At 42.5% G+C, this 288,358-nt stretch overlaps 3 protein-coding genes across 3 annotated transcripts; all 3 read right to left on the reverse strand.

Annotated features, from left to right (window-relative positions):
• Positions 1-22,412: 22,412 nt before the first annotated feature.
• On the reverse strand, positions 22,413-31,659 carry LOC139320703 (uncharacterized). Its single transcript, XM_070949138.1, has 5 exons — positions 29,364-31,659; positions 25,829-25,887; positions 24,893-25,294; positions 24,113-24,168; positions 22,413-22,449 (listed from the first exon to the last, which is right to left on the reverse strand). The coding sequence occupies exons 1-5, from the start codon at positions 31,657-31,659 to the stop codon at positions 22,413-22,415; spliced, it is 2,850 nt and encodes a 949-aa protein (XP_070805239.1).
• A 242-nt stretch (positions 31,660-31,901) lies between these two features.
• On the reverse strand, positions 31,902-32,958 carry LOC139320704 (uncharacterized). Its single transcript, XM_070949139.1, has 2 exons — positions 31,996-32,958; positions 31,902-31,910 (listed from the first exon to the last, which is right to left on the reverse strand). The coding sequence occupies exons 1-2, from the start codon at positions 32,956-32,958 to the stop codon at positions 31,902-31,904; spliced, it is 972 nt and encodes a 323-aa protein (XP_070805240.1).
• Positions 32,959-39,276: 6,318 nt separating this feature from the next.
• On the reverse strand, positions 39,277-173,445 carry LOC139320274 (ligand-dependent nuclear receptor corepressor-like protein). Its single transcript, XM_070948514.1, has 7 exons — positions 173,353-173,445; positions 67,723-67,788; positions 54,334-54,413; positions 54,030-54,156; positions 49,916-50,164; positions 41,563-41,650; positions 39,277-40,334 (listed from the first exon to the last, which is right to left on the reverse strand). The coding sequence occupies exons 1-7, from the start codon at positions 173,363-173,365 to the stop codon at positions 39,305-39,307; spliced, it is 1,653 nt and encodes a 550-aa protein (XP_070804615.1). The 5' UTR covers positions 173,366-173,445; the 3' UTR covers positions 39,277-39,304.
• Positions 173,446-288,358: the final 114,913 nt, after the last annotated feature.

A 288,358-nucleotide genomic window follows, 5' to 3' on the forward strand; every position in this document is an offset into this window, starting at 1 on the left:
GAATATGATGATGTATATTGTTTATAGTAAAACAGAATAACAAATGAAATGTGAAATGGTAATTTGGTTTAATTTTGAAGACAATTTTAATTAAGAGACAAAGTTGAAATGTTAAAAAGTGGGATGGGGATTTTGAGAAATATATTCTGTAATGGAGAAATAAGATAATTAATTGATGTTATTGTAAGAGATTAGGAATTAAAGGCGGATAGTGATACTGTTTATGTATTATGTATTAAGAGAAATTAAGATAAGACAAAGAAGTATGGAAAAAGAATATTATGGATGAAATTGGAAATATGTAAAATGGACTTGGGAAAAAAAAGAACAATGTGGTAGAAGTTGAAATAAGATATGGTGAAAAATGATTAATTCGTGATAAAGAACTATATGAAAGAGATGAATATGGGAAAAATGGAAAGATTGGTATAGATTATAAAGATTAATATATATAAAATATATAAGATGTGACCCAGTCAACACTCTATTCATAAAATATGTATGAAGAAAATTTTTAATAAAACTTGTTTACTAAAAAAAAAAAAGAAGCAAAGTCAATGGGGAAGCCAAATTCACCTACTTCCTATTGATAGGAATCAATATTATAGTAATGTATTAATTATTATTCAATGGGGGAGATAATATGTGTGCATGCATTGGTTTTTTTCTTTTATTTTTGATCTACTTTTTAATGTCTTGATAGTTTTGTGTTTGCCTTTCTGTTTTGTCTCTTTTGCTTGTTTTGGAGTTTTGTGTTTTAGCTTTCTTTAGAATAAAATAAATAAAATTTAAAAAAGAAGTGAAAATAGTAGCTAGGTAACTTAACAACTGCAGTGTTTCACATAACAACTGGGGCATGAAAGGTTGAAAATGGAGGAAACTCACTTAACAACTGTCTTGCTTAGCAACAGAAATTTTGGGCTCAATTGTGGTCGTCAGTTGAGGACAACTTGTAAAGCCAAGCAGTTCAAAACAGAATTAACAAATACATCCTTAGAATCATTCAGTGTCTTTCAAAGTCTATTTCTGCATTATGCAAACTAAAACTAATCTCTTCTTGCCTGAAAAGATGCACTACTAAAACAGAGCAGTGTTCCTCAACCTTTGCAACTTGAAGATGTGTGGACATCTTCAAGTTGCAAGTGAACTCCCAGAATTCCCCATCCAGCATAAATTGTCCTCCTCTTGCCAATTTTGGCCTGGCAGGGAGGGGTTGAACTTTTCTGATACACTCAAGTGCAACACTACCAAGGAATTGCTAGTTTAGACAGATAATATAATTGTCTTTTTTCACTGGAATGCACACTAGGAATAACCTTGAGGACCAGGAAGAAGAGCCACAATCAAGGCAATGGTCAGATAAAAAAAATATGAGTCTAGAGTGCACATGTAATTTGAATAACAAAACAATAGTGTTGGAAGGGACCTTGGAGGTCTTCTAGTCCAACCCCCTGCTCAAACAGGAAACCCTATACTATTTCAAACAAATGATTGTCCAATCTCTTCTTAAAAACTTCCAGTGTTGGAGCATCCACAACTTCTGGAGGCAAGTCATTCCACTGATTAATTGCTCTGTCAGGAAATTTCTCCTTAGTTCTAGGTTGCTTCTCTTGTTTAGTTTCCATGCAATGCTTCTTGTCTTGCCTTCAGGTGCTTTGGAGAATAGGTTGGCTCATCTTCTTTGTGGCAGCCTCTTAGATATTAGAACACTGCTGTCATGTCACCCCAGTCCTTCTTTTCATTAAACTAGACATACCGAATTTCATTAAACTAGACATATCCAATTAAATTAGGTATACCGAAATACCACTGGTGAAATCCAATTTTTTTTTACGATCAGTTCTGTAGGCATGGCTTGGTGGGCATGATAGAGGAAGGATACTGCAAAATCTCCATTCCCACCTCACTCCAGGGGAAGGATACTGCAAAATCCCCATTCCCCGCCCCCACTCTTGGGGGAAGGATATAGCAAAATCTCCATTCCCACCCCACTCTGGGACCAGCCAAAGGTGGTATTTGCCGGTTCTCTGGCAAATTTCTGCTAGCGGTTCTCTGAACTACTCAAAATTTCCACTACCAGTTCTACAGAACCTGTCAGAACCTGCTGGATTTCACCTCTGCAAAATACCCAATTTGGTCTCAGACAAAACCTCTCTACTACTCAAAAAGATAGATGGAGGGAGAGGGAAAGTCCATTGAGACTTAAAAGATTCTGTTACTGCAACCTTCTAACAAAAATAGTATTAGTACTCATATAGGGGTGAAATCCAGCAGGTTCTGACAGGTTCTGGAGAACCGGTAGCAAAAATTTTGAGTAGTTCAGAGAACTGGCAAATACCACCTCTGGCTGGCCCCAGAGTGGGGTGGGAATGGAGGTTTTGCAGTATCCTTCCCCTGCTATGCCCACCAAGCCACACCACGCCCACAGAACCGTGTAGTAAAAAAATTTGGATTTCACCACTGTATTCATAACTCTGGTTTCCTAGTCTGGTTTACCCTGAAGGGCTGATATTAGCATATTTTTATCTTATGGTACAAATATTTTATATCACTCCTGGAATATATATTGTAGAAACAAGTGCAATGAAATTGCTTGCCTTGCAGTTAAATTTTTGCTAAATGTAAATCTATACAATCCATCCGGTCCTCTTATATTGAATCTATTCAAAGTCTTAAAAGTCTGGCATTTAAAATGTTCTTTGAAAATGAACTTATAAACATGAAATAATTTGCCACCTATGGTTACATACTGTAAAATTGGCCATGAACTTAAAAAGTCAGTTTCTTAAGCAAAGTTAACACAAAGTAGATTGCATTACTCCTATACTAAAGAAACACTATCCAAGAAATAGGTATGTGCATTAGCCCCTCTTGCTCTAGTCTTTCTGATGTGTCTGTGCAGATATCTCAGGAGAGAAGAGTAAGACCTCTGCAAAGTACAACACCAATGAAGCTCTGTATAATTGACTGGCCATCTGATGACAGTCTGGCAGGCCCGTCTCTGGAGAGAGGACAAATAGGGTTAGCTTTCATCCTCCACAGTGGTGACACTCCTTTTTCCCTTGTGCCTAAACCATATTTTCCAAAGCTAAGTTCTTTTGAGATCTGTGCAACCCACCAAAGGATACCATTTAATCAAGAGAAAGTACAAAATATGACTAGGAATTGGATGTAGAGGCAGATTTCTTACTAGAAATATCATTGATAAACCCTACAAGTTTTAAGTGGTACACATCAGCCTCCATGCACCTGGGACAAAATAATTTTAAAAACATCTAGCACCTTCCAATTGTATCTTATACTTTCTAGAACTCTGATGTAACAAGAGAAATCTGGAAATAGAAACAGGCTGCCACTGCCTGTTGCAGAAATAGGCTGCAACATACCAAGAGAAAGTTATCATAATGTTCATTTGAACTCATTGAATCTCTTGGCTTGAACTTTAGGCTGGAGAAACCTCATCCATAACTGTGCTAAATGTTTCTCTAGACTTTAAGTCTTATATTAGTTTTCTCTTCTTTTTTTTCCCAGAACGCTAATGCCTGTCTTGCTCTTGGTAACTCATTATTCCTGTAAGCCTATTTCAGATAAAATACAGGGCCTCAAGGACAAATTATCACTTGTGCTGTCCACCGGAGGGGCAGTTTTTAGGACACTCTGCAAATTATAATGGAAAAATAAGGCAATGCCAAGGTTTCTGAATTTGCTTCGATATATTCTGCAAAGTGGATTCCCTTTTAGTCTTCTTTGTTGAATCTTAAGATGGATATCTTAACATGCATGCAACTTGTCACAAATAAAGAGAAAAGAAGTTCCATTGTACTATTACTCACTGGGGGTGGGGATAACATTTGGAAGTCAATATGCAACCATATGATTGGAATGGTTAGCATTCTTGAGATATTTTGATAGGCACGTCCCAAGGAACCAGTCCTTAGATCCTTCACATCAACACGGACACCATCCTATATGCAAGCTTGTCACTAATTTGTGCATCAACAGAAATAACTCTTAGCCCATATTGCAACAATTTCAATTAAATGCAACCTCCAGAAAGGAGTTTGAGTTTTTAGCTCTTCAAAGCAGTTTTGTTTAGTTAGTACAGCAATGACTTGCTCAGTTTGACAATCATTCACAGTACTGCATGCTTCTCTGGGATGATGACAGATGAATTCATTTTAACAATTCATGGGATTTACTTGAGAGCTTCCATGGAGAGGCAATTGGAATGGGATCATGGAGAATTCAACAGCTCTGCTAGCAAGTCCACCCAGCAAAGGCAGCCCAACAGGTTTAAGAGGACCTAAAAGAAAGGAAGATGCCATGATAACCTAATTTGCAATCTCTTCACATTACAAATCTGGCAGGAAAAAGTTGAGATGATACAAATTGAGAATAATGTATTTATAACTTTAATTGAGAATAATGTTTAATTGAGAATAATGTATTTATAACTTCTGTTCAATGCAGGTTTTTTCTTAAAAAAATGTAGTTGCAATTTAGCACAGTTCCAACCTTTTCAAAGATAGAGATTTTAATCAGAAATTTAAGCATGCTTTTATTTCTCCTACTGACATCAATGGCAAAACCTGTCTAGATGGCCAAAACTCACTTTTTTCATTGGGAATATTTATAAAACTGTAAGATGATGCCAAGAGTAATTGTCACCTGTTTATTAACTAAGGTGCATGAATATATAGTACAACTCATCTTAAATCACAATGAATTTAAATAAAAAGTCTAAATAGTTTGCTCTGTGTTCTGAGTGAACAATGTTGTGTGGGGAGGAATGTAAAAAAAAAAAAGTAAACTGTAGAGGGTACCTAATGAAAACGCCTAGAAGCAAGCAAAGTTATAACCAGAAGCCAATACAGGTTTGTCAAAAACAGATTATGTCAAACAAATCTTATTTCATTCTTTGACTACTTTAGTGGACCAGCGAAATGCAGTGGACATTACATACTTGGATTTCAGTAAGACATTTGACAAAGTAGACCACAAATTATTTGTTGGTAAACTAGAAAAATGTGGGATAAATAGCATCACCATCAGATGGATTTGTAACTGGCTGACAAACTTCACTCAACATTTATGCAGGTTGCAACTACATCTACATGGAGGGAAGTAAGCATTGAGGTACCCCAAGGTTCTGTTTTAGGCCCAGTACCCTTCAACATTTTCATAAATGATTTAGATGAGGGAATAGAAGGGGAGCTCATCAAATTTGCAGACAACACTAAAGTGGCAAGAATAGCCAATACCCCAGAAGATAGACTAAAGATAAATCCAGATGGATCTCGACAGACTTGAACACTGGGCCATATCTAACAAAATACCTACTTCTTGGTAAGCTAAAAAAAGTGGGATAGATAGCATTACCATCAGATGGATTTTATAACCGTACTCAACGAGTAGTCCTTAACTGCATTACATCTACATGGAGGGAAGCAAGCAGTGGGGTACCACAATGTTCCATCTTAGGTCCAATACTCTCAATATCTTCATAAATTATTTAGATGAGGGAATAGAAGGGGAACTTATCAAATTTGCAAATGATACTAGATTGGGAAAAACTAGGCTTAATAGTAGTAACTGTGAGAGGGATCTTGGAGTCTTAGTGGACAACCAATTAAATATGAGCCAACAATGTGCACCGGCAGCCAAAAAAGCTAATGCAATCCTAAATTGCATTAACAGAGGGATTCAATGAAGTTCAAGTGAGATGCTAATACCACTCTATAAAGCCTTAGTAAGACCATACCTAGAATACTGCATCCAGTTTTGGTCACCATACTATAAAAAAGATGTTGAGACTTTAGAAAGAGTGCAGAAAAGGGCAGCAAAGATGATTAGGGGACTGGAGGCTAAAACATATGAAGAACGGTTACAGGAACTGGGCATGGCTAGTCTAATGAAGAGAAGGATCAAGGGAGACATGATAGCAGTGTTCCAGTATTTGAGGGGCTGTAACAGAGAGGAGGGGGTCAAACTATTTTTCAAAGCACCTGAAGGCCAGACAAGGAATAATGGATGGAAACTGATCAAGGAGAGATTCAACCTAGAAATAAGGAGAAATTTTGTGTGAGAACAATCAATCAATGGAACAGCTTGCCTTCAGAAGTTGTGGGAGCTTCATCACTGGAAGCTTTCAAGAAGAAGCTGGATTGCCATTCTGTCAGAAATGGTGTAGGGTCTCCTGCTTGGGCAGGGGATTAAACTAGATTAGATGACCTACAAGGTACCTTCCAACTCTATTCTTCTGTTAAAATGAAATTCAACGTAGAGAAAAGTAAGGTTTTACACTTAGGCAAGAAAAACCAAGTGTACAAGTGCAGATTAAGTGAAACCTGGTTCAATAGCAGTAACTGTGAGAGGTATCTTGGAATCCTAGTGGACAATCACTTAAATATGAGCCAACAGGTCATATTTACCTAATCCTAGGTTGCATTAACAGAGAGATAGAATCAAAATCACATTAAATATTAGTACCACTTTATAAAGCCTTAGAATATTGCATCCAGTTTTGGTCACCATATTATATAAAAAAATGTTGAGACTGGAAAGAGTGGAAAGACAAGACAAGAAGAAATGGAAACTAATCAGCAGGTCAGTTTTCTTTGTATAAATGAAAAAGGTATCTTTGAAAAAGTAATTAGATGGGAAAGAGAACTCCATAGGCACCAATCAATTTACACTGCTTACACAGTGACATAATGGGTATTAATATCAGGTATCTTTTGAAAGTGTATCATGAGGCATGATTTCTTTTTCAAAAAAGAAATTACATTAACAGAGAGAAAAGTGTTACAATAAGGGGGGCAGACATGCCCTGAGTAGTAAGAGATTATATACAATCAATGATAAACTGAATAGAATATGGGTCAAATTGACAGATGTCTCCAGTTTTTACTATTCAACCTCCTCCTGACTGCAATTATTAAATATGAATTGGGGTATACTGATCAGTAGAACATCTGAAACATCAAATAGATTACACTAATGTCCAGAAAATGAACATCTAGAACCCTCAAATGCTGAAAATCTTCAATCCTAAATACAGTTTACGAATAAATCCTTCTGAATTCAGTAATATATATATATATTTATTTCGTATTTCTAAACCACCCATCTCCCTGGATTAAAAAGAGCCTTGGTAGTACAGGGGTTTAAGGCACCCTGTTATTAAGCTTATTAAGACCAGCTGCCTGCAATTACTGCAGGGTTCGAATCTCGCCAAGGCTCAAGGTTGACTCAGCCTTCCATCCTTTCTAAGGTAGGTGAAATGAGGATCCAGTTTGTGGGGGCAATAAGCTGACTTTGTATAAATATACAAAAGGATGAAGGCTATTGCTGAGCACATTGTAAGACGCCCTGAGTCTTCGGAGAAGGGCGGCATATAAATCAAATTAAAAAAAAAAATCAATACTGAAACAATTTCCTTAATATTTATGTAGTCAGTACAATTATATCTATGCCCACTTTATATAAAGTATAGATACTTGAAGCTGAGGCTGTTTTATTGTCATGGAATGCAGCATGAGCAGAAGAAAACAGGGAAAGAAAATGAGATGTATCCAACAGGGAGACTCATTTTTGGTGAAGGGAAGCAACACAAGGAGGAATGAGTGTCTTCAAATCTTTTTAACCAAACATAATAAGGAGCTATATGGATGGATCTCTTGCTGTAATCTTGGTACAATTACTGTCAAACTGAACCTTTATCCTGACCTAGATTAGTTTCTCTCCTCATCTTCATTAACTGCAGGGTCGAGCTGAGGATTTTGTGCAGTATCTGTATGACAAGATCGCTCAGATTTGGGAAGGCCTGGCTCTGACTGGGTAAGTCCGGACGGGATGACTGAGGCAGGTCTTGAGAGTGTTATCTGGGAGGAGTTCAATCCTGTGGCTCCCGAGGACGTGGACAGGATCCTGGGACGGCTGAACGCGACCACATGTTTATTGGACCCGTGTCCCTCCTGGTTGGTACTGGCTTCCCGGGAGGTTACACAAGGCTGGCTCCAGAGGATTGTTAACGCTTCTCTGAGTGAGAGGGTCCTGCCGGCCGCTTTGAAAGAAGCAGTGGTGAGGCCCCTCCTCAAGAAGCCCTCTCTAGATCCGGCTGTATTGGCTAACTATCGTCCAGTCTCCAACCTTCGCTTCGTTGCGAAGGTTGTTGAGAGTGTGGTGGCGTGGCAGCTTCCCCAGTACCTGGATGAAGCTGTCTATCTAGACCCGCTCCAGTCCGGCTTCCGGCCTGGGCACAGCACGGAAACGGCATTGGTCGTGTTGGTGGATGATCTCTGGAGGACTCGGGATAGGGGTTGTTCCTCTATCCTGGTCCTGTTAGATCTCTCAGCGGCTTTTGATACCATCGACCATGGTATCATGTTGTGCCGGTTGAAGGGGCTGGGGGTGGGGGGCACCGTTCTGTGGTGGTTCTCCTCCTACCTCTCTGACCGGTCACAATCTGTGTTGACAGGGGGGCAGCGGGCGACCCCGAGGCGCCTTGCTTGTGGGGTGCCACAAGGGTCGGTCCTCTCACCCCTTCTGTTCAACATTTATGTAAAGCCGCTGGGTGAGATTCCATCAGTACGCTGACGACACTCAGCTGTACATCTCCACTCCAGGCCACCCCAACGATGCCCTTGAAGTGATGTCCCAGTGTCTGGAGGCCGTGCGGGCCTGGATGGGGAGAAACAGGCTCCAACTCAACCCTTCCAAGACTGAGTGGCTGTGGCTTCCGGCGTCCCGATATAGCCAGCTGGTGCCATCGCTGGCTATTGGGGGCGAATCACTGGCCCCCACGGAGAGGGCTCGCAACTTAGGCGTCCTCCTGGATGCACGGCTGTCTTTAGAAGAGCACATGACGGCCGTGGCCAGGAGGGCTTTTTATCAGGTTCGCCTGATACGCCAGTTGCACCCCTTTCTGGATTGGGACTCCCTACGCACGGTCACTCAAGCACTCGTCACTTCCCGCCTGGACTACTGCAATGCTCTCTACATGGGGCTCCCCTTGGGGTGCACCTGGAGGCTACAGCTAGTCCAGAATGCGGCTACGCGGGGGATTATGGGAGCGAAGGGACGCTCACACATGACACCTCTCCTGCGTGAGCTGAACTGGCTTCCTGTGGTCTTCCGGGTGCGCTTCAAGGTGTTGGTGACCACCTTTAAAGTGCTCCATGGCTTAGGGCCGGGGTATCTGCGAGACCGCCTTCTGCCGCCAATAGCCTCCCACTGACCGGTTCGCTCGCACAGAGAGGGCCTCCTCAGGGTGCCGTCAGCCAGACAGTGTCGGCTGGCGACCCCCAGGAGGAGAGCCTTCTCTGTGGCAGCACCTGCCCTCTGGAATGACCTATCCCCTGAGATACGCACGATATCAGACCTCCGAACTTTTCGTCGGCCCTGAAAACACACCTATTCCATCTAGCCGGGCTGGCTTGATCTCATCCTCTCAGTTTTAATTGAATTCGGTTTTAATTGGGTTGTTTTTAAATCTTGAACCGAAATTATTTAATTTTTTTTAAACTGTTTTTAAATTTTATATGCAATGTTTTATCTCGGCTGTACACCGCCCTGAGTCCCGCAAGAGAAGGGCGGTATAGAAATAAAATAAAATAAATAAATAAAACTACCTCCATACAAAAGGGTATTGACTTGACTCTATTACAAAAATGAGTATTGCCAGTCAAAATAAAGATTGGAGTTCATTTATAATCAATTCCATGTTAATCTGGATTAGAAGTTTTGAAAGCCAAACTAGAGCAAATGGATGCAACCAACTAAAAGAATCAAGATATTATATTTGCCTCTATGTGTCAGATCCCTAAAAGTGATACTGCCATTCAATTGGGAGAAGGGGGAGACTTGGATTCGATTTACTAGCATTGCCTGTGTCAACAGATATTTTACAACCTATATCCTGGCGCCAAAGAGCCCTGAGATCCCCTTAACGTGGAGGAATGTTTATGACAGCCATGTGGGCTGTTTCATTTTAAAGGATAATGATGTGAATACATATTTATTCGGGTTCTCAGGGCAGCTAGTAAAGAAAACATCTTCACACTTGTGTATTGGCTAAAATCTGCATTCTGGCTTAAGGGAGGGGTCACTACTGCTTTAATCCTACTTGTCTTGCCTAAGGATATTCAGACTTTGCTTTGACTCCATTGCTGTCCCTTCTGCTTAATAAAAAGGCTCCTTTTGAAGTACTACTTTTCAAGAGTTTTTACTTTCTTAAGTTGGAAGGAGAGGCAATCCTTATAGAAAGCAAGGTCTGCAAAATGGTCAACCCAGAGAAGCAATCTTTGCTCTACTGAGGGGACCTTGCAAACCATGTCTGAATGAAGCAGAGAACTGGGAGAAGCCAAATGGTGGGGGGAGAGAGCAACCACCACCCAGTCAGATGCCTGTTTCATACACCTCATCGGAGAGGATGAGGTAACCCTGGAGAATCCTGAAAAGCCCCGCTGGTTAATTGGCATCGGAAAGAAAGATAGCTGGGATGAGAGAACCAGAGGAGTCACTCTCAGCTGTGACAACCGAAAACCGGGGTGGAAACTGGAACTAGAAGCCCTTGCTGACCAGAGGGAACTAACTGAAGCACCACTGAGGGAGGATTGTCTGAAGAGGCATATAACCCAATTGGTGATGGAAACTTTGGAAAATCTCAACATCTGAGGGGAGTCAGGACGACAACCAAAGAACGTTGAAAGGGCTGATGCCAGGGGAGGCACCCCCCTTCTGGAGCCCGCCAATCATGCAGATGACGCAGCAGCAGCGGGAGAAGACCCAGAAAACCCTCCCTTCCAGGCAGCAGGCACACCGGCGCCCATCCCCAACCAGCCCCGAGTCCCGCAACTGGAAAGAGAAACTCCCTCCCTTGGGGTAAGGTTTGATGGGAATCCACAGTAATTAGGATTCTTTGTGGCACACGTGCTCACCTATATGCAAGAGTACAGGTGTGATTTCCAAACCCAAGGATCCCGAGTGCGAGTTGTAACCCTAACCCTAGAGAGTGCCACTGCCAGATAGATGGTGACCCTGCATAATGCCAATGCACCAGAACTGCGGGATTTTGACTGTTTCATGATGGCCTATACGGTTTGAGGACCCACTAGCAGATCGCAAAGCATGCAACTGCATTAAGGTGGTGAGGCAGGGGCGACGGCCAGTAGCAGAGTATACTGAAGAATTCCAGGACCTCACGTGTTGTGTGAACTGGCCAGAAGATATTTTAGTGAGTTGTTTCAAGGATGGGCTGAGTGATGATCTATACAATGCCTGTGTGGCCCGAGGTGCACCGAATCACCTACATGAGTGGTGGTACATCACCGCCAAAGAAGCTGAGATCGATATGGCCAGAAACCAGTACCGAGAGGGGTGAGCATGGAAGAAATCCCCACCCCAATGGAAGCAAGAGCCCCTCAAACCACAAACTGCATTTTCTCCAAAATCCTCAGCCTGTTTCAAGTGTGGAAAAGAGGGGCAGTGAGCTGCAGAGTGTTGTTCACAAACACCCGCCTGGAACTGCCCACCCCCACCGGGGGGGAAACCTGCAAAACCTGGCCAGCATGGGAAGGAGACTGCCCTGAGGAGCAGGGAGATCATAGAATTTCCATCCCCCCCTCTTTGAGGAGGAAACCCTGGCATCTCAGCAGGAGGAATTACACTCATTTGAAAGTGATCCAGAAGATGAACCACTGGTAAGCAAACCAATTAAACTGCTTACCCTCCCCTTAAGACTATTTATCCCAAACCGGGACAGGGAGATAAATATCTCTGCTCTAGTGGACTCAGGGTGTACCTGTTGTTTGATTAGCCCAACCCTCGTAGGGAAGTTGGGGATTAACGTAAGAAAGCTGAAAAACCCCATCGCTTTCTGTCAACTAGATAGGTCAATAGCAGGGGGGAAGCCAGCTTCTTTTGCCACTGAGCCTCTACATATAGGCATCAGAAACAACGAGGAAATACTTACATTTATAGTGGTACCTGGCATGGAATGGTCGCTAGTTTTGGGCCTTGCATGGCTGAAAAAATGGAACCCTAAAATCAATTGGAAACAAGGCATCATAAAATTTCAGATGCACGTGACTTTTGCTGAGAATCCACATAAAGGAACCGAGGGGGCAGAGAACCGAGAAATAGCCATGCCTGGTCATGCCATGCCAACTGAGGGCATACCCATAGAATACAAGGATTTGGCTGAAATTTTTAGCGAAAAAGCCTCAGACGAGCTCCCTCCCCACTGCACCACCAACTGTGCAATAGAAATCTTACCCAGCACTAAACTCCCTAAACCCAAGATGTACAGCATGTCACCAAGGGAATTGGAAGAACTGAAAACATTTATTGAGAAAAACCCAGCAAGGGGTTTCATTGAGCCAGCCCAACCAAAAATCGCAGCTCCAGTGTTATTTAGAGAAAAAAAAGATGGCTCAAAACATCTCTGTATTGATTTTAGAAACCTGAATACGATCAGTGTGGAGAACATGTATCTCCTCCCCCTTATGAAATATATGCTAGCACACCTCGCTAAAGGGAAAATGTTTTCAAAGCTAGACTTAAGGGAGGCTTACTACAGTGTCAGAATTAAGGAGGGGGACGAGTGGAAAATGGCATTTAACACCCCCCTTGGGTGCTACCAATTCAAGATGCTTCCCTTTGGGTTACAAGGAACCCCTGCAGTGTTTATGCAGTTAATAAATGAAGTGCTGCATCAGCATTTATATAAGGGGGTCCTGGTTTATTTGGACAACATTTTAATCTATACCGAGACCAAAGCAGAACATGTAAAACTAGTCAGGGCAGTTTTAAACAAACTCCGCTCTGCCAAACTTTATGCTAAGCTTTCTAAATGTGAATTCCACCAAGAGATGATTGACTATTTGGGGTACCGCATTTCACACCAGGGCGTAGAAATGGACCCTCAAAAACTGCAGGCTGTATTTGATTGGAAACCTCCATGCATGCGTAAACAGTTACAAAGCTTCCTGGGTTTGCCAACTTTTACTGCCAGTTTATCCCCACTTTTGCTCAGATTGCCCTCCCCATTACCAAGCTCTTAAAAATGAAGGGGGAGGGCAACCCTAAACCGAAGCAGCCTTTGAACTGGACTATGGAATGCCAGGCAGCATTTGAAAAACTTAAACGGCTGTTCTCAGCAGAAACAATTCTAAAACACCCGGACATGGAGAAACAATTTGTTATACAAGCAGATGCCAGCGATGTGGCAATAGGAGCAGTCCTACTTCAGAAAAATGAGCAAGACCAACTACAACCATGCACTTACATATCCAAAAAGTTGAATGAGATTGAGCAAAGGTGGGCCATTTGGGAGAAAGAGGCTTATGCAGTTCGTTGGGCACTGTTAACCTGTTTAACAGTGCCCTTTTGAAGTCTGGACTGATCATAAAAATTTAGAAGCCCTAAAGATCCCAAGGAAACTCTCCCCAAAACAAGTACGATGGGCTCAGTACTTTAAATGGTTTGATTTTACTCTAAAATACCTCCGGGGGGGGGGACTTTCTGGCAGGTGCATTATCCAGAAAACTGCAATACAATAGTGCGAAGTCAGACATAATCAAACCCATAGTACAAAACAATCAACTAGCCGCTAAAGTAATCACCAGATCCCAGGCAAAAAAAGAAACATTGACGGACAGTGATACCACCCAAACTTTTAAACAAGCATTGGCTACTGATGAATGGTTTTTGAATAACAAATCCAGCTGTCTGATGAAAGAAGACTTGGCTTGGGTGAGAGGGAAGTTGTATGTTCCAGCCAGCCAAAGACTACGCTTAATGGTAAAGTGCCATGACTCCAGATTAGCTGGACATTTTGGGTTTGTGAAAACTTTACACCTAATTAAAAGACAATTTTGGTGGCCATTACTAAAAAAGGACATAGAAAGCTATGTAGCTAGCTGTCCCATTTGTGCAGCAGCAAAAAGACGTCAGGGGAAAACCTCAGGTCTATTGCAGAAAGTAGCTGACCCTTCAGGGCCATGGAGAGAGATTACTATGGATTTCATTGTAGAATTGCCAAACAGTGAAGGAAATACTGTTATTTGGGTCGTGACAGACCTGTTTTCAAAATAGGCACATTTTATACCTTGCCAAAAGATCCCATCTGCTAAAAGTTTAGCCAAATTATTCCTAATACACATTTATCGACTTCATGGAGCTCCACAAAGGATCATCTCTGACAGAAAGGTTCAATTCACCTCCAAATTTTGGAGGGCATTTTTGGACTTACTTGGTACTGGCCGGGGTTGAGCTCCTCTCACCATGCGTGTACTAATGGTAATTCTGAATGTTTGAACTCGGTGCTAGAACAATATTTAAGATGTTTTATTAATTTTCAACAGAATAATTGGACCGAACTTTTACCGTTTGCTGAAGTTGTGTTTAATAATACTGTATACTCTAGCACTGGTTTTACCCCTTTTAGAGTAGCGACAGGCCAGGATTTCAGTCCCGTGCCTGAACTACCCACAGAAGAACCCACCATCCCCTCACTTAAGGAGTGGATGGATAATTTGCAAAACACATGGCCAGTGGTTAGATTAGCCCTAAAGGAAGCTAGAGAGGCTTTAAAATTCAAGCTGACAAGAAAAGGATGGAACCTAAACCTTTTCATGTTGGAGACAGAGTATACTTATCTACAAAATTCCTGAAATCATTACAACCATCAAAGAAACTAGGGCCAAATTTCATTGGACCTTTCCCCATCACTAGAGTCATCAATCCAGTTGCAGTTGAACTACTCCTTCCAAAGACACTCAGGCAAGTCCACCCAGAATTCCACATTAGTTTCCTCAAGCAAGAAGTAATCTCATCCCTCAGACCACCTGCATCTACATCACCTATTCCCATCATGACTGAACAACACTTTGAAATCAAGGAAATCCTTGACTCTAGGATCCACAGAGGGAAAATCCAATACTCAGTCGCTTGGAAACATTTACCATCAGCCCACAATGAATGGGTCGCTAAACACCATGTTAGGGCTCCTACCTTACTGAGAAAATTTAACTCCCAATACCCTAACAAACCTTGTTAGTATACTATCATGAAATTTTGTTTATATTTGTTTTTTACAGTTGGACCCTTTTGTTTTCTAAGGAAGGTGGCATGTCAGATCCCTAAAAGTGATACTGCCATTCAATTGGGAGAAGGGGGAGACTTGGATTCGATTTACTAGCATTGCCTGTGTCAACAGATATTTTACAACCTATATCCTGGTGCCAAAGAGCCCTGAGATCCCCTTAACGTGGAGGAATGTTTATGACAGCCATGTGGGCTGTTTCACTTTAAAGGATAACAATGTGAATACATGTGTATTTGGGTTCTCAGGGCAGCTAGTAAAGAAAACATCTTCACACTTGTGTATTGGCTAAAATTTGCATTCTGGCTTAAGAGAAGGGTCACTACTGCTTTAATCCTACTTGTCTTGTCTAAGGGTATTGACCTTGCTTTGACTTCATTGCTGTCCCTTTTGTTTAATAAAAAGGTTCCTTTTGAAATACTATGTTTCAAGAGTTTTTACTTTCTTAAGTTGGAAGGAGAAGCAATCCTTACATTTACTACATTTACATTTACTAGGAACAATTATTTGGGCCAGGTTCACTGATCTGAATATGGCAATGCCATTTTACAGAAATGAAGATATATTTTAGACTGTCTCAGCCATGGCTAAATAAATGGGTATAAATTGCTAGTGTAGAAATGCGGAGATCCTCCCCAATGGAATCTTCATGTGAAGGTCAGAAGGAGCTCTAAAAAGAACTCTGGAATTTATTTACGCCATTAGGTCTTGGCAGGAAATCCAAAGAAATGATTTGCAATTTGTGTTTACTTTTTTCTTGAAAATATAGCCCTGCCTGGCAGAAAAAACCAGCAAAGAACGGGTTCCTTGAATTGCACTTAAAGAAGCTCAATGACATAGAAGTAACCAGTTCCTTACTGCCAACTCAGTCATTAACAAATATGATCAATTTGCTGCTTACCTGGAAAATATTAGCTCTCATAAAGTTAGAGGAAATGGTTGCACTCACAAAGGAAGCCTGTGAATAAAGCCTACTGTGGCAGATTAAAAAAAAACCTAAAACAACCTTGGATTAAAAGAATACATCAGTGCACAAAATCAACCTGCCTCTATACATAGTCAAGGAGCTGCTTGCAATGCACAAAACTCCCCCATTTACCTGTAAGGTCATATTTTATGATACCCATGGAAGAGAAGTTGGTGAATGTTTAGAGTCAAGCAGCTCAGAAGCTCAAATAGGGAAGTCATCAACTCAGAAAAATGAACAAGAAGTTCCATGTCAGTACCAGCAAAGAATATGGAGGGTACCAATACAATCGTTAAATTTTTATCTCTGTGTTTGGAGATACCTACAATCAACAGGAAGATGCACGAGTTGTCAAACAGACTGAGAGCTACGACAAGGTTAGTTCCCATTACTTCAGTGTAGGAGAAAGATTAAAATGTATTTAATTAGAGGATGGAGTCTGCAGGATCAAGCCCAATACAGCCTATCACAACTCAGAAAATAATCTGAAAAGAAGGGCCATATGAAGACAGCTGTGTAGCACCTGATCACCCTTGCTGGAACTCCTCAGACTAAATTTAGATTATATTGGACACAAATATGGGAGATGGTGTCTGTAGATGCCCACTGGACCTCCCACACGTCCTAAAATATCATTGTTGATAAACAGTGACTTCAGTTCCACGGTTGAAGGTTGAATTGCAGTACTGAGGCCAACTTTGTACTACCTTGTTTGTTAATGGAGTGATACAGTTTGGAAGTAACATATACCATCTTGAAAACTTCAAGGAGCTTGTATGTGTTGATATGACTGTTACAAGAACTATCCAGAATGGAAGGGCAGAGGACATTTTGCCCAATATGAAGGCATCAGTAGTCAGAACCTCCATAGGCAATGGTGTGTAAAGGACAAACATTTTGGAAGTTTGTATAAATGAGAACACTATAGCAGTGACCACTTGATCCTAGGATAGAGAGAAAGCAGGGGCCTTTCCATGCTTGAGTTTAGTTAGATATAGTGATATATTAGGTGCATCTGAAATTGAGTCTAAAGTGTGGCAGTGCTGGGTTTGATTGTGACGGTATGATTCTGCTGTTGATGTTCAGTGAGTGTCTGAAGATAGGGAGCTTGTGGTAAAGAGGAAGGCTTTGACTTGGCTGGCCTTGTTTTACTAGAGAAGATGGTGAGGATTTTTCAATGTTAATGTCAAGGGGGTAGATACATTCAATTGTTGACAAATGGACCAGGCAGATGAGGCCTGATCAAAATGGGTCAGGACTGATTTGAATACTGAAAAGCACTGAATGTTTGCCCTAGTGTAGCAAGTTAGATGGGCAGGGACACAACTGCTAAGATAGAGCAGCTTTCAAACAACTGCATGAGCCTGCAGAAAGCTATGGCTGGTTTGAAAAGTTTTAAAAATGTTTTTCATATATGCTGTTCCATTTTGAAGCACTTCTTTTAATCAATTCAGACAACCAACTCTACTTCTGTTAGTAGGACATACTCTTAGCACTATATCCCAGCGATGTTTGAAAGGGTCCTTGTGAAGTAGCCACCAGTGGTTCTCTGGGAGTTTGGAACAGCAGCAAATGGAATGGGAAGACAAAAGCCATAGATATATGATCTAAACCAGGGGTCTCCAACCTTGGCAATTTTAAGCCTGGCGGACTTCAACTCCCAGAATTCTGGGAGTTGAAGTCCTCCAGGCTTAAAGTTGTCAAGGTTGGAGACCCCTGATCTAAACCACGGGTTCAAACTTGCGGCATCACGTTGCCATCATATGACATTTTTATTTATTTTTATTTATTTCAAATTTATATACCGCACCTTCTCAGACTCAGGGCGGTGTACAGCCAAATAAAAACATACAATACAAACATTAAAAACAATTAAAAAAATATATATTAATTTGGCCCAGTTTAAAAAGACAAACTAATTAAAATATTTAAAAATATGTTAAGCCAGCCCGGCTTGCTGAAAAAAGTAAGTTTTAAGGGCACGGCGGAAGGCACCGAGGTCTTGGATTCTCCTTATCTCTGGGGGCAGCTGGTTCCATAGGGTAGGTGCCCCCACAGAGAAGGCCCTCCCCCTGGGGGTCACCAGCCTACATTGTTTGGCTGATGGCACCCTGAGGAGGCCCTCTCTGTGGGAGCGCACTGGTCGATGGGAGGTTGTCGGTAGCAGCAGGCGGTCTTGAAGATAACTAGGTCCTATGCCATGGAGCGCTTTAAAGGTGGTAACCAACACCTTGAAGCGCACTTGGAAGACCACTGGGAGCCAGTGCAGCTCGCGCAGGAGCGGTGTTATGTGGGAGTACCATGCAGCTCCCGTAATTACCTGCATGGCCGCATTCTGGACCAGTTGGAGCCTCCGAGTGCTCTTCAAGGGGAACCCCATGTAGAGAGCATTGCAGTAATCCAGGTGAGAGGTGACGAGGGCATGAGTGACTGTGCACATGGAATCCCGATCAAGAAAGGGTCGCAACTGGCGAATCAGGCGAACCTGACAAAAGGTCTCCCTGGCTACAGCCGTCAGATGTTCCTCCAAGGACAGCTGCGTATCCAGGAGGACTCCCAGATTGTGCACCCTCTCCGAGGGGGCCAAAGACTCGCCCACAATAGTCAGCGATGGAGTCAGCTGACTATATCGGGATGCCGGGAACCACAGCCACTCAGTCTTGGAAGGGTTGAGCTTGAGCCTGTTCTTCCCCATCCAGATCCGCACAGCCTCCAGGCACTGAGACATCACTTCAAGGGCATCGTTGGGGTGGCCTGGGGTGGAGATGTACAGCTGGGTGTCATCAGCGTACTGGTGGTACTTCACCCCAAAGCCATAGATGATCTCACCCAGCAGCTTCACATAAATGTTGAACAAAAGGGGTGAGAGGACCGACCCCTGAGGCACTCCACAAATGAGAGGCCTCGAGGTCGACCTCTGCCCCCCTGCCAACACAAACTGCGACCGGTCGGAGAGAAAGGAGGAGAACCACCGTAACACGGTGCCCCCCATCCCCAACTCTTCCAACCGGTGCAGCATGATACCATGGTCGATGGTATCAAAAGCCGCTGAGAGGTCTAACAGGGCTAGAACAGAGGAGCAACCCCTGTCCTGAGCCCTCCAGAGATCATCTACCAACGCGACCAATGCCATTTCCGTGCTGTGCCCAGGCCTGAAACCCGACTGGAATGGATCTAGATAAGATGTTTCCTCCAGGAATTGCGGAAACTGTCACACGACCACACTCTCAACAACCTTCGCCACGAAGTGAAGGTTGGAGACAGGACAGTAGTTGGCCAATACTGCCGGGTCCAGGGAGGGCTTTTTGAGGAGAAGCCTCACCACCGCCTCTTTCAAGGCAGTGGGGAAGTAACCCTCACTCAACGAAGTGTTAATAATTCCCTGGAGCCAGCCTCATGTAACCTCCCGGGAAGTCAATACTAACTAGGAGGGACACAGGTCCAATAAACATGTGGCTGCACTGAGTCTCCCCAAGATCCTGTCCACGTCATCCGGAGTCACAGAGTCAAACTCTTCCCAGATAACATTCTCAAGACTGTTCCTCGTCATCCTGCCCGAAACTACCCAGTTAGAATCCAAATCCCCCCGGATCTGAGCGATTTTGTCATACAGATATTGTCCGAAATCCTCAGCCCTGCCTTCCAATGCCTTTTGCAATGCCTTTTGCAATGTTTTTCCCTTTGCGGAGCTGGGAGTAGGCGTGGCCTTGTGTGATGCATCTGGCCCATGGGCCGCCAGTTTGACACCCCTGAAAAGCATGCAATGTCTCAGAAGCTTTTAAGATTGCTTCCAAAATATGATGTTTAGGTTACCAGTTCTAGAAAGAATCCACCAAAAAAATGCAAATAAAGCTAAACTATGTCTGCTGAAAGGGAGACGTTTACTCCAGCGTGAAAGAAGGCTTCAAAACCATAAAGCCAAGGTTAAGCTAGAAACTCAGTAAGGTGACTCAATACTGCTTAAGAACTCATTACGTTGGACAACACCAAAAAACACAGCATTGGATGAAGAAAAATGGAGGGTATTGAGAGATATAATGCATATAGATCAATGCTCCCATCAAATCTGAAAGCCCTGGAACGTTCTGACTGGAACTCCGTGTGAGGGCCAAACCTTTGATTCAGAAACTCTCAATGAAGAAACCTGGTCCAGTTCCAATCTGTACTCAAAAAGGATTTCACTGACCAACAGTTTAATGCTTCATTCATATTTTTCTTGGCATAAAAAACAAGCTTACAACAAGTATAACCTACTATAGGTGTCTGGGGTAAAAAAAAAGAAGTCAAAATGGGAAATCACATCCAACGATTAAAGGGCAAGACTTCAATTGCAGAGTTAGGACTCCTATTTTTATTTATTTTTTATTCCTTTTCGTGTTCCCCTAAGTATCCTGATTTCATGTTGACTTCCAGCAGAACATAACTATTGTTTTACTTCTTAAAAAGCAATAATTTGTTGAGAAACAAAAAGTATTATATAGCTGTTTCCCCATGCATGTTTGCCTTTTATAAATTCTCATAGTTTTAAAATAATTTACATAACAAATTGTCAGTGAATATTACAATAATATTCTGCATTTCATTTCATATTCAGGAATATGTTTAGAACATTTTTTTCATCTTCTCTTACAGTGGCAGAATATTAATCAGCATTTAATTTTAGATATCTGAAGGTTTTTGAAAAATCTTTCAATTCTACAAAATATCAAAATCTAACTATTTTAGATTTTGTCCAAGACCATCTGAAAATTCCTGCTCTCTCTTTTCAAATGATGAAACAGAATGAGACAGAAAGAAAATACCAACTAATATGAATGGTGTGCATTTGTGTACATATATGTGTAAGGGATGCTATGTTGCTGGTGCAAGCAAAGAGGCAGATATTAGGCATATGCGTTTGCCTAATGTAAGAGTATGCCTGAATACACAAGGGTGTAAATTCTGCCACAGGTCTGTTCTCACAAAGAGGAATTGTTTTCAGTATTAAGTGAACTATATGCTAACTCTTTATTTTCATACTTGGTTCTTAAGTTCTAGCCTTTTTCTTTCAAAGATTTACTACGGCACTGTGTTGTCTGGATAATCCATAATCTCAGGTTTTCAAAGAAACTTCACAATCACAAGAGAGGACAACTGCTGGGTAAAAGTAGCAAGAGGAAAGCAAAAGTGCAGTTGGATAGTTATTCATAATGGAGAGATTGAAGAAACAAAATTTTCTCAAGCTCTGCTTTTGGTTTTATGCTTTTTAAATGAATTTGGGATGTGTAATAAGTTTGTCACATTTGGACAGTAATCCAAAGTGATAAAATAAAAATGGATGAAGTATTCTAGAAAATCACTTCAAAGTGGATGAATAAGCAGTGAAATAGAAATAGTATATATTATGACCTTTCTTGCCTTCTCCTGAGATGTTTTTTTGGATTTCTCCTGGATTTTTCCCATACATTTTTCCCAAGAGCCAATCAAGTCAGCAAGCCATGGATTACTGATCACACATTATCTTTAGAATAAGCACTAATAGGTATACAGATAGTCCTGAATTTATAACCAGTTACTTAGCAACCATTCTACAAAGGATCTATCTGGAGGCTACTTATGACCTGGATTTGAAGTTCCAACAGTCAGCCTCCTCCATGGTCACATGACCAAACTCAACAACCAGGCTGCAGTTATGGCTGTTGCCTGCCACTATGTGGCCTGGGTTTTATGAAAGCTGGCATTTACTTCCGTTTTCTGGCAAAAACACACACAGCGTTCACTTAACTACAGTGATTTGTTTAACAAGCACCACAATAAAATTCATGATGGACAGGTTCCATTCCATTGTAAGTCAAGAACTACCTGTATTTCTAAATAACATTTGCTGAAGAACAGAAGGGGGCTACTGCTCTCAAGCAGACATCTGGGCTGGAAAACTGGAGCAAGACAGTGGTGTAAATGGGTCTAAAATAGCAGTGGACTTTTAAGTAAGCTCCCAAGGCAGTATAATAAATATTGACAGAAAAGCTTGATGTCAGATGACCTAATATAAACTCAGTAGGAGAAACTAGGTAAAAAGAAATGATTATTGTACCTTATAGAACTATTTCGTTGTATGTCCATAACCACAGGTCATTCTTTTTCAGAAACACAAAGGTTGCAATCAGTACTGTACATTGTGAATTCATTTCATTTATTTTCCAATGAAAACCCCATCCCGGAAGGAATAGTGGTGAATCATACCCTGATCATACAGTTAAATTTTATACTTTTCCACTAAACACTGAGTAGAGAGCAGCAGCAAGCCCTCAAGACTGGGCAGCTGTAAGAACTTGGAAATACAAATAGTGTCATAAATTGCTAAAATTGCTCATGAAGCTGAGAACTAGCGAGGGTGCTGGAAGACAGGAAATCTAAAGGGACTTGCCACCAGCAATTTAGGGCCACTTAAGTTACCATTTTTAATTTATAAGAAAATTTGGAAAAACAGTTTTGGAGGGGAGAAGACTATAAAACTCCTAGAAGATAAGCACTGCAGTGCCTCATGGAATGAAGAATTGGTTTGCAAAAGTCATGGGGACTTCCTTAAAAAGAATGCTTTAGGAGCAAGGTCATTTTGTCCTTCATTGGAAGCTCTAACTGCAACTATAGTGATGCTCTTCAAATTACAAGTTATAGAGATGTTTAGAGAGGGAAAGAGAGATGTAGAACCCAGGACTCAATGCTGAAAGTCAGCACTGATACACTTGGTTCAAGACCCACTTTCCTTCTGCAGGGCAGGAGAGGCTGTTCCCACTGACAGCATATTCAAGTTGGCGTCTCTCCTTTTGCATCTTTTATTTATTTATTTATTTATCAAATTTTTATACCACCCTTCTCCCAAAGGGACTCAGGGCGGTGTACAGCCAAGATAAAAACCAGCAATATAAAAGTTAAAAACAATTTAAAATTATTAGATAGTTTGGCCAATCATCTAAAACACAGTAACCCATTAAAATAATATTTTAGGCCAGCCCTGCTTGATGGAATAATAGGGTTTTAAGGGTGCGGTGGAAGGTACGGAGGTCGGAAATCCGACGAATCTCCGGGGGCAGCTCGTTCCAGAGGGCAGGTGCTCCCACAGTGAAGGCTCTCCCCCTGGGGGTCGCCAGTCCACACTGTCTAACCGACGGCAACCTGAGGAGACCCTCTCTGTGGGAGCGTACTGGTTGGTGGGAAGCTATCGGAGGCAGAAGGCGGTCTCGTAAATATCCAGGTCCTATGCCATGGAGCGCTTTAAAGGTGGCGCCCAACACCTTGAATCGCACCTGGAAGACCACTGGGAACCAGTGCAGCTCGCGCAGGAATGGTGTTACATGGGCGCACCGAGTCGCCCCCATAATCACCTGCGCGGCCGCATTCTGGACCAGCTGGAGCCTCCGGGTGCTCTTCAAGGGGAGCCCCATGTAGAGAGTGTTACAGTAGTCCAGACGGGAAGTGATGAGGGCGTGAGTAACCGTGCACAAGGCGTCCCGGTCCAGAAAGGGGCGCAACTGGTGGATCAGGCGGACCTGATAAAAAGCCCCCCTGGCCACAGCCGTCAGATAATCTTCTAAAGACAGCTAAGAGTCCAGGAGGACACCCAAGTTGTGAACCCTCTCTGAGGGGGCCAAGGTCTTACCCCCTATAGTCAGTGATGGAACCAACTGACTATGACGGGACGCCGGAAACCACAGCCACTCGGTCTTGGAGGGGTTGAGCCTGAGCTTGTTTCTCCTCATCCAGATCCATATGGCCTCCAGGCACCGGGTCATCACTTCAAGGGCATCATTGGGGTGGCCCGGGGTGGAAATGTACAGCTGAGTGTCATCAGCGTACTGATGGAAATCCACTCCGAAGCCACGGATGATCTCACCCAGCGGCTTCACATAAATGTTGAACAGGAGAGGTGAGAGGACCGACCCCTGCAGCACCCCACAAACTAGGCACCTCGGGGTCGACCTCTGCCCCCCTGTCAACACAGACTGCATATGGTCAGAAACGAAGGAGAACCACCGTAACACGGTGCCCCCCACCCCAACCTCTCCAACCGACACAGCATGATACCATGGTCGATGGTATCAAAAGCCACTGAGATCTAATAGGAACAGGACAGAGGAACAACCCCTGTCCCGAGCCCTCCAGAGATCATCAACCAATGTGACCAATGCCGTTTCCGTGCTATACCCAGGCCTGAAGCCCGACTGGAACAGATCTAGATAGTCCGCTTCATCCAGGTACTGGGGAAGCTGTCGCGCCACCACACTCTCCACATCCTTCACCATGAAGCGAAGGTTGGAGGCTGGATGATAGTTTGCTAAAACAGCCAGGTCTAGAGAAGGCTTCTTGAGGAGGGGCCTCACCACCGCCTCTTTCAAGGCGGCGGGAAAGAAACCCTCACTCAGAGAAGCGTTGACAATCCCCTGGAGCCAGCCTCGTGTAACCTCCCGGGAAGCCAGCACCAACCAGGAGGGGCATGGGACCGCGTTCAACCTACCCAGAACCCTGTCCACGTCCTCAGGAGTCACAAGGTCAAACTCCTCCCAGCTAACATTCTCAAGACCCACCTCCATCATCCCATCCGGATCTACCCAGTCGGAGTCCAGACCCTCCCGAATCTGAGCAATTTTGTCATGCAGATATTGCACAAAATCCTCAACCCTGCCCTGCAAGGGGTCTTCCCGCGCTCCCAGGTTGAGGAGGGAGTGGGTCACCCTAAACAGGGTGGCTGGGCGATTATCTGATGACACAATAAGAGCGGAAAAATAATTACATTTTGCCGCTTTTATTGCCACTAGGTAGGTCTTAATATAGGACCTTACCAGTGTTCGGTCGGATTCGGAACGGCTGGCCCTCCAACCGCTCTCTAGGCATCTTTTCCAGCGCTTCACCTCTCTCAGTTCCTCGGAGAACCAAGGAGCCAATTGAGAATGGCGCCGGGTCAGAGGTCGCAAAGGCACAACGTGATCCAAAGCCCCAGAGGCCGCCCTCTCCCAGGCCGCCACTAGTTCTTCAGTCGAGTTATGAGCCAGAGCCTCAGGGATTGGCCCAAGCTCCATCAGGAACCTATCCGGGTCCATCAGGCACCTGAGACGGAACCATCTAACCGGTTCCGTCTCCCTGCGGCGAGGGTTAGCGGTTTGAAAGTCCAGTTGGAGGAGTGAATGATCAGACCATGATAAGGGCTCGGTGACTAAGTCCCCTATTTCTAGATCATTCTGCCACTGACCAGAGATAAAAATCAGATCCAGAGTGTGTCCCCCCGTGTGTGGGGGGCCATGAACTAACTGGGTCAGGTCCAAGGCCATCATGGAAGCCATGAACTCCCGAGCCACCATAGACGTTTCACCGACCGATGGCAGGTTGAAATTCCCCATAACCATAAGCCTGGGGGTATCAACCGCCACCCTGGCTATTACATCAGGCAGCTCGGGTAGGGCCGCGGTTGCATAGCAGGGAGCCAGATACACAATCAGCAGGCCCACCTGCACCCCCTGACCCCCTCTTCACAAGGAGGGACTCTCATCCGGCTATCTGAGGAACAGTGGCCTCCCTCAGACATAGACTTTCATTAATAATAACCACCATCCCCCCACCCCTTCCCTGAGCCCTTGGCTGATGGAATGCCCGGAAACCTGGCGGGCACACTTCAACAAGGGGCACCCCCCCCCTTCCAAGCCCAGCCAGGACTCCGTAATACCCACCAGGTCTGCACCCCCCTCCTGAATAAGATTGTAAATGAGGGGGGCTTTATTTACCATGGACCTAGTGTTGTACAACATCAGCCGGAGGCTCGGGCCCTGAGGATCTGAACAACCTGGGGAACGAGAAAAGCATTGGGGACCGGAGTGCGCAATCGCTCGAAGATAGCGAGTGTGCACTCCCTGAACATATGGCCCCCTGCTTCTGCCATATCTGCCCCTCCCTCTCACAGTACTGATAGAACAGCCCTCCCTAAGTCGAGCCCCGGCCCCCTCCCTAACATCCGACCCTGTGTCCCTATTGCCACAGCCCCTCGCAGGGCCCGGTCTTGACCCAGATGGATTACCCCCCAAACCCACTCTGGTCCCCCCCGAACCCCTAAAAAATTTTTATTAAAAACCCACTTAAAAAACCCCTCAGTCTCTTCTTTGCCGCATGCCATTTCTCGGGGTTCTTTTCCCAGTGTGCAATGTTCAAGGATGCTGGATAGGAAGCCACTGAAATCCAGAGATTCCTTCTTATTATACATAGTTAACTGTTTTATTGAACTCAGTGGAACTTTCTTATGATCTGCCATGTACAAGGTCCATCTTATTTATTTAAGATGCAATGACATTCTAGGTTGCTAATAATAATAAAAAGGGCTTATGCCTGTGGTTGTTAATCTCTGGAAGCAAAAAGGTGTGAAAAACAAAAGTATTCCTGAGAAATAATCCACCAGTGCTTTGAAATACTACATGGAAGAATGAACTCTCTTGCTTGAAATACTGTACATATGGAAAATTTGGTAGGAGGATTCCATATGGTAATGCCTGAAGTGTCTTATTTGGACCACATTCTTATGTGCTACATTCATGCAATTACTTACACTTGTGATTGAAGAATCCATTGTACAGACTGCCCTGAAGTGTGGACATTTCCTCGTGATTTGTTGGAAGAGGAAAATGAACTCTTAATAATGCAACTATAACAGCTTTGAAAGAAAATGAATGCAGGGTTATCATGGTTTTGGAATTGTCCACTAAGTGTTGGTATATTTTCTGTAAATGCTTATGTACTGGAAACTTTGAACAACAGAGAAAATAACATAACAAAAAACTGAAATAAACAATGAAAAGCTATGAAAAAGTTATCAGGGTTGGTTTGTTTGAAAGATGCATGACTATTAGAGGTTTGTGCACTGCCTAGCACTCAGTCTCCCAAAGTTGCAAGATCTAAACCTCTGGGAGAGCAAATCTGAAGCACTGCCAAGCCGTATTGTCTTAAACTACCTTTTTATCTGTTTTTAAGAGGTGCTGTCTTTGTTTGACAGCTGTGAAGGCTAAATTGGCCAGGTCGTTCTTGTCTCTCCTTTCATTTTAGAGTATATAGGCAGCAGAGTAGCAGTTACATGGGCGTCTGCTGGTCTCTTGTCCCCCCACTTCCTTTTGCTGAAGTGGGGGAACGGGCTATACAATGGGGCCCAGATGCAGCTGGAATCCTGTTGAAATTTCAGGGGTATCAATGAAAGAGGCATCATCTTTGGGTGGCAATCTAACAATCCTAGCCTTGAAAAAAGTAGACAGTCATGAGAGAGCTCTTTGTACACATTAGAAATAAATCCATGGGCATTCCATGTTCTGACAGGGGATCCTGAGTTGGATTTGAATTTAAGGTATTTGAAGGACAGAGTCCAAATTGAAATATCCCTCTCCTCTAATAACCCTGCATGCTTAAACAATACTGCTGCTCTTCTGAAAAGAAAAAGAAAAGGCAATCAACTCCATACAGCAGTGATTCCCAACCTTTGCAGCTTGGTGGACCTGGGGTGGGGTGGGGAGAGGAGTACTGGGCCATGTAAATGACAGGCCAGTGTGTACGCAAACACGTGCACTATTGCATGAGTGGCAGGCCGGCGTGCACAGCTCAACTTGTGCAAACAGCAGGCTGGTGTGCATATGCACGAGTGCCTGCTGCTTGTACAAGTTGAGCTATGCTTGCGCACGCACACATGCGCTCCAGCCAGCCAGTCACGGGGTCCTATTCCCAACAGGCCAAAGCCCGGTAGCGGGCCACAGCCCAGGGGTTGGGGACCCTTGCCATACAGCATTTCTTTTCTTCTATTTCTGGAGGGCAAAAGCAACCTGATATTTTGCACTGCTGTTTTAAATTGTTTTATTTAACAGCATCATTAAGCGAAACACAGGACAGAACATTCTACTTTCTATTTAATCACTACTAGATGCAAATTTTATTGCAAAACAACTAGTCCTTTCCCCAGTTGGGCATAATGTAATGTTTTTAAAGTTTGCTTTCCATATTTTTTTTAATGAATTTCCATCCCATCTACACATATCACCAAGTCAGTCAATGTGGCACTTAGCCTACTGTATTTCTTTCCCTCTTTTTAAATTATAGGCCAAAAATATAAGGAATATGCAATTCAATAAGAAATATGTTTCAGCCTTGTGGTATAGTCTTTCCCTGATCAGCAGAATGGAGAACTTGGTAATACATTAACAATTATTATGAATTAAATAATAAAATATATAATTTTTGCATAATACTGGCTATTGGAATAATCAATTGTCTCACCCCCCCCCTCCAGACAATTGAGGCAGAAAGGAAGCCTACTCTACCCCCTCAAATAATCCTTTGGGGTGAATGACACCCATTCAGATGTATTAAACTTTTCTGGCACAACTTTTATGGACTCTATTCAGAATGCAGTATTCATAAAAATGAACAGAAAATCTTTTGAAAACACTATTTAAGCTGTGTGATCAGCAATGGGAAGTTTTAGACTGTTGCCCTGGTTTTGTTAAATTTATTTTCCTATATTTAGCTTTTTCTTGAATTATTTCATGCGCATGTAAAGTTAATAGAATTTTGTCAAGGGATGAGAGGGAGATGAAAGAAACTTACCCAGGTGGTATTTTGGGTAACAGTTTGATATTTGGCCAGTACTACATAACAGCTTCTTATTCCTTTTCTTTCTGTTCAGCTCAGTGAACTTGCATTGTGTCTTCTTCATTTTTTTAGGGGTCTCCATTGGGCCATCCTGAAAAGCGGCACGTTTGCTTGACTTCTTGACTTCAGTGAGCAAGCTGGAATGCCTGCTTCTGTTAGAAGCCCCTCTGTTCCTTTCACCATTATCAGCCATGCTCTGCTGAACAGAGGGGGACCTCAAAGGACAACCATTGTTTTCTGGGGAGTAGATGTGGCTGCTGCAATGTTCCATAGATTCTGAAGTACAGATGGCAAAGTTCTTATTAAACACATGCTGTTTATCCACTGGATTAATTTTCTTCGAAAATATTCGACAATCCTTAAAAGTTTGCTCTCTCCATGCACTTTCATTACATTCATTAGGGGCATGTGCTTGTCCAATACTTTGCTGATTGCTGTACATGGATTTACTACTTGGCCTACAGTTTGAGACTGAGTCACACTTTGTGCTGAGGTCAGACAATTGTGCATCTTGTTGAATAAATGCATCTCTGATTTCATTTCCAGTTGCTGAAGTGATTCTGTAAGATTCCAACAAAGTTGTTTGTTGAGTTTCTACTGGGTCATTCTCAAGGCTTGTACATATTTTGTTAAGTTTCCTACTTGAATTAGTCAACCACTGACTTTGGCAGAAGAATCGCAAGTTTTTCTTTTTTGATTTCCAGTCAGATGTTCCATGATTATACAGTTTTTTCACTTGTCGCCATCGATCGTGTTGCAAGTTCTCAAATTTAGTTCTCAATTTAGCTAAGGTGAAACTATGCTCCTTGCTTAAGACTTGAGATCTGACAATTTTATGTAGAAGCTGCAATTTTCCTGTTGATTTTGAAGGTGTGGACAGTGCAAATTTTTTAAAGTGCTTTCTCAAAGGACTAGTATTACAATCATATTGTTTTGTTCCCATTTTGAACTGCCTTGTACTAATTACTTCAAAAGGATCACGAGCATTTGCTTTTCTGACTAGTGATAGTGATTGTGTTTCTGTTGTTTGCATAAACCATGCACATAGATCATCTATACTGCATTTTTTCTGGAAAAGCATTCTTATAGGTGAATTTTCCAGTTCCAAAATGCAGGAGTCCAAAGGATTTGATACTTCAATGCTACTATCTTGTTCAATATGACATGTTCCATTATATGGCCATTTCTCATATTCTTCTCCATTCACATGCAACCAAGTCTTAGTTATCTGGTCATATCTACTGTTTAGTTCTTTTAACAAAGAATCATTAGAAATAGAAGGATCCCACCATCTAAGGGAATTGGATGAAATTATGGGATCCAAAGTCATTTCACCGACGGATCTGGATTTACTATTCTCAGAACTACTTTTTGCATTGTCTGCCCTTGTACTTATTGAGGTATGTTTGGGTGGCATTTTTGAATGCTTTACTTTGTGATCTTTACCATTTTTCAAGCAGGGTTTACACGGTTTATGCAAAAAGGCACGTTTACAAGAAAATGAGCTAGAAGATGCTAATGAATGTACAAAAGGCAATGATGGTCTTCTAAGAGAGTGTCTCAAATGAGTTTCAGACCTTTTTGAAGCAATGATAATCTTGGGTGAAAAATTCCCTGCTTCATCATTGCGAAGGTTTTTAAAATCATATCTTTTATTGCATTGCTTAGCATCCTTCTTAGATGGTTCATTTCTTTCTGACACAGCTTCTTGCTCTAAGGGAGGCAGGCAGCTGTTGACACACACTTTTCTTTCCTGAGATGAAATCTGATTAACAGTCACTGATATGCCAGATATTTTTACTTTTGCTGGCCTACCAGGTTTTCTAATTATATTTAAAGGCTTTTGGTTTGGTCTGATATTGCTGCAATGAGATGGTAGAACAGGGCTGCTTTCTAGTGGTCTAACATCCTCATAGCCACATTTAGATGCCTTTTCTGTTGTAGAATATTGCATAATTTTAGATTTTGGCAAGTTGTTCCTGGCATCTGAGCTCAGTGTTATTTGATCAGGGTCACATACAACACTGCAGTAGCTGCGAGGTTCTGGTGCAGTTTTAACTATATTTAGGTTACCTTCTGAAACACACCTCTTAATCCTTCGAGACCTTCCAAAAACAACAGTCACTGTAATATTTTTGTAAATGTTCTCTTCCTCTAGGCATTCCATGTTACAGTTGGCATTTTTTGCAACACCAATGGAGTCCTTCCTATGACTACCATTATTACTCACATCAGCTTTTGGTTTGGGAGGTCGTCCAATCGGACGTTTAATTTGTTTTACAACCTGAGGACCAATTTTTTTGGGTCTCCCAGGTTTTCTTTTCAGGGAGGATCCAGTGTTGCCTTGTTCCACAGGTTCTTCCTTAGGCTTAGGATTGGTTACAGTGGCAACTGTTGTAGGAAAACCAGTTCTTATTTTATTTTTATCTGTATTTTCGTTATAGCTGCATTTATCAACAGATGCTTTTTCATCAGAATCCTTTGCCTCCAACTGTTTTCCCAACAGCTTATTTGTTTTCTCCTGAAGGGAATAAAGATCTATGTTTAATTTGGATGAATCATTTAGTGTGTACTTGACTCCTTCACTGCTATTAATCTTGGAAAGGAACATAAGTTTTATAGGGCTAGTGTAATTCAATGTTGATGAATTATCCCCCAAATGAGAATTTCCTTGGGAAATTGAGGGTTTCAAAAGTCTTTCATATTCTTCTTCACAAGATACATTTTCTTTTTTGGGCACAAAATCATTTTTGTTGCTACTTCTACCTGTTAAATGACTCTGTGGTAACACATGTTGTCCCTTACTTCCAGTTTCACTCATGCTAATAAGGCCACTTTTAGATTTACTGTTGGCATCAGAATTTTGAAGGTCTTTCATTTTGCCCAATATTTTATAACCATTACACATGGGCTCTGTGGCCTTTTGAGCCATATTCATTGTATCTTCCAAACGCTTTACAACAACATGTAGATTGGTTTTCTGCATAATCTTATTTATATTTTCATTGCTACATGACTTAGCTTGAAAATCTTTGAGAATTTTATCCCCTTCTATGCTAGCAGCAGATTTTGATTTTTTGTTTTTCCTTAATAAAAAATTGTTTGCTACATACAAAGAGCACCATCTAGGAGAGAAAATGTTATGTCTGGTTCTTTCCAGGCCTCTATCATAATTTCCTTTCACACCAGCTGGATCCACATGTAGTTCAATTCCACATTGTGTTTTAGCCAAAACTGTTTGAGAGATTGTAGAGCTATTTGCTGCAAATGTTACAAAATCAGAATTAATTTCTGAGCTGATGAGAGGTAGTTCTATAGTTTCTTCTTGATCTAGTGGCAAAAGCTTCGACTTAGAAGAATATGTCCCATCTTTATTTTCATAGCCTTGTAAATCAAGCTGTTTTAATGTATTGTATTTGTCATTTTTTGTATATTTTTTAACTTTTCTCTGTGAGATTGCCTTCTTTCTTAAGAAAGTTTCATCAAAGCTAGCCAACTCTCTTTTGATTTGCAAAGACTTTCGTCTAAATAGACATGAATTGGGAAAACTATGCATTGCAAACAAAGTTTCTTGTCGTTTACGAAATCTTGTTTGTATAATTTTATTTTCCACTTGCTTATCATGTTGATTCAGTAATTCTGTAAAATTATAATCATTGGCCTTAGCATCATGCAAGAGAGATGTAATGAAGTTCCGTAATTTAGAATCGGCTTCTATTCTCCCATCACTCTTAAGTAATTTTCCCAATATTTCTGTATCAGTAGTTTCTATTGATTTCAACTTCTCATTGATTCGATCCATTAAATCCTGAAACACATCAGCATTTTCAACCTTTTCAAGCTTATCAGAAATTGTAAGGCTATTTTCTTGATTCACACTTACAATGCCTTCCTGCAGGTTATTGGGCACTTCTGCAAGATATATTTGATCTTTCTCTAGTTCAGCGGGAAACAGTGAAGGAGGCTGGTTACAGGTTTTTTCAGGTCTGTTATCTTCAGCTAATTCCTTCAGAGAATTGTACCCATCAGCTTCCACAGGAGACAATGGAGGTGGTGAAGGGCTGCGCCCTTGGCTACCCTTATTAATTTTTTGCCCTCTTGAAAAGAGGTATGTATACAAATCTGCCCAGGTAGAATAGATTTTACACAGTTGTAGCTGTTTGGGACAACACCCATGAGGATGGCAAAGCAAAGAATTTTCTTTGTTCATCACTGTGTTAACAAAGTCTGGGGTCATTGAGTGGCATGTCAAACAATCCTTATCTGGTCTTACATTTTGTGAACGGCACCTTTTCATCAGCACGTTGTCATCACAACTGAAGCCTGGAATATGAACCTCATCTTCCTCTCTCTCAGAATATTTAGGGTAAGATAGTTGACTACTGCAACCTGAATAACATGATTCTTGGATGAAAAATTTCAACATGGCTAAAGTCTGATGCCAATGATATGAACATAAGGAAGCCAACACCTTGTTTAGAGTAGAGTTTCCTCTTTCCAATTTAGTTGTTTCCTCTAGTTTTGCACCAGCAGCTGTACTTGAACTGAAAACATAAAGCAGATCGAAACAAAAAGTAAATTACAATTAAATATGGAACATATGATAAAACCTAATGAAAATATGGTATCATTCAAAGCTTATAAAAATGTTCTATTTATAAAAATGTTACACTTACACTCAATGCATTTTGTAAACACATTGTAAAAGAAAAGGGGAAAAAAACTTAACAAAAAGATTTAGCAAGATGTGTTTTTCCATGTAATGCATTCAGTAGCATCCTGTTTACTATTTTAAGAGCAATTAAAGAAATATTTTTTTTATTCAACATTTAAATAAAGAAATTATGGTTGTGATCCTAACTATATTTTAATCATACACAAATTATATTGAAATCAGCAAGGACTCAGATGTCTTCTGTATAAATTCCACTTTAAAATAAGAAGTCCCATGTATCTTAAAAATACATTTTGGACTACACATATACCCAGCACGGAAATGACATCATATGTGCAAGGCACAATTTTTGTACTTAAGTGTCATATTTATGGAGGAGACTGACAGTTTGTTGAGCAGCCCCTTATTTTTTAATAATGATATTTAGGATTACGGAGGAGTACATATACAAATTAAATGTCATTTGAAGCTTTTCTATGAAAGGTCCAATGGAATAAAAACCAATTCCTTTTTATGAATTTATTTTAGAGGGCAAGTATATAATTAAGCAAATTAGTATATTTAATTCTCTTATTACATTAATGAAAATAAAAATGTGCTTAACTTGATCTACCTACGTGCTTAACTTGATCAATTTCTTTTTAATTGAAAGTAAGCTATCTTCTCAGAGAATCATTTCTTTTTAAGTCTTTGCCACAAATTTATTTCCTTGTCTTTCTCTTGTGTATAATTAGAATTTAACCCAAGTGGACTTCCTAGGACCTTGAGGGACAAGGTTAACAAACTGCAATATATAATGGATACTTTTCTTGTAAACTAAACTATATACAGAGCTCTATTTTATTAATTATTATAATGGCTTTCAGATGGCAGATATATATTTATCTGTATATATTTTAGTTTATAAAAAACTATATACACACAGTGATTATACACACACACACACACACACACACACACCCCACTATGTGTATAAATATGTGTCTTCCTCTAGAATTATTCAGTGAAGTAAGATATAACTAAGAATTCACCTACAACACCTACTGCTTGAAATATTCCAACTACAAAATATTAAAAATTGTTACTACTTACCAAGTCATTAATTCAAACTGAAAAGTTAATTGTTCACAACAAAAAGTAAATAGTGATTTAAGGGGGGAAATTGCATAATGCAGCCTCAAATATTAATGTCTATCAATACTTTTAAATGTATTAATATACAATTCTGTTTCAGAAAAGTAATGTATTTCAAACAGATCACCAAACTCTGAACATGACACACTATCCCAGCAATAAAGTGAAATCTACTCCAAAATTACAACCATATGATAGTAATATATCAGGTTTCCTGTCTAACCAGTTTAAGAAATGACTGTTTTGATTCCTGCCTTTCTGAAGAAACCAATTAATATGATGCAACATCAATAACATGTCTTTGGAAATCTATGTAAAAGCATATTAAATATCCATTATCTCCAGCTAAATTATCTCAGGCTTCTACCCATTTGGTTGACAAGTCACTGGTAATCTGAGAATTAATAGGCATTAGATGGCTGAATGATGTGATCCTTCCAAGGGCAACTCCATCTACAAAGTATGGAAGTTTCTTTGCAATGGAAGTATTGACCATAAAGAGTTCTGCAAAGCAGGGCTGATGAAACTATTTGGTAACTATACTGTAAGCAAAAATGATAAATCTTGCTCTTAACTCTGCATGTATAACTATATGTATGTTTAGCCCTGTTCACACAGTATGCAAGCTTTTAGTATGGAAAGTGATATCTCTTCAGTAATCTGTCCCTTCACAATCTTTATTAAGGTTTACTTGCTGATCCTCAGTGCACACATTTAATAGACATGCATATACTATGGTATATATGTACCAACAATTTAAACTTTGTAATCTTTTCCTCTCGTATATGATAATAGAAAAATTGTAACATGATTAAATAGAATGTGTTTATTAACATATTTTGTACCATAAAAGTCACACAATTCTGAAGTCCTGGAAACTGAGGCTCAATTGAACTATGCAGTCTGCAAATGAAAATTTATGAACATAATTTAGCATTAATTATAGCATTAGCATTAGTTATAATGCTACAATTCAATTCCTTAAACTTAACAAACCAAGGGCACAATCACGAGGTCTTACTGCACAAAGAAATATGTGGCTGTGCAAAAAAGCAGCACTTTATCTATTAAGTATCTTTCCTGGTATCTAATGTGTCTTACTTTATGGTTCAGTCTGCACTGCCATTTTACCAATAAAATTAGGCTCATAGAGTAAATCAAGTAAGCCAACATGAAGAATTTTCCTTTTACTGAATGACAAATCAATCACACATTAGTGTTGTAAATTTATGTGCAAAAGCATTGAAGTGCTTTACTAAAAATTACAACATAGAAACACATTAATAAATTCATACAATCAGATCTGGAAATACAACAACACAAAGAGGAAACAGAATTACAGTACATGTACAACACAAGACAAATACATGGAATTCATTAGAAAATATTGTAATAAATAATTCATGAATTATAGTGCAATTGATTTATGCATAAATAGAACTAATTGCCTAGATATCAGTTATTAACAAAATCTGTCAAAAATCAAGGCAGCCACAGAGTTTTACTAAATTACTGCAACAATGAAAATACTGCAATTTAAAATAAAAACAAAACACAAATACAAATATTTGTACTGTAAACAACTAAAAAAATCAGTCTCACTAAAGTTATTATACAATTTAATTTAATATAAAATAGTCATTAGCTACCAGAAATGGTTTAATTTACTGAGCAGTAGTTCTAAAAACAGAGGCACTGTTTTTTTCTTTTTAATATAAAATACTTGAGAAACATTCAAATAAGTAGAAAGCAAGAAGGCCTGCTTTCATCTTCATTTAAAAGTCTACTGAAATATGAATTTTCAGAAACTTGTCAATTTCTAAGTAGTGACTGGTAACTGAATTTGAAAAGTAGTTTAAAATTATAATTTAAATAGCCTTTTGAATGGATATAATGGGGCGGATGAGGGGGGAGTTTATGTATTTCCCTGCCTTTCCTCAGTTGTATAATCAAAGGTTCAGCCTATTCATTACAAATAATTAACATTTCTTTTTAAAACTTACAGGTTGAACATTATCTACAAACTATCAAAAAATATTTTAATATACTATTTCTGGCCAAAAATAAATACAAGTACGAAAACGCTGAAAATTAATTATAACATTACATACAAAACTACCACAGTTAAAGTCAATAGCAAAATGATCCCTGATTTTATGAATCCTGTTACTTTTTGGTCAGGCCACCATTTAAATGATATTAAAAGAGTACTGCAATTTGTCTTTGATATAGACATGAATTTAATATTGTCTAAAACATTTAAAAAACAGGCTGGGGACAAACAAGTCCCAGTCTTGAATGGGTGTATTCTTCTTCCTTCCCTGCTCATCCTATCCTTATCTCATAACCTTCAGAAATAAGCCGGGGGGAGTTGTAACAGAAGGTTGGATGTAAAAGCTCTGTATCCCAAGTCCACACATCAAGCAATGAACCATAGGTCCTAGCAGTCCTCCAAATAAACCTGAAATCTTGTTTTCTATTGGGGAAATATATTATTAATGAATAATCTTAATCCTGATGAACATATGGCTTAGTTCTTTAAAATTAAGGATGACTTTGACAAATGTTAATCTCATCTGTGGTATGACTTTTAATTTTTTAGCTTGTTTCCCATGCAGTTGAGCTGAAGAAAATTCAGCACAGATCATATAAATTCTCAATGAACTGATTACATGGTTGTGTTGTAAGTAACCCCAATTTATTAGGGGTCAAATCTCTTCCTAGTCTACTCTGAAATTACCAAATTGAATGACATCTTCAAAAAGTATCAAATGTGAATATACTATAGACAGTACAATTCACAGAATTTAAATAATGAACTCTTATATTAAGTGTGAGTGAAACATATTCAGTCATCCATATATGGGAAAAATAACAATTTTGGAAATATTAATTTTCCCCATAAAAATCTAATTTTTTCAATGAAAAATTGATGTCTTCATTCATATGCAGAAATGGTAGGAAATTATAAAGTTATGTAATATATAAAATCAAATGAGTATGGTCCTTCTAGTAAGCAATTGCTTACACACAGTGAAACTGCTGTAGAGCTCCAGAGAAATTTACTCCTCCCTTTGCTCCCTAACTAAAGATGCATTGAGGCGTATGATCAATCAATCAATCACTCAATCAATCAATTGATCAATCAGTAAGTAATTGCAAGTTTTTGAATTCCCACCCTGATAGATATTTGATAAAGATAACACAAATGCCAGAGCTTATATAATTTTAGTAAGTAGTGCAATTGCCTAGGAATACAAGAAAAGCATGCAAACTTTTTAATCCCCTTGAAGCTCAGAGGACTGTTAGCACATTTGTAAGGTGAGCACATTTCTTTGTGAACCCTACTGGATTTTTTCTGTGAGAAGGATCATTTCCAATTATGAGTTATCTGAAGATCATTCAAAAACTGTAATATAAAGAACTGTCCTCTGAGGTATATTATATTATATTATATTATATTATATTATATTATATTATATTATTATATTATTATATTATATTATATTATATTATATTATATTATATTATATTATATTATATTATATTATATTATGTATATATATCTCCTCAAAAGACAGTTCTTATATTATAAAATAAATAAAATCCAGCTTCCAAATAGTAAATATACAAAGAATTTCTAGTACTGAAAGTTCAAAACAGTTTTTACTGTTTTTTAAATCGGTAATTCTATCAAGACCCTGAACTGCAAGATTTGGTTATTAGCAAAATAATGATGTGTCGGCCCACCAAAATGAAAACCTGATATTCATTTTGATAAACTGAAAAAGGTTTGAAATGTCACAGCAGCGAAAACGTTACTGTTATTGTGAGGTTTTTCAATAGGAGTGTTAAACAATCCTTAAATAAATGTAAGTAGTCATAAAACCAACTAACTACCAGTACGCTTAAATCAATATAACCATTTTCAAGCTCATTCTGTGCACATTATGAAACATGCTCTAATATGCATTCCAACTTTTCTCTTCAACCCTTATGTTAGCTTATTTTCCATACTAAAGGAAAACCATTTTATGTATGCCTTTAGTATTCCATCTCATTTCATAGTTATTCTATAGCTACAACTAAATTTGTCAGTTTTTACAAGCATATATTTTGTAAACACCAATTTCTTGCTAAACCAACAATAACATTTTAATAAACCAGTTTTGTTGCTAACACGCTTTTAAAAATGAAATATTTACTTTATATCCAATGTTATGCTCTAATGTACTTTCTTTTCCAATGTCTGGTTTTAACTAATACTTCATATCAGTTTCCACAGTAAGAAACTAGAACTGTCCTCTTCTCTTGATTTGCTTATTTTCAGTTGCGAGCAACTTCTGAAAATATTTTGAGAGGATAAATGCCCTAAAAGCACAAATCATGTATTTCCTTAATAGGATGGATTACTTAGCTAGGGTCAATCTTCACCAGTAAAAAGTAATATTTCACATGACAAATAGAAGTTCCCAACATTTTATGCTGACAACTAAATAAAACCTGAATCCTTTTCACTTATTTGTACAAGGATTATATTAAATACAAACTATCACAATTGTGATCAATTCTATCATATTGTCCACAGTGAAAACCCTGAATAAAATTATTCTTCAAAAAGGCATGTATGTGGTTTCTGAACTGCAAAATTTCATTTCTTCTAAGTGAACATGTTTCTCCTGCATATATGCTTACACCTGCACACTCACACACTCACACACTCACACACACACACATACACACACACACACACACACAGTTTCTAACAAATTAACTACATAGGCTTGCTGCTGTTTTTGCAGGTGCCAGTCCCTGAATCAGTGATATTAAACATCCCAGTGTCTGGTAATCGGAGCTTCTTCTTCGGAGGTGTCTTCAGAGTTCCAGATCTCTCTTTAACTTTGTATTCTAAAGTGCTGTGAGGTACCCCATAGATCCCTTGTGCTTTGGAAACGCTCATTTTCCCGCTCATTACCATTGAAATAGCTTCCTCCATTATTTCATGATCATATTGCCGGTAGCGACCACGTTTTTTCCTTGGTTGTTTATTATCCTTACGGTCTAAGCCGTCTTCTGTGGATTCGGAGGTGCCATCAACAATGCCGTTCTTAGTATTAAGACACAAAGGAGAGAGGTCCCCATGCAGAAAATAGGTGTCCAGACTTGAAGGAGTTACAGATGCAGAACATTCCACTTTGCTCTGTTTGGGGAATATAGTTTTCAGTTTTTGAAGAGCTGATCCTTCTAAGACTGATGAGGTTTTGGAAACATGGTACATGACATCCAGAAGTCCAGCATTCTCATGCTGTTTGGGAACAGCACTCATCCTCAGCTGAGGAATTTTTAATTGCACAGCTGGAGCTGACATTTCATATTGTACACTTTCATTTTTTTCTTTAAATTGAGTGACCATTCTTTGCAAAGTTAATTGGTGGAGGTAATTGGAAGCTGTTGGGAATCTTAATTCTGAGGTTTCAAGTAGACTAAGTTTATTTTTTTCTGTGCACTCTGCTTGAGCTTTTGCCCACAAGGCTACTTTTTGCAGCACGGCACAGGGCTCTGGACTGTCCTTGTAAGAACAGATGTCCTTGAAATCTCGAGTTTTGTTTTTAAAGAGTGCAGGGTTTCCTGCTGGTAAGGCTTCTAAGTGGAGAAGTAAAGTTTTTTGAGGTATGCCATAAAGGATGCCTGCTTTATTAATGTCCAGTGCTCCAGACTGAACGTCTTTCAAGGCTTTTGAGAGCAAACCATCTGCAAACTCAGCACTTCTTTCCACAAAGTCCTCTCTGTTTCTGTGGAGTCTCCTGGATGGATGGAATGAAACGATGGTGAACTGATGCATGAGAGACTCTCACACAGCTATGGAAGGGAAGGGTCCACTCCTTTATTATACTCCTTGCTTAGGTAACATCACTGCTTCTGACACTTTTAAGGCTTTGAGTTGTGGTAGCTATTGATTACCATAGCAAATGTTAGAGTTCTGGTAGGACCATGTGAGAAAATGATAGCCCAGCTTCTAGAGCAGCCCTTCCAAGAACTTTAAATCCTAGCTCAGGATTTGGTAACTTTGTCATCTGTTTTCAATTCCCTTTTGACAAATGCTCGCAGAGTAACACTTAAAACTTCTTTTTTCACAATCTAACATCCACTGAATGTCCCCATCCTAAAGGAATTTTGTTAGTAGAAACGTGACGTTACCGCTAAACAAGTAATAAAAGAGTCAACCCCTTATAGAAACGTTGTTTATAACTATTAAAAAGAACCTTAACATATCCAGTTTTTGTAAAAATGCAATTAAAAGTCCTAAAACTACTTCTAATTTCTAGTAAAGTTAGAAATGTGTGTGACTAGTAAGGGGACAGGGAGATAGAAAGAAAGATATGTAATTCAAGCAGTTTTTCTGGGTTTTTTTTTTCCAAAGGAATAACTCTATTACACAAATGATAAGTGACTGTTATGACTGGAAAGATGTCAGAATTATAACATGTTACTTCAATGTAATTTCAGTAAATATTTATTACAACAGCATATTAACCATTTATAAATGGTATCTTGGTAGCATGACATCACATACCATAGTAAAATAAAAATGCAAGAGCACTCTCTTTTTGGGGTACTAAAATTGTAGTTCCTTTAATTTTCTTCTAACATCCAAAATCTATTAAAATGTAAAATATTTTTCTTTTTCCAATGGTTTAAATTCATATCAGATAGATTTGATTCTATTACTTAATTAATCCTAATTGCATTATGTACATAAGCATTTTATTTTATTTTTAGGAACATGAACTAAAGTTTGGTGATTGTTCTGATAACTTTTCTTTAACAGAAAAAAGTGAAAAACACAAAATGAATTATATGAGTTATACACAAACATACAATTATGAGTGAAACCCTGGCATAAGCAAAGAAGAAGAGTCAAATCTATCAACATACATTTTATATAAGTCAATTACAAAATAAATCTTCACGTTTGTCTTACTTCCACCTACTCCCTTTAAAATAAAGCAGAATAATGCTTATTATGCTTACCCAGACAATGAATTTTCAGAACATGACCCATCATACTGTGACTGTTCCAAGCTTGTTTTCTTTGTAGAGAGATCTAGCACTCCATCCCCTATTATAAAAATGAAGCATGAAAGAGTAAAAAACATATACTATTATAACAACAAAATGAAAAAGGGCAACTACTAAGATACTCTCATGCTATACATCAATTTCTGTTATTAATCTTTATGTTTTGTGCTGTGCAACTCAAGGATGATAAGAGTACTATTATTGCAAACACCCATTACCTTTAAAAAAAAAATTCAGTTGGTCTCTGAAACCTGCAGGTACCTGCGAATGTTACCCTTTTGATTTTTTAAATACTTGCCAGTAGCAAGACAGCACTAAGTATATAAACCCTATCCAGCAGAATCACATTGTGGAGTCTGAATTAGATTAGAACAGTATTGTGCTATTTTTCAACAGTTCCCAATATTAAAAAACATCTGGACAGTAAAATCAATTCCAGGATTTAAAAATTAAAAAGATTTAAAAATTGTACTTGTGGGAATATTCCAACAGGGAAATATTTCAAAATGTAATGGTCATCTAATGTGGAACAACGTATCATAGAACAGAAGCACTGAGAAATATAACTGTAACTAGATATCTTTCACAATCACCAGCATTACACACTGGAAACTCAGATTGAACAACAGGCACAAAATAAAAATGTCTCTTTACTACCACAAAATCTATTATCCAATTGTGCAGAGATCCTTACAAAAAAATCCCATAGCTGAGAATTGTATATATTTCTTATTTTTCAAAGTGGCTCTTTGGTGAAGAAGATGATAACTTAATTTCAAGAAGATTTACTTAAGCAGAAAATTTAAAAATTCTCAGTAAAATATCAGGTATTAATAATGAATTAGAATCTTGTATTAAGTCACAGTTTAATAAGTTTCCATCATTGTTAATTCCTGGTATTACCAAAAGAAAACTCAAGGAAAAAGTAATCCACACATTACGACAGTTCACTTAGCAACTGTTCGAAGTCACAACTTAGCCCCCCCCCCCCCGTACTTACAAACCAGTTCCGAAATTACGAATGTTGTAGCACCATGGCCGTTGTTCACACTTAGGAACAACAGAGGCGCTGCAACAGTCACCCTGCCTATTCCACCCCACCAGGCCGGGTTTTCATAGGAACTCCTCCTCTTGAGACTCACTTACCTTGCAAAGATCTGTCATGGTTTCTTTGCCTGCTTCGTTGCTTCAGGCCTTCAGTGCATTAACAGAGAACAGAGGCCTAACGTACCACAAGATCAGGCAAGATCAGTAGCGCAAGATCTCATGCTATTGATCTTGTGTAATCTCACACTATTTTAAGCCTCTGTTCTCTGTGAATTGAGGCCTGAATGTTTGCAAATAGAGGGAAAACTTGGGTCTTTCAGGCCTTCCCTCAGTTTCCCGTTTCCTTGCCAAAGTCTACAGGGAAATTACATTCCTGTAAGCTTTGGCAACCCTTTGCAAAATGCCTTTATTGGCACCACCACCATCCCTCCGAAGGTCTGTTCCTACCAGCAAAGGCTTTTTACAAAGGGCTGCTGAAGCCTACAGGGATGCAATCTTCAAGCGCTTTGCCGAGAGAAATGAGGCACAGAGGAGGGGTGCGTGTATCTCTGAGCTTCCTTTCTCATCGCCGAAGGCTACCTGAAGTGTTGCCGAAGGCCTCCTCAAGCACTTTGGCAACAAGAAAGGCAGCCTGGAGAGGCATGCACATCCCTCCAGGCCTTTTTCGTCGATGAAGGCCTCCTCAGGTATCACCAAAGGCCTCCTCAAGTGCTTTGGCGGCAATAAAGAAGGCCTGGAGGAGTGTGTGCATCCCTCTGGGCCTCCTTTTTCATCACCAAAGGCCTCCTTAAGCGTCACCGAAGGCCGCCTCAAGTGCTTTGTCAATGAGGAAGGAGGGAGCAGGCAAAGAAACAGAGAGGCTGGAGAGGAGACAGATCTTCATAAGATAAGTGACCCAGCATGGCAGGATGGGGGGGAGCACTTGTGGGGACCCCAGGGGAAGGAGAATGAGGTATCTCAGTTGGTCAGGGGAGGTCTTGGTTGGTCTAAAGCAGGTGGCCTGTTCTATTGCTAGGCCCCCCCCTTGGCCTTCCCCACCCTGAAATACCTCATGTGCAGTTAACGATCCGTGCATTCGATTAGCGAATGCATGGGCGAAAGGAGGGAGTGATTGTGGCCAGGTCACTCCTACGAATCCTTGGGTTATGAATGTAATTGACAGGCTGCATTACATTCGTTACTCAAGGATTACTGTAATTTCTGCAATATAGCAGAAACAAAGATTTTTTCTGCAACAGATTTCATTTCTCCTTTGATGGAAATGAACATTGACTGAAGAGTACTTTGTTTCTATGTTTCCTATTTTTTTCAGACAATTAGAAAGCAGAATGAAAATTTAACAGTGTGTTCATGTGTGTATATGGTCCAAAACAATTTAAAATTATAATCATTTTTTTTTTAAATTTGATTTATATGCCGCCCTTCTCCAGAGACTCAGGGTGGCTTACAAGGTGTTAAGCAATATGCCAAGAATTTAAATCATTCTTCGCATAATTTCAGTTAAATAAGATGTACAATTTAAATAACTCCTAGTCTAATATATCCCATTAAATCACAATATTAATGCTAGCTGACAGTTTTTTACAACTTATTTTACATATGATTAGGCAGTAAAGTCTAATTTGATTATGAATTTTAACTTTGACCACAATTTTAAAAAAATAATTAAAATAGGATTCAAACTCAACTAACATAAAAGATGTACACTATGTAAGATGTTTGGATTCAAGGGCAGTTCTGGGTTGTACAATTTGCCTTCTTTCTCAGCTTTTTCCTTATATTACCTACTGAACATATTCATTCTTTTCAGCTATATTAAGATGTGAAGTTGCATATTTTTTCTGTATGCTTTTCTACACTAAGAGAATGCATGTATTTTTATTTATAATATGTATTTTTACCTTTTCTTTCAAATATACTGCAAAGAAAACTTAACAGAAAAAAATTCAAATGCAGCAGGAAACTGCAAACACAAACTGCTAAAAGCAGTAACATCTATAAAATGGTTATGATAAGTTTAGAATTTGGGCAGGCACAAATGGAAACAGTTGAATTAAAAGGTATTCTAGTCTTAGGTATGAAATTTATTAAAAGGTTGGAACAGTACTAATTTGATCTCAAATACTATTAGTGGTCCAAAAACTCTGCATTAATAAAAAGTACAGGATTTTTTTAAAGGAAATGTATTAGGATTAGTAGACCTCAAAAATCTTGGCTATTTGATGATAACACCAATAGTAGCACTTACAGTAGTTCCAAAACAATAAAGGCATATATGCCTTTACTTTTCAGTAAAGGAGAAGGATGAGCAACAGCTTCTTTTGATGAGCAGCAGATGAGAAGATGCAGTTTGCTGGAATGTTTGTTCTGCTGATCCTTATTTTAAAAAATTCTCAGTAAGATTACAAATAAGGTAAGGTGTTTATTGCTCAGGTAGGAAATCTTCTTTGCAACAATACAAATCTACTAACATCAGCAATACAAAACGACATCAGTCGTTTCATTGAAGCACCCTTCTTAAAACATAGCTGACTCATAAGACAAGGTGGAATGGTCACTTGGCTGATGGCCACGGTACACTAAAAAAATCTGTAGTTTTATTCCAAAGTACATAAAAGAAAAAAAAAACCCAATCTAGTTAAAGCTAGATTAATTACATGAAGTTCTATCATAACATTTCATAATTTGAAAGAAAAACCATTAAAGAAAAAAAATCTATTTTAAATATTTTTTTTTGTATATCGAAAGGAAATGCTATCCCTGAGATGCAAGCTGCTTTAATAAACAAAGGTAGTCTGCATCCTCTGACAATGTTTTCAAAATATACTTGAGGAACAAGTTGTAGTAACCTCTATCAAATGCACTCTGCTCATGTTCAATCTGTCAATATTTTCAGCTCACAAGAGACTTAGCTGGAATTAATGGCAGCTACAATATCATAAAAGTCTTATTTTAACAGACATTTGAATATCAAACAATGAATCCCAAAGGATTTGAAAGTACATGCTATCATGTTCCATATTTTATTCAAACATGAGCGATGTTGTCAGAAAATATAAGCATCCCGTATATTCTCAGTAAAACTTTTTTTAGCAACTGAAAGTCCTGTGGCCAAGGTCTTCATGTGTCATGAATTATCTTTGCAGTAAGCAAAGATATAGGTTGCTAATTCTTGTAACACTCTATGACTACCATGTTTTCCCCAAAATACAACCTATTCAAAAAATAAGGCCTAGCCCGATTTTTTGGGATAGGCCTAATATAAAATAAGCCCTATTGAGGTGGGTGGACATGGCCAGGACAGGAGGCAGCCCTTCCCTTCCCTTCCCTAGTCACCTCAGGGCTGCTTGGCCCCTTAATCAGGGCCCACGGATCAGCTGAGCCGCTCTAGCCGCTGCCTCCAGTAAGCATGGCCACTTTTACTGCCAATTGCGGCTGCAAAAGAAGCCGGAGGCCAAGTGACGCACCCCACACGCCTCGTACCCTCTGTACGTAATGGTGACAGTCACAGCAGGCAATTCCTTCCACAGAACAGCTGCCTCGTGGGTGCCATTCCGGCCACTGCCTCCAGCAAGCGTGGCTGCTTTTGCCATCAATTGCGGCCTCAAAAGCAGGAGGCCAAGCAATGTGCCCCACACACCTTGCGCTGGCCTTCTGAAGGGTACTATAGCAGCAGTTATCCACAATTTTTTTACTGTTATTTTGTCCCGACCCACGTGGCTCAGTACGGTGTTAAAAGTTAACATTTCAGAAATGTTACCGTAGCTGCAGAGGTTGCCTTGTGCAACGCTCTGCCGCTGCAGCTTTGGAGCAAATCTCTGCCTTCCCTGCACAGAATTGCAAGACTGGAAGCTCCAAAGCCATGGAGGGAGCATTTTTGGATGTGCGTCTGTACAGGGCTCCTCTTTGAAAGAACGATCTGTAGGTGATGGTGGTGGTGGTGGTGGTGAGGTTTTACTGCACATCGTCCTTTCCTGTGCAGCTAAGGTAACATTTATGAATGTTAACTTTTAACATCGTACTGGGCCATGTGGGTCGTGATGAAATAACAGTAAAAAAATTGTGGATAGCTGCTGCTACCGCACTTTTTGGAAGGCCAGTGCGAGAGGCAAAGGGCGCGTCTCCTGCTACAGAAGTGGCTGTGCCCGAGGAGCGCTTTTAGGAGAGAAGGCAAAGATCAGCTTCACCTTGCCCCTTGCCCTCAGCCCCCCTTCAGCTCTCCAAGGGTCTCTCCCAGAACCAAGCTCTGGCGGAGCTCAACCAAGGAAGTGGCCTGCAGGTGTTCAGGAGCAAAGTTGAGGCTGAGAGGAGCCAGGGCAGGGGGAAAGTCCAGTGCCACCCCAGTGGTCTTCTTTCCTTGGAAATGGAGTCTTGGGAGGGGGAAACGGCAGCCCCAGGCAGGGTGAGTATGTCGGTATGTGTATAAAAAGCACAAAGTGAGGGAGCCAGCAGCCAGGGGTTGAAAGAAAATAAGACCCGGTCTTATTTTCGGGGAAACACGGTAGCACCATGGCCGCATTTTCTTCCTTTTTCCTTCTCTGGATGTTTTATCATCTTGCCAAAGGAAGAGTTCCTGAAAAGGGGGATGCTTGCAACCATTTGATGAATCATGAGTGAGAACCCTTATGACAGCCCATTTAGCAGTAGCATTGTATCTCAGTCTTGTAATCAGCCGCTTGCCTCTAAAATTGTTGGCACTGTTCATGAGCAGACATCTAAATGATTCTAACTCCTTGCCAGAAGAGCATCTAGGAAGTCAAGAACCAAATCAAGACTGGTTGTACAATGTTTCCTTTTTATTGTAAAAGTAATTTGCCATTTTAGGCAGCAATTGCAGAGTCTGATACAATGGGCTATGAGACTTTGCTGAAGTTGTGTATCAAGGGAGTTAGCAACAGGGCAGGATCTAAGGCTTTGTACAGAAACAAAAGCCTAAATATCAGCTCTTATGAGACCCTCAGGTCAGAAAAAAGACCCATGCTAACAACCAGAAGTGCAGAAGAAACTTTCATTTCCCAGCAACTCTATTTAGCAAAATGCTGTCCTTGATACTGAAAGTAGCAGACCATCTAGCACCCCATTTCTGGTGTCAGGGGCAGGATATAAACTGCATGCACAATTATTAGGCAAGTGAGTATTTTGACCACATCATCATTTTATGCATATTTTCCACCTTCAAATTGTATAAACCTGAATGCTTAGTGGATATAAGCATATCAGATGACATGTATTTGTGTATGGAGGGAGGATGTGGCCTAAGGAGATCAACAGCCTATATCAAGGTGTGCATAATTATTAGGCAGCTTCTTTTTCTCAGGCAAAATGGGCCAAAAAAGAGATTTAATTGCCTTTGAAAAGTCAAAAATTGTAAAAGATCTTCCAGAGGGATGCAGCACTGTTGAAATTGCTATGATATTGGGGCATGCTCACAGAATCATCAAATGTTTTGCTGCAAATATTCAACAGGGTTACAAGAAAAATGTTGAGAAAAAAAAGATGCACATTAACTGCCAAAGATTTGAGAAGAATCAAACATGAATCTACCATTATCCTCCAGTGCTGTCATATTCCAGAACTACAACCTACCTGGAGTGCCCAGAAGTACAAGGTACTCAGTGTTGAGAGACAGGTAAGGAAGGCTGACACTCGACCACCACTGAACAAGACCGTATTTTTTGCTCCATAAGACACACTTTTTTGTCCCCCAAAAGTTGAAATGGCAAGACTGGCCAAGAAATATCTGAAGACAGTCCCAAAGGTGCTTTATTTTTATTTTTCTTTCAAGAGGCAACTGGACTTTCTGGTTTTTCTTTGAAGACGTGTCGCTTCTCATCCAAGAAGCTTTGTCAGAGCTGAAGAAGCTTCTTGGATGAGAAGCGAAACGTCTTCAAAGAAAAACCAGAAAGTGCCTGTTGAAAGGAAAAAAACCACATTTAGGACAACCCCTGGATGATTGGTAATCTCCATAGATGTCTGAAGACAGATTTTTCAAAGGTTTTATGGACTGATGAGATGAGAGTGACTCTTGACGGACCAGATGGATGGGCCAATGGCTGGATCAGTAACGGGTATAGAGCTCCACTTTGACTAAGACACAAGGGGGTGGGGTATTAGTATGGGCTGGTATTATGAAATATGAGCTAGTTGGACCTTTACGGGTTGAAGATAGACTCAAAATCAACTTCAAAACCTATTTCCAGTTTTTAGAAGATACCTTCTTCAAGCAGTGATACAGGAAAAAGTCTGCATCTTTCAAGAAGACTATAATTTTTATGCAGGACAATGCTCCATCGCATCCATCAAAGTACTCCACTGCATGGCTAGCCAATAAAGGCCTTAAAGATCAAAAAATAATGACATGACCCCTTCCTCACCTGACTTAAACCCTATTGAGAACTTGTGGGTCCTTCTTAAACGGGAGCTTTACGGTGAAGGAATACACCTCTCTGAACAATGTTTGGGAGGCTGTGGTTGCTGCTGCAGTTGATCATCAACAAATCAAGAAACTGTTAAGACTCCATGAATGGAAGGCTTATGACTGTTATTGAGAAGAAGGGTGGCTATATTGGTTACTTTTTGGGGGGAAATGTCAGAAATGTTTATTGGTACACTTTGAATAGTTTGTTTATTATTCTCACTTTAACAGATGCAAATAAACAAGTGAGATGAGCAAATTTTCATTTTTCATTTAGTTGCATAATAATTCTGCACACCAATAGTTGCCCAATAATTGTGCAGATATTCTCCTAAGAAAGCCAAAAACCTCACTTTTACCTTAATATTCAGGTTTGAGGTTTATTAATATTTTGGATTGACTGAGAGCACTGTAGTTGATCAATAATAAAATCAATCTTCCAAAATACAATGTGTCTAATAATTGTGCACATAGTGTATAGCTAATGAAAGCACTGAAAACAGTAATCACCTCTGCAGGATCTAGTTCCAAAATGTTAGCAATTGTTTTTAACAGAGATTTCATTGCTTCAGCAATTATTTCAAAGTCACAGAAATTATTCAGCCCATGGCTAAAATCATCAATCATTTCAACTGCAGATTCAGCGAGCAGAGTGAAAAAATGCTACACTAAATTCATATCCATACGTTCCTGGTTGGCACTAAGTGCAATCTATAGGTATTCAAAACAGATTTTCTAGTCTCAAGTCTAATCTAACAGCAATACCAAAATTTTCAACACTGCTTTCAGATACATTATACATTCATCTTCAACAATATCAAATGAACAACTCAAAAGGATTACCTTGCTGAGTATCCTGTGTTCGATTCACAGTGAGGTCTAGAGGGCTATCTTGTTCTTCCTGAAGTGGATTTTCGGTTTGGTTCATTTGGAAATCTTTACATATCAGACTCATTTCATATGACGAACCGTTTCGATTTTCTTGCAGTTTACTATTTTTTGAAATATATTCAATTGCAAATTGACGGATCATCTTTTTCATTAATTCCTGAGCAACTAGGGGAATGTTAGGATCACAGTTCTGAGGAAGATCTGTGGGAAGAAAAGAGTATCATTCACATACACATTAAAATATATTCCAGCATACCTTTAACAACGCAGAATAACAAAAGGGACCGCGGAGGTCTCCTGGTCCAACCCTGTGCTTAAACAGGAGACCCTATACTATTTCAGACAAATGGCTGTCCAGTCTCTTTGTAAAAGCCTCCTGTAACGGAGCACCCACAACCTCTGAAGATAAGCCATTCCATTGGTTTATTGTTCTCACTGTCAGAAAATTTCTCCTTAGTTCAAGTTTGTGTCTCTCCTTGGTTAGTTTCATCCATTGCTTCTTGTCTTGCCCTCTGGTGCTTTGGAAAATCAGGTGGACCCCCTCTTCTTTGTGGCAGCCCCTCAAATATTGGAACACTGCTATCATGTCACCCCTAGTCCTTCTTTTCACTACTAGACATACCTAATCCTGCAACTGTTCTTCATATGTTTTAGCAGGTCTAGGACAAATCAGTGCAGACATCTTGGCACAGCCATCTCGCCATCACCAAGTTGCCTCTGCCAATTTACTACTGTCAAGTCGTTGCAGGACAAATCAACACAGCCAATTCGCCATGGGGACAGCTCACCGTGGGCAGCTGGAGGGAGAGCCAGGCGAGCAGGCGAGCGCGCAGAGCGATGGCTAGAAGCTTCCCACAGAGGGAGAGCTGAGCAAGCAGGTGGGCATTGCAAAGCGCAGCTGGGGACTGTCTATTTTCACACCCTCTGTCACTGCTGCCAAGGGCCATTTGGCAGCAACAGCAGTGATTGGATCATTCAGGGGCGGTGAGCAAGGGGGGCAGCAGGGGTCAGTGGAGGCTGGACATATCTCATTTTCACACACCCTCATTGCACCAAGTTCAACCATTTGCTCGAGTTTGGTACAGTGGCAGCAGCGAACTGTGTCTCTGCCACCTCCCCTGGTAGCCCTCGTCTCTTAGCCCCAAATGTTTGCCCATTTCAGCTTGGTGATACACCAGCAAGTATTTCATTGCGTCTGAATGATAATTTATTCCATATGAAAGAGCCAAATTAACATAGATGTAACTGTTTTACTGCATCAAATTCAGAAGAAGCTTCTTTGGATATTTTATTGTTTAATTTTTTTTTTACAATTGAAAGAACATAGTTCTTTGTGCAAATTTCCATCAATGCATTCTGAATTATTCCTATGATTCCTTTTGTGCTTTTCAGGACCATTCACAAAAAGCAAAACAAAAATAACACAAGAGCTAATTTCATCAACAATTAAAGCACTGCATGCCAAAAAGAGCTTACTTTTCAGCCTATCAAGCAACTTGTATTATTGCAGAAAAACACAAGGAGTAGAGGAGTCCAATTAAACGTCTGTGGAGTCCAGCTGAAAAGTTCCTACTGTATTAGAAGTGGCTACTTTTTGGAGGGTTATTTTTTCTTGTAAATATACCATAGAGTACAGGTAATTCTTGTTTACCAACTGCCTTGTTTAGAGACCATTTGAAGTCACAATAGCATTAAATAAATAAATAAAACTAGTTTTGCAACCAATTTTCCCAATTCGTTGCTTCCCAACGAGTTTGTGACAATTAAGTTAATGGAGAACAGTTCTAGACATGAAAGTTGTCTGGGTGACCTTGGGCCAGACATTGTCTCTCAGCCCAACCCATCTTACAGGGTTGTTATTGTAGGGAAAATAGGAGGAGGAATGAATATTATCTATGTTCGCCCTTACTTACAAGGTAATAAAGGTAGGATAAAAATCTAACAAAATAAATGAATAAAGTGAAATTGTAAGTTGCAGTTACGCAATGTTTTGCCTACAACTATAATGACTCTCTTAATGATTAAATGGGAAGTGAGATTGCAAGCCTATCATGATATTATTTTTTGTTTGCCAACTGCGAAATTTAGCTCTACAATTACTGGTCCCTCTTAAGGTTGCTAAACAAGGACTACCTGTGTATCTTATATATATCATAAAACAGTGTCTCCCCAACCATTTGGGTGCCAGTGGCTTTGCTTGTTTGCACGGACCAGTTTCTGGCACCCAGTCTGCAGCCCAGGGGTTGGAGATCCCTGGCATAGAGTATATAAATAAAACTTTGGAACTAAGAATTTGACTTCAGTTATGGCAAATAGGAATATTACCTGTTTGCCATAAAAAATGTAGCTCAAAGTATTTCAACTCAGTTTTAAGTCTTGATATCTTTTCATGATAAAATTGCATTAATTCTATGCTTCTTTTATTTAAAATCATTTTCCATTTTTCTCCTACCAAAACATTTTGCAAACTATGAAGAAAACAAACCAGCTGACATTGTAACAGAATGTAAAAAATTACATAGAGTTGGTAAAACATGGTTGGTAAAGCCCTATAAATGTTCTATGTCCTTTTCCTAATGATTTATACAGAGTTGGTTTTATTTTTTTGCCCCATGTTCTATGAAATTAATTCCAAAGGCATTTATATATAAAAAATAAAACCACAAAAAGAACCTAACCAGCCCACTCCTAATAGTGCATGCAGTATGCAATTAAATTTAAATACTCTTCTGAGTATTTGTGTTCATACATTACCTTTGGTTTTTTTAAAACATGCAAAGAAGGAACTGTTTTAAGAAGAAACTGTCAACTTTAAAATGTGGATTTTTAAGATTCAGTTAATTTAATGTTGCTTGACTTAACAACTCAAGCTCAATAAAGGACCCTGCATCTCAAAGTTAAAAGAGAAACAAGTTTATATACCAAACCAGGTTTGCGGACAGAATACTCATTTCATACCTCCTCACCAGGGGTGAAATCTAAAATTTGTTATTACCGGTTATGTGGGCGTGGCTTGGTGGTGGTGGTGGTAATGTGACTGGGTAGGCATGGCCAATTTTTTTTTTTACTTTTTAAACCATTTTTTTCTACAACCTATTCGGCTAAGAGGTTGTAAAAAAATGTTTTCAAAAGGCTCTGAGGATCCAAGCTGAGTTCCCTGATCGGCAGAGGCTTTAAAAAGCCTCGGCCGATCAGGGAACTCAGCTTGGATCCTCAGAGCATTTAAAAGAAAAAAACCCTTGTTTTCTTTTAAATGCTCTGACGATCCAAGCTGATCAGGGAACTCAGCTTGGATCGTCAGAGCATTTAAAAGAAAAAAAGGGTTTTTTTCTTTTAAATGCCTTTGATGAGCCGCACGATCATCAGAGGCTTTTTTCTTTTACTTTTAAAAGCATTTTTTCGGCCGAAGTTGTAGAAAAAATGCTTTTAAAAGTTAAAAAAAAAGCCTCTGATGATTGTGCGGGCTCAGCTGGGCATGGGGGGGGGGGGCGCGGGGATTTTTGCTACCCGTTCTCCGAACCACCCGCCTCCATCGCTACCAGATTGTGTGATCCGGTCCGAACCGGGAGCATTTCACCCCTGCTCCTCACCTTCAAACACTAATCATTACCCCCCAAAAATGAATCTTTTTCTTTGTGGGATAATTTAAAACGACTGTCTCTAAAACTGGATGCATGCTTCCTGCAAGTATTCTGTGAGGTAGGGATACAGATTTCTTGCAAATTTTCCTTCACTGCGTTCCAAAATATTATGTGCAGCACATGAGCATGGAAAGATGTAGAATATTATACTAAACTGGTGCTCAGTTTAAATTACTTGAAATGTTACAAGATTTTTAAAAATTGGAAAATAAATCAGTTTTTCTTTCTTTAAAAATTAATTTCCTCATAAACTAAATGCATACGAAGAGCTTAACTAGAGAAAAGCTATTTCAACTGCAAAATACCTTACAGAAATTAAACTAGAGCTAAAGAAGAAAGATTTTTTTAAAAAAATAAAAAAAAGTTAAATTTTATGTAGAATTTCTGCTGAGCATTATATAGCACAATATGAAGTCAAGTCTTACCTTCCTTACGAAAGAGTGCATTTAGATAATTCTCTGCTTGGCACTCAATTTTATCAGTGTTGGACTGGCCCTGAGACACCTCCTCTGTAGGCGTTGACTGCAAAGAACCAAGAACCACTGAGGGATCCTAAAATAAATAAAGAACTCTCAATTTTCTAAGTAAAAGCAAATCTTAATAGAGGTGAGCAAGAAAAAAGTTCCATTATACTATATATTTATCCATGTTTTATATAGCATAATAGTTTAAATAACATTGGAAATTTGGACAAAATGTGTGTCAAGAGTTAAAAGATCATATACTCACGCTGACTATTTCTTTATGCAAATTACAAAAGGAACATTTTTCATCCATAGACCAGTCAGTCACTTCTTCTGGTTCACAGTCTGGAGAAGAGGAAGAGAGAGGATGACAAAAATTAAATATAATTCCAACACCTAAACTGTAACCACAACTTCAAATTTGCTTCCCTGCCAAAAATGAGCCAAGCAGGAGATGTTTTAGATCCTCTGACTAAGAAACTGGATGCTAGATCAGGATAAACATAGTTCTGCTCAAAATTTCAGGTCATTCTTATTCAAATACAAGGCCAATTTATCTTCATAAGACAGTGAGCACCTACAAGTAGACTAGCTCATAAGATAAACTATAATAGACTAAAAGAACGTAAGAACTATCATTCCATGTGCTAACACAAATGCAAGGTCCTCTGCACACCGTCTTACTGTTACAGTAAATTGATTTATTTCACTTTTCTATGCTTAGTAAATAATAGATTATTTTCCTTGTCATTAAGATCTTATTTCCTTCTCCAACTTTAGTAGGAAGGTTTTAGGACTTTTCAATTGTCCTAGATTATGTTTTCTATAAATTTGCTTTTTGGTGGATTCTGCATATATTGCTTGAAAAATAATTGCCTTGACAGAAGCTATCTAGCTATTTGATTCCTGAGAAGGGGTAATGATCTGCTTCACTAACTTTGCCTAATGCTCTGGTCCTCCATCACAAATCTCTCCATATACTACCATGTTTCCCCAAGAATAAGACCCTGTCTTATATTTTTTTGAACCCTGAAATAAGCGCTTGGCCTTATTGCCATGCGCTCAAAAGCCCAATTGAGCTTATTATCAGGGATGTCTTTTTTGGGGGGGAACAGGGTAATAACATACATGTTTAGGGCTTTTTTAAAACAACAACAACACTGTCAGAAATGCAGCTCTAATTTCTGTGAAAAAAGTTCCTGGTGTCCCACATTAACTCTTTCTAGAAAATAAAGAACCTTTATTAAATTGAATTGAACTGAATTGCTGCCCATCATCAAATACATGATTCTGGATAACAAATCTTACAATTGTATCATACTATGGAGATAGCAACATCCTGAGAATGTTCTATACAAAGAGTCTCGCCACATCTAAAGGTATGTCACTGATTCCATCGGGTTTGGGTGTACAATTAAAGTGTACAAATTCACTTCTAAACTTATTTTTATGTACAGTGAATATATTACCATGGGATTACAAGTTTAAAAGTGTCTCCCATTCCAATTAAGTACTGTTGCATCTTGTAACTTAAATGATCTTTTCATTGACAATATTGGCTTAGGTTGACTTTATTACTTTTTTATATTGCCATCTCCAACGATTCTTGGTAGTTAACAATGCTAACATCAAAAACTCAACAATACATTTGACTAATACTATTAGAATTATCCACCTCCTCCTTTAATCCAAATGTGTTAGTTCATAAAGGTGCTCCCCTTCCATTCAATTCAATCCTTTAAAACAGGGGTTTCCAACCCCCAGTCTGTGGACCAGTACCAGGCTGTAGCATGCCAGAAACCATCCCGCGCAAACAAGCAAAGCCGCATCTGCGGGATGCAGGCAGCATATGAAACCACATCCCCTCCGGTCCATGAAAAAACCTCTCTCCATGGAACCGGTCCCAGGTGCCCAAAGGTTTGGGGGCCGCTGCTTTAAAACATCTAAACTGAAGAATCATTACTTCACGCTAAACCATGGTTAATATTATAGGAATACCCAGAATCTCAGATAGGTCAACTGGCATGGCCAAAGAATTCTCAGCTTCTATAAGAGAACAACTTCAGGTTGAAGGAATATTTAAACATTAAACAGTAATTAGTTTTAATTGTAATTGTTGAAACAAGAAGCTCCATTAATTATGACTTGAATTTTGGCTGATCATGTTCTGATGGCAGAATAAGCTGGGGATTTCTAACTCTTTCTCAGCTCAACCTATTTCACAAAGTTGCTATTATGAGAAAAACAGGTGGAGGAGTTTTATGTATCCCATCTGGAGCTCCTAAATGAAAGGTAGGATAGAACTGTAATAAAAAAAATAATAATAAAAACTGAAGTAGAAATTTCAAAACTCCTATTTGTTGAAGTGAGGGAGCATATGGGCAAAAGGTTATACTGCAACACAAATATCTTTTAACTAACCCAATGGATTTAACTGGACTTCTGATTGCATTAATTCTAAGGTACATACTAAAGCCAAAGGAATTCATTACAGTCTATTCCAACAACTATTTTTTTTAAAAAAAACCAAACGGATACAGTGGTTAAGAAATCTATGGTACAGTGTCACACTAGCAAATCTCACATGTCCATTAGTATGACCTTAATTATGAAAACATAAATGTCATTGTATTGTAATTAGTTCTGATGGAATATGTATGATACACTTTGCTATTTTAAGTATTTATGATACTAAGCATTATGCCAAATTTTCAATTGATCATAATCCAGCTAAAATAAAAAACTCAACACTGTAAATTAACAAGACATATTTATATCTTTCCAACATAAATCAGCTGAAATGTGTACCTGTCTCATTTGGGATTCACACACATGCACATGCACACACACATACACGTTAAATAAATATGTGTGTACAGTTAACCAAATTACATCTTTAGAGTTTCATTTTAAATTATGTCACTGCAGGTTAATGACAGATAAGTAGTAAACAAAATGGTAATTAAGAACAATTTTAAGCATTAATCGGACATAAAATTTTATAACAATGATGAACAGGTTTTGGTGGATATTTAAAAGTCAACACATTTAGTGCTAAATGTATTTTTATGCATAAAGCACTTTATAATCTTGAAGATTTTGTTGAAAAAGATCCTATAACAAATATAGCCTGCACACATATGAATACTGTCCTTTTTTCCCCAAGGACCTTTTCTATTCTTTTCTTTTCTATTCTTACAATGGAAGCAAACAAAAGGTTAAGATTTCCCAGGTACAGTGGGATTCAAGCTCTGATCTCTTAACACTTGACTCAAAAATAATCTGTATGTTATATCAGCTGTTCTTTGAACTCATCCAAACTGAAAATTATTTATTTATTTATTTATTTATTTATTTATTTATTTATTTATTTATTTATTTATTTATTTATTTATTTATTTATTTATTTATTTATTTATTTATTTATTTATTTATTTATTTATTTATTTATTTATTTATTTATTTATTTATAAAATTTGTATGCAGCCCTATCTCAAGGACTCAGGGCGGCTCACAACAACAATCGACCAAGCAACTGTTAAAAGCAACAAATATACACAAAAATATGAAAAGTTTAAAAAAAATTAAAATATACTACCCCATCAGTCCAGGCTGGGGGACATAAATAGCCAAGTTTTCAATTCACGGCGGAAGGTGCGAAGGTCAGGGGCCAACTGGAGCCCCAAGGGAAGTTGATTCCAAAGGGTGGGGGCGCTCACAGAGAAAGCTCTACCCCTGGGGGTCGCCAGCCAACATTGTCTAGCCGACGGCACCCTGAGTAGGCCCTCTCTGTGACAGCGCACCGGGCGATGGGAAGTTGACGCTGGTTGCAGATGGTCCGACAAATAGCCTGGGCCTAAGCCATGAAGGGCTTTATAGGTTAACACCAGCACCTTGAATCTCACCCGGAGGGCAACCGGCAACCAATGCAAGCCACGCAGGAGAGGTGTAATATGGGAGTATCGGGTCCCTCCCGCAACAACCCGCGCGGCCGCATTCTGTACCAGCTGAAGCCTCTGGGTGGTCTTCACGGGCAGCCCTAGGTAGAGAGCATTGCAGTAGTCGATCCGGGTGGTGACTAGCGCATGAGTGACTATGTGTAGGGCATCTTGGTCCAAGTATGGTCGCAACTGGCGGACCAGGCGAACCTGGGCAAACGCCTCCCCGGTCACGGCCATGATATGACCCTCCAAACTCAGCCGTGAATCCAAGAGGACGCCCAAGTTGCACGCCCTGTCTACGGGGGGCAACACCTCGCCCCCAATAGACAGCGTTGGAACTTCTCGCTCGGCCCGAGATGCCGGTATCCACAGCCACTCGGTCTGTGGCTGTGGAAGTAAGTACAAGTAGTCCTCCAGTTATGACAGTTCACTTAGCAATGATTCAAATTTACAACACCACCCCCAAAAGTACTTATGACAGTCCCGAAGTTATGAATGATGCAGCACTATTGTAGCTGTTCACCCTTAGAACCAATCGCACAGATACTGCAACAATCCCCCTGCCTATTCCCCCCCCCCCAATCCCATCACTGATCGTTCACTTACATTTTGAAGATCTGAAGAGTCAGGGCCATGTGGCAGAAAAGTGGCTGTGTTCATACATACCCTTCTGTCCCCTTTGCAAAAGGCTTTTGGTGCAAAGAACCACGGGGGCACGATCTTGTGCTCCTTCAGGCCTCTGTCCTCCGCACCAAAAGCTTTTTGCAAAGGGGACAAAAACCTTTCGAGGTGTAATCTCGTGCTCCTTCAGGCCTCCGATCCATTTGCAAAAGCTTTTGGCATGGAAAACGGAGGCCTGAAGGCGCGCAAGATTGTACTCCTTCAGACTCACCGAGGCTGCCTGATGCTCCAAAAGCGGATTGGGTGTCCTGCACAGGCAGCCTCAGTGAGTCAGCCAAGCTGAGCAGGGTTGGCTGGTCCCACTCTGTCACCGCTCCAATTTTGGAGCATCGGGAGTGGACAATTAAACCACAACAGAGTGTCTGAAGATGAGAAAGCTCACTTGATCATCCAGATCTCTGAAAGGTAAGTGAGTCTCCACAGGCCCAGTGCCTGTGGAGACCCAGTAGGGCAGGAGGGAGGGAGTGTAGTATGAGATATCTCAGTGGGTCAAAGGAGGCCTTGGGTAGTCAGAAGCACTAGCCCCCACCGTGGTTATCCCCTGCCTGAGATAATTCATGTGCACTTAACAACCTATGCATTCGATTAATGAATGCATTGGGTAAAGCAGGGAATAGTCACATTCATTTAATGTAAGGTGACCAGATTTTAACATTGGTAAAGAGGGACATTGTGGGCGTGGCTTATTTTGTGGGCGTGGCTAGCTGGTCATGTGACTGGGTGGGCGTGGCTAGCTGGTCATGTGACCGGGTGGCCATGGCTATGTCTATAGGGTAAGGTGAACAGATTTTAACATTGGTAAGAAGGACACCATTGTGGGCGTGGCTTATTGTGTGGGTGTGGCTTGGAGGCCATGTGACTGGGTGGGCGTGGCTACCTGGTCATGTGACCGGGTGGCCATGGCTATGTGTATAGGGACTACTCAGAGGGCTGAAAAGTCATTTCTGACAGGTCCTCACACTTTTGACTGGTCCTCACACTTATGACCATCCTCACATTTATGCCCGTGCAGCATTCTTAACAACCATGTCACTCATTTCACAACTGCTTCTCTTCAACAAGGTGACAAGATAGGGCAAAAATGTAAAATGTGAGGACAGTCGTAAGTTCGAGGACTGGTCAAAAGTGTGAGGACCAGTCAAAAATAACTTTTTCAGCCCTCTGAGTAGTCCATATGCATTAAAGGATTACAGCAATAGAGAGGGATGAAGGAATGGAAATTAGAATAGGAGTGAGGGTAAGAGAGGGAGGAAGAGAGGAGGAGAAGGAGAAAGAAAGAGGAAGTAGGGAGGAGAAAAAGAGGGTGGGGGGAAGAGAAAGTAAGAAGGAAAGAAAAGAGAGAGGTGGTAGGTTTGAGGAGAAAGATTGCTGTACAATAAAAAAGATGAAAGGGAAGAAAGCCAACTCCAAGCAAATATAAAGATATTAAGATAAAGAATGAATTGTTAAACTTTAAAGAATAAAAGAGAACAAATATGAATAAATAGCAATAATTAGAAACACACATACAAACATACAATGTATTTTCTTTGAACAGAATATTTGGCTGGTTCACAAATTTAAACAGCGTTTAGTCATTTCAATTAAATTTACAATTTCTATATTTCCTTTTTGCCATATTTATTCCTCATCTATTTTTTAAAAAAACCAATATTACCCTTCATCCCCATCTCTAATCTTAATCAAATTCAATTTTTCCCTTCTATTCTATATTATACCCCTTCCCATTGTCATCTATTTTTATATCCATCCTCACATTGTTTAATTATGTAATTATGTAATACAGTTGTTTAATACAAATTCAACATTTTAATATAAATCAATTAGTTATAAAACTATCTTTTTTGTATATTAATCAATATGAACATGAATATTCCAATTATTTCCATGCAATCCAATTTCTTACAAATCAATTAATTATATTTACCAATAATAATAAACCAAATAATTTCTCCCATATATTCCTCCGAAACACAACTTAACCATTTCTGCTTTCAACACAATATACAATTAATAGTATCTCAATTATTACAATTCCCTAGTTAAATACAGCTTTTTTTCCTTTGTGTTTTAAAATCTTGAACTCTCCTCCTAAATTTCCCATTGTTTGCAGTTTTTCACCTACCTTTTTTGGGGAGGAAAAATAAAAATAAAAATAAATCTCTCTCTGCCTCATTTTGTCACGCTGCACCAAAGACCCTGGTTTCGGTTTCGTTTCTGAAGCTTAGCTAGGGGGAAAAAAAACTGCTTTACACTGATTGCCTGTAGGGCGGCCCTTTGAAGCCCCGGGCAAGAGTTTAAACAGTTTTTTTTTCTTCTAGCCATCAGCTGGGGCTCAAGAAAAATCGGGACTTTTTTGAAACGCTGCAGGACGCGGGACAAATTGCTCAAAAGCGGGACTGTCCCGTCAAAAGCGGGACGTCTGGTCACCTTAATTTAATGTGATTCAATTAATGAATCCTAAGGTTACGAATGTAATTGACAGGCTCTATTACTTTCAAGGATTACCTGTATTCTGTGAGGGAGATGGGCAGTTTTAAAATTTGATGAACAAATAAGTAAATAAATAAAAAATTAACAGGATTGATTAGACATAGGGAAGATTACACAGGCCAAAATGAAACCCGAATTAAAAATGCTGCTTATTAACATGTTTGCAAAAGATCCTATTTAAAAGAAACAATAAAGTTTGTGATTCAAATTACTCTCCCAAACTTCTAGAAAGTTTGACATCATTTTCTGACGTCGTCTATACAGCCCAGATTGCATAACTTCCATGAGTTTATGGCAAACATGAGATTTAAAAAATTGCATTTCTGGCTTTCTCTCTTAAGCAGAATTTTACATCCTAGTCCCATGATGGCGAACCTTTGGCACGCGTGCTACAGGTGGCATGCAGAACCGTATCTGTGGGCACATGAGCTGTTGCCCTAGCTCAGCTCCAGCGTGCATGCACACGCTGGCCAGTTAATTTTTGGCTACCCTCCCCTCCCAGGAGTCTCTACGTGGCCCGTTTTGGATGCTAGGTAAGTACAGGGCTCACGCAGGCTCTGGGAGGGCATTTTCGACCTCCAGAGGGCCACCGAGGGGGTGGGGGAGGCCGTTTTCACCCTCCCTAGGTTCCAGGGAAGCTTCTGGAGCCTGGGGAGGGCAAAAAATGGGCCTTCCGGGCCCACCGGAAGTCAGGAAATGGGCTGTTTCCAGCCTCCAGAGAGCCTCCCGGGGGGGGGCAGGGAAGGTTATTTTTGCCCTCCCCAGGCTCCGAGAAAGCCTCTGGAGCCTGTGGAGATTGAAAAACAGGCCTACCAGGAATCTGAAAATGGGCCATTTCCGGCCTCCAGAGGCTTCAGGGAGGCCTGCTAGGCGCGGGGCGCGGGGTAGTCATGTGCACATGGGCGGGTGAGTGGGTCGCGCACGCATTCATAGGGGGGCACACGACTCCCTCACTCCCCCCGCTTTTGGCACGCAATGGCAAAAAGGTTAGCCATCACTGTCCTAGTCTCTACCATTTCGTACTCCAAACTGGAGATCACACGTATAAAATGTTCCATATGAAGTATTCCTTTCTGTTTGACATTTTTCCTACTTTAATTTTTAGCGTGTTTCTGTTATCAATTCTGCTCAGTGACCATGATAAAAATTCTTTTTTTAAGGATAATTGTGTGTTTGTCCTTCCTTTAAGATCCTTCTTTTCTGAATTTATATGAAAATTAAATTACAAACTCATGCAACAGTCTTTAATTTTAATTGACTATGTCAAACACTGAGTCTCTTTTCAATAGAGAGGCCTCCATTTAGTTATTTACTCATCAAATTTCTAAGCCTCCTGATATCTCCTGACAATTCTGGACAGATTCACAACTAAAAATAGATAGAAAACAGTATCACAGAAGAACAGAACAGGAGTCAACCATAGGGAATAAATTAAAAAGAACATCTGCTCCATCCTCCAATTGAGATAGGCCAACTATTCACTAACCCAAGGCCTGGGGGACGAGCCAAATTTAAAGGCCAAGAGCCTTGGTGGCGCAGCAGACTAAAGTACTGTTAACTAGCACCAGCTACCTGCAATTACTGCAAGTTCAAATCTCACCAGGCTCAAGGTTGACTCAGCCTTCCATCCTTTCGAGGTAGGTAAAATGAGGACCCGGATTGTAGGGGCAATAAGATGACTTTGTATAAAAAATAACACCGCTTAGGGGGGGGCCAAAAGTCCTACTAAGCAGGTATATACAAAAGTATGAAGGCTATTGCTTAACACATTGTAAGCCGCCCTGAGTCTCTGGAGAAGGGCGGCATATAAATCAAACCAATAATAATAATAATAATAATAATAATAATAATAATAATAATAATAATACAAGTATCCAGGGAGACCCTGTTCCAGAAGGCAGGTGCAGCAACAGGGAAGGATTGCTTCCTGGGTCCTGGTTGTTTAGTTAATAGAACCCAAAACAAGCCAACTCTGTTGGATTGTATGGACTCTATGGGAGGCAGATGAGCATTTTGATAATTAGGTCTTCTGCCATATATGGTTTTAAACATAATAATGCAGCATAGGTATTACATGGGCAGATGTTTACACCACCTGTAGCGTCTGATTATCTCTTTAAGAATAACCCCATATACAATCTACTGTAACAGTATATCTGCAAGGTGGTGAAGAGTGACTGGAAGGAGGGACTCTCTGTTTAAGAATGGGCACAACTCCCAAATAGGCTGATCCTCTGCCACCTGCTCCTTGAGCTGGAAATGACAGTCACCCCAGATTACACTAGTTCTGATTGGGGCAATGCAACCCCATTCAGGACTAGAAGATTCATCGAACCAAACCAAGTGATTGAAGGAGAAGGTTGTCACAAGTATCTTGAGTGCTTTTAAGCAAGCTCACCAGAGTCCTTTCTCACAGGACCTATTTAGGGAAAATATAGCCAGCGGCCAGTTGAAGACCATACCAAGAATCTACATTCTTTGACTGCTCCTATTCCAAGGCAGGCAATGGCAGATTTTCCTATCTGACTCTGTATTCCAAAGTTTTGATGGCTTGCCATGTTCAATAAATGTCACTGCCATTGGCAAATAACTTTTTCAAATCTTGCATAAATCATACTATTAAGACTCAGTCAGATCATTAATCTATTACCACTAAAGTACAGTAACTAAAAAAAACCCAACCAAATAAAGTATTTCTGCCTGATATAAAAATTTATTCTTCTGCAAATCCTGAGATTGTTCCAAGGCTGCTAAAATTTCTATTTTGAGAATACCAATGCTGTTTGATTAATTAAGAACTGATGCATAGAGAATTAAAATCTGAGAGATCAGTCAAAATAGAAAGATCGCTTAATTTTTAATAACTAATACCCAAATGGTATTGATGAAAATTGATAATATAGAACTGGACAATTTCCTTCAACTCTAAATTTGACTGCCATGTGTTAGAATGGAACATAGCTAGACTCTGGGATTTGTAATAGTGGAAGTTGAAAGGCTTTTATAAAACATGAATGGAACTGCTCTTCCACTCCTATTTGCCTACTATAAGTAACAAGGAAAAGCAAAACTAAAGTATACAATTGATTAGTCTCATAACTCCAAATATTCTGCCCACATTTTCAGGTAATGCAAATCAGGGAACATTCAGCTTATGATATATTTCTCACAGATAATCCAAAATTATTATGCAATCTCCAATTAACACCATTATGTATGTTTAACTGGTCACAGAAAACTATGAAGGATCTTTTATCTCTGTCTGAGGCTCATGATACAGACCCTTGTGATACCAACTATGCTGAAAAGCTACATGGCAAATAGTATACATACACAAAGGGAGAAAATTTGAAACATATCCTAGTTTCCTTCATTCAGAATCATCACAGGTTTTCCTCTAGCATCATTATTATTTCCAGAACATCCAAGTCCCCTGAATTCAGGCTCCAATAAGACTCAGAGATTATCTTGTCAATACCCCAGCCATTTCCTCATTACAGACATCATTGAGAATTTAGTAACATCAGCATTTTCTAAATAAGGAATTGGCAATGTGGATCCTTCAGGTGTTAAACTCTAGGTTCTAACAGCCCCAGCCAATGTGGTAAACTATGAAAGATAATGGGAATTACAATCCAACATGTCCACAAGGACATACATTGCTTATCACTGATATCAATCTTCAGTTAACTCAAAGGTGGGGAACTATGGCCCCTTTATGACTTGTGGACTTCAACTCCCAGAATTCCTGAGCCAGCATCAAGTTCAACTTCAACTTCAGAGTTGAAGTCCAAAAGTTGTCAAGGTTCTAAGTAATAGCCCCATAGAAAGAAGAATTCCGAGGCAGATTCCTCAAAGAACAGTTTTATTGGTGATATCATATTGGCGCAAACTGGTGAAAATGACTCTGAAAGTTCCCGCGGTTTTCACCTGATTAAAAAGGTAAAAGTTCCCCCTTTCCCCAAATAATCAGTCACATTGTCCAATCAAGGTGCTGGCTGGTTGCCTGGTTACATCACCACCCCTCTTCTCCAGTCACCCGTTGGAATGTCCTTGGTTCCCACAAGAAACTATTTTGTTTTGGCTACCAAAACCCCATCTAACTATGTTCCCCCTCCCTATCCCTGCTTCGCATTGTGGCAACCCTGAAGCCTCCAAAATGGCCCCAATCGTGTTTGCTTCAGAGTTGACACGTCATAAAAGAGCCATAGTTCCCTACCCCTGAGTTAACTAATCTAACTCTGGTAAATAATCCTGGTAAAACTAAAAAGATTTTAGATTTTATTTGTCTATGTTAAAGAACTATCATAGTTACCCATCTATAGATTGGGTATCTCTCATAAAGATATCATGGAAGTCATAAAATCATGAGGCATGTTTATCAATTGACTTTTAATATTCTCTAAAATCATACATCTGCAGTAGTCCAAGAGCACCTATATCTATTTTGGCAAGAAGATCCTTGGATTGTGGAAGAAAACAAATACCACCAGAATCACTATCCTGACACTTATCATTCTGGTGATTGCTGATGGGACACTTGAGATGAAAGAACCTCAATCCTCCTTATTAACTGCAACATAAAACAAAAATAAAACAAAATCACACTCTAGCACTAGCACTGAAAGGTTAAATATGTGCCTCTCTTTATGTTATTGTGCTCTGAACTGCCTCTTAGCACCATCTTTACCATACACCAGAGGTGGGTTTCAACAGGTTCTGACCAGTTCTGAAGAACCGGTAGTGGAAATTTTTAGTAGTTCGGAGAACCGGTAAATACCACCTCTGACTGGCCCTGCCCCCATCTATTCTTTGTCTCCCGAGTCCCAGCTGATCAGGAGGAAATGGGGATTTTGCAGTAATCTTCCCCGGATTGGGGAGGGAATGGAGAGTTTACAGTATCCTTCCCCTGCCACGCCCACCAAGCCATGCCCACAGAACTGGTAGTAAAAGTTTTTGAAACTCACCACTGCCATACACCACTAATGATCAAGATGATACTGATAGGCTGTATGCTAAAACAAAGCCAGATCATGATACACACTTGAAAGTAAATCAGGAAGCCTGTAATTGCAGAGTTTGTCTGGCAAGAACAAAGAATGCTTATCTACAGGAAATATACATGTGTAAATCTTGTAACAATTCTCGGTAGTTAGAAAGCTGACAACTTGCAGATCTCAGCTAACAGTTAGGAATAGTGATGGCCTGCAGCCAATTAAATGTGTATTGGATAACTCCTGGGGCATTCATTAGCCAAGGTTTAGGAATAGGGACAATTAGAGATCAATAGAACAAATTGTAGAATTATTACTAAAATGCTTATTATTATCTCGCCTTGTCCTGCCTTTTCTTTTAGTGAAAATGTATAAATCTTACTTAATCCTTTGTTCTTGGTATTTTGGCCAGGAGCCCTTTTCCTTGGAGTACTCCAATAAAAAGCAAACAGAAAACCTGCACCTCGTGTTTGGCGTCCATCATTGGCTTCGGCACCAGGCTCAGACCCGAATTGGGGACAACAATCCTGTCTGGGAGATTGTATCCCCCAGGGAAACACTTAAAATATAAATATCTACTGAGAATTCTAAAGTTTCAGCCACCCCCAAAAGGTCTTGTCTGATTCTACTGACACTGGGTAGATAAATCAATTCTCATTAAAGAATTGTCCTGTTATGTTCCAAAGAAATGTCATTCTTTTACAAGAACAAAAGAATCAAATTACCGTATTTTTCAGAGTATAAAATGCACCTTAGTTTTTGGGGTGGAAAATAAGAAAAAAGCTGATTGGCGGGTGGATCGGCCTCTCGGAATATCCCCAATCAACTGTTCCCAGAGATGAATTTTAGCAACAGGTTCTTTTGTTGTGAGGTCTGTGCCTTGCTTTTTTTTTCAGCCTCTGAAACTCTGTTTCAGAAAAAACTTTTTTTTTCTGCCTCTGAAAGCCTCCGAAACAGAGCTTCAAAAAAAAAGAAAAGCCTCTGAAACTTTGTTTTTTTCTGAAGGTCTGTTTGGAGGCTTTTTTTCTGAAGCTTCATTTCTGAGGCTTTTTTCAGCAACTGAAACCTCTGTTTGAGAGGCTGGGCGCGGCTACATTCAGAGTGTAAGACACACCCGTTTTTCACCCTCTTTTTTTGGGGGGGGGGAAAGGTGCATACTCCAAAAAATAAGGTACATTGCAGGACATATTAAACAAGAGAAAATTAATATGAAATCATTGTACTTTTCAGGTTTAATCAGTTTCTACACAATTCAATGCTATTACCATATTTCATTTTCTAAGATTCCTAATGAAAGGAATAAGAGTTTTAGTACTCCAAATGAGGAAAACTCTAGATTGACTTAATTAATTCAAGGATTTCATAGATTAAAAATCTAACTGCATGTTTGCCATTTTAAGCAATAACTTTGAAAGAAAGTGAACATGAACCAATGTTAAATCATAAAATTTACATTAAAATGATCCAGTAAGATTTCTCAATGTTAAAAATGTTTTAAACATTTAACCCCCAGCCAAGATGTTAGTTTTTTAAATAGTTATTTACCTTCAAATAAACTGAGGTCTCTTCGTAGCCTTGGTCCATAAAGCCCTTCTAAAATACTTTCAAAGCCTAACAAAAAACAAAAATTAAACATTTTACTGTACAGTATATCAAATAGTTTCACAAATGTAGCAGCTGAAAATCACTGCATATAAGCACATTGTTACAGAAAAGGAAATGTTTCTGGATACAGGTAGTTCTTGGTTTACAATCACATTTTCAGTTGCTAAGTGAGACATTTGTTAAGTGAGTTTTGCCCCATTTTACTACCTTTCTTGAATCACTGCAGTTGTTAAGTTAGTAACATGGTTGCTAAGTGAATCTGATTTCCCCATTGTCTTTGCTTGCCAGAAGGTAGCAAAAGATGATCAAATGGCCCTACAGCATTGCAACCATCATACACGTGTCAGTTGCCAAGCATCTGAATTTTGATCAGGTGGCCATGGGGATGCCACGATGATCATAAGTATGAAAACCAGTCATAAGTCACTTTTTTCAGAGATATTGAAAGTGATCTGTCCCCGTCCACACACATACACAAACACAGCCAGCCGAGGGTTAAGGAAGCACTTGGAACACACCCAGCTCTTTATCTCCAACTTGGCAGCGATATACACGCCGTCTGCCAAGTGCTTTTATTTCCACAGAAAACAGAAAGATAAATACTCAGCTTCCAAACGTCCAACAACAATAAATATTCCTCCCAGCAGTTCTGAACGAGGCTTTAGTGACTATCCAAGGTTAGTTTTGTTCGTCACAAGGATCACTGGCCACCACCCTCTATTATATAGTCTCTGGGGTGTGGTCCAGTGACTCAGTTCTAATCCCTAGCACGCCTCCTGAGCTGCTGCAATCGTTTATCACGCCTTCGGAGGCGTGCATCCAGGAATGATGTTTCTCCTTCGCTCTCATCCGAGCCACCTGTCTCTCTGTTAATCTCCTCTCCCTCGGCTGGCACCTGAGACAGTGCCAGAGGGGAGGGGCCTGGAGAGGGAGGCCTGGCTGACTCCTCTTCCTCATGCTCGGAGCTTTCTTCCTCCGATGGGACAGGCTCAGAGGGCGGGGTCACAACAGAAAGTTTGAACAGTCACTATATGAGCTGTTGTAAATTGAGGATTACCTTTACAGAGATTTCAAAGAAAAACTCAATGATCTAAAACAGGGGTGTCAAACTCAATTTCAGACATAATGCATCAGCATTATGATTGCCCTAAAAGGGCCAGGTGCATGTAAGACTATGACTACTCACACAGCCAAGTGAGCATTGCTGGATAGGTGTGGCTGGTGGTCACAGCCAGGTCACTCCAACACTCCAGATGGGTGTAGCTGGATGGGCATGGCCAGCTCGACGCTGCTCACTGGGCGCGGCTGACTCGAGATGCCTGGGTTGGGGTGGAACAAGTTGTACTGGCTAACTCGACGTGAGTTAGTGAGTTAATGCGTGCACACACATATTGCATTCTAAGTTTCGGGACTTTTATCCATAGAGGAAGGAGGGGCCCTTCTCCCCAAGTCCAGGCATGATTGGTAGTTTGCAAGCTCAGATGTGGATGAAAGTCTTCAAGTTTGGAATTGTGTGTTTGTGTGTATGCATGTGAACACCATGCCAAAGGAGATGTTCTTCTCCCAATCCCAGACACTGTTGGACATTGTTTCCCTGTCCGGTGCCCCCTCCCAACAAAGCAGGAGGCGGAGGATGATGCTGCATGTGGAAGTATGGAGGAGAAAGTTTTCAGGAAGCAGTTTCCTCTGAATCCAAGTTCTACCATGACAGATCTCTGGAGAGCAAGAGGAGGTGGCAGGTGTTCTGAGCTAGGCTCCCTTAAAAAGCAGGAAGCAGGAATTGGTCCTGGCAAAACATCTTTTATATACACGACTGTGAATTACTTTCATTCATAGTCAGCAAGGTTTGTCCAAACAGTTTTTCAAAGGAATATTTATCAACACACCTTATCTTGTTTGGCAAGCTGACACATAACTTGCTTCCAAATGCAGAGTAAGGCAAAACTTGGCAGTCTCTTAGCGTCATGAACAGAACTTTCCACTCTTGAAACTACCGAACGAACAAACTGTTTCCTGCAAAAGCCCCCTCCCCGTTTGCTCTTTTGTTTCCTATGGGAGGGGCCAATCATCTCCAAGGTGTGGCTTTACTCCCAAGTCGACCCTGCTTTCTGAGTTGTTCTTGTCTTCTGGCAGCTCTGCACATGCACACACTGGGAACGGGCTCCAGCTGTTCCTCTGCCTCGCTGCTGTCTATCTCCCTCTCTGCGTCCGATGCAGAGCACTCGTCCAAGCTTTCCCCAGCCCCCAGGACTGGCCCATGTTCCTCCCCAATTGCCTCACTCTGCTGCCAGTACTGCTGACCCCTGGCGGGCCACAACAGCAGGAGAGCAGTGCTCCACAGGCCAGCACGGAGGCTGGCCCTTCTTGAAAGGAAATCTCCATTTCCAATCATGTGTGGTAAAGATGCTGTCTTTTGGGGGCAGTCTTACCTCACGCAGCTCTCCCGCCACCCACTCCTCCTCTCCAGAGATCTGTCAAGGCAGAAATTGGACTTAAAGAAAACTGTTTCCTGCAAATTTTCTCCTCTGCACTTCCACACACAGGGTCATCCTCTGCCTCCTGTGGGGGGCTAGGCAAGGGTGGGGGGGATCCAGAGGTCTCCATTGGAGGAAGACAAGACTAGGGTGAGTGCCAAAGTCTCATCCACCAGAGGAGCCTGGTCATCCCTCTCAAGACATGCAGAGGACCGCCGGAGGGCAGTGCAGGCTACCCAGAGCCCTGGGCAGCAGAGGGCAAGTGTCCAGCTTGGCCCTCGAGCTCCCAGAGCACCAGGACCCTGCAGCCCAGCCCTGCTTCCTCAAGGGGGTGCTTGGCCGTGGTTACCTCCTCCTCGAGGCTGCTGTTGTTGTGCTTGCTCTCCTTGGCCAGGATGCTCATGGTGGGTGCGGGAGGGCAAAGAGCATGGGTCAGAGGGGGGCCCACTGCCTCTCTATGCAAGGAGACTCAGCTTTGTAAGCAAAGCATCCTCAGTGATAGGATGGGAGACCACCAGAAGAGGCCAAGATGGGATGGTGACAGGGCAGCAGGGCTGCTGGTGGCCAAGTGCTAAGAGAGGACTTCCCTCAAACCCTACCTCCCTGTCATTCCAATCTCCCTCCCTCTTTCTTATTCCCATCTCCTTCCTTCCTTCCTCCCTCCCTCCCTCTGCGCGTAGGAAGGGATGAAGGGAGGGAGGGAGGGCAGCAGGTGGCCAGGGAGTCCCCTAGGACAGGAGACCACCAAGAAAGCCCGGAAGGAGGGGACGTAGGGAGGACGAGAAGGTGGCAGCAATGCTGTTGGCCATGGCTTTCCCATACAGGGGTGGGGCGGGAGCCGTCCTGGTGAAAGGGAAGCCTTCATGGGCTGCAGGGCCAGTGGATGAGGTCGGGTCAGCTAATAGGCCATGGAAGTGGCAGAGGCACTGGTGGCAGGTGCAGCACTGCAGTCAGTGCTCTACGTGCTGCTCTACAATTTTGTGGCAGCCACCCAGTACTAGAACATGGTCAGCCTGCGGGATAAGACAGTGCTCATCACAGGTCAGCTGCACACCAGCCCCCACATGCTTGCTGCCTCCTGTGTGCACACACAGGGAGAACGCCTGGCTGGGATGGGGCCAAACAGTGGGGACCAGCCCCTTGCTGTCACCAGGACAGCCCCACAGGCCAGATCTAATCACATTGCAGTCTGGATATGGCCCGTGGGCCTTGAGTTTGATATGTCTGAACTAAAGGCGCTGATATACATCTTCTCCCCAACACACATATAGTCCTTTAGTTACGAATGTAATGGAGCCTGCCCATTCCATTCATAACCTGAGGATTCGTGGGAGTGAATCTCGTACCTTGAACAGGATCACTCCCTCCTTTTGCCCACGCATTTGCTAATCAAATACGAGGCTTGTTAAGTGCACAAGAGGTATTTCACTGTGGGGAAGGCCATGGGGGCCTACTGATGGAACAGGCCACCTGCCTAAGACCACCCAAGGCCTCCCTGACACACTGAAATACCTCATGCTCCACACAATTGTTTCCCTCCAACCTGCTGCGCTGGATTCGCCCCACCGGAAGCTCCATTTCGGTCTGCAAAGGGCTGGGTGAGGCCACAAAGGGCCGAACAGCGTGTCAGAGGGGTGGATTCACCCCTCAGAAGCTCCATTTTGGCCTGCAACCTCCAGTCAAGGTCTGCGGAGGCCCGAACGAAATTGCAGAGGGCTCTGGAGAGGAGACTGCTTGCTAGATCTAAGGTAAGTGACCTGGTGCAGCAGGTTGGGGGAAAAGCAATTGTGGGGAGCATGAGACCCAAACGGAGCTTCTGAACGGATCCACCTCTCAGAAGCTCCATTTTGGCCGGCAAACTTCAGGACAAATGTTGCAGAGCCTCTGTAGTTGTTCATAAGGGCGAACAACTGCCATAGTGCTGCAAGATTTGTAGTTTCTGAACTTGTTCACAAACGCTAGGCGGCGCTTATCACATAACATCAAATGTTCACTAACGGAACGCTCGTAACCCAGGGACTAGGTTCACACACTTTCTACTGTACCTCGTGCCTTTAGATAAATGGGATTTATGTGAAAAGTGATCCCATTCATACCACTTTCTATTTAAAAAATGGCAAACTCAGAATGGACTGAACTGATTCAACAAATAGTCTAAGATATAAAGTTTATCAGAAATACACTTTGTATATTCAGGGCTGTGTGAAAATTGAACTAGTTTTCAAAATAGTGAATATCTAAAGCCTCGGTTGCCAATGAGAATATAAGGAGATATTTTCTAGAAGAACTATGAACAGGGTAATTTGTAAAGAATGAAGGTGCCGGTAAAATTCAAAAAGATGAGATGAATCGGAAGAAAATCCAGTCTAAAGGAGCCACTAATCTAGGGGGGTCAAACTTGCACCCCGTAGGCTGGATGCATCATGTGCTGGCCATGCCCACTCCTGGTTTAGCGAAGGGGGGGGAAGTCATGATATGTCACGTGACGACATGAGTTGGACACCATAATCTATCAAGTTGCAATGTGCTGTGATTTATCATTTTAATAGGGAATTTGATTTGTTAAAAACTCTCTAAATATAATGTAACATAATACAATATAATATATAAAAATATAAGATGAAAGTATCTCTGTTCTGATTACATTGAATTACACGACTCATTAATAACAGCCTCTTAAAATTTGTTATAAAAATTTGCAAACTTGTGTAATGTACAGATGCTAAGGGAATAGTAATACAATCACTGACATATAAACCAGAAATGCAGCTGTCCAGCATCTTTTTTATGCTCTTCTACTTGCAAAGCACTCTAAAGCACTTAATGTCAAAGAATTTGCCTTTTTTACAGGATCATCTTTGAGGGCGTCACTTAAGAAAAAATTGAGCACCTTGTGGCTTGCAAAAAGATAAAGTGTTATGTTAGATTAGTATTAGAAAAACCTTGATTCAAGTCTAATCTTAGTTATGGAAGCTCACTGGGAAACTCTGGACCTGTGACTATTTTTCTCATCCCAACTACTTTACATAGTAGTGTGAGGAAAAATCAAACGACTGAGTACTTTGAATAATACCTGGAAAGACTGGATGTAAACTTAATAGATACATGTTGCATCAAATCAATCACTGTGGTTTATCCAGCAAACTTCTAATAACAAATCATGACATAAAAATATTATATTTGATAACAGAAGTCCTGAATAATTCCTACAGATTCCAATGAAGCCCTAAAAAAACCTGCTGCATCATAGAATTTTGCATTGGAGTGTAGATTTAAAATACAGTTAAAACCTCTGAAAGTTGACCATCTAAGACAGTGGTCACCAATTGGTGATCCATGGACCACTGGTGGTCCGTGAGAAAATTTTGGTGGTCCACAGAAAAATTATTTTCATTTTTTATATTGCACTAAATCACGGGTCCTGTCCCTGGAACAGATACGTGCAATAAATGTTTCTGTTGCTGCAGTCTCCCCATTCAGGGTCTTTTTGTGTAGGCCGGAGGGTAGCAGAAATTCCGACTCAGGGTCTGCTTCAGCCTCCTGGTGTGGGGCTTTAGGCGAAGGCTGGCGGGAAGTGTCGCTGGTGGCAAAGAGCTGGAAGGCCTCGTTCCAGTGGGACTGGTTCATGGCCTGGAACTGGCTGACCATCTCAGCCCGCTGAGCCTCCAGGTGCCGGTACCTGGCCTTGCACTCCCGTAGGTCTTCCCTCTGCTTGGAAAGCCTATGCTTGTAGTCCTCAATGAGGTGCTTCTGCTGAGCCTCCTTCTCGGTCAGATCCAATTTGAACTGAGCTGTTTTGCCAATTCTTTCTCATGGTGGCTGCTTAGCTCCAAAAAACTGCTTCCTGTTGGTCCCTAAGGAGCCGGGTGGGGAGGCGAGCAGTGGGTGGGAGTAGAGGCTGGTAAGGTGCCCTTTGACGTGAGTAACATTGAGTTGGCCACACCCACCCAGTCACATGACCACCTAGCCACGCCCACCGTCATTAGGCAGATCATATTAGTGGTCTGCGGAATTTAAAATTATGAATTTATGGTCCCTGACGTCCAAAAAGTTGGGGACCCCTAACCTAAGGGACTCGACAAAAGTGGTCAACATACAGAACAACTGTATTAATATTTACACATGGCTCATTTTATTGTACAGCTTTTATTAAAGAATGTCATACAGAAACACGGATGGTGAAAAGAGAAAAATCATACAATACTGTATCATACAAAATCAATACATTTACATATGTATTGTTTTCTCCTAATTTAATCATTCTTTTTGGAAAAAAAAGAGTCAATTTTAGTCTGTTTCTTATTCTTGTTATGAAGGTAAGTGGAGAAAGCACTCTCAACGCTGGCTACACCACTCAGCATATCTGGGCATTTTTCCACAGCAAATGACATTTAACTGCATTATCAAATGACTGGCATCCTCTTCTTTCGGAATATCTGAAATTTCTGTGTGTCCTCCTCACTTAATTCTTCTGCTTCATCAGTTGCTTCCAGCACTTTTCCACTGGGTTGTCCCATGGTTAGTATTGATTGGAAAATTGCTCCCGAGCCAGGGTTAGGGTTAGGATTTTGCTTTTGCAAATGGATCATAGGTTTGCATTTTAGCAATGACCCACTGCAGAAGCTGGGCTCTGTAATGAATTTTGAATGTTTTGATTATGCCTTGGTCAAGAGGTTGAATTTTTTAATGTAATGTTTGGAGGCAAAAATTTCAGTTTCACATTTGTAAGATGATTCATTTGGGGACGGCTAGGAAATTGTCCACTACAAGGCAAATGGACCATTTCTTCTTAATTTCTTAGTGAATGTCTCTTATTCACTCCCCAAATAGGACACTGGGCATCCATGCAGATTTCTTAGATTTCCAGGTAACTGGAAAGTCTTTGGGCTGCAGGTTCTTGAATGAGCGTGGCTTTGCCGATTTGCCAAGATTTTAGTTTCTCTCTGGTTAAGCTAGCACACAGAACTGTGAAACGTTCTTCAGAAAATTTTCTACTCATATTTGTCACCATTCATAACGAGGCTACTGTTAGGTATCGACTTGAAAAATAGTCCACAATCAGCATTAAAGAAGCTGTATCTTTACTGCCAAATCAAAGTAAAAAATATTGTATTCTTTGATATTCTTCTTGAAAGAAATTCATGCTACCAATTCTGCATTTCACTTTTTTTGCCCTTGGTGTAGACTGAACTCAACTGGTCAAGTTATTGAGAGTAAATTAATACCATGTATCAAAGTCCAGCTGGTCAAGATACAACCTTCAGAGGTGGTCAATATAGAGAAGTTGGCTTTCTATTATGTACATATAGTGTATGTCAAGTTTATGAAAATTAGATCAACTTAGGGAGGTGGTCAACTATGGAGATTTTACTAGTATAAGAATAGCTTACAAATAAGTAAGGCAGTAGTTCTCAATCATTTCTTCACCCTTTAAATACCTTTTATGGCCAAGGGCCATGGTCACGGACCTGCAAGACTTAACTCAAGATTTGAATCACAACATTTCTTCAAGCCTTCAGGGACACCCTATGATGACATCATAGACCCTCAGGGTTCCGTGGACCACAGGTTGAGAACCACTGAGATAAGGTATTCAAAGTTTTTATAGAACATTTACAAAACAGAACAACAGAGTTGGAAGGGACCTTGGAGGTCTTCTAGCACAACCTCCTGCTCAATGGTATAGGAAACCCTAGACCATTTCAGATAAGTGACTGTACAGTCTGTTTTTAAAAGCCTCCAATGATGGAGCACCCACAACTTCTGAAGGCAAGCCATTCCACTAGTTTATTGTTCCGCGTCAGAAAATTTCTCCTTATTTCTAGGTTGAATATCTCCTTCATCAGTTTCCATTCATTGTTCCTTATCTGGCCTTCGTTCTAGGTTACCTCTCTACTTGGTTAGTTTCCAAAGATTGCTTTTTGTCCTACTTCTGGTGCTTTGGAAAATAGGTTGACCCCCTTTTCTTTGTGGCAACTCCTCAAATATTGGAATACTGCTGTCATATGTCCCCTAGTCCATCTTTTCATTACCATGTTTCCCTCAAAATAAGACATTCCCTGATAATAAGCCCAATTGGGCTTTTGAATGCATGGCAATAACGCCAAGCTCTTATTTCAGGGTTCAAAAAAATATAAGACAGGTCTTATTTTGGGGGGAACACGATAAGTTTTAGCATCCAGCACCCTAATCATCTTTGTTGCTCTTCTCTGCACTCTTTTCAGAGTCTCAACATCTTTTTTATCTTGCGGTGACCAGATATGGATACAGTATTCCAATTGTGATCTTACCAAGGCCTTATAAAATAATATTAATACTTCATGTGATCTTGATTGTATTCCTCTGTAAATGCACCCTAGAATTGCATTGGCTTTTTTGGTGGTTGCAGTACATGGCTCACTCATATTTAAGTGATTGTCCACTAGGACTCCCAAGATCCCTCTTGCAGTTATTGCTATTGAGCCAAGTTTCATCTAATCTGTACCTGTACAGATTTTTAGACAAGTTTTTCTCACCTACCCCTAACACTAGTTCTTAGCCCTGACTCCAAGAAGACCTAACTGTAACCCTAGCCCTAATTAAATTTTCATTGGTAAAGGGATTTTCCCATTTATTTTCTTGCATACATATAAAATCTTACATTTCTCTACATTGAATTTCATTTTGTTAGATAGGGCCCAGTGTTTTTGTCGAGATTTTGTTAGATAGGGCCCAGTGTTTTTGTCGATAGGATCTTGAGCCTATCTTCTGGGCTATTTCTGCCAACTTGGTGGTATCTGCAAATTTGATGAGACCCCTTTCTATCCCCTCATCTAAATCATTTATGAAAATATTGAAGAGCACTGGGCCTAAAATAGAACCTTGGGTACCCCTCTACTTAGTTCCCTCCATGTAGACACAGTTCCATTGGGGACTACATGTTGAATGCGGTTTGTCAGCTAGTTACAAATCCATCTTGTGGTGATGCTGTCTATTCCACATTTGTCTAGCTCACCAAGAAGTAGGTTATGGTCTACTTTGTCAAATGCTTTACTGAAATCCAAGTATACTATGTCCAAAATATTTTGCTGGTCCACTAATTTAGTCACTTTGTCAAAGAATGAAATGATGTTTGGCATGATCTTTTTTTGATAAATCCGTGTTGGTTTCTGGTTATAACTTTGCCTGTTTCTAGGTGTTCGCAGATCTGTTGCTCGATTATCTTTTACAGGATCTTCCCAGGTATTGATGTCAAGCTGATTGGTCTATAATTTACTAGATCTGTTTTTAAGATGTGGACCTCATCAGCTTTTTTCCAGTCCTCTGATAATTCCCCGGTGCTCCAGTATCTTTGAAAGATATGATTCAATGGTTCCAAGACCACCTCTGCCAGTTCCTTCAGAACTCTGGGATGTAATCCATCTGGTCCTGGTGATTTGAACTCATCTAGAGTAAACAGATATTTTCTTACCATTTTCTTGCCTATTTTAATTTGAATTCCTAGTCTATCTTTTATGATTCTGTCTTGGTAGTTTGGGTTATTTTTTCTTTGTGTGAAGACAGATGTAAAGAAAGAATTTAGCAGCTTTGCTTTCCCCCTGCTGCCCATCACTTCCTTGCCATCTTCTCCCATTAGTGGACTGATTATTTCTTTGACTTTTTTCTTGTTTTTTATATGTTGAAAGAAACTATTACTATTATTATTAACATTTGTCGCAAGTCTTACTTTTTTCTTGTTTTTATATGTTGAAATTATAATAATTATTTACTTTATTCATTAAACATGAAACTCAGTCAACTGAACATTCAAAAATGCATCACAAATACCATTGACAGATGCTAATGGTTGATACGGGTTGCTGCCAGCATCCTAGGTATCAAACAAGTACCTTAAGATGTACTATGTTCCAAGTAGCACAGTTTTTTGCAGTTCCGCTGGTGTTATTGCAGGAAGCTGCAATTTGTTGATGTATCTTACAAAATTCTTGGACATGGTACCAAGTGCCCCGATGACAATGGGTATCAGTGTTATTATTAACATTTGTTGCAAGTCTTACTTCATTCTGAGTTTTAGCTTTCCTGACCATCTTTGCAGATTTGGACTATATGCTGATATTCTACCTTAGCTATGTGTCCTTCTTTCCATTTTTTATACTTATCCTTTTTATCTTTTGTTTTATCAGAGAGTTTTTTCTGCATCCATGCTAGTTTCTTCTTGGATTTCTTATTTTTCTTTTTTAGTGGTATTGTGCTGGTATTTTTCAGTGGTATTGTGCTGGACCGGGCTTTTATAATAATATTTTTTAGAGTTTCCCAAGCTTCTTGAGTTGTTTTCCCCTTTAAGATTTTCATCCAAGGAATCCTCCCCAAATTCTAAGTTTGTTGAAATCAGCTCTTTTAAAGCCTAAAACACTGGTTTGATTAAGTTCTTGTTTATGTCTGCATTATGTTGCATTCCAAGATGACATGATCACTCTCCTCCAAAATTCCTGCAACTTCAACCCCCTCTATCATTTCTTCTCTATTAATAAGAATTAGGTCCAGTATAGCTTTTCATCTAGTTCCCACCTCTACCTTTTGGATGATGTTGTCAGCTAGGTTCATCAGGAACCTGTTCGTTCTCTCACTTGATGCAGAATTTGTATCCCAGTTGATGTTAGGGTAATTAAAGTTCCCCATTACTACTGTGGTGTGATTCTGATGTACATTTGTTAAATGATAAATAAAAAGATAATCTACTTCTTCTGTTTTGTTGAGTGGCCTGTGGTAAATACCTATGGCGTGGCAATGGCCTTTTTTTTTCCTTTTATATTAACCTGTATGCATTCTAGGCGGCTTTCATTCTTGGTTTTATGCATTTCTGTACAGATGTAGTGATCTCTTACATATTTTTTTTAAAATTTGATTTATATACCGCCCTTCTCCGGAGACTCAGAGCGGCTTACAATGTGTTAAGCAATAGCCTTCATACTTCTGTATATTTATACAAAGTCAGTTTATTGCCCCCACAAACTGGGTCCTCATATAATGCAACTCTGCCTCTTCTTTTGTTAGATCTGTTTCTTTTATGCCTTCCAGTTGTGAGTTTCATCCCACCAAATTTCTGTAATGGCAACTATATCATACCTGCCCTTGTGTACTAGTATTTCAAGCTCTCTCTGTTTGTTCCCCAAACTTTGAGTATAGGCATCTGAATCCTTTATGGCTGACCCTGTATATGCTTCCTAGACCTCCTAATTTGTATCTGAGTTTTTCTTCCTTCCCAGCACTCTCTACCTCCTTATTTGATTGGTTGTTTTGGGATTTATGCTTGGGATTATGTCTAAAGATTTAAATAAATTGTTATTCCTCAAATTGTAATCTGAAGAACATAAAGGCTATGCTTACTTATTTCTATTTTAAATAGTTTATTTCCAGTAAGCTTTTTTGCATATTGCTTAATTTCAGACAGATACCACCTGATATCTTAGATTCATCTTTTAACTCTACTTCATGTAAATACATATTCCAAGGATATACTGGGAACTGCAGTCTGACTACAAACCCCCTTTTCATCTTTGTAATTATACTGGTTCTATTTCTTCTCCATGAATTTGTAATTGGAGAAGAAGTTAGGAGTTTGTATTTAAAAATTAGTTAAAATTTAATCAGAGCTTTCCAACCAATCAAAATAATTATATTTATTGCAGTTTTCTATTTTGTACAGGAAGCAGCATCATGCTTTAAGATTAGCCTTATGTTCCCCAAAATATTCTGGACTCACAACTCTGATTAGTTTTTCCCTCTATGGCCAAAAGCCAGCAAATGTAGACATTGCAAATGAAAATGCCTGAAGTAACCAATCTGGCACTAAGTGACAATGATGAGAAATGTACTTTGCATCATCCAATAGTTGCCGGACTCTGGCAATTCAGATATGATAATTCTAAAATTCATACGAAACCTCTCTCTCTCCCTCCCTCCCTCCCTCCCTCCCTCTCTCTCTCTCCCCCCTCCCCTCCCCTCCCTCTCAGAGATTAGGTATAACTAAAGTCCCCTCTTAAATGAGTTGAGTAAACATTAGGAAAATATTATACAGGGCAAGACAATGGTTTAATTGTGTGCAAATTAATGCTTTCTTAGATAATTAAAAATTAATTAGCATAGGTTTTTTAAGTTTACAAAGTGAGCCCAACATGATATCTGGGCAGCTGACTGAAGTAAAAAAAGTCATTTAGTGGAGGTTTATTTCAACTTTGGTTTCATGAAGAAAGAGAAGCAGCTGTTTTATCACAGGTTTTAGATTATTATGTTAATACAGTATTGGATAGGATAGTGCTATTTTACTTTGCTCTATGATCTAGTTCCGTTAACTGTTGATTCTGGTTTCCAGACTCAACATTGAAAGGAATCATTTAGGCCATCAACTTCAGTTCCTTGCTAAGCACAATAAACCAAAATAAAGCATCCCTCCCCTTCATGGATTACTGCCTTGTCGTGGCGAAGGGGCTTGCATAGCTCAAGGAGGCTATGAGCTATGCCGTGCAGGGACACCCAAGACGGACAGGTCACAGCAGAGAGCTCCAACAAAATGTGTTCCACTGGAAAAGGAAATGGCAACCCACTCCAGTATCTTTGCCATGAAAACCCCATGGACAGTACCAAAAGGAAAAAAGATATGACGCTAGAAGATGAGCCCCTCAGTTTGGAAGATGTCCAATATTCTACTGGAGAAGAGCAGAGGGCTAGTACTAGTAGTCTAGTACCACAGAGAGCCTTCTCTGTGGGGGCACCTATGATCTGGAACGAGCTCCCCCTCAGAGATACGGAGGATCCCGGATCTGCGCACCTTCCGTCGCACGCTCAAGACTTTCTTATTTCATCAAGCTGGCCTGGCCTAAATCTTCTCCCCTTTTAAATGTAAATTTTAATTTGTTTTAAATTATTGGGTATTTTAAATTTGTCTCAGCCAAATTATTTAATTCGTTTTTATTCTATTTTAAATTTTTGTATTTATGTGTTTTATTCTGTGGCTGTTCACCGCCCTGATTCCTTCGGGAATAGGGCGGTATAGAAATCTAATAAAATAATAATAATAATAAATAATAATAATAGTGCCAGAAAGAATGAAGCGACTGGGCCAAAGCCGAAAGGACGCTCAGCTGTGGATGCATCTGGTGATGAAAGGAAAGTCCGATGCTGTAAAGATTTTTTCTCCATAGGAACCTGGAATGTAAGATGCATGAATCAAGGCAAGCTAGACGTGGTCAAACAAGAGATGAAAAGACTAAACATCGATATCTTAGGAATCAACAAACTAAAATGACAGGAATGAGTGAATTTAATTCAGATGACCATCAGGTATACTACTGTGGGCAAGAATCTCTCAGAAGAAATGGAGTAGCCTTCACAGTCAATAAGAGTAGGAGAAGCAATACTGAGATACAATCCCCAAAATGATAGAATGACCTCAGTTTGAATCCAAGGCAAACCATTCAATATCACAGTAATCCAAGTCTATGCTCCAACCACTGGTGCTGAAGAGGATGAAATTGACCAGTTCTATGAAGCCCTATAGCACCTTATAGAATTAACACCAAAAAAAGATGTCCTTATCATCATGGGGGATTGGAATGCTAAAGTAGGAAGCCAAAAGATAACCGGAATAACAGGCAAGTTTGGCCTTGGAGTACAAAATGAAGCAGGGCACAGCCTAACAGAGGCAAAAGAGATTAAGAAGTGGTGTCAAAATTACACAGAACTATACAAGAAAGAGCTTAACATAACCACGATTGGGTAGTCACTGACCTCAAGCCAGACATCCTAGAATGTGAAGTCAAATGGGCCTTGGGAAATCTGAGTAACAACAAAGCTAGTGGAGGAGACAGCATTCCAACTGAGCTATTCAAAATCTTAAAAAGACGATGCAGTAAAAGTGCTACACTCAATATGCCAGCAAATTTGGAAAACTCAACAGTGGCCACAGGATTGGAAAAGGTCAGTTTACATTCCAATTCCAAAGAAAGGCAATGCCAAAGAATGTTCAAACTATCGCACTATTGCATTCATTTCACATGCTAGTAATGTTATGCTTAAAATCCTACAAGCTAGGCTCCAGCTGTAAGTGGATCGAGAACTACCAGAAGTACAGGCAGGATTTTGGAGAGGCAAAGGAACTAGAGATCAAATTGCCAACATACGCTGGATCATGGAGAATGCTAGGGAGTTCCAGAAAAACATCTACTTCTGCTTCATTGACTATGCTAAAGCCGTTAATTGTGTGGATCACAACAAATTGTGGCAAGTTCTTAAAGAGATGGGAGTACCAGACCATCTTATTTGTCTCTTGAGAAACCTATATGAGGGTCAAGAAGCAACAGTGAGAAATGATCACGGAACCACTGATTGGTTCAAAATTGGGAAAGGAGTCTGGCAAGGCTGTATACCGTAGCCCTGCCTATTTAACTTATATGCAGAGCACATCATGAGAAAGGTGGGGCTAGATCAGCGGTTCTCAACCCGGGGGTCGCGACCCCTTTGGGCCATTTCACAGGGGTCGCCAAAGCCCTCTCTCGCCCCCTCCACGCCTTCACTCACCCTCACTCTCTGCTCTGTTGGATCGCCGGCCGTTCGCTTACCCCACCCACTCCCAATCTATTGCTGCCTCCTGAGTCCCAGCTGATGGCTAGAGGGAAAAAAACTGTTTAAATTCTTGTCGCGGGGCTTCAAAGGGCCGCCCTACAGCTGATCAGTGTTAAAAGAAAACAAATGAGTAGACCGGTGCCTGCAAAAATAGAAAAAACAGCCCCTTTCAGCTTCAGGATAAGTTAATTAGCACAAGTTGATTAGATCAGCCTTGACTCTCAGCTGATTTGCTCTCAGCTGTTTTGCGGAGGGCTCTGTTGCTAGGTGCAAAAAAATCTGGAGCAGATTTTTTTCCCCCTAGCTATGCTGAAAAAATGAAACTGAAAGTAAAGCAGGGTCTTTGCTGCAACGTGACAAAATGAGACAGGGAGAGATTTCTTTTTCTTTTTCCTCACCAAAAAAAGGTAGGTGCAAAACTGCAAACAATGGGAAATTTAGGGCAAAAAAGGAGGTTCAAGATTTTAAAACACAAAAGAAAAAAAGCTCTATTTAACTAGGGAATTGTAATAATTGAGATCCTATTAATTGTATATTGTTTTGAAAGCAGAAAAGGTTAAGTTGTGGTTTGGAGGAATATATGGGGGAAATTATTTGGTTTATTATTATTGGTAAATATAATTAATTGATTTGTAAGAAATTGGATTGCATGGAAATAATTGGAATATTCATGTTCATATTGATTAATATACAAAAAAGAGAGTTATATAACTAATTGATTTATATTAAAATGTTGAATTTGTATTAAACAACTGTATTACATAATTAACCAAAGTGAGGATGGATATAAAAATAGATGACAATGCGAAGAGGTATAATATAGAATAAAAGGGAAAAATTGAATTTGATTAAGATTAGAGATGAGGATGAAGGGTAATATTAGTTTTTTAAAAAAATAGATGAGGAATAAATATGGCAAAAAGGAAATATAGAAATTGTAAATTTAATTGAAATGACTAAACGCTGTTCACTGTTTAAATTTGTGAACCGGCCAAATACTCTGTTCAAAGAAAATACATTGTATGTTTGTATGTGTGTTTCTAATTATTGTTATTTATTCATATTTGTTCTCTTTTATTCTTTAAAGTTTAACAATTCATTCTTTATCTTAATATCTTTATATTTGTTTGGGGTTGGCTTTCTTCCCTTTCATCTTTTTTATTGTACAGCAATCTTTCTCCTCAAACCTACCACCTCTCTTTTCTTTTCTTTCCTTCTTACTTTCTCTTCCTCCCCCTCTTCTTCTCCTCCCTACTTCCTCTTCCTTTCTCCTTCTCCTCCTCTCTTCCTCCCTCTCTCTCCTACTCTAATTTCCCTTCCCTTCCTTCATCCCTCTCTATTGCTGTATCCTTTTATGCATATGGACTACTCAGAGGGCTGAAAAAGTTATTTTTGTCTGGTCCTCGCACTTTTGACCAGTCCTCGAACTTACGACTGTCCTCACATTTTACGTTTTTGCCCTATCTTGTCACCATGGTGAAGAGAAGCAGTTGTGAAATGAGTGACACGGTTGTTAAGAATGCTCCAATGGGCATAAATGATGACCAGTCATAAGTGTGAAGACCGGTCAAAAGTGCGAGGACCTGTCAGAAATCACTTTTTTCAGCCCTCTGGGTAGTCCTTTTGTGCACATTGACTACTCAGAGAGCTGAAAAAGTTATTTTTGACTGGTCCTAGCACTTTTGACCAGTTCTCAAATTTACGACTGTCCTCACATTTTTACGTTTTTTGGCCTATTTTATCACCATGGTGAAAAGAAGCAGTTGTGAAATGAGTGACATGGTTGTTAAGAATGCTGCACGGGCATAAATGTGAGAATGGTCATAAGTGTGAGGACCAGTCAAAAGTGCGAGGACCTGTCAGAAATGACTTTTTTCAGCCCTCTGAGTAGTCCCTATACACATAGCCATGGCCACCCGGTCACATGACCAGCTAGCCACGTCCACCCAGTCACATGACATCCAAGCCAGGCCCACAAAAATAAGCCACGCCCACAGAACCGGTAGTAAAAAAATTTAGAACCCACCCCTGGTTGGGGGTCACCACAACATGAGGAACTGTATTAAAGGGTCGCGGCATTAGGAAGGTTGAGAACCACTGGGCTAGATGAATCAAAAGTTGGAATTAAAATTGCCGGGAGAAATATCAACAACCTCAGATATGCAGATGATACCACTCTAATAGCAGAAAGTGAAGAGGAACTAAAGAGCCTGTGATGTGAATGAAGGAGGAGAGTGCAAAAGTTGGCTTGAAACTCAACATTAAGCCTTGCAATGTATGGTTATGAAAGTTGGACCATAAGGAAGGCTGAGCATCAAAGAACTGAGGCCTTTGAACTATGGTGCTGGAGAAGACTCCTTTGAGTCCCTTGGACTCCAATGATCAAACCGGTCAGTCCTAGAGGAGATCAACCCTGATTGATCTTTAGAAGGCCAGAGCCTGAAGATGAAACTGAAATACTTTGGCCACTTAATGAGAAGGAAGGACTCACTGGAGAAGAGCCTAATGCTGGGAACGATTGAGGGCATGGCAGAGAATGAGGTGGCTGGATGGAGTAACTGAAGCAGTTGGTGTGAGCTTAAATGGTATCCGGGGGATGGTAGAGGACAGGAAGGCCTGGAAGAAAGTTGCCCATGAGGTTGCAATGGGTCGGACACGACTTCACAACTAACAACAACAACAATCTTTTACTTGTTCCTCTTCTATTCTAATAGTCGATAGATAATATATAATTTTTTAGTTTTTCCTCCAGTCCCGTTAAGATTTGATCCAATTTTGTTGGTTCTTTATAAAAACCATATGTTTTAGCATCTTTATAATATCTAGATTGTATCTGTACATGCGGCCACCATGCTAAGTCTATCCCTTGGTTATTCAATTCCTATTTATTTTTTAATTCCCCTTTCTCATTCAAAGTATCTTTGTATCTTACAATTTTTCCCATATCCATCACATTTGGGTGTATTAGTGCCTCCATTGTGGAGAGCCAGACTGATATTTTCAAATAGTGTTTTTCCTTGATTTTTGCTCATATTGAGAACAGAGCGTTTTTAATATACCGTGTTTCCCCAAAAATAAGACCATGTGTTATATTTTTTGAACCCCGAAATAAGGGCTTGGCCTTATTATTGGGGAGGGTCTTATTATTTTGGGGGTGCAGGAGGTGGTGAGCATGGTCACCTTATGGTTGCTACTGTGTTGTGCTGTGTTGCTGACGCAGAGAGTCTTCCGGCATTGTTTTTATTGTTTATTTATTTATTGGTTCGATTTATATGCCGCCCTTCTCCGGAGACTCAGAGCGACTTACAATGCGTTAAGCAATAGCCTTCATACTTTTTGTATATACCTGCTTAGTAGGACTTTCGCCCCCCTCCCAAGCGGTATTCTTTTTTATACAAAAGTTTTCTTCTATTTCTTTGCACTGTTCATTTAAGAATGCATTCTTATCTCTTCTAGCTATTCTCTGGAATTCTGCATTCAACTGGGTATATCTCTTTCTCCCTTGCCTTTCTCTTCCCTTCTTTCCTCAGCCATTTGCAAAGCTTCCTCAGACAACCATTTTGCTTTCTTGCCTTTCTTTTTCTTTGGGATGGTTTTAGTTGCTACCTCTTGTACAATGTTGCAAACCTCCGTCCATAGTTCTTCAGGCACTCTATCAGATCTAATTCCTTAAATCTATTTGTCACCTCTACTGTATATTCATCACGGATACGATTTAGTTCATATCTGAATGGCCTAGTGCTTTCCCCTACTTTCTTCAATTTAAGCCTAAATTTTGCCACAAGAAGCTCATGATCTGAGCCACAGTCAGCTCCTGGTCTTGTTCCTGATCAACCTAGAAGTCCCCATTACTATTGTAGTGTGTTTCCTACATATATTTGTTAGTTGGGAGGTCTTCGAGCTGTACTTCTGGCGCCTTCAGAAGCGTGGACTACGAGTTCCACGCCCCGTTCCGAGCTCTCCCCTATGGAGCCATAGCCAACTTGGAAGAGTGGTGAAGTAAAGGGGGACTGCCTTGAAGATTGAGGAGAGCCGCATCTCTCGAGCCCCCTCATCCAAAGAACAGCAGCAGCAAAAATGGCTGCCATGAAGCTGGGGACAGTCAGAAAACCTAAGACAGTGCAGGAGCAAAGAGAGCAGTGAACAGAGACTGTGTTGCTGGGTGAGATGATTCTTTTTTCATTATAAACTACCCCATGGATTAAAAAAAAACCCTAGAGAAGAGACTTTAAAAATATTGTTTAAGCGGCAGAAGAAAATATTTTTAAAAGAGATTTATGGTGAAAAGTAAATCAAGAGCTCCATCTAGTGACGAAAGAAAAAATGACTCCCAGACTCCTAAAATTTGGTGGCTGTGATTTTTAGTTGTTTATTGTCTTATGCTCACTAGTGGTAGAAATAAGAAATAAACTTTATAAAAAAGATATTGGGAAGCTATAACAAAAGATTAAAACCACAGAGTACATTTAAAGAATTTGGAGAACATATTGGACTATCAAAACATTGAGTAAATGCTGGAATGGATTTATTTAAACAATCACCCGTTTTGAAAGAATTGGAGATTGAGTGAAATAAATATCTGCTGGAAAAAAGGCAGTATGGAAATTGGAGAGGAGAGTTCCATTTAACAAACCATAATTTTAGGGTTTTGGAACCTTTGAATTTGATTGAGGTGTGATTGTTTATTCTACTTGTATTGTTATTATGACTGGAGCTGAAGGAACAGCTGTGGAAATGAGAGGATTTCTCAATGAGATCACTTTCTTGTTTCAAGATGTTACGAACTTAGTCAATGGTATGGATCAGAAAATGGAAAACATTCTGCAAAGAACATGGAACAAAGACCAAACTGCCCACAAATTGGTGGAAGCAACAGAAAGAATGGATGAAATGGATTATTTAAGCCAAGAAATGGACATGAACAGGGAAAAATATGGATAAGAAAAATCAGCAAATAAAACAACAGTTCGACAAAGAGGAGGAACAAATAAATGATAAGCAAAAAAAGTGGAAAGTAAAGAGGGATTGGTCACATCAACAAATGAATCAAGGACTGGAGCAAAAAATAGGATTGACAAATCAGCTGACAAAGGAAGAAAGACTGAAGAAAAGGGTGTTGGTCCTACCTGAACACCTCTTCCACTGGAGGCTGCAAGAGAGAATCCAGGATGAGTGTTGCTCTGTTCTTCTTCTGCCTGGAGACTGAGCATGTGATCTAATTTGTATGTTTAGTCCCTCCTTCCTTGCCTGGTGCTTCCCCAGTTTAGTGAAGTCGTAGCCAAGAGGTATGATCTGAAAAATAGGAGCCCTTCCCGGACTGTGGACTAGACATTAGTAAAGATGGGGCTGGATTCTCTCTTCCAGCCACCAGTAGAAGGTAGGACCAATACCCGTTCTCCCTGGAGCTGGATCAAAGGAATCCAGGATGGGACATACCAAAGCCTGTCAGTCCCTGTAATGGGTGGGTAGCCGTCTGGTCCTACGTCCCTTCTGCTGTATGAACCCTCTGGAGGACTCGCCTCCCAAAGGCCGCTTCAGCCGAAGCGAATGTGTCTAATTTATAATGACAGATGAATGGGGAAGGGGAGGACCAGATGGCTGCCCGACACACCTCCTCAATGGAAGCCTGTGTCGCCCAAGCCGCTGTAGTGACCGCACTTCTGGTAGAATGCGCCATGATCCAGCCAGGGACTGGGAGGGCCTGAACCTCATATGCCTTAGCTATGCAGGTCCTAATCCATCTTCCCACCATGGAAAGAGACTCTATTGCCCAAGGTTGACAGTTGAAAGGAAACAAATAAGGATTCCGTCTTCCTGACGGAAGCTGTCCACCTGATGTAGTTATGGAGAGCCTGTCTGACATCCAAGGCATGCCACTGTTGTTCAAGAACATGTTCCAGACCCGGACAGAAGTTGGGAAGAACAAACTCCTGAGCCCTATGAAACCATGTATTGATCTTAGGTATGAATGAAGGGACCAGCCTCAGCACCTTTAAGGGGAGTCTTATCCTGTCCTGGTAAAATATGCACAAGTCTTTTCTGACTGACAAGGCTGCCAACTCAGAAATCCTCCTAGCTGATGTAATTGCTATGAGGAAAGCCACCTTGAACGTCAGAAGTGGAGTGTGGCCGTTCTCAGGAGCTCAAAGGGAGCCCCTGTGAGAGCTTGTAAAACAAGTGACAGGTCCCAGGTAGGATACCTGTGTACAACCGGGGGAAGGATGCTTGGAAAGGGACTCCCACTTCCCTATTACTAACACCAATGACAGTGCTGCTACCTGTCTTTTGATGGTACTAGGGGTAAGACCCCTGTCCAACCCGTCCTGCAAGAAGTCAAGGACCTAGGCTAGCAAGGCTGTAGTTGAATCAGCCGGCAAGCTGGAACACCAGGTATAGAATGCCCTCCAGGTAGCATTGTAAATTCTGGTAGTGGACTGTCATCTGGATGCCTGTATAGTGCGAATCACCCTGGGTGATAATTGCCATTGTCTCAGGGTCCGCCACTCAACTGCCAAGTGGTCAGTTGGAGTCACTGAGGCTCTGGGTGGATCACGACCCCCTGGCAGAGTGAGATTTTGTTGTGTGGAATTCGCCAAGGCCGAGCCATGGACAGGGTCACCAGGTCCGCGAATCATGGTCTCCTGGGCCAATGAGGCGCTATCAAGATCACCTCTGCCTTCTCTTCCAGCATCTTCCTTATCATTGCCGAAATTAATGGAAGCGGGGGGAAGGCGAGGCCACTGGATGCAAAGGGCATTCACCCCCTCCGCGCTTTGAGCCCTGTACCTGCTGAAAAAGCGTGGAAGCTGGGAATTTGCTGGAGATGCGAACAGGTCCAGGACCGGGGCCCCAAATCTCTGAGACAGCTGGTGAAACAGAGAGGGGTGCAGTTGCCATTCCGCATGGTCCACTGTCACCCTGCTGAGACTGTCTGCCTGCACATTCAGGGTCCCTGATATGTCTTCCACTCCTAAAGATAGCAGGTGCCGCTCTGCCCAGCGATCCAGCTCACCTGCCTCCTTCATGAAGGACCTGGAGTGTGTCCCCCTTGCCGGTTGATATGAGATTTGGCCATCACGTTGTCGGTTAAGACCAATATGTGCTGCCCTGAGATGGAGTCCTTGAAGCTCCTGAAAGCCAGATGGACAGCTCGAAGCTCCAACCAACTGTGGACCCAGGTGGACTCCCTGGGTCCACCTGCCCTGGGCTATCAAGGATTGGCTATGTGCCCCCCAACCGAAGAGGCTGGCATCTGTTGTGATGATAATACATGTCGGTTCTTTGAACAGACAGCCCTTGCTGAGAGCTCGTGAAATCCCCCAACGAAGGGACTGCTGCACCTTTAAGGGGGGGTCTTACCCTGTCCTGTGAGTTGCTCCTGCCAGATCTTTGGTGGGGCAGGAGGAACCATTGCAGTATCTTGGCATGCAGTCATGCCCATGGCGATGCATGACATCACCTTCCCCACGAGTTGCGACAGGCGTGATAAATGGCCATGATGTGCTTGGCCAGTTGTTGAAGGCTAACTTGTCTCTCCAGAGAGAGGAAGACATGGCAGGTCAGGGTATCTATCATGGTTCTCAAAAGGAGCAAATTGGTAGTTGGAATGAAATGTCTCTTCTTGTTGTTGATAGAGAAGCCCTGTGCCTGCAGCGTCTGGATCTTAATCAAGAGATCCTCCTCTGCCTGGATGTTTGATGATGACTGGATGAGGATATCATCCAGATAGCACTGGACTCTTATTGGGAACGATCGCAGGTGGGCTGCCAGAGCCGCCAATGTCTTGGTGAAGGCCCTCGGTGCTGATGAGAGCCCGAAGGGCATGGCTCTGTATTGGTAATGATTGTCCAAATAGGCAAGTCAAAGGAACTGCCTGTGTGCAGCCCTGATTGGAATGTGAAGGTAGGCCTCTGTTAAGTCTATTGAGGTGAGGAAGTCACCCACACCTGTACTGTCCAATATTGATTTGAGTGACTGCATTTTGAATTTTTTGAACTCCAGACACTGGTTGAGTTGTTTTAAATCTAAAATTGCCCTCCACCCCCCTGAACTCTTTTGAATCACAAACAGGATTGAATAGAACCCTAGTCCCCATTGGTCTGGAGTGACCGGTTTGATGGCCTGGATATCCAGCAAATGCTGGATGGCCGTCTCCATCAGGTCTCGTTTGTGTGGGTCCCTTGACCTGGGACATGTTAGAAAGAATTTGGGGGGAATGGAGAGGAACTCCAGTGTCAAACCCGAACTCAGCTCACATGGTGAGGACCCATGTGTCTGAAGGTGTGGCCTCCCACTGATGGGTGTGGAGGCTGAGCCTTCTACCAATTGGTGGTGTGGCCCTGCAATCACTTGGCACATCGGTAAGGACAACTTCCTGCCCCTCAAAAGGGCCATTTGCCTTGAGATAGGTGACGACTCCTGAATTCTGATCTATCAGGTTATCTATCCTGTCGGCTAAGGTACTGCCGTTGTTGATAGTCGAAGGCCGGGTCTTGGGCACGAAAGGGCTGCCTCCTGTAATATGGAGAGGGCCTGCGGTCCCCCCTTTTGTAAAGGGAGGGCATGGCCTTGCCCTTGTCTCTGGTCTCTACCAGGATAGGGTCGAGAGCGTCTCCAAACAACGTGTTGCCCATAAATGAGGCTGAGGCTAATTTCCATTCGTTTTTATTATCTGCCTGCCAATGCTTAAGCCAAAACAGGCTGATGGAAGATGCAATGGATCTTGAAATGAACTTGGCCTCATTCAATGTCACATCTGCTGAAAACTCAGCAGCAGCTATTAATTTATTAATGTTTTAGTGTACCCTGATATCTTCTGGTGGAATGCGTTCCTGTATCTGACTTCGCCAGAGCAGGTAAGCCCGGTTGAAGAATGAAGTCGAGGTGGCGGCCTTTACTGCCCAGGAAGCCTCCTAGTGGGATTTACATAATGATAACTCAGTTTTTTTTTCTCAGGTCTCAGGCAATCCATTGCATCCGTTGGAAGAAGAGCAATTGATGCCAATGCAGTCACCGGCTTTTTCACTGTGGGTACCTGTAAAATATCAGCCAAATCTGGAGCCACATTATAGAGCCGCTGCTCTGACCTGGATGGGGGAAGTCCTGAGCCCGGATTGCTCCACTGTTATTGTACCATGTCCAAAAATAATTTGGGAGATGGAACTGCCTCCGCTTCAACTGCTGGCTCTGTAAAGAGTCCATGGCCAGAATCCCCTTTGCTGGGAGCAGCGTCTGGAACAGCCTCAGGTTCCATATTCGTAATGGACTTGGCTTTACGAAGCAATGGTTTAAATAGATCTGGTTTGAAAAGGCCTGTAAACGGGGATGGTTCTGCATCCATCCCTTCATCCTCAGAAAAGGCCATAGAGTCTTCCTCCTCAGCCGAGGAGTCCCCACTTCTGAGGGAATGGACCCCAGAAGGAAGGCTCTGAGGGCCCATCCAATTCTCTAAATGTATAGGCTGCAACAATGGAGGCTGGTGGATTTGAACCCCTTGGGAAGGTTGGTTCCTTTGCTGTAAGCCTATGGCTATACCCTGGGTAATAGCCTGAGATTTTAGTTGTTGCAAATGATCAGGCACTGCTAACACAGCTTTCTCCTGTGGGTGGATCCCACTGCAGTAGGAGTGGTGCCTGCAGACAGTTTGCCTCTCTGCTCACCTCACTTCGATGGGCCTCTGGTCTCTTGGGTAGGCCTCTCAGGTGCAAATGGGCTTCCCTCTCTTTTAATTTCGCCAATCTTCCTCTCCTTTTACTTTCTCTATTCTTCTTTCTTTTTCTATGACTTATCTTTCCCTCTCCACCTCCTCTCCTACCGTTTTATTTTATTTTAGTGGCAACTTTTCTGCCCGTGATGTAACTATGTTTACTCCATTGCTGTCATCTTGGACCTTCCCTCAAAAGTGTCTTTTCCATCCCTCTTGCAGAAGGAACTCCTTTGAGGAGCTCCTAAAAGAGGATGGGTTCAAACTATTTTCCAAAGCACCAAAGGCAAGAAACAATGGGTGGAAACTAACCAAGGAGAGAAGCAACTTAGAGCACTAAGGAGAACATTCTTAATGGTGAGAACAATCAACCAATGGAATAACTTGCCTTCAGAAGTTGGGGGTGCTCCATCACTGGAAGCTGTCAAAATAGCCACTTGTCTGAAATACTATAGGGTTTCCTGCTTGAACAGGGGGTTGGATTAAAAGATCTCCAAAGTCCCCTCCAAATCTATTATTTTATGTTCTAGAAGGGGAGTTGTCTTACGTGAATGCCTTTTCTCAGTGGCTGCGGAGTAGTCCAGGAATGGAGTATTGCTACAGTCGGATCTGTCCAGAGACTGAGTCATAAATCTTTAGACACGCCCTCCTGCCTCTCTCTCTCTCTCTCTCTCTCTCTTTTTTCGGTGATGTTGCAGCTGAAAGAAAGGCTTTCCAAAATGTTAGTGACATCTGGCTCCAGAACGCCTGCCAAGAGGTATTGACAACTGGCTCCAGAGCTACGATCCTAAGGGTGGGGCTGGACTACTCCACAGCCACTGAGAAAAGGCATTCAGGTAAGACAATGCCCCTTCTCCAGTGTAGCTGCGGAATACTCCAGGAATGGGACATACCAAAGCCTGGCTGTCCTAAGGGTGGGTAGCTGTAGGGCCTGGAGCTCCCAAGGCCAAATGTACCTATTGTAAGACCCACCTGCCAAAGGACACCTCTGCAGATGCAAAGATGTCCAACTTATAATGGTGAATGAAGGGCGAGGGAGACGACCAGGTAGCCGCCCTGCAAATCTCAAGGGAGGCTATGTGGACCACGCAGCTGTGGTGGCCGCACTTCTAGCTGTGTGTGCAGTTAGCCGTCTAGATATGGGAAGTACTTGCACCTGGTATGTTGTGGCGATACACACCTTTAACCAATGACCAATGGTTGATGAGGATACCTTGGTGGCTAAGGAACTAGGCTGAAAGGAAACAAATAATGCCTCAGATTTCCTGGTGGGTGTCATCCTTTTAAGATATATCTGGAGAGCTCGCCTTACATCCAGGGTATGCCACCTTCTCTCCAGGGCGTGTGATGGCCATGGACAGAAGTTTGGCAAGATGACCTCCTGGGCCCGGTGGAACCAGGAGTTCACCTTGGGGATGAAGAAGTGATTGAGTCTTAGGACCACCTTGTCCAGATGAAAAATGCAAAGCCCTTACTGACAAGAGCTCCCATCTCAGAAATGTGCCTTGCAGATGTAACTGCCATCAGGAAGGCTACTTTAAGAGTCAAGTATCTGAGGCTTACTGTCTGCAAAGGCTCAAAGGGCGGTGCCGTAAGAGCCTGCAACACTTTAGGCAAATCTCAAGTGGGATATCTGTGGATGGTAGGTGGACGTAAATTAGTCGCCCTCGAATAAATCAGCGGATGATAGGGTGACATGGAAGAGGGCCCTGGTTGTCGTCTGACAGCACAGTGAATAAGGTTGCCACTTGCCGTCAAATGGTACTGTGTGACAACCACTTGTCCAGACCCTCCTGTAGGAAGTCCAGTACCTGTGGGACAGAAGAGGAGTGGTGTGATTGGTGCTGCACCACTAGACAAATCCAGCCCAGGTAGCATTGTATATTCTAATGGTCGATGGTCTCCTGGCCGCTTGGATAGTTTTAATGACCTTGCCAGAGTACTTATCCCTCCTTAGGAGGACCCCTTCAAGTGCCAGGTGGTCAACTGGAGCCACTGCGGTTCCGGGTGATCCAAGACCCCCTGGCTGAGCGAGATCCTCTCCGGAGAGATTCTCCAGGGCTGTGAGATGGAGAGGCTGACGAGGTCTGCGAACCATGGACACCTGGGCCAATGAGGAGCGACCAGGAGAACCTTTTCCTCCTCCGAAATTTTTTATTTATTTAATTTATATGCCGCCCTATCTCCAACGGACTCAGGGCGGCTCACAACAATAAAATCCACAATAACCACAGTACAAAGTTAAAATACCTAATTAAACCAGATAGAAGTTAAAAACCCATATAAACACCATCAGTCCAGGCCGGGGGACTTGAAAAACCAAGTTTTTAATTCGCGGCGGAAAGTGCGAAGGTCAGGGGCCAACCGGAGCCCCAAGGGAAGTTGATTCCAGAGGGTGGGTGCGGCCACAGAGAAGGCTCTACCCCTGGGGGCCGCCAGCTGACATTGATGGACCTTCCGTACCATCCCCAGTATGAGGGAAAGTGGTGGGAATGCATAAAGGAGACTAGGAGGCCTCGCGCAGCGAAGGGTGTTGGTCCCCTCCGCTCCTGGAGTTGGAAATCTTGTGAAAAAGCGAGGAAGTTGGGAATTCGTCCATGAGGCAACAGGTCTATGCCGGCTGTCTGAACCTGTTGCATATGTCCTGAAAAATCTCCAGATAGAGACGCCATTCGGCGTTGTTCACTGTGATCCTGCTCAGGTAGTCTGCCTGAGCATTTGATGTCCCTGCGATGTGTTCCGCCTTGAGGGAGAGGATGTTCTGTTCCGCCCACTTCCCTAACCTCAAGGATTCCTCCATGAGGGGCCGGGAGTGGGTTCCTCCCTGGAGGTTGACATGTGCTTTTGTTGCTGCATTGTCTATTAACACAAGGACGTTTCCCTTTTACCGAGTCCTGAAAGTGACGAGGGACAAGGTGGATTGCCTCAACTCCAACCAATTGATGTTGTTGGCAAGGTCCTTGGGGACCAGTGGCCTTGCGTCACTCTGGGATGGAGGGGTGGAGGTGTGCCCCCCAGCCAAAGAGGCTTGCATCGGTTGTGAGTGTTATCTGGGCGGGCTCCCTGAAGACACTCCCCTTGTCAAGTGCTGAGGATACCCATCAGTGGAAGGGCTGTAGGACGGACAAGGAAACAGCGACCTTGGTGAGTTGGATTGTTTTCCTGTCTGATATGGGAGCGTGAACCATTGTAGGCCCTGCGCATGTAAGTGGGCCCAAGGCACTATCGCCATACAAGAGACCATTTTGCCCAATAGTGTGGACAAGGTGGTTATGGGAACCCTGGGGTCCTGCTGAATCTGAGCTGTTAGGGCACTTATGCTGTCGCCTTTCTGGTGAAAGGAAGACCTCCCCCTGATTGGAGTTGATCGCCTCTAGGTGTGTGATGACAGTGGATGGATCTAGCTGGCTCTTTTTGTGATTGATTAGGAAGCCATGGTCCTGAAGACCCTGAATCGTTATGTCTAGGTCCTCTCTTGCCCTAGGGAGGACCAGAATATTGTCTAGATAGGCTTGTATTCTTACAGGGATTGATCTCAGGTGAGCAATGAGGGCAGCCAGGACCTTCGTGAAGCTCCTGGGGGGTCGATGCCAGGCCGAAAAGCAGGGTCCTGTATTGAAGGTGCCTCCCTGTGTAGCAGAATCTGAGGAACCTGCAATGTGCCAGAAGGATGGGAATGTGGAGGTATGCCTCCGATAAGTCGACTGATGCCAGGAAGTCCCCGGACCGAATTCCCTCCAGGATGGACCGGAGGGAACTCATCTTGAACTTCCTGTAGACCAAGTGGGAGTTTAGGGAGTCCAGGATCGCTCTCCACCCCCTCCCCCGAAGACTTTGGTACAATGAGGAGAATCGAGTAAAACCCGTCTCCACTGGGCCTCTGGAACAGGCTCAATAGCCTGGATCTCGAAGAGGTGACAGATAGCCTCCTCCATGAGGCCTCATTAGATGTTGCTATGGGAGACAGGGCATTGTACAAAGTAGTTCAAGGGAATGAAGAGGAACTCCAGCGAGAGGCCTAATCTTACGGTGTTCAAAACCCAATTGTCTGTTGTTGTCTGCATCCACTGGTCTACGAAGAGGCTCAAGCATCCTCCTATGGAGTCACTTTTGCCAACAGAACTGATGGTTGCCAGTTCCTCGAAGTGGCCACTTGTTGGGAAGGAATTGACGTGGTCTGTCTCACAAGCCCTGCTTCTTGTGCTGGCGGTCTGCACATTGGTGATAATACCTCTGCTGGGATGGGATGGACCCTCCTGCTCAATGGTCCGAAAGAAAGACCTTCGGTAGAAAGGGGTGGAACGGTGGTCCGCCCTCCTCGCCGCCGAAGGCAGTACCTTCCTTTTATCCCTGTTCTCAATGAGGTTTGGGTCTAATTCGCCAAACAGAGTGCCCCCTGTGTAGGGGTGGATGCCAACCTCCATTTTGACTTCACGTCAGCTTGCCACTGACAGAGCCACAATAGCCTCCTGAACGTTATTGAGGAGGCTAGGGCTCTAGAGGTGTATTTAGCGGCATGCAGAGTCGCATCCACAGAGAATTGAGTCTCTGTAATGATCTTATTAAGGTCTTGATGCAAGTGAGCCTCTTGGGGAGCTATCCTAGCCTGAAGTTGGTATTGCTGGGTCAGACCAGTAGCAATGCCTTTATATATTGCCTGAGAGATTAATTGAAGCAGGTGATCAGGCAAATCTGACAGGTGGGCCTCAGTTGAAGGGAAATTAGAAGCTGTGGGCATGTGAGATGCCCCTGGGGCCAAATCCCTGGCATAGGCAGGTTGAGATTCTGCTGCAGCTATCTGGCATGCAAAAGGGTCATTCTCCAGTTCCATCCCCCTACTATCCAGCAAGGCTGGAGATGGGGAGACCTCACCAGTTCCCTCTGGTGACCAGGCAAAGGAGAGTGAACTGCAGGGTCTGGAACAAAAGGGTGGAAAACAGATGGCTCACTTGAGTGAGGCAGTTTCTCCAGCCCTGTTACTTCTTAGCTCTGGAAACCAGTTTGTCCAGAGCTCTCTGCCTCCGTTCCCTGCCCCTAAGCTCTACCCTAGAACCTCCGGCAAACTTACAGGTCGCCTTTTTGCCTGCTGAAGCTTCAGCACTCTGTTTGGAAGCCATTTTAACTGAGGCTATGCAGAGTGATTGTCTGCCCTCAGAATGTTGGCAGGGATCTTGGCTGAATAACGGCCCCGGGGCAGGGAGGAGAAAGGCAGTGGTGGCAGTTGCCAGAGAAACTCTGGGTTAGCCAGTGCACACGCAGTGGAATAATCCGCTCCTGAGGGGCAGCGTTCCTAGGGTGAACCTAGCATTAGCCAGCACCCAACGGCACGTTATTACCCTTGAATACCAGGGACTAGCAACCCAACATGATATCTGAGCGCTGCCAGTCAAACCTGAGGTGACCAGGAAGGAAATTCCACTCCAAAAGGTCTGCAGGCTTCCTCCTGTGCTCGCAGCGTAGCCCTTTCAAAATGGTGGCCATCGGGCTGAGAGCCTGGGAAGCAGCATCCAGGCTAGCAAGGAGCGCTGCTCCGATCGTTGTGAGTCCAGGCGCCCTGCTAAGATGAGCCGCGGCGGCGGCAAAGCCGAATTTCGGCTGCTGGGTCAGCCAACAGCCCTCCAATGTGCTCTCCTCAACCACGTGACACCCAGCTGGCTCAGAGGGGTTAAAATAGTGGCGACGTGTCAGTGAAGCTGAAACTAGCCAGCACGCCCAATTGGGAATTGCAGAATGAACCGAAGCGATTCCCAAACTAAGTGAAATCTGCTATAAAATAGTCCAGGAATGGTAAAGTACACAGAAATCTACCAAAAATCTCTCTCGGGCCAACTGAGCCGAAAAACTGGAGGGAGAGGCAGGAGGGCATCTCTAAAGATGTACTCAGTCTCTGGGCAGATCCGACTGCAGCAACACCTAATTCCTGGACTATTCCACAACTACACTGGAGAATAATGACCAGAAGCCTATCACCTCTGGACCCCACTATCAAACTAACTTGAATTTTATAGAATATACAAGCTTAAAAGAACTGAATTATGCAGTATTAACATTTTATAAGATTGTCTTTTCTATTAAAATCAAACTTGGTCACTTAATCCTTCTTCTTACATGTAATGGTTGGAATTAAGAACTTCTGGCATCCAAACCAGTTCACCTTTATGAAGGGAAAGAAGCTATGATGAAATTTGTCTGGCAGTAGTGTCTTGTCATTATTAAATTATATAAAATAAATATTATTTTGTTGATCTCAATTTAAGAAGAATTCTATCCAGCTTGCAAGGGCATGACACATGAAATATTTAAATATTTGAATTTAAACCAAGCAAAAATATAGTCAACTCAACAGTTGCCCCCAAGCATTTTGTGGATAATGTCCACAATCTAGTATCTCTGCCATTAGTTATGAAATTATTAATTTAAAGTTTATATAATTTATAATCCCATTATATATTTTCAAAAAACTGGTAAATAGTAATATTTATGAATTTATTCCTCATTTTGACAAATCTATATTAATTGCTAACTTTGAAAGTTATTCTGCTCTTTTTCGTTTGATACAGATAAAGGCCAGAATACTTTTTTTCCTTTTTCAACAATACTGATGATTTCTTTTTTTTAGTGTTAACAGTGTGTTGCTATTGCTTTCAACAGATAATCATGCAGCTACTTTCAGAACCCAGTAACTCCACTTGTAAGAAAAATTAAAAATAATTTTTTGAAATAAATTCATTAAAATGACTTTCTAAATTAACCAGACAACCCATGACCATTGCATTATTTTTTCAGAGATATTTCCTTACCTAAACAGAATGATTGAGTGGACTGCTATTGTTTTGGTTTCAAAAGAAAACAACTATTTATTAAAGACACATAGTAAAACAAATATGGATGCTTTTCATTTAACAAAGAACACTTTTGATGACTTTCCTGGTTGATCTGCCATCCTTTAAGAATATTATTAATGTTTTCCTTTCTTTTTTTTCGGCTTAAGCAACAAGACAGTTGACCATGCTGGAAGATTCAAGTTCTTCCTTAAAATGATGAGACAGCCTATTGTCAATTTCATTTTATGTGGTGGCAATTCAGAGAGTTCAAGTGAATCAGAGAATTCTTTGGAAAATGAATGCATTAAGTCCTTCGCTGTTGGCTTTGAAGTAACATTATTCTTCCACAATTCTAGTGCATTCAAGCCTAATGCACACGAAACTGATTTTTTTCATCATTTCATTGAGGAGAACCAAGATCAAGTTCCATGAGAACTATTCTGCAAGTCTGCTAACTGTTGAGTAGATAAAATCAATACATTATCTCATAGTTCTTGCTGGCAGAATTATATCTTCAGGTAATTCTATTTCATAATTTTCATTTTTGTGAATCTTGTCCTCTAACATTCAATAAGAACTTATAATAAGATGGGCAGCAGTTCATAGGGCCGTGATGGCGAACCTATGGCACGGATGCCATAGGTGGCACACGGAGCCATATCGGTGGGCACGCAAGCTCAACTCCGACACGCATGCATGCGCCAGGCAGCTGGTTTTCGGGCCTTCTGGGCCCACCAGAAGTCAGGAAACACACTGTTTCTGGCCTCCGGAGGACCTCCAGGGGGGGGGAGGCCGTTTTTGCCCTCCCCAGGCTCCTAGAAAGGCTCTGGAGCCTAGGGAGAGCAAAAAAAATGGGCCTACCGAGCCCACCGTGCCATCACGTGCCAAAAGTGGGGGGTGTACTGGGGGCAGGGCACATAGAATTATGAATGTGGGCACACGTACGTGTGACCCCACCACGCTCTCCCCACTTTTGGCACGTGATGGCAAAAAGGTTAGCCATCACTGTCATAGGGTGTGTGCAAGAGGGTGCAGGGGTTGGTATATGTGTGAGAGTGTGGCATGGGTCTGAAAGAGTACATGGGATATGCAAAAAGTACTGCTGAGGGGCAGGGAGGACTTGTGAGAATGTGACGTGTAGGAGAGAAAGAGAATGGTTTTGAGGGACATATTCTCACAACCATTGTTGAAGTTTCTTTGGATTCCTGTAATAGCAAGGTACATTCATCCTTTTTTGTCTCCCAATTATCACCTTCAATAGTGAAATGAACTATAAAGGCAAGTATCCTACACAGATAAGATTCTACATAAGATGTTATGTGGATAAAAAGAATTCACAGGGAAAGAAACCAGGTGGGCAGGGAGAGCAGGGAGCAAGAAGAAACTTGAGAAATCCAAGAGAAGCGCCTGGTGCAAAATAATAGGTTTAGAAATGATGGAAGATTGAGTCAACACCTTTTGACGCCCACAATTATCATGGAGGACTACAGGAAAATGAGAGAACTGGATTTTGAGATAGTGATATTTAAGGCATGCTTTCTAGGAAATTCATGAGCTATCTTGCTAATGATTCCTCAGAAGCTAAAGAAAGGAACAAGAGGATAGTTCATCTTAAACAATAGAAAAACATTTCAGAAAAAGTTGATTTATTAGAGATTTTGTGAGAAAGTGAGCAGATATTGGTAGAATTTTTGATATTAAGGGCAAACTAAATCCAAGTGCAACTGAACACATATCCTGCATTTAATAATATAACAACTATAATAAAAGTATCAAATTGAGCTTAATTGCTGGTGACTGTGGACCCATCAGTTTTCATAATACCTTGAACTTAACATACTTAGAGCAATGGTAAGGAGCTCCACTGTGGAAAGAGAAGCAAAGGGAAAACGAACCTCAAGACTGGTGAAGTTTCTTATCAAAACGGACGTTGCTTACCTGAACATCCCTTCTAGGCGCGCTGCTGGAGAATCCAAAGTATGGGTTTTCAATAGTGTGTTAGCCAGAGACTGAGTGTATGTTCCTTTAAATTTTGTCTTGGTTCCGCCTCCTTCGCTCGGCTGGTGTCAGTTTTGTTCACGAAGATGGAAGAAGTAGTCTAACGAAAGGTCATAGTCTGAGGCAACCGGACCTGCGATGCAAATTGTACAGGGTGGGTTGGATTCTCCAGCAGCGCGCCTAGAAGGGACGTTCAGGTAAGTAATGTCCGTTCTCCAGCGCGCTGCTAGGAGAATCCAAACGTGGGATATACCCAAGCAAGTCCTATCAGGGAGGGACAGCAGAAAGGTCTGGGATAGCCGCCGCAGATGTAACCGATTAGAGAACACAGCGACCAAAGGATGCTTCAGCCGATGCGAAGGAGTCAACCTTATAATGTCTGATGAATGGAGACAGTGTCGTCCAGGTGGCTGCCCTGCAGATTTCTAAGACTGAGGCCTGGGTTGCCAAGCCACGGTAGTAGAGGCGCTCCTCGTTGAGTGCGGTAGAATCTACCCAGGTAGTGGTTTGCCCTTCATGGTGTAGGCCTTACAGATGCACGCCTTCAGCCATCTCCCTATGGTAGTAGGGGAGACCTTCTTGCCCAATGAAGCCGAGAGGAAGGAAACGAACAGGGCTTCAGAGCGACGAAACAGAGCTGTGCGTCTGATGTACCTACAGAGGGCCATCCGGACGTCCAAGGTGTGCCACTGTTCTTTGGAAAGATGCCTCGGGTTGGGGCAAAAATCCGGAAGGACCAGCTCTTGTGCCCGGTGGAATAGTGAGTTAATTTTGGGCAGAAAGGAAGGATCCATCTGCAGGACGACCCTATAATAGGTGGAAGACGCACAGATCGTCTCTCACTGACAGGGCAGCTAGCTCTGAAATTCGACGCGCAGATGTTATCGCGATCAAGAAGGCAACCTTGAGGGTCAGGAGACGGAGCCCAATGGAGCCCAACGGTTCGAAAGGCGGTGATGTAAGTGCCTGGAGCACCACCGGAAGATCCCACGTGGGGTATCGGTGTACCACTGGAGGGCGCAGGTTGGAGGCGCCTTGCAGAAAAGACCGGATCCACGGGTTGCGAGAAAGAGGGCTGTCATGGTGATCAGAAAGAACTGTGTCCAGGGCTGCCACATGTCTGCGTAAGGTGCTGGGGGCTAATCCTTTATCGAAGCCAGCATGGAGGAAGTCCAAGGCCTCTGAGATGGAGGCAGTAGTTGGATCAGTGTGTTTGGAGGCGCACCAGGTGCAGAAGGAACACCAGGTAGCATTGTATATCCTTGTCGTAGAAGGCCACCTGGAGGCCTGGATGATGGAAATTACTCCCCCTGAGAGGCTGTCCTTAGTTAGGAGGATCCTCTCAAGTGCCAGACGGTCAACTGCAGCCATTGTGGCTCTGGATGCAGTATGACCCCTGGCTGAGAGAGATCCTGTCTCCCGGAATCCTCCAGGGAGGGTCGACTGAGAGGTTCACCAGGTCCGCAAACCACGGTCTGTGAGGCCAGTACGGAGCGACAAGGAGAACGTCCGCCTTCTCTACAAGGATCCTTAGAATTACCCTTGGAAGGAGTGGGAGGGGAGGGAAGGCATAAAGCAGCCCGAGGCCAGGGGCAGTGGAGAGCGTCGACGTCCTCTGCCATGGGACTGTGGAAGCGGGTATCTCGGCAGTTGGGCGTTGTTCGGATGCGCGAACAGGTCCAACACCGGAAGACCGAATCTGGTCGACATTTCGCGGAAGATCGATGGGTGAAGTCTCCATTCCGCATGATCGATTTGTTGTCTGCTGAGCCAGTCCGCTTGAAGATTGTTGGTTCCGGATATATGTTCTGCTGCCAATGACTCTGTGTGTTACTCTGCCCAGGTAAGTAACATTGTTGCCTCTTTAATCAGGGACGCGGACCGCGTTCCTCCTTCGCGATTTGACATGCGCCTTCGCTGTCACGTTGTCTGTGAGTATCCGGACATGGCGACCCTCTAAGAGGGGCTGGAAGTGAAGTAGGGCAAGCCTGATTGCCCAAAGCTTGAGCCAGTTGATGTCGTAGGCTAACTCCGCTGGGGACCAGCATCCCTGTGCCACGTGGGATAGAAGATGGGCACTCCACCTCAGCAGACTCGCGTCTGTGGTGACCATTAATCAAGGCGGATCCTGGAATAGACAGCTGCTGAGCATGGCTGGCGAGTCCCACCAGTGGAGGGAACTGTGTACCTCCATTGGGATGTGAACTCGAGACCTGGAATTGCTGCGGCGAGCTTTTTGGAAGGGCAGAAGGTACCACTGCAGCGGTCTGGAATGAAATCTCGCCCACGGGATTATGGATATACAAAATATCATTTTCCTGAGCAACACTGACAGGAGGATCAGGGGCACCGTCGGGAGCGACAACACGTGACACACCAAGAAGCGAATGCTGAGATGCCGGTCCTCGGACAGGAATACCATGCCCCTCTGCGAGTCCACGAACACGCCCAGGTGCAGTATATGGGTGGTCGGGTGAAGATGACTCTTCTTGAGATTCAGTGTGAAGCCATGGATTTGTAATGAGTGGGTCACTGCTGCGAGATCTAGCTTCGCCTGGTCGGGAGAGGATGACAGAATGAAAATGTCATCCAGGTAGCAATAAAGCCGTACTGGAACCTGTCTCAGAGATGCGGCGACAGCTGCTAGCATTTTCGTAAATGTTCGTGGGGCCGATGAAAGGCCGAATGGCATGGCCTGGTACTGAAAATGCTGGTCGGCATAGGTGAAACGGAGGAATCGACGGTGCGCTGTATGGATGGGGATATGAAAGTAGTCCTCCTTCAGGTCGATAGATGTCATCAGGTCCCCCGGATGGATGCACTCCAGTATCGATCGCAGAGATTGCATCCTGAACTGGTGATAAACTAAGAACTTGTTGAGCTCTTTCAGATCCAGGATGCCTCTCCAACTTCCGGAACTCTTGGTTACAAGGAAAAAGATGCTGTAGAAACCGGTCCCTTGGTGTTCTATAGGAACCGGCTCTATAGCTCGAATGTCCAGAAGGTGGCGGATTTCCGCCTCCATCAACCGCCTCTTCTCTGGGTTTTTGGATACAGGGCACTGGACGAACCTGTGCGGAGGGATCGACCTGAGTTCCAAGGTAAGTCCAAGACGTACGGTCTGTAAGACCCAGGCGTCCGACGTAGTCAACTCCCATTGGTCGTTGAAAAGGTGAAGGCACCTGCCAATGGGAGGTAAGGACGGATAGTCACTTCCCTCTGCAGAAGGGACAAGAGTCCGTTCCCCGAAAGGGCTTCTTGTAGGACGGTTGTCTGCAGCCCGTCGCGAAAGCTGGATCTATCAGGTGGTCGGTAGAAGCCTTGGTTCGTAGGACGGTATTGATAGGACCCGCTGGGCCCTGAGTCAGCCCAAAAGGGCGGCCTTTGAGGATATGGTGAGTAATGCCAGTCCCCTCGTCGGTATGAAGATGGCATCACCTTGCGCTTATCCTTATCTTAGACAAGGATGGGGGTCAGTGCATCTCCAAACAGATTGGTACCTTTGAACGGTACTGAAGTCAGCTGACACTTTGATTTGGTGTCAGCTCTCCACTGACGGAGCCACAAAAGTCTGTGGGAGGCTACGGTGGCAGCAAGGGACCGGGAGGCGAACTTAGCGGCGTCCAAGGACGCATCGGCCGAATACTCCGCGGCTGCCACCAACTTGTTTATGTCTTGGTGCAGCCGTTTCTCGTCTGGGGGAAGGCCGTGTTGCAACTGGCGAAGCCAGATGAGTGAGGCCCGGTTAAAAAAGGAAGCCGAGGTGGCAGCTCTGATCACCCAAGCGGCTGCTTGGTGGTTCTTACACAAGAGGATTTCCGCCTTCCTGTCCTCAGTTCGCAAACCGTCAGCAACATCGTTAGTTAGGAAAGAAGACGATGTCAATTGGGCCACGGGAGCGTCCATAGAAAGCAACTGTAACATGTCCTGGAGGTTTGGGGCAGAGCAGTACAACAGTTTATCAAGGCCATTGGGAGCCGTCAGGGACTCGGGTAGACCCCATGGCCGCTGGATGACTTCCGAAAATAGTTGAGGGCAAGGTATGAAGTCTTGCGTGGACATCTGTATGTTGAATAGACCGTCAGAGGGAAGCGATGAAGTGGACGCTGCCTGTTGGTCCAAAGGCGTTGCCAAGTTACTTGAAACCTTGGCCTTATGCAGCCATGATTTAAACAGTGATGGACGAAAAAGCCTGGTGAGAGGTGGCCGGTCTGGCAAAAGGCCTTCGTCCTCAGAGAATTCCAAGACCCTATGGTCGTCGTCCTCCCAATTCGATTCATCACTGTGATCAGAGTCCTGATCAGAGTCCTGATAATAGTCATAGTCCTGGTAGTGGCCGGAAGGAGCTGCAGCTTGAGGTTGAGCTGGCGGCTGTGAAGCTACTGGCTGAGTAGCAGATAATGAGCCAGTAGCAAGTAGATACTGTCTCTGCCATGATACTGAACTTCCAGAGGCAAATTGGAGTGCTACCCCTCCACTGGGCGGAGCCCCGCGGCAGTGGGGATAAAGGTAGCCTCAGGTCTGGGTCGGGAAACAGGCAACTGGCACTGAGGGAGCAGCAGTGGCTGTGGAGACGACATTGCTGAAAGTACCTATCAGCCTTGGCAGCCACATGGTGAACAACCCTCTCTCGACCACTTGTTTATTGGACCTGTCTCCTTCCTGGTTAGTGCTGGCTTCCCGGGAAGTGACACGAGGCTGGCTCCAGGGGATTATAAATGCTTCCTTGGGTGAAAGTAACTTTACCGCCGCCCTGAAAGAGGCGGTGGTGAGGCCTCTCCTCAAGAAGCCTTCCCTGGACCCGGCAATGTTGGTAAACTATCGTCTGGTCTCCAACCTTCGCTTTGTGGCGAAGGTTGTTGAGAGCGTGGTTGCGCAACAGTTCCCCCAGCACCTGGATGAAACGACATATCTGGATCCGTTCCAGTCAGGCTTCAGGCCTGGGTACAGCACGGAAATGGCATTGGTCGCGTTGGTAGATGATCTCTGGAGGGCTCGGGACAGGGGGTGCCCCTCTGTCCTGGTCCTGTTAGATCTCAGCGGCTTTTGATACCATCGACCATGGTATCATGCTGCACCGGTTGAAAGAGTTAGGGGTGGGATACACTGTGTTGCAGTGGTTCTCCTCCTTTCTCTCTGACCGGTCGCAGTCTGTGTTGACAGGGGGGCAGAGGTTGACCCCGAGGCCCCTCATATGTGGGGTGCCGCAAGGGTCGGTCCTCTCGCTTCTCCTGTTCAACATGTGAAGCCGCTGGGCGAGATCATCTGTTGTTTCAGGGTGAAGTACCACCAGTACGCTGATAACACCCAGCTGTACATCTCCACCCCAGGCCATCCCAACGATGCCCTTGAAGTGATGTCCCGGTGCCTGGAGGCCGTGCGGATCTGGATGGGGAGTAACAGGCTTCGACTCAACCCTTCCAAGACCGAGTGGCTGTGGCTTCCGGCGTCCCGATATACCCAGCTGGTGCCATCGCTGGCTATTGGGGGCGAGTTATTGGTCCCCACGGATAGGGCTTACAACTTGGGCATCCTCCTGGATGCACGGCTGTCTTTAGAAGAGCATATGATGGCCGTGGCCAGGGAGGCTTTTTATCAGGTCCGCCTGATTCGCCAGTTGCGTCCCTTTCTGGATTGGGACTCCTTACGCACAGTCACTCAGGCACTCGTCCCTTGAATGGGCGTTGCTCTCTGTCCCTTTCGCAGCAAGCAGGCAAACAAGGGCGGCCAAGATTAATAATCCCCTCACACCGCCGACACCTCAACTGTCAATCAAATTTGAAAGAAAATGGGCGTGAAAAAGATTACCAGATCCCAACGCCCCGCAGCTGCTCCAGTAAGATCAGCGCAGTTAGTCCTCCTGGATCTTTAAATTTCCAGCTTCCCAGGAGAGACAGTGAGGTCAAAATTACTCGGAGTTTGAATTTGCTAGGCAAACAAGAACTCCGGAGCTGCCCTACACTAAATGGAGCCTTAAAATGGCGGCCGTGGTTAACCAGGCTCACCCGGAAACCAATGTGCTCGCCGGCGGCTAAAGGAACGGCTCGAGCCGTTTGGAGCTGCCCAGCCGGGTCAGACTCCGATCACTACTCACTACTGATTTCACTGAAAACTAGAGCAGAGCAAAAAACAAAAAAAACAAAAAACAGGTCCCTACAGACTGAGCGAAATAACTGAGGATAAGAGGAGCAGAGAGGGTGTGGCTAAAAGATTTGAAGAAACTCCACGCTCAGTCCCTGACAGGAAGATGACAAAATCTCATATGTAAATGAAGTGACTTAGCAGCGCAATGGAAAACTGCCTATATTCCTGAGGTTCTGGCTCACGCCTCGACTGGAGACCTAGTGGCCGCCTGGGATAGGGCGGCCGCTGGGGCCCTGGATCGAGTCGTGCCTTTGCGGCCTCTGACCCGGCGCGGATCTCGCCTTGCTCCTTGGTTTACCGAGGAGCTGAGGGAGATGAAGCGCCGGAAAAGACGCCTAGAGAGTAGTTGGAGAGCTAGTCTTTCTGAATCGGACCGGACACTGGTTAGATCCCATATTAGGACTTACCTAGTGGCGATAAAAGCAGCAAAATGTACGCATTTTGCTGCTCTTATTGCGTCATCAGATAATTGCCCGGCCGCCCTGTTTAGGGTGACCCGCTCCCTGCTCCACCAGGAAGCGCGGGAGGACCCCTTGGAGGGAAGAGCCGAGGACTTTGTTCAGTATCTGTATGACAAAATCACTCAGATTCGGGAAGGTCTGGACTCTGACTGGGTAGATCCACCGAGAGTGACGGAGGCAGGTCTTGAGACTGTTATCTGGGATGAGTTTGATCCTGTGACCCCAGATGACGTGGACAGGATTCTGGGTAGATTGAACGCGACCACATGTTTGTTGGACCCGTGTCCCTCCTGGTTAGTGCTGGCTTCCCGGGAGGTGACGCGAGGCTGGCTCCAGGGGATTATAAATGCTTCATTGGGTGAGGGTGTCTTCCCCGCCGCCCTTAAGGAGGCGGTGGTGAGGCCCCTCCTCAAGAAGCCTTCCCTGGACCCGGCAATATTGGCTAATTATCGTCCAGTCTCCAACCTTCATTTTGTGGCGAAGGTTGTTGAGAGTGTGGTTGCGGGACAGCTTCCCCAGTACCTGGATGAAGCGTCGTATCTGGATCCGTTCCAGTCGGGTTTCAGGCCTGGGTACAGCACGGAAACGGCATTGGTCGCGTTGGTTGATGATCTCTGGAGGGCTCGGGACAGGGGCTGCTCCTCTGTCCTGGTCCTGTTAGATCTCTCAGCGGCTTTTGATACCATCGACCATGGTATCATGCTGCACCGGTTGGAAGAGTTGGGGGTGGGAGGCACTGTACTAAGGTAGTTCTCCTCCTTTCTCTCCGACCGGTCGCAGTCTGTGTTGACAGGGGGGCAGAGGTCGACCCCGAGGCCCCTCATATGTGGGGTGCCGCAGGGATCGGTCCTCTCGCCCCTTTTGTTCAACATTTATGTAAAGCCGCTGGGCGAGATCATCCGTGGTTTTGGGGTGGAGTACCATCAGTACGCTGACGACACCCAGCTGTACATCTCCACCCCGGATCACCCCAACGATGCCCTTGAAGTGATGTCCCAGTGCCTGGAGGCCGTACGGATCTGGATGGGGAGGAACAGGCTCAGGCTCAACCCATCCAAGACCGAGTGGCTGTGGTTTCCGACGTCCCGATATAGTCAGCTAATGCCATCGCTGACTATTGGGGGCGAATCATTGGCCCCCACGGATAGGGCTCGCAACTTGGGTGTCCTCCTGGATTCACGGCTGTCGTTAGAAGAGCATGTGACGGCCGTGTCCGGGAGGATTTTTCATCAGGTTCGCCTGATCCGCCAGTTGCGTCCCTATCTAGATCGGGACTCCTTACACACAGTCACCCATGCCCTCGTTACTTCTCGTCTGGATTACTGCAACGCTCTCTACATGGGGCTCCCCTTGAGGTGCACTCGGAGGCTCCAACTGGCGCAGAGTGCGGCCGCGCGGGTGGTGATGGGAGCGACATGGAGTTCCCATGTGACACCTCTCCTGCGCGAGCTGCACTGGCTCCCGGTGGTCTTCCGAGTGCGCTTCAAGGTTCTGGTTATCACCTTTAAAGCGCTCCATGGCTTAGGACCTGGTTATTTACGGGACCGCCTGCTACCACCAATAGCCTCCCACCGGCCAGTACGCTCCCATAGAGAGGGGCTCCTCCGGGTGCCGTCGGCCAAACAATGTCGGCTGTCGGCCCCTAGGGGGAGAGCCTTCTCTGTGGGGGCACCTACGATTTGGAACGAGCTCCCCCCGGAGATACGTAGGATCCCGGATCTGCGCACCTTCCGCCGCGCGCTTAAGACTTTTCTATTTTATCAAGCTGGCCTGGCCTAAATCTTCCCCCTTTTTAAATGTGGAAATTTTAAATTTTTAAATTTTAAATTCGTCTTTTTTATAGGGGTATGGGTTAAGGCATTTTAAATTGGGGAGCCATTTTAGATTTAATTCTGTTTTAAACGTATTTTAATTGTTTATATTGTATGTTTTTTAACTTTGGCTGTGCACCGCCCCGAGTCCTTCGGGAGAGGGGGCGGTATAAAAATCTAATAAATAAATAAATAAATAAAATATACTCAGACACTACTTTAATAGCTCTTAGGTCCTTGGTTAGACCTTGAACTTCCTGCAATAACAACAGTGGAACTGCAAAAACTGCTCTACTTGGAACATTGTACATCTTAAGAAGGTACTTGGTTGATACCTAGGATGCTGGCAGCAACCCATATCAACCATTAGCAGCAGTCAATGGTAATTGTGATTCATTTTTGAATGTTTGGTTGACTGAGTTTCATGTTTAATGAATAAAGTAAATAATAATAATGATAATGATAATGATAATGATAATGATAATAATAATAATAATAATAATAATAATATCCCCCCACCCCAGGAGCTTTGCCTTGTCGGGGTGGGAGGGCTTGTGTACTCTGTTGAAGAGTCAAACTAAACTTGCTCCAAACCCATTTAAAGTATGGTGAAAACACATCAAGTGAATTCTATCCCGGATTGACTATCACCCAGATCAACAAGACTTGCATTGAATGTATGGCTCCTGGGTGTTCGGCAAAAAATATGCTCCAGGGCTCAGCTCCTTCTGCTAGGAAACCAGGGCATGAAGTTGACAGGTGACTGGAAGACAATGAACAAAGCCAAAAATCTGGACAAAGGAAGAAAATTACTCAATTATTGAAGTTTATTATCAACCTGACCCAACAAAATGTGGCTTTCAAAAGCACATGTTCAAGTTTTGGAAGGAGAATCACATGTACCTGAAAATCAATGAACAAAAATTTATGGATCAAAGGTGTGTTATTTTGAACAAGCTCTTCACTAATGCAGAATTAAAAGAGATTCCAACGAGAAACAGCACAAGATCAAGGCTCGAGTGTAACTGATAGTAGAGATAATTTAGAAGTGGAGCAACAAGTAGCAGAGAAAAGGAAGGAAATCGGAGAACAACCAACAGCTAGAGCCAAATTAGCTGAGAAGATGGAAAACATGGAAAAAGTTCAATTGCCAAAACTGAATCAAATTAGTAAGAGATGTTTGGCTAGATTATTGATGAATGTGAATGAATCGGATGTTGGTTTACCTGAACGTCCATTTTCAGGGTGCTGCAACTCCAATCCATGGACAGGTTGACTCTCCTTAGTTGCTGTGAAGTACTGAGTGCAGATCTCCTTATACTTTTGTCTGGCCACACCCACTCTGTCACGTTGGCTTCAGTCTTTCCTCACGAAGGCGCAGGAACCGAATAGGCTACAACAGAAGAAACACACACACAACCGGAACCAGACAGATTAGCCAACAGGAGCAGGAAGCCCAACAGAGTGGGTATGTATTGGAGTCACAGCGTCCTGAAAATGGACGTTCAGGTAAGCCAACATCCGTTTTCCATTGCGCTGCTCCTCCAATCCATGGACGGGATGTACCCAAGCTTAAATGACGCGGGTGGGAGGCTGACTGCTCCCTGGGTCCTGGGCAATGTCCACTTGTTGCAGAATTCTGCGACCAAACGACGCTTCAGCTGAGGCATACGAATCAATTTTGCAGTGCCTGATGAATGATGAAGCTGAAGATCATGAGGCAGCACGACAAATGTCCAGGATAGAAGCATGAGACGACCAAGCTGCAGTGGCCACCGCACTGCGAGTAGAGTGTGCATAGATCTTGCCAGGTCGTGGTTTGGCTCTAACATCATATGCGGACGAAATGCAGGCCTTAATCCACCGGGCCACCGTGGAAGAAGACACTTTACGGCCCATGGAAGCAGGATGGAAAGACACTAGCAATGCTTCCGTCTGATGAAAGGACTGAGTGCGTTTAATGTAACGGCGAAGAGCCCGCTGAACGTCCAACGTATGCCATTGTATTTCTGATGGATGTCGAGGATTCGGACAGAAGTCCGGAAGGATGAGCTCCTGGGCCCGGTGGAACCAGGAGTTCACCTTAGGTAAGAATGCTGGGTCAAATCGCATCACCACTCTGTCGGTATGAAACACGCAAAGGTCTTTGCGGATGGACAAGGCGGTGAGTTCAGAAACACGTCTCGCCGATGTAATGGCGAGAAGAAAGTTGAGTTTGAAAGTCAGACATTTGAGGGAAATGGAACCCAAAGGATCAAAGGGTGGAGAGGTAAGAGTCTGAAGCACCAATGGCAAATCCCAGGATGGATAACGATGGACCACCGGAGGAGATATATTGGTTGCTCCCTGTAAAAAACTCCGAATCTTCGGGTTTTGAGAGTGTGCGTTGCTGCTCACATGAAAGCACGGTAGCCAGAGCAGCTACCTGGCGACGCAAGGTCGATGGGACAAGGCCTTTAGCCAATCCATCATGCAAGAATTCTAGGACATCCGGAATGTCAGAAGTTGGGTCAACATGATGACGTAAACACCATTCAAAAACGCCTGCCACGAGGCCTCATAAGCCCTCATCGTTGAAGGACGTCTGGCCGACTGAATCACCCTGATGACCTCATCAGACAACCTGTCCTTCCACAATTGGACCCGCTCAAATGTCAGACGGCCAACCGGAGCCACTGAGGTTCTGGGTGGGCGATGGCCTCCTGGCGGAGCAAGGTCTTGTGAAGGGGAATTGTCCATGGCGGTTGAGTTGACAGCCCCACTAAGTCGGCATACCAGGGTCTGCAAGTCCAAAGGGGAGCGACTAGCAGGAGCTCTGCGCCCTCGGCTAACAGTTTCCGAATGACTTGTGGAATCAGTGGCAGGGGAGGAAACGCGTAGAGCAGGCCGGGTGGCCATGGGCAGCGCAGAGCGTTGCAGCCTTCCACCCCTGCGCTTGGGTAACGAGAATAAAATCTCGGCAGCTGGGCGTTTTGAGGAGTGGCAAAGAGATCCACCAGGGGCTGGCTGAATCTCCAAGAGAGAGGTCCTGGAAGATGTCCGGATGCAGCTGCCACTCTGCAGGGTCGATGCGCTCTCTGATGAGCCAGTCCGCATGGACATTGGACTAACCCGAAATGTGATCCGCCACCAGCGATGCCGTGTGGCGCTCCGCCCAAACGAGTAGTTTCTCTGCCTCGATCATCAGGAGCCGGGATTGAGTGCCCCTCCCGATTTATATGGGCTTTGGTGGTGATGTTGTCCATCAGGACCAACACGTGCTGTCCCTCCAAGATGTGACGAAAATGGCGTAATGCGAGACGAACAGCCTTCAACTCCAGCCAGTTGGTGCTGTTCGTCCGCTCCGCCGGAAAACACTGACCTTGAGCCACCTCGTCCAGGAGATGCGCTCCCTAGCCATGGAGACTGGCATCCGATGTTAAAACAAGACGCTTGGGTTCAAGGAACAGACACCCTTTCAGGAGAGCTGATGACTCCCACCATGTGAGTGACAGGCGGACTTGAGGTGGTAATACAATCGGTGTTTTGGACGTACTGCGTTTCGATTTCTGAAAGGGAAGAAGAAGCCACTGTAGGGGATGGGTGTGTCTGCGTGCCCAGGGAACGATAGCAATACGAGACACCATTTTCCCTAACAATTGAGAAAGTGACAGAAGTGGAACTTGTCTCTGGGCTTTCACATGTGCCACCAACGACTTGATGTCGTGACTGCAGTCTGGGGACAGAAACACTTGACCCAGTTATGAATCGATTACCGCCCCCAAGTGTTGGAGCTGGCTCGTTGGAGACAGATGGCTCTTTTGACGGTTGATGGAGGAAACTGTGATGTTGGAACACGTGTAGCACAGTCTCGATGTCCGTTGCTGCCTGGGAAGGTGAGGACGATAGGACTAGTATGTCATCCAGGTAGCAAAGCAGACGGATAGGCCGAGCATGGACCATTGCAGATACCACCGCCACCATTTTCGGAAACGTTCTGGGTGCCAAGGAAAGCCCGAAGGGCATCGCACAGTACTGGAAATGATTGTTGTTGTACTCGAATCTCAGGTACTCGCAATGCGCTGGATGTATCGGGACATGCAGGTAAGCCTCTCAAAGGTCCACTGACTGCAAAAGGTCTCCTTGTCTAACACATGTCAGGATCAACCTGAGGGACTGCATCTTGAACCTGCGATATAGAATGTATTGGTTGAGACATTTCAGGTTCAAGATGCCCCTGTGGCCCCCCGAGGACTTGGGCACCAGAAATAAGGTAGGGTAAAATCCAGTCCGCTCCTGTCCCTTGGGCACCGGCTCTATTGCCCTAATCGAGAGATGAGAAATTTCCGTCTCCATCAGCAGTCGTCGTCCCGGACACTGGGAGATGGGGAAACGTAGAAATTGGTTGGGAGGGATGGTGTAAAATTCTAGGCAGAGACCGTGTCGAATCATGCAACAAATCCAGGCATCCGATGTTGATAGATCCCACTGTTGGTAAAATTGCTGGAGACGACCTCCAATGAGACCCAACTCCGGCAAGTCACTTGCCTCTCCGACCGGACCTGTAGCCACGGCCCCTGAAGGGGTGTTTGGATTGAGCCTGGTTTCTAGCTCTGTCACGAAAGGGCTGCCTGTCGGAGTTACGCTCCGTGCTTTGGTTGTAAGAACGCTGGAAGGGCCCACCTGACCCGGAGTAGGACTGAAAGGGCTGGCGTTGTGAATAAGGAACATATCTTCTCTCTGGTCTGCGATAAGGAGATAGAAGGACTTTACGCTTATCCTTATCCTCCACTAAAAGAGGATCCAAAGCAGTGCCAAACAGAGACAGGGCCTTGAAGGGCGCCGAGGCCAGTTTCCATTTGGCCTTGGCATCCGCTTTTCAACTGCGGAGCCAGAATAGATGACGATTCATCACAGATGAAGCTAGAGCCCTTGAGGCAAACTTTGCCGCAGTCAAAGAGGCGTCGGCAGAGTACTCAGTCGCAGCCACCAACTTATTAATATCCTGATGCAATCTAGTATCATCAGGAGGCAGCCTCTCCTGGAGTTGATGCAGCCAGATCAAGGACGCTCCATTGAAGAAAGAGGTGGCAATGGCCGCTTTGATCGCCCAAGCAGCTGCTTAGTGTCTTCCGGAACCTGAGTTCCGTCTTCCAGTCCTCGGCTTTGAGGCCATCGACATTGTCTGTGGACACCAAGGAGGAAGAAGATAGGCTGGCTACAGGAGCATCCACAGTAGGCAACAACAACAGCTCCTCAAGGTTGGAGGCCTAAGCATACAACTTTTTGTCGAGCCCACTTGGGGCTGTCAATGAGCCAGGCTGACCAAAGGCATTTTGGACGACATCAGTAAACAAAGGTGGGCATGGAATCACATCACGGTCAGGTTTAGAGACCTGGAACAGAGCATCATGTGGAGCAGAGGATTGACCAACACTGCCAGGATCGGTCTCCGTAATACCAAATTTAGTGGTGACCTTCGCCTTATGTAACAAAGATTTGAAGACCAATGGTCTGAAAAGACCCATGAACACCGGTTTGTCTGGAGGAAGTCCTTCGTCCTCAGAAAACTCAATGTCCTCAGGACAGTCATCCCCACAATCAGAATCTTCAGAAGAGGCACCCTCAGCATGAGAGGAAGCAGCGGTCGCCACCCTTGATTTGTCAGGAACCTGGGTCTGAACAGGAAGAGTGGAAGTCTGTGAGGGCCCAGGCCCTTGATGAAGACCCGCAGCCAGAATCTTAGCCAATGCATCAGACAGCATGGACTGAAAGTTTAACTGGGCGCCTGCTCCCTCGGGACGGAGCCCCGCAGCCGTGGGCGTAAAGGTGGCTTCTGGCAATCGATCCAGCTCCGAAGGAGGTCTGACAGCTGCTGCCACGGACACATCAGGTAGTGAAAGAGACACCCCTTTGGACTGGCGTAAATTAGTATCGGCATCCAAAACAGTCCCGCTGGCAACGGATCTGGAATGGGCGCTACAAGAAGACCTTGCCCCATCTTCTGACCGGGAGGATGGTCCCCGATCCGCGGCTTGCCGCTTAGCTTTTTCGAACTCTCTCTCCAGGGCCTTATGTCTTCTCTGCTCATCCCTGTTCTGGGGTCAAGGTTTTGGAAGACCCATGATGAGCCTTGGATGTCTTGGTCCTGGTCCCCTTTGAGGTGGGCCTTTGCTGAACCTCCAGGGGGCTGCTCTCTTGCTCCAAATCCAAAGATAGCGAAGAATCCGCCATCGTGGAGCATTTTTTTTTTCAGAGAGGGGCCACAGGGGTAGAGTAAAGGGCCAACAGACAAGTAGGTGGCAGTTCAGCAGGAAAGGACGCGAGAGATACGGCTCTCCAAGCACCAGAAATTCGGCCCGAATCCAGGCAAGAAAACGCACAGGCTGAAAGCAGCCAAACTGCGCCGCTTCGCCAATCACCTGCCCAAGGTAAAGCACTCACAGTAGATGTTAACAGTGAAAACACGCTCGTGGAGTCCAGAAATTGGTGGCTGCCAGGCAAACAATGTCCCAAAACAAAATGGCGGCCATCAGGCAGGCAGACCTAATGACAAAATGGCGGCTGCAGCAAGAATCGGCAGCCACAGAGCCCATCAGCCGCTCTGGTTGTAACGGCGCTAGGTCAATCAGTTTGAAAATGGCGCGAAAGCAGAAAGCGCTCCCAGCGCCGCGAAGCTCGCCCCGACCTCGGAGTATGCCACAGACAGCTGAGCAGCAACTCCGGAGCTGCCTATGGTATTTGGAGCTGAGGCGACTGCAGTTTTGCCAGCTCACCAGTAAACTAGCATGTCGCCAGTGGCTGACAGTTCACGGATCCGCCCAGCCAGGTCGAAATCCGGATGGCTGAAATAATCAAGACAAAGCAAAGCGGAACGGCCTGGAGCCCCAAGCTCGTTACCGCTCACTAGCAGCACCAGAATATCCCTCGTAGCAGCTCCGAGCTAAACTAAACTACTTAGAAATTAAAATACCAGAACTAAAGGTAAAATAAAGAAAGGGAGATCTAAGTAACAGAATATTTTCCTCACTAGCAGAGAACTCAGAAAAGACAGTTCTCTCAGCAACTGAGTGAGAAAGACTGAAGCCAACGTAACAGAGTTGGTGTGGCCAGACAAAATTATAAGGAGATCTGCACTTAGTACTTCACAGCAACTAAGGAGAGTCAACCCGTCCATGGCTTGGAGGAGCAGCGCAATGGAAAACTGTCCAGACTATTCTAACATTAGCTCAAACAAACAGCTTATGTTACTACTGAAGACTTGGGCTTGAAAATTAAAAAGAATAAAGCAATTAAGAAGGGAAAACCAAACGGGAAAATCTGCCTGGAGTTAAAAATTAAAAAAAAATTCAATTGGATTTTAGTAATTTGAAGAATTTGAGGCAAGAAAACCTGAAGAATAAAAAATCAGAATTAGCCTGACAGCAAGATATGACCTGGAAAACTAGGAAGTTGTAGTTGAACAGCTGAAACAAATAGTTGTGCCTATTACACAGAAAATAAAGTGTAATGATAAATGAATAACCCAGTTTCAACAAATTTCCCAATTTTGAGTGAATTAGCATCATTTCTATAAGACCCTTGAAAGTGGACATGGTGCTACCACAAATCAGGGTGGATAAAAATCAATGATTTTTTTTATTTAAATCGGATTTTTTTTATTTAAATCAGATTTTTTTTAAATAAAATGCTTTTTGAAGAAAATATATTACCATTCAAAGGTTATTCCATCATGAAATAAAGATTAGTTTTTTATGGTTTTTTGATATGGTTTGGTTTATGGCTGGCATGCTTACTTAGTGTATGATAAGGAAGTAGATGAGACTTTTAAAAGTCATATATTAAGAAATGTTCTATTGCGTGTCTGGAAAAAGTATAAATATAAACTAAATGATAGGTTACCAATATGGACAGTACCCAGACACGCGATAGAGAACATAAATTTAGAGCAAAAGCAAGATAAGATTACATATAAGGAACTCCTTTATAAGGAAGGAGTCAGACTACAGTTAAAATCCATGGAACAACTAAAAGAAGAAGGGATTATTAAGACTTGGTTTCAATATGGACAGCTGCTGGCCAGATGGAGAGAAGATCAAAAAATTGGTATTTTGCAGCAGGATGAGAATTTGATAAAGCAAATAAGAGATGAAGGTCAAATGCACATAAAAAGGTTGTACAATGCATTACTGGAAATAGATTCAGAAACAGAGTTAGTCAAGGATTGCATGATAAAATGGGCACAAAATGTAGGTGAACCAATAATGATGGAAACATGGGAAAAGATATGGGTTAGAAATGTAAGATTCACACAAGCACAAAATTTAAGGGAGAATTTTTACAAAATGTTTAATAGATGGCATTTAGACCCAAAAAAACTGGCTTGTATGTATCCAAATTTACAACCCAAGTGTTGGCGATGTGAGTGTGAAGATGCTACATATTTCCATATATGGTGGACATGTAAAAAGATTAAGGCTTTTTGGATAAAAATATGGTGGATTATTCAAAATATTTTGAAGAAAAAAATTAAATTTACACCACAGTTTTTTCTGTTGGGAATAGTTACAGATTGTACTGTAATAGAGACTAAGCTGGTTTTGAACTTAATAACGGCTGCCAGGTTACTGGTGGCACAGTACTGGAAGAAGGAAGATCCACCTACTATTGAGGAATGGACATTAAAAGTTGTGCATTTGGCGGAAATGGCAAAAATTTCATCATACCTTAAAGACCATTCAAATGAGAGATATATATCGGAATGGAGAAAATGGATTGATTACATACAGAAGAAGTATCCGAATAAGAAGATTCATATAGCTTATGAATGAAATAATATTAAGTAGTTTATGTTTGTTTTTTCTGAGTTATAAGGAGTTAAGGACCTAGGGAGAACATGAAATGTAATAATTTGTTAGCACATTTTAGTTCTTGGTTTGTGAATGCTATACCCTGTGCTCGTTCTGGGAAGTCTAGGGAGGGGGGTGGGGGAGGGAGGGAGGGAGGGGAAGGGAGGGTGGGAAGGGGAGGGGGGTTGAGCGGGGAAGGGGGGTGAAAATGTTTGTATTTTTCATAAAACTTTTCAATAAAAAAAAAAGATTAGTTTTTTAATTACGTAGAATAAGGCTGTATATGTTTAATTTTTTTGGTAAATAAATTCCATTAATCCATTCACAATGTCATGCTCTTCCAGAGGTTTTTGTAAGATTATTGGGCAGTTTCTCTGCCTACAAGATATTATCACAGATGCTTGGTTTACTTTTGCAGTTCTCAAAACTGAATTTGACTCAGCAGAGATCACATGCCTCTTCTTCACAGCAAAAATGTTATAACATGAACAGAATTGAGAAAAAGACCTTAATCCTATTGTTCTACAAACCTATGAATACAGAATCAACCCCTTCAGTGCTAAGTTTCAAGAAGTTCAGTGAATAGAATAGAAACAATATTTTTCTGATTGTTTGGAGTGGAATAGATCTGCACAAGAAGAAAGTGAAAATAAAATAAGTGTGAGGAGGAAGGGGCAAGCAGACAAGCAGTACAAAATGAAAATGAAACTTTCTGAGCACAATACTACACAGCCACAGACAGACAAGTCTTTGGATCTTTTTGTGTGTATGACCTGAGGTTTATCACATTCTTTCCTTGGAGGAAAAAACCTATAATGGCAGTAGGCCATAAAAGAGACAATATTTTAATGAAGTTCCTTTACCTATCGGTAAGGCAGGCATGTGTGCAAACTGCAAACACTGCAACAAAGAAATGCAAGGCCGGGTGGCCCGAATGAGGCAATATCATGAGAAGTGCTGTGATGAAGATGACCAAAGAAACACATTTGAACAGGCAGGATCTTCAGGTTGGTAAACATTTTTATTGAATCATATTTCTAAAGACTGCCTTGAACTGTCATGTTTGACCAAAATTATATTTCTTATTATTACTGCATGTTACTGTCATTTGGTACAGTTATGAAGAAAATGGGCGTTGGTACTTACCTGATACGCCTCTTCTCGGACTGTCGGGCATGGCAGTCAGGATGGGTGGTGACTTGGTAGAGTTGCTATTGGACCGGGTTAACTTGAAAGATCGGAAGTCCCTCCTCCTGACTGTGACTGACAGTTTTGAGACGAGGGAGTAAATACAGGAAGACGTGTCTAGGGAGAGAAACCAAAAACATTAGAAGACCCCAACCCCCTCCCGGAGGAGCTCGTGCCGGGTCCGGCCTCCCCACATAGGGTGGGGCTGACTGCCGTGCCCGACAGTCCAAGAAGAGGCGTATCAGGTAAGTATCAATGCCCATTCTCCTCCAGTCGGGCACGGCAGTCAGGATGGGACATACCAAAGCCAAGTGTCCAATCGGGAGGGAGGAGGTCGGCCCCAAGTTAGGAGGTTGAATGGACGCCTTGGAGGACCCTACGTCCGAAGGCTGCATCCGCCGACGCAAACTTGTCCAAGCGATAGTGACGCACAAAGGGGGAAGGCGATGTCCAGGCTGCTGCCCGACAAATCTCTTCAATGGAGGCTCTGGTGGACCATGCTGCCGAAGTGGCCGCGCTCCTTGTCGAATGTGCAGTTATCCTGCGTGGCACCGGAAGATCCGAGGCTTCATACGCCGCCAAAATGCACGCCCGAATCCATCGCCCCAAGGTGGTAGAGGAAGTTTTTGATCCCAAGGAAGCTGGTAAGAAGGACACGAAGAGGGTGCCGATCGCCGGAAGGTCGCCGTACGGGAAACATACACCTTCAATGCTCGACGGACGTCTAGGGTATGCCATTGCCTTTCAAGAGGATATCGAGGGTTAGGGCAGAAGTTCGGGAGCACCACTTCTTGTGCTCGATGGAAAATAGAATTTACTTTAAGGATGAAAGAGGGATCCAGTCTCAGTACCACCCAATCCTGGTGGAAGATACGGAGCTCCTTACGAATGGACAGAGCTGCCATTTCAGAAATCCTGCGTGCGGAGGTGACTGCCACTAGAAAGGCGACCTTGAAAGAGAGGTGTTTCAAAGAAACGTCCCTTAGGGGTTCGAACGGAGGGGCCGTAAGAGCCCTGAGAGCTTTGGGCAAATCCCAAGACGGGTAGCGGTGGATTGCAGGAGGGCGGATGTTGGTAGCGCCTCACAGAAACTGGCGAATCAGCGGATCCCGTGACATTGGCTCTGACGAGGAACCGGACAAGACTGTGGAAAGGGCCGCTACCTGTCGTCGAAGTGTATTAAGCGAAAGGCCAGAGACAAAGCCATCCTGCAGGAACTCGAAGACGAAAAGAACTGATGCTGATGTCGGAGAGATAAGCCACCTTTCACACCACAGAGAGAAAGCCCGCCAGGTAGCGTTATAAATGCAGGTGGTCGAGGCTCATCGCGCCGCCTGGATGGTTGAAATAGCCCCGGCCGAAAGGGGAAGCCTGGTCATAAACTCCCGCTCAATCGCCACGCGGTGAGATGGTACCAGTGCGGATCTGGATGTTCCAGCTGTCCTTGTCTGAGAACCAACAGGTCGTCCGGTATCCGCCAAGGAGGCATCACCGACAGTGATCTGAGATCTGCGAACCAGGGGCGACGGTTCCAAGAAGGAGCGATGAGTATCAGTTCCGCGCGTTCCTGGAGTAACTTCCGTACCACTCTGGGAAGCAGGTTGACTGGGGGAAAGGCATAAAGAAGTTGATTGGCTGGCCACGGACTCCGCAGGGCATCCACCGCCTCTGCCCCGGGACAGGGAAACCTGGTGAAGAACCGAGGCAGCTGGTGGTTGGTGGCACTGGCGAATAGATCCACCATTGGAAGTCCGAAACGGCGGACCACTTCCTGAAACAGTTGAGGAGAAATGGACCATTCTGAGTGGTCGACTGGTGTCCGACTGAGGGAGTCGGCTGTGCGATTCAAAAGTCCGGAGATGTGGGCTGCTTGTATTGACGCCAAGTGGTTCTCTGCCCAGAGACCTAACCGACGCGCTTCCCTCATTAGAGCTCTGGAGCGGGTGCCCCCGAGACGGTTCACATGCGCCTTGGCTGTTACATTATCGGTTAAGATTAAGACATCCCGACGTAATACCTGGGCTTCGAAGGCCTTTAGAGCCATGAAGATGGCCTGCAGTTCTAGCACATTGATGTTCATCCTTTGTTCGTGCGCTGTCCAAAGGCCTTGCGCCAGGTGGGGCCCCAGGTGCGCTCCCCAGCCGGACAAGCTGGCGTCCGTTGTGATTTGAAGACGGCTCAGTTCTCGGAACCTGGTCCCCTTCAGTAGAGCTGCTGATGTCCACCAGGACAGAGACCGTATCACCGAGGGGGGAAGCACCAGTCTCGTGGCTGAAGAGTCCCTGTGTGAGCGTTGGAAGGGCAGCAGGGCCCATTGTAAGTCCCTACTGTGTAAACGGGCCCAAGGGACTATCCCAAAGGTGGAAACCATCTTACCAAGAAGTCTGGATAAGACTAAGATAGAAGAAGACCCTTGGCTCTGAACTCGGCCAGCTAACTCTCTAAGGCTGTCCACTCGGTCAGGAGATAGAGACACCTCCGACGACAAAGTATCAATCACCGCCCCCAGGTGAAGGATTCGGGTAGAAGGAGATAAATGGCTCTTAGTGACATTTACAGAGAAGCCATGAGACTGGAGAATTTGAAGGGTCCTAGATAGGTCAGACTGTGCTTGCTGCAAAGATCTTGATAAGATCAAAACATCATCCAGATAAAAGGACACTCTAATTGGAAGCGTGGCTACATAACTCATAAGGGCCCCCATTATTTTAGTAAAGGTTCTTGGAGCCGAGGATAACCCAAAGGGCAAGGCCCTATATTGGTAATGTTTATTGTTGAAACAAAATCTGAGGAATTTACGGTGTTCGGGAAGGATAGGGACGTGGAGGTAGGCTTCAGTTAAATCCACGGAACATAAAAAATCCCCTTCCCGAATGACAAGTAAAATTGACTGCATCGTTTAAAAAACGATGCAGCGGAGGCAGCTTGGACGGACCAGGCAGCCGCCTGATGGCCCTTGATGAGAGTACGTTCCGCCTTTCTCTCTTCCGGGCGTAGGGACTCCTCAGCGGGACCCGAAGTAGGTGAAGGAGAGGATAAAGCCGCCACCGGTGCATCCATGGAGGGAATCTGCAAGAGAGAAGCATACTCCGCCGCCAAATTAAATAAACGCCTATCCAGACTGTTAGGGATTACTAGGATTCTTCCATTGCCGCTGCAAAGCATCTGTAAATAACTTAGGGGCTGGAACGATCTCGGTTTGTACCGTAGGTACGTCAAATAAGGAGGAAGAAGACGTGGAAGTCCCAGGTTGCGGTTGGTCGGAGGCCGCAGGGAGGCCAAGTCCCGTGGTGATCTGGGCCTTGTGCAACAGAGATCGAAACATCTGCGGCCGGAACAAACTGACAAAGGAGGGTTGATCAGGCTCTAAGCCCTCATCCTCCGACAAGTCATTCTCTATGACAGCCTGGTCTTCCTCCCCTGACAGTGATCCCTGGCTGTCTCTAGAAGGGGAAGCTGCCCTAGCAGGAGCCTGAGAAGAGGCCTGCAAGGGTTGAGAGCTAACTGAAGGGGCCTGACGGCTCAAGTACTCTGAGACCTTAGATGATGCTGTCTCCTGTAACCCCTGGGCAATACCCTGTCGTATGGAATCAGCGATTAATTGAGCTAAGGCAGGGGTAACATCCAGCTTCTGATTTTGAGAGGCCTGCAGCTCAGGATGTCCAATTTCACTAGAAACAGCCTTTGGATTGTGAGCCCCTTGGGCGGGAGCGACCACAGAAGCCTCAGTCGGAAAAACCGTGGCTGTGTCAGGTTCCCAGGAATCCCCCGTAACAGAGATATCTGGAGAGAGAGGAGGTATCAGGTCTGATTGTGGTAAGGCCTCATACCTGGAAGACGCCTGAAGGGACTCTGGATTTGAGGGATCCTCCGGAAGCGCTTTAGAGGAGGAAGCTGCCTTATTACATGCTTTTTCCATGGCCTTGTGTCTCATCTGTTCATCTCTGGACATAGTCAGCTCTTGAGAAATACCCGTTTTAGATTTCTTAGGTTGAGAGCCCGAGGAAGATTCCTCTTCAGGGCCTCGCTGTCGGTGAGGGCATTTCCCCTTCTTGCCTTTACTAGAAATAATAATATCAGCCATATAGAAGGTTGATAAAATGGCCGCTGGGACAAGGCAAATGGCTCACAGTAGTGACACAAAATGGAGGCTGAATTAGCCCAAGGGCTCCAAAATGGCGGCTCTCGCTCAGTTCAATAGGCCGCAACTGTCACAATGGTCGTACTTACTGCGCCCGATCGAAGATCAATGGTTAGGGGCAGTACACAGAAAAAGTGCTAGCCAGCCGGTCGTAGCACGGTAAAATAGCATCAAGGCCGCCCATGCGCCAATCCAGACAAACGCTATCCAAATGAGCCTCTCTTCCGACTTCAGAGGCTCACGCTGCCGCCCCAATCCCTGAGAGCCTCGCTCTGCTCTCCAGAGGCTCCCGTTGTAGGCGGAGATCAAACTGAGTGCTAGCCAGCCGGCAAGGCACTGGAAAAGCGCGGAAACATGTCGCGCTAACAAGCAAGCAGCCGGGCGCTCGAATGGTGAATTAGCGCTCCTCGGCTGCAGGGCAGAATGGCCGACGCGACGGAGCGAACTCGTGCGCGTGGCAGGTGGATCACCAGCCGGCGAAATCCACCTAGCGAGACGACAGCGGAGCTAAGCAGCTGCAACGCTGAGAGGAAATCAGCCTCGCTTTTTTCTGCCTTCCGATGTTATTTCGCCCTTTCTATTACTCTTTTTTTTTTTTTTAAGTTAGGACTGACAGAAGTCTCCCTAAACACGACCAGTCCTGACTCGACCGAGTCGAAAAACTGTCAGTCACAGGCAGGAGGAGGGACTTCCGATCTTTCAAGTTAACCCGGTCCAATAGCAACTCTACCAAGTCACCACCCATCCTGACTGCCGTGCCCGACTGGAGGAGAAGCAAATATTCCTTTGGGGCAGTGCTGTGTACAATAAGCAGAAATTGTATAAACAATAAAATAACAGCATTGACTTTTTTGTTTAGGGGAATTCATGGATTCTGGAAACTATCCACCTTCAAGATCACCATCCTCCTGTTCTACAGTTTCAGAGTTATCCATCCAGGATAGCGCTTCATTAGCATCATCATCATCAGACACCCACAGTCACATATCACTATCACCTAAAAGAAAGAAAAAAACCCTTCCCTCCTGGAACCACCATAAATAAGTTTGTGATAAAAACTAGCAGATTAGAAAAAGAGTTAATTGATGAAAAAATTGCCCAGTTTGTTTATGCAATGAACTCTTCTTTTCGTCTGACTGAGAACCCGCATTTCATTAATATGGTTCAGTCACTGAGACCAGGATACAGTCCACCCAGAAGAGCAGATGTTGCAGGGAAACTGCTGGATAAAGTGTATGACAGAGAAATGGAGCAATGTGCAACAGCTCTGGAGGGTAGAATTGTTAACCTAAGTATTGATGGGTGGAGTAATGTCCACAATGATCCTATTGTATGTGCTTGTATAACAACAGAAGAAGGGAAAGTCTTCCTTGCACAAACAATTGATACGTCAGGAAATGCACACACAGCAGAATACTTACAAGAAGTGGCAGTAAAAGCTATAACGTGAACAAAAATTCAAATGTCTAGTACGCAGTTTAGTCACAGACAATGCTGCAAATGTATCCAAGATAAGAAGAAATTTAGAAGAGCAGGAAGGGAATACAAAGCTAATAACATATGGTTGCAGTGCTCATTTGCTGCACCTCTTAGCCAAAGACTTAAGTGTTCCAGAAATAAAGACTAATGTTGTTGAAATTGCTAAATACTTCCGTAACAATCATTTTGCTGCAGCAGCTCTGAAAAGGATGGGTGGAACCAAGCTAACGCTCCCACAAAATGTTAGATGGAACTCTGTGGTGGACTGTTTTGAGCAGTATATCAAGAACTGGCCTATTCTGATGACAGTTTGTGAAGAAAATCGAGATAAAATAGATGGCACTGTCACGGCCAAAATCCTCAACATTGGGCTTAAGAGAAATGTTGAACATATGCTGAGCATCCTGAAACCCATCTCTGAAGCTTTAAACAAAATACAGAAAAATAGCTGTTTTATTGCTGATGCTGTTGAAATTTGGAAGGAACTGAGTGAACACTTAAAAACAGAACTACACATGGACAGAATTAAATTACAAGCATTAAAAAAACGAATAGGACAAGTACTGTCTCCAGCTCATTTTTTGGCAAATATTGTCAATATCCAGTATCAGGGTCAAAATTTAAGAGCTGAGGAAGAGGAGTTAGCTATGACATGGGTATCCAGCAATCATCCATCTATAATGCCAACTATAATAAACTTCAAAGCTAAGGGGGAACCATTCAAGAAATATATGTTTGCTGAAGATATTTTAAAGAAAGTCACACCAGTGAACTGGTGGAAGTCACTTAAGCACTTGGATTTAGAGACTGTTCAAGTAACGATTTCACTTTTAACAGTAGTAGCTTCTTCTGCAGGTGTTGAAAGAATATTCTCTTCCTTTGGACTCATTAATTCTAAATTGAGAAATCGTTTGGGACCCGATAAAGCAGGAAAGCTTGTTTTTCTTTTTTTTTTTAAATTAAATTTTTATTAGAGTATAAATATTAAAAAAACATAACATGACATACACACAACAAACATTTATACAACATATAAACAAAAATAAATTGTTTCCTTCTTAAGCATTGTTTCAAAGTGACATTCTGCTTGTTATATATTTCTTCCCCTCTCCTTAGTCTAATGACATTTTCTATACCAGTAATATTGCCCCTCTAGACTTTTTGTTTATTTCTAATTTTTAACCAATTATACCATTTATTCCATATTTTGTAGTAGTCTGATTCTTCTCTTTCTTGTATTTCTTTGGTTAACCTGTCCATTTCAGCGCATTCTAGAATTTTTTCTATTAAATCTGTTTCATTTGGCGTTTTTTCTTGTTTCCAATTTTTTGCATATATTATTCTTGCAGCTGTTAGTATGTGAATTGTGAGACATTTAATATCTTTAGGGTATGATTTATTAAAAATTCCTCCTTTTAGGAGCTCCAGCCCCGTGACTCCGTATAGCCGCTAGAACAGCGAAAATCAGCTGTCTAGTGGCTTAAAAACTCTCCACCAGGGAAAAAGGGGGAGAGAAGAGCAGAAGGGTGTGGGTAGAGCTCCCCTAGACCCCAAGCTTTTTTTTTTTAAGCCTGGGTTTGCAGAGTGAGAGCTCCCTGAAAGCCCTTTAGAGCTCCGGAGCCGGGACGACTCTGCTTAAAAATAAGTAGACCGAAGCGTCACGACCACACCAGCAAAGCAACTAGAAAGATTATAAAGAATTTGGATTTTGGATGCTGGCAGAGTTAATCCAGGAGACTAAAAATGCAAGTATTGTATGTTAACTCCGTTTAAAAAGGGAAAGATGGTGCCTTAGGGCGTGAAAACGAAACTTATAAGTGAAAGTCCTTGTTAACATCAGTAACATTGTTAAAGCTAACAGGTTATTCAAGGAAAAGATTTAAAGTGGAAGTGGAGTGGAAAAGACTGTGGTATTGATTTTAACTAACTTATATCCTTAATTTGTGTGGAAAATAACTGGATTTAATGACCTGATAGCCGAATTAATACAAACATAAAGAGACAATTGAAAAATGGCTGAAATTAAAGATGGATTATGAGTCAGCAAACTTACAAGTGATGACTGCGAAGGACTTAAAAGATTTTTTAAAATCTTTTACTGTTGAGATAAGACAGATAATTAAAAGAACTATTCAAGATTTTAAATTGGGGAATAATAATGACTTGCTGGCTGGAAAAGAGGAAGAAATTAATCAGGATAATATGACTTTGGAGGATAAAAGAGACACTGTTGGGGCTAAAATGGAGGTTATTATACCGAAAATAGAGGTTCTGGAAGAGGCTTCCATTCAATTAATTGAGAAACAGCAAGAAGTCTCTTTATTGCAGGTTGATAAATATTTTGACAAGTTTTGGCTCTACAGACAGAATCAATATTTAAGGAACGAACTGATGGATTACAAATGCAGTAAGAGTCGAAATGGGGGCTTCAAATTAAAGGAAACAACCCCAAGAAGAGAACGAATTCCCAAGACATACCAACTACAATTTCAAACCCCAAAATTTTTGAAAATAAAAGCAGGGGGAGGAGCGATGCCGAAGAAGAAAGTATTATTGGAGAAGGACTGGAAAAAATATAGAAAGAAAGACTGGTCATATTTTGGAGATTGTCTCATGATGTTAAAATTAAAATTAAAGTTGGATAACTTTTTGAATTTTATTGTAGTTTTAAAGTATTGAAGTTTAAAGGTGGATAACTTAAAATTTAATGGATAACTTTTTGAAAGTTTTGAAACTTATATTTTGGAGAATGTTCTGCTAATGTATTAAGAGATTTTAAAATGTTTAAAATAAGATTATGGTTTGTTTTGCTTTTTTTTTACAAATGTGAAATGTGATAAGAGAATTTATAAAAGGAAGGTTGAAGTATAATTTTTAAAAGAGGAGTTAACAAGTGTGAGTTTTGAATTCTGTAATAGTTAGCATATTTTAGCTTATGTGGGGAGGGGGGGTTGGGTGGGGATAAAATGATGTGTGATAATTGATTTTGTAGTGTTTGGTTGTTTGAATATAAAAAATAAAAAACTTTAGTCTTAAAAAAAAAGAATTAGTCTTTATGTAGAAAACTCTGATTTAAATCAAGCCTTACTGACTAGTGATTTAAATCGTGATTTAAATCAGTTTGATTCAGGGTGGATTTGATTTAAATCGAGTTGATTTAAATCACAATTTAAATCATGATTTAAATCACTAGTAAAGAGGCTTGATTTAAATCAACTCGATTTAAATCATAATTTTTAAAGAGCAACTGTCATCTCTGCTACTCCTTTGATCCACTGTTGACTCACCGATAGTCCCAGTGTTGCAGAATATACAGCCTTATGGTACATAACTAAGCTCCATTTCATGCTGAATAAACTAAATTATTTATGTATCTTAAATAGGAAACTATCTTACGATAGATTTTTACCCCAAGTCTTTTATTAAAATAAATTAGATAAAAATCAAAAAAATCCGATTTAAATAAAAAAAAATCCGATTTAAATCCAAAAAAAATTTATTTTTTGATTTTTTTAAAAAAAAATCATTGATTTTTATCCACCCTGGTTTGATTTAAATCAAATCCACCCTGCCACAAATGAAAAACCTAATAAAGAAAATACCCTGAAATTTTGGAAGAACTTGTAGGAAAACAACAAGAAGCACAATGAGATTGGCAAAGTGGATCAAGCAGGTTGAAAGCTCTGTAAAAGTGACCATAATGGAAGAATTTTTTTTTTTAAATTTGATTTACATGCCGCCCTTCTCCGGAGACTCAGGGCGGCTTACAATGCGCTAAGCAAATTCACATAACAACAGAAATGATGCAAAAACAAGCAAAGAAGGTCAAGAACTGGAAGGCCCCTGGATTTAGATGAGCTGCATGGATTCTGGTTAAAATCACTAACAAGTTTGCATGCATGAATCAGGTTCTGGAAACACCAGAAAGAAAAAAATGGCTAACAACTAAAATAACTTTTTTGATTTTGAAACATGCAGAAAAGGGAAATAATCCTGAAAATTACAGGCCAATAACCTGTCTGCCAACAACATATAAATTACTTACAGGCATTATTGCAAACAAAATTTATGGATATCTGGAAAACAAGAATTTGCTGCTTGTAAAAGAGAAAGGGTGCTGAAAAATTCAAGAGGAACCAAAAACAAACTAATGATAAACTGATTTTGAAGAATTCAAAGATACGAACAAATTTGTTCCTGGCCTGGATTGATTAAAAGAAAGCATCTGATTCTGTTCCACACAGCTGAATTGAGAAATGCTTAGACATTTTGGGAATTAGCAGCAACATCCAGAAATTATTGAAGACTTCCATAAAGATGTGACAAACTATGTTGATGGCTGGTAGAGAAGAGTTTGGTGAAGTTGAAATCAAACGACGAATCTTCCAAGGTGACTCATTGTCATCTCTGTTATTTGTACTTTTGCTGGCACCACTTACAAGTATTTTGAACAAGACAAACTGTGGCTATGAATTGGCTAAAAAGGGTTAAAAATTTCTCATTTGCTCTATATGGCTGTTTTTAAATTGAAAAACAAAAACTGAATTAAGCTCATTGCTGAAAAGCACTGAGTATACCAGAAACATTGAAATGCAATTTGGCATTGACAAATGTGCAACAATTGCTGTTAAGGCAGAAAAAAATGTTGAAGATGATGGATTCGAACTTGATAATGAGAGTTGATAATAGCAGTAACACCAGAAGAAGACAACAAAAGTACTTAGAGGAGTTTTGGAAGTTTCTAACCCAGGGGTGTCAAACTCAATTTCAGGTGGCCTGAGTGCTCTGCCAGCGAAAACAGGCTCCTGAGCTCCGTTTTCGGCTGCAGCAGCCTCCTGCAACCCTCTGCCAGCAAAAATGGAGCTTATGAGGACCTCACACGGCCCTCATGAGCTCTGTTTTCGCTGGCAGAGGCACCACGGGCCGGTCCTTTGCTGTTTCCAGGGCTGGCCCTATGGGCCAGATTTAAGCACCCCACAGGTCACATCTCGTCCCTGGGCCTTGAGTTTGACACCCCTGTTCTAACCAAGTCAAGAAAACTACTTTAACAAAATACAAAAACAAACTGAGTCCAGAAAATCTGGAGATCAAAGCTGAGTGGAGGAATTATCATAAAGGCAATTAACACCTGGACAATGCCTGTAATACAATAGTCAGCTGGAACAATTGATTGGACTCTGCTAGAATTTGATAACTTGACTGAAAGACAAGAAAACTAATGACAATGCACCATGCTCTGCATTCAAAAAACTATATTGATCGATTGTACTTGCCAAGATCTCAAGGTGGCAGAGGACTCTTACGGGTGAAATGAACTGTGGAAGAGGAAAAACATGGCTTAAATGACAACATAAAAAAAGTGAAAGCGCCTTTGCTGAAGGAGGTGAATCCTAACTTTACAAAATCCTGACTTCACAAAAAACCACCCTACTTGGAACTGCCTATACACTCAGATGCTACCTTAACAGCTCTTAGGACGTTGGTTAGGACTTGAACCATTAAGTTTTTACAGTCCCAGACTGTGAATCGAATTGAAGATTAAATCAACAAAAACAATTTGAAGAAAAAAACTGGAAAAAAATATTGCGACCTGGCCATCGAAACTACGTGATTATGGATGAAATGAATGTTGGACTTACCTGAACATTCGTTCTATGTGCGCTGTGTGAGAGTCCAAGCAATGGGTAATTACCTCGTCTGATTGGCCAGAGACTGAGTTAAATTTGTTTGTTTGGCCACGCCTCCTCTTCCTGACTAGGCTCCAGTTTCTTTAACGATGAGGTAGTCTGGAGAGGCGTAACCTAAAAAAGAATTTCATCCACTCCGATACCCTGGACCCTGACGGAACCAGGGTGGGGTTGGACTCTCACGCAGCACACATAGAACGATCAGGTAAGTCCAATGTTCATTCTCCTGTGCACTGCTTAGAGAGTCCAAGCAATGGGATATACCCAAGCTAATTATCTCCCAGGGCGGGAAACTAGCGGGTCCAGGGTCCCTTCAAGTGAAAGAACCTGCTGTAGAATCCTCCTGCCAAACGCTGCCTCAGCCGAGACAAACTTATCAATTTTGTAGTTCTTGATGAAGGGCGATGGTGAAGTCCAGGTAGCTGCCCTGCAAATTTCTAGAATAGAGGCTTGTGCTCCCCAGCCGCCATAGTGGCAGCGCTCCTAGTTGAGTGTGCCGTAATGTATCCAGGTCGCAACCTGGTCTGATGTTCTTAGGCCAACGCTATGCACACTTTGAGCCAGCGACTTATGGTAGATGGAGTCACCTTTGAGCCTATGGATCTGGGCTGGAATGAGACAAAAAGCAATTCAGTTTTTCTGAAAGAAGCTGTTCTGCTGATATATTTACGCAGGGCTCTGCGTACATCTATGGAGCACCACCGAGGTTCCCTGGGATGTCTGGGATTTGGACAAAAATCTGGAAGAATGACCTCCTGTGCCCTGTGAAACCATGTGTTGATTTTTGGCATGACTGTCAGATCCAGTCGAAGAATGACTCTATCTGGATAAAAGATGCACAAGTCTTTACATACAGAATGGGCCGCCAGTTCAGAAACTCATTGAGCAGATGTAATTGCGACAAGAAAGGCAACCTTGAAGGTGAGTAGCTTTAGACTGGTGGACCCTAATGGCTCGAACGGAGGTGAAGTCAGTGCCTGCAATACCAGTGAGAGATCCCAAGAGGGGTATCTGTGGACTGTTGGTGGCTGTAAGTTGGATGCTCCTTTAAAGAAGCTGCGGACCCTGGGATGTTGGGAGAGGGTCAATGTGCTGTCACAGAACAGGATAGTCAGACAGGTAATGCAGCTGTCTGCGGAGAGTGTCTGTGGCTAGTCCTTTATCCAGGCCCTCCTGAAGGAAGTCGAGGATACGGGGTACCGACGCTGACATAGGAACTATTCTTTTCTTGGTGCACCAGTGGCAGAAAGAGGACCATGTAGCATCATAAATGTGGTTCGTTAATGGATGACGAGAAGCCTGGATGGTAGAAATGACTCTTTTAGAAAAATGGTCCTTCTTTAGGATCTCCCTTTCAAGTGCCAGATGGCCAATTGGAGCTACTGGGGCTCTGGGTGTCTGATGGCCCCCTGGCAAAGGGAGATCCTGTCTGAAGGAATCCTCCAAGGTGGAAATATGGAAAGATTCACTAGGTCCACAAACCAGACTAGTCTGGGCCAATGAGGGGCCACGAGCAGGACCTCCGCACCCTCCATCAGGATTTTCCTGATGACCTGAGGTATTAGAGGGGTCGGAGGGAAGGCATATAACAGGCCCTGTGGCCACAGACAGCGTAGGGTGTTGGTCCCTTCGGCACCTGATGACAGCACCGGCTGTAGAACCTCGATAGTTGTGCATTCTTTGGGTTGGCAAAGAGGTCTATGTATGGTTGTCCAACTTTGGTTGACAATTGGCGAAATAGATCTGGCTGTCGTTGCCATTTGGCCTGGTGGCCCTGCTTAGCCAGTCCATCTGGGTGTTGGAGGTGCTGGAGATGTGTTCTGCTTGCAGGAATAGCAGATGTTTATCTGCCACAAACTCAGATCCACCACTTCGTGCATCAGTGACCTGGAGCGTGTGCCCCCCTGAAGGTTCACGTGCACCTTGGTTGTAACATTGTCCATCAATAGTAGGACATGGTGGCCCGACAACGATTGTTGGAAGTGTCAGAGTGCCAGGTGCTCTGCCCTCAATTCCAGCCAGTTGATGTCATTTAAGAGGTCCTCTGAAGTCCAGCGGCCCTGGGTTATGCGGGATTGCAGATAGGCACCCCAGCCAAAGAGGCTGGCATCCGTGGTCAGGATCAGATGTGATGGCTCCTTGAAGAGACAGCCCTTCTCCGTGGCTGCTGACGTCCACCACTCTAAGGATCTGATCACCTTCTGGGGAACCCTGAGCAGTGTGTTGGTGTTGCTGAGGGCTGCTTTTTGACTCGGCAATAGGAGCCACTGAAGGGGCCGGGAATGTAGCCTCGCCCAAGGTACAATTGATAAGCAGATCATCTTCCCCAATAACTGAAAGAGGACCGCCAATGGCACTCGTTGGAGGGATTTGATTTGTTTGATTTTAGAACAGCTGCTGGTCAGGCGTTCTGTGGAAAGAAATATCTGACAAGTCAGGGTGTCGATCCTTGCTCCTAAGTGGATGGGATTGGTGGAAGGGGTCATGTGGCTCTTCTCCAGGTTCACAGAAAATCCATGTTCCTGTAGGGTTTGTATAGTAATTTGGAGATTCTGTCTCACTTGTTGGGGGTAATGACGACTGGATCAATATGTCATCCAGGCAACATTGAATTCTGACGGGTTTGACCCGCAGATGAGCTGCCACCAGGTCCAACAGCTTGGTGAAGGTCCTTGAGGCTGATGAAAGCCTGAAGAGCAGGGCCCTTTATTGTAAGTGGGCTACCGCATAGCAGAACCTGAGGAAGCATCAGATTGGAACATAGAGGTAGACTTCCTTGAAATCTATAGATGTTAGGAGATCTCCCTGTCTGATACCTCCAAGGATGGAATACAGAGATTGCATTTTGAAGCGCCTGTACTTTATGTACACATTCAGTTTCTTCAGATCCAGTATGGCCCTGCTTCCTCCCAACTTCTTTTGAACCCAGAAGAGGACTGAATAGAAATCGAAACCCTGATGTTGAGGTGGGACCAATTCTATGGCCTGAATGGACAGTAAATGCCGAATTTCAGTTTCCATCAGAGATCTCTTGGTGGCATCCCTTGACACTGAGCATTGGATAAACCGTCGTGGGGTCTCAGAACAGAACTCTAGAGTGAATCCCAGAGTTACTGTTTGCAGTGCCCAGGAGTCGATGGTCGTGTTCCGCCAATGGCTGGCAAACCTCCTGAGATAACCGCCAACGGGATTCACAGCGGGACAGTCACTTGGTCTGATGGAAAGGCCTGTAGCCAGCCCTCCGAAAGGGACGCCTGGCCTGTGGTTGTCTGGTATGATCCCAGAAGGACTGTCTGTCCACTGATCTATCTGCGCCCTGAGAATAGACCCCTGAGGGGACTGGGATCTGGAACCTAGGGTCTGGCACTCAAAAGGACTGTCTGCGATAGGGAAAGGAGGACCTCCTCTCCACCCTCCTCTAGATGTGAGGAAGGGCCTTCCTCTTGTCCTTCCTTCCACTAGTATGGTATCTAGGGCCTCCCCAAAGAGATTGATTGCCTCTTTTAAAAGGAGCAGAGGCTAGCTGCCATTTTGTTTTCATGTCTGCTTGCCAATAACAGACATCTGGATATGACGTTTGACACTAGAGCCCACGAGGCAAACTTTGCTGTGTTGAGGGTAGCATCAGCGTCGGCTGCTGCAATCAGTTTATTTATATCCTGATTCAATCAAGTGTCCTTGAGGGATGCACGAGACTGCATTTGGCGAAGCCAGATCAAAGATGTTCTAGTAAAGAAGGATGCCACCGTGGCATATCAAATTGCCCAGGCAGCTGCTTGGTGAGTCTTGCACGCAACTATTTCCGCCCTCCTGTCCTCGGTTTTCAAGCCTTCGGCTGAATTTGCAGGATGTTGGAGGTAGCCAGATTGGCCAGAGGCACATCAATGGTTGGCAGCTTTAGTAACTCCTCAAGTTCTTGTTCCACCATGTACATTTTCTTATCCATCCCACTAGGGGCTGGAATGGTTCCAGGTTGATTCCACTGGATGACACAAACAAAGAGTTTGGGCAATGGAATGATGTCCTTCTCTGTAACCGGCTCAATGAAAGGGAGACAAGTGGGATCTTTAGGATACGTACAGCCCTCCGACTGCCCAAAAAGCACCTCCATGTTGACCGTTGTGTTTGCTTTGAACAATAGGGTTTTAAATAGATCATGGCGGAAAAGCCCAGTAGTGGTAGGTTTATCAAGCAGAACAGCTTTGTCTTCAGAAAGATTAAAATCCACCATGTCTTCCTCACTCATGAGCGATCAATTGCTATGAGGTGAGGGTAAAGGAGATTGAGACCCGACTACCTTCCCTGTTGAGATGACTCATAGAGTGATGGATCCATTGACTGGGTTCAACCAATGGTAATGGGGCCAGAATGCCCCTCTGGGTAAGGGCTGCATCAATACCCCGTGAGATAGATTGTGCAATTATGTCACACATTTCCTGTGATAATTCAGGCCTTTGGCCTTCCTACGGGTGGAGCCCCGCCGCAGTAGGAGTGAAGGTGGTCGAGGCACGGGAGGACCCGTGGCGAGAGGAGGACCCATTTATAATTGACTGCTCCGGCAGGTAACCCTGAAGTCCTGGGAGTGTGCAGATGCATAAAGCACCTGACTGCCTTCGAGACCACCTTCTGCCGCATAGCTCCCAGCGACGGGTAAGATCCCAGAGTTGGTCTCCTCTGGGTTCCGTCAGTGCTGGCTGGCGGGCTCGCGGGGGAGGGCCTTCTCTGTGGCTGCCCCAGCTCTCTAGAACCAGTTACCTCCTGAGGTCCGGACCATCCCCACCCTATTGGCCGTCCGAAAAGCGGTGAAGACCTGGCTTTTCCAGCAGGCCTGGGACCATTGATCTCGCTCTTGTGATCTGGCGAGATCCGGCCATGATGGTGTGAATGAGTTTTTAATGTTTTTAATTTTTAAATGTTTTTTATAATGATATTTTAAAATGTATTGTGAGCCGCCCTGAGTCTTCGGAGAGCGGCGATATATAAATTGAATTAATTAAATTAAATTAAATTAAATTAAATTAATTAAATTAAATTAAATAATTAAATTAAATTAAATTAAATTAAATTAATTAAATTAAATTGGAGAGAAGGAGATTGACCCTGGTCCGCCATAATGGAAAGGGTAAGAACACAGTTGGAGGCTGTGTAAGAGCAACGGAACAGACGAAACCGTTCCCAATGCTTTACTTATATTAGGGTAGGAGGGAGCCGACAACACAGCCCCACAAGCCCCTAGAATTAGAGGAATGACCAAGGTAATATATTATAAGTGCTGCCTGGAGCTGACAACACAGCTCCTGGTGCTTGGACTGTTTCCAAATGGCGCGGAACTGACAGCACAGGTCCCAAGGCGCCAACACTGAGGTAATAAAATGGCCGCTAACTGGTAAAGCGGCTCTCAGCCCTTCTGAGGCAAACAAAATGGCGCCGAGCCCTAGATCGCTCGCGCGCTCTGAAAACTAATCAAAGGGATGAGGGAGAGCTTCGCCCCAACAACACGGGGCTGTTCTTAATTCCCGACAACACAGAGCCCACACCACGACTCCTCAAGTGTAAATGTCAGCGGGAGAGCTTGGTCCTGACAACACGGGGTTTTTCTCAATTCCCGACAACACAGAGCCAACACCAAGGCTCCTCTCGTGTAACTGTCAGCGAGAGAGCTTGGCCCCGACAGCACAGGGCTTTCCTCAATCCTGATCCGTGCGGAGCCGACACCACAGCTCCTCTCGTGCTGCAACTCACTCACAGTTAAAGGAAATCTGTCCCTCGAAGCAGAAGAAGAGATTCCACGAAAGAGATCTGGAAACGGTGTGCAAACGCCGCCGCAAGCCGCTGCTCAGCTGAGCGGTACTGAGTTGAAAGCGAAGTCTCCCCCAGCAGATCGTATCTTTACACCACAATTCCACAGTAAACTTACCATAAAATCCTGAATTCAGCTAAGCAAAAGCTGTCGAAGAGAATCCATTGAAGGAGCCAGGAAAAAACACAATCGTTTGGCCGGACTGAGTTAGAACAACTGGAGCCAGGCCAGCAGGGGAAGCGTGCCTATTCAAATTTTAACTCAGTATTGGCCAATGACATGAGGACAACCCACTCAATGGACTCTCTTAGCAGCGCAAGGGAGAAAATCATTATATGAAAATTCCAATTTGGAAGCAGTGGTCTATCCAAACATATTAAATCTAAACAAAGTGGTGAGATACATAGAATTATTGGATGAACGAAGAAAATTAAAATCTGATCAAGAACTAAGGAATCAAAGAATAAAGATTGATTGGTGACCCTACCTTCAAATTAGGACAAGGCATAAAAAAGATTTGGAACAGTATGGCATTTATGGAAAACAATTGGAATTGGATAAAATACTGCTAGGGACAGGGGGGGAAATGATTACAAAAGCCTACGATTTCTTCCTAAGATTCAAAATGGAAGAAGAAACTGTGAAGGAGACAATGATAAGTTGGGCTAGAAATTTTGGGCATAGTATTGAATTGGACCATTGGGATAAATTATGGGAGAAAAAATATTCACTAACAATGTCAGCAGCCTACAAGGAGAACCTCTATAAGATGTTTTACCATTGGCATTTGCCCCCAGCGAGATTGGCCAAAATGTGTCCAAACCGCTCACCTGAAAACTGGAGATGTAAATATAAACAGGGAACTTTCTACCACATGTGGTGGACCTGCCCTAAAGTCAGAAAGTATTGGCATAAAATAAGAGAGTGTTTGGAAGAAATTACTGAACAAAAGATTGATTTGAAGCCAGAACTATTCCTAATCGGTATTTTAGAGGGATAATGGCAAAGAAGCTCCGATATATAATATTACACATATTAACAGCAACCAGAATCATTTTCGCACAAAATTGGAAACAGACTAATATCCCTTCAGAGGCAATAATAAGAAAAGTATATGAATGTGCAGAGATGGATAGGTTGACGATGGAATTGAAAGAGAGAGAAGACTCAGAGTACTACCAAGTTTGGAGGAGATGGTATATATGGTTAGAGAACAGAGTAAAACTATTGTATAAGAACCAAATAATATTGATAATAGGATTGCATTGTATCTATGTGTAAATACTACTACAATTCAAACGATTGTATAATATAGGATAATGAACCATAGAAATAGAACTTATGTAAATTTCAATGTTATGGATGATATTGACACAGATATGGAAATGCTGTAAGAAGTGAAAAATTGTGTTTTGTTTTTTAATGTTGAAAATTTAATAAAAAAATATTTTTTAAAAAAGGATTTACTAAGATGGGATAAACTGCATTTATCATTATTGGGTAGAATTTCTGTGAATGTATTACAAAGAGGCTTTTTTGTTTCAGACATTACCAATACTTGCAACTGATACTCCATTTAAACAATGGCAGATAGATATTTCTAAGTTTATATGGCAAGGGGGAAAAACCACGAATTAGATATAAAGGAAACGGACGTTGCTTACCTGAACGTCCCTTCTCGACGCGCAGCTGGAGAATCCAAAGCTTCGGGTTGTTCAGTAGTTGATAGCCTACACTGAGTGTGTTCCTTTAAGAGATTTCTCTTCAGACACGCCCACTTGCTCAACAGAGTCCCAGTTTTGTTCACGAAGTAAGGAGCAGTAGAGCGTAAGGAAGAAATGTCCAGCAGCCAAGCTGGGTGGGTTGGATTCTCCAGCTGCACGTCGAGAAGGGACGTTCAGGTAAGCAACGTCCGTTCTCCAACGCGCAGCTTGGAGAATCCAAAACTTCGGGATTTACCCAAGCAAGTTCAGACAGGGAGGGAAACTGGCTGCTGTACGTCGTCTGAAGAGTTGCATACAGCTTGGAGCACCCGGCGGCCGAAGGATGCCTCCGCCGAGGCAAAGGAATCTACCTTGTAGTGCCTGATGAAGGGATTCAAGGATGACCAGGTAGCCGCCCTGCATATGTCGGAAATGGAGGCATTAGTGGCCCAGGCGGCCGTGGTGGCGGCGCTCCTGGTAGAATGCGGAAGAATCCTTTGCGGAACTGGTCTGTTCCGAGCTGAATAAGCCCTGGAGATGCAGGATTTAATCCATCTCCCAATTGTTGTTGAAGAAACCTTCCGGCCCATGGAGGCGGGCAGAAAGGAAATGAAGAGCGATTCAGATTTCCGGAAATGCTCAGTCCGTTTAATATACCGGCGTAGAGCCCGTCGGACATCTAAGAGGTGCCAGTCTGCTTCCCGAGGATGTCGAGGTTCGGGGCAAAAGTCCGGTAGGATTAATTCCTGGCTTCGATGGAATGAGGAATTTATCTTAGGCAGAAACGAGGGGTCAAGTCTCAGTACCACGCGATTGGTGTGAAATATACAGAGATTGCTTCTCACCGATAGGGCCGCAAGTTCGGAAATTCGGCGAGCCGACGTGATCGCGACCAGAAACGCCACCTTTAGTGACAGAAAACGGAGGCTGATGGAGGCGAGAGGCTCAAATGGAGGATGCATGAGGGCCTGAAGGACCAGAGTCAAATCCCAGGTCGGGTAGCGATGTATAACAGGTGGGCGCAGATTGGCCGCGCCTCGAAGAAAGTCCCGAATCGTAGGGTCCTGCGAGAGAGGCAGCGTTGCAGAAGCCGAGAGGACCGTACTGAGAGCGGCAACCTGGCGACGAAGAGTGTTAGGCGCAAGGTGCTTGTCCATGCCCTCCTGAAGGAATCCCAACACTTCAGGGACGGAAGCAGACGTTGGATCCAAGTGGGATTTAGCACACCAGGAGCAGAAGGAGTTCCAGGTTGCATTATAAATGCGGCATGTTGATGGCCGTCTTGACGCCTGAATCGTGGGGATTGCGTTGCTAGGCACGTTGGCTCTCCTTAGCAAGATCCGTTCAAGCGCCAGGCGGTCAACTGCAACCACTGCGGGTCTGGGTGCAGAATGACCCCCTGGCTGAGGACGATCCTGTCCCCTGGAATCCTCCACGGCCGTGCTACCGACAGGTCCATCAGATCCGCAAACCAGGACCTCCGAGGCCAGTGGGGTGCGACCAGAACGACGTCTGCCCTGTCTGCTATTATCCTGCGGATCAGACGAGGAAGGAGAGGTAGAGGGAGAAAGGCATAGAGGAGACCCTTGGGCCAGGGAGAGGCGAGTGCGTCGACTCCTTCCGCCTGAGGGCACTGGTACCGGGTGAAGAACCTGGGAAGGTGCGTGTTGTCGCGGCTGGCAAATAGATCGACTAGAGGCATGCCGAATCTGCGAACTATCTCGGCGAACAGATCCGGGTGAAGGCGCCACTCGGCGTGGTCGAGGTGTTGTCTGCTGAGCCAGTCCGCTGTGATGTTTGTAGTCCCGGCAATGTGCTCCGCCACAAGGGATAGGACGTGCTTTTCCGCCCAGATCAGCAGTAGGGTCGTTTCCTCCATCAAAGGACCCGAGCGAGTTCCCCCCTGGCGGTTCACGTGCGCCTTTGCGGTTACGTTGTCCGTGCGAATTAGGACATGGTGCCCCGACACGATCTGCTGGAACCGTTGGAGGGAGAGACGGATCGCACGGAGTTCCAACCAGTTGATCCCGTTGCGACTCTCCTCTGCTGACCACGTTCCCTGGGCAACGTGGGATAGAAGATGACCTCCCCATCCCGTCAGGCTGGCGTCCGTTGTCACCACCAGGCGCTATAGATTCTGGAAGTAGCTGCCCTGATGAAGGCTCTGGGAGGACCACCAGAGGAGAGATCTTGAGACCTCTGGCGGGAGGGATACTTGTGCGGAAGAGTTGCTTCTCCTGGCTCTCTGAAAGGGGAGGAGGAACCATTGGAGCTGGCGGGAATGGAATCTCGCCCAAGGGACTACAGACAGGCAGGAAATCATTTTGCCGAGCAGTCGGGACAGGAGCAGCAAGGTCACCTTCCGAGAGGAGAGGACCTGGGATGTTAATGACTGGAGACTGGAACACCGGTCCGGTGACAGGAACACCTGGCCCCTTATAGAGTCTATTAATGTCCCGAGATGGAGAATGCGAGTAGTGGGCTGCAATTGGCTTTTCGGGATGTTGAGGGAGAAGCCATGATGACGAAGGCAACGACTCACCACTTCTAGGTCTCGAGATGCCCGGGCCGGAGAGGGGGAGAGGACTAGGATATCGTCCAAGTAGCAGTGGAGGCGGACCGGATGTTGACGTAGATGGGCCGCCACTGCTGCCAGGAGCTTCGTAAAGGTCCTTGGGGTGGAGGAGAGGCCGAAGGGCATTGCTCTGTATTGGTAATGCCCGTTGTTGTAGGCAAAGCGTAGGAAACGGCGATGGGATAGCCGTATGGGTACATGGAGGTACGCTTCTTTCAGATCGATAGATGTCATCCAGTCCGTTGGTCGAATGGAAGCCAGAATCGATCGGAGGGACTCCATTTTGAACTGATGGTATACGATAAATTCGTTCAGCCTCTTGAGGTCTAGGATGCCCCTGTGACCCCCGGACGATTTGGGGACCAGGAAGAAAATTGAATAAAAGCCGGTCCCGCGATGATGGAGGGGAACCGGTTCGATGGCCTGAATTTGAAGCAGGTGATGGATTTCTGCCTCCATTAGCTGGCGCTTGTCCAGGTTGGGAGAAATAGGGCATTGGACAAAGTGTGAGGGAGGTCTGGAGCGGAGTTCCAGGGTAAGGCCCAGACTGATTGTCTGGAGCACCCAGGCGTCCGTTGTCGTGCTCTCCCACTGGGGAAGAAAATGAGTCAGACGGCCGCCAATGGGAAGATGGATGTAGTCACTTCCCTCTTCTGAAGGTACGGGAGCCCGTACCCCGGAAGGGCCGCTTGGGCGCTGGGGCCTTTCGACCACGGTCTCTGAAGGCGGGTCTGTCGAAGGAACGGTCGAATCCTTGAGAATAGGGTCTTGAGGAGAAGGACCCAGAAGGTCCCGCGTCATTCCGAAAGGGCTGCCTGGTAGAGTAAGACGATGATTTACGGTCTGCCCTTTTATAAGAGGAAGGCATTACCTTCCGTTTATCCTTGTCCTCGACAAGGATGGGGTCTAAGGCTTCACCGAAAAGACGGGATCCTTTATACGGAGTTGAAGCGAGGCGCCATCGAGACTTGGCATCGGCTCTCCAATTCTTGAGCCATAATAGACGGCGAGATGTGACGGACGACACCAGGGCGCGCGAGGCAAACTTTGCAGCATTGAGCGAGGCGTCAGCCGTGTATTCAGTAGCCGCCACCAGTTTGTTGACATCTTGGCGGAGGCGAGAATCTGCAGAGGGCAGGCGCTCCTGAAGTTGACGGAGCCAAATTAAGCAGGCACGGCTGAAGAAGGAGGCCGAGGTGGCTGCCTTAACCGCCCAGGCAGCCGCATTGTGTGTACACCGGAAGGTAAACTCGGCTTTCCTATCCTCAGAGCGCAACCCGTCAGCGACGTCGTTGGAAATTACGGAGGAAGCCGTTAGATTGGCCACCGGTGTGTCTACTGTTGGCAACTGAAGAAGGTCCTGGAGACTAGGCGCCGAACAGTAAAGTTTCTTGTCTAGCCCCGAAGGAGCGGGCAAGGAAGAAGGCGTGGACCAGGATCGTTGGACCACCTCAGAGAAGAGCTGCGGGCACGGAATGAAGTCCGCCGCCGGTTTAGGCGCTGTAAATAAGGCCTCGTGTTGTTGAGAGGAACCGGGCTGATCCACCTGGGGGGCCGGGTCTGCCATATTTGTGGCCAACTTCGCCTTGTGCAGGAGCGACTTGAATAACGAGGGCCTAAAAAGGCCAGAAAAGGCTGGCTTTTCGGGTGGCATATCTGTATCATCGGATAGTTCCATATCCGATGGGTCAACCTCACCTTCCTCCGGGGACGACTCCTCACCTTGTCCGTAGTCCGACGGAGAACCGGACCCCAGGATCCTTGGTTGGTACTGGAAATGGACCGGTTGTGCGCCCCGGGCCAGAGGCGGAGGAGGAGGGTACCGCGGTTGAGTCCAAGCCCCATATGGTGCTGCCTGCTGAGAAGTAGCTGCCAGGGTCCGGGAAACGGTGTCGGATATGACCTGGTGAATGTCATACTGGAAGGGTGGGTGGACCGACTCCGATGCGCGCAATCCCGCAGCCGTGGGAGTGAAAGTTGCCTCCGGCTGTGGCTGTCGCGAGAGGGAGGCGCTGCGCGAGAGGTCCACTGGTTCCATGCAGTGAGTCGGCATCGTCTCAGTGAAAACTTCCATGGCTGGTGATGGCTGTGACAACCGTAGGGGTGGTTGCGCCACTTGATGGATGGGTTGGGCGGTAACTTCAGCCACAGGTGAGAGTGGGGCTGGTGGCAGCGAGAATGCAGCCTGGGTTGCCTGGCTGCGCGCCTTCTCAAATTGACGCTCCAAGGCCTTGTGCCTTCTGGAGGCATCCTTGTCCGCAGCTGATGAACGTTTGGTCTTTTTAGGGAGTGGAGCAGCAGACGAAGATGAATGTGCTGAGCGATGTCGTGACCTTTTGCGTTGCTTGGTCTGGGTGCGAAGGCGCTCTGGGGAGCTGTTGTCCTCCAGTTCAGACGAGAGATCTCGTTCCGCCATGTTATGACTTTAGTTTTTTGTACTCTATTAATATTGTTATTAATATCTTTCCTCTTTTTTTTTTTTTTTTTTTTTTTTGGGGGAGAGGATGAAGATGAATGTCAGGTAAGTATCTTATATTTAATTGTTATGTCGATAGGTATTAATATAACTATTTATAGAATTTCTTTCTCTTTTTTTATTTATTTATTTATTTATTTATTTTTAAACAGGAGACAACTGATGAATAACAGTGGAGAATGATCAGAGCCAAGACTGGCAGGTAAGTCCAGGAGGGGTGGGGGGTGGGTTGAGGATTAGGGAGAAAAAACTAGCCAATTGCTCCACAGAGACAAGCTAGTTAAATTCAGCAATGCCAGCAGAGAAGAGGCTTGTCCTCTACGAGTTAACTGCGCCTGCGCGGAAGCGGTTGCTAGGCAGAATCCACAACCGTTACAGTCACAGTCCTTTAAGATCTGGGGAATGGCGCTAGGCAAGGCTGCAGGCCAAGGCAAACAATGGAGACAGGAAGGGTTCTCCAATAAATCCACCTTGAGGGGCACTCAAACTAGCCAGCAAGGAAGTCCGATCTGACCGGGAGGCTTGTGGGGGAAAGCTGTCAATCAGCGCGAGCTGTCAGTGAGCGTAGCTCCCAGCGCTGAGGCGGTTAAAAATGGCGCGTAATCTGAAAAAGTTCAAGCGCCGCCTCCAACAAGCCCCAGTGGAGAAGGAAAGCAGCCGAGACGCCCGGGAGTTCAATGAAGGCTCAAAAGCACTTTCAGGGCTAGGCAGCGGCAGGAGAGCGCTCCGGGGGTCCAGGGACGCTTGAGGGGCGCTCCGGCGCTCGAGGGGCGCTCCGATGGCTTAATGGAGTGTGGGGGGGGGGCCGCGCTGATGCCTCTTCGGTAAAACAGCGTGCGATCACTCATAAGTGATCCCGACGCTAGAAACAGTCTCGCAACGAAGAGGAGGGAGAGAGAGACGCCGCTGAGAGCAGGGCGTCAATCTCCAGCCGCCAAATTCAAGCAGTTCAAAAACGGCGAGGGCGGCAATGCCGGCAGACCGGAAAGCCAACCCACACGCCTGCGGCTATTCAGCGATGTTGAGGAGCAGATAATTAGCCGGCCTCAGAGAGATAAAATAGTCTTGACAGCCTGCCTGAGGGAGCAGGCAGACTCACCCCCTGCAGTAAATAACGAAGATCAGAGAACTGAAGATTAAAGTGGAAAAATACTTGAAGAATCCAAAGCTTCTGGAACAGGTTTTAGTAGGATAACAGAGAAATTTTCAGACAGTGTCACAGGCTCAACTGAGTGAATTAAACTGGGACTCTGTTGAGCAAGTGGGCGTGTCTGAAGAGAAATCTCTTAAAGGAACACACTCAGTGTAGGCTATCAACTACTGAACAACCCGAAGCTTTGGATTCTCCAAGCTGCGCGTTGGAGAAGAGAAAGTTCAGGTTTACCAGATTTGAAATTGTATTTCGGTGCTTGCTATTAGGTTTGGCTAAGAGTGGGTGAACCTCCAAAATAAGAGGCTACTTGACTTAAGAGGGTCATGAATTAAGATTTGGATGGCATAATTATTTATATGACAAGTAAATGTTGATTTTAATAACTATATTTACACATATCATCCTAAGAGTTTGGAGTAAATATAGAACAAGGCTTTCTGTGAAGATGCCTCTTTGGATGTTGCCCCAGGAAGCTTTTTTAAGAAAAGAAAAATTGGTGAAGTCAGACTGGTGGACTTCAGACTGGTGGACTTATTTATGATCAAATAATATTTTTTAATTTCGGTGATCCTATCCTTAAGTCTAAAGAGGAGTTAGAATCAGAAAGATGTGTCTGCCCTTGGTTTATATATTTACAATTGAAAGATTTAAATGGATGAATGACTGCAAAAGTTGATGGAGTTAGCAGAGATGGCTAAACTGACTACCTTGATTGAAGAAAAAATACTTTTGTTTCTACTTGGAAATTGCTTCTGCACTTTGTGCTTGAAGTGGGGAAAAATGAAACTTTGGGTTTTGAGTTTTACCGATAGGTTTGTTATAGAAATGGCTGGTTTATATATTATGTAGAAGTAAAAAGTTGAGGTTTGATGTCATTATCTTATTCTACTACAACAAATGGAGTTGGAAATCAATGCTTTTTGCTTTCTTTTTTCCTTTTTTCCTTCCCTTTTCCCTCTCCATCTTTCCTACTGTTTTCTTTTGTATTTTACATTATAATAAAAAACTTTTTTTAGAAAAAATAACAGTAATACAGCCTACTACATGGGTAAATAGAAATAAGACAGTATTATGGAAATTAGGTGTTCAGCAGAGTGATGGCATGAGGGAAAACAGTCTCTATGACTAGTTATTTTGGCATGCAATGCCCTGTAGCAGTGTCCCGAAGGGAAGAGTTGAAGCAGTTTATGTCCAGGATGTGAGGGGTCTGTAGATATTTTTTCAGCTCTCTTTCTGACCCATGTAGTACATAGTACATAAAACCAACAAAAATTGGTTTGTTTGTTTGTTTGCGGTCCTAAATATCTGTTGAAGTCTGTACCTGTCCTGTTTTAATTGATATACCAAACCAGTCAGTTACAGAAGTACAAACAACACACTCAATAATTCCTCTGTAAAACTGTATCAACAGCTCCTGGGGCAATCTGAATTTTCTGAGTTGATGCAGGAAGAAAATTCTTTGTTGTGCCTTTTTAATGATGACTCTAATGTTTGGTGTCCATTTCAAATCCTGGGAGATTATAAAATCCAAAAACTTAACGACTCTACTGTTGATACTGTATTGTTGAATATAGTAAAAGGCAATAGAATAGGAGGACTCCTCCTAAAATCCACTCTCATCTCTATAATTTTAAGTGTTCAACTCTGGATTATTCTGGCTAACCCACAGAACCAACTGTTCAACCTCCCATCTATATGCAGACTCATCACTTGTCTCAAATGAGACTAATGACTGTTGTATCATCTGAAAACTTATGTACTTTAATAGAGGGCTCCTTCGATATGCAGTCATTGGTATAGAGGGGAGTAATGAAGAAAGCACACAGTCCTGCGGGGCACCTGTGCTAATTGAATAGATATTCAATGTGATTTTACCTAGCTCCACCTGCTGCTTTCTATCTGTTAGAAAGCTTATAATCCACCTACAAGTGTGGTCAGGCAGTTAGCTGAATCAGTTTAGAGTCTAAACTTTAGACAGAAAGATTTCTGGAATGATGGTATTGAATGCCAAGCTGAAGTCTACAAAAAGGACCTGGGCATAGCTCCCTGTAGATTCAAAATGTTGCTACATGTAGTGCAGTGCCATATTAACAGCATCATCTGCCCAACTATTTGCACCATAGACAAATTGCAAGGGATCCAGCAGCCTATCCGTGATGATTTTCAGGTGGGTCAGCACTAACCTTTCAAAGGTTTTCATAATTACAGATCTCAGAGCAACCAGTTTGTAGTCATTAAGCTCTTTGATGGAGGGTTTTCTGGGCACTGGAAGAAGGAACATAACACATCTCCAGTAATATGTTAAAGATGTGGGTGAAGATGGGAGCCAGCTGATTAGCACAGACTTTCAAGGAAGAAGTTATTCTGGGCCTGCTGCTTTTCCAATCTTTTGTGTATGAAATAGACCTCACACATCTTTTTGTAGGATCACCAGAGGTGGAGGACCCAGAGGGATGTAGGAGATTTGGCTATTGTTGGTGTATCTGAGATGGTGAGGATAGTGATAGTTGACACTGATCTTCTCAGATGTACAGTAGAACACATTCAGATCATCTTCCAGTTGCCAATTCTCTTCAGTAAAGAAGGGAGATCGGCTGCAGCCAATGATATTCTTCAGACTTTTCCCCACATTTTCTGGTTCATTTGCTGAGAATTAGTTCCTCAGACTGTCAGAGTAGCTTCTCTTTGCTGTCTTGATCTCCCTTGTTAATACATTCCTGGCCTAACTTACAACTGTCTCCATTCTATCTCCATTCCTGTAGGCTTCCTCTTTGGCATGATGTAACTGCTTGAGTTTAACTGTGAACTAAGGTTTATTATTATTGTACAGTAGTGGCCTAAATTGTGGAAACATTTTGGGAAAAGTGTATTTTTGAGGTTTGATGGCTAATAACACCACTTTTTTTTTTTGAGTAGTACCATAAAATTATATATATCAATGGAAAGATAATTTAATCAAGAATGTAATGCTGGTGCTGGAAGAAGAAAAAGGATTTTTCTTTTTAGAAAATCTAACTCATGTGGCAAAATGGCTTCTAAAAAGCAGGAAAGCAAGGCAACAGGGGGGGGATCTCCCACACATAAGCCTGAAGAGCAGTTTGATTTTGAAAGTTTAAAAAAATTTATCACGCAGGCTTTGGATGATAAATTTCAAAAATCTCAACAGGAAATTAAGCAGGAAATTACTGAAATGAAAAATTTGGTGAAAGAGAATTATGACAAGGTGACTGATAAATTATCAAACGCAGTTTCTGGCCTGTCAGAAATTATTATTAAAGTGGATTCCAAATTGGAAGAATTTAAATCAGAAGTGAATGTCAAAATAAAGGATACTGATTTTAAAATTTCTGATGTGGATAATAAAATGCAGAGAGTTGAAGACGAAATCACGATGATGAAATTCCGGTCTATGGAATTTGCCATAAGAATTAGAGGGATTAAGGAGAGTGACCGGCAAGATTTGAGACAGGTTTGCACTGATGCCTTGGCTGTGTTGTTAAAAATTAATCCTGATGAGATCTTTTACAAAATAGATAAAATTTACAGAGTGAACTCATGGGTGGCCAGACAAAGACAACTACCAAGAGATGTGGTGATATATTTCACAGATAGAAGAATGAGAAATGATATTCTGCAAAAATCTTTCCTTTCCTCTGTGCAAGTTGAGGGAACTGAGGTTGGAATTTATAAAGAACTACCACCAAAGATGCTGAAAGATAGAAAAGATTTTGGTTTTTTGGTAAAGGAATTAAACAAATTAGAGATTCCATTCAGGTGGGATGCTCCAACGGGCATAATTTTGAAGTATCAGGGGGAAAGACACCGACTGAATACTGTTGAAAAAGCGGAATATTTTTATTATAATGTTTTCAAGGAGAGATCACCATCTCCATGTTCATCTACTGTATTGGAGATAAAGGAGAGTGAGAAGGAGAAGCAACCCCAGCAAGAGTTGGAAGTGCAGCTTAAGTAGATTGAATTAGACCCAACAGAAGCACAGGGTGCTGTAGGAGGTTTTCTGGAGGAACCCCTGTTAGAATCTTCTCCAATTCTGACTACAAGAGATGTGGCATTGGACCTAGAGCGTATGGCTGAAGCTAAAGACCAGTGAATAACTCGTGCAGTTTCAAAACAACTTAAAGAAAAACAATTACAAGAAAGAGCTATGGCACAACAATATAAAAAAGGAGCTAAGAGTACTACAGAACAAAGGGAAGCCATGGGGAGAGCAAAGTCGGCGGCCTCGGAAGACATCCGGCAATCTTGCTCGTTGCTTCAAAAAGGTATGCATGATGGTTAAGTTTTTGTCTTGGAACGTGAATAGACTGAACTCACCACAGAAAAGGAAGAAAATATTTACATATTTACAACAATTTAATAATGATATAATTTGTTTACAAGAAACTCATATTAGAACGCAAGATCAAAAATATTTGATAAACTTAAAGTTAGGAATACATTTCATAGCCTCAAATTTGGAAAAAAAGAATGGCGTGGTTATTTACATAAATAAAAGATTATCAGCTAAAATTATAGAAGCAGATGAAGGTGGTAGGTTTGTAGCAATTGAACTGTGTACTGCATATGGCCAAATTCTTGTGATTGGGATTTATGCTCCTAACCAACAGCAAGATCGTTTTTATAAAATTTTGCATACTAAAATATTGCAATGGGACTATAGATCAATTTTGATTATGGGAGATTGGAATGGAGTAATTGATTCCAAACTAGACAAAAAAAGTCTGGCGAAGTCAAAGATTAGACTACACAAACTTTTTTTGAAATGAAAGAAGATTTGGAACTAAAGGATGTTTGGAGAATACATAACTTAAAAGTCTTGGACTATACTTTCTTTTCTGATAGACATAGATCTTTTTCACGGATTGATTTTATTTTAGTATCAAATGATTTACTTGTTAAAACAAAAAGGACTAAAATCTTTCCAAGAACTTTATCTGATCATAGTCCAGTATGGATAGAAATCGAGACTGAAAAAATTGAGAGAAGATCATGGAGACTAAATGAAAATTTGTTTAGATATGAAAAAAATATAACAGAACTTAAGAAGCAGATGAAAGAATTTTTTGACATTAATTTGAACAAGGGTACCCCTATTGAAATTGTGTGGGACGCGAGTAAAGCATATATGAGAGGGGTACTCATTCATATGAACTCTAAACATAAACTGAATAGACAAAAGAAAAGATCTGAAATTGAAGTAGAAATAAAGAAAAAAGAACAGTTACTTATTAAAAATCCAACAGATGAAAGAACACGTAGTGCTATAAAACTTTTGAAAGACCAATTCCAAATGCTTATGGCGGACCAAGTTGCAACAAATTTACAATATGCAAAGCATAATACATTTTGTAATGCTAACAAACCGGGCAGATGGCTGGCTTATACTTTAAGGAAGAAGCAGAGTATGCGGACCATCGACTGTATTGATATTGGAGGGACAGAAATTTATCAACAAAAATTAATTAAAGAAGTTTTTGTAGACTACTATACTAAACTATATGCTAAAGAAGACATACAGAATGGACTTATAGAAAAATATCTAGAAAATAAAAGAGTTACAAAAGTTACTAATCAACAAAAGGAAAGACTGAATCATCCTATAACAGCTGAGGAGATAATTGCAGCAATAAAACAATTGAAAACTGCCAAAGCTCCGGGAACAGATGGCTTGACTGCAGTGTATTATAAAACTTTGCAAGTAGAAATGGTGGAACAACTTAGAGACTTATTTTGTAATATACAACAAGGGGGTAAAATACCCCCATCATGGAAAACAGCTTATATCTCTTTGATACCAAAAGAGCATGCAGGTCCTAAAAAACCGGAAAATTATAGGCCAATATCTCTTCTGAATAATGACTACAAAATTTATGCAAAAGTATTAGCCAACAGGTTGATGCCAGTAATTAAAGAGGTGATTCATGATGATCAAGCGGGATTTATAGAGGGTAGATATATGAAGGACAATGTAAGGCAAGTGATAGATTTATTGGAATATCTTGAGAAGAATAAACAGATCCCTGCAGTGCTGGCTTTTTTGGATGCAGAGAAGGCCTTTGATAGAGTGGATTGGAATTTTCTATTAAAGACTTTGGAAAAAATGGACTTTGGGGATCAATTTATATTGGCGGTTTCAGCAATTTACCAAGAGCAAAAGGCACAGATTATTATTAATGGAAGTTTGACAACAGACTTTAAAATTGAAAAAGGTACAAGACAAGGTTGTCCATTATCCCCTTTGCTATTTATTTTAACATTAGAAGTCTTGTTGAATATAATAAGGGACTCGACCAGCTTGAAAGGTATAGTGATAAGGCAAGAAGACTACAGAATAAGGGCATTTGCAGATGATCTGGTTGTTACCCTAACACAGCCGGTGGAATCAATAATCCTGATGAAAGACATTATAAAAGATTATGGTATAGTATCAGGATTTAGACTGAATCAGAAAAAAACTAAGATGATAGTCAAAAATATGACACAAGATCGAAAACATGAACTTGAAAAGAGGGCAGGTTTTGAGATTGTCTCAAAGATTAAATATTTCGGAGTTCAGGTTGCAGAATCTAATATGAAACTGTTTCAAAATAATTATGAGATGTTGTGGTGAGATGTACAGAAAGATATGGAGACATGGAAAAAACTGCAGCTTTCTTTACTTGGAAGAATAGCAGCAGTGAAGATGAACATTTTGCCAAGATTTCTTTTTTTGTTTCAAATGATTCCGGTGCTTAAAGGTGATAAACAATTGAAAGAGTGGCAAACTGGTGTGAATAAGTTTGTCTGGAACGAGAAAAAACCGAGAGTGAAACTGAAAATTATGCAAGATGTTCCGGAAAGGGGAGGTCTTAAACTTCCAAACCTACAGTTATATTATGAAGCAGCAGCTCTGACTCAAGCAAGCGATTGGTTTGGAAGGAAAAAGACTGGAATATTGAATATAGAAAGTTTTGATCTCGAACTTGGTTGGCACGCTTACTTGTTTTATGAAAACAAAGTGGATAAAGTTTTTAAAAGTCATATACTTAGAGATTCTCTGATGAGAGTATGGAAGAAGCACCGAATCAAATGGGATTATAAAATACCGTTGTGGCTGGATCTTGGTCATATTATTTGGAATACAAATATAATGTCACTCGGGGGGTTTTTATATAAAGAGGTTCTTTTTACAGATGCGGGCAGATGGCAACTGAAGACACTACAGACACTGTTGGCTGAAGGGATTAACCTAACTTGGCTACAATACAATCAACTTCAACTGAGATGGAAAGAGGACCAAAAAACTGGTATTATGTTGCATGAGGAAGAGTTGGTTAGACATATAAAAGAGAAAGGTCCAATGCATATCAAAAGGCTATATAATGTTTTGTTAGAAAGGGACTCAGAAACTGAATTGGTTAAAGATTGCATGATTAAATGGGCACAGAATTTTGCAGAACCAGTAATGTTGGAAACATGGGAGAAAATATGGGTTCAGAATGTTAAATTTACGCAATCGCAGAATTTGAGGGAAAATTTTTATAAGATGTTTTACAGATGGCATTTAGATCCCAAGAAATTATCCTGTATGTATCCTAATGTTCAGCCAAAATGTTGGAGATGTGATTGTTTAGATGCTACATATTATCATGTTTGGTGGAATTGTAAGAAAGTTAAGGCTTTTTGGATAAAAATATGGTGGGTTATGCAGAATGTTTTGAAGAAAAAAATTCCATTTTCTCCACAATTCTTTTTATTGGGTATAGTAAAGGATTTTACACTGGATGAAATCAAGTTGATATTGTACATGATAACTGCAGCGAGATTATTGATAGGTAAATATTGGAAAAATGAAGCTTTACCCACTATTGAAGAATGGACTTTGAAGATGGCCAGTTTTGCGGAGATGGCGAAGATCTCAGCATATTTAAAAGATCGCTCACAAGAGACTTATGAATGGGAATGGAAAAAATGGATAGATTATGTGCAGAACAAATATCAAGTTAGAAAGTACCAAGTAGTTTTTCATTGAAAGTATTATATAAAAATAGAAATGTATGAAAACTGTGAAGATAAAAAAAAAATCTTTAAGGGGGTCGGAGGGGTTCAAGTTTTATAAAAAGGGGATTTTGATGGGATTATATTTTGTGGAAGTCAGGGGGGGAGGGTTAGGGGGGGTTAGGGTGGGGTGTGGGGAGTGGGATGGGGGGAAAAATGGGGTGAAAATGTAATTGTAAAACTTTTGCAATAATAAAAAAAAAAGAATGTAATGCTTTTGGGCTTCTGGTTTGATTTCCGTCGCCACCAGACGGTCCTTTGAGACCGCCAGCCCCGTCGCTCGTAAAGAGCCGCATTTACATCTGGAAGGCGGCTCGAAAAACTCCATTTCCATAAGGAAATGTGAGATAGAGCAGGCGAGGGTAGGTAGAACCCTCTGCGAAGTCCCCAGAGTTTTTCCTTTACTCTTGGGGACGAAGCAGGATGAGGTTCCCTATTTCCCTCGCTGCTGCTCCGGGCTTCGGGAGACCTCTGCCTCTTGCAGAGCCAGGCAACGAGATCAAGCCTTTCAATGAAAACAACAGATTGCTTAATTAAAGAGGATGAGATCTGGACTTGGGACCCTAAATTGCAAGTATTTTTAATGATTTTATAAGCGTTTCTAAGCGAAGGAAAAAAAAAGCTTAAAATGGCGACCGCTGAGGCTTGAGAAGTAGCCGAAAGTGAAAGTCCTTCCGTAACAAGTTACAAAGTAGCGGAGCAAACAGTGCTGTTTGAATAGAGAAATAGAGAAAAGAAAAAATTTCTATTCTAAGTTTCTTTTTTTTTTCTTGGAGATCTGATATTGATCTTGTTGGAGAGAAGTCCTCTTTCTTCAAAAAGAGTTTGTCTGTGTGGCAGGATGGCGTTAAAATTAACAAAGCCAGACAAACAAGCAGCGGGGGGGAGGGTTTCCCCCATTTACAAATATGTGAGCAAGTTTCGAGTTTACAGACTCAGAAGGATGGTTTTAATTTAAAAGAATTTGTTTTGAAGGAAATGGCAAGACATGACGAGATTGTGAACCAGAATTTTGAAAAATTCAAGCAGGAAATTAAAGAATTCATACAATTAAAGTATGATAACCTACAAAGAAAGATTGTAACAGTGACTAATGCTTTTTCAGAAATAGTTATAAAGATGGATACAAATATCAAGTTATTAGAGTCTAAAATGGAGGAAGTTGATGATAAGATTTATAATTTGAACAACAAAATACAAAGAATGGAAAATGAATTGATAAATATTCAAGACAATAGCTCTGAAGTAAAGTCTAAAAAGGAAGCTGATCACGAGACTTATAATACAGAAAATATAAAACAAGGGATTGAAAGAGAAGTTACAATGATGCAATACAGGCTCACAGAATTTGCGGTTAGAATGAGAGGGTTACAGGAAAATAGAGATGATTTAAGAAAAATATCTGCTGAAGTTTTGGCTGGGATTTTAAAGATTCATCCAGAGGAGGTATCTTGTAAGATCGACAAGGCCTATAGAGTAAATTCTTGGATTGCAAAGCAAAGGCAATTGCCTAGAGATGTGGTGATTTACTTTACAGATAAAGAAATAAGAAATGATATTGTGCAAAAATCTTTTAATTCTACTCTACAATTGTATGGAAGAAAGATCTGGATATATAAAGAGTTGCCGCCCAAGATATTAAAAGATAGAAAGAAATTCGGATTTTTGGTGACTGAGCTAAACAAACAAAACATCTCATTCAGGTGGGATGTCCCAGTTGGTATAATATTGAGATATCAAGGAGAAAGATATCAACTAAACTCTGTTGAAAAAGCGGAAGAATTTTACTATAAGGTTCTTAAAATGGGTTCAACTTCTTCATGTATAATACATGAGTGGAATAAAGAAAAGCAAAATCAACAAGAGATAGAAATTCAGGATAAGCAGAAAGAGATGGAAGTAACGGAAAAACAACAAGCTACAGAGGACTTTGTAGATGAGCAGCTTCTGGATTCTCCTTCAGAGGTTACAGCTGGACTATTTATAAATACAAGAGAGGCGGCTTTGGATTCTAATGTGATGATTCATCAACTTACAGACCAGCATAGAAATCAATCAGTTGATATACAACTTAAAGAAAAGAAACCAGAATGGAGACTTAAGCCACAAAAGCAAAACCAACAAGATCACGTTATAGATCAGCATGAAGACCAAATAGTTGATATACAATTTATAGAAAGGAAATCAGGATGGAGATCTAACCCACAAAAAGTCAAGAAAAGAAGAAGCAGGTCTTACAAAAACAAAAAACTTTTAAACTAAACAACAGTGCAATGCCAGTTATCTAAGAGATGATTGAATATATGAAAAGATAGCTGAGGAAAAGTATTGATTTATATTATCCTGAGGACAGTGACAGACCTCTGCAGTGCTGTACTTTTGGGATGTGAAAAGGGCCTTAAACTGAATGGATTGGAATTATCTATTTTGGATTCTTTGATAAATGTATTACGTTTATGTTGAGCTACAAGGCAAGAGAGTTATGGGATTGGGGCACGCAGAAGATCTGGTTGTTACCCTATTACGGTGGTTGGAATTAATAATTTAGATGAAAGACACTACTATAGACACTATATGGAATACAAATATAAAGTCACTCGGGTGGTTGTTTTTTATATATCAAGACATCTATTGTTGATGGGGGCAGATGGTAATTGAAGATACCGAACATACTGTTGGAATTAGGATGTGATGTTACCCTAATATGGGTGATGGAGTTAACAATCCAGCTGAAAGACACTACAGAAGATATTATATGGATTACAAGTTTAAAGTCATATGAGGATTTTATTTATATAAGGGAATACTTCTTAGTGGTGTGGGCAGAAGAATAGAGATCAAGAACTATTATGTATGGTAGTTCTGTAGGAATGTGGGTGGAGATAGGTTAGCTTATTGATGGTTTAGTTGAAGAAAAGGGATATTATGTTATATTAATATATCTATTATGTTTAGATATGAATATATGTAAAAGATTTGAGTTAAAAGATATATCTATGGGCGTGGAGGAAATGGGCAGACTATGAGTTGAATAAATGTTAAATTAGGATTTATTATATAGTTTTATAGTGGAAGGTTGCTTTGAAATGTCATATTAATATACAAAAAAGATTTGATTTAAGAGATACATGTGTGGGGGAGGAGTAAAAGAGTAGATCATGAGTAAAAATTGTTAAATTGGGGGATATAATAATATTACTATGCTAAATTAGGAGTTATTATATAATGTTATAGTAGAATGTTATTTCAAAATGTATAGTATAAGGGGGATATAATAATATTATTAGAAAGAAAGGGTCAGCATATGGGGGATGGAGCAAGGGGATGGTAAAGTATTATATAATCTGTTATGAATTTGGGTTGTACTCTGAAGAAGCCACAGGGGGAGGGGAGGATGAGGGGGGGTTAGGGAGGAGGGGGGGAAAAGGGAGGAAAATTTGTATTTGAAAAACTTTTTAAATAAAAAAAAAAGAATGTAATGCTTTTCAACTTTTGTTTGAGAGATAAAAGTGGCTTTTTCGTGGAATTCTAGATTTTAGGCCAAATTTCTACAGTCTGCGTAGAACAGTCCTTGCACTTAACTTCACATTGCATTGCGCCATTTCATCTTGTATATACCCAGATGATTTTCTTCTGTCACGTAGGCACAGTCTCTTAATTCTTCTATCATCACTTGCTGTTGTGCACCTTTTCCTGCCTTTACCAGTGTGGTTTTGTAGTGACTGACTCTCCTTATACCTCTTCAAAAACTTAACAGTGCCACCTTTGGTTAAGTTTCCACCAATTTTTCTTCTAATTTCTTTGTAACTGTAGCCTTGTTCACTTAATACTACTACTTTATATCGCTTTCTGGGCGACCAGTCAATTTTTTGCACCATTACTTTAATTTTATTACGTTTTACAAGCTCACTAAATGAAAGAACACAAAAAAACCCTACCAACTTGGGACTTCCTGTTGGCACCGCAGGCTCCATGGACGGTCATTTATGACCGCCAGCCCTGTGTCTCCATAAAAGCCGTTTTGAAAGTGCAAATCAGCTGTCAAAGGGCTGAAAAAACTCTCCTTCGAGAAAAGAAGGAGAGAGCCGGTGGGCGAGAGTAGAGCCCCCCAAAAGTCCTCTGGATCACTTCCAAAGGCTTGGAGGGTGTGAGCTCCTCAGGCAGCCCGCCAAGAAGCTCCGGAGCCAGGACGTCCCTGCAAAAGCAGGGCGAGAAGCCGCAATCCGATCCTGCTTTTAAAACGTGAGTTTGACTGATCCCAAGCACAGGCAGAGGAGAAAACAAGAGAACAAGCCTTAAAGATACAGAGCTTAACTCCAAAGTTACTTTGTTTCGATCTGAATCCTGAGCTGAACGCGGAAGATGGTGTCTTTGTCAGGGCTTTGAAAGTGAAAGCCTGAAACGAAAGTGCTTGAGAACTTTGCTCTGGGAGAGTGGATTAGCTGCCTATTAACTGCTGGGAACGGAGAGTGCGGAGGGAAGAGAACAAGGGGAAAAAACTATTTTGTTTGGCAACTCAGAGACTTTAAATTAACATCTTTAAAGACTTTTTCGCTTTTAAAGAAAAGAGGGGGGGAGGAAAAAAAATGGCTTCTAAGCAAGTGAAACCAGGAGTTGCTAAAGGAGGGGGAGGCTCCCCAGTTGTGTCAGTGGTGACACAGAAAGCACAACTTCCGGCTGATTCACAGAGCCAGAGCCAGAGTCAAGACGCAGCACTTAATGATTTTAAGGAAGCTATGAAAGAAGCCATGAATAATCAAGCAATAGCAATGAAAGAAGCAATGAACAATTTAACTTTACTTGTTGAAGGGAAATTTAAGAAAATAGAGGAAGATATAGGTTCGATCAAGGGAGCAGTTGCAAAGGAGCATGAGAGATTATATTGTCTTTGCTGTATCAGGACTCTCAAATCTTGTTATCCAGCTTGATGGGAAAGTTGAAGAAATTAATGAAGCCAATTTAAATCTGGAGAGCAAAATGGGTGATGTCATGACTAAAACAGAGAAAGTGGCTAATTGGTAATGTTACAATACAGATCTATGGAGTTTGCCTTGAGACTGAGAGGCCTGAAGGAAAATAGCGAAGAAAATTTAAAAGACATTTGTGCTGATGCTATGGCTGAGATAATTAAAGAAAAACCAGAAGATGTGGCAATCCAAATTGACAAAATTTACAGGGTTAATTCCTGGTTGGCAAAACAAAGACAGCTGCCACGAGATGTGGTGATTTATTTCACAACTAGGAGCATCAGAAATGAAATTTTACAAGCTTCTTACAATAATAAAGTTCAGGTGGCTGGGCAGGAGGTGATGGTTTTGAAAGAGATTCCTCCAAAGATGTTGAGGAGCAGGAAAGACTTTGACTTTTTGGTAAATGAGCTGAGAAATCAACAGGTGGCATATAGATGGGATGTTCCAACTGGTTTAATAGTGACTTATAAAGGAGAAAGATACCGATTAAACACAATTTGGAAGGCAAAAGATTTTTATGTAAACGTGTTACAGGCTGGATATCCACCCTCACCAGGGGGAGGGAAGGAAGAAAATGGAGATGATACAAGGAAAAGATGGAAAACAGATACAAACCTACGCTGAAGCTGCAGCTGGAGGAATTATTATGGAAGAAGATTTGGATCTTGGGGGTTTACCCCCAACCTTGGAACCACCTAAGAATGGAGAGCCGAAAACACAACGACTGACCCGAGCAACTTATAAATTGCAACAACAACAACCAAAAGGGCAACAATCTCAAGATTCATCTCAAGTAGTACAAAAAACAGAAGCAGTGGGGGGAGCTAGGCCGCAGAGTAAGGTGGAGGAGGAGCTTCAGCTGATGCTTACAAGGCTTCGAAAGGCTAAAGATGGCAACTAAATTCCTATCTTGGAATGTTAATGGCCTAAACTCTCCACAAAAAAAAAAGGAAGTATTTCACTACTTGAAACAATTTAACAACGATGTTATTTGCTTACAAGAAACACATATTAGACTAACAGACCAAAAATATTTGATAAATTCAAGATTAGGTACAAACTTTGTGGCATCAGCGCCAGAGAAGAAAAATGGATTAGTCATATATGTAAGGAAAAGACTATCAGCTAATTTAATTGAGGCAGATGATCAAGGAAGATATATTGCAATTGAGTTATTGACACAGTCTGGAAAAATGCTTCTTATCGGAATATATGCCCCTAAAGGGACTGCATTTTGAACCGGCGGTATTTAATGTGCCGGTTCAACGACTTCAAGTCTAAAATGGGCTGCCAGCCCCCAGAAGCCTTCTGGACAACAAAAAGACGGGAATAGAACCCATGGCCCTGTTCAGAAACAGGGACTCGTTCGATGGCAGCAATCCGTAAAAGATGGTCAATAGCCTCTGAAACTATCCCTGTCCTAACCGGGTCCTGAGAAATGGGGCATGGAATAAAACAGGAGGGGGAGGAGACGAAAACTCTAAGGCTAAACCAAAGGAAATGGTGTTAAGAACCCAGGTATCGGAGATGGAGGAGGCCCACTGCTCCCGAAATAATGAGAGACGACCTCCAATAGGCAATTGAAAAACTTCCCTATCGAGCCCTAAGAGCCCAACGACTGTCCCTACCTCCCAGGTTTGCCCTGCGAGGGGGAAATCTGGACCCTTGTCTAACCTGGGGGTCCGGCTGAGGTCTGGAGGAAAAGGATCGTTGGACCCGAGGTTGGAAAGTGGAAGAACCAAAGGTCCGAAAGGACTGAAATCTTGAAGACGAAAAACGAGAATCAGAACGAGTAGCCGGAGGAAGAATTTTCCGTCGATCTCTGGTCTCGACAAGCAGAGGTTCCAAAGCCGACCCAAAGAGTGGCCCACTGGAATAAGGTGCTGAAGCGAGTTGCCATTTACTACGCATGTCAGCCTGCCAGTTTCTGAGCCACAAGAGACGGCAGGATGTTACATTGGAACCCAAGGCCCTAGCAGAAAAACGCATAGAATTCAGTGTGGCATCTGCTGAATATTCAAGAGCTGCAATCTTATTCAGGTCCTGGTGTGATCTTGCATCCGAGAGAGGAAGCCTGGCCTGTAGTTGTTTAAGCCACAGCAGGGCCACCCTGTTAAAAAAAGAGGCCGATGTTGAGGCCCGTATGGATAGGCCGTAGCTTGGTGCCCTTTTAGAAGGGTCTTCTCTGCCCTCTTGTCCTCAGGACGAAGAGAATCTTCGGGGGGCCCCGTGGGATGAGAAGAATCCGTTAAGGCTACGATGGGAGGATCCACCGTTGGAACCTGCAAAATATCCGACAGAGGGGAAGCCAAGTTGTAGAGACGCTTGTCCAAGCCATTAGGACTAGGGCCAGCCCCCGGTAATGCCCACTGACATTGAAGCACGTCGGTAAACAACTTTGGAGCTGGAATGGTTTCGAGGTCACTGGTAGGTTCCGCAAACATGGCTGCCGCTGGATCCGTTGCAGATGAAGGAGTTGCCGAGGCAGGAGATCCCAAACGAGTGATGGCAATGGCTTTAAACAGCAGAGAGCAGAACAGCTGTGGCTTGAAAAGGCCAATGAAGGCCGGTTGGTCGGTTCCCAAACCTTCATCATCTGACCAGGCTTGATCTTGATAATCCTCGCCCTCTGACACCGAAGCCTGGTCGAGGGTAACCTGGAGGTCAGATTGCTCCTGATCCAGCAAGGCACTCCCCTGAACCCCCGAATGTGGTTGAGAAGAGGTCGCTAATGCAGGAGAAGCCGGAGCCTGGTTAAGGCATTCAGAAAGTTTGGCGGATAGCCCTAGAGATAAACGCCTCCAAAGAATCCGCCATGGGAGTAGTTGGCAGCGGGGGTGGAGGTGGAGGAGCAGGAGGCAAGGCTGGAGACTGTTCCGAATCCGGTAGAGTCTGAAAGTCTCTGGGGTTCTGAAGGAGAAACCGTCTGAGGATTCCCAAGAACATCTGGGGACAAGTCCCTCACCGAACGAGGTGAGCGTGCCACAGAAGGCGGCTGAGAGACAGACCGCTCAGAATTCAAGGCATGAGATTGAGCCTTCAAAAAGGCTTTTTCAATGGCTTTGTGACGGCATTACTCCTCACGAGAAGCCCCAGGCTCTGATGATTGTGTATTATTCCGTTTCGAATGGGATTTTTTATTTGGAGGGGGCAGCGATGAAGCTGATTCCTCAAGGGGATCGCTAGGATGACGCCTGCAGGATGTGGAGGAGGAATGCCCTTCGGAGCTCCGCATGGCAGCCGCCATTTTGGGATTAATTAGAGCAGCCGAGAATGGCGCCAAACGTCAAATGAAGGGAAACGCTCTCAAAGCAGCAAAAACCCCAGATCAAAGGGACGATCTGCCACGTTGCAAGACCTCAGGCTATAAGCGACTCCTGGGAATAAAGACGAGCCTCCGCTCCAGCCGTAACGATTGTATGACCCCCGGTTGAGCCGATCAGATAGTAATGAGGCGCTCTTCCGTCGCTAGCCGTCCGGCTATAAACGCGACTCGGGGGAGTGGCGAGCAGCCGCAGGCATCAGTAAATAGCTGCTAGGCAAAGGCCGTTTACACGCAGCAATAATTTAAGCGAAAAAAACGTTCTCGCTGACAGGCGCGAAGCCTGCAGCCGGAGATCACTTGCCGGTCGAGGCGAAGATCGCAAACAGCGAAATTAGACCAATTGTGGCGTGAGGAAATTGTTCTTCAGAGGAGGACACGTCCTGTCAGGCGAAGACCGAGACGAAGAGCTGGGGCAGCCTCGAGGGGCGGAGCCTTAGCTTTGAAAGGACTCGGTCATTGGCTGGACTGGACGTATCCCCACTCTGACTGACGTTTTTTCCTCTCGATGGAGAAAGGAGGTCTTGGAGGTTGAATGAAAATTTATTTAGATATGAGGAAAATGTAAAGGAGCTTAAAAAACAGATGAGAGAATTTTTTGTTATTAACATGAATAAGGGTACTCCTATGGAAGTGGTTTGGGATGCTAGTAAGGCTTATATGAGGGGTATCTTAATACATATGAATAATAAATATAGATCAAAACAACAAAAGAAGCGTAAAGAGATAGAGGAAGAAATAAAAAAGAAAGAACAATTACTTATATCTAATCCAGGAGATAAGAAAGTAAAAGAAACAATAAACATACTACGAGGGCAATTCAATATGTTAATGGCTGATCAGGTGGCAACTAGTTTACAATATGGTAAACATAATACATTTTGTAATTCCAATAAACCAGGTAGGTGGTTGGCCTACATGTTGAGGAAAAAACAGAAAGCATGAGTCATTAGTAAAATAGAATATAGAGGTAAGGAAGTTTACCAACAGAATTTGATTAAAAAGGCTTTTTTGGAATTTTATACAAAGCTATATGCTAGTGACTCAATACAAGGTATAGATATAGATAGATATCTAAAGGAAGGGAATATTTTGGAACTAACGTTGGAACAGAGGGAAGGATTGAATCAACTAACAACTTCAGAGGAGATTGTTGCGGCAATTAAGCAGTTAAAAATAGGGAAAGCTCCAGGAACAGATGGCCTAACAGCTGTTTATTGTAAGAACTTACAGCTTGAAATGGTAGAGCCGCTTAAAACTCTATTTTGTAAAATTCAATCAGGGGGAGGAGTCCCACCCTCTTGGAGAACAGCTTTTGTTTCATTGATTCCAAAGGAAGATCAAAACTGTACCAAACCTGAAAATTTTAGGCCAATTTCACTTTTGAACACGGATTACAAAATTTTTGCTAAGATACTATCGAATAGACTAATGCCAGTTATGCAACAAATTATTCACAATGACCAATCAGGTTTTATAAAAGGGAGACAGATGAAATATAATGTTAGGCAAATCATTGGAATATTTGGAGAAAAATAATCAGGTCCCTGCAGCGTTTATATTCGTGGATGCAGAGAAAGCATTTGATCGATTGAACTGGCAATTTTTGTTTAAAATAGTAGAAAAAATGTACTTTGGGGAGTATTTCACACATTCAATTAGAGCAATATATCAGGAACAAACAGCACAAATAATAATCAATGGAGGTTTAACAGATGTGTTCAAAATTGAGAAAGGTACGAGGCAGGGTTGTCCATTGTCGCCATTGTTGTTTATTTTAACTTTAGAAGTCTTGTTGAATAAGATACGTGATTCTGACAAAATAAAAGGAATTGTAATTAGACAGCAGGATTATAGATTAAGAGCATTTGCAGATGACCTGGTTCTTACTTTATCTCAACCTATAGAAGTGGCTCCCTATATGTTGGATAAGGTAGCTGAATATGGTAAAGTATCTAGATTCAAAGTAAATTTACACAAGACAAAAGATGATAACTAAGAATTTATCTATAACTCAAAGAGAAGAGTTAGGGAGGATAACGGGGTTTGAAGTAGTTAAAAAGGTTAAGTATCTAGGAGTATATATTGCAGCCTCAAATACGAAATTGTATAAAAACAATTATGAAATTCTTCGGCAAAAAGTACAGAAAGAAATGGAAAAATGGAAAAAGTTACAACTATCATTACTGGGGAGGATAGCAGCAATAAAAATGAATGTATTACCTAGGTTTTTATTTTTGTTTCAAATGATACCAGTGCTTTAAAAAGATGGAAATCTGATGGAATGGCAGAAAGGGGTTAATACTTTTATTTGGGCTGGGAAGAAACCAAGAGTGAAACTGAAAATTATACAGGATATACGTGAGAGAGGAGGCCTTAAAATGCCTAATTTAAGATTGTATTATGAAGCTGCAGCTTTATCACAAATTAGTGACTGGTTTAACTTAACTGAAGAAAGAATGTTAAATATATAAGGTTATGATTTGTTATATGGATGGCATGCTTATTTGTTGTATGAAAAAAAAGTGGATAAAGTGTTCAAGGGTCATATACTTAGAAATGCATTGTTGAGGGTTTGGAAAAAATACCAATATAAGCTGAACTACAAGGTACCTATATGGGCAAACCCCAGACATGTAATAGAAAATATAAGTACAGAGCAAAAAATAGAGGTGATTACTTACAAAGAGCTTCTTCTTTTGGAAAGGGGCAAGTTGCAATTGAAATCTCTAGTTGAATTAAAAGAAGAAGGGATAATTCTTACTTGGTTTCAGTATGGTCAGCTCCAAGCTAGATGGAGGGAGGATCAAAAAATTGGGGTTATGCAAAATGAGGAAAATTTGATGAAACAGATTAGAGATCAAAGTCAGATGCATATTAAAAGATTGTATAATGCATTACTGGAAATAGACTCAGAAACTGAATTGGTTAAAGATTGTATGATTAAATGGGCACAAAACTTTCAGGAACCAGTGATGATGGAAACGTGGGAAAAGATTTGGGTCAGAAATGTTAAATTTACGCAAGCACAAAATTTGAGAGAGAATTTTTATAAAATGTTTTATAGATGGCACTTAGATCCTAAGAAATTATCATGTATGTACTCGAATTTGCAAGCTAAATGTTGGAGATGTGAATGTAATAATGCAACCTATTATCATATATCAAGGCATTTTGGATAAAAATTTGGTAGGTGATGCAGAACATTTTGAAAAGAAGGATGAAATTTACTCCTCAATTGTTTCTAATGGGTATAACTACAGACTGTACAGTTTCAGAGACTAAATTGATTCTGAACTTAATATCAGCAGCTAGGCTGCTGGTAGCTCAATATTGGAAGAAGGACTCTTTGCCTACTATTGAAGAGTGGACATTGAAAGTAACAAACCTAGCAGAAATGGCGAAAATCTCGGCATACTTGAAGGACCACACGCAAGAAAGATACGTATCGAAATGGAGAAGATGGATTGATTATATTCAAAATAAGTACCAGACAAGAAAATATCAAATAGCTTATGAATTACTGTTAGTACTAGAAGTATTTGGTTATCGATAGCGGAGTTAAGGTGTCAGTGGGGGAGGTAGTACTTTGAGGATAAGTAGATTAATCTAGTTTATGTTTGATTAAATGAAATACCTTGTATTTTGCTCTGGGAAGTCGGGTGGGGGAGGGTGGGATGAAGGGGGGCAAAAGGTGGGGGGAACAGGGGGGTAAATCTTTTCTTTTTTGTAAAACTTTTCAAAAAAAAAAAAAAAACCCAACCAACTTGATAGCAATCACATAACACACTGACAAATGTCCTCCTCTCAGCTTCAATACATGACATCAATAAATGAATCCTGTGAACTGATTGGCTCATTGCCAAAACAAGATGACACCTGATTGGCTCTCAAAACACTCATGCTCGTTGACTACAATCAGATGAAGGAAAGCTACTTGATATCAACATAAGCAAGTTGTGCTTCCTTTTTCTGGTTATTTGGCTATAACTTTTCATAGAATACAGATAATCGAACAAACTTTCATTACATTCTTGATTAAATTATCTTTCCATATATATAATATATAATTTTATGGTACTATTCCAAATAAAAGTGGTGTTATTAGCCATCAAACCTCAAAAGTACACTTTTCCCAAAAGGTTTCCACAATTTTGGCCACTATCGTATATGTGCAAGCTTTTGGTCGGCACACACGTCCTCACAAAAAATGTATGATGTTACAGTATCAGTGAGATCATCCAAATCTTCTGAGGCAGCTTCAAAAACACCCTAGGTGTGAGATTGAGGCAAGCCTTTACATTTTAACATGTTTGGTTAAGCTTCCATATGCAGTCCCTCATTTTGTCTGCCTCATCTTATCCCAGCACTTAGGGGAAAAGGTCAAGGGCCTTTTGGAAAGTTAGGAGGGTAGAAGCTTGCCAAACTTCAAAGGGAAGGGTGTTTCATTTTAGGAAACAAATCTTATAGAATATATGAATAGAATAGAATATTCTATTCTCAGGAATTCCAATATATAGCTTACGACAGTGGTCCCCAATCCCTGGGTCATGGCCTACTACTGGGCCTTGAGCCATTCAGAACCAGGCAGTGGAAGTGGTGGGCAAGCGTGCGTACATGTATCCCCACTTGCACGAGCAGCAGGCAAGTCTGCTCTATTTCTGTGAGCAGTGGAGTGAGTGCATGCATGCACGCTCCATTTTTGGAAGCAATGGGCGTGCATGCCTGCAGCTAACACAAATGGAGCTGCACACATGCGCTTGCCCTCACTTGCATGGAATCATCTCCTTTCCCCTGTTCACTCTTGCTTAAGGTATCCTTTATTTCTGGCAGAATTAATAAGTGTTGAATTCTTAACTTCTCTTTAATTAAACACAACTCTATATCATAGTGTGTGTGTGTGTGCATGCACACATACACAAATATCTACACCCATCCACAGTCATTTGAAAAAGTTAATCCACCTCCACTGATTTTTACTTTTTCTACATACATATATTTGATTTCATTTCAACAATATTGCTATATAAAGAGAATATAAGAGATATCATTATTTACATTTTATAATCCATTGTGTAATTTAAATACAAGTTGTCCCTGCTTAATTATCTTTTGTATAGCAACTGTTCAGTGTTATAGTGACACCAGATGGTAGTTATGCCTGGTCCCTGAAATTATGGCTATTACAGAACCCTCACAATCATGTGATCAAAATTTGGTTGCTTTGGCAGTTCACCCAGTTATTACTACATGGCCACTTCAATTGCTCCCCACCTATCTCCTCCCTCATCCCTGCCCATTTGGCTACTTTGCCACTCTGTGATCCACTGGCCCTGTCGTCCTCAGCTGGTGTTCACCATCTTCTTCCTGCTGCTGCTAAGACATGGATAGCTTGGACCTTCCTGTGCTGGCTGGGCCAGGCTTTTCTCTGAAGGCCGTGTACTCTTGTCCAAATCACCATGAAGGGCCAAGTCAGATGTGTACCAGTGCCAAGAGGAAGACAGAGAAGGCTAAGTGATGTGGCAGGGCCAGCGGAACAGAGGGCAGCAAAAGCAGTGGGAAAAAAGTGCAAGATGCCCAAAAGGATAAAGATGAGAGAAGACATATGAGGGAGTTGAAGAGAAGGTTGCCCCTTACCTTATGGCGGCTTGGAGCTGAAAGCAACCAAAATAGGAATGGATTAAATCAGGATGGACCCTTGCCTAACTACCATAGTAACTATGGCAACTCAGACTGACAGGATTGCTGTTGCTAAGTGATGTGGCCATGTGATACTGCACTTTATCACCTCATTGCTTAGTGATGAAATCCCAGTCCCAATTACCATCATAACCCGAGGACTACCTATAAATATAAATGCAAATTCTGCATTTGGAAAAAGAAGAACATACTTGTATTTTTACTACCTCCAATACTAGAATTATACTCAGGTGCACATATCAAGGGTAGATGATTTCTACATTATTAGAGAAGATCTGGGAGGAACCTCTCTAATTCAAACCTCAGACATTTATTTGCTCCTTAGCTGTGTGGTATCACTATGCTTAGATCAAAGGAGATAAGATTTTTCAGAAATAAGGCTATAGATACCACTAAGTCTGGGAACAGATTTAAAAATCAATCAATCAGATTGGTTTTTGGAGGTCTTCTAGTCTAACCCCCTGCTCAAGCAGGACACCCTATACCCGTGATGGTGAACCTATGGCACACGTACCACAGGTGGCACGCAGAGCCATATTAGTGGGCACGCCAGCTCAGCTCTGGGGTGCATGCGCGCGCTGGCCAGCTGATTTTGGGGCCTTCTGGAACCACCAGATGTAGGGAAACAGGCTGGTTCCTGCCTCTGGAGGGCCTGGGGGGATGGGGGGTGGGGAAGGCCCGTTTTTCTTTCTTACCTGGTTCCAGATCCTATTTATCTGGGAAGGGCGAAAACAACCTTTCCCACTCCCTTGGAGGCTTGAAAGGCCCCATTTCCCAATTCCCGGTGGGACAGGAAGTGACTTTTTTTGCTGTCCCCAGCCTCCAGAGGCTCCTAGAGAGGCTCCTAGAGATTCCTAGAGAGGCTCTGGAGGCTGATGACAGCAAAAAATGTCACTTCCTGTCCCACTGAGAGTTGGGAAATGGGTTCAGACCTTTCAAGCCTCCGAGGGAGTGAGAAAGGCTGTTTTCACCCTTCCCAGATAAAGAGAGAGGATCTGGAACCAGGTAAGAAAGAAAAACGGGCCTACCAGGCCATCATGTGCCAGGAGCGGGGGGGAGGGGGTTGCGTGCGCATGCACATAGGCACGTGCGCACACGACCCTCCCCCCCTCTCCTGGCACGCGATGGCAAAAAGGTTAGCCATCACTGCCCTATACCATTTCAGACAAGTGACTGTCCAGTGTCTTCTTAAAAACCTCCAGTGATGAAGCACCCACAACTTCTGACGGCAAGCTGTTTCACTGGTTAATTGTTCTCTCTGTTAGTGCCCTTCTCCTTAATTTCAGGTTGCTTCTCTCGATTAGTTTCCATCCAGTGTTTCATGTCCTGCCCTATGGTGCTTTAGAAAATAAGATGACCCCCTCCTCTTTGTGGCAGCCTCTCAAATACAATACTGGAATACTGCTATTGTGTCCCCCCTTGTCCTTTTCTCTAGACTAGCCAAACTCAAATCCTGCAACTGTTCTTCATATGTTTGTCTTCCACCCTTTAATCATCTTAATTGCTCTTCTCTGCACCTTTTCCAAAGTCTCAACATTAATATTAACTAACAATATTGTTTCTAAACAAACAATATTGCTAAACAAATGATATCAATCTGTCCGAAAAATTATATGCAAATAGAGAGTTCAAAGAACAGCTAACTTTCCTAGGGCAAGCAACTCGAGCAAATTCAGCTCAAGAACAGACTGCAAGATTATGAAAGAAATCTCTCAGAACCCCAGTATTTCATGATGTGCAGCTTTGCCACTATGATGCTGAAATGCATGACTGTACTATTAGAAGGAAGTTTCATAAATCAGATTCTACATGAGGTGTGTGCCAGAAGGAAACCTTTATTGACTAGAGACTAAAGTTTGCTCATTGATACCCAGATAAAGACCAGGACTTCTGCAACAATGCTTTGGACACAGCAGGGATGATGGAGTATATTTGGTGAAAACTAAATACAACATTTCACCAAAAGAACTTGATACCAACTGTAACCCATGGTGGTAGAAATGTTACAGTTTGGAGCTGCTTTGCTGCATCAGGATTCAGGCAGCTCATATTCACAGAATCTACTATAAATTTGTCATTGTACCAGGGGATCTTTGAGAACATGAGACCATGAAGACTGAAACTTAACCAAAATGACAATGACTAAACCAGGGTTTCCTCAAACTGTGAGATGTACTTCCCTTGGGGAGATGCAGTGCGTGTCCAGGCAAAGTGAGAAGCAAATTTTAATTACATTGTTATAATAAATCTCTATTTCCCAGTTTCATTGTTTTGTTCTCATAGTTCATTTGTGTTTATTTTGGTGTTTGGATTTTTAGAGGAGATGTGTACATTAAAGATTATACTAAATGGAGGTGTGATTGCAAAAAAAAATAATCTATAAAATTGCAATGTTTTACTTTAATCAAATGGAACTCTGTGCTAATATTTCAATTTTCCAACTCCTGAAGTTTCATAGCCTTAAAATTTAGCAGAAACGCATTAAGGTAAGTGCAGTGTTTCAAGGTTTCAAATATAGCAACAAATCCTCTGTCCTCCACCTCCATTATTTATCTAATGTAATGTAAGTTCAATTTAATAATAGAATCTATCTAAAGGCCAAAGTATTCAATAAGCTGCCAGCATACCACTCTAGTAATTTTAAAGAAATGTTATTCTTTATTATAGCCTTAGAATTTGTTAAAGATATGCAAAAATATATCAAATAAAGATAAAGAATTGACAACCATGGTCATTATGCCCCCAAGACAGATAAAAGCAAATAATGTAATAAAATAGATTTAATAAGTTCTACCTGGAGAACAAGTAGAATGAAATGAAACCACAGGTCTCAATATTGATTTTGTTGTCTTATTCACGAACTCTTCAATCACAATTTGAAATATTTTATACAAAATACTATGAGATAAATAAAGTGCAGCTTTATAAACCAACAGTAATCCAGGTTTCCACACCAAAGAGAAAGGAGTTAGATGAAAAATGAAATTTGGAACAAACAACTACCTTGGTAGGAAAGGACAAAACAGATACATGCAAAAGATAAATGGGACTATAAGGTAGTTTATACATAGGAAATAAGATGAGGCATTCAAATAGAAAAAAAAGCTACTTGAATCCTGAGCTATTGGAAATGGAGAAGAGATTAAAAAATTAATGCAGTGGGGGGCAACTGAGAAACAACAATTAGTGATGAATTAGGGTGCATTTGATTTAAATCAAGTCTCTTTAAATCATGCTTTAAATCACTAGTAAAAAGGCTTGATTTCGAGTTGATTTAAATCATAATTTTTAAAGAGCAACTGTCATCTCTGTCCCACAGTGGCTCCTCCTCTGACCCGCTGTTGACTCACCAACAATACCATTCACTTTAATGGGACGGCTGGTGATGCAGCAGTGACACAAGAAGGTGAGGGATGTGGCAGGCAGCAGGTGAGCGGATGCCCGCTAATAGGCGCTGCCATGATGGATCTGAATACTTTATTTGTAAGTTGCTTAGAAGTTTTCACTTTCATTTTTACTGCTTGCCCTTCCTCCTCACACTTAAGAGCCTGGTGGTAGATGCATTTCTCTTCAAACAGTCATACAGTTTGTAGTGTACATAGATTTGCAAAACAATGGGATAAAGGAATGTTCCTGAACTTTGTTTTTTGATTTATCTTATGGTTACTGTGAAATTGTGTGAATGCACTAATGCAGTGCATGTATCTCAGCTTGTAGAGCTTGGATTCATTGAATGAGTTTATCAAAAATGTAAATATTGCAGAATATACAGCCTCATGCTACATAACTAAGATCCATTTCAGGTTGAATAAACTAAATTATTAATGTATCTTAAATAGAAAACTATCTTTAGATTTTTACTCCAAAATATTTTATTAAAATAAATTTGATAAAAATAAAAAAAAATCCTATTTAAATTTTAAAAATCCATTAAAAAAATCGATTTTTATCCACCCTGGAATGAATATAAAACACAATAGATAGGGACAAATTCATTTTACAAATTTAACTAACTTGCATCCTAAGAAAAGTGCAAACTTAAATCATATACAGACAATAACCATTACAATGATGTGAATGAATTTTGGAAGATTTTTATTATCAGCAAAAAAAATACAATGAAATTATCTAACAGGAAGAGAAACAAAAACTGAGTGAAATCAAATTTGACTAGTTCATGCATTTCTAATTAAACACCACTCAGAAATAGGAGTCCAGTCTAGCTATTGGAATTTCAAGATGAATTAGTCTCATCATGTGTATTACCATCAACTATTTGTGTAAGCTGCAAAATATATATATTAGTTGTATATCCCTTTATGGAATTGTTTCTTCCTATTTTTGGCAATATCAAGGTATTATTGTTACCAAGCAAATAAGTCCATGAGTCAACAGTTGTCAAGCTTAACAAGATGACTTTATGCCTTGATTTCTGATTTGTAAAAAAGCACTGTTAGCCTCCTTTGCGAAGCAGACAAGTTGCCCTCAAAAGATATGTTTATCAGGGGCTATGAATCATTTGCTGCAAAACCAAGATTTACCAGTCACACAGAAAATACCATTTACTTAATCAACATCATGACATGGTTCAACATGTGTTCTGAATATTCTGAAATGTATTCTAAATCTTCTGTTAATATGTACTCTGTTTCCCCTAAAATAAGATCTCCCCTGATAATAAGCCCTCCCTGAAAATATTTAAATGCATGCGCAGCCGGTCCCTGCCATTTCCTCTGGTTTCCTCCATGCACCCCAAAATAATAAGACCTCCCCAAAAATAAGGCCAAGTGCTTATTTCAGGGTTCAAAAAAATTTAAGACAGGGTCTTATTTTCAGGGAAACATGGTAACACTACTTGGAAGACAATTTCAGCTAGAACTTTTCCCCAGATTTGTGAAGTCTGTAGTAGAATATACAGTGAATTATATTCACATCACATCTCATTTGTCAAAGGGATATGACATCTCATTTAGAAAGCGCACTAAAAACAAGTGGTTCTTCTCTGCTTGTAAATAACAATTGTATGCCTTTTCAAAGCTTGAAATAAAAATGTCAGATATACAGAAATCAAGTAAAATTTGCTTCCTGCACAGAATTGGTTCTAATGCTAAATCTATACTTTCATCTTTAAGTAGCATACTGTGCAAGAGATAAGAATCTCCAGAAGCAGATTGGAGAATGAAAATTCCTCCTTTCCCCCGCTTCTGTAGTCTTCCTTTCAGAAAAAGACTAGTAGATAGGCAAATGCTAAAAGCAATGGTTGGAATTTTTAGGCACATATGTACTACCATTACTGATTTTAAAAAAGCATTATTTACAAAGCAGAGTCCATTTGTCAATATAAAGTCATTCCAGAAACCCTACATAGCCAGATATATAGAAGAAAGGCATCTCTCTTAAAAACCATACAAAATTGCCTTTTCTGAAAACGGGGAAGGACAGAATGCTGAATAATGATACTCTCTGGAAGCAGGGCAGACTCTAATGTGCAGCTGGCCATGATTACATTCTAGAATTAAATAAGTCCAAGGATGCACGCGCTGGGGAACGTTTGGATGAAAACAGAACCCCTAGGCCACGCGCGTGGGGACGTCTCCATTGTGTTGGAGGGATGGAAAAAGTCTGCAGGTGGAAAAAGAGGAACAAGAACGGACTTCCGGCTAGAGACCAAGGCGATCGTTACAGACCGAGGACGATGGCCTTCTCCTGCCCCCCATCCCTTGCAAACCATTCTGGCCGAGTGCTGGATGGAAAGTTCTCCCTGGATTCGGAACTTTGCAAAGTGAGATCCCTTTTTCTCCCTCTCATCCGGGGACGGCTCTCTGTTTGCAGCCGATCTCATTACCTGCTCTGGAGCCCGTGGGCTGGAAGGGAGCCATAAATGTCCGCGGCTGGTCTCTGCAGGAGAATCTCGACCCAGACTAGGCTCTTTCCTAGGCTGCCTGCCCACCATCCACTCGGGGGAAGCCCCCCCCCCCGCCGCTCGGAAAAACCAGAGCGCGCCCGCGTTGGGAAAGACACACACAGGCACAGCAAGAGAGGGAGCCGGGACAGTAACTTCTTTGGGCCGCCGCCGCCGCCGCCATCCGCTTCCAGGCCGGAAAGTTTTGGAAGCGGCGAGAAGGGAGGCGCAAAAGCCCCGCCGGACGCTGGCGGGGAGGGAGGGCGGCGAGGACCGAGAACAGCCGTTGTTATGGCAACACCGAGGGGAGGGAGGGGAACTTCAAATCCCAACCGTCAACGCCGAGTGGCTTTCCTTCTTAAAGGGGCCGCCGCACTCTCGTCCGGCCGCCCAGGACAAAAGGGATAGCGCCTAAACGGAGGCAGCCGAACCGAGTGCCGTAGACTGGATTGGGAACGGCCGCCTGCCTTCCTCGGCCCGGTTGCGGAGAATGACCGCAGCGGCGGCGGGGTCAGTCCCTATGCTCAGCCCGAGTCCGCCCTCCCGCGCCGGGGTCAGCCCGGCCTTTCTTACCCACACAGTGCATAAGCCGGTGCCGCCAAGAGTCGAGCTCGCGGCGGACGCCCCGGCGCTCCGCCGTGCAGCGGGGGCTCCGGCACTGCGAGGCGCCCGGAGCGGGAGCCGAGGCGGCCATTCCGTTTGTTCCCTTTTCCAACTGCCGCTGACCTCACGCCCGCTCATTTGCATGCAGGAGCGCGCGCGCCCCTGCAGGCCACGCCCCGCCCGGCGCGCGCGTATCCCCCTCCCCCCGCAGGGAGAGCCTGTTCCGGCTGCTTGCGCCGACGAGCGGGAGGCTAGCAGGAGCAGGACCAGGGTCGAGGGCGCCAAACAGAGCCAGGTAGACCCTGGCGGAAGCTTCATTCATTGATGGGACACTTAATTAGGGGCGACTTTTCCCTACCCTGTAGACGCAGCCACTCCGGGATGGTCTTTCCCCAGCCTGGTCTTTTCCAAGGTGAACCCCATCGCCCGTGTCACCTGAGCCATCCACCTTCTTGCTGTGAGTCATCTTCCCTTCTGCGTTTCCCAGAATATACACTGATTCTTCATGCTGATTTATGTGACGTCAAGTCGTGGCCGACTCTTAGCAACGGGATCGATTTTCTCCATCCCTAATCTGGCCCTTCGGGTATCTCAAAAATGCACTCATCACCCCTGTAACTGAGTCCATCCACCTCATCCTCTTCTTCTCTTCCACCTTTCCCAGCACTATAGACTTGTCCAGAGAGCTGGCTCTTTGCATTGATTGATTATGTGCCACCAAGTCATCTGGTGGTAGCAACCTACCAACCACATAGATTTTGTCCAGGACAATCGGTCCCTAACACTGCCCTAACATGATCACTATAATTGAATCCCTCCGCCTTGCTGCTAGTTGCCCATTTCATTTCTTTCTCCCATCTTTCCCAGCATTATGGACTTTCCAGAAAGTTAGGTCTGGAGATTGATTATATGCCATCAATTTGAGGTCAACTCTTAATGACCACATAGTTAACTTTCCTCCATATGATTTGTCACTATTCTGATCCTTCATATCTTCCAACTGTGCCCTAATTGCCCCTGTATCTGAATACATCTACCCTGCTGTTGGTGGTCATCCTCTCCCCTTTTCTATTTTTTTCCAGCATTAGAGCCTTCCCTGGAGCAATAGGATTAGTCCATGAATTTTAGTTCCATGTTAGCTGTGAAAACCAGCTGGGTGACTTTGGGCTAGTCACTCTCTCTCACCAGCCTCACAGGAGTTGTGGGGAAAATAGGAGGAAGATGTGATGGATATGTATACCACCTTGAGTATTTGTAAAAATAATACAGTTGGGATATAAATAAACAAAATAAATGAATCTCTGCAACGCAATAAATCAGGGGTGTCAAACTCATGTCATCACAGTGACTTCATGTGACGTATCAGGACTTTTTTCCCTTTCGCTAAACTGGGTGTGGGCGTGGCCAGCACATGACACATCCAGCCCATAGGCCAGGAGTTTGACAAGCCTGGCATAGATAGATTTGATAGGGTAATATATCCCTAATCTGGTCTTTTGGGTGTTCCAGTGGTGCACTCACTGCTGCTGCAAACTAGTTTCCCTTGCTGCTAATGGTTATATTCTCATTTCTTCCAGGACATGCTTCTCCAGAGAGCTAGGTCATTGTATAATGGGGTCCAAAAGTTAGGATAATTTGAGCCTGGTCAAATTATTAGAAAAAAATCAATCTCTAACAGAAAGCACCACTGGATGAAGTTAACCAAGAAGCTAAAAGGAATGGATTCATACCAGGCTGCTTGCAGCTCTAAAGCTGGTAGCTTTGACATGAGAACTCTTCTCGTTTGTCCCAAAGTTGCTTTTTCAAGAGGCAACTGGACTTCTTGATTTTTCTTTGAAGATGTTTTGCTTCTCATCCAAGAAGCTTCTTCAGTTCTGAAGCTTCTTCTCCTCTTGTTTGTATCCTTTTTTCTCCAGAAATTGATGGTACTTAGATTAAGATTGGAGCCCCCAGCAAGCTTCCAATCTATTCGTACCACAAAGCTTGAAGAAGGGCAGGCAGATCCAGTCAGAAGAGATGGTCTTAGAGAGACAGAGTTTCAGTTGCAGTTGAAAGCCTCTTGATAACCTCTGCAGTGCCTACAGAAGCAGGTTCAGACAGCTTAAGTGGCTTTCACCAACCAGCAAGCAGACTGCTATGTTCTGCACCAGTTGGACTTTCTAGGTAGTTTTTAAAGGCAGCCATTACTATAGAATAGCAAGGACAAGTTAGGTCAATCATAGAGATGGTTAGCAATAATACCTTTTCGCTTGCACAAAATTCTAGCTTCAGGACAATTCCTGTTTAAACAGTATTGAGACTCATCCTCACAATCCTATGTAACAGGTCCTAGTTACTGGTTTTATAATGAGCCCTTATGACATTGTCTTTGTCTTATTTCTAGCAGTTTCAGGACAGTTAAAGTGAGCTTGAGCTATGCCAGTTTCTGTTTCTTCTTTGATATGAATGATATCAAATGATCAATGATATCATTGTGATCAGCTCATATTATTGTAGTTACTTCAGTATATTCAGTGGTGGGCTGCTGCCAGTTGTAACAACTGTTTCGGCCGGAACCGAAAATGGAAGCGTGCATGCTCCCATTTCCGAGCATGCATGCGGCATCGGAAAACTGGCGATTATATAGGACGTGATAGCGGCAAGGCAGGTGGGCGGGGCCAGCCACTGGTCGGAACTACCGGTTCGCCTGAACCAGTCTGAACCGGCAGCAGCCCACCACTGAGTATATTACAAGGACACTGTCTGCCTTCCATTTTATAGGTGCTGCCTTCCATAGTCATTGTAAATTGGACTGCAGAAGAAACCAGACATCAATTTTCAGTAGAGCCACCTGTCTTCCATAATACCTGGCAGATGGGCCTGGCCAGCACGGGACACATCCGACCCACGGGCCGGGAGTTTGATAGCCCTAGTTTAGCCCCAAACCTTCTGGTCTTACATAATGTTGAGTATCCAAGTGATCTCATTCTGATGAGTTGTTTGGGCAGACGTCTTCATTCTGAGGTGCCTTTGGGGAATTTGTTCATTTTTAATGTATGTATTATTTGTTCCAAATTTATGTTTGTTTATATTGTATGAGTTCATAAAAGTTATTTTTTGTAAATTTCTTGAAGTCATCAAGATTAGGTGTCATACAAGCTATTATAAGTTAGTAACTAAACATATGAAATAAATATTGTGTTTATTATTAAACTCATAAGACCAAGTTCCAGCCTTGTACAGGAACTCACTCATGGCTCCAATGTTAGCCAGATCTTTAAATAGGTTAATGGATAAAGATAAGAGGCTATTAACAAGCCTATTTCGAAATGATCACAGCAACTATGGGAATTGCTTCTTAGCAATGGGACATTGGATTGAGATGTCAGGATAGCTTACTATAGAATTACTTGTAATAAGAATATTTGCATTGCAGATGGCAAAGTACATTTCATGGGGTGGGTTCTACTTACCTTTACTACCAGTTCGCAACGGGATCACAGAAATCGCCGATGATGACATCTGGCGCAGTGGGCGAGGCCTCCCACTGGTTTTACTACTGGTTCTTGCGAACTGGTCCGAACTGGGAGCAACTCAACACTGACATTTCACAGGCCTACACATTTTATTTCGGCTGAAGAGGGGGAAAAGAATCAAGTTACTTTAAGGGTAGATCTCATGCAGCAGTTACACCATTATATTGTGAGATTGAGCCTCCTATAATGGGATATTTTTCAGGTACACCTGTATCTTTGAAACATGCCCTTATTTGTGCACCTGCTCAGTCTTAATATTCTCATCTGGTGTAAAGTAATTCCATTTTTTTTAAGATGACTCCTTCAGTAGGATTCTATGTTTTCTTATGGTTCAGTTGGGCTTGATATAATGAATAATAATAATGAAATCAGATTCCATGATTTCATTATTAATTGTGGCTGTTTTCTTTGGTTTTTAAGCTTATTTTTGTCATCCAGCCTCCAGTTGCAACATGGGTGGCTATACAAATTAAGTACATAAATAATGAGGTAATGCTGTGAATTTCAATGCAAATGATACTTTAGAGCATGAGTGTCAAACTCGATCACGTGACATATTGTGATTTTTTTTTGCCTTTGCGGAGCCAGGGTGAGCGTGGCCTGCGTGTGATGCATCCGCCCTGCGGGTGGCCATTTTGACACCCCTGAGCATATGAGGATTATACATGGCATCTCCTACAGCCCTTGAAAGCAGTTGTGTCCCTTATATTACATGCAACTACAGAGGGATTTTGATAGTAAAATAGGCGGCATAAAAATATAATGAACAAATAAATCCTGTGAAGAAATGCAGCATCTACCTTAAGATATTGTAGACAATACTTTGCTAGCTGTCTTCTCTGCTTGCACCACTTTTTCTTAAGTATTTTGAAAATGTAGCACATCCCTTGTATGTGACCAGGATAATTAAAGAATCACCTTATTCCATACACTCTGTGCACAATTATTAAGCAAGTTGTATTTTGGAGGATTAATTTCATTATTGAACAACTACAGTGCTCTCAGTCAATCCAAAATGTTAATAAACCTCAAACCTAAACATTTAAGAAAGTAAAAGTGGGGTTTTGGCTTTCTAAGAAGAATATCTATGTGTGAACAATTATTGGGCAACTATTAGAGTGCAGAATTATTATGCAACTAAATGAAAAATGAATTTTTCATTCAATAAATTTTCATTTATTTGCATCTGTTAAAGTAAGAATAATAAACAATTCAAAAGGTACAAATAAACATTTCTGACATTTCACACAAAAAAATCAGTGACCAATATAGCCACCCTTCTTTTCATCAATAGTCATAAGCCTTCCATTCATGGAGTCTGTCAGTTTCTTTCTTTCTTTCTTTTTGTAAATTTTTTTTTATTTTTTCAAACAAAAAACATTTTTTTTCCCCAAGAACGAAGTCTTGGTCCGGTCACAAATAAGTAGACTAGTTTTACAAATGAAGACAGATATTTTTAACACAAATTCCAACATCTTAATTTAAGTCTTTCTATTATCTTTTTTTTTTTAATTTTAAAACAAACTTTATTCATTCTTAAAAAACATTTAAAACAAATATAAAAAAAACCATACAAGTTTCTCTTAATCAAAAACAAAATTACATATACAGTACATATACAGTACTCAACTTCATCTATTGACTACTTTCTATTATATATACATATATATACATACACACAGTGACTTATTTCCTTTTCTATCCATCTGACAGTGCTGTTTTTAATTGTGTTGATTTCTTTTAAATTTCATCTTTAACCATTCCCCCTCCTCTGGTTTATCCACTGGTACCATCTATTCCATATTGTAAAGTATTTTGAGTCTTCCTTGTCCTGCAACTCTAAAGTTAGTTTGTCCATTTCTGCGCATATATAGATTTTTTGTATTAGCTCCTGGTCAGTTGGCAAACGATCTATTTTCCAGAGTTGTGCTAACGCTAGTCTAGCCGCCGTAATAATGTGGAGTATTAAATATTTTATATTGTTTCTAATATTCTTTTTAATCATGCCTAATAAAAAGACTTAGGGTTTTAATTCAATTTTGTAATCTGTTATTTCTAATATCCATGTTTTTATTTTGTTCCAATATTTCTTAATTTCTGGGCAAAGCCACCAAGCATGGTAAAAAGTTCCCTGTGTTTTTTTACATTTCCAACAGGCCGGATTTACGTTCGGATACATTTTTGCTAACCTTGCGGGGGCCAGATACCATTGATACCACATCTTATAGTGATTTTCTTTATAAACTACCGATTTTGTCATGCTGTAATTGTTTTCCCATGCTCTTTCCCAGTCCTCTAACTGTATACTGTGCCCAATGTTCTTCGCCCACGCTATCATCTGCCCTTTAACCAATTCTTCTGCCAAATCATATTCAAGTAAATATTTATAAATTTTTGAAATTAATTTCCCTTCTTTAGATTCTAGTAATTTGTCCAATCGATTTTGTTTTAAGTCTATTCCTCCCTCCTCTTGGTCCTTTCTATATCTTATCTTTATTTGTGAATAGGGCCACCAGCCTATTACTATTCCTTGTTTTTTAAGTTCTTCCCTAGTTTTCAATTTCCCCTGTACATCTACTATTTCTCTATATCTTAAGATTTTTTGTTTTGATATTATGTTGGGGTGAGTTATTGCTTCTATCATTGATAGAATGCCAGCCGGGAATTTTCATGTAGTGTTTGCATTTGATTTGTTGCCATGTGTTGATTAAAGATTTCCTGATAGTGTGGTTATTGAAATGTTTGTATATTTTATTTCCTGAGCTGCATATAAAAGCATGCCATCCCTTCATTAAGTCATGTCCTTCCAGATTTAACAGTCTTTGGTTATCCAAGGTTATCCATTCTTTGATCCATAATAGGCTTGCAGCCTATAGTATATGATATTGTGCAAAAATCCTTTAATTTTACTCCACAACTGTATGGGAGAAAAATCTGGATATATAAAGAATTGCCGCCTAATATGTTAAAAGATAGAAAGAAATTTGGACTTTTGGTGATTGAGCTAAAAAAACAAAATATTTTATTCAGGTGGGATGTTCCAGCGGGTATAATATTGAGATATCAAGGAGAAAGATATCAGTTAAATACTGTTGAAAAAGCGGAAGAATTTTACTACAAGGTCCTTAAAAAGCAAAATCAACAAGAGATAGAAATTCAAGAAAAGCAGAAGGAGATGGAAGTAATGAAGAAACAACAAGTTACAGAGGTCTCTACAGATGAGCCGCTTTTGGATTCTCTTTCAGAGGTCTCAGCTGGACTATTTAATACAAGAGAGGCGGTTCCGGATTCTAAAGTAACGACTTATCAAGTCACAAACCAGCATGGAAATCAATCAGTTGATATACAATTATAGAACCAGAAAGATTTAAGCCACAAAAGCAAAACCAACAAGATCAAGTTATAGATCAGCATGAAAACCAAATAGTCGATATACAGTCTACAGAAAGGAATTCAGGATGGAGATCCAACCCACAAAAAGTCAAGAAAAGAAGAAGCAGGTCTCACAAAAAAAATTTTTTTTAACTAAACAACAGTGTAATGCCAGTTATTTAAGAGATGATTGAATATATGAAAAGATAATTGGCAAAGTATTGGTTTATTTTATCCTGAGGAGAGTGACAGACCTCTGCAGTGCTGAACTTTTGGGATGTGAAAAGGGCCTTGAATGGATTGGAACTATCTTTTTTTTTTTTGGATTCTTTGATAAATATACTACGTTTATGCTGAGCTACAAGGCAAGAGAGTTATGGGATTGGGGCACGCAGAAGATCTGGTTGTTACCCTATTACGGTGGTTGGAATTAATAATTTGGATAAAAGACACCTCTACAGACACTATATGGAATACAAATATAAAGTCACTCGGGTGGTTGTTGTTGTTTTTCTTAATATGAAGATATTTGCTATTGATGGGGGCAGATGGTAATTGAAGATACCGAAAATACTGTTGGAATTAGGATGTGATGTTACCCTAACATGGGTGAAGGAGTTTATAATCCAGCTGAAAGACATTACAGAAGATATTATATGGATTACAAATTTAAAGTCTTTTTAAGAGGATTTTATTTATATAAGGGAATATTTTTTAGTGGAGTGGGCAGAAGAATAAAGATATTAAGATTTATTAAGTATGGTAGTCTTGTAGGAATGTGGGTGGAGACAGGTTAGTTTATTGATTGTTTAGTTTAAAAAAAAGGGATATTATGTTTAGATATGAATATATGTAAAAGATTTGAGTTAAGAGATATAACGATGGGGGTGAAGGAAATGGGTAGACTATGAACTGAATAAATGTTAAATTAGGATTTATTATATAGTTTTATAGTGGAAGGTTGCTTTGAAATGTTATATTAATATACATAAAAGATTTGACTTAAGAGATATATGTATGGGGGTAGAAAAAGGGTAGATTATGAGCAGAAATCGCTAAATTGGGAGATATAATAATATGTTAAATTAGGAGTTATATAATGTTATAGTAGAATGTCACTTTGAAATGTATAGTATAAGGGGGATATGATAATTTTATTAGAAAGAAAGGGTCAGTATATGAGGATGGAGTAAGTGGATGGTAAAGTATTATATAATCTGTTATGAATTTGGGTTTTATTATGAAGAAGTCACAGGGGTAGGGGAGGGGGAGGGGGGTTAGGGAGGAGGGGGGTTAAAAAGAGGGAAAAATTTGTATTTGAAAAACTTTTTCAATAAAAAAAAAATATTTTTCCCATGCCGGGAACCCAAATCTGCCTCTAATTTTGTCATCTTGTAATATATTTACTTTTATTCTTGATTTGTTCCCCTCCCACACAAATTTTATCGTTATTTTGTCCAAATTTCTTATCTAATTTTATTGGAATTGTTTGGAATAAATAAAGGAGTCTTGGAAGTATGTTTGATTTTATTGCTGCTATTCTCCCCAGCAAGGACAGTTTTAATTTCCCCCATTTGTCTAAGTCCTCTTTTATTTTCTGGACTAAAGATTCATAATTATCTTCTTTTATTGTTGCCATTCTAGCCGTCAAATTTATCCCTAAATATTTTACTTTTTTAATTGCCTATAGTCCAGAATCTTTTACTAATTTCTCTACTTGTTTTGTTATCATATTTTTTGTTATCATTTTTGTCTTTTCTTTATTAATTTTTAGGCCTGCTACCTTTCCGAATTTTTCAATCTCTTTTATTAATTTCGGGGTTGTTTCTATTGGATCTTCTATGAAGAAAACAAGGTCGTCCGCAAAAGCTTGGACCTTGTAATCCTCTCTCTTAATCTTTAATCCTTGTATTTCTTTATTTGCCCTAATTCTAATTAACAGGTTTTCCAGTGTTAAAATAAAAAGTAGGGGTGACAGCGGACATCCCTGCCTTACTCCTTTATTTATTCCAAAAAATTTTGTTGGATCCCCATTCACCAAGACGCATGCTTTTTGGTTCTGATATATTGATGTTATCATTTTGGTAAATCTCTCTCCAAAATTCATACTTTTGATTTGCTGTTTCATAAATTGCCAATTTACTTGGTCAAACACTTTTTGTGCATCCAGAAAGATCAGAGCTACCTGTCTCTCTGGATGCACCTCATAATATTCTAAAACATCCATTACCATCCTTAGATTATTTTTTATTTGTCTTGTGGGCAAAAAACCGTTTTGATCCTGATGTATTTTGTTATGTAATAATTTTTTCATCCTATTTGCAATTATACTCATGAAGACTTTGTAAAGAAATCAGCCTATAGTTTTTTATTAATGTGATATCTGCCTCCTCTTTGGGTATTAGAGAAATATATGCTTCTTTCCATGTATTTGGTAGTTTTGCCTCCATTAAAGCTTCATTATATATTTCTAATAGTATTCCATTTAATGATTTTCCAAATGTTTTATAAAACTCCGTTGGTAGACCAGCAGTCCCGGGAGTTTTATTATTTTTTTGTCTCTTCAGCGCTTCTTTTAATTCCCCTATCGTAATCTCCTTATCTAATAATTCTTTTTCTTCCTCTGTTAGTGTTTGCAATCCCTCCCCTTTTAAGTAATGTTCAATTTCCTCCGCTGCTACTAAGTCTTTCTATTATCTCATCATACATCTTAATTCCCTACTAAAACAAAGCTCATTTTTATATTCAATTATAAATTCAATTATAAATCAAAATTCAATACCCCTCTAAATTTTTCTCCATTGCTCCTTTTAACATCAACATTAAACACAAAAACAGTCTAATCTGTTAATCTATATATTTACCTTACAATTTTATCACCACGAATCTTAATTTCCAAATGTATACAACTCAACTTTTATTTCAATTTATTAATCAAAATTTCTTTCTATTTTTCTCGTTTTCTAGACCCAATTCATCCAATCTTTTAATCTTAAACTTTTACACAGACATCTCAAAGTTTTTCATTTCATTTTAATTATCGCCCAACATTTTCTTTTTCACCCCTTATTAATAATTATTCTTCAATGTATTCTCCTCTATACCTCCAATTATTATTTTGCTAATTTCCAGCATAGTTTATTTTAGCTAATTTCAGCATTCTCCTCCATAACTCCACCTATTATTTGGCTGATTTCCAGCATTACATTATTTTGGCTGAATTTTCAGCATGTTCTCCTCCATAACTCCAATTATTATTTTGGCTGATTTCCAGCATGCTTTATTTTGGCTGATTACCAGCATTCTCCTCCATAACTCCACCTATTATTTGACTGATTTCCAGCATTACATTATTTTGGCTGAATTTTCAGCATGTTCTCCTCCGTAACTCCAACTACTATTCTGCTAAATTATTTAAAAAATTTCTTTTTCAATATGTTGTCTATTAATCCACTGTTTCCAGCTATACTCTTCCAGGATGTATCCCCATCTATTTCTTAATATTAATCATTTCCAACATGTATTAAATTCAATCTCAGTTATTACTTCCATCTGTGTACCTTATTATATCATTTATAATCATTAACAGTTAATCATAATTATCATCCACCACTTTTTATCAAATTAAAACTAAAACATATTACATCAAATTATGCTTTTATGAAAATATCACTTTTAGTCACCTTGACTTCCCACTTCTATTTTAATTATCTTTTATTTTTTATTTTCTATATTATACCATAAGCACTTCTTGTTTTATTTAAAGCTCACTTAAACTTTGAACCATTTAAACAATTAAGCATTCAAACATTGCTATCTGATTTATCTATTTTGCTTCTTCATTTCCTTATCTGACCATAAGCATTTCAATTCAAAGTCAATACTTCCATGCTTAAAACTCTGCATATCCTTTGTAATTCTATTGTAAAGTCTGTTTCCAGCAAAATCCATCAGCTTCTCCACTTCTGTTCCTGTGCCAGACCTTTTGTTGCTACGCCAGTTAGTTAAAACTTTATTAGTTCCATTATGTTTCTTCTTTCTTTGTAAAGCCATTAGAAGACAGAATAGGAATATCCAAAGTTCAAAACTTTGAAAAAGTTCTTTTCAAAGTAATCCACAATATGTAACAAGTCAAATAGGTTCTTTTCAGGAAAAAACAAGTTTCCGCAATCAACACTTTCACTTAGTCACAGCTTCAATCGCCATTTTGAAACATTTATGTAGCTGTCCGTTTAATCTCTTTGTCTGGCTTTTTAAGATGCCAAATCCTTAATTAGCGCTTTTCTCTTTTCCAAAAGTCAAATCCATTTCAATTTTAACAAGAAAGTTCGAATATCCAGCTCTATTTGGTTAATAAGCAATTCATTCCAATCAATCAGTGCTAAAGTAAATTGCTTAAAGGGTCTTTAACTCCTTTCCTTATTTTGCAAAATCTTCAAGCCCCTCAGATCTTCAGCTGCTAGGTAAGGCTGGGGGTCTTATTTGTAAATATCCTTATTCACACGTTGTTTCTTGGCTGGGTTGGTGTCACTCGCCTGGCTCCGAAGCACATCGTCCTTTCTTCCTTCCTCCGCATTTCTTGTCCTGATTTGTCGCAGCTTTGTGGCAGCCGCCATGGCTGCTGTCCTCCACAGCTGACTCAAAGGGTTGCCTCTGGCCTCCAAGGAACTTGCCTGTTCCTCTCGGCCGCCCAAGGGGTACCTCTCTTTCCTCTGTCCCTTCAGGACAGGATCAGTCCGCAGACCTGTCAGCGGCGATTTGGCAGTCGGGGTTTTGCGGGGCTCATCAGAGCCCTGCTATTTCCCCGACTGCATCGCTGCGACACCAAACCAGAAGGAGCAGAGTCTGTCAGTTTCTTGATCTGTTGACGATCAACTTTTTGTGCAGCAGCAACCACAGTCTTCCAGACACTGTTCAGAGAGGTGTACTGTTTTCCTTCACCATAAATCTCCCATTTAAGAAGGGCCTACAAATTCTCAATAGGGTGTAGGTCAGGTGAAGAAGGGGGCCATGTCATTATTCTTTCATCTTTAAGGCCTTTACTGGCTAGCCACACAGTGGAATACTTTGATGCATGAGATGCAGCATTGTCCTGCATAAAAATCATGGTCTTCTTGAAAGATGCAGACTTTTTCCTGTACCACACTGCTTGAAGAAAGTGTCTTCTAAAAACTGGCAGTAGGTTTTGGAGTTGATTTTGAGTCCATCTTCAATCCGAAAAGGTCCAACTAGCTCATCTTTAATAATACCAACCCATATCAGTACCCCAACTCCACCTTGCTGGCATCTGAATCGAAATGGAGCTCTGCCTGTTACTGATCCAACCATGGGCCCATCCATCTGGTCCGTCAAGAGTCATTCTCATCTCATCAGTCCATAAAACCTTTGAAAAATCTGTCTTCAGATATTTCTTGGCCCAGTCTTATTGTTTCAACTTATGTGTCTTGTTCAGTGGTGGTCGGGTTTCAGCCTTCCTTACCTTGACCATGTCTCTGAGCACTGAACATCTTGTACTTCTGGGCACTCCAGGTTGCTGGCGGTTCTGCAATATGACAGCACTGGAGGATAATGGGTTCCCGGTAGATTCATGTTTGATTCTTCTCAAATCTTTGGCAGTTAATGTGCGTCGTCTTTTTTTCTCAATACATTTCTTGCGATCCTGTTGACTATTTGCAACAAAATGTTTGATGGTTCTCTGATCACGCCTCAATATCATAGCAATTTCAATAGTGCTGCATCCCTCTGAAAAACTTTTTACAGAATCAGATAAATCTTTTTTTGCCTATTTTGCCTGAGGAAAAGAAGCTGCCTAATAATTATGCACACCTTGATATAGGATTTTGATTTCCTTAAACCACACCCTCATTATACAATACATCACCTGATATGCTTATATCTACTAAGCATTCCAGTTTATATGCTTGGAGGTGGAAAATATGCATTAAAATGATAATATGGTCAAAATACTTGCCTAATAATTGTACACAGTGTATTTTGATTCCTGTCATGCACTCTGTAACAGAAGGGAATTGATAAACAATGGTTGCTGTTCTGTCATGGGATCTTCCAGACATCAAAACTGTGCCTGGTCCTGATCCATCAGGTCTGGGGAAATAGCTGAGAGCTGGGTTTTTCCAGAGGCTAAAATGTAAGATGAGGTAATATACAGAATCTATCATGGCAAGGGATGTTGGGGGAGAGGAAATTGAAATGGGCTAATGACTGGCAGAGAAAGAGCTGTGATGGGAGTTACATTGATGGAGAAGATAATGGCAAGCAAACCAAATGGAATGCAGGCATCTTTGACTGTTGAAGAACTACATGTTCCAGGATGGACTCAAGACCACCAAAGAGATTATCTGAAGATCACCAGAGATCGATAAGGACCACACTGAAGAGGATACATTTATCCTCTTCAGTGTTTTTACTGTTTTTATTGCATTCTAACCATTTTAAAATACTTCTGTCAAAACAAGATAGAGATCCGAAAACCTGATCATTTATTCACTTTAGCTTCATGCCCCTTACAGAGCTATTCTAGCTGTAAAAGTCACATATGGATAAACCAAAGTCCCTTATCTTGCAATGTTAGGAATAACAACAAAATTTAAGCTGCTTTCCAAGATATTTCTTGTATGCTGCGTTCTCTTCAATCCTGGGTACCTCCTTCTCCCATTGTAAAATTACTGCCCCAAATAAAGCCCGAGGAGGTGCTCAAAATAAACCATCTCCAACAGTTAATAACAAAACCAAAACTCCTTGTATTTCTTGTGCCAAACATAAATGTCCAAACTACTCCTGCCACTGAAGGCTTTTATATGCATTATATGCTGATCCTTCAGAACAATGCTTTGCCCATTGTTTTGGTTTTCTGTATATGTTCATGCAGTTACAAAGAAACAGATATGTTGAACATCCTTTGGGAAGATGCTGCTACCTCAATGCTTTGAGGAATAGCATTTGCCTTGCAATGCGCTGAAAGCAAAGCACTCCATGGAATAGTTTGTCCTGTCCTGTTCTGTACTGCTCTGCTTTGCTTGGTCCCTTAACTCTACACTACTTTAGCTTGATGCAAGGAGCCAAAGGAGCCTCTAGAGCCGTGATGGTGAACCTATGGTGTGCATGCCACAGGTGGCACACAGAGCCATATCGGTGGGCACGCAAGGTCAGCTAATTTTTGGGCCTTCTGGGCCCACCGGAAGTCAGGAAACACACTGTTTCCGTCCTCCGGAAGGCCTCCGGTGAGGGGAGGCTGTTTTTGCTCTCCCCAGGCTCCTAGAAAGGCTCTGGAGCCTAAGGAGAGCAAAATATGGGCCTTCCAGTCCCATTGGAAGTCGGCAAATGGGCCATTTCTGGCCATCACTGCTCTAGAGTTCTCCAGTGCGCTGCTTGGAGAATCCAAGCATGGGTTGATTTGCCAGAGACAGAGTGTAGGTTTTTTTTATTCTTTCTTGACCATGCCCTCTCTGCTTGGCTGAGCTCCAGTTTTTTGACTAAGTCTAGCTAGAGAGATGTGTGTTAGCTTGCTCTGGCAATTAGATCAGAGTTAGCATTTTCTTAGTTCTTTTCCAGCTTGGATTTTTCTAACAGCGCAGGAGCTGAAGATATTGGAGCAAAAAAAGGGAGCATTTACAACATCAGCATTCAGGCTACCTAAAGGCTCCACTGCTGCCGGTGTGTGTGCTGGTCTCCCCTGGGGCTCCAGGTTGACTGCCAACCCCTTAGATCAACAATAGGCAGCTCCCGGAGTTCAGTTCCACTATTTGGGCTCCTTCAGATAGAACGGGTGATTGCTCCCCCTGTTTCTCTCTCCCGCCGGTGTGTGTGCTGGTTTTCCAGCCTCCTAGCACAACCGCCACCACCATTTTGCTCCAAGTTTCAGGGCGATTCCAGAGTCACTGCCCAGTGCGCTGCGGCAAACTCTGACAACGTTGTTTACATCACGGCACCGGGAGAGCCGGATTCAGCTTTCGCACCATTTGTTGGCTGGCTACAAGCCGCGGAGGCACTGGGAGAGTCGGATTTCCGCTCTTGCATCGTTTTTGATCGAAGCCAAGCCACGGCGGTGCTCAGAGAGCTAGATTTCCGCTCTCTTGCCAAATTCAAAGGCGATTAGGCGGCGGTGGCACTGGGAGAACTAGATTCCCGCTTTTGCACTAAATTTAACAGCCAAGAAGCCGCAGCGGTGCTAGGAGAGCTGGATTCCCGCTCTCGCGCCAAAAAATTGCAGGCAAGACGCAGCGGAGCTGGGAGAGTCAGTTTCTCACTCTTGTGCCATTTTCTTGCAACGAGCAAGCCGAGGAGAGTTCTCTGGCACTGAGTGGGACCGCTAGTGCACCCTTTACTCTCATACTGTTGTAAGGGTGCTGGAACCTCCCTATTGCAAGAGTCCACTGCCACTCTCTTGCATCGTAGACCAGCTCTGGACTGCAGACAGCTGACTGGTCTGTATAACTGGGTGATTACACAGGGAGACAAAGATGGCGGACCCTGCTCTGCCTTCAGACATTGAGCAGGCTGATATCCCCCTCCCCCATATCTTACAGGGCACACAATCCTGGCCCCAGGAGTTCCAGGGCAACTACTAGAAGTACTGCAGGGAAGAGCGATGTCAGCGCTTCAACGCTGGCATAGAGAGCAGAGGAGAGAGAGATAAGCTCTGAACTTTTGCCTGCTAAATCCCTTTGAAGTCGGGTTGTCGTGGAAATGAGGGGGGACATTCCTGGGAAATGACGAGACAAGAAGTCTGAAGAATGACTTGGAAGATAGCTAATGAGAAGCAGATATTTGGGGATCGGAAAGGGAGGGATTGGGGGGCAAAAGGTCAGTCTTGTCCGTCATTTCCCAGGAATGTCCCCCCTCCTCATTTCCACAACAACCCGACTTCAAAGGGATTTAGCAGGCAAAAGTTCAGAGCATATATCTCTCTTCTCTGCTCTCTATTCCAGCGTTGAAGCGCTGACAAGCAGACTCCTAACACCCCTGCCTACTAAAGCATCCTCAGCTTTTGACAAGGACGCTAGGAGGCGCCACAAGGCATTAGAAAAACATTTCTCTAAAGTCCAAAAAAAAAGGCACAAACTGAGGAGGATCAAATGGCTTCCCTTACAGAAGCAGTATTTTCCCGATCTGCACAATCTGCTCACTTGTCTCAACCTATGGAGGCTGAGCAGCAGAGTTGGTCACCAGAGGGCGCTGCTGGGCCACAGTCTCTCCTCTCAGATTGTCTTCAGGAGGATATTATTCCATTGTCCTGCATAGCAATATCTGGGTTCCAATCTGCACCCCTTACTAGACGCTCAGCCTCTGAAGCAGTGGTGAAATATAAAATTTGTTACTACTGGTTCTGTGGGCGTGGCTTGGTGGTGGGGGTAATATGACTGAGTGGGCGTTGCCAACTTATTTTTTTACTTTTAAAACTATTTTTTCTACAACCCCTTCTGCTGAAGAGGTTGTAAAAAAAATGCTTTTAAAGCCTCTGACGATCCCAGCTGACTTGCCTGATCGGCAAAAGCTTTTTTCCCCTTTAAAAACATTTTTTCTATAACCTCTTCGGCTGAAGAGGATATAGAAAAAATGCTTTTAAAAGCCTCTGATAATCCCATCTGACTTACTTTTAAAAGCATTTTTTCAGCCAAAGAAGTTGTAGAAAAAATGCTTTTAAAAATTAAAAAAAAGCTTCTGATGATTGCACGGCTCAGCTGGGCAATGGGGGGGGCAGGGATTTTTGCTACTGGTTTTCTGAACCACCCGCTTCCATCGCTACCGGATCGGGCGATCCGGTCCAAACCGGGAGCATTTCACCCCTGCCCTAAAGTGACCTTTACCCCTACAGCAGCAGGGCTCCGCTTGGGGGAAGGTCAATGGCCTGGTTTATCCCAGGACATTCAATACTGTTGGACAGTATTACTTGGTCTGTTGTGTGGATGTTTGGGTGGTTTAGGGGTGGGGAATTGTGGTGGGTGGGAGTGTGTTTGGGGATTGTTGTGTGTGTAGGACTTGGTCTTTGGGTGTTAAGTGAATTTTGTTGTATGGGTATACTGTATATACATGTACAATGACAATAAAGTTATTATTATAAAACCTCATTTCAGAGGCTATATCAAAAGGCATAGCAGCAGGGTTGCAACAGAGAAACCAATACCTTTCCATGCCTTCTCATCTACCTTCCCAAATCCCAGCTCACATTACATCATTGCCGGGAACTCCTTCTCCTCAGGATTCTCTGCATAGTGCAGATTCTATGTGTGGAGAGGAGGACCAAGGAGATCAGGAGCTCTCAGATGACGAAGGGATGATACCTGACAAGCCATCTTTCACTGGCCTTTTCTGCCCTTCTCTTTTCAGGTCATTGCTCCATAAGGCCAAGACAACAACTAATATGGGCATAGCAGGTGATCCTACAGAACAACCCCAGGGTCTTTCCACATGAAGGACTGTTCACAGTTCTAACGACTGAACATGAAGTCATTCCTTCTATTTTGTTCATTGACGTAGTTCAACAACAGTGGATCCAACCAGGTTCTATTGCAGCCCCAAGCAGACATGACAAGAGACTTTACAGTACAGGCCCAGACCTTGAAGAGCTACTGCATCTCCCCTCAGTGGACACTCCAGTAGCAGTTCTAATGTCCCCCACTATTCTTCCCACATACATAGTGGAAGGACTAAAAGCAGAAGATAGGAAAGCAGAAATGTCTTTCTGCAAAACTCACCAGGCGGCCGCCTGGGCAATCAGAGCGACTACATCTGCTTCATTTTTTAATCGTGCTTTCTTAATCTGGCTTTGCCAGTTACAGGAGAGGCTGACCCCTGAGGACACCAGGCTGCACCAGGATGTAAACAAATTGGTGGCAGCTACTGAATTTTCTGCCGACGCAACTCTGGATGCAGCGAAATTTGCCTCTAGAGCCTTGGCTTCAACTATTACATCTCACCGCCTCCTCTGGCTACGCCACTGGCAGGCTGATATGAAGTCCAAGTGGCAGTTAGCTTCGGCCCCATACAAGGGTTTCAATCTTTTTGGGGAGGTTCTCCAACGCGCTGCTTTGAGAATCCAAAGCTTCGGGTTGTTCAATAGTCGAGTAGCCTACACTGAGTGTGTTCCTTTAAATTTTCTTCTTCAGACACGCCCACTTGCTCGGCAGAGCCTCAGTTTAGTTCAATCGAGCCTGTGACACTGTCTGAATTTTTTCTCCACTTACTGACTTGACTATTGTTCCTTCTGAAGCTTTGGATTCTTCGATAATAGCAGCAGGGGTGAGTGCTGGGGTCTCCAAGTTAGCCGCAAGAAGATCAGCGCTTCGCAACGAAGAGCCCCGTCCCTCTCCTGCTTGCCACCGGCGTGTGGGTTGGTTCCCCAGTCTGTCGGCAATACCGCCCCCGCCATTGACTTTGCCTTCCCCTGGGCGGCTTGGAGTAAATGCCCTGCTCTCAGTGGCACACTCCTCTTCTTAATGACGCTCGTGGGCGCGGGGATCACTTGTGAGTGATTAAGCGCTTTAAAACATCAGAGGAATTTTTTCGCCCGCCGCTTCGCTCGCAAGCTCTGGTCGTGACTAGTGTTTTCTCGTCCGTCTCTGTCATACAGAACTGCGGGAGGCGCTGGGAGTGCCTTTGGGGCTCGCGCGCCATCTATATCCCTTGGGCGCTGGGAGCGGGACCTTGACTGCTCGTGCCTCTCGTCTACTCCGCAATTGCTGTCAGCTCGTCGTGAATTGCTGGGCGAGGGATCGCAAGCCTCATCCTCCATTCCAGGCTTTTCCTGTCATCAGATCCTCGCGCCATTTTTTCCCTGTCAGACCGTCGGGCGCGCTAACAGCTGCCATAATCTGCCTGGCAACTCCCCTGCACATGTGCATTGGCCTGCTAGAGTCAGATTGTCAAACTCCTGTCAGGCCACCTTTTCAGCTGCCTTTATTTCTACTGTGCCTGCCTTTCCGTTGGCAAGGTTTAGAGACTGACTGTTTTACTTACCTTCCTCGTTTGCTTATTGTTGATCCTTCATTACTTTAAAAAAACAACAACAAATAAAATAGTGCAAAATAAACCCCTGCTATGAAGGAACGTGAGCCCTCTTCCGACCTTGAGGATGCTCAAAGCTCTCCAGAGTGGCCCCTGCAGGATAGACCACACAGGACGTCTCGGAAATGTTCTCATCACACGTCATCTTCCTCTGTAGCTACATCCTCTAAAAGATCAAAGTCTTCTACTGCTGCTGCTAAAGACACCTCCAGGAGACATAAGGCTCTGGAGCAACAATTTGAAAAAGCGTGTAAGCAGTCGGACAAGGCTAGGGCCACACACCTGCTGCCTCCTCCTTCACCTGTGCCGGAAGCTGAGGACCTGCCTTCACAAGAAACAGCTACACAGCAGGAACTGCCTCTCTCCATGCAGACTGAATATCATACAATTTCTGCTCCGGCTTCGGTCCACCATCTGGGCCCCGTGGACCTTTCTCGCAGTGCCTCTCTTCCTCAGAGAGCCCAACCGAAGGCGACATTTACTCCAACAGCCGCAGGCTTGCATGCTGTGGACTCAGCGCCTCCTCCCCCCGTTACCTACGACATTCAACGGCTGATTTCTGACACCGTGTCCCAGACCTTAGCGGCAACTGCTCAGCAGCCGACTCATGCGACCTGGCCTCAGGCGCACTATCTTCCTCTTCCTCCTCTACCTCGCACGACTCATCAGATGGCCAGTCATTACCAGTCCATGATGCGCCCGGACTCATCCCATCGCAACTACGGGCACAGTGGTGAGTCGTCTTCGGAGGATGGTGATGCGGAACTCCAAGACATGAAGTTCTCTGATGACGAGGGTATACCTCCAGACAAGCCCGCTTTTTCTGGCCTTTTCAGACCGTCATTATTTAAGTCCCTTCTACATAAAGCCAAACTAACTACAAAAATGGCGGATCCGTCGGCGCAGGTAGAGCAACCGGGGCCTTCTAACCAACATGAGGCCCTGTTTACGGCGCCTAAGGCTGAAGCAGACTTCATCCCGTGCCCGCAACTATTCTCGGAGGTGGTTCAGCGTTCCTGGGCTTCACCTTCTTCTCTGTCTGCCCCTACGGGACTTGACAAAAAGCTATATTGCTCGGCTCCTAGCTTACAGGACATGCTCCAGTTACCAACCATAGATGCTCCGGTTGCCAATCTCACCTCCTCGTCTGTCATCTTGGGTGATGTGGCTGATGGTCTATGCTCCGAAGATCGTAAGGCGGAGTTTACCTTCCGTCTCACACATAATGCTGCGGCATGGGCCATCAGAGTGGCTACCTCTGCCTCTTTCTTCAGCTGAGCATCGTTAATATGGCTCCGCCAACTTCAGGAGCGCCTTCCTCCGGAGGACACCCACCTCCACCAGGATGTTAGCAAACTGGTGGCGACTACGGAGTATACGGCGGATGCCTCGCTTAATGCCGCAAAATTTGCATCTCGGGCCTTAGCGTCCTCAGTTACTTCACGCCGTTTACTGTAGCTGAAAAATTGGAGAGCTGACGCAAAGTCCAGATGGCGCCTGGCCTCAACGCCATATAAGGGATCATGTCTCTTTGGGGACGCCTTGGATCCCAAACGGAAAGTCATGCCGTCCTCCTATAGGAGAGCTGATTGCAAGCCTTCGCCATACTCCACCAGGCAGCCCTTTCGGGCCGACGCCAGGCCCTCAGGGTCCTTTACATCCAGATCTTACTCACAAGGATTCGACCATTTGTTCGATAGACCCTCATTCAGGGACCACGGACGGAAGCCTCCAGCGACCAAACGGCCCTTCCGGGGAACTGGTGCCCGTTCCTTCAGAAGAGGAAAATGACTACATACATCTTCCCATCGGCAGCCGTCTGCGACATTTCCTCTCTCAATGGGAGGCCTCGACGACGGATGCCTGGGTGCTCCAAACGATCTGCCTAGGTCTCACCCTGGAGTTCCGTTCTCGTCCCCCTCCTCACTTTGTATAATGCCCTCTCTCATCCAATTTCACCAAACGGCAATTGATGGAGGCAGAGATCCATCACCTGCTCCATATTCGGGCCATAGAACCGGTTCCCCCTCAACATCAGGGACCGGCTTCTACTCAATCTTTTTTCTGGTCCCCAAGGCCTCGGGGGGTTACAGGGGCATATTGGACCTCAAGAAGTTGAACGAGTTTATCATCTATCATCAGTTCAAAATGGAGTCTCTCCGCTCAATTCTGGCTTCCATTCGACCTTCGGACTGGATGACTTCCATCGATTTGAAGGAAGCATACCTCCATGTGCCCATACGACTTTCTCATCGTCATTTTCTCCGTTTTGCCTACAACAACAGGCATTTCCAATACAGGGCCATGCCCTTCGGACTCTCTTCTGCCCCCAGAACCTTTATGAAGCTCCTGGCAGCAGTGGCAGCCCACCTACATCAACAGCCGGTGCGGCTCCACTGCTACTTGGATGATATCCTGGTGCTTTCCCCCTCTCCAATCCGGGCCTCCCAAGACCTGGAGATAGTATGCCGCTGCCTTCATCAACACGGCTTTTCCCTCAACATTCCAAAGAGCCACTTGCAGCCCACTACGTGGATCCTTCACCTAGGGACAGTAATAGATTCAGTGAAGGGCCAGGTGTTCTTGTCAACAGATCGCTGCTCCAGTCTCCAGTCCTTGACATCTCAAGTCCTGTCCTCCCAGAGGGTAGCATTGCTTCTCCTGTCCCGCCTGCTCGGGAAAATGATATCCTGTCTGTCAGTCGTCCCTTGGGCGAGGTTTCACTCCCGCCAGCTGCAATGGTTCCTCCTCCCCTTTCAGAGGGTCAGGCGGAGCAACTCTTCCACACAAGTATCCCTTCCGCCAGAGGTCACACAGTCCCTCCACTGGTGGTCTTCACCGAGCCTGCTGCATGGCTGTTACTTTCGGAACCTGATGCGTCTTGTAGTGACAACGGACGCCAGCCTGTCAGGATGGGGAGGTCACCTTCACTCTCACATCGCCCAGGGTACCTGGTCACCAGAGGATCGCCGCAACGGGATCAACTGGCTGGAGCTCCGCGCGATCCGCCTCTCTCTCCTTCGGTTCCAGCAGATCATGGCAGGGCATCACATCCTAATACGCACGGACAATGTAACAGCAAAGGCACATGTGAACCGCCAAGGGGGGACACGCTCGGGACCGCTTATGGAGGAGACGACACTGCTTCTGACCTGGGCAGAAGAGCATGTCCTGTCTCTTGCAGCAGAACACATTGCCGGGACCACGAACATCGAAGCAGACTGGTTCAGCAGGCAACATCTGGACCACGCTGAGTGGCGTCTTCATCCGGATCTGTTCGCCGAAATTGCTCGCCGGTTCCGCATGCCTCTAGTCGATCTATTCGCCAGCCGTGACAACACACACCTTCCCAGGTTCTTCACCAGGTACCCATGTCCTCAAGCAGAAGGAGTTGATGCACTCACCTCTCCCTGGCCCAGCGGTCTACTCTACGCCTTTCCTCCCCTACCACTCCTTCCTCGCCTGATTCGCAGGATAATAGCGGAAAGGGCCAAAGTCATTCTTATTGCACCCCATTGGCCACGGAGGACCTGGTTTGCGGACTTGATGGACCTGTCGGTGGCACGACCGTGGCGGATACCAGAGGACAGGATCGCTCTCAGCCAGGGGGTCATACTGCACCCAGAGCCTCAGCGCTTGAGAGGATCCTGCTGAGGAGAGTCAATGTGCCCAGCAGTGCGATCCCCACTATACAGGCATCCAGACGGCCATCTACTTGCCGAATTTACAACACGAGTTGGACTTCCTTCTGCTCCTGGTGTGCCAAGTCTCACCTGGATCCTACGTCTGCCTCCGTTCCTGAGGTTCTGGGATTCCTCCAGGAAGGCCTTGATAAGGGTCTCGCTCCTAACACGCTTCGTCGCCAGGTTGACGCGCTGAGTACTGTTCTATCTACTCTTGCCAATCTGCCCTTTCACAGGATCCAATGATTTGTGCCTTCCTCCGAGGGGCAACCAACCTGCGTCCACCAGTCATCCATTGCTACCCGTCCTGGGACCTGACTTTAGTCCTGCAGGCCCTCATGCATCCTCCATTCGAACCTCTTGCCTCCGTCAGTCTCCGATTCCTGACACTCAGTGTGGCTTTCCTAGTCGCAATTACTTCGGCTCACCGTATATCTGAACTTGTGGCCTTGTCGGTGAGACGTGACCTCTGTGTTTTTCACACAAACCACGTCGTAATGAGACTAGACCCCTCATTCCTGCCTAAGATAAATTCCTCCTTTCATCGGGCTCAGGAATTGATCCTCCCGGACTTCTGTCCGGAACCTCGACATCCTCTGGAGGCAAACTGGCACCTTTTGGATGTCCGCCGAGCTCTTCGCAGATATATTAAACGAACAGAACACTTCCAAAAATCAGAAGCGCTCTTTGTTTCCTTTCTGCCTGCCACTATGGGCCGGAAGGTTTCTTCCACGACAATTGGGAGATGGATCAAGTCTTGCATCTCCAGGGCATATTCATCTAGGAACAGACCGGCTCCGCCTAGGATCCTTCCTCACTCCACCAGGAGCGCCGCCACCATGGCTGCTTGGGCCACCAACGCGTCCGTCTCTGACATCTGCAGGGTGGCTACCTGGTCATCCTTGAATCCCTTCATCCGGCACTACAAAGTGGACTCCTTCGCCTCGGCGGAAGCGTCATTTGGTCGCCGTGTGCTCCAAGCTATGTGTAATTCTTCAGACGCCATACAGCAGCCAGCCTCCCTCCCTGACTGAACTTGCTTGGGTACATCCCGAAGCTTTGGATTCTCCAAGCAGCGCGTTGGAGAACGGACGTTGCTTACTGAACATCCCTTCTCAACGCGCTGCTGGAGAATCCAACCCACCCAGCCTGGCTGCTGAGGATTCTTCCCTGACGCTCTACTGCTACTTCCTTTGTGAACAAAACTGAGGCTCTGCTGAGCAAGTGGGCGTGTCTGAAAAAGAAAATTTAAAGGAACACAGTGTAGGCTACTCGACTATTGAACAACCCGAAGCTTTGGATTCTCCAGCAGTGCGACGAGAAGGGACGTTCAGGTAAGCAATGTCCGTTTTAGACCCTATTCTAACTGAGAACAAGGATAAGAGAAGGTAATGTCCTCCATTTATAGGAAGGCAGACCATAGATACACCCCTTACTCCCACAGGCAGTCCTTTTGAGCTGACACTGGCTCTAACGTGCTGCAGTTTCAGTGGCCCTACTCCCAGGGGTTTGATCGTTCCTCAGACAGGCCTACCTTCAAGGACAGAGGTAGGCGTCAACACCAGACAAAACAACCATTTTGAGGGACCATCAATAGGTCCGTTCATCGAGGGAAATGACTACCAATCCATTTTTCCCATTGGTGGGTGGTTACAACACTTCGCAAGTCAATGGGAATCATCCACAACTGACTCTTGGTTTCTCCAGACTGTGAAGCTATGCCTCACATTGGAGTTCCTCTCGAGCCCTCCCAACCGCTTCATCCAATGCCCCATTTCCAGGAATCTTGCAAAAACACAACTGATGGAAACCAAGATCCAACATTTGTTGGATATTTGGGCCATCGAACCTGTCAGCCTCCGACTTTACTGCTTTGGCTGCCATAAGAAACGGGTGGGAGAGAATTAGAGAGCGTGGGGGGGGAAGTGTGCTGGAGGATTTTGAAGAAATGAAACCTAATCTCCGAAGTCGCTATCGGGTCAACCGTCATCGCGTTCCTGATTGATGACGATGCCAGACGTGCTTCCACCTGACTTCTGGGAGATCTTTGGATTGGGTGATTGATGATGGACAGTGGGAGGGCATGCTTTCTATATGCAACTTTCGCGCCTATTGCTTTAGTTTCAGCTTTTCCTTGGTAGCGTTCATTTCATTTTCTAGTAAAAGTACATTACTCTATAAATAATGGAGTTTGGCTCATTCTTTCCTGGACTTTGAAGGAAGCACACCTGACATTAAACTGAAACTCACTCCAGTCATCCCGGATAACCACCGAGGGGACTGAGATCCAGATCATGTCGGACCAGGAAAGTGAAGAAGGACAGATGGGAGCATCGGGTTCTACGATACCTTCACTTCAAGCAGAGAAAGAAGCTGCTGAATGGTTGGAAAAACTCCAGCTGAGAGAGGAGCCTGAGGAAGCCAGATGGTTGAAAGGAGTAGGAAGGCTGCTGGACTGGGGGGGGACCCCCCCAGGGAGTAACCAGCTCCAGACCCCGTAAGAGAGAGGCGGTGTGGCTGCAAGAGCAAAAGGAAAGCCTCATGTTGGCACAGGCATTGCAACTCGTCCATGATGTTGAAGAAAGCTGGAAAAGCCATGAGGTTCCCTGTAGAGAAGGGAGGAGACGGCCCCAGGGGGGAGCCGGAAGAAACAGCCTGTGGGGAAGAGGATGAGGAAGCTGAGGAAAGAACATCTCAGGCTTCTGGAGCTCAAGTGAGGGATGCAGCAGGTCAGGGACACCCAGCCTTGCAGCCCCCCCCCCCCCGCAGACATAAAAAACCAAAGATTTCCCCCCAACTGGGAAATATGATGGGAATCCGAAGATCTTGGGGTCTTTTTTGACTCAAGTGTGGAACCACATGCAGGACTGGGGGGAGGACTACTTATCAGATGCCGCTCGAGTGAGATGCATCACAAACGTATTAGAGGGAGCAGCAGCTGACTGGATGGTGGTCCTCCACAATAATAACTCCCCCTTGCTGAGAAACTACAACCAGTTATGGGGGCTCTTAGGAGGCGGTTTGAAGACCACCTAGCTGAACGGAAAGCGAGACTTAGAATGAAAGGCATCCAGCAACGCCGGAGATCAGTGGCAGAATATACCCAAGAATTTCGTGAGCTGGCACCCTACATGACAGGGTGGTCAGAAGCGGCTCTACTGGAGAGCTTCAAAGATGGGCTGAATGAAGAGATATACAAGGACTGTAGAGGCCGGGGGGTCCCCGAAGACTTGCAGAGTTGGTATATAGCAGCTGAGGATGTGGAGATCGAGCTGGCCCAAAGCCGACTCCGAGGGGGGCGTGCTGGAGACCCGTCATCCTCCTTTCACCGTAATGGAGCACCTAAGATGGCTGAGGGGAAGGCGGAATTCAAACCGAAGTTGAAGCCCTTCACCTGTTTCAAATGTGGGAAGGAAGGACATCGGGCTGCCGAATGTTTCTCCAAACCAGTACCAAAGACCACCGGCTTGGGACCAAGGAAGACCGACAAACCACCCACAAAAACCCGCAGCACCGCCCTGAAAGGAGAAGTTGAGTTCGCTCCGCGAAACAAGGGTGAGCTGGGAACTCCGACCACTGGCGACGACGACAGCGGGACGGACTCTGACTCCGATGATCTGGTGAGTCACACAGAGGACCCCATGCTCATCCCCGTAGAAATAAGGGTGCCATCCACAGGCACACAAACGCAGATGTTAGCCCTACTAGACTCTGGGTGCACCAGGTGCATAATCAGCCCGAAGGTGGTGGAAAAGACGGGCCTGAGACTAAAAACGTTAAAAAGGCCCATTGCGTTCTGTCAGTTGGACGGATCAATTGCAGGAGGGGGCCCAGCCAGCTTTGTGACTGAACTCATTGAAATGCAGTTGGGGGATCACGTAGAGAGTCTCAGATTTATTGTGGCCCCTGGCATGGAACGACCCCTCATACTTGGGCTGCCTTGGCTCCGTAGATGGAACCCACAGGTTAATTGGAAGACGGGGGTCTTGCATATTTGCACCAGAAAACTGAGATTAGAGAGGGAAACCCCCCCCCCCAGAGGACAGGACAGGACCCGAAATGGCGGAAGTGGCAGTAGGCCACATTGAAGGGGAGGAGAAGATTCCAAAAGAGTATTGGGATCTCCGTGAAGTTTTTAGTGAAAAGGCCTCGGATGTACTGCCTCCCCACAGAGCTACAGTCTGTACCATTGAAATACTCCCAGGTGTGAAGCTCCCTAAACTGAAAATCTACCCCATGACCACTCGAGAATTAGGGGAATTGCCAAACTTTATTGATAAAAATCTAGAGCGGGGGTTTATCCGACCTGCCAAACCAAAGGTGGCAGCACCGGTATTTTTCCGAGAAAAGAAGGATGGCTCCTTTCACTTGGTAGTTGATTATAGAAATCTGAATGTGATTTGCGTGGAAAACGTTTACCCCCTACCACTTATGAAGGACATGCTATCTCACCTAGGGAAGGGGGAAATCTTCACCAAACTTGACTTACGGGAGGCTTACTACCGAGTGAGAATTAAAAAGGGGGATGAATGGAAGAAAGCATTTAGCTGCCCACTTGGATGTTTCCAGTTTAGAGTGCTCCTGTTTGGACTACAGGGAGCCCCTGCTGTGTTCATGTAATTGATTAATGAAGTACTGCATGAGCACCTGTTTAAGTGGGTCCTGGTCTACTTGGACGACATTCTTATCTACTCAGAGAACATGGACGACCATGTGAAGTTGGTGCAAACGGTCCTGAAAAAACTCAGGGCTGCTGAACTATATGCCAAACTTTCTAAATGCGAGTTCCATCAAAGCAAAATTGACTATCTTGGATATCTCATATCGCATGAGGGGATAGAGATGGACCCTGGAAAGGTTCGGGCCGTATTGGAATGGGCCGCCCCACGCACCCGCAAACAACTACAGAGTTTCCTGGGATTTGCGAATTTCTATAGACAGTTTATCCCCTCATTTGCAAAAATTGCACTGCCAATAACAAATCTTCTGAAAACTAAAGGTGAGGCAAAACCAAGGCCCTCACGACCTCTTGAATGGACTATGGACTGTCAAGCAGCTTTCGAAAAGTTGAAACAACTGTTTGCTGCTGAACCGGTCCTCAAACATCCAGACATGGAAGAGCCTTTTGTAGTACAGGCTGACGCGAGCGACGTGGCTGTGGGAGCAGTACTTCTGCAAAAGAACGCAGAAGGGGAATTACAACCCTGTGCTTACACGTCCTGTAAATTATCAGAAACCGAGAGGAGATGGGCCATATGGGAAAAAGAGGCTTTTGCGGTGCGATGGGCATTGTTAACGTGGAGACAATTTCTGGAAGGAGCAAAGCACCCGTTTGAAGTTTGGACTGATCACAAAAATCTGGAGGCGTTGAAAACACCATGTAAACTGTCACCAAAGCAAGCTTGTTGGGCCCAGCACTTCAACCATTTCAATTTCACTCTACGCTACATTCCTGGTGGAAAGAATTTCATGGCAGATGCACTCTCCAGACTGCCTCAATACAACAGTACCAAGAAAGAAGTGGTTCAACCCATCATCCCTTCGACACAACTGGCAGCGCCAATGACTACCAGAGCACAGGCGAGGGCCAATCCAGCCCTTTCGGGTGACCTACTCCAGAAACTGCAAGAAGCCCTAAAAACTGACGAATGGTTTAAAACCCATTCAAATGAATGTACACTCTGTGATGGTCTAGCTTGGATAGGGGCTAAATTGTATGTCCCTGATAGTTTAAGACTAATAGTATTACAGTACGCTCATGATGCCAAGGCAGCGTGACACTTGGGTTTGTTAAAACTCTACATCTTGTTAAAAGACAATTTTGGTGGCCTGCCCTCAAAAAGGACATAGAGGCATATGTGGCTAGTTGTCCGGTGTGTGCCTCAGCTAAAAGATCTCCGGGGAAGCCACCTGGTTTGCTGCAGAGTGTGGCAAGGCCGGATGCCCCTTGGAAGGAAATATCCATGGATTTTATTGTTGACCTACCAGAAAGTGAAGGGTGCACAGTCATTTGGGCAGTAACGGATTTGTTTTCCAAACAAGTGCATTTCATCCCCTGCTCTAAAATCCCTTCAGTTAAAACTCTTGCAAAACTGTTTATTCGTCATATTTACAGATTACATGGAGCTTCAAAACGTATAATTTCGGACAGGGGTGTACAATTTACTTCCAACTTTTGGAAGGAGTTTTTAAGGTTAATAGGCTCTGCCCAAGGGCTAAGCTCCGCCCACCACCCCCAGACTAATGGGGCTTGTGAGAGAACCAATTCTGTGTTAGAACAGTACCTGAGATGTTATGTGAATTACCAGCAAGACAACTGGGTAGACCTATTGCCATTTGCGGAGATGGCATACAACAACTCTATCCATAGCAGCACCAGGTTCACTCCGTTTAAGGTAGCATCTGGTCAGGAATTTGTGCCAATCCCCGAGCTACCACAAGACACCCCACAAAACCCATCTTTGATTGAGTGGATCGAACAGTTACCGAGCACTTGGGCTGTAACTCGAAAAGCTCTAGATGATGCACACCGAGCGCATAAGACCCAAGCAGATAAAAAACGGTCCCTGGCACATGTGTATAAAGTGGGTGACAGGGTTTATCTTTCCACCAAATACAGACTTCACAGAAATCAAAAAAGCTTGGACCCAAGTATGTGGGTCACTAGACTTATTAATCCAGTAACAGTTGAATTGGAGTTGCCAAAAACTTTGAGACGAATCCACCCTGTGTTTCATGTTAGCTTGTTGAAACCAGAACACTCGTCCCCTTTACGACCGGACCAAGATTCCCCTCTGGTCTCCATACTGATAGAAGGGGATCAACATTTCGAAGTCAAAAAATTTTTAGACTTTAGGAAGCACCACGGTAAGGTGCAATATCTGGTGGCTTGGAAACATTTTCCTCTGTCTCAAACTGAGTGGGTGAACAAACGTGATGTCCGGGCACCAAAGAAAGTACAGTTGTTTCATACCAAATATCCTGATAAACCTTAATGCCTGTATTGCAGTTTTTCTTTTCTTCCTTTTCCCTGTTTAGGACTAATGTCTTTTCTCTGGAGGGGCTGAATGTTAGCCTCCGACTTTAGTGCTTTGGCTGCCATAAGAAACGGGTGGGAGAGAATTGGAGAGCGTGGGGGGGGAGAAAGTGTGCTGGAGGATTTTGAAGAAATGAAACCTAATCTCCGAAGTGGCTTTCGGGTCAACCGTCATCACGTTCCTGATTGATGACGATGCCAGACGTGCTTCCACCTGACCTCTGGGAGAACTTTGGATTGGGTGATTGGTGATGGACAGTGGGAGGGGATGCTTTCTAAATGTAACTTTCGCGCCTATTGCTTTAGCTTCAGCTTTTCCTTGGTAGCGTTCATTTCATTTTCCAGTAAAAGTACATTACTCTATAAATAATGGAGTTTGGCTCATTCTTTCCTGGACTTTGAAGGAAGCACACTTGACAGAACCGGTCCCCACGGGTCAGCAGGGACTTTTATTCAATTCTCTTCTTGGTATCGAAGAGTTCCGGGGGCTGACGAGGAATCTTGGACCTCAAGAAACTCAACACTCGTGATATACAGACGCTTCAAGATGCAGTCCCTAAATTCAATCGTAGGCTGCATTTGGGAGGGCAATCTGTTAAAATCAGTAGATCTCAAGGAAGCCTATTTACATGTCCCTACCCACCCCTTCCATCGAAGTTTCCTGAGGTTTGCTTATGCAGGCCGCCACTTTCAATTCCGGGCCATGCCATTCGGCCTGTCATCAGCCCCCAGGACCTTTACAAAACTGTTAGCAGCAGTAGCAGCAAACATCAAACTAATCCCAATAAGGGTACTTGGACGACATATTAATCCAGTCGTCTTCCCAGCCCCAAGCAACAAGGGACCTAAGTACTGTCATCAGAATCCTCCAGCATCACGGATTCTCTGTGAACATGGAGAAGAGCCACTTGATCCCCACCACCCGCCTCCTTCATCTCGGCATGATGATAGACTCCAATGTTTGCGAGGTGTACATGTCTCAGGACCGCCAGGACAGCATCCGAACCTTGGTGACCCAGACCTCTTCCCTAAGGTCAATCCGCTGGTTCTTCTATCCCAGCTGCTTGGAAAGATGATCTCGTGTATTGCAATCATACCTTGGGCACGCCTGCATGCCTGGACTCTTCAATGGTTTCTCCTACCACACCAGAGAGCCGTGTGCAGCAACTCCAAGACCAGGGTACAGGTCCCGCTGAGGATCTTTCGATTCCTCCACTGGTGGACCTCTGTGGCAATAAGGAAGGGATGCATTTTCAAAGAGCTCCAACACATAATTGTAACATCAGCTGCGAGCCTCTTCGGCTGGGGTGCCCATCTTCTATCTCAGATGGATCAGGGACAATGGTCTCTGGCGGATCTAACAAACAATATAAACTGGCTGGAACTTCAGGCAGTTCATCTGGCCCTCCGCCATTTCCAGACCACCATTGCAGGCTGCCATGTCTTGATTTTAACAGACAATGTAGCTACCAAACACACATAAATCACGAGGGAGGTACTTGCTCCAAATCACTAATGACCAAGGCAGAAAGGCTGAGCAGCTGGGCGGAGAAGCACACAGTCAGAGCTGAGCATATATTGGGATGGATGGATGTGCAAGCAGATTGTTTCAGCAGGACACCATTAGACCATTCGGAGTGGCACCTACATCCAGCTTTTTTCCTCGAGCTGTCAGAGAGGTTCGGCCATCCGATAGTAAATCTGTTTGCCCATCCAAAGAACAGTCAACTGCTGAGGTTCTTTTCCCGATTCCTGACTCCGGGAGTGGAGGGGGTCAATGCCCTCCGCTATCCTTGGCCTCAGAGATTACTATACGCCTTTCCCCCCCTTCTCCTCATCCCAAGGGTGATTCGGAAGGTGTTAGACGAAAGAGCGGAGGTTTTTCTTGTCGCCCCGCATTGGCCAAGACGACCCTGGTACGCGGATCTGGCCAGCCTATCCGTATCCCAACCCTGGTGGATTCCCTGGGACAGGATCTCCCTCAGCCAAGGGGTCGTACTCCATCCGGAGCCCCAGTGGCTCCAGTTGACCATCTGGCACTTGAGAGGACAACTTCTCAGGGAAGGTGATACAAACTATCCTGGCTTCCAGACATGTCTCAACAAACTGGATCTATAATGCTACCTGGCGGGCATTCTGTCAATGGTGCTCCAGGGGACAAATTGATCCAACTGCAGCATCTGTTTCTGAGATCCTGGACTTTCTGCAAGGGAGGCTGGACAAGGGGTTGGTTCCCAACACCCTCCGTCAACAGATCGCGGCCTTGTCTACAGTACTGACAGATGGCACCCAATGTCCCCTCACTCAACATCCAAAGGTACACCGTTTTCTCAAGGGACCCACTAACCTGAAACCTCCGGTGGTATATAGATACCCCACCTGGGACCTTACCTTAGTCCTTCAAGCACTAATGTCTTCACCATTTGAATTGTTAAGTACCATCAGCCTCCGGTTCTTGACCCTTAAGGTCACCTTCCTCGTGGCCATAACCTCAGCCAGGAGCATATCTGAACTAGCAGCCCTATTGGCATCTTTGTATCTTCCATTAGGACAGAGTTGTTCTGCGGTTGGACCCCTCCTTTCTGCCCAAGCTGAACTCCTGGTTCCACCGGACCCAGGAGGTCATTTTGCCTGATTTCTGTCCAGACCCCAATCATCCACTGGAAAAAAGATGGCACACCTTTGTTGTCAGGAGGGCCCTCCACAGATACATTAAAAGAACTGTGCCCTTCAGGAGAATGGAATCTCTGTTCATATCGTTCCACACCTCTTCAATGGGCAGGAAGATATCCCCCTCTATGATGGGCCATTGGTTGAAGGCGTGTATTGCAAAGGCCTATGAGCTCAAGGCCAGGTCTTTGCTGGGACGGATTCTACCTCAGTCCACTAGAAGTGCGGAAATGATGGCTGCATGGGCCACACAAGCATTCATAATAGTCATTTGCAGGGTGGCCACTTGATCATCCTTGTCACTATTCATCCATCACTACAAACTAGACAGTTATGCCTTGCCTGAGGCATCCTTCGGATGGAGGGTGCTTCAGAGAGTACACTCCACTCCGGGGCCCCAAGATCAGTCAGCTCCCCGTCCATAGACCTTTAAGCTTATGTATGTCCCACGTTTGGATTCACCAAGCAGCGCACTGGAGAATGGACGTTGGTCTTACCTGAATGTCTCTTCTCAGTGCGCTGCGGGAGAATCCAACCCACCTTGTCAGCATCCTGCTCCGGGAGCCCGAGTGTGGTTTTCTTCAGCACCATATTGATTACACTGGATGACTGTGCCTTCAGCGAAAAACTGGAGCTCAGCCAAGCAGAGAGGGCGTGGTCAAGAAAGAATTTTTAAAAAAACCTACACTCAGTCTCTGGCAAATAGATAGAACTGAACCCACGCTTGGATTCTCCCACAGCGCACTGAGAAGAGATGTTCAGGTAAGACCAATGTCTGTTTCCTTCTTAAAAATGCTATTTCTCAGATCCAAGAACAGATCTGGTTAGACCTCTAAGAGGAATGATAACCCTCAACAAATCAAATATTTATTATGAGCATTGACCAGCACAGAGTCCTTATCATTATGTTTTCATTCCAAAACCTATAATGCCATAATATTTCCCCCCCAAGATAGATATATGTGAGAGAAAGCATTCTGAATACGTACTTAAGGATATATATACCAACTATCTTTGTCTCCACTGGAGAAGGCCACAATTCATGTTTATATGTTTAACTAAACAATGTCCCTACTGCCCTTCCCCCCCCCCCCCACACACACACTATTTTCTGCCATTTTTCACAGAATCATGGAGTTGGAATAGATCATTAAGTCCACCATCCCCCTCCTTAGTGCATGCATCCAGCTGAAAGCAAACAGAAGAATGTCCAACCTTTCTTCAACACACCAATGAAAGGGAATCCATCATCTTCGTAATGTAATAGATTCCACTATCACATGACTGTTGCCATTAAGAAGTTTCTCCTAATATCCCATCTGAATCTGCTTTCTGGGAACTTAAGTCTATTTGCTGCACCTGATTGGAGTGTATGTGTGTGTGTTTTCCTAAATGTGAGGCTGTTCCTTCAGGCTACAATACTGTTCATTCAATTCTAATATCTAGGAAACTGAAGCCCAAGTATATTGGATTTTACATCTTATTTCAGTTCTTTCCAGAATGGAAATGGCCTCCAATATTAATTTAAATATCTTTATATTATATAGTTGCACAGAATGTCCAAAAGGTGACACAATCTATCAGTTCACTAATCATACCATTTACAGGTAGTACTAGCATTTTTTTAGTGACCATTTGAAGTTACAATGGCACTGAAAAAAATAATTTATGACTGTTTTTCACACTTGAGTGTTGTAGCATCCCCATGTGATCAACATTCAGACACTTGGTCTGAAGCATGATTCTGGAGAACAATGAAAGCAAAGCTGTGATCCAGTCTTACAAATAAGGTAGGAGTGGAGGAAAGCATCATACTGGAGAACAGTTAAAGCAAAGCTGGGAACCAGTTAAAAATTTAAAAAAAAGTTAGGCGTGGAGGAAAGCACGTGCTGGAAAACAGTTAAAGTAAAGCTGTGAACCAGCCAATAAATAGAGTTAGGAGTGGAGGAAAGCATACGCTGGGTAACAGTTAAAGCAAAACTGTGAGCTAGCCAAAAAATAAAAAGTTAGGAGTGGAGGAAAATATATCTGGAGATCAACTGGAATAAAGTTGTGAACCAGTTAAAAATAGGGGTTGGAGCGGAGGAAAGCATTGCTGGAAAGCAACTATTTGAGTTGTGAACCAGCTTCATAATCGATCTAGGAGGAGTGAAGGAGATAACGTTGATGTGTAGTTAAAATTATATTGTGAACCAGCCTAAATAAGTAAGGTTAGAAGTGGAGAAAAGCATCACTGGAAAGCAGCTGATTAAGTTGTGAACCAGCAAAAAAATAAACCTAGGAGGAAGTGGAGGAGATAATACTGGAGAATAGTCAAGCCAAACTGTGAACCAGTTAAACTAATAGAGATAGAAGTGGTGGAAAATACCGCTGGGAAATAGCTATTTAAATTATGAACCAGCTAAATTCAGACTTAATAGTATTAGAGAACAAGCCTGAAGTAAACAAAATAAAGTATTTTAAGAGTAACAAATTATAGATGGAAATGTTGATTGATTTTGAAACGACTTTAAGAGGAGGAAAATATTCTTTGTCAAGATCATAGATACTAGCTGCTATTTAAGAGAAGTAGAATATAGATTTGATGTAATGGGTCTTAGGAATGAGGAATATATATGAAATATTGGTTGTTAAAATGACAAAGATTTGGAATGGAGTCTATTTGGAAATAATTGTTTAGAATTTTGGGTGACATAGTAGAATGCTAAATGTTTAGAATAAGTTTTTTTTTCCTTTCTTTTTTTTAAAGATGTAAATGGATAAAATTTGGAACAAAATAGGTTGAGGGAATGTGAGTAATTGTACCTATTTTATACCGGATCAAATCCTTGCTCTAAAAAGATATATTTTATGTTGTATGTCTAAAAAAATAAAAAATAAAAAATTCAAAAAAAAATCAGACACTTGGTAACTGGCATGTATTATGACTGTTGCAGTGTTCTGGGGTCATGTGATTTCCTTTTGCGACCTTCTGATGACAAAATCAATCAGGAAGACAGATTCACTTAACAATCATGTTACTAACTTAAGAACTGCAATGTTTCTCTTAACTGTGGTGTGAAAGGTTGTAAAATGGGAAAAACTTACTTAACTTCCATTGCTAAACAAGAAATTCTGGTCTCAATTGTGGTCACAAGTCAAGGACTACCTGTACAAGAAGAATGGGAAATTTCAGACCATCTTGTCACTAGAATACTATGAGTTATCTCAGTAAATATTAACATTTACTGATCCATTTGCAGATTCAATCTAAAGTTCATTGGTTGTATTTCTTGGTAGGTCTCCAATCATTGTTTAATGTCTCTGATAAAGGACAGATACGCCAGTGTCTCTCTCTCTCTCTCTCTCTCTATCTATCTATCTATCTATCTATCTATCTATCTAGGTCTTTGGTTATTCGGGTTTTCTCCCGCGTAAAATTGGAGGTTTCTTGGCAACGTTTCGATGAAGTCTCATTTGTCATCTTCAGGCTGGTGTCTTCGGCTTCGTGCTTCTAGGAGCAATGTGTGTGATCGCAGCTGTTTCTTCCTTTTAACTGCCAGTGGGTGGGAGCTTGGCTGTGTTCTGATTGGGTGGAGGTGTGTTCTGATTGGTTGGGGGTTTGGCTGTGCTCTGATTGGATGGGGGGGTTGGCTGTGCTCTGATTGGATGGGTGTGTGTTCTGTTTAGGTGGGGGCTTGGTTGTGCTCGGGTTAGTCTGAGTAGCAGGGGGATTTGAGCTGGTGAGCTGTGTTGCTGTTGTTTGGCTTCGTGTTCGTGGCCGTGCTATCTCTTCATGGTAGGTGTCAGTCTGCTTCATGTATGGATTGGAGGGGTTTAAAGGGGCTAATGATGCAGCTGTAGTCTGGCTTCTGGTCCACGGTCGTGCCTCATCCTCAGTGTGGGTTTGAGTCTGCTTTCTGCGTGGATGTGTGGTGGTTACATCCTGTGTGGCTCTTGTGAGTGTGGGTCTGGTGTCATTCTTTGTGTTAGGGACTCGTTTGTCAATAAGGGCGGGTTTCCAAATGGCTGGTAGGCGGGAAGTATCATCTTGTTTATTCATGCTGTGTGGACGTTTTTCTGTCTCGATGGCTTCTCTGATTATTCTTTGTTAAAGTGTTCGGTTTTGGCGATAGTTCTGGTCTTTTTAAAGTCAATATCATGTACCAATAAAACGGAATTATTTGAACGACTATGACTAGTGCTACAAAGATTTCAAGAGGCTGGACTAAAGGTAAAGGAAGAAAAGTGTAAAGTAGCAGTAAATCAAGTCGAGTTCCTGGGATACCTGGTCGATGCGTCCGGATTGCATTCCACCAAGGAGAAAGTACAAGCAATACAGGCTGCGCCAACACCAAGGAACAAAATGAAACTCCAGGCCTTTTTAGGGCTCCTCAATTTTTATAGTGTGTTTTTGCGACAAAAGGCATCTGTCGCTGAACCACAACATCAACTATTGGGGAAAAAGTTGCTGTGGGTATGGGGGCGCAGAGAAGCAGCTGCATTTGTGGGGGTATCACTACCCAATTCCCCCACAATAGGCAATCCTTCTGCACTGAAAGTTCGTATTGCCTTGCCCGAAATGGCTTAAACTCTACACTCCCTGTCTCTTTAGGCCATCCCCTCCACACCCAGTTTAACACTTGCATGATCATTCGGTCTTTTCTCGACTGGGTTGCCACTTCCGTTGCCATAACAAGAACGGATGGCATGGTCTCAATCAGCAGTACTGATGCTGCTGAAGCTGGATCCTCCATTAGATTAAGTACCCACAAGGCTAAGGAAATCATTATTAGAGACTCTACACGAAGGCCACCCCAGAATTGTAAGGATGAAGGGGTTGGCCCATAGTTATCTGTGGTGGCCAAATATAGATAGAGATATTGCGGAATGGGTGGCGTTGTGTCAAGCATTCCAGGAATTGAGACCGGCACCTCCTGCAGCACCACCATAGGACTGGGAAACACCGAAAGGCCCCTGGTCTAGAATACATCTCGATTTTGCAGGGCCGATAAAGGGGTTGTCCCTCCTAATTGTTGTGGATGCCTATTCCAAATGGCTGGAGGTAGCCATAATGAGGTCAACCACAACGGATGCTGTTGTGAGAGTATTAAACAAAATGTTTGCAACACATGGGTTCCCGGACGTGTTGGTATCGGACAATGGGCTGCAATTTACGGCAACGGCATTCAAGGTATTCCTAGTAAACTGAGGAATATGTCATGCCCTGGTTGCGCCATTTCACCCCACGAGTAACGGGCAGGTAGAGCGAATGGTGCGAATGATGAAAGAGGCCTTGACTCGAATGGGTCCAGGGGACTATTAGTAGAAACTTGAACAAGTATTTGTTCAACCAACACGTCACTCCCTGTGTAGCCACCGGAAAGAGCCCAGCCAAATTACTTATGAGTCGCCGGCTGAGAACAAATTTAGATAGAATACACCCCGATTATTTGACAGAAACCCTCACAGACTGGGGAAGTACGGTCAGAACCTTTGAGCAAGGCGATCTAGTATATTCCCGGAATTATACTGGTCAACCCATATGGGTCCTGGCACAGATTACAGATGTTACAGGTCCCCGTTCATACCGGGTGGAGCTCAAGGATGGGCACCTGTGGCGCCGACATATCAATCAGCTTCGGAGACGATTGAGGGGGACAGCCATTAGGGAGCTGGAAGAAATAAACCAGGGTGGGAATCCAGAAGAGCAAGAGGGACAACAATGCAGTGAAAGGGTATCTGAAGGGCTGAGGCCATTGCAGAATGAAACACCTGTTATTGAGGGTCCATTGCCATGGAGCTCGTCTCGCTTTTCCCCATCTCCAACTGAGGGATATGTTCAGCCCCCCCCCCCCCGAGAGTATTTGTAAGCCATCTGATGTAGTTGAAGAATCGTCAAGAATGACGATTGAAGCCATATACTTCAAACAGACGGCAAAAGTAATGATAAATGGAGAACTGACCGATCCTATCGAAATAGAAAAAGGTACTAGATAAGGCTGCCCATTTAAAAGCAATATAGGCCTATAGTTCTTTGGCTGACTATGGTCTTGATCCTCTTTTGGAATCAAAGAAATAAATGCTGTTCTCCAAGATGAGGGTACATCTCCTTCAGATTGTATTTTAATAAATAATTCCTTAAGTGGTTCCACCATTTCTAACTGCAAATTTTTATAATAAACAGCTGTCAATCCATCTGTCCCAGGAGCTTTACCCACTTTCAACTATTTAATTGCTAAGACAATTTCTTCCGAGGTTATCGGTTGATTCAAACCTTCCCTTTGCTCTTCTGTAACTATAGAAATATTCACCTTCTGTAGATATCTATCTATACCTTGAATTTTATCATCAGCATACAACCTCATATAAAATTCTAAAAATGCTTTTTTAATCATGTTTTGCTGATACACCTCTTTACTTTTATATTCTATTTTCTCTATAGTACGTAGCTTTTGTTTTTTCCTTAACAAATATGCTAACCATCTACTGGTTTGTTAGCATTACAGAAAGTATTATGTTTAGTATATTGCAGACTAGTTGCAGCCTGATCTGCCATCAACATATTAAATTGCCCTCGCAATAAATTAATTGCTTCTTTTGTTTTCTTATCTTCTGGGTTCAATGTTAATACTTGCTCTCTCTTTTTTATTTCCTCTTCTAAATCAATCCGTTTTTTTCCCGTCTATGTCTGTGTTTATTATTCAAATATATTAAAATATTTCTCATATATGCTTTGCTTGCATCCCATACCACTTCCGTAGATGTACCTTTATGCATATTCATAACAAAAAATTCTTTCAAAATTTTTTTACATTCTTTCACATTTTCCTCATATATAAACAAATTTTCATTTAACCTCCAGGACCTCCTGGGTCCCTTTTCATGTTCCAATTCCATCCAAACTGGGCTATGATGTGTTAATGTTTTTGGACATATCTTCGTCTTCTTCACCCTAGAAAGAAAGTCATTAGTAATTAATATAAAATCAATCCTAGAAAGGGATTGGTGTCTATCAGAAAAAAAAAGTAAAGACTTTTTCTTTGACATTCCATTCTCGCCAGATATCTCTCAACTCCATATCTTCCATCATATCAAAGAAAGATTTAGGCAATCTAGCGTGCATTTGAATATTTTGCGAAGGTCCTTTTTTGTCTTTTTTAGTATCCAAAACTCCATTCCAATCACCCAATAATATACACGATTTGTAATCCCATTGTATTAATTTGGTATGTAAAAGCTTGTAAAATTTTTCTTGTTGTTGGTTAGGTGCATACACTCCAATTAAAAGTATTTTCCCCCTCTATTAAAATTTCAATTGCTATATATCTTCCTTGATCATCTGCTTCAATTAATCTAGCTATTAAGTCTTTTTTTAAGTATATAACTATGCCATTTTTCTTTTCTGGTGCAGATGCTACAAAATGTGTTCCCAATCTTGCGTTTATCAAATATTTTTGGTCTTTCATTCTAATATGTGCCTCTTGCAAACAAATTACTTCATTTTTGTACTGTTTCAGATAATGAAATATTTTCCTCCTCTTTTGCGGTGAATTTAAACCATTGACATTTCAAATTAAAAATCTAGTTGCCATTGGCTCCTTGAAGCTTTTGGAGCATCAGCTGAAAATCTTCCTGCATTTTCCTCTTCGGCCTTGCTCCTCCCACTGCTTCTGTTTTTGTGATTTCTTGAGTTTTCGTCTGGATTTGCCACACCTTTAATTCTTCTCTGCGCTTAGTTGCCGTTCAGGTCTGTCTCTGATCCTTTGGTTCCTCTATTTTTTCCAATAACACCGGAGCTTGAACAGTGTCCGAGAGTTGTATTAAGTCTTCTTGAGTAATCAAAACCCCTCCTTGGGCCTGTGCCTGCATTTCTTCTTTCTCCCCCTTTCTTGCCTCCTCTGCTTCCTTTCTTCTTCTAACTTCTGGGGACGGTGGGCATCCAACCTTTAATACATTTGTGTAAAAGTCTCTTGCCTTCCAAACTGTATTGAGATGATATCTTTCTCCTGAGTAATTCACCACTAATCCAACTGGAACCTCCCATCTGTACTGTATCTGGCGATTTCTAAGTTCTTCCACCAAAAAAGCATAGTCCTTTCTGGTTCTCAGCATTTTGGGGGGAATTTCTTTCAATATTAAAACCTCCTGCCCTGCCACTTGAAGTTTATTTTTGTAGGAAGCTTGTAAAATTTCATTTCGTATCCTCCTTGTTGTAAAGTAGATTACAATATCTCTTGGTAAATGTTTCTGTCTGGCAACCTATGAGTTAACACGATAAATTTTGTCAATTTGCCATTCAAGATCTGCCTTTTGTTCTCCAATTATCTGTGCAAGGGCTTCTGCAAAGATCTCTCACAAATTCTCTTGATTATTTTCTCTCAGGCCTCTTACTCTCAGGGCAAACTCCATCGCCCTATATTGTATCATTGTCACTTCTAAGTCTGCCCTCTCCATCTTTGTCTGGACCTCGCCCATTTTATTTTCCAAATCCACATTGGATTGATTAATTTCTTCCACTCTTTCCTCCAGCCCTTCAATATGGCTTGCCAGACCCTGAAATGCCAAAACAATATCTTCTCTGATTTCCTTATTTCAAATTTGAATCACCTCTTTAATTTCTGCCATCTCTTCAGCCAAATCCCTGTCTTTCTTCAAAGACAGAAGTAATTTTTTCCTCTAAAACAGAGGCTTGTGTCTTTAAAGCTTCCTGCAAAACTTCCAGTGTTAATATTTATGGTTCCGTTGGAGCTGACAAAGATTGCAATTTAGGTAGTTGGGCTGGTGATCCCCCAGCACTTTTAGCCGCAACAGTTTTTATTTGCCTTGAAGCCATTTTCTAATTTTCAATTTTAATTTTAAACTTTTGCAACAGCCAAAACAATAAGTCCACTAAATCAAGTTAATTTCCAGTCCTCGGTAAATTTTTGATTTATCTAAAGTCAATTTTAAATCTTCATTCTTTTAAAGTAAAATCCAATAATTTTAAACGGGCTGTCAGCGCTAGATGATACTTTGCTCTTAACTTTCACTTTCACGCCCCATTAAGGCTCCGGCGCCATTTCCTTTCTCTTTCTTCCCTTAATAATCCAGAAGGAAGTATATAATACACATTCAAAGTTAAAGTTTGGTACTTGCAATTATGATCACTCCTGCCTTTGCTCTGCCTGCTTTTGTATCCAGTATTTTGAAAGATTGTTGCAGGGCTGGTCGCGGCGTCTTGTTCTGCTTAAAGCAGAAGCGTCCCAGATCTGGAGCTCTGTCGGGCTTCCAGGGAGCTCTCACTCTTCAAGCCCCAGAATTACTCCTGGGCTCTGGGGGAGCTCTACCCACGCCCAGCTGCTCTCTTTCCCCCCTTTTCCCGAGGGGAAAGTTTCCAAGCCGCTGGACAGCTGATTTTCGCTGTTCTAGCGGCTTTAACGTGATCGCGGGGCTAGCGCTCCAAAGGGAGCGACCATCAATGCCTACGGTGTCACCAGAAGTCCATTTATATTGACTTTAGAAGTCTTAAATAGATTAGAGAAGAAAAAGAGATAAAAGGCATGAAAATCCGAAAAGAAGAATATAAACTACAAGCCTTTGCAGACCATAGGTTTTTATTATTGAAGAACTATTAATAACAATAAATAAATTGATAGAAACTATTGGAGAATTTGGGAAAGTAGCCGGCTTGAAAATTAATAAAGATAAAACGAAGATAATGACTAGAAATATGTTGAAAAAGCAAAAAGAAGAACTGATGGAGGCTTCAAAAATGCAGGTTACAAATAAAGTAAAATATCTGGGGATATATTTAACACCAAGATGTAGCGCACTTAAAGAAAATAACTATAATAAGCTTAAACAACAGATAGGCCAAGATTTGATGAAATGGGGAAACTTGCAGTTATCTTTGATCGGTAGGATCTCAACTACCTACCTACTGAGGTGGAATCGATTAAGTGGTTCCGCCCCAGGTGCCTGATGGATCCTGACAGATTCCAGATGGAGCTTGGGCCATTTCCTGAGACTCTAGCTCACAACTCGACTGAAGACCTGGTGGCAGCCTGGGATAGGATGGCCACTGGTGCTTTGGATCGGGTTGTGCCTTTGCAGCCTCTGACCCGGCATCGAAATCGCCCGGCTCCTTGGTTTTCCGAGGAGCTGAGTGAAATGAAGCGCTGGAAAAGATGCCTGGAGGGTAGTTGGAGAGCCAGTCGTTCCGAATCTGACCGAACACTGGTGAGGTCTCATATTAAGACCTACTTAGTGGTGATAGCAGCGGCAAAATATAACTATTTTTCTGCTCTTATTGCATCAGCAGAAAATTGCCTAGCTGCCTTGTTTAGGGTGACCCACTCCCTCCTCCACCTGAGAGCTCGGGAAGACCCCTTACAAGGTCGAGCTGAGGATTTTGCACAATATCTGCACAATAAAGTAGCTCAAATTCGGGAAGGTTTGGACTCTAACTGGGTTCAGATGGGGTGATGGAGGCAGGTCTTGAAGATGTTATTTGGGATGGGTTTGACCCTGTGACTCCTGAAGACGTGGACAGATTACTGGGGAAGTTGAATGCGACCACATGTTTATTGGACCCGTGGCCCTCCTGGTTAGTACTGGCTTCCTGAGAGGTCACACGAGGCTGGCTCCAGAGAATTGTAAATGCTTCTTTGAGTGAGGGTTTCTTGCCTTCCGCCCTGAAAGAGGCGGTTGTGAGGCCCCTCCTCAAGAAGCCCTCTCTGGACCCGGCTGTGTTAGCAAACTACCGTCCAGTCTCCAACCTTCGCTTTTTGGCAAAGGTTGTTGAGAGTGTGGTAGCACAGCAACTCCCGCAGTATCTGGATGAAACTGTCTACCTAGATCCATTCCAGTCCGGCTTCAGGCCTGGTTACAGCACTGAAACGGCATTGGTCGCATTGGTTGATAATCTCTGGAGAGCCCGGGATAGGGGTTGCTCCTCTATCCTGGTCCTATTAGATCTCTCAGCGGCTTTTGACACCATTGACCATGATAACTTGCTGCGCCGACTGGAGGGGCTGGGAGTGGGAGGCACTGATCTACGGTGGTTCTCCTATCTCTCTGACCGGTCACAGTCTGTGTTGGCAGGAGGGGTGAGGTTGACTTCGAGACACCTTATTTGTGGGGTGCCACAAGGGTCGGTCCTTTCGCCTCTTCTGTTCAACATTTATGTGAAGCCGCTGGGTGAGCTCATCCATGGTTTTGGGGTACAGTGCCATCTTTACGCTGATGATACTCAGCTGTACATCTCCACCCCAGACCACCCCAATGATGCCCTTGCAGTGATGTCCCGGTGCCTCGAAGCCGTGCAGATCTGGATGGAGAGAAATAGGCTCTGACTCAATCCTTCCAAGACCGAGTGGCTGTGGCTGCCAGTGTCTCGATATAGTCAGCTGATACCATCGTTGACTATTGAGGGCGAGTCATTGGCCCCCACAGAGAAGGCTCGCAACTTGGGTGTCCTCCTGGATACGCGGCTGTCTTTAGAAGAGCACATGACAGCCGTGGCCAGGGGAGCTTTCTATCAGGTTCGCCTGATTCGCCAGTTGCGCCCCTTTCTAGATCGGGACTCCTTGCGCACAGTCACTCATGCCCTCGTCACTTCCCAACTGGACTACTGTAATGCTCTCTACATGGGGCTACCCTTGAGGTGCACCCGGAGGCTCCAACTGGTCCAGAATGCAGCCGTGCGGGTGATTATGGGAGCGACATGGCGTTCACATGTAATACCTCTCCTACGCGAGCTGCACTGGCTCCCGGTGGTCTTCCGAGTGCACTTCAAGGTGTTGGTTTTTACCTTTAAAGTGCTCCATGGCTTAGGATCTGGGTACCTACGAGACCACCTTCTGCAACCGATAACCTCCCACCAACCAGTACGCTCCCACAGAGTGGGCCTCCTCAGGGTGCCATCAGTAAAGCAATGTCGGCTGGTGGTTCCCAGGAGAGCCTTCTCTGGGGGCACCTGCCCTATGGAACAGGATACCCCCAGGGATACGAATAATCTGAGATCTCCGTACTTTCAGTCGTGCCTTGAAGACCTTTCTATTTCACCAAGCCGGACTGGCATAAATTTTCAGTTTATCTAAATTCTACGCTGAGGATCTTAATTGATGAGCCAAATTGGTTTAATTATTTTAAATTATTTTTATTTCACATTATATGTATGTTATTCTGACTGTTCACCGCCCTGAGTCCTTTGGGAGAAGGGCGGTATAAAAATTAAATAAAATTAAATTAAATAAATAAATAATAATAAATAAATAATAAATAATAAATAAATAAATAAATAAATAAATAAATAAATAAATAATAAACAAACAAACTATTAAGATGAATATTTTGCCCAGAATTTTGTACTTATTTCAGACAATTCCAATCAAGTTGGGTAAGGAATTTTTTGTAGATTTAAATAAAATGATATTGAAATATATTTGGCAAGGGAAAAAAGCGAGAATAAAATTAAAGCTGTTACAAGATGCTAAAGTTGGGGGTGGTTTTGCTTTGCTTAATTTTGAATTGAATTACCAAACTGCAAGTTTAATGTGGATTAAAGAATGGATAACTTTGAGAAATACCAAATTATTGAATTTGGAGGGACATGATTTGTTGATGGGGTGGCATGCCTTTTTATGGTACAAAGGAACAAAAATACAAGGGTATTTTAGAAGACATCAGATACAGGAAGCTTTATGGTTGAACTGGGAGAAGGTCAAAAAATAGCATTATTTGAAGATTCCAGTCTGGGTATCTACAATTGAAGCTTTTTCATATCCAGTAATATTTAAAAGGGAACAAATTATTAGGAATAGTGAACTATTGGATGAAAAAGGTGAACTTAAATTAAAGCAGGATCTAGAAGATCAGAGATGTAATATGGACTGGTTTTCATACATGCAAATATTTTCTAGATATCAAGAGGATCTCAAACAAGAAGGTATTTATAATATTTTGACTAATTTGGATAAGATTTTAATGGGCTCTGATGATCATATAATTAAAAAGTTGTATGGATATTTGTTAGAAGTAAAACTGGAAGAAGAACAAGTTAAAAAAGCACTGATAGCGTGGGGGAAAATTTTTGGCTATGGTATTGATTTAGAGAAATGGCAAAAATTGTGGTCACATAATTATAAAATGATAATGTCAACAGCATATAAGTAGAATATGTATAAGATGTTTTACAGATGGTATCTACCCCCAACAAGGATAGCCAGGATGTTCCAGAATAAATCGGAGAAATGTTGGAAGTGCCATCAGACTCCAGGATCTTATTACCATATGTGGTGGACATGCGGAGAAGCAAAGAGATATTGGACTAAGATACACATGTGGTTGGAAAAAATGACAAAGAGACATATTGACTTTAAACCAGAGATATTTTTATTAGGGATCTTACCAGAGACATATAATAAAGAATTGCAATGTTTAATTGTAAACCTTCTAACGGCTAGTTAGTAATTCTACCAGCTAGAATTGTATTTGCTAAAAATTGGAAAGGAGAAAAGACACTTACTGATGAAGAAATCATTAAGAAAATGATGGATTGTGCTGAAATGAGTAAACTGACATTTGAAATAAGAGAACAGGAAGATAAACAATATTACTTGATTTGGGACTTATTTTATCAATGGATGGACAATAAAACATGGAGATAAATATATAGGAAGTAGATATTGAGATAAATTAAGTGGAATATTTTTTATGAAAATAAGCTTTGGATGTATAGTGATATTTTGAAGAGAAGAGGGAGCACAATAGGATGTTAACCTATCGATACACTGTCTGTAATTATTTGGAATGATGAAGTTTTTATGTTTTATTTTTGTTTTAAAATTAAAAAAAAGTGATTTGGAAAAAAAAAAAAGAATCGTCGAGAATGCAGTCGACGTGTGAGGGCCTGACAGAAATACAGGAGAGCCGCCAGTCGACGCGAAGCCGCTGTAGACCAATGTATCTGGATTATTATGTTTGTGGTATACGAAGTTTCCCCGAGGAAGGGGAAAGGGGTGTTATGTCCGCGCAGGCATGAGCAGAGACTTTTCTTCTGCCACGCAGGTGCAGGACATATTTTAATGTTATTGGTTAAAGGCTGATAGTTTTCCTTTAAAAGGGGCTATCAGCCGGAAATTGCATGTTGGTTTTACTGAATCATTATCTGCAATAAACATTGCTACTGGAAGTTTGGCTTCTCATCTGTGTTCCTACTCCCACACATTCCAGTATATACTGATATACTGATATACAGTATGTGTGTGTGTGTCCTCTTCATTTATGGAACTCTTTAAATAAGTGTATGTATATGTATCACTGGTTCCCAACCTTTTTTTGGCCATGCCCACCTAAGCATCTCTAAAACCCTGATGCCCCCTCTGTCACATATAATTCTTACTATTCAAAAAGTGAATTCCTACTCATGTGGAGGAAGCCTAAAAGGCCATTAACTTGGTTTAAACAAAGTTCAAAAGAACATGGCATCCATGAAAGAGAAAAATAAAAGAACAAAAGACAGTAGAAGTACTGAGGAACTTAAAAAATAATAGTATGAAGGGATATGAAAAAACAGCAAATAAAGTTTCAAAACATAATAGAGAACTGAAATGCATAAATATAAAATAATTTTAATGAAAGCTTTTTCTGTAATACTTTGATCATATTAATTACTATACATATTAAAATAAAGGTACCTAACAAATGCAAAATACAATTTGACCCAGTGATGGGATTCAAATTTTTTTACTACCAGTTATGTGGGCATGGCTTGGTTGGCATGGCTTGGTGGGCATGGCAGGGGAAGGATACTGTAAAATCTCCATTCCCACCCCACTCCAGGAGAAGGATATTGTAAAATCCTTCCAATCAGCTGGGACTCGGGAGGCAGAGAATAGATAGGGGCAGGGCCAGTCAGAGGTGGTATTTACTGGTTCTCCGAACTACTCAAAATTTCCGCTACCGGTTCTCCAGAACTGGTCAGAACCTGCTGAATACTACCTCTGATTTGAGCTCACCTCAAGATCATATTTACCCCACATTGGGAACCACTGATATGTATCCTCTTCATATACTGTATGGAACTCTTTAAATCAAGGCAATAATTACTTTGGGGGCTTTGAGCTATAAATAAAATTGAGTTGATTTGAAGACAATGCTTATTAATTAGAAAATGCTGTTTGGGAGCAGGGAAATCCAATTGTCCTCTTCTTTTTTGTAAACAATGAGCTTCATTAGGGCCTCTGTTAAGGCACTCTAATAGTAAGAGATCTCCAGTGAAAAAGGAAGTTAATGGCACATACAACCAACGTTCTGACTTTAAAACTATCGGAGAATGCTGTTTATTGCATGGTGTAAAGGGTCTTGAAGGGTCTTTTATTTTGGTTTAAGCTTGGCTTGTGGCTTCAGTGCTGTTCTGTCAAATGGAATGGTGCTGATGCAGCTCTCTGTTGCATCCCTGAAAACTGACTCCTGCCTATGAGAAAAGGCTACTTTTTCACAAAGTGAGGTATCTGGTGGATTATTAACCTTACCTTGACAGGATCTAAAAGGAGGCCCAAGGTGGATTGTGTTAACTCTTTATTGTGGCTTCTTGGTGCACTGGGACTTTGCTAAATACAGAATAATAGAGTTGGAAGGGACTTGTGAGGTCTTCCAGTCCAACTTCCTACTCAAGCAGAAGACCCTATACAATTCCAGACAAATGGCTATCCAATCTCTTCTTGAAAACCTCCGGTATTGGAGCATCCACAACTTCTGGAGGTAAGCCATTCCACTGATTAATTGTCTTCACTGTCAGGAAATTTCTCCTTAATTCTAGGTTGGATCTCTCTTAATACATTTTAAAATAGAATGTGTTCTTAATGTAACATGATGACTATTGGCAAGATAGACTTTTACATGGCCCCAATACATACAAATGTTTTATCAGACCAAAGAGGATTCCTCTACAGTGTAGAAGGATATCTGAGTAACTCTGTTGAGAGAAGAAAACCAGAAACCTGCTTGCTCCTTTACTGTTTACTAAGACTTTATTGTATATAGGCAATGCATAATAGCTGCTCAACAATTTTGACATTTTTTGAATAATAACTATATATACCTGCAACAGATGGATATAACAAAAGTTCCCTCTCTATCAGTCATGTGCACATTCAGTCACTCACGTAGCTAGATGTCTGAGTCTGGTTAGGCTCCCTTAGGTTACAAAGAACCAGATCAGGCACAACTCTTACCTTGAATTCCAGATCATCTCTTGACCTATATTTTATTTTTTGTCCATGGATTACAGTAACTCTAGTATCTGCTCAGACCACTTCTATCATATTCTCAAAACTATTCCTACATAATTTGAAGGGGAACTAATCCCAACCAGTAGAGGGATAAAAAACACACAGATTCCCGTCTTTTTGCTAGCTATTGCAGCTTCAGGCCCGCCATCAAATGACCGGCTCACCACGTTGGATCGACAGAGCCACCCGGTCTTGCAAGAAGTGGTTGCGCCCCACTTTCTCGCTCGCCTGGCTCCCTCTTTTGTTTGCAGGGCTCTCCGGGTCCTGCGCCCCCAAAGGGATCCCCAAAATGCAGTGACAAAAGGTGTTGAGTAGCGATCACTCACTTGACACCATATCGCCGCAAGTCACCAACCGGAAGCCAGGACAGGAGCTAAGAAGAAGATCGGAGGTGCCGTGTCAGATCTGAAATCACATTTCCCATACCTTGGAGTGATTTAACATCGAGAGAGGAGGTCGGTGGAGTCGGGAGAGGAGTGCTCGGTGCGGTGAGAGGCGGCGACGGAGAGTGTAGAGCAGATCGTAAAGGCGGAGACCCGACAAGCCAACGTGAGATACGGAGGGAGCAGATCGTTTGCATTAAGAGCTCTGGAGGGCGCGGTGAGAGGGAAAAGAAAATGAATATTGTTGTGGCTGGCGCTGTGATTGATAAGCGAGGGGGAAAGCAAGCAGGAGATTGAACTATTGAACTATCTTTGAGTGCTTCAGCGAAACAGGAAGTGTGGCCATCATTGAATCGAAGAAGTGAGACAGCAGAGGACTGACAAGGAGACGATCTAGCAGCGAGATCCACCATAGAGTAGCGTCAGAACTCATTAGGAGCGGAGAGGAGAAGACTCACGACTTCGCGAACACTATCCTTTACGTTTATATACCCATAACCAAAGGAAAAAAGAAAGAAAAAGAGAAGAAGAAGAGGATCTCTATACCCTTACTCTATATATAATTCTAATACTCTTATATAGCTAAATTCGAACCTTAATATGAAAAGTTGATATAAATAAATAAGTTAATAAATACTACCCGTGAGAATAAATATTCTGAAATAAATAAATGTGACTAAATAAATATTCCTCCTCCCCTTCCTTTGAGTAATTGTGTTTCTAACACTCGAATTTTGGTTTCTTAAATACTATTATTAATAAGAACTGCTAATTGTTAAGGAATATAGAATATAGAAATATAGAAATTAAGTGCTGATTCTACCTTGTTGTCATCAGGCATATTTACATATAAGGATTTAGATTTATAATTAACCAATTAATTATTTTATCATATTTAGTCATATTTATTTAGTCACATTTATTTATTTCAGAATATTTATTCTCACGGGTAGTATTTATTAACTTATTTATTTATATCAACTTTTCATATTAAGGTTCGAATTTAGCTATATAAGAATCACAGGTAGTATTTATTAACTTATTTATATCAACTTTTCATATTAAGGTTCGAACTTAGCTATATAAGAATCATAATATTTATTGGAATATATAGGTATAAAAATCCTGGTTCTGTAATTATATGTGAGAATTAATTTGGAATCTGGTAACGTGATTTAACCTATAAGCTTTAAAGTATTAAGGAAGTTTGAGAATCTTGGTGTGTTATAAGGATTTGATTTAAGAAAGAAACTTTGATGAATTGATCCCTTCTAGTTAAGATAGCAATTTTTTTAAATAGGAACTTAAGAAGTGGAACTAACAGAGAAAATAGGGGCAAAGCCATTGAATGATCATTTGGAAAAATATTGAGAATATTATAAGAGAACAAAAGCTAACTCTGAAAGAAATGGCAACAATAACTTCAACAATCTTGAAATCTGGCAAAAAGGCTCCATCTAACCCTACTTTAACAACGATGTCCCCTGTGATTCAGAAGTCCTTAGAAGGCATACAGAAATTAGACAAGCCACCAACAACCCCAACTCTCCAAACAGTACAATCTTCTTTGTCGTTAATCCAAGAGACCATGCTAGCAATGCAGGAGAAATTGCTAAACAGTCATTCCAAATTAAAAATGGACATTCATGTTTTGGATTCAAAGATGACTGAGATTCAAGCCTCTATTGCGAACAATGAGAGAATTCAAAATGTAGAACAAAGGATGGAACAAAACGAGAAAAAATTAGATATGGTGGACCAGATCTTCGCGATATAGAATAAAGGAATCGAAGAGTCTCTGATACAGTTGGAAATGGACAAGGCTTCATACTACCTTCGCTTCCAAAATATCTGCGAAGAAAAGGAAGAGGATTTAGGTGACAAAATAGCTGAGCTGATAGCGGACGTCCTTCAGCAAGATAAACAAGACATTATTAAAGAACTTGATGTGGTTTATAGGGTTCAAACAACTTACGTGAGAAGAAACAGGCTCCCTAGGGAGGTCCACGTGAGGTTTGCCAGAAAGAAAGTGAGGGATATCCTATATAACATAGCGAGAGAAGATCAGATTGTATTCAAAGGAAAGGAGGTGAATATTCTGAAACAAATACCAAGAAGAGTGAGGGAAGTGAGGAAAAATTACAGGTTTCTGGCGAGCCAACTGAACAGAAGAAATATCATATTTAGATGGATCCTGCCGGAGGGGATGCTAGTCTCATGGCAGGGAAGAAAAATCAAAATTGATAGCTTAAGTGTAGCACAAGATTTTTTAGACCAACTAAGAGGAGGGGAAGAAAAGCAAATTAGCAAGGAAGAGATTGATACGGTAAATACAGAAGAAGAAACCTCACAAGAGCAAAGTACAAAGGAAGAAATAGAGGAGGAGAAGAAAAAAGAAGAAGCAGAAGAAAAAGGAAAGAAGACTAGACCAGTAAGAGTATTAACGTTAAAGACAAACAAGAACTAGAAACCGGACATAACACTAGGAATGGACGGCTTAAAAATCTTATCCTTAAATGTTAATGGTCTAAATGACCACAAAAAAAGGAAGATAATTCTATCAAAACTGGTAAAACAGAACCCAGATATAATTTGTATACAGGAGGTTCATATAAAAAAAGATGAGGCAAATTGTCTAGAATTTACTAAATTTGGCAAAGTATTTATGTCATTAGCAGAGAAAAAGAAAAGGGGAGTGGCTATGTATGTGAAAAAAGGAACTGAGGCAGAATTAAAATATAAAGACACCAAAGGGAGAATTCTAATGGTAGAAATTAAGAGAGGTAATTCAAAAATGATGTTGGTGGGGGTATATGCCCCGAATAAAAAACAAGGAGAATCATGGGTATTAATTCAGCCAAATTTATTTAATCCATTTTATTCGATTTTAAATTTTGTATATTTATGTGTTTTATTTCATGGCTGTGCACCGCCCTGAGTCCTTCGGGAGTAGGGCGGTATAGAAATTCAATTAAAGATTAAAGAAAAGATTAAAGGACAATTTTACAAAAAATTACATGAACAATTAGGAAATTGGGCCCACGTTGAAATATGTATGTTAGGTGACTTTAATGGTATTGTCAATCCAGATAAAGATTATAAAAGTGGGGAAAGGAAAAAAAATAAAAGGTTACCTCTGCCAAAAAGTTTTTTCGATCTGGTGGATGAAATAAATTTAATTGATATGTGGTGTACTCTACACCTGTATGATTCCCAATATACTTTTTACTCAACTTCACAGAACTCTTGGTCTAGAATTGACATGGTATGGACCACTAGAAAATTAGGTTTAGAAATTAAGAAAGCGGATATATGTATAAATACCTGGGCAGATCATAAACTTCTTGAAATAAATTGGCATTATACAAATAAGAGAAAGCAACAGAGATGGAGTCTAAGGACTAACCTTTTGAATGAAAAAGAATTTATAATAAAATTGAATGAAGAAGTCAAGCGCTTCTTTATTGAAAATGGCAAGCAAGGCACGGCGAAGGAAATTGTATGGGATACCATGAAAGTGTATTGAGAGGAGTAGCGATATCGCATATGGCGTTCAAAAATAAGGAAAAAAGGAAAGCTAGTGAGGCTTATAATAGGAAGCTAGAAGAAGCGGATAGTAAATTACAACAAAACCTGGGAGACGAGGTGGCTAAACAAAAATGGATGATGGCAAAGCATAATCTTAATATCCTGGATCAGGAGGAGTTAGCGCAAAAAATTAAGAGAATAAAACACTATCATTTTGAGAACGCTAATAAGTCTGGAAGGTGGCTGGCTTATAGATTAAAAAAAGAACAGGAAAAAAACCAAATTCTTACATTAGAAGATTTCAGAGGTGATATTTTGACAAAAGAAGAGGATAAATTAGAAAGAGCGAGAGAATTCTATGAAGCCCTATACAAAGATGAAGGGATCAACCCAGACAAAACTAAACAATACTTGATGGAAGCTAACCTGCCACATATAACGGAAGAAGAGAAGGAAATGCTGAACAATAAAATTACAATAGAAGAACTCAAATCGGCCCTTACCAAAATTAAAAAAAATAAAACACCAGGCCCAGATGGTCTTCCGGGGGAAATATATACAAAATTTGATGAAGAATTACAATTAGAATTGTTAGAAATATTTAATGAGGTTTTAGTTGGCACAAGAATCCCAGACTCTTGGAAGGAAACATACATTACACTCATATTGAAAGAAGGTGCTGACCCGAAACAAATAGCAAATTATAGGCCCATTTCTTTACTATACTCAGATTACAAATTATTTACAAGTATAATAGCCAAAAGACTAAAAAAAATTCTAAATGGCTGGATTCATAACGATCAGAAGGGATTCCTCCCAGGGAGACAAATGAGAGATAATCTGAGGACCGTAATAAATGTCATAGAATACTATGAGCAGCACCCGGAAAAACAGCTGGCGTTAGTGTTTTTGGACGCCCAAAAGGCGTTCGATAACCTGAACTGGAATTTTATGGTCAATCAAATTAACTTAATGGGATTTGGAACAAATTTTAGAAAGATGATCGAAAATATCTATCATAAACAGAGGGCGAGCATTCTAATAAATGGGGACAAGACGCGGACATTTTGGATACAAAAGGGAGTTAGACAGGGATGCCCCTTGTCCCCTCTACTTTTTTTAATGGCGCTGGAAATTTTACTTAGAAAGATCAGAGATAATAAAGAAATTAAAGGACTTCAAATCAAGACAGAAACATTTAATTTTCATGCATTGTTGGACTTCAAATCAAGAAAGAAACATTTAAAACACAAGCCTTTGCAGATGACGTGGCCTTAATAACAGAAGATCCTTTGCAATCTGGCCCTAAATTACTTCAGGAAGTACAACAGTATGGAGAAGTTGCTGGCTTTAAACTTAATAAAACAAAAACTAAAATATTAGTAAGAAATGTGACAGAGGCAAATAAGAAAGAGCTAGAAAAGTCCTTAGATCTTCAGATAGTGAAGAAAATAAAGTATTTGGGAACATGGATTACCTCAAGATATTCCTCTTTAAAGGAGGATAACTACATCCCATTACTACAAAAAATAAAACAGGATATAGATGGATGGAAGAAGTTAAAATTATCCTTCACAGGTAAGATTGCAGCAATTAAGATGAACATTCTCCCCAAAATTATTTTTTTATTCCAAACTATACCAGTGAATCTCGACAAAAAATTATGGGAAGGGAAGAAGGCGAGGATTGCATATAAGACACTGCAAGGGAAAAGAAACATGGGTGGCTTTGGATTACCTGATTGGGAAGTATATCAGAAGGCGGCTAAACTAGTATGGATTAAAGAATGGGTCACATTACAAAACAAGAGAATCTTGACGTTAGAAGGCCATGATCTACAGGAAGGCTGGCACGCCTATCTATGGGATTTAAAGAACAAAAAAAATATCATATTTTCATAAACACAAATTAAGGGAGACCCTTATTCAAACATGGGAAGAAATTAGGCAACGATTTTATGTGAAAGTACCAAATTGGCTTTCAATTATGGAGGCCCTGACCGCCTCAAATAAAAGAGATATTCTAAAATTCGGCACATATAAAGACATATTAGATGATAACGGAATCCTTAAATCTCGGGAAACATTAAGAAACCAAGGCTTTAATTTAGACTGGTGGAGCTACCTACAGATAAGCTCAAGATATCAAAAAGATAGGGACCAATTTGGTATAGAGGCGAAGCACAACAATTTGGATAAAATTATGTTGGGGATTGAAAAGAAAATGTTAGCGAAATTCTACAACTTTCTACTAGGCGAGGACAGGACAGAAGGAATAGCCAGAAATCAATTAAATATTTGGGAAAAAAAAACATTGGTTATAGGTTAAATTTCAATGACTGGGAGGAGGCCTGGAACAGAAATTACAATCTGACTAAATCAGCAACCTATAGGGAGAACCATTACAAAATTTTCCATAGATGGTATCTAGCGCCAGCTAGATTAGCAAAAATATTTCCCAGTGCTTCAGCAACAAGTGTGGAAAGGAGGTTGGCACCTTCTATCATATGTGATGGTCCTGCCCCGAGACAAAAAAGTTTTGGACAAAAATACGAAACTGGTTACGAGAAATAGTGGAAGAAGAAATAGAATTATCCCCTGAAATCTTTTTATTAGGAATGATCGGAGATGGATTTTCTAAAGATAAGATACATCTTATAATACATGTTACAACAGTGGCCAGGTTAATTTTTGCAAAGTATTGGAAGGACAAATCAACTCCTCCAGAGGTAATACTAATAAACAAAATTTTAGAATGTGCAGAAATGGCAAAATTAACAAGTGATCTTAATAATGATGTGAATTCAAAATTCAATGCAGTATGGGAAAGGTGGTACAAATGGTGGAATAATAGAATGAGATTGTAAGGTTATGTTTATCTTCAATAATGGTAGATTCGAATGTACTTGATATGTATATAATGTAAATATGTAAATACACGACACCTCAGATGTTAACAGAGATTTGATGTTTTTTATAATTTTAAAATCAATAAATTATATTATAAAAAAAACACAGATTTTTTTAAAACAAATACTAATAACAAATAAACCCAGTAATCAGATATTACACAAAAACCAAAAGGGGGAAAATCATTTGGGAATAGGTAAAGAAAGATACAAATATTAAATATTCACATCCAGTATTCCTAACCCAAATGACATTTGTTTAGACCAGTGGTTCCCAATGTGGGGCCCATGCCCCATAGGGGGGCAATTTGATTTTTAATGGGGGCAATTAGAAAATGAACTATTAACTGAATTTTTGAAAGCCCGCTAATTGTTTTTATATATTTGTGATGAAACAACTGTTTCATTTACCTATTGTTACCTATTTCCTAAGGCCTGAAAAGGATATCCCAGCTTGGGGGGGGGGAGCAACTGTCAGCCAATCAGATGTGTTCCCACTAAGGATCATGGAACAGCAGAGTCTCCTGTGTGCTTTGCTGCTAGGTGGTTTGCAGGGAGACCTTCTCTGTGGGGAGACAGAGTGGATGGCTGCTGGGGGAAGCCCAGCAATGAGGATACAGAACCAGGACCCAAGTTTAAGTAAGAAATTGTTAGATTTACAGTTGTTTTTAGTTTGTGTTTTCCCATGCTATGTTTTACAAGAGTTTTCCTCTCAGAGCAATCTGGGGCTGGGCCACGCATGTATAGGCCTTGCCAGGGCTGTGTGATTCATCTCCACCTACTGAACTACCAAAGAATTTCTCCACTAAGAATCAACTCCGAGAGTCAATGAGGCCGTATTGCTAACCTATGCAAGATATATTGATAAAGGTGGATTTGCTGAAGAAATTTTATTCTGCAAATCATTAGAGACCACCACAACCGCTACTGATATATATAATAAGATAAAAAATTACTTAGATGTCAATAATATATTTCTGACAAAAATTTTGACATGTTTCATTGGCTAAAAAAATGTGAGGTGCTGATGCTGCTGTACTTGTCATTGTGGATCATTTGAAAATATTGGCCTCTGATTTGAAAGAAAGGTTTTCTGAATTAAAACAAATTGATTTTCCAACATGAGTAGTGCAGCCAGTGCTGGTGGATCTATCTGATGTTTCAATGCAGTACCAAGAAGAACTCTCAGAAATGCAAAATAATGAGTCATTTAAAATTTTATTCAATATAAAAGGAGCGATGGCATGGCTTTGTGATGAGACAGAAACTAAATACCCAAATTCAACCTACTTTGCAAGAAAACTGCTGTTACCGTTCCCATCTTTATATTTAGCTGAATGTGGCTTTAGTGCTGTAAATGATGTGCTACCGAAGAAAAGAAATTGAGTGGATATCACTGAATGAGGAGACTTGAGAATGAAGCTGACTAAATTGGAGCCTAATATAAAATCTCTCTGCAACAGGCATCAAGCACAAGGATCTCTAATTTAAGTAGACTAAAGCTGCAATCCTAGAACATTTTCCTGGGAGTAAGCCCCATTGAAGACAATGGTAGTTATTTCTGAGTAGACATTCATAGGATTGCATTGTAAATATGATCTTGAGGTGAGCTCAAATTTTGAATTTGTTAGGTACCTTTATTTTAATATGTATAGTAATTAATATGATCAAAGTATTACATAAAAAGCTTTTTTTTTTAATTTGATTTATATGCCACCCTTCTCCGGAGACTCAGGGCATTAACTACAATGCGTTAAGCAATAGCCTTCATACTTTTGTATATTTTATACAAAGTCAGCTTATTGCCCCCACAATCTGGGTCCTCATTTTACCTACCTTAGAAAGGATGGAAGGCTGAGTCAACCTTGAGCCTGGTGAGATTTGAACTTGCAGTAATTGCAGGCAGCTGATGTTAATAACAGTGCTTTAGTCTGCTGCACTACCAGGGCTCTTATCTTTCATTAAAATTATTTTATATTTATGCATTTCAGTTCTCTATTATATGATTTGAAACTTTATTTACTGTTTTTTCATATCCCTTCATACTATTCTTTTTTAAGTTCCTCAATACTTCTACTGTCTTTCATTCTTTTATTTTTCTCTTTCATTAACCAAGTTAATGGCCTTTTAGGCTTCCTCCATGTGAGTAGGAGTTCACTTTTTGAATAGCAAGAATTATATGTGGGGGGAGATCAGGATTTTAGAGATGCTTAGGTGGGGCATGGCCAAAAAAGGGTTTACTAGTTCTTTGCAGTAGTTAAAGTGACAACTACTGTAATTCCAGACACTGAACTCATTTCTTCTATTGTAGGATTTTATATATCCTGAGCAGTGGTGAAATCTAAAAATTTTCCCTACCGGTTCTGTGGGTGTGGCTTTGTGGGCATGGCTTGGTGGTCATATGACTGGGTGGGCATGGCCAACTCAATGTCACTCACATCAAGGGCTGCCTTGCCTGGCCCCTCCTCTCCCAGCCATTCCTTGTCACACCCAGCCTCAACGTATCTATAGTTCTGTAAAAATGTTGTTCACCTTTTTTCAAGTTTATTATCTGTTAAGTATGGGCGCAATAGAAGGACTGGACACAACGTGTGAATAAACTATTTATTCAAGCTCCGTAACTCCAATGCAATCTCAGCCACGGCAGCCCCTTTTATAGCCCGGAACTGTTCGCGGCTTCAGCCACTGACGCTTGCTTAAACTTTCCCGCTCCTGAGTCTCGTCTCCTGATTGGTCCATTTGAATTGGTCACTCAATATACAACACCCTTCCCCTTTAGTTGGTGTGACCAATCCTCGGCTGTTAAAGTACGTAGTCCCGCAAGTAGGCGGGTTGTCTTTGGGCACGGCTGGACCTGTGCAGATCAGTCTATCCAGCGTTCTCCGAGTGTGAGGTCGAGTTCCGTTGCTGCTCCGGTCCTGCCTCTGGAACTCTCTCGATCTCGGAAGTCGCTGGCGACGTTTCCACAGTTTCTTTTTCCTGGATGTTGACTCCTTCCTCCCCGGCCTGGACTGGGCTGTTGGCCTGTGCTGGACCGCTGTCCTGGACCCTCGGTTCTTCTCTCCGATTCTCAGGTAACCGTCTATGGCCATTCGTCTGGTCTCGTATGCTCGGCTCTGGTGTGGGGTTGTGTTCGTCTGGGGGTCGATTCTCCTTGTGTTCGATGGTTCTTTCTGTTGGTTTGGCATCTGTTCTTGTGATCCGCCCCCTCAGTTGGTCTATATGCCTTTTCCACTGTCTGCTGTCTGTCGTGGATAGCCTGTATGATAGAGGCCCGGTGATCTGTGTGATCTCTGCTGGAATCCAGAGGGATTTTCCGCTGAAGTTTTTCGCGTAGATCTTATCCCCCACCTGGAATTGCCTAATTTTACTTGTAGAGTCGACGGGCTTTTCTGTGCTAAACTGTGGGTGTAGTGTCTAGTGTGGATCTCAGTTTCCTCCCCATCAATAATTCGGCCGGGCTCCGGTGCATGGTCGCGCTGGGTGTAATGTGCCGGATGCTCAGGATTTTATCGATTTTGGCTTGTACGTCCCCCGGGCCCAGTCTGGTCAACGCTTCCTTCGTTGATCTCACCATCGGTTCAGCCAATCCGTTGGTCGATGGTTTTCCCGGTGCTGATAGCGCATGTCGTACGCCCTGGTTGGCGAGGAACATCTCGAAGATGTTAGCCGTGAACTGGGGTCCCTTATCCGAGACTAGTAGGTCGGGCAGTCCATGGGTTGCAAATAGTCTCCTGAGGACTCTGATGACTGCCTCTGCCGTGGTTGATGGCATCAGGCTGACCTCCAGCCACTTCGAGTAGGCATCTACGATGATGAGGAACATGTTCCCTTGGCACGGGCCCGCGAAATCTATGTGTATGCGGGACCACGGCATCCCCGGGTTTTCCCAATCGTGTGTGGGGGCGGAGTGTGGTGCTGGTCGGGTTTCTTGGCACGGTTCCGGCCATCCCCTCCAAATCCATTTCAAAATGCGCGCCAGTGTTCCGTCTTTCGCGGTAGCCCTCGCGATGTCTCTTGCCGATATCTGCGCATCTTCCATGGTCTCGATTAGCAATGTATAGGTAGCGGGTGCTGGGTCTTCTACGCCATCTGGCAACGGGCACCGGCTGAGGGCGTCGGCGTGGGAGATGGTTTTCCCGGGACTGTAGACTAACTGGTAATCGTATGCAGCTAGAAATTTTATCCACCGGAGCATGCGTGGTGATAGGATGGGGGTGTAGGTTTGTCCCCCGCAATCAGTCCTAATAGTGGTTTGTGGTCGGTGATGAGCTGAAATTGGCGACCGTACAGATATTCATGGAAGCGTTTTATTCCCGCAACTGCAGCCAGCGCTTCCTTGTCTAACTGGCTGTAGTTTCTTTCCGGTTTGGACAAAGTTCGTGAGTAAAAGGCGATGGGGGCTTCCCGTCCGTCCGGCATGCAATGGCTCAGAACCGCCCCAACTCCAAACGGGGATGCATCGCAGGTTAATCTGACTGGTAGAGTTCCATTGTATTGGACTAAGATTCTGTCGGATGTCAGCGTGTCCTTTACTTTGTTGAATGCGGTTTCTTCCGGTCGTCCCCATTTCCACTCCGTCGCTCTGTCCAGGAGCTGCTGCAATGGTTCAGCAATTGAAGCCTTCTGTGGTAGGAAGATGTTATAAAAGTTCAAGAGTCCCAAAAAGGCTTGCAGTTCTGTCTTGTTAGTGGGGATGGGTGCTTCCCTAATTGCCTTCAGTTTGCCCGGGGTGGGACGTATTCCGTTGCCATCTATCAGGTAGCCTAGGAATTCTATCTGCGTTTCTGCTAATTGGCACTTATCCTTTTTTACTTTAAGTCCCACCTCTTGGAAATGGGTTAGCACTGCTCTCACTCGCTCTTTTAATTGTGTAAGGTCTTTCGTGGAGATTAGGACATTGTCAAAGTATGGGACGACTCCTTTTATCCCTTGTTGTAGCCGCTCCATTAAACTCTGGAATAGTCCGGGGGCTACACTTACTCCTTGGCAAAATGTCAGCCAGGAAGTTTGTTTCTCCTGGTAAGTAGTGTAGAGTAAAACTGGACACATCGCACTTGCTTATGGGATAGCTTTCAAGGAGTTTTTAAAGCTTCCAGGTTTTTGTGATCAGTCCATACCTGGAATGGGATTTTGCTCCCTTCTAAGAAATGCCTGCAGGAGAGGAGTTCCTATCTAACAGCATACGCTTCAGGGGTGGAATTCGACCAGATCAGACTGGATTGCGTGTATCGGTAGCAGTGATTTTAAATGGTTTGCTGAACCAGTAAAAACCACCCCTGGTTGGCCCTGCCCCCACCCGCTCACCTGGGCACTTGCCTGCCTTTACAAGCTGGCCATGGGGACCGCTGGGAAGGCTGCATGGAAGGCAGACAAGAAAGCATGTCAGGGCCACCTGGCTGCGGGGAAGGGAGCTAGCAGCCTACTCCCTTCCCCATGGCCCTGTCATGCTTGCCTGCCTTCCATGCGGCCTTCCCAGCAGTTCCCCATGCCCACTTGCCTTCCGAGGTCCAGTCCCACATCCAGCCTGTGACAGGAGACACACCACTTCCATGTGCATGTGCAGCCCCGGGACATCCACCCTCCTTCCTGGAGCACCACCGCTGCCACCCCAGAGCTTGCCTTTGCCTCTGCAGCCCACTGGCCCCTTGGGGCAGCGCAAATACGACTTTTGCCCTTCTCTTTCTGGATGCAGCACTTCTGCTTGTTGGGCCGCTTCCCCAAAGCCAGCAGCTCGGTGGCCAGCTGCTTTGCTTTCCCCCTCTTTTTGGGAGGCTCGCAGGAGGCTTGCGCAGTGCCACCAGCATGGGGCAGGCAGGCAATCCAGATGCCCCGTGCTGGTGCTTCTTCGGTGCAGCTGCAGGCAAGCAAGAGACAGTGGGACAAAGGGCCTGGTGCATTGGGATTGCCTTTGCCTCCCCCATGCCTCTGCCTTCACTTTCTGCTGGTGCCAAAGTCATTCTGCGCTGAAGCAGAGGCATTCTGAGTATTCAGCATATCCCAGGATTGCAACGCTGAAGGCTCAGAATGGAGCTATTTTCATGAAAGGCAGGAAAATGGGGAAGGGGATTTTCCTGCCTGTCATCCATTCCTGAAGCTCAGCACAGACTAAGGGAAGGATGGTAGGCAGGAAAATTCCCTCCCCATTTTCCTGCCATTCACGACAAAGAGTGGCTGGGAGGGGAGGGGCTGGGTGGGATGCCCCTTGACGTGAGTGATGTCAAGTTAGCCATGCTCACCCAGTCACATGACCACCACCTCCGCCCCAGCAAGCCATGCCCACAGAACTGGTAGCGAAAAATTTTGAATTTCACCACTGATACGCTTCCTTCTCTCACACAGCCCATCGTTGTTCAGTTTCAGTTAGTGCAAACACATGGATGCAACTGTCCTTGCTCATTTTCCTGCATCAGAATGGCCCCCACCACTACATCTCTGGCATCAGCTTGGATGACAAAAGGTTTCTTGGGGTTGGGGTGCTTTAGTACTGATTCAGCAATGAAAAGTCACTTGAGCTTTTTGAATCCCACCTGACATTCCATAGTCAATTTTAGTGGTTGGCTGGGTTTTGGCTTGTCCCCGCCCTTCATTTTCAGCAGATTTACAGTATGATGGAGAGGGCTATTTGAGTGAAGGAGGGAATGAATTGTCTGTAAAAGCTGACAAACCCTAAGAAGCTTTGCAGCTGCTTCCTAGTACATGGGGTGCCCATTCTAGCACTGCTTGCATCTTTTCTGGGTCCATTTCAACCCCCTCATGGGAAATTTGATAGCCCAAATAATCAATCTTGTCTTGGTGGAATTCACACTTAGATAGCTTGACATATAATTTAGCAGTACAGAGCTTCTGTAGAACCACTCTCACCAATTTCACATGCTTGGCTTTTGTTTCCATGTAGATCTAAATGTCATCTAAATACTCCACCCCTTTGTACAGGTGTTCATGCAGCACCTCGTTAATCAGCTGTATGAATACTGTGATGCCTCTTGCAGCCCAAAGGGGAAGACTTTAAACTAGAAACAGCTGTGTGCAGTTAAAAGTGGTTTTCCATTCATCTCCCTCTCTAATTTTTTACCCTTCTCAGATATATTCCCAACTTCTCTCCCAGGGCTGGGCTCACTAAGCATCTGGTGCATCCCGAATCCAAGAGAGCTTTTAGGGATGCCCTCTATCGAGTGCCCGAGAGGTGTAACTCAATGGGCATGGTAACAGGTGTTCAGGCCACTTACCATAGAATTGTCATCAGAGCTGGTATCGGTTTACCCTTGGTCTCTCTCCCTCGTTTAGGTGAGGGGGTGAACTCTATGATCTCCAAGCTCTTCAGGGCCATCTCCTTCACGTGGGATTGCTGTCTCATGGATTTTCCTCCCAGCGTCTGGTCCCCTTTCTTGGCTGGGCAGTTAGGTCAGCACTCTCCTGCTTGGTGTCCCTCTTTGCCGCATTTGAAGTAGGCGGTGGAACGCATTGGCTGGACTTGGGCTTTAGTGGTCTCTCTCTCTCCAGAGGTGACCTCTTCCATGTTTTGCTGGTGCAGTACTTGTTTTGGGCTTGGTTGATCTCTACTTCTTCGGCCAGCATGCACAAGTCATGGAGACAAATTGGGGCCCTTTTCACTATGCAAGCGGTGTACAGGTCATAGTTGACCCCATCTTTAAAACAGCTCACCAGGATGTCTTTCAGCCAGTCAAGGTGGCAGGCTAAGTCTCGAAACTGCTTGGTGTACTCTGCTACCTGCCAGCGCCCCTGCCTCACAGTTTTTGTATGGTCTCAGGCTTTGCAATCAGCTTGGGGGTTTTTCGAATTGCTGTCATAAATCAGTTGAAATTTCTCAGCTATGGGGCACTTGCATTATGGAGGGTCATCATCCACCTGACTGCAGACCATGCTAGCACCAGCATGACAACTCTAACCTTGGCTCCTTTGGTAGGGATTTTGTGGCTATACTCTTGCATGTAGGTGAGAATGTGGGCCAGGAAAAAACACAGCTGTTGAGAGTCTTCATCAAACTTAATGCCAAGGTGGGGAGCCTTCCATCTTCGGGGAGCTGTGCCATCCCCCATTCTCAAGACATTCACTTCCCATGCAGCCCTCTGAGGGGTCCCCAGAGCCGCCACCTCCCCTGCCAGAGTTGCAGCTACCACCACTGTAGTGTCCATGGATGAGACTTTCCCATCCTTATCCTCTGGTCAGACCCTTTGGATGTTGTCTCCTGACATCTGAGCCAAAGCTGTTTGCATTTTCAGATTCTGTAAAGCATCCATCATTTATCGTATGGCTTGTTTCATGAGGAGGTCGACATGGTCAGTCTTGTCCCCTTCCTCCTTGTCCACCAGCACCTCCAGCTCTTTCCATCTCTGCAGGCAACTCCCTCAGGTAGGGGTGACTCGCTTTGTCCTCCCTTCCCAGTCAGCATTCTTTTCAATGCCTATGGACCACCTAGGCCAGACATGTCAAACACAAGGCCAGACCCAGTCTGTGATGTGGTTAGATCTGGCCCACAGGGCCGCCCTGGAGACAATGAGGGGCTGTGCCCCGCTGCCTTGGCCCTGGAGCATCCCAGCCCAGGAAGCAGTGAGATCTAAGGCCAACCATGTTCCGGCCTGGGAGGCCGCCACGAAGTTGTAGTAGATTAGTACGGGGCAAGCAGCAGCACACTACCCACCACCAGTGCCTCTGCCACCTATATGACTCACTTGCCAGCATGGCCTCGCATGCTGGCCCCATTTCACTTTCATCCAGGCAGCCCACCCCCCACCCCATCCTTCCCCCCCATTTTCTGAAAAAAAAATGGGCCAAAAAAAGTTTCAAAAACAAGCTAAAAAAGCCTCAAAAAAGGGCTGAAAAAAGCCCTGAAAACAGTCCCAGAAAAAGGCTGAAAAAAGGCCCGAGTGTGCGGAGCCCAAAAAATGGCCAGCGGGTGGGCAGGGCTTCGGCAATATTCAGTCTATAAGATGCACAGACATTTTCACCCCCTTTTGGGAGACAAAAAAGTTTGTCTTATAGTCTAAAAAATATGGTATTCATTTTTCCCTCTTAACGTATCTTCTAATAAGTATAATAATAATATTAAGCATAATAATCATCATAATAATTATCATATTGTTTACATCTCTATCTTAACATATTTTCTACTCTTCTTCAATCTCCTTCTTTTATTTCCAACTTCCATTTTTATTCTCTAACCATTAATAAAATAATTCCCATATCATATAATATTCAGTTTGTTCTTCTCCTTAATAGCAAGCATTAATCTATTCATTTCTGCACATTCTAATATTTTCCTAATCACATTCTCATCAGTAGGAATCTCTTCACTTTTCCAATTTTGTGCAAATACAATTCTAGCTGTGGTTAATATATGAATAATTAGATATGTGTTCTCTTTACTATAAGTTTTGGGTAAAATCCCCAACAAAAATATTTCTGGTTTTAAATCAAGGTGCTCTTTTATCATCTTTCCAGCCATGTATGTATTTTGTCCAGTATTTTTTTTGCTTCTACACATGTCCGCCACATATGATAGACCCAGGTATCTGGTGGCATTTCCAATATTTGGCTGACATATCTTTAAACATCTTTGCCAACCTCGCCGGTGCAAAGTGCAATCTATAAAACATCTTATAAAGATTTTCTTTATATGCAGTTGACGTAGTTAATTTGTAATTCCTGTCCCACAGTTTCTGCCATTTATCTAATTCTATTGTATGACCAAACTTTTTTTTCCATGCTATCATTGTCTCCTTCACTTGTTCATCTTCCAGTTTTATGCCCAATAAGTAGCTGTACAATTTGTTTATCAATCTTTCTCCTGTTCCTGTTAATATCTTATCTAATTTTGTTAGTTCTTTATAGAAACCATATAATTTAGCATCTTTCTCATATTTAGAATGTATCTGCACTTGTGAATACCATGCCATATCAAACCCTTGATCACTCAGTTCTTGTTTAGTTTTGAGTTCCCCCTTTTCATTCAAAATATCTTATATCTAACGATATTTCCCATGTTAATAACATTTGGGTGAATCAGTGCTTCCATTGTTGAAAGCCAAACTGGTATCCTCAAATAATGTTGCTCTTTAATTTTCTCCCATACTAACATTAATGCATTTCTTAGAATAGAATAGAATAGAATAGAATAGAATAGAATAGAATAGAATAGAATAGAATAGAATAGAATAGAATAGAATTCTTTATTGGCCAAGTGTGATTGGACATACAAGGAATTTGTCTTTGGTGCATATGCTCTCAGTGTACATAAAAAGACAAGATACACTTGTTAAGAATCACAAGTCACAACACCCAGTGACAGTCATATTGTACAATAAGCAATCAAATCATACTAAGAAACAATAAATATAAATCTCAAGGATATAAGCAACAAGTTGCAGTCATGCAGTCACAGGTGGGAGGAGATGGGCAACAGGAACTATGAGAAGACCAATAGAAATAGTAATGCAGCCTTAGTGAATAGTTTGACAGTTTGAGGGAATTATTTGTTTAGCAGAGTGATGGCGTTCGGGAAAAAACTGTTCTTGTATCTAGTTGTCTTGGTGTATAGTGCTCTATAGCGTCATTTTGAGGGTAAGAGTTGAAACAATTTATGTCCAGGATGTGAGGGGTCTGTAAATATTTTCACAGCCCTCTTTTTGACTTGTGCAGTATACAGATCCTCAATGGAAGGCAGGTTGGTAGTAATTGTTTTTTCTTCAGTTCTAATTATCCTCTGGAGTCTGTGTCTGTCTTGTTGGGTTGCAGAACCAAACCAGACAGTTATAGAGGTGCAGTTGACAGACTCAATAGTTCCTCTGTAGAACTGTATCAGCAGCTCCTTGGGCAGTTTTAGCTTCCTGAGTTGGCGCAGAAAGAACATTCTTTGTTGTGCTTTTTTGATGACGTTTTTGATGTTAGGTGTCCATTTTAGGTCTTGAGATATGATAGAACCTAGAAATTTGAAGATCTTTACTGTTGATACTGTTGTTCTGACCTAGGCTTCCTGAGTCAGTAAAACACACAAGTAGTCCCAAAGATCTGTTTTATTTTAACAGCTGTGAATTCTGTTCATTCACAGATGAGTCCCAAATAGTTGTAAAGAGTCCTTCGGGATAAAGCTGATAATCACCCACCTTTATCTCCCTTGACACTCTGCCAAAGACCTAATTGGCAAAGCCACATGGAGTCCAGAATCAAACAGAATTTCAGATTTTAAACTGCAGAGAATTAACAACATTGCTTCCTGCAAAAGCCCACATGCCTTTGCTCCTCTTTTAAGTCTTATGGAAGGGGCCAATCATCTCCAAGTCCTACTCCCAAGTCGTCTCTTTTGTTTTAACTGTTCTTGCCTTCTGGCAGCTCTACACATGTGCGCATTGGAAACAAGCTCCCCCTGTTCTTCTGCTTTGCTGAGGTCCGACTCTGGAGGCTCCGGAGGCAGCACGTACCTCCCAGATGAACCTTTCTCTGCCTCCAACGCAGAGTCCTCATCCAAGCCTTCCCTAGACTCCAGGACTGGCCCATGTTCCTCCCCAGCCTCCTCACTGTCTGACTCTGCTGCCAGCTCTGCAGGCTGCTGGCGGACCACAACAACTGTGTTGTCTAGTATTGTAAGAGGTGGTAGTATGGGAGGGTTTCTCCTAAAGTCTACCACCATTTCTACGGTTTTGAGTGTGTGTTCAATTTCAGATTGTTCCGGTTGCACCACGAGGCTAGTTGTTCAACCTCCCGTCTATATGCGGATTCATCGTTGTCTTGAATGAGACCAATCAATATTGTATCATCTGCAAACTTCAGTAGTTTAACAGATGGATCGTTTGAGATGCAGTCATTGGTATATAGAGAGAAGTGGAGAAAGCACACATCCTTGGGGGGGGGCTGTGCTAATTGTACAGGTATCTGATGTAATTTTGTTTAGCTTCATCTGCTGCTTCCTGTCTGTTAGGAAGCTTGTGATCCACTTACAAGTGTGTTCAGGTACCACTAGCTCAGGGGTGGGCAATTGTGGCTCTTTTACAACCTGTGGACTTCAACTCCCAGAATTCCAGAATTCCCCACCCCTGGGATTCCAGAATTGCCCACCCCTGCGCTAGCTGATTTAGTTTAGTTAGAAGAATGTCCGGTATGATGGTATTGAATGCTGAACTAAAGTCTACAAAGAGGACCCTTGTGTAGGTCTTTGGAGATTCAAGATGTTGTAGTTTAGTTTAGTTTATTCATACTTATATGCCGCCCTTCTCCCGAAGGACTCGGGGTGGCTCACAACAATAAAACAACAGAACAATAAAAATTAGCACTAAAATAATCCAATTAAAATCCCAACAGGTTAAAACTAACAACTCCCAGCAGATCAGGAGATTTGTTGGAAAAGCCATGTCTTCAGGTCACCCCGGAAAGAGCGGAGGTCGGGGGCCGTCCGGAGTCCAGTGGCTAATTCATTCCAGAGGGTCAGTGCGCCCACAGAGAACGCCCTCATCCTGGGCACCACCAGCCGACATTGTCTGGCCGATGGCACCTGGAGGAGGGCAGTCCTATGTGAGTGCACTGGGTGGTGGGAGGCCAGTAGGAGGTGGTCCTGCAAGTACCCTGGGCCCATGCCATGAAGGGCTTTATAGGTAAGTACCAGCACCTTGAAGCGGATCCGAAGGACCACCGGTAGCCAGTGCAGCTCGCGCAGGAGAGGTGTAACATGGGAGTAAGGGGAGGCTCCTGTAACAACCCGCGTGGCCGCATTCTGGACCAGCTGGAGCCTCCGGATGCACCACAAGGGCAGTCCCATGCTTTGTAGTAGTCCAGATGGGAGATAACGAGAGCATGAGTTGTATAATGTAGTGCAGAGCCATATTAACAGCATCATCTGTTGATCTATTTGCTCGGTATGCAAATTGCAGGGAGTCTAACAGTGGATCCGTGATGGTTTTCAGGTGGGACATCACTAGCCTTTCAAAAGTTTTCATAATTACAGATGTTAGAGCAACTGGTCTGTAGTCATTCAGCTCCTTGATGGAGGGCTTCTTCGCCACTGGGATGATAGTAGAGCATTTGAAGCAAGAAGGAACATGACACATCTCTAGTGATTTATTGAAGATTCGGGTGAAGATGGGGGCCAATTGGTCAGCACAGACTTTTAAGCAAGAAGGAGTTATCATGTCTGGGCCTGGTGCTTTTCCTGGCTTTTGTCTGTGTAATAAATCTTGCACTTCCTTTTCTGTGATCACCAGGGGTTGTGAACCCAATGGGAGGGGGTCAGTTGTAGGAGGTTTGGCTGTTGTTGGTGTGTCTGAGATGGGGTCAGTTGCAGGAGGTTTGGCTGTTGTTGGTATATCTGGGATGGGGGTTGTGGAGATAGGTGGCTGTAGTTTCCTTTCTGTGAGAAATATAAGAATTATTCCTGTAAAAGCATAACCTGAGTTACGCCATTTTAAGTGCCTTATTTTACCTTGTATAACCTGATTATATAACTAGACAAAAAGTACATAATAAGGATTTTCTGAAATGATTACCTTGAAGGAAATATGTATCATGCAGTTGTTTTGACGGAAGCTGATGTTCTGGGAAAAGTACTGAAATGAGATTGAGATTGTTTTGAGGTTTGTCTGTTCTAGGAAAAGGGAAGTACGCAATTGATGTTTTTGAGGGGTATTTCTGTTGGGAATTGTGGAATTTCCAGGGTAGATCATGTACTACATATGTTATATAAGATCTGATTCCCAAGGGACTTTATTGACGTGTATTCTGATGTATCCTGAAGACTATAAAACCTGTGTAATTTGTTTTATTTTCGTCTTTCCTCTCCTCCAGAAGAGAAAGGCCCTTTGCAAAGTGAATAAAAACCTCTGTCCCAGGATTATTTTAGTCTCTGTATCCTCCTTAAAACGGTAATGGGGTTTTCTTGTTTTTCACACTTTCAAACCTGCAGTAAAACACGTTCAGGTCATCTGCCAGTTGTTGATTTCCTTCAGCCTGGGAAGGAGGTTTGCCGTAACCGGTGATATTTTTAAGAGTTTTCCACATGTTTTCTCCCATACTAACATTAATGCAATTTCTTATATAATGTCTTTGAAAGTAACCATGTATCTTATTTTTCCCATACCACAAGAAAGCATGCCAACCCAGTTGCAAGTTATGTCCTTCCAAAGTCAATAATCTTGTATGCCTCAATACAATCCATTCTTTCATCCATGTTAATACTGCAGCCTGGTAATACAATTCCCAATTTGGTAATTCAAAAGCTCCTCTACTTCATGAATCCTGCAACATTTTAAAGCTAATTCCTGCTTTTTTCCCTTGCCAAATATATTTCAATATTGTTAAGTTCCTCAAAGTATTTTTTCCCCAACTTTATCGGAATTGTTTGAAATGAGTACAATAATCTTGGCAATATATTCATTTTGAGTGTAGCTATTCTTCCTATCAATTGCAAAGTTTTCCATTTTTCCAGCTGTTTAATTTGTTGCAACAATTTATAATAATTATCTTCCTTAATCATTACACATCTTAGTGTCAGCTGAATCCCTAAGTATTTTACTTTCTTAGTAATCTGAATATCTATTCTCTTCATTAACTCTTTTTTCTGTTTATCTGTAAGATTTTTCACTAAAATCTTAATTTTCTCTTTATTTATTTTCAGACCTGCCACTTCACCATATTCTTCTCTTTTTTTTTTATTAGTTTAACCCGTTTCTTGTGGAACTTCCAAGATAAAAACTAAATTGTCTGCAAACGCCTGTAGTTTGTACTTTTCTTTTTTTATTTCCATGCCTTTTATTTCTGTATCTTGTCTAATATTTCTATTTAATACTTCCAATGTCAATACAAATAATAGAGGAGACAAGGGGCATCCTTGTCTTGTACCTTTCAAAATGCTAATCTTCTCAGTCATGTCTCCATTTACCATCACCTTTGCAGTTTGTTTATAATATATTGCCTTAATCATATTAATAAGTCTCTCCCCAAGTTGATATCTTTTAGTTGTGCTAGCATGAATTGCCAGTTCACATTATCAAACGCTTTCTGGGCATCTAGGAAGATCAACGCCATCTGCTTCTTCGGATGCGCTTCATAATACTCCAATGTATTTAAAATTATTCTCATATTGTCTTTAATTTGTCTCTTAGGTAAAAAACCATTTTGATCTAGATGTATAAATTGGTTTAAAAATCTTTTTAGTCTTTCTGCAATTATTGAAGCAAATATTTTATAACCAGCATTCAGTAAAGATATTGGTCTATAGTTTTTTATCCGTTGAGAATAATATATGCTTCCATCCATGAATTTGATACTTTCGCTTCTAACAAAAGTTCGTTGAATACTTCCAACATTGGGATACTTAAAGTACCTTGTAAGTCTTTATATAATTCTGCTGGCAATCCATCTGGACCTGGTGTTTTACCATTCTTTTTGCCTCTTGATTTCGTCTGTTAATTCCATCATTGATATACAGTCATCTAGTATTGCTTTCACTGTTTCAGGTATTTTAAATAGTTCCGCTTTTTCTAAATATTGTTTTATTTTATCTTCTGGGATTAACTCTTGATTATATAGTTTACCATAGTAGTTTTGAATCACTTTCTTTTTATTGTCATTTTGATGGTGAAGAGTTCTTCATTGTCCACTAGTTGGTGTATCAATTTGTTTTCTTTCTCCTTTTTCAATTTATATGCCAGCCATCTTCCTGGTTTATTTGCGTTTTCAAATAAATTTTGTTTAGCACTTCTAATTTTTTGTGCTAGTTCTTCTTTATCTATTAGGTTCAGGTTATGTTTCGTTAATTCCATTTGGTTTTTTATATTCTTTTTTTGTGGATCCTTTTGTAGTTCTACCTCTAGTCTCTTGTATTCTTCTTCTAGTATCTTTTGACTTTGTCTCTTCTTTTTGTTTTTCTTTCCCATATATGTTATAGTTAATCCTCTAATATATGCCTTAGCTGTGTCCAATACGTTTTGTAATGACGTTTCTTCTTTTCTATTCTCTTTAAAGAAAAAGTCTAGATCTCTTTCCATAAATTGAATAAATTCCTTTTAGCATTGCTTGATTCAATGTCCATCTTAATTTCCTTTTTTGTCCCTTCCATATAACTTTTATCGGATTATGATCCACCTAGTTACTTGTTTCTATATTTATTTCTTGTATATTAGATTTTAACTCTGCTGGCATCTATATCATGTCTATTCTTGACCAAGATATATGCTTATTTGAGTAAAATGAATATTGGTTTTCCTTGGGATGTATCTCTCACCATGCATCTTGGATGCCTTGGATATATGCCTATTTGAGTAAAATGAATATTGGTTTTCCTTGGGATGTATCTCTCACCATGCATCTTGGATGCATCTTCTGCCATTTTAAAGAAAGCCTTAGGAAGTGTCTTCTTGGTTTTTTTATTTACCTTTCTAGTTTTGTAATCCAATTCCACATCCACAATTGCATTAAAGTCTCCGAGTATACATATGTTTTCATACTTCAATTCTATTATTTTCTTATGAAGTTTACCATAAAAGTCCTCCTGATTAGTATTTGGTACGTATATTACTACTAAGAGTATCTGTTTATTGTTCATTGTTATCTCCACCATCAAAATCCTCCCTTCCTCATCCATAAAAATGTGTTTAACATTTATTGTCTCTTTTACGTAAAGGACTATTCTCCAGCGCGCTGCTTGGAGAATCCAAATCTTGGACGTTCCTCAGCTTGATTGCTAGACTGGGTGAATGTTTCTTTAAGAAACGAACTTGGCCACTCCTCCCTTGCTTGGCTAAGCTCCAGTTCATTCACTCAGTCAAGCAAGAGACTGGTTTTTTTCCTTGGCTATGGCAATTTGGCTGAAGAACTCTTCATATTTGGAATTTCCAAGTTAAACTTAGCTAAAATTCTTCAATTTCTGAGAGGTGTGGATTTGTTTATCTTCGCATCAGCTGTTCGTCGGGCTTCCTGGCTCTGGAATTGCCACGGTGGGTGAGTTAGCCCTGGGGCTCTACCAAGGGGCTCCCCCCCCCCCGCTCGCTTCTGCTTTAATTTCCTCGGAGCAATACCTTTTGAGGCATCTCCGAGACATAAGATTTGCTGCCGGCGGTTGCGTTGGGTCCGGACCGCCGGAAAGTCCTACCGCCGCCGTCCACACCGCTCCATCTGTAGTTGGTGGCCAGGGTTCCCTGCATTTCATTGGCAAACCCCTATTTTACTAAGCTTCGCTGCGCCGATTAAACAGCTTAGTTCAACACACTGTTTTTCCGTTTCTTCATTTGGCTGAGGCGCCGGGCAGCTAAAACTCGAGCCGCGCGCCATTTTGTTTGCCTTCTGTCAGTTTCCTCACACCGCAATGGCGCTGGGCGGCTAGATTCGAGCCGTGTACTATTTTGAACTGGATCAAAGCCGCCCGCCATTTTCTTCAAAGAAAATAAAGGAAATATAAAGGACTGTGAATTGCGGCTTGAGAAGATTCTTTGCCTGCCTTTTATACTGCGGTTGTGAGTGGATGCGAAGCGGCGGTTGGGGTGTTCTGACACCTTCTTGGCCATCTCTGACTTTGTGTTCATAATTTGTTGGCTATTACTTCACCGTTTGACTTACCTTCATTCCTGTTTTTAAAAAAAAAAAGAAAAAAAAGAAGGAAAACAATTAATTAATTAATTCTTTAATCAATCAAATTTTGCCATTATTCTTCATTGACTTACCTTGACTGAATTGTTCACATGGCGGAGTCTGATGTTTCCTCTGAACTTGAGCAGGCCTATAGTCCTCCAGAGGCCAGAAAACGTTCAAAGGCCCCTTCCAAGGCTTCTAAACAATGAGATGTCCGGGCAAGATCTGCCAGCCCTCATCCAACCACTCGCTCTGCTGCTTCTGATAGGGCTGAGGAGAGGAAGCGCAAAGCCTTTAAGAAACAATACCTTCTTGCTCAGCAGAGGGCTCAATCTTCTAATCGCCAGATGTCACCTGACAGGCCTACTCAGGTGACACAAGATCATTCTGTGGCTGCTCAATGCGTTTCTGATGTTCAACACCTTAGGCAGGCTGCCTTTCCATCTGTTGTCCCCGGACCCAGTGTTCCAGCTACTCATCCTTCTGGTCGGCCGGTACCTGAGGCAACTTTTACACCTACGGCCGCTGGGCTCCGTCCTTCGGAGGGCCTTCAACCTGCTCTATCTCGGGACATTCAGGATCTCGTGTCTCAGACTATTTCTCACATCCTGACTTCAGCTCCTCCCCAGGGGCCTCAAGCCCTTTCCATGGCGCCTTCTCATCCACCATTGACTCAACTGTACGGCAACCCGCATCACGGCTATTCCCATCGTTCTGAATCCCTTCTGGCTGAAGATTCTCTCTGGGAAGAGGAGGAGCCTGATGAGATGGAGTTGTTGGAAGACGAGGACCTCGCTCCTGAACGGCCCTCTTTCACGGGCCTCTTCCGTCCTTCCATGTTTAAGTCTTTGCTCCACAAGGCCAAAATTACCACAAATATGGGTCTGTCTACCACTCAGACATCACAACAGTCAGATCTTAATCCTCATGATGACTTGTTCCACTTGCAAAAGCCTGATCAGGACCTTATTCCATGTCCGGAGTTATTCACAGACATGGTCCAAAGGTCTTGGTCCCAACCTGCCTACATTTTTGCTCCTACCGGACTGGATAAGAGATTGTATTGCTCAGATCCTTCATTACAGGATCTGATCCAATTGCCTTCTGTGGACGCTCCTGTGGCCCAGCTGACATCCTCTGCTGTTATTTCTAACCATGTACTCGACGGTCTCAGGACCGAGGACAGGAAGGCTGAATTGTCTCTCCGTAAGACGCATCAATCGGCTGCCTGGGCCATCAGGTCAGCTATGTCTACTTCATTCTTTGCTCGCGCATCTCTTATTTGGTTGCGCCAATTACAGGAGCGGTTACCACCAGATGACAGCAGGCTCCACCATGACATAAATAAAATTGTGGCAGCCACGGAGTACTGCGCAGATGCATATTTGAATGCTGCTAAATTCTCCTCACGGGCCCTTGTCTCCAATATTACTTCTCGGCGCCTCCTTTGGCTCCGCCACTGGAGAGCCGATCTTAAGTCAAAGTGGAAGTTGGCATCTGCTCCCTACAAGGGTTCTCTTCTCTTTGGAGAAGCTTTAGACCCTATGCTGGTGGAGGATAAGGATAAACGGAAAGTTATGCCTTCCTCTTTCAGATGCCATGATAGGAGATTTACTCCTTATAACCAGAGACAGCCCTTTCGGACTGAGTCTGGGCCCAGTGGGTCCTACTTCTCCAGACATTATTCCCAGAGAGTCGATCGGCCTGCTGAACGATCTGCCTACCGGGATCAGGGCAGAGGTCAATCTAACACCAAACGACAATTCCGTGGGGCTACTACCCAGCCATTCAGGAGGGGCAAGTGACTATCCCGCAGAGCTTCCCATTGGTGGTCGCCTTCTCCATTTCTTGCCCCAATGGGTCTCCTCCACGACAGACGCTTGGGTTCTCCAGACTGTGAGGCTCGGCCTCACATTGGACTTCCTCTCCAGCCCTCCGAACCGCTTCCTCCGATGCCCTGTACCTGGCAACCCGGAGAAGAGAGCGTTGATGGACACAGAGATACAACATCTGATCGACATCTATGCCATCGAACCTGTGCCGGTGGAACAATGGGGATCCGGTTTCTACTCGTGCCTCTTTCTCGTGCCAAAGTCTTCCGGGGACTGGAGAGGGATTTTAGACCTGAAGGCACTGAACAAGTTCGTCAGATATCACCACTTCAAAATGCAGTCGCTCAAGTCGATTCTGCAGGGCATCCGACGAGGTGACTTTATGACATCAATCGACCTCAAAGAGGCTTACCTGCATGTCCCGATCCGTCCTTCACATCGACATTTCCTTCGGTTTGCCTTCTCTAATCTACACTTCCAATATCGGGCCATGCCGTTTGGCCTCTCGTCCGCCCCTCATACCTTCACGAAGCTGCTGGCAACCTTGCCTGCTTCTCTGCGACAGGTCCTGATCAGGGTGATGTGCTATCTGGACGACATCATTATTCTATCTGCCACTCGGGATCAAGCTGTGACCGATCTCAGGACAGTCTCTCGTCTTTTACAACAGCACGGGTTCTCGCTGAACCTCGACAAAACTCAGCTTCTGCCCACCACTTGCATTCTCCATCTTGGAGCTGTCATAGATTCGGTCAGCTGTCATGTTTTTCTATCTCCCAACAGGATTCGGAGCATTCGATCCTTGGTGACTCAGGTGTTGTCGCTCAGATACGTTCACTTGATCACCTTGTCCCAGCTGCTCGGCAAATTTATTTCGTGCATCGCGATTGTCCCGTGGGCCCGTCTTCACAGTCGTCCTCTTCAATGGTCACACTATGCAGTCCGCCAGGTGTGCTTCAACAAACTGTATCTACGACACCACCTGGCGCTCCTTTTGCACCTGGTGTTCCAAGAACCATCGGGACCCTACAACAACGTCTCCCTCTAATGTTCTCGTGTTCCTGCAGGAGGGTTTGGACCGTGGCCTCGCTCCTAATACCCTGAGGCATCAAGTAGCGGCCCTTAGCATGGTTTTATCTTCTGTTGACGATTGGCCTTTGACCCAGCATCCCCGTATATGGACATTCTTACGGGGGACATCCAATCTCCGTCCTCCTACTGTCCATTGATACCCAAATTGGGACTTGCCATTAGTACTTACCGCTCTCATGTCACCTCCCTTTGAGCCCCTGGCATCTATATCTCTTCGATGTCTGACTCTCAAGGTTGCCTTCCTAGTGGCGATTACCTCGGCAAGACAGGTTTCTGAACTGGCAGCTCTGTCTGTGTGATCCGACCTTTGTGTTTTCCATCTCAATAAAGTACTGCTCCGTACGGATCCTTCTTTTCTGCCCAAGGTAAACTCTCTGTACCACCGAGCCCAAGAATTGATTCTACCTGACTTTTGTCCGGCTCCGAGTCATCATCTTGAACACCAATGGCACACCTTGGACGTTAAGAGGGCTCTCTGTTGGTATATCAAGCGGATAGCATCGTTCCGTAAGTCTGAGGCTTTGTTCCTGTCCTTCAATCCATCTACATTGGGCATGAAAGTCTCCTCATCCATGATTGGTCGTTGGATCAAGGCCTGCATTGTGACGGCGTATCACACCAGACGGACTCTTCTGCTGGGGAGGATCCTCCCTCACTCTACCCGTAGCGCAGCCACTTCAGCTGCTTGGGCTACCCAGGCATCCATCCTGGACATCTGTAGGGCTGCAACATGGACTACCTTAACACCTTTTGTTTGACATTACAAAATTGACTCCTTTGCATCAGCTGAAGCTTCGTTTGGTTGTCAAGTGCTGCAGTCTGTCCTGGCTGTTCCCCTTCGGGATGACGTAGCCGCCCACCCTACTCCTCACTAGCTTGGGTATGTCAGGGCGCTGATTAATCCCATTCTGCCTTTGGGATAATTGCACCTTGATTACGAGGGGTGGATCGAGACTTTTCCTTGCAAGTATACTTTAAGAAAACAAAACCCGAAGATATTTTCTAAGAAAACTCATTTATTTGTTATAAAGAAAATAAAACAACTAACTGATCTAATTGGTTACATTTTGAAATAAAGTTTGTGCCAGCTGCTTCTCAGCAGCCGGACCTTTCTGGCAAGAGAACAAAAGGAAAGTGTGAAGAAAAAATGTGGGGTGGACATGCGCAGTTTAGCTTACTGATAAGGATTCTTGGCAAGCTATGGAAAGTCTGATTGTCCAGAAATGAGAGCTCAGCTGGTAAATAAAAAAACGCAGTGATAATCCCCTTCATTTGCCAGTTGAGCGAATATTGGGTACATCATCAAATAAGGCACATCTTCTTATGCAGATACTCGTGTTGAGCTGCTGGAAGTGGTTTGTTGAGCATATCAGCAATTTGATCATGTGTAGATACATACTGCATTTTAACAAAACCTTTTTTCACTAAATGTTTTATGTTTTGATAATGGATGTCAATGTGTCTGGACCTAAAACCTGTGAAATGTGATTCAGAAATATAAACCACCGATTCATTGTCTTCCATCACTGTGATCGGTCGGATCGGGTGTGTCCAGATATCTGTGACTAAAGCATCAAACCAAGTTAGAGAATTACATGCATCTGAAACACAAGCATATTCAGCTTCAGTAGATGAACAAGAAACAAAATTCTGTTTACGTACTTGCCAATAAACAGGACATCCATTTAAGAACATCATATAACCTGAAGTACTTTTACGTGATTTCTTATCACTTGCCCAATCAGAATCTGCATAACAACTTAATTCTGCATAATCAGTATGTGTTGGTTCTAACAATAACTTCATGTGTTTAGTGTATTTTAGGTATCTCAATAATTTCTTAACGCATGTCCAATGAAACTGTTTTGCCTTATCTACGTGTCGAGACAAGAGATTAACACTAAGTGCAATGTTGGGTCTGGTCCAACTACTAATGTACAACAGTGACCCAATAACTGAACGATAAAGTGTTTGATCCTCGAACTCAGGACTTGCTTCTTGTGTCAAGTTGTGAAAATCTGTTTGCATGGGTGTCTTTGTCGTGTTAGCATCTTTCATGTTGCAATAATGCAAAATTTGTTCAATTTTATCTTCTTGTGAAAGACTAAACCCCTTCTGTGTTTTTTCAATCTGAACACCTAAATAAGTGCTAATATGACCTAATGATTTCAATGTGAAGTATCTCTGCAAAGCTTTGGCAAAAATTTCACTCATTTGCTTATTTGGACCAATATAAACAATATCATCAACATAAGCAAGAACTATCGCATATGCATTGTTAGATCTTTTTGTGAACACGCACTCATCAGTTTCAGACTTAATAAAGCCCATTGAATTTAGTTTGTCAGTAAGACATAAATACCACATTAAACCAGACTGTTTCAAACCATAAAGACTTTTTTTTAGAAACCAGGTATCCCCTTCTTGCTGTCGGAATCCTGGAGGACTTCTCACGTAGATCTCTTCATCTAGGTCTGCATGTAGATAAGCCGTGTCAACATCAAACTGGAAAACTTCTAAGCCAAGAATAGTTGCAGTTGCTAAAGCAATTTTTACACTCTCAGTTCGAACTGTTGGTGAATAAGTATTTGTGTAGTCCTCAGGATAACATTGAGCGAAACCCTGAGCTACAAGTCTGGCCTTGTACAATGACTCACCATTTGGCTTCTTTTTGATTCTGTAGATCCATGGAGTGCCAATGACCTTTTTGTTTGCTGGAGGTTTTGCAGATGTAAACACTTTAAGTTTCTTTAGACTGTCCATTTCAATCTGCATTGCTTCATACCATTTGTCTTGCTCTGAATCAGGAAGCTGCTTGATTTGTGTGAAATTATCAGGTGGAAGTGTAACATTGCAAATCAAAGGCAAGGGTGCTTTTGTCAGTTGCCAAGAATATCGTTGTGGAGGGATTCCTTTTGTGGCCCTCTTCGAATGTCTTGGAACAACTGTCCGGTCTTCTTCTGCTTTGTCCTCGTCCTCACATTCGTCGCTAGTGTCAGCATCCGCGGCTTGCGAAGACGGAACATCGGGTTGAGAAGAACTAGTGGAATCTTGATCATCAATCTGCGTGGCATCAGCAGTATCATCTCTAGGAAAATAAACTCCAGGATCATTGGAATGAACATCTTCCTCAAAATTAGCAGATTGGGAAATCACAATTACATGTTTAGAGTCAATAAATTTGCTCCATTTTGAGTTATCATCAATACCCATAAATCTCAGTCTCTTTGCTGCTGGACCTCCTTTTCTTCTTTGAGCTAAGGGAATGTTCACCATAGCGTATGAACCAAAAATATGGATGTTTTTAAGATCGGGCTTGTAGCCATACAACATGAAGAAAGGAGTCTCATTTATTACACTGCTCCAAGTACGGTTGACAATGTAATTTGCATATTTTATAGCTTCACCCCAGTATATCATATCAAGGTTGGTGTCTTCTAGGAGACAACGCATCATGGTTTGCAATACCCCACCGTTGTGAGCCGGTGTGTAAGGAGCCGATGTCTGATGAATAATTCCATTCTTACACATCCAGTCCTGGAAACGCTGAGACATGAATTCAGCACCACAATCACTCTGGATTCTGGTGATGCGAACTTGGTGTTGGGTAGAAACAAGGGCTGCAAAGTCTTTAAAGATCTGCAAAGTCTCTGATTTTTCTTTCATAGGATGTACATATCCATATCTAGAGTAATTATCAACAATTGTTAGAAAATATTTTCTACCACCAAATGATGGCGGAAAAGGACCAAATATGTCAGTGTGAACCAAATCAAAAATGCATGTTGACAGGCGTGTAGCACGTTTGGGAATGGCTGCTGCTTTGGATTTGGCCTTTTTGCAGACAGCACAATCCAAAAACACCTTACACCCCTTTAGATCCAAACCTTTTGCGAACTCCGGCATCTTCCTAAGAACACGGAAACTGGCATGCCCCAATCTTCTATGCCATTTATGGATACACCTAGAATGCAAAGGTTTACCAATTAGTGAATTCTCAACATTAACAGTTTTATGAGGAACCTCAGGCTTGCTCTGAGCAACCTGTTTCCTAATTTTCTTTTTGTTGGCTTTAGGAGCCTTTGGAGTAGCAACAGGATCTCTCACTGGAGCATCTCTCTCTGGGCCTGTGCTCTCCCTTTTTGGAGTTTGTATACTTGCCTGTGTTTGTGGTTTAGGCTTTGGCTTTAAGTAATAAACACCACCAATTAATATGGTTCCAGCAACAATATCTCCATCTTTAACTATGTAACTTGCATTTTCAAGGTGGTGAACCTGGAATTTTAACATTCTAGACAAGTGACTCTGGCTAAGCAAGTTACTGGTTGCTGTTGGTATGTAATAAACATCAGGAATGAATGCATCGAGCTCTTCAACATAAACAGTTCCTTTTCCTTTGACCTGACAAGGATGATTGGAAAAAGAATAAAGTTCACGTAGTTCAGGTTCAGGCTCATGCATCTCTGTAAAAACTTCCTTTCTGTAGATATCATGCAATGCTGCACCACTGTCCAAAGTCCACAAGAGTCGTCTGTCGTACTCTGGTTGAGGTTGGGGATCATTGGTTAAAGCCAATGTGGTGAGTGGAGCTTGTGGATCACGCCGGGGACCACGACGACCTTGTCTTCTGCCTCTGCCTCTGCCTCTAGAGTCTGTTCCTCTGGGCTGGGTACGTGACGGGAGCTGGAACTCGTTGGGGACAATTCCGGGTGGCAGGTCCCACACGATCACAGATGTAGCATCTTGGCATCCTTGGAGCATAGGTCCTTCCTTGGAAGGGGCGCCTCGCTGGACCTCTTGATGTGGGTGGTCCTCTCAAGTGTGGCATGGCTAACATGAGTGCTTCTTCTTCAATTAAAAGTCTACATACATTGTCTACTGTGCATTGAGCAATAGGGACTTGGTTAATCTTTGTAATGGCATCTTTCCATTCATAATTCAAAGAATTAATGATAATGCTGATCATTTGAATATCATCAATGTTATAGCCTCTTTCTCTCAATTCTCTTCTCAGTCCTTTCAGTTTGGTCAAATGTCCTCCAATTTGTTCACCAGGTTTCAATCTTGAACCGTGGAATTGAGACATGAACAAACATGAAGACTCAATTGAAACAGGCCTGTAGCAATTTTCCAATTGGGCCCAAATTTGTTGGGCTGTTGCATCAGGCGAAAATGTAACCTGCAGTTCAGTATCCATGGACATCAATAATGTTGTGCAAGCTTTAATTTCTAAATCTCTTATTGCAGGAGACCATGGCTGAGCAGGCGGATTAAAAATCATACAGTGAGTGCCTTCTCTGCGGAATAACAATCCAATCTCACTGACCCAGGCCTTATAATTTTTTTTTTTAATTTTATTTATATGCCGCCCTTCTCTGGAGACTCAGGGCAGCTTACAATGCGTTAAGCAATAGCCTTCATTCTTTTGTATATTTTATACAAAGTCAGCTTATTGCCCCCACAAACTGGGTCCTCATTTCACCTACCTTAGAAAGGATGGAAGGCTGAGTCAACCTTGAGCCTTGGAGAGATTCGAACCAGCAGAAATTGCAGGCAGCTGTGTTAATAACAGGGTGCACTAAACCCCTGTACTATCAAGGCTCAATTCTGTCCTGACATCTTTAATTTTGACTCACCAGCCAGTGGAGCAACAGAAAATGCCTGTTGAGGAATGTGCATTTGAGGTGCTGGCTGTGGAAGTAAAGGCACTTGTTGCGCTGGAGGTGGACCAGGAGCTGGCCCTGGTTGTACAGCTGGAGGCACATGTGCATGCATCTGTGGCTGCTGTGGCATTTGAGCTGCAATATTGACATGGCCTGCTGGAGACCCAGTCATTTGCCTTTGCTGCATTAAGCTTTGTTGTGTTCCATCTAAAAGGACACCAGTGCCACCAGGGAGTGCTGGAGATTGTGCCTGTGGAGACACTTGTGGCATTGCAGACTGAATCTCTGAGTTAGTTAGAGACAGGTTTGCCAGAGTCTGCTGTAATAATTCAAAATGTTCATGTAGGTTGTGATGCCTTTCAACTTTCTCTAATAAATTACTTTCACCAGCAGATGGTGCTGTATCTTTTGTTTCGGGCAGCTCAGATAATCTCTCTTCATATGTGGCACTTGGAACTTTACAGTAGGAGTGATTATGTAAGACATGTGACGTGTGCACTGCTGTCTGTTCTGATTGGCCTGACACAAAATCCACCAGGGGGAGTGTCTTTGGCTCCGAAGAAGAAGGAGCCAAAATGGCGCTTTTAGAGATTTTGAAGTCACGAGATTCTCCCTTATCTTGCTCAAGCATAGATAAAGCCATTTTTGCCTGGGATAGCTCATGTTCATAAAACTTTATATGGTTATGATAGGCTTTTATAGTTTGCTCATCCAGGGCGAGCTGAGAGCTTCGAGGAGAATAATGAATTATTTCTCTCTCTGCATGGGGGTGAAAATGCTCGGCCGTTTGTGAATGCTTTGGCCTTGCACCAAGCGTTACAAAATCAGAAGGCTCTGGGAGGACTGTTTGAGAGCATGCATATTCAGAAGGAGACGCTACTGACCTCAGTTGTAGCACGTTATCTTCAAAAGCAGTTTCTCTTATCTCTCTCCTGATGCCTTTTTAAGAGCATTTGGTCTGTTTCTTCTCCCACGGCTTCCACGGCTTCTAGTTCCAGGCGTGTGGTTGTAGCAAGGGGCTGGAAGTTTGAAATCCTCCTTTCTGCCTCTTCTTCGTAGGAGAGGTTGAAATCATTAATAGGGAATGCTCTGAGTTTCATTTTTTCTTTTTTCTTCTGTTTCGGCATCTTAGCAGATAATTAGTTAGCATTCCTTGGTCGCAAAACAAATATCTGTCTAATTAGCCTAGAGGTCTTATCAAAGTAACGAGCAAGGAAAAAAGCCATAATTTCAACCATCCTCTGGCTACCAGATGTCAGGGCGCTGATTAATCCCATTCTGCCTTTGGGATAATTGCGCCTTGATTACGAGGGGTGGATCGAGACTTTTCCTTGCAAGTATACTTTAAGAAAACAAAACCCGAAGATATTTTCTAAGAAAACTCATTTATTTGTTATAAAGAAAATAAAACAACTAACTGATCTAATTGGTTACATTTTGAAATAAAGTTCGTGCCAGCTGCTTCTCAGCAGCCGGACCTTTCTGGCAAGAGAACAAAAGGAAAGTGCGAAGAAGAAATGTGGGGTGGACATGCACAGTTTAGCTTACTGATAAGGATTCTTGGCAAGCTACGGAAAGTCTGAGTGTCCAGAAATGAGAGCTCAGCTGGTAAATAAAAAAACGCAGTGACAGGGTATATCCCAAGATTTGGATTCTCCAAGCAGCACGCTGGAGAACGGACGTTGTCTTACCTGAACATCCTTTCTCAGCGTGCTGCTGGAGAATCCAACCCATCCCTTTGGCTGCTTTTCTGGCCAGGACTGTTGTGTTTTCTTATTGTTTTGTTGTTGACAGCACCATCTTCTGTTTGACCTCGCGAATGAACTAGCCAAGCAAGGGAGGAGTAGCCAAGGACGTTTCTTAAAGAAACATTCACCCAATCTAGCAATCAAGCTGAGGAACTCTCAAGATTTGGATTCTCCAGCAACGCTCCGAGAAAGGACGTTCAGGTAAGACAACGTCTGTTCCCCTCTTCTTTTGTTGTGATAGAGAAGTATATAACTTCCCAATTTTGGGATATTCCAATATTTTATTATGTTGTTTTTTAATGTGAACTTCTTGCAAGCAGATTATGTCTAATTTAAATTTTTCTAATTTATTGAAAATCATTTCCTTTTTATTGCCAAATTCAGTCCATTTATTTATTGACATTAATTTTATTTCTTCTTCCATAATTTATTTATAGATGGGTTTTGTCGTTCTAGTCGCTCTTATCTCTCTCGGTTCTTTGACTTTGCCTCTTCTCTTTTTGCTATTTTCTTCAAATCTCTTTCATCTTTTTTTTGTTGCATATTCCTCTCTCCTGTAGCTTCCTCTCGTCGCTTGTCCTCTTCTTTTCCTCTTATTCTCGTTTCCTCTTGTGGTCCAAAGTAGTGCTCATAAAATTGTTCTGCTTTTTCTATGGAATCCAATCTATGTCTTTGCTCCATCCAAGTTACCAATATTCCCTCCAGTATCAGCCATCTGAAATTCACTCCATTTTTTTTTGTAAATGTTTTTTTTTTTCAAACATAAACATAAAATATAACTTTCAAGAACAGAGTCTCGATTGGGTCATAGATGGTTACCACGCTTACATTCCTTTAACAAGCTCCATTCACAATTTCCCATTACATCTTTTAAAAGTAAAAATTCAAAACATAAAAAGAACAAATTTTAACATAGATTCTAGCATCTTCATCTAAACAAGTCCATTATATCAATACAATTTTAGTTTTAAATCTAGCTCATTTTTATATCTATGTATCAATCCTGATTATATCTGGTTCTTCTCCACATTGTCTTTATTATATCTTTTACCATCAGTGTCAAAATGATTTTTAACAATATTCTAACCTCCTATTCTAATTATTTACCTTACAGTTTTATCACCACAAATCTTAATTTCAAATTCCATACAACTCCATTTTTATTACACTTTATAAAGCAAAATTCTATCTATATTTCTTAGTCTCTTGACCCTTTTCCTCAAATCTTAATATCTTAAACTTTATCAATTTGTCTTTGATTTTGTCCTGCTTATCATCTATTACACATTTCATGTTACACAGGTTTATCACAAAAACATGCTTTATTTAGACTAATTTCCAGCATAATCTCCTCCATAACTCCCTCTATAGTTTGGCTGTTTTCCAGCATATTATGTTTGGCTGATTCCCAGCATAATCTCCTCTAGAGCACGCACTATTTTTGGCTGATTTCCAGCAAAATCACCTCCGAACCTCCCACCGTTATTGGCTGATTTCCAGCATATTATGTTAGGCTGATTACCAGCATAATCTCCTCCAACTCTCCTCCTATTACTTGGCTGATTTCCAGCATCTTATATTTGGCTGATTTCCAGCATAATCTCCTCCAAAGCTCCCACTCTTGTTTGGCTGATTTCCAGCATAATCTCCGCCAACTCTCCTGCAATTGTTTGGCTAATTTCCAGCATTTTAACTAGTTTCCAACTTATTTCCTCCGAGTCTCAAACTCTTATCTAGTTGGTGCCCATCACCTCTTATTTTAACTTTCCCTTGCAATATAATTATCTATTTCATGTCAGTTTCCCAACATACTCTTTCAAATTGATTCTCAATGTATTTCATAATAATCATCATTTCCAGCATATATTAAATTAAATCACAGTTTGTTGCTAAAGTCTGTGTATCTTATGGTTTCATTCCATAAAACGTTAATCAATCATATTCACCAATCTAACATTTGTTTACAAATTAAAATTAAGACATATTACATCAAGCAATAATTTTTCTTAAAGTTGTCTCACATTAGTATATACTCTTCTTTATTATTCTTAACCACCTATACATCAATCCTCTATTTTAATTACCATCTCTTATTTTCTATCTTTATTACTCCAAAAACCCTCCTGTTTTTATCCAAAAATCATTTATACTTTTAGGCTTTTAAACATTACATTACATTTTAATTTAATTACATTTAATTTTATCTGCTTTCTTTCTTTCTTTTCCTATCTGTCCATAAATGTTCTACTAAAATCCATCTGTTTGAATTAAAAAATTCTGTATGTCACTTTAATGCTTTCATAATGCCTGTTCCATGTATAATGCATCAACTTCCTCTCTTTTGTTCCTATGCCACACCTTTTTTTTTTTTGCTAGGCTTGTTAGTTTCCATTGTAAAAGGTCCAAACTGTTCCTTCTTTCTTCATAAAATCACCCAACGACACATCCCTGCAAGACGGGGTCGGTCCAAAGACCGATCAGACAGTGGTTTGTCAGTCGGGGTTTTCGCGGGCTCATTAGAGCCCGCTATTTCCCCGACTGTAGTGCCGCGGCACCAGACCGGAAGTCTGAAATTCACTCCATTTTTAATTAGTTGTTTTGTCAGTAATTGGTATCCCTTCCTTATTTCTCTAACTCTTCTCAGAATCTGTTTTAAGACTACTATTTCTTTCCCTTTGTATTTTAAAAGATCATATCTCGCTCTTTGTAGAATCTCTGCTTTCATTGCTTTTTTTGTAAACCTCACATGTACCTCTCTGGGAAGTCTGTTTCTTGCCACATATCTAGTATTAACTCTAAATACTTCATCAATCTCTGCAAGAATTTTTTCTTTGGTCACCTCTAAGGCATCCGCCAGCAGCTCTGCCAGTGTCTCACTAAATTTTCTCCCCTTTCTTCCTCAATATTCTGGAACTATCAGCCCTATCCATCCCTAATGATATTATTGTTCTTTCTTTATTTTTGTCTCCTAACATAAGTCTGTTATCAACTTCATCCACTCTTTTTTCCATTTGTTCAACTTTCTCTTCTACTTTCTGCATGCGTTGTTCACTATTTGCCATTATTTGTTGAACATTCTCTAATTTATATTCTACTTTCCCTATTCTTTCCTTGAAGTCACCATGCAGGGTTTGTATCATCCCTCTTAAATCTACCTGCTTCACAGTCACCTTCTCTTGCTGTAACATACATCCAAAGTCCTCTGCCTCAATGGGCTAGAAGTTGCTGATGATGATGCTGAAGATGGTGTAAATGGTGTTTTCTTCATTTTAAAATATTTTCACTTGGGTTTCGGAAATGACGCCCCATTTCCTCCTCTCTTCATGATGACATCACCACCGGAAGTCCTGAAACTCTGTATCAGAAGCCCTTTTAGGGCACTCTCGATCCCGTAGAGATTGGGAAATAAAAGGGGAAGTTCCGAAACCCCTGGGCGACACGCTATCGACCAGGAGGATAAAGGACAAACCCCTTTAAAACTGGTGGAGAGGAAGTGGGCCTGCAAGGCAGATAGGAGTGATGGCAGCTGTATAGAAGGAAGCAAAGAGTGAAGAAAGCAGTTTCGAGTGGCAGACAAAATAGACCCAGAAGAAGGAAATCGGAAAACACGGAGAAGCGTGGAGTGAGGAGAGCGCAAAAGAGGCAGACAAACAAGCAGCGGTGGACTAAAAGGGAAGTGTAGCAGGGACAGAAAAAGAGAACAGTGTGAGTGAAGGAGGATCCCAGAGAGGGAGACAGCAGAACCGGAGGAGGAACAGTGACAGAGTTAAGATCCGGAGACGGAGAGAACTGGAGAAGGCGAAAAATCAGAGAAACTAAACAACTCTAAGAGGTAAAGAAGAAATTAAGGAACTTAATCTTGAAAAATTTGTGGGACTTAAATTGTGATTGTAAAAGGGAGATATAAAACTAAAAACTAAAAAAAAGGAAAGACGAGAATTTATAGACAGACTTAAGGGGAAAGACTAAGACTTGAAAGAGGACTGATGCAATAGCACGACAGAAAACAATTACAATTACAACCAGAAGCAAAACTAGAGAAGGGAAGGAGCCACAAAGAACAACAAAAGAAGAAGAAAATATATATTCTTATATACAAATATATATATACAAACAGTAAAGTAAGGGGAAAAAGATCATGTTACAGTTATAATTAATTATTGCATTGTTAATTTATAGAGTTTGAAAGAGTGGAATGTTATAGATTATAAGGAATTAATGAACGAATAAGATATTAAGTGAGATACAGTAATATACTAAGCAGTAAAGTAAGAAAATATATCTATTAATTCTATAATTAATGATTGTATGGTTAAATTACGGAATATAAAAACAAAAAAAGTAAATTAAATACAACTACACTGATTAAAAATATTGTAAAGTAATAATTGATAATTTGCAAAGTAACAATTGATTATATTGTGATATTGTTATAGTGTTATATTATACTGTATATTTACATAATAGATAAATTTAGAGTAAGTTGAAACGTATATAAGATATAAGTAAAGGTGTGTGTATCTAAAACTGTTTTTGAATAAACAAAAGGTACAGAAATAAGTATAAGTATAGCCAAAAAAAAAAAAAAGAGGGGGAGAGAGAAAACAAGAATTAAAGATCAATATTTATATGTTAGTGTGGGAAAACTTCACACGAGCTTTAAAAATGTCAACTATAACCACTATAGCGAAAACAGGAAAAAAACCCAACTACAAATCCTACAATAACAGTGGCATCACCACTACAGCAAAGAACAATAGACAATATGATAGGAAAAGAAAAAGAAAAGCCGGAAATGACATTAAATGCTATGCAAAACATGTTTCAGATGATTCAAGAAACTCTATTAAAAACACAAGAAAAAATGGCGGATAATCATGAAGAAATGAAAATGTTTCATGCAGAAATTAAAAACGAAATAGGAGAAGTAAAAGAGGACATCAAAAATATGAATGATAAAATTGGGGATATCCAACAATCAATAACAGAAAATGAACAAAGAATTTTAAAAATTGAAACAAAAATGGACCAAGTAGAGATAAAAGTGGAGACAATGGAGCAAAAATCTTTCCAACTAAACAAGGAATTGTCTGACTCAATAGCGATGCTGGAAATGGAAAAAGCTTTGTATTTTTTTGCGCTTTCAAAATACAATAGAAGAAAAAGATGAAGACCTGGGAGAAAAAATGGCGGAGATAGTGTCAGAAATAATACAGAAAGACAAGTCAGAAATAAAAGACAGATGGACAAAATCTACCGGGTACACACTAATTACATAAGAAGACATCGATTGGCGAGGTCTTCAAATGTCAGATTTTCAAAACGAACGATTAGATATGAAGTATATAAAAAATCAAGAGAAGAAACTTTGACATATAAGGGTAAAGAAATTATAATTCTAAAACAAATACCACAAAGTATTAGACACCAACGCCAACAATACCAGTTCTTAACAACCCAATTGATTAGATATAAAATAGATGGGATTCTAATCACATGGCAAGACAAAAAGTATAAAGTAGACACAGTAGAGAAAGCAAGAGAATTCTATAGCTTACATTGTACACAGGAAGAGGAACAGGAAAGCAAAGGAGAAACAGAGCGTAAAAGCCAGGAAGAAGAGCAAATAGAAGAATTTGGAGCAAGAAAGAGAAGTAAGAAAGAGTCAAGAAAAAGAATGAGAGGAAAGAGAAGGTGCGAAAGAACAAAGGTGGGTGGAGACAAGACACACCAAAAAACAGTTACACTAGGCAATGGAAGAGGCAATTAAATTTCTCTCGGTAAACATAAATGGATTAAATGCACCGAAGAAAAGAATGCAAGCATTCACAAAATTACGAAAAATTGGAAACAGATGTGATATACCTTCAAGAGGTACATATCAAAAGAGGATAACAAAAACTATTAGAAAACCCAAAATTAGGAAAATTATATAAATCTTTGATACCAAAAAAAAAAAAAAGAGGAGTAGCGGTCTATGTAAAAGAAAGGATAAAATTGAAACTAATATACGCAGACAAGGAAGGAAGAACTGTGATGGTTGAATTAGAAATAGAAAGGAAAAAAATCACTATTAATAGTAATATATCCCCCTAACCAAAATCAACATGATTTTTTTAAAGGAATACATAATAAAATATTAGAATTAGAATATGAAAATATCTGTCTAATTGGAGATTATAACGCTATAATAGATGCCAAAAAAGATTATAAAAGTGGTAAGAAAAATAAAAAAGAGAAAGAAATACTACTAAAAGAATTTTTTAATATGACCGCGGAAATAAACCTGAGAGATGTTTGGAGGGAGACGCATGAAGATGAGAATCAAAATACATTTTACTCCCATCCACACCAATCCTGGTCTAGAATTGATATGGCCTGGATGACTGCGGATATCAGCACAGGTGTAGAAACAATAGAGATAGGAGTAAATGAATGGGCAGATCACAACCCAATACTTATAAATTGGAAGGGGGAAAAAAGATTTAAGAGATGGACAATGAACCAAAATATATGTAAAGAAAAAGGGTTTAAACAAATGCTGGAAAAGGAATTAGAATAGTTTTTTAAGATAAACAAAAGAGAGGATACTTCTTTACAAAACACTTGGGATACAACAAAAGCATATATACGAGGATTGACGATTGAATATATAGGGAAGAAAAATAAAGAAAGGAGACAACAGCAAGATAAACTATATGAAGAATTAAAAAACTCAGAATGCAAATTACAAAAAGATCCCCAAAACAAAAAGGTAAGAGAGGAATGGAATATAATCAAACTTAAAATAAATCTGATAAATCAAAAAGAAATAGCCCAGAAAATAAAGATGGCAAAACAAAACTATTTTGAATTTGCAAACAAAACAGGCAGATGGTTGGCATATAAACTGAAAAAAGAAAAAGATAAAAGAATGATATACCAACTCAGAGACGATAAAGGGGTAATTCAATATAGTAGAGAAGCTAAAAAGGAAATTATTCAGACATTATTTTCAAACTTATACAAAAAGAAGAAATAGAGGAGGAAAAAGTAAAACAGTATATAGAAAGATCAGAAATGGCAAGAATCACAAAAGAACAAAGAGAAATATTAAATGGACCAATAACTAAACTTGAATTTGAATTGGCACTGAAAAAACAACAAAACAACAAAACACAAGGGCCAGACGGGCTACCGGTTGAACTATATAAAAGCCTACAGGAAATATTGGGAGAAACCATGTTAGAATTATATAATGAGGCTTTGGAAAAGGCAAAAATCCCGACAACCTGGACAAAGGCAATAATTATTATTATACCCAAAGAAGATATGGACCACCAGTTAATACAAAATTATAGACCAATCTCCTTGCTAAATACAGATTACAAGGTATTTGTAGTAATTATAGCTGAAAGAATTAAAAAAGTATTAAATAACCATATATACTCGGACCAAAATGGATTTCTGCCAGGCCGACAAATCAAGAATAACATGAGAATAATAATAAATACATTAGAATTTTATGAATCACACCCAGAAAAACAAGCTTCACTGGTTTTCCTTGATGCCCAAAAAGCATTCGATAATCTAAATTGGAAATTTTTAATGGGGCAACTAAAATTTATGCAATTCGGGACAAAATTTGAAAAAATCATAGGGGAAATCTATACAAAACAAATGGCAAGAGTAATTATGAACAATGGCACTACAGACCAATTTGGCATAACAAAAGGGGTTAGACAGGGATGTCCACTCTCTCCACTATTGTATATTTTAAAGTTGGAGATCCTTTTAAAAAAGGTCAGGGAAGACCAAGAAATTAAAGGGTTAAGGATAAGGAAAGAAGAATACAAGGTTCAGGCCTTTGCTGACGATCTTGTGTTTAAAGTAGAAGACCACTAGAGTCAGCACCAAAACTGTTTAAGAAATTGGAAGAATTCAGAGAAGTGGCGGGACTAAAGATTAATAAAATAAATCAAAATTAATAACAAAAAATCTCACAAAGGAACAGGAAAAAGAGTTGGAAAACATTATACAAATTCAAACAACTAAGAAAATAAAATATCTAGGGATTTGGTTATCAGCAAGAGGTTCATTAATTAAAGAAGACAATTACGACAGATTATTATAGAATATGGAATAAATGGTATAAATCGCTTAAGGCTAGAAATAAAGAATAATAACTATCAGGGAAGAAAATTAGAAGTACAATATATATATATATATAACAAATGTATGGAGTGGAATAAATATATATATAACAAGAATATAGAAATGTATAATATTAAAGATATAATTAAAATATGTAGATAATAATTGCAGGGAAATTAAGCTTGTTAAAGCTAAAAAACGGGTTTTTTTGGGGGGGAGGACAATGGGGGGGAAAGAAGAAGAAAGAAATGAAGACATAGGGGAAGAAAGATAAAATAACAGAAAGAAGACACAAAGAAACAATGCTTTAAAATGATAATATATGTATATGTTGTATGTTATGTGAATGTCATATATGTGTTATAATAAAATTACAAATTTTATTAAAAAAAATATTTCGGTATTTGTATTCCACAAAAAGTAAAGGGTAAAGTTATCAGTTGTAATCCAAGAGTAAAGAAAAAAGAAAAGAAAAGAAAAGAAAAATATAGATTATAATCCAAAGGTTATCAATATTTTAACCGCATCCTTCTTGTTATTTTCTTCAGGTTCTTCAAACCCTAATCCTTTGTTATCCAAAAACAAGGGATAATAAATTGATAAATTATAATCCACATAGGCCCACCAAGCCCTAAAATTCAATCACCAATTGTTTTGTATCTAATAATAATAATAATAATAATAATAATAATAATAATAATAATAATAATAATAATAATAATAATAATAATAATTTTATTTCTATACCACCCTTCTCCCGAAGGACTCAGGGCGGTGTACAGCCTATTTAAAAACACAAGACAAAACAGCAGTTAAAAATTAAAATGATTAAATAGAGTTAGCTCAATTTAAAACCCCAGAATTTTAAAATACCCCAATTTAAAATTATTATGTTGATAGGCCAGCCTGGCGGAACAACAGGGTCTTCAGTGCGCAGCGAAACACCCGGAGGTCGGAGATCTTACGTATTTCCGGGGGCAGTTCATTCCACAGGGCTGGGGCTCCCACAGAGAAAGCCCTCCCCCTGGGTGTCGCCAGCCGACATAACTTGGCCGATGGCACCCTGAGGAGACCCTCTCTGTGGGAGCGGACTGGTCGGTGGGAGGCTATTGGTGGCAGAAGACGGTCTCGAAGGTACCCGGGTCCTATGCCATGGAGCGCTTTAAAGGTGGTAACCAACACCTTGAATCGCACCCGGAAGACCACTGGGAGCCAGTGCAGCTCGTGCAGGAGGGGTGTCACGTGGGCACAACGAGTTGCGCCCATAACCACCCGCGCGGCCACATTCTGGACCAGTTGGAGCCTCCGAATGCTCTTCAAGGGGAGCCCCATGTAGAGAGCATTACAATAATCCAACCGGGAGGTAACAAGGGCATGAGTGACCGTGCGCAGGGCGTCCCGGTCCAGAAAGGGCTGCAACTGGTGGATCAGGCGAACCTGATAAAAGGCCCCCCTGGCCACGGCCGTCATATGCTCTTCTAAAGACAGCCGTGCATCCAGGAGGACACACAGATTGCGAGCCCTCTCTGTGGCAGGCAAATTTCACCCCCAATAGTCAGCGATGGCACCTGCTGACTATATTGGGGTGCCGGAAGCCACAGCCACTCGGTCTTGGAGGGGTTGAATCTGAGCCTGTTCCTCCCCATCCAGACCCGCACGGCCTCCAGGCAGCGAGACATCACATCAAGGGCATTGTTGGGGTGGTCTGGGGTGGAGATGTACAGCTGAGTATCATCAGCGTACAGATGACACTTCACCTCAAAACCACGGATGATCTCGCCCAGCGGCTTCACATAAATGTTGAACAGGAGAGGCGAGAGGACCGACCCTTGCGGCACTCCCCATGCGAGACGCCTTGAGGTCGACCTCTGCCCCCCTGCCAACACAAACTGCAAGCGGTCGGAGAGGAAGGAGGAGAACCACTGCAAAACGATGCCCCCTATTCCTAACCCCCTCAACCGCTGCAGCATGATACCATGGTCGATGGTATCAAAAGCCGCTGAGAGATCTAATAGGACTAGGACAGAGGAACAACTCCTGTCCCGAGCCCTCCAGAGATCATCCACCAACGCGACCAATGCCGTTTCTCTGCTGTACCCCTGCCTGAAGCCTGACTGGCACAGGTCTAGATAGATAGCTTCATCCAGGTGCCAGGGAAGTTGTTGTGCCACCACGCTCTCAACAAATAGAGAATTCATAGAGCAGAAAAAATAAATAAAAGAAAGGGAAGTATTTTACTGTTTATATTTCCATTTGAGTTCCAAGAGCTACACTGTTTAAAAATAACAAATTTCAGTATTTCACTCTCTATCTTAGTTATTCAGTCTAAACAGCTTAAAGCACAAGAATTGTTTTTCTGATAGTCAGATCTTATCTTCAATCTCACAGTCTCTCAAGGTTATGTATTTTAGGAACTTCCAGTTGACGTTGCAGCAATACAAACACAGAAGAATGGGTCTCCATGTTCCCTGTGCTGAATTCTTCATGTTTGTGTGCCCAAGAGGGAGCCTAAGCCGCCCTGCAGAGGCAGTGAAAAAAAGACGGGCATCCTGTGAGGTCAGGGAGAGTCGCAGCTCTCCTGTCTGACTCAGGGTCTTTTTTCCCTCTCAGCCATGGCAAGAAGAAGAAGCCTAAGGATGGCCGTTACAAAGCTGGGACAATGAAGAATAACAGCTAAGACTGGTGCAGGAGAGAAGAAGGTGAGCCGTGGTGGAACTGGGGGAGAGAATTTTTCTTTGTTTTAAATTACCCCAAGAAATAATTCAGAACTATTTGCCCAGAACTATGTGTTAAAGAGGTGCCTAAGCTTTTTGGGGTGCCCTAAAGAAATACCTAACCAGAAATGAAAAGTGCAGGAGAATAAATAATAGACTTGAAATAACAGAAAATTGACTCCTAAACTGGAAAGAAGCGGTACTGGGAAGGCATTTTTAAATATTGGAATTATCTATATACAATTATCTATATACAAAACTTATTCTGCTTTTACAAACAATGATGGACTAGTAAACTGAAATTTAAGTGGAGAGTGTCACCTGCTGACAAAAAGGGAAACTACAACGACGTGATTCAATTAAAGAGACATTTGAACATTATATCAGAGGATTGAATTTGCAGAGAGGACATAAGTGATTTTTGATAACCTCTGGGTATACTCAAATGGAACTGAGTGTTAACCTATGAAATATAAAGAATTGGAATTAGTCTAGTCCTTTTTTTTTGAATTTTTATTTTATTTTAAACATAACAAAACATAAAACAACCATCATCCATTACAATCACAGAAAGTGTGTCGATCGGTTAAAATTCTTTTTTTTTTTTTTGAAAACCTTTATTAACACTTAAAATCCAAAAATACAAGTTAAAATACCTCTATAACAAAAATACATCCATAATATGGCTTAGGCCCAGGCTATTTGTCAGACTACCTGCAACCAGTGTCAACTTCCCATTGCCCAGTGCGCTCTCACAGAGAGGGCCTACTCAGGGTGCCATCGGCTAGACAATGTCGGCTGGCGACTCCCAGGAATAGAGCTTTCTCTGTGAGCACCCCCACCCTTTGGAATCAACTTCCCTTGGGGCTCCGGTTGGCTCCTGACCTTCGCACCTTCCGCCGTGAATTGAAAACCTGGCTATTTATGTCCCCCAGCCTGGACTGATGGGGTAGTATATTTTAAATTTTTTAAATTTTTTTAAAAACTTTTATTTTTTTGTTATATATTTGTTGATTTTAATAGTTGTTGGTTGATTGTTGTGTGAGCTGCTTTTAACACTGATCAGCTGTAGGACGGCCCTTTGAAGCCCCGCAGCAAGAGTTTAAACAGTTTTTTTCCCTCTAGTCATCAGCTGGGATTCAGGAGGCAGCAATAGATTGGGGGTGGGACCAAATAAAAGGTAAGAATAATGGGGTGGGGTGGGGAGGGCGGGGGGGGGGAGAACCGGTTCGGTGACGTCATATCGTCACGCTACCGGCTCAGCCAAACCGGACCGAACCGGGAGGAACCCACCACTGCCGGTGTTCCATATGGAGGCATGCCACCCCGTCTGAAGATCATGTCCTTCCAATTTTAAAATTCTCCTATTCTTTAAATTAATCCATTCCCTAACCCAGACCAAATTCGCTGCTTTGTAATAGGTTTCCCACGCAGGGAGTCCAAGCCACCTCTGCTTCTTCTATCCTGAAGTGAGATTATTTTTATCCTCGCCTTTTTTCCTGCCCATACAAACTTCATAATCATTTTATTTAACTCTTTAAAAAACTTTTTATCTAATTTTATAGGAATCATTTGGAATAAATAGAGTAGTTTTGGTAAGATATTCGTTTTAATTGTTGCAATTTTCCCTAATAGTGATAACTGTAATTTCCCCCATCTTTCTAAGTCTTTCCCTATTTGTTGTATTAATTTTATATAATTATCCTTTTTTAATGCTGAACATCTTGCTCTTAACCAAATACCTAAATATTTCACTTTTTTTATGATTTGAAATCCCATTCTTTCCTCGAGTTCTCCTTTTTGTTTTTCCGTTAAATTCTTAACTAGCATTTTAGTTTTTCCTTTATTAATTTTAAGGCCTGCGACCTCCCCATATTTCTCTATCTCTTGCAGTAGAATTGGTCCAGATTCCCATGGGTCTTCTATAACAAATACCATATCATCTGCAAATGCCTGCACTTTAAATTCTTCCTGTTTAATTTTGGTTCCTTTTATTTCCGTTTTCTGTCTAATTCTCTGTAATAATACCTCAAGGGTCAGGATAAAAAGCAGAGGTGACATAGGACAATCCTGACTAACTCCTTTTGTTATCTTAAATGAATTTGTAATCTCCCCGTTTATTATTACCCTTGCCTTTTGCTTGGAATAGATCAATTCAATCATCTTTTTTTTTTTTTAATTTGATTTATATGCCGCCCTTCTCCGGAGACTCAGGGCAGCTTACAATGCGCTAAGCAATAGCCTTCATCCTTTTGTATATTTATACAAAGTCAGCTTATTGCCCTCACAACTGGGTCCTCAATTTACCTACCTTAGAAAGGATGGAAGGCTGAGTCAACCTTGAGCCTGGGGAGATTCGAACCTGCAGTAATTGCAGGTAGCTGGTCTTAATAACAGGGAGTTTTAGACCACTGTACTACCAAGGCTCTACCAAGGCTTTTCAAATTTGTCTCCGAATTTCATGGCTTTAATTTGTTGATTCATAAATTCCCAATTTACATTATTGAAGGCTTTTTGTGCATCCAGAAAGACAAGGGCAACTTGTCTCTCTGGATGTGCTTCGTAATATTCCATTATATTAATCACTATTCTGGTATTGTTTCTAATTTGTCTCTTAGGAAGAAATCCATTTTGATCTAATCTTATCATTTAGTATTTTTTTTAACCGTTCCACCATAATGTTCATAAATATTTTGTAATCCAAATTTAAGAGTGAGATTGGTCTATAATTCTTGATTTGTTTATTATCTGTGCCTTCTTTAGGAGCCTGGATAGCTCAACGGACTAAAAGCCTGTTATTAACATTCAGCTGTCTGCAATTATTGCATGTTCGAATCTCCCCAGGCTCAAGGTTGACTCAGCCTTCCATCCTTTCTAAGGTAGGGAAATTGAGGACCCATTTGTGGGGGCAATAAGCTGACTTTGTATAAAATATACAAAAGTATGAAGGCTATTGCTTAACATATTGTAAGCCGCCCTGAGTCTCCGGAGAAGGGCGGCATATAAATCTAATAAAAATAAATAAATAAATAAATAAAAATAAATAAAATAAATCAAAGTAATATATGCCTCCTTCCATGATTCTGGTGACTTTGCTTCCCTTAGGGCTTCATTACATACTTCCAATAATAATAATTCTACCGAATCTCCTAAGTGTTTATAAATTTCCCCTGGCAACCCATCTGGTCCTGGGGTCTTATTATTTTTTTGTTTTCGAATTGCTTCTTTAATTTCCAATAATGTTATCTCCTTTCTCCATTGAGAGTGGAGACAGCAGCCAGTGTGGGTAGTGCTAGTCCAATCAGCATGAAGGACTGAGTCTGCCAATCATTGTTAGTTCCGCCCTTGTTGCCGGGCAGGCCAGCTTTTGACTCAGTCCTTCAGTGGACAGGCATGTGGATCTTAGCTGTTTCTTTTAATTAATATTATCTTCTCTACGGTTGGAAATTTGGTATTTGACTTGGATTTCCCCTGACTACTCTCTTCTCTCTCTGCGATGGTGTATTGACTGACCTTGGACTGTCTGACTTTGTTGTGAGTTTTGCGTTTTAAAATTTGTCTGCTGTTTTGCCTGGCTGCCTCTGGCAATTGAACTGCTTTCCCTGCCTTCCTCCTTTGTGGAGGGCAGCTTTTAGCTGCTGACCCCTGGTTTTTTTGGAGGGCTCGTTAGCGTTTCCCTAGTCCAGGAGCCCTCGTTTCGCTCATCTGACTGCCGGATCGCTTTGGAGGCGTTTTTTCGCACCGCGGCTGTGGCGGCCGCCATTTTGGGCGCCTTTTTCAAACCGCTGCAGATCTCTGCTAGCTTTACTCGCCAGGAAGCCTTTTGGACTTTGTTCTATTGGCGTCTCCTCTGATCCTTCCTATCAATCCTGCCTTCGCTTGCTGCCCAGCCTCATTGGATATCCCTGGAACAATTATTCACAGTTCTCCCTCTGCGCTTCTGCCTCGATGCCTGCAACTGATCTACGTCTCTGTATTCTTAATTACTGCTTCGCCTGCTAGTGGAGTTTAACGCTCCCGTTTGTGACTGGTGGGGGCCATTGGGGCCTTTCTGGACTTTTTTCAGCTTATTACCTGTAACAGCCCCTTATCACTAGTGGAGCTTTGCGCCCCCCCCCCCCCTGTTCTCAATTAGCAGCACATTGAACTATATTTCCTTCTGTGTTTGCTATCGGCCGCCATTTTGTGGACTGGACTTTGTGCATCGGCAGCCATTTTGTGGAGTGATAGCACTCCCATTTTGGGCCTAGTTTACATTCTTCTATGCCCCAGCATTTGCCTGACCTCCCCTCACTGGACCTGACTGTTAAGAGGTCTGTTAGCCGCCTTGATGCCAAAAGCCGTGGCGAAATCTAAGCACAGCCAGAGGGCCAGTGCTACTGACCAGGGTAAATCAGGCAATTTGTCTGCTATCCCCCCTCTTGCCTGGGAGGCCTCCAAGGAACCATCCCCGGCCTTGCACTTGGCTCGTTCCCATCACAAGTCTCACGACCACCGTGTTTCTTCTTCCAAGGCCGAGAAGCGACGTGACAAGGTCCTGACAAAATTGTGTGCCAAGGCTAGCGCTAACCTTTCTGCGGTGTCTCCTGCTCTGGTCTCCATGTCCACTGAGGCCCCTGTAGCTGTTCCACGCCCTGTTACTCCTGACCAGCTGTCACTTCAGGATTGCCCCATGACCATTTCAACAACCGACCTGTGGGGCTCAGGTTCCCCTCCACCGTATCCTGCTTCTCAGCCTGATCATCCGCCTGAGTCAGCGCCTCAGCCTGATCTGTCGGTTCCAGCGGAAGCCCATGCTTCCATTGCCTCGCCTCAACCTGTGGCGGTGACTTGCCAACTTCTCCCAGAGCAAATTCAACAACTTATTGAGGCAGCAGTGCAAAGATCCTTGGCGGCAGTGCATCACCCTTCTGGCGGGCTTGGCTCCACTCGCTCGGTTGTTTCTGTTTCACCGGAGCGGGAAAGTCAGATCAAGCACAGTTGGACCTAGCACCTGACTCTCCTCCTTGCTCTCACTTGAGCCGTCACTCGGTCCTGACGGAGGACAATTACAGTGATTCTGGTCTCTCGGAGGATGATAATCTCCCTCCGGATCATCCCTCCAGATCTTTCCACAGTCCTTGTTTAAATCCTTGCTTTTCAAGGCCGTTAATACCGCCCGCTTGTCTTCGCCTCATGCTGATCTAGCGCCTACCTCTTCCACATTGGCTTCTGCATCCTTGGACCCCATGTTTGCGGAGCCCTCGAGGCCAGTGACTTCAATTCCTACTCCTCCTCTCTTTCTCGACGTGGGGAGACGACAGTGGTCTTCTCCGGGATCTGCTCCGCTGCCGTCTTCCAACGACCGTAAGAACTTTCAGGTGGCCAAGGAGTTGGACTCTCTTCTGAGGCTCCCCTCTGTGGACCCCCCTGTCACCGCTCTGCTGCCTAACGCTGGTGTTCCAGGGGATCCGGAGGAAGGTCTTCGACCGGAAGAACGACGATCGGATCTGGTTCTCCAGAGAGCTCACCAGAGTTCGGCTTGGGCTATTCGGGCAGCCACCACAGCGTCCTTCTTCAATCATACAACTCTTTTGTGGTTGCGCCAACTGCAGGACAAGTTACCTCCTGGGGACTCCCATGCCATACAGGACTTAAACAAGATCGTGGCCGCATTACAGTTTTCGGCGGACTCTACCTTAAATGCCGCTCGCTTCGCTTCCAAGGCTCTGGCTTCTTCCATCGCGGCTCGTCGTTTGGTCTGGCTCCGCCACTGGCAGGCTGACGCCCGTCATAAGTGGCATCTCGCATCGGTTCCCTTTGGAGGGTCCTGCCTCTTCGGTGATGCGTTAGAGCCCTTCCTTTCTGAGACCAAGGACAAAAAGAAAGTGCTTACTGCGGTGTACCGTAGAGGGGACTCACATTTCACTCCGTATCCGTCTCGATCACAATTCCGAGGTTCTGACTCCAGAGGGTGTTCCTCCCTTTCTTCCCCTAGGCCATTCCATCAAGTTAACAGGCAACGGGTTTATCAGGATAGATCCTTCAGGGGCAAGCCCTTTGTTTCTAATGGCCCTTTCACCTCTCACCCTCCACTAGTCTAGTACATTTGGGCGCCTTGATTGACACTCTTCAGGGCAAGGTGTTTCTCTCTCCTGATAGGCAGGACAGCCTGTGGAAGTTAGTCTCCCAGGTTGAAGGGTGTCGGGTTGTTTCTCCTTACGTCTTGTCACAACTCTTAGGGAAAATGATATCTGCTATAGCCATAGTTCCCTGGGCACAGCTGCACACCAGGGAACTCCAATGGTTTCTCTTGCCGTTGCAGAAGGCGGGCAGAGGCACATCGTCGAGCCCAATTCCGGTCCCTCCTGCGGTGCGCTGGTCTCTCCGGTGGTGGCGTTCCCCTGCTCTCGCTGCGGGTTGCTTCTTCCTTGAACCCCCAAGGGTGGTAGTGACAACAGATGCCAGCCTCCTGGGCTAGGGAGCCCACTGTCAGGGCCACCTGGCTCAGGGGACATGGACTTCCTCAGAATCACGTCGCCCAATCAATTGGCTGGAACTACAAGCGGTCTTCCTCGCCCTGAAGGCGTTCCGTCATCTGGTTTCCGGAGCTCACGTCCTCATCCTGATGGACAATGTCGCCACCAAGGCGCACCTGAACAGATTGGGGGGCACCAGGTCGAATTCTCTCCTCACGGTGGCAATGAAATTGGGACTCTGGTCAGAGTGCCACCTCTGTTCCCTCCGGGCAGAACACATTTCCGGAGTGCAGAATGTTCAAGCAGATTGGCTGAGTCGCCGTCGGATAGACAATGCGGAGTGGCGCCTCCACCCTCGCATTTTCCGGGACGTGTCACTTTGATTCAGCACTCCAATAGTCGATCTTTTCGCGACTCACAAGAATGCTCAGCTTCCGCAGTTCTCCCAGTATCCGGATCCTCATGCGGCCGGTGTCAATGCTCTACGGATTCCATGGCCATCGGGCCTCCTGTATGCCTTCCCCCCGACGTCCCTCCTTCCCAGGGTCATCCGCAAAATTTTATTCGAGAGGGCAGAAGTGATCCTTGTGGCTCCTTATTGGCCCCGGAGACCCTGGTTTGCCGACCTCATGTCTCTATCGGTGACCCCATCATGGCGCATTCCTCTCAAGAACGACACACTCTCTCAGGGCGCTCTGAGTCACCCAGACCTAGCCTGGCTCAACCTGACTGCTTTGAGGTTGAGCGGAGCACGTTGAGGGCAGCAGACATTCCGGCGGATGTTATTCGGACATTACAGGCCTCCCGACGTCCCTCCACAGACCGTATTTATTCTGTCACCTGGCGGGCCTTCTGCAGCTGGTGTAACCGAAACGGCATTCCGTCTCTACAACCATCCATTGTACACATTCTGATGTTTTTGCAGGAGGGCCTGTCCCAGTGTCTGTCTCCTAACACTCTACGGCAGCAGGTAGCCGCGTTATCCTCTGTGCTTACCTGCGGTTCTTTGTCGTCCTTGGCCCAGCACCCTTTGATCCGCCGTTTTCTCTGTGGTGCCAAGAACTTGTGCCCTCCCATGCTGCATCGATACCCTACTTGGGATCTTCCTCTGGTCTTGGAGTCGCTTACGGGTCCTCCATATGAGCCTCTACAGACTACTAGTCTCAGGCTTCTCTCCTGCAAGGTTGCCTTCTTGGTGGCCATAACTTCGGCCCACCGCATCTCAGAAATTGCGGCTTTATCCACGCGTTCGGATCTTTGTGTTTTCCACACGGACCGTGTTGTCCTCCACTTGGACCCTACCTTCATGCCGAAGGTCAACTCTGTGTTTCACCGTTCACAGGAACTTATACTGCCTAATTTCTGCCCCCGTCCTGCTCACTCACAGGAGCGACGCTGGCACGCCCTGGATGTCAGGCGGGCGTTACGAATCTACCTGAAGAGGACGGCTCCCTTTCGCCATTCAGAATCTCTCTTTGTCTCCTTCTTACCTACCTCCCAAGGATGTAAAGTCTCCTCGTCTACCATCGGTTGCTGGATTAGACAGACTATTGCCTCAGCCTACAACCTTCGGTCACTTCCGCGCCCCTCGAGATTGACAGCTCATTCCACCCGCAGCGCGGCTACAACGGCAGCGTGGGCTACCCAGGCTCCTTTACTCGAGATTTGTAGGGCGGCTATGTGGACTTCGCCTGGTCCTTTCATACGGCACTACAAATTGGACCAGTTTGCGTCAGCAGAGGCCTCGTTTGGCCGCCGGGTCCTTCAAAGGGTCGTTGCCGGGGAGGGTGCTGCGGTCCAGCAGGATCCCCCCCTGGCTCCTGGACAGTGAACTTGGGTATGTCCCACACTGGCTGCTGTCTCCACTCTCAATGGAGAAGGAGCGTTGGTCCTACCTGATACGTTCCTTCTCGTTGAGTGAAGACAGCAGCCAGACCCTCCCTTTCTTGGCTGGACCTTGCATATTTGCTGTCTTCTCTGTCTTCTGGTATTTCTTCTTATCCCACACGCCGAGTCTGTCTTCGATTCTTTGCCAAAAGCTGGCCTGCCCGGCAACAAGGGCAGAACTAACAATGATTGGCAGACTCAGTCCTTCATGCTGATTGGACTAGCACTACCCACACTGGCTGCTGTCTCCACTCAACAAGAAGGAACGTATCAGGTAGGACCAACACTCCTATTCAATATTTTTTTTTTTAATTTGATTTATATGCCGCCCTTCTCCGGAGACTCAGGGCAGCTTACAATGCGTTAAGCAATAGCCTTCATACTTTTGTATATTTATACAAAGTCAGTTTATTGCCCCCACAAACTGGGTCCTCATTTCACCTACCTTAGAAAGGATGGAAGGCTGAGTCAACCTTGAGCCTTGGAGAGATTCGAACCAGCAGTAAATTGCAGGCAGCTGTGTTAATAACAGGGTGCGTAGACCACTGTACTATCAAGGCTCTTTTCCTTTCTTCTTCCAGTGAAAACCCAGTCCCTTCCTTCAAATAATCACTTATTCTTTCCTGTTCTATCTCTTCCTGTCTATAGAGCCTCTCAAAAAGAATTCTTGTGTGATTTCTTTTTTCTTCTCCATATCACTTTCCACAATTCCATTTTCATCCTGTAGTTGGTGTATTATTCTTTTTTCTCTCTCCTTTTTTAATTGATAAACCAGCCACCTCCCTGGTTTATTTGCATGTTCAAAATAATTTTGTTTTGCAAGTTTTAAGTTTCTTGCCATTTCTGTTTGGTCCAAGATACTCAATTTATGCTTAGCTAGGGTCATTTTGCTTTTAATTTGTTCATCCTCCGGATCTGTTTATAGTTGATCTTCTAATTTCTTAATTTCCCCTGACAACATGTTGTGTTCTCTCCACTTATCTTTGTTTCTTTTTGCATTATATGCTATTGTAATCCCCCTTAAATAAGCTTTTGTAGTGTCCCAAAGATTTTTTAATGAGGTGTGGTGTTTTTTATTGTCTCTGAAAAATAATTTCAATTCTTTCAGAATCTTTTGAATATATTCTTTCTCTTTTAAAATTTGTGGATTCAATGTCCACACCTGCTGACAAAAAGGGAAACTACAAGGAAGTGATTCAATTAAAGAGACATTTGAACATTATATCAGAGGATTGAATTTGCAAAGAGGACATAAGTGGTTTTTGATAATCTCTGGGTATACTCAAATGGAACTGAGTGTTAACCTATGAAATATAAAGAATTGGAATTAGTCTAGTCCTTTTTTATTTTTTTTTTATTTTAAACATAACAAAATATAAAACATCATCCATAACAATCACAGAAAGTGTGTCGATTGGTTAAAATTCTTTTGTGCTTAATCCCATATCCACAATTTACAAATTATTTAATTTCTCTTATTTAACAATTTTATATATTTCTTTATGTTATTATTCTCATTTAACAATTATTTAACAAAGGTTTGACTCCCATAAAAAAAACACTTCATATATTTTATCATTACATTAATTTCACATTTCATATTTCATTTCCATGCCTTATTATCTAGTCATTGATAAAACAAATCCCATATCAAATAATATTGTTTGTCTTCCTGTTCTCTAATTTCAAACGTCAATTTACTCATTTCAGCACATTCCATTCTTAATGACTTCATCTTCACTAGGTATTTTCTCTTTTTTCCAATTTTTAGCAAATACAATTCTAGCCGCTGTTAAAACATTCACAATTAGATATCTCAATTCTCTATTATACATTTCTGGTAAAATCCCTAATAAAAATATCTCAGGTTTAAAGTCAATGTGTTTCTTTGTCATTTTTTCCAACCATATGTGGATTTTAGTCCAATATCTTTTAGCTTCTGCACATCTCCACCACATATGGTAATATGATCCTGGGGTCTGATTACATTTCCAACATTTCTCCAATTTGTTCTTGAACATTCTGGCTATTCTTGTCGGGGGTAGATGCCACTTGTAAAACATCTTATACAAATTCTCCTTATATGCTGTAGACATTGTCTACAGTGGCTATTTTGCCAGTAATAAAGCTGTTGCCTTGACCTTGGTAATTTTAATCTTTCATATGGTATGGGCATAATTATGTTTCTTTAATTGGAGCCATCTTGATGTAATAATTACCATACATATATGAATTTTCTGGGCTATAATGAAGTCTAGTAGATTCTTGAAGGCATTTTTATAACCCTTTAACAATATCAATATTTTAAAAAGCTGACTTTAATCTTGTTAGACAGATAGAACAGAACAGAACAAAACAAAACAGAACAGAGCTGGAAGGGACCTTGGAGGTCTTCTAGTCCAGCAGCCTCACTATACCATTTCAGATAAGTGACAGTCTAGCGTCTTCTATGAGACCTCCAATGATGGAGCACCAACGATTTCTGGAGGCAAGCTGTTCCACGGTTAATTGTCCTCACTGTTAGTAAATTTCTCCTTAATTCCAGGTTGCTTTTTTCTTTGATTTGTTTCCAATCATTGTTTCTTGTCTTGCCCTCCAGTGCTTTGGAGAATAACTTGACCCCCTCTTCTTTGTGGCAGCCCCTCAAATACTGGAATACTGCTATTGTGTCTCCCCTAATTTTCTTTTCTTTACACAAAACCTGCAGCCGTTCTTCATATGGTTTAGTCTCCAGTCCTTTGATCATCTTAGTTGCTCTTCTTTTGAACTTTTTCCAAAGTCTCAACATCTTTTTTGTAGTATGGTGGCCAAAATTGATTGCAGTTTTCCAGGTGTGGTCTTACTAGGGTTTTATAAAGCGAAACCAATATTTCATGTGTTCTTGAGTCTATGCTTCTGTTTATACCACCCAGGATTGTATTAGCCTTTTGGCTGCTGCCAAACACTATTCTCTCATATTCAAGTGATCATCCACTAGGACTTGAAGGTCCCTCTCACAGTTACTGTTTTTGAGCCTGGTCTCGCTTAATCTGTACTTATACCTTTGATTTTTCCTGCCTAAATGTAAAATTTTGCTTTTCTCCACATTAAAATTCATTTTGTTGGATAGGGTCCATTGTTCAAGTTCATCAAGATCTTTTTGGATCCTTAGCTTGTCTTCTGGGGTGTTACAGCCCAACACTGCAAAAGAGGCAACTGAGAGCAGTGAACCAGTGGCTGAACAGTGGATAAGAAGGGTGGCTGTTAGAGGCAGCGAACCAGTAGGTCACAGTATATTCAGTAATTGCCTATACTCATACTCAAATCTAGACAGCCCGGCTCAAGGGAGAAGCTCTGGGGCCTAGCAAATTTGAGGCAGCCTGAGTACCACAGACCTCCCCCTGTGAACTTCCACCCTGTCAGCCTCTCCAGTGTCCTGTCCCAGGTGGAGGACTTGATCAATATTCCCTCCCCAGTGAGATCAGCAGCCCCCCTCACCTCCTGCTATCTCGGCAGCCCTTCCCAGCAGCCCGTCTGGTGGAGGACAAAGAGCCTGGAGCAACACATCCAACAAAGGGACCCAGTAGCTATGAGAAATTGGGGGTGGCAGAATTGGAGGAGGGGAGAAACACAGCAGCAGAGATGCTATTTTGCAAAGAGTGGGAACCAGTATCGCAGTAATGTATTCAATTAGGGGGGATAATATGTGTATATGTGTTGGGGGGTTTTGATGCACTTTTTTAAAAATGTCTTGATTATTTTTCTTTTTTTCTTTTTTGTCCTTTTTTGGGTTTTTTGAGAGAGAGAGGGAGGGAGGGAGGGAGGGAGAGAGAGGTTTGTTATTCTTAAAAAAACCCAAAATTTATAGGCCATTCATATGTATGTTTTACATATTTTTTGTATATATATATATATATGTTTGCTTATTAATGCAGTTTCTCTGTCTTTCAAACACATGACCCTGAATTATAGATAGGTCCCTTTTTGATTTCTTGCAATCCTCTAGCAATTCTGTCCAATCAATCTAAAGGGTATAGTCAAAATAGTCAAGATGTGACACACATAAAAAACAACTGGAGGCTTGATCAAACCATTGTCAACATCTTCTTGACTCTTCTGAATTGAGGTAGAAATTATCAGAGGAAAATTAGAGAAATTATAAGATTTTACAAATTATCAGCATATAAACAAGTTGGTCCAATGTTGGTTCTCCATTGAAAGACCATGTTTTCCTCTCGCTCTCCAGAAGCCTTTATATACACTCTCCATGGCAGCTTTAAAGGGCTTTGTATAGCACATTGAGGTCCTCCATGGGTCAACAACTATAGAAGAAGAGGGGGCATAGCCAGTGGTGGGATTCAAATAATTTAACAACCAGTTCTCTGCCCCAATGACCAGCTGGGTAGGTGTGACTAGATGGTCATGTGACTGGGTGGGCGTGGCCAATTCGGCACCACTCACATCGAGGGGTGCTTTACCTTGCTAGGCCTCTCATGACCGTGGGGATGCTGCAATGGTCGTAAGTGTGAAAAATAGTCATAAGTCACTTTTTTCAGTGCCATTTTAACTTTGAATGGTCACTAAATGAACTGTTGTAAATCAAGGATTACCTGTAAAAAAATACAAAAAGCTGCTTTACTTGCAAAAAGCTTCCCTAAATACCAATCATTAGATTAGAAATGGAGGAATACACATTGAAGATCAATGATAGCCACAGCCATCATGAAACCTGAAGCATTCTGTCCAAATACCATCCTTTTCATCAGCAATACCTGAAACCCAGAGTTACAAATCAGGTAGGGTGCCAGAGCACATTGAGGAATTAAAATAGTTTAAATGCAATGATAACTATCAGCAGCCAACTCTTGCTCATAAAGTGAAACCCTTTAGCAGAGAGGTTATTTAAACTCTCCAGAAAGTGGGTGGGCACACTTGGGCTACAAAATGCCAAGCTAAAGAGACAAATTAACAAAGTATATAGGGGACCTAGGTTCAAGCCTCCCAAACTAGTCAGGATCACAATAAAATTAGTACATGCCACAGACATCTAAATAAACTTCAAGCCTGGCTTCAAGCCTTATTATCATGAGAGAAAACTAAAGCAAATTGGAGGATCCACACCCCTACCTCTTTTTTTTTTTTTATCTTACTATCAGTGAGCAATCATGTGCCTTGGCCACTCCAAGCAATGCAAGAGACTCCTGTCCGAAAGGTGCTTTTTCAAGAGGCAATTGGACTTTCTGGAAACCAAGAAAGTCCAGTTGCCTCTTGAAAAAAAGCATCTTTGGGACAACCATGACCAGGATGACTGAAGAATCCCCATAGACAAGAGACTCCTGTGCTCAGTGAACTGACAACGCATCTTTTCCACCCAGGAGAAGCAATCCTTAGATCCATTTGCACCATTTAAAGATGGTCTCACTCACCTCACAAGATATCCTACAGAAATAATCCAGATTTAAGGAAAGATCACATGCCCCCAGAAAGACCGTAAAAAAAATCAGTGCCAAGCTTGCATCCTGCCTCTTGGAAGTACAGCCCCAAAGGACAGTGCCAGGAACCACTAAAGCAATGTAAAAAGCTTAAAACAACCCTTCCCCTTTAAGAAAGTCAAGCCCCTCCAGAGAAACAGAAAGTCTGGGCATACTGCCAAGAACCATTAGCTGTTAAAATGTAACAAAGCTTAACCGGAGAGGCAGTTTCTGTAAGCAGGGCAATAAAGATAAGGATTAGGCTAGAAACAACACAGAGGCATACCAGAATGTTTCTTTCCTGCTTTCCTGACAGGATTAGCCATGTAAAGTAGAAAAAAAAACAAAAGGCTGTTGGAAGGAGATTTCTTCCAACAACCAGTTCTCCGAAGTGCTCAGAAAGTTAACAAATGGTTCTCCCAAATAGGTGCAAACCGGCTGAATTCCATCATGGGCATAGCATAGTATATGTTCTCTCTCCTTTCTGTGGTTGCTAGATGTTTTTCTTTGCTACTGGACTTCAAAGCCTCTAATGCAAAGCAAACCAACCAGATTCTCAGACTCTGAACCTCAAAGTCCACAAAATCTTCCTAGACACTTGACATATGTAGTGCATTAAGACGATGATCTTGAAGGAGATGTGCAGAAACCCTAATTCACTGGAGTATAAAAGGCAGGAGAAGGTGCAGCAGAATCAGACATATTATTATAAAAACTCATCCATTGAAGAAAATGAAAAAAAAATTAAATAACTGAAATCTTATGAGATCTCCAAACTGTGTGAAATTTTGGTAATGTTACCTGCACAATCTTGCCAATTTTTGAGTCAAAACTTTATAAGATTCTCATAAGAATCTGACCATTTACATATTTTTTCCCAAATGATTTGATTTGGGGGTTCTGGGATGGGCACCACAGATATGGCTGATGCCTTTAAATCACCCCCTTGCCAAAATCATGCCCTATCTGTTATCTGTGTTACTATATGCTTTGGTTAGCAATAGTTTAAAAAGGTTTTGATCCAACTTTCTCAAAGTCTTGCCTAAATAAAATAATAATATAAAAATAAAATAATTAAATAAAATATTTTTATGTAATATGGACATATTTGTGGCTTTCACACCATGTTTGATCCAACAAGTACAAATAATGAGCTCCAGTGTTTTTTACTGACTCATTAATTTCTTTTGCAGAGATATTAATATATTTATGTATTGCATTGATATTCCTCCCAGCTTTTCTCAGAGACCCCAAGGTGGCTTAAATAGGCAGAGGTCAATCTTCAACATATCATTCAAGAAAATGGAGCAAAACACTTTGGTTGGGTTGCCTCATATGATCAAAACACACTTGCATCAGTAGAGGGTTTCAATTTAGTTTGCTACCGGTTCGCTCGTGCTCTCACATGCGCATGCTACACTTCTGTGCATGTGCAGAAGCATCCGGGCTGGTGGGCAGAGCCTCCCACCACTGCTACCGGTTCTCCCAAACCGGGGCGAACCGGTAGCAACCCACCACTGACTTGCATGTGTGTGTATACGCAAATGCGTGCGCACACTTTCACACATACATATACGGCAGTTTAAGATGCAGTTTATGTTACCCACTGAAGAAGTGACTTTGCCCTGGAGAACTTTAACATAAACAATTTACCTGAGGCCTGAATTTAGATTTTAAATTCTCATAAACCAACCCAATATGTCAAGGTAAACCATTGGCAAATTAATGTTTTCCAAACCTACAAAACAGAGTAGGAATAGCTGAGATAATGTGTGAAGAAATTTGAATGCACTTCTGGTTGTTCAGTAGTAGAGAGAGAGATAGAGAAAAAGTGTGTATTTGCATAAAGCAACAAACTTATTGCAAAACTACCCATCAAGTGATGTAGTTGAAAACAATTCACCTAGCCAAAATATTCTGGGGTTTTTTTAGCCATAAGGACACAAAATCAAACATTGATCAGTTGGGAGAATTGTAGAAGGATTTGACAATGACCTCTTAAAAATCTTAGCATTTTCAGCCAATAACTTTTATGAGGCAATCCCAGAAAAATAAAGCATATGTTGTAACCATTAGGTCTTATGGGCAGATAGTGTGCTAAGTATGTAGCAGTTCTAAGAACCAGTTTATGTTAACAGCAGACCCAGTTTTGTCATCTATTTACTTTTTAGAAGGGAAGCTGAATTAAAAGAGGACAACTGATGAAACAGTTGGCAGAAGATCTGGTTGGAACAAAAACAGGAGAAAGAGAAGGGGGGGGGAGAGAAGAAACCAAAATAGCATGGTTTGATGGTAAGTAATGTCCAACCCTAGTTAGCTGGGCCAGAGTCCTGAGGACCCAGGACAGAACAGTTGTTACAATAGTTGTGACACAGTGGAAAACTCTGAACCTTTCAGAGTACAGTATTCCTATAAAAGTAGATTGTTCCCCCATAAATGCTTGTTTTGAATACTTTTTCACAACCACTCTTTTCCACACCCTGATGTCTCCTTGATCCTAAAGCCTAGCCTTGCAAGACTATCATTGTTCCCGCTGTATCATTTTTAATGAGGCAATCAAATAAAATATATATTATTTCTGCTGAGTTTAGTTCTCAACCATGAAGAAACTGGGGAGGTGGGGGGAAGCTTAGGCAGGTTGTCAGGAGTGGAGAAAAGGGAGCACCAACAATCTAGGGGGTCCTCACCAAACTGTCCAAAACTTTAACTTTAGGTAGTGTCTGTGGAGTTTGCAAAATGATAGATATGGTGTTTCAGCCAAGCCCCACCTCTTTTGTACACATGGTACATACAAAAATGGTGAGACTTTGATCTCAACACCATACTCTCCCTCTTGCAAATTTTGATACATCCTACTGTGGATATCTGTGCTCGCTTCTTTTCTGATTTGACATATTGGCTAGTTGAGCTGAAAAAAAGAGTTTGGTTTGTGTGCGCAGTAGAAATGTGGGGATCCAATGTTCCAGGCTATGGTACTCTTTGCATATAAACCAAGCTGGTGATTATATTAAAATGATACCAGTGGATTTTGGAGTTGGACTTTGTTAGAATATGCACTGGACCATTTCCAACTGAATTGTTTGTCTCTCTTTTTCCAAAGATCTAGAGCATGGGTGTCAAACTCAAGGCCAGTGGGCTGCATCCGGCCTGTGGGGTGCTTGGATCTGGCCCTTGGGGCTGGCCTGGAAACAGCAAAGGACTGGCCCTCGGTGCCTCTGCTAGCAATAATGGAGCTGGGGGGGGCATGTGTGGGCCCCCAGGCTCAGTTTTTGCTGTCAGAAGGCTTCAGGAGGCCGACCAAGCCAAACATGGAGTGTAGGGGACCGCGCATCAGCCCCCTGGGCTCTGTTTTCACTGGCAAAGGGCTGTAGGAGACCATTCAGGCCAAAAACAGGGCACAGAGGGCTGCACATGGCCCCCCTGATCTCCATTTTCACTGGCAGAGGACTATCAAAACAAACTAAAAATAAAACAAAAGGAAAAATATTTCCCCTTTTGCATTTGAGCATGCAAGAAGGGACAGAAAGGAGAAAGGGAAAGAGGAAAGACAAAGAAAAAAATGGGAAGATGGGAAGAGAGCAAGGAAGGAAAAATAAGGAAAGGGGAAGGAAGAAGAAAGGAGAATGAAGAGGGAAGGAAAAAGGAAGGAAGGAAGGAAGGAAGGAAGGAAGGAAGGAAGGAAGGAAGGAAGGAAGGAAGGAGATTTTAATGAGACTGAGTGAGGGTCTCAGGGAAGCCCTGCCTTAGCACTTGTCCACCACAGTTGCCCCCGACACAAATCCCATGTTAGGCCCACCATAGTCACGCCCACGCCCACCCCCTCCCAGCCTTCTGAGGTCAAACACAACCCTGATGTGGCCCTCAATGAAATTGAGTTTGACACCTCTGATCTAGAGGGTTTGTAAATATAAGGAAGAAATGATAAGTTTAATGCTGTGTTTCATGTTGTTGCCAATAATTTGGTCGTGTTTGAATCTTATTTGTTTCTGTTTGCTCTTCTGCCACAACAACATTTATCCAGTAGAAACAGAATTTATTATCCCACGAATCTATAGCCGGCACTCTTGTTCTTTGAGCCCTGGAGCTTCAGAATGATGAAGAATGTGTGTGATAGGTAGCCAAGCCAGAAAGTATCGCATAAATGCAATGAAATTGCCAAGCTGGGCAGTGCTTTAGAAATATTAATTACAATCATGATGGAGCTTGATTTTAATTCACTGCCTCTTCTGGCTACTTCATTTTGCATAAGGGTCAATCTCATCTTGCCTTGTCTGAGAAACAAATTAATTTAGATTTCTCTCATTCTAAACTGTTTCCATTCCATTTTGGGATTATTAAATTCCTCTCTGCAAAATTAAGACTTGATGGTGAAGTTGATTTCTTTTTGATTTTTCTTTTCTTTTACAATAAACTTGCAGAAAGCTCCAGAACAGAGAAAGAGAAATGCTTGAGAGATCTGACTTATAATGAGTGGCAGTGGTGATGATGTTGAGGAGGAGGAGAAAAAGGAAGAATGTTTGTAGATAAGCCAAGGAAAAACTTATAATAGACATTACTATTTAAGAAACATACCTACCGAAGAATAAACACCATCCTTCTTATCCATTGCATAATATGGAGATAACCAGTCTTTCTTCTAAGCCACAAGAAGATGGTTTGAGAAGTAAAGGAGACTTGGAGCCATGAAAAAACAAGGGCACTTCTTTTGAAAAAAAGAAAAGTATACCACTATTCAAGAAAGTGTGGCAACAGTAACAAATAGAATAGAATAGAATAGAATAGAATAGAATAGAATAGAATAGAATAGAATAGAATAGAATAGAATAGAATAGAATAGAATAGAATAGAATAGAATAGAATAGAATAATTCTTTATTGGCCAAGTATGATTGGACACACAAGGAATTTATCTTGGTGCATACGCTCTCAGTGTACATAAAAGAAAAGATACATTTGTCAAGAATTATAAAGTACAGCACTTAATGATAGTCATAGGGAACAAATAAGCAAATATATCATATTAGGAAACAGTCAATATAAATCATAAGGATACCGGCAACAAGGTTACAGTCATACAGTCATAAGTGGTAGGAGATGGGTGATAGGAATGATAGAAGATTAATAGTAATGCAGACTTAATAACTAGTTTGACAGTGTTGAGGGAATTATTTGTTTAGCAGAGTGATGGCGTTCGGGGAAAAACTGTTCTTGTGTCTAGTTGTTCTGGTGTGCAGTACTCTATAGTGTCGTTTTGAGGGTAGGAGTTGAAAAAGTTTATGTCCATGATGGTGTGTGTGTGTGTCTGTAAATATTTTCACAGCCCTCTTTTTGACTTGTGCAGTATACAGGTCCTCAATGGAAGGCAGGTTGGTAGTAATTGTTTTTTCTGCAGTTCTAATTATCCTCTGAAGTCTGTGTCTGTCTTGTTGGGTTGCAGAACCAAACCAGACCGTTATAGAGGTGCAGATGACAGACTCAATAGTTCCACTGTAGAACTGTATCAGCAGCTCCTTGAGCAGTTTGAGCTTTCTGATTTGGCACAGAAAGAACATTTTTTGTTGTATTTTTTTGATAACGTTTTTGATGTTGGCTGTCCATTTTAGGTCATGAGATATGGTAGAACCTAGAAATTTGAAGGTCTCTACTGTTGATAGTGTGTTGTCTAGTATTGTAAGAGGTGGTAGTATGGGAGGGTTTCTCCTAAAGCCCATCACCATTTCTATGGTTTGAGTGTGTTCTGTTCCAGATTGTTCCGGTCACACCACGAGGCTAGTTGTTCAACCTCCCATCTATATGCGGATTCATCATTGTCTCAAATGAGACCAATCACTGTTGTGTCATAGTAGTTTAACAGATGGATTGTTTGAGATGCAGTCATTGGTATATAGAGAGAAGAGAAGTGGAGAGAGCACACAGCCTTGTGGGGACCCTGTGGTAATTGTACAAGTATCTGATATTCTTGTTCTGACAATTATACAATAAATAATATTGGACACAAATATTTAAGATAGCTATTTAAACTATTTGCATTTCTTCTTAAGATTGCCTTTAAATTCCTACACACATGCACACAGAGAGATTTTTTCTTTTAAAAATTTATTTTAGTTCCTTTTGATTTGTTATTGTTTAGTTTTCTAATTCTTCCTTAAGTATTTGTCTTTTCACTTTGCAAAATACATTAAGATAGATTCAATAATAACAACAAATAATCAAATAAATAAATAAATATTTATTACAGTCAAAGACCAGTAACAACAAATAATATGAAAATGAAGAATGATAATCCACTTCAAAAACCCAGGTATTTTAGAGGTACAATTTGACCTATAATAGAATTTGTAAACATTTCACATTTCATCTGTGCTTTTGTGTCAAAAATAGTTAAACTTCTAAAGGACATCTGTAGATTACTAATGACTGAAATACAATTTGGCTGTTTTCATGAAGTGCTCTGCGGGATGTCAGAATATTTAATTCAGGATGTTAAAAACATCCTCAAATGTCACAATAATTATATCACAGCAGGCAATTAAAACACAAGAAAATGCCAACTGACTAAGAGAGATCCTTGTTATTTAGAAAACTCATGAGAGGCTGACACTTACAAGAAGAAAATGGAAATTATAACTACATATTCCTGGGCACACATTCATTTTAACAGAAAATATACCTTAAAAGTAAACAAAATGTTTATTGATTTAAGTCATTCAATTATTATCGTAATAAGAATTAAGATAATAATTATCTTCCAACATTCTTAATATGTTTTCCCCCCGGTTTAATTCATCAATCACTATTATTTACATTGTTATCTCCTCTTTGTCTTCTTCCTTTTTCATCTCTTCTTTTGACTCCTCCCTTTTCTGGGCGTCTTGGTCTGTACTCATCATCCCTTGTATAGTATTTTCCATTTTTTCCATAATGTCCTTAAATCCTTTATCCATAATGTCTTTTGTATTTTGAAAGAGTAAATCCATCTCCTGCACAATTCCACTCATTTCTCCTTAAGTATCTTATTTTGTTTTTTAAAGAAAGTTGATTTTTATCCAACAGT

This window comes from Pituophis catenifer, unplaced genomic scaffold (assembly GCF_029215685.1).
Source record: "Pituophis catenifer annectens isolate HBS135680 unplaced genomic scaffold, rPitCat1.0.hap2 SCAF_8, whole genome shotgun sequence".
In the NCBI taxonomy this organism is placed as follows: domain Eukaryota; kingdom Metazoa; phylum Chordata; class Lepidosauria; order Squamata; family Colubridae; genus Pituophis; species Pituophis catenifer.

Coding starts and splice junctions, on each gene's coding strand:
- LOC139320703 (XM_070949138.1), bottom strand. CDS start 31,659: ATGAATATGGCTCAAAAGGCCACAGAGCCCATGTGTAATGGTTATAAA. Junction 25,888..29,363: donor TCAGTGGTTGACTAATTCAA/GTAGGAAACTTA, acceptor CTCGTTCCCCAG/GTTGTTCAGATCCTCAGGGC. Junction 24,169..24,892: donor CCGAATCCGACCGAACACTG/GTAAGGTCCTAT, acceptor TGTTCCTATTAG/ATCTCAGTGGCTTTTGATAC.
- LOC139320704 (XM_070949139.1), bottom strand. CDS start 32,958: ATGACCCCAGACTTTGTTAACACAGTGATGAACAAAGAAAATTCTTTG.
- LOC139320274 (XM_070948514.1), bottom strand. Junction 54,157..54,333: donor TGCATAAAGAAATAGTCAGC/GTGAGTATATGA, acceptor TATTTATTTTAG/GATCCCTCAGTGGTTCTTGG. Junction 40,335..41,562: donor TCTGAAAATTCATTGTCTGG/GTAAGCATAATA, acceptor CCATCCATCCAG/GAGACTCCACAGAAACAGAG.